Below are 212,860 nucleotides of genomic sequence, written 5' to 3'. Positions count from 1 at the left end.
GTCGGTGAAGCAAAGGTCAGATGCTTTAATTCATCTGCTGATGCTCCCTCAAGCTCGAAAATAATATCCGTTCATATATCATTGTTGTACACAGTTTGGTAGATCTTTAAACTGGTGCGAAGTTATTTTTTTATTACTCAGACCAAGGGGAGGGAAGCCAATTTTCATGTTGACTGGCGAGGAATCAGGATAATGCTAATATTAATATTCCATGTTTTTCAGGGTCCTTATTTCATTGTGGTTTTTTTTTGTGTTTTGTTTTTCATTCGTCCATTTTTGTTTTATAATGGAATTTTTTCTTTCTTTTTTTTTACAACTTTTATTCCTGTGTGTGTTTATTAAAAGTGGCTTGTTTTATATATCAGATGACGAAGCTCATTCGCTTTTGAAAAACCTTTCAGGTCATTGCAATTATATTTCTTTGTAAGATATAAAGGGGAAAAAATCCTATAACCAGAGCTGATGCACCAAGGCACTTAGATGTCGCTTTTATTGTCGGGAATTTTTTGTTTTTGCTTTTTTTTGGGGGGGGGGCCTATATATTAGTAATTGTTGTCATTTATCTTTGATAGCATTAGTGTTTGGGAGGTAACTTTGTCATTTCCAATTTTTTTTTAACTTGTTCTCCTCCCTCTGTGAGGAGATGTGAGGTTAAATGTATTCTAGTAGGATAGTGGCATAGTTTAATCTTTCAAAGGAAGTCTTTATCATGCAGGCAAAAGGAAATTTTTCTAAGCAACGCTCACACAATAAGTGTGTGATCATATTTTCAAAATGTGTTAAAATAATGCAAGTGAGGCTACATCAAGAATACCATCCCTGCCATTTCAAAACAGCAACACGTGTTTAGAAAACACGTGTAGTTATGTCGCAGAATTTCGTATTGTTGAATATTTTTAAAGAAACTTTTGTTGGTGTTATTTATATGTAAATGCTACAATTATGAAAAGGCCAAGATCATGTTAAATGAACAATTTTTTCCCCCTTTCCAGTAGGAATATCTGAACTTTAAGGTTCATTGCAATGTCGATGTAGTAATTGCATAACCTTTGAAACTGCTGGGATATTACTAAACTCTAGATTATGTATTTGCTTGATGCTGCAAGGATAATAGGTTTTCAAATGGCGGATTACCTTCACTTTTCATACAAATACACTAAAGTAACTGCTACTTTTTGAAAATATGTGTTTTTCTTTTCAGCCCCTTGTGTACAGAAGTAATGAAATATACCGAACTACACATGCGCATTGATTTTTATTTTCAATCATGTTTTGCATTGATTTTGTTTCAATTATTGGATAAATTATTGGATAAATATGACAATTGTTTCAGTCATTTTGAGTAAAGTATCGAAATTCAGTCTTCTTACATTAGTGATGGCATAGGGCAAACTAGAAGTAGCTAGTTGTCAAGGTGACCAAGAATGGTTGTCTGCTAAAGTGTGGTCCAACAGATAACATTTGTCTGTGTGTGTGGTCGTGCGCGCGACGCGTTTTCGTCTTCTAAAATAGTTGCAAAGCTCACACTGTACTCTACTTGTGTGCGAAGTTGTTTTAACTGAAGTTTTCTTCAAAAAAAGAAGAGAAAATGGTCTAAATCAAATGTTTACAATTGCTTCTATGAGTTTCTGCTGCTGGATAAAGTTGCAGTTATCGATGATGTAATCCATATTATTATTATTTTACCAAATTTATATAGCGCCCTTTTCATGCTTAAGCATGTTCAAGAGCGCTTTACAATGACAACAAAATGACAAAACCCTTAAAATATGAATATGAAGAATAAAATTGACACAGCTTAAATATTAATATAAAATATATATATATAAACAAAGGAATGATTTTAAAAATAATATAGATTTACAGTGAAATTCCTAAAAAGAAAAAAGTGAGTTTTAAGTAAATTAAAGTAACAAAATGACAAAATCCCTTAAAATATGACTATGAAAAATAAAATGGACGCAGCTTGAAAATTAATATAAAAGTATACATGTATCTTAAAGGATTTTAAAAAACAACAACATATGGACTGATGATGATGATGTGAGTTGTGTGTAAGGAGGGGGGGGGGGGGAGACTATATTAAAATTCCACTGATCATGCATTCTAGGTCGCTTCTAATTGTAGATATTACTGACTCTAGTTTACTAAATCTTGTCAGGCTGTTAGCTCGTATGTTCAGGGTTCTATCATTTATTCATCCGAAGAACGTATTGCCGGTACCACTCTCTGTATTGGTGTCATGTAGCATGCTAAACATCACCCCAACCAACGTGACATTTAATACTTATTGCTATAAATAAATTGAAACTAATCATAAATGGTATAGTTGGATCAAATTTTCAGGAAGTTTGTCTGTCATCTCTGAGAGCAGGTTGCTTGGTCCTTTTACTCTGTACAAGTGTTAAACCTATTGTATTCTGCAGTCATCAGTTCTCCCCCACCCCACCCCCCCCACACATACACACACACAGCCACCCTCCTTTAAATCAGCTTTATTATTTTCGTCGGCAAGTGTTTTCCTCCACAAACCCACAGATTATAAATTAAAATACAAATTCCAATTTAATACTGACTAAAACACAGTCCTGGATATTGTGCATAGAATGTATGCTAATGACAGTGTAGTTAATGTAATTCAAACTTGCAAACGTCCACATTAAAACACACAAGCGGGACTTGATCAGGAAACAGTAACCTCGACGCAGTGACGTAATAAGATATGGTTGTTGATGTTGTTTGTTAAAGAGAATGTTAGGCACGGTTGTACATACTTGACCGAAAATATGTACCATTTATAGAGAGGATCATCGAAGTAACAAATCTGTTTAATAAAATACTTTTTCAGCTTTCCATTTCAAAATTTGATGAATTTTTTTATTTTGAACAAATCTCGAAAGTTGGACTATTTATGTCGAAATTTGGGCTCTTTATGTAAATGACAATATGTACGCTTTCTGTCTCCAAATATGTCTCCAAATATCGGCTTTTTAGACCACCACCCCCCCCCCGCCCGCCTACGGGAGCGAAGCAAATTGTAGATCAAGTTGTTCTATTCAGCCAGCAAATGAAACTGGAGTTGATGTATTAAGTGGGCGCGAAGTTAGCCACCAAATAGCTGTGATCATGGTAAAGAGTGTTGCGATTTGCAGGTGTATCCATAATCCATATATTCACTTTGTAATTTATTCAGGCAGTTTGAGGATGTGATTCCTGCTGTTCCCATGACCCAGTTTGAGGAGCCTTCACCCTTCTTGACCTTGTGTTTAAGTAAACTATAAGTAAACATTTCTATTTGCGCCCGTGTCTCGACTTTTACGACCGAGAAAGAACAAACAAAATGTTAACTCTAGGAACCCACTAGAAGACAAAGTCAAAAAATCAAGGTCAATTTCAACGAACCAAAAAAGTTGTGAAGCAACCGTTGAGTTTTGATATGTGTTGATATGTTTATAGAACTAGATTATTTCTCAAGCTGTTCTGGAATGCTCATTCATGTTCAATTCTTTTGTCAGTTGTAATATAACTATACCCAAAATATGTTCTTTAACCATCTTATAAATTCGTCAGGATATATTTGGATGACATTCAACATTGCATTCGTGTCCACGAATATGGCAAGCCATGTGGGACAAACACTGCATAATATATCCGCGTATTAATTCGAATATATACGCGTATTAATTCGAATATATACGCGTATTAATTCGAATATATGTGTTATATCCTACATGTGTAAAGTTTCGCTTTTTGAAGCGATCTCGCGAGCCCGCCAAAACATTTATCGTTGGCATATGTACACAGCAAGAGCGGAAATGTTTTTTTTTTTCGTGTAACTCTAATTAATCCGTGCATATATTGGATTTAATCCCCATATTTATTTTATTTAATACGTGTATATATTCGAATTAATACGTGTATATATTCGAATTAATACGTGTATATATTCGAATTAATACGTGAATATATTCGAATTAATACGCGGATATATTTAAGCCATATGATTGGCTAATAATATATACGCGTATATATTCCAATTAATACGCGTATAAATTCCAATTAATACGCGGATATATTATGCAGTGTTTGTCCCACATGGCTTGCCATACACGAAAAGTTTGGAACACGCGGTGAAGATGTTACTTTAGGCCATACGAAATATTTTATTTGGACCCGATAGTATACGTATTACTCGGTCGAAAGACGAGCCCCGCTAATATGTTTATAAAGGATCGTTTCTTAAATTATAAAGGTGATATAGAAATTATGTTGTTTCCCTTCAAATAGGTCGCGACTCGGGTCAAAGACGACAATTAGGCTTCGTGGTCCAGCCGCATTTTTTTTATTGAAATAATTTGAATATTAAAGCTGTGATACCTCCCGAGTAGAATTTTGTTTTTCTTAGCTCTTTTGGTGAAGTATATTACCACAGTTATGTCTATAACATTGACTAATAATGAAGGTTGGGCTGGTGTCTCCGTTAATATTGTCCTTTGGTTGATGTGATTTTTGTCAATGTTGAATTGACGAGATACGATAAGTTGTCAATTAAACATTTGGCAGAAAATTTCATTTTTCAGAAAAATGTTGAATTGACGAGATACGATAAGTTGTCAATTAAACATTTTGCAGAAAATTTTTCAATGGCTAAATCAAAGCAAATGAGCAATCCAACATTTTTCTGATTTTTGATAAGATATTATCTTGTTATCTAAACAATTTACTGAAAAATGTCAACTTATGGGGCAAAGTTTTTCTTATGTTGATGGCACTTTCATGCTTCCGTACGGTATAGTTACACAACTCTATGAACGTCACGTCCACCAGTTCAATGCGTAACGGTAAGTTGTTAGTCGATGTGCAAGTTTAGAGCGCCCCTTAAAATCACTTTGCATCGCCTACATCTCAAGGGCAGTGTGGATTCAAACTAATATACTTAGCTGCTATATACACATATGCCAGTTTCTATCTCGCAGTTCTCACTTCTTACTATACGCTCACTGTGGAAACCCATGCAGTATCATAAGGTAAGATTTCGAATCTCTCGTATATATAGATCGTAAATAAATTCCCATCATTTACTGTGAGAGAACCAATTCGTTCAGATCGATGTATATGATACGTTCAAGAGGATATATTAAAATTGGGTCGAAATTCAAAGCAGATATATTTATATAGGCCTATGTATAAACTATTACACATATAGATAAAGATCGGCTTTCGTATTACAGAACTTGATCTTTGAAACTATCTCCGGCTTGTCGCTTGCGGCAATTTCAAGACCAACAACAGCTCGCCTATAAAAGCGTCAACATACACTGCCTATTTTACGTAGTCTTAACGTTTAGGCAATGAACTTGTGTCCAATTAATTTCCAGATTGTAAGAAATTTTTCTATTAAAAAAAAGTAAAATAAATACAAAGAATTGTGAGCCACTTCTAAGGGAATATGTATGCGGAATGTATAAGCGCAAAGGAATATTTAATGTTTTAATTTATGGAAACCAAAAAAACATCATGTTTCCACCAAACAGTCGGTTGCTGGTCGATCTGTACGCAGCTGGGACGTAACAACACTAATAGTGCCTATCTAACGCAAGCATACTACACGGTTAACGACTTTTAATTAAGGTACCAATACATTGAAGTTGGGCTTGAATCTACAGAAATATACAACTCGAAGCATGTTTTCATCGATCAGTATTAATATTACCGCTAGACTGCGTCTGTCGTTAGGCATTTCTCTTGCAGTGAAACAGACGGGCGATAGCATACGATAGCATACGTACTGGGGACGAGGGCGGCCCGGAATCGTACAGACAACCCTATACCAACACGTTATGACCAGAAGTCAAACGTACCCTTATCATTTTCAGCTGGTATTTTGAAAGAATAAGACCATTTTCTTCCTTTGATAAGTAAACGAGTAAATGTTGATATCCTCATTTTCTTTCTGATGTTATTACTTTGCGGAAAATACAACAAATGACTCAATAAAAACAAATTGAAGAAAGTTTGTTCTAGCGCGGCCAATCACCTTTCCTTTCGCTCCGTCTTCTTGATTTGTATTATCTCATTGAAGTAACATCGTAATCGATTTATGACTATGATGTATAGTGAGAAGGGCCTGGTAATCGGGGAAGGGAACAAAGAGGAGTGGGGTGGGGTGGTGAGGGTGGAGGACACATGCATACCCCTACTATTTTCAAGCTATACGGGACACATTTAGAAAAGTAAAATATTCGACTTATAGGCTATAGGTGCAATAGTTAGAAAAGTTTATATACACTAAAGTAGTTTATGAGAAGGGTCACATTCGAGATTTTCACAAAACTGACGGGATGGTGGTGGGGACGTGCTCCTCAAAAACAAAATCGAAACTCTATCCAACCCAAGGTCAGAATAATATAGTTTTAAACAATAGAACAACACACTGCCAGTGCGCATCTATGACATCACACCTGTTTGCTTCAAAGTTCACTTATAGTACGAACTGATCATTTCATTTATCAGTATCTCTAAAACCCAATGTATGAATCAGTAAATAAGCTAAAGCTAATTACAAGTAAATACATTTCCCTGTGGACTATCATTGTTTACATTGACCGTGAGTTAGGGTCACCGTGCATAACCCAAGATAAAACAGCTAGTAATGCACACCATGGTTTACTCATTGACTGAAGTATATACTTACGGTAAAGTCCTGTAGCTTATATAGTACTGCGGTTTTAGCGAGTTTATTCTCTTATTGTACAAACAGATAACGTTTATGACAATAAAGGCAATTCGGAGACTTATTTATGATTACCATATGGCGGGGTAACATCAAAGATTGTAAACAAGAGCTTAAACGTGTATATATTTATTTTGGATCGAGCAGTGGACGTACTCGAAAGTACTCGAAAGTAGTTGTTTGACACTGTAACAGGAATCACACCCTATGGTAATATCTTCGTTGTTTATAGTCTTCATTCGAACAGCGATACGCCCCCCTCCCCCACCCCAATCCCCAAAGAAAACAAAAACAGCAGAGACCTAGGATGGTATTTCTTACCATCGGGCTCCAATCCCCTCCTGAATAGCAGTGTTTTATATACAAAGCAATGTATAACACGATATACGAGATATATCGTCTGTATTGAGATCAAACTAGAAGGTTAAAGAGCGATGGCCACTGTCATTGTTGTAGAAAGGCCCAAGCACAATCGGCACACTAATTGTCCCCCCCCCCCCCTGGTTTAGTGCGGTAAAATATACTAACCTTTGTACGAGGTAACCAGTGGGCAAAAAAACCACAGAGGAGTCTTGACAAATTTTTCTATACTCTAGTGTCATGTCCCACTTCAGAGCACTCGTATTGTCAGTATACGAGCAGCACGGTATGAATATCATGTTTGCACTGACAATACGAGTGCTTTGAAGCTTGATATAGACAGTTTAGAGAGGTATTAGCATTGGCTGGTCTTGAAGTAAGAATGAAGGGGCGGGGGGGCGTCATATTTCGCATCCAAAGGGACAACCTGTAGTTATTTAATATAATTATATATAATTATATATATATATATATATATATATATATATATATATATATATATATATATATATAGGTATATATAGGTATATATATGTATATTCATTAAGTTGAACATCTCATGGTATACACATTGATATAATATAGTTTTCCGTTACTATATCAGTTCCTCTCAGTTCCAGGATGAAATTTGACGATGTTTTAGAGTCGATCGGAGGATTTGGCCGTTACCAACGGCGTCTTTACTTCCTGGTCTGCATAATAGCTATACCGAATGCGGTCCAACTATTACAACAAGTCTTTCACCTTGGTAATAGGGAAGACCATTGGTGCTCCGTCGACGAATTTGCAGACGAAGTGGACCAATGTTATAACGATTACCGTAAAACCGACCCAGTGGAATACCGTCTATGTATCGACAAATACAGGAATTTAACGATACCGATGACTGAAGAGTCATATTCACAATGTGAACGATATGTCTTCTCTTTCGACACCGGTGTAGATGTCGGTTTTCCGGTTATCAATTACACGATAGATGATCAACACGGTAACTTCTCCACGATACCTTGCGATAATGGCTGGGTGCAGGACCGCAGTGTATTAGTCCGCACAATTAACTCTGACGTAAGTGAAATGACATTTCAGGAAGAATCTTAATTAATAACTTTTCGCAAAAAAAAAAAGCTTAAAAAGATTACTGGTGTTTGTGGTAGAGAATTCACAGATAGTGCATTGTATCGGGGCATTGCGAGCTGTTGTCCTTGTTTGACCCCTCAAGTAATCATATGTCCCACTGCCCTTCGAATTTGTCCCCACCTCACCCCTCCACCTCGGATTGAACCCTCTTTCCCAGCCTACGATAACTTTAACCTTCTTAATTTACCCTTTCCGTTGAAAGAATGAAGACGTGAGTTGTCGGTAGAACCCTTCGGCTCGCCGAGAGCTGTATGTAACTGGTCGATGTTGAAATGTCTCTGTGTAAAATTCTTATGATATCAATCCAGCTTCTATCCATATCTTCAATGACTGATCATAGAACAGAAAGCACCCCAGAGGAATTCTAAAACAGTTTAGTCTCAGAAGTGTGTAGACGTATCACAAACCGTTTTATAAGTTACCCACCAATTCCACTTAAGATGAAATTAATTTCAGTGGTAAGTGGAAGGTAAATATTCAAACGGTATACGTTTTGCAAAATTTGCAAGATGTAAACAAATCTGACTGCAAGATTTTCCGTGATCTCTGTAAAGTGAAGCTTTACACCCGAAATGGCATGGTGTAATAGCATAGACAATTGGGGACTCTTTTCCAATGATAAGGCACATTAAAGTTGCATAGCACATTATATACATATTACATGATAAATCTGATCACATCACCATTCTGAAAATGTGGTCCGTTTGTTATTTGTATATATCATCATGCTTAGCTAAATGCCATGCAGCAAAATTATGAGGTAAACAAGCCCACATGAGGCACGTTTTGTAGAGGGGGGGGGGGGGGGGGGTGAAACACTCAAAATTTATAGTTTGTCAGTTCTTTTTATAATGTTGAAATGTGCTTCTTATGTTTGACATACTTGTTGCACAGGGTGTAAGAAAAAGAGCACCGGCTACAACACCCAAATACACGCGAGGTTTGTGTGACCCCGTTAGTACATGGGTTTCTCAGTGACCACCTTGTATTTAAATACATGTATTTACATTCATGAACCCTTTACTGATGGGATTTTTTTTATATTAAAATTATTATTTTAGTTTGATCTTTGGTGTGATCGGGAATCGCTGGCTCGTATCAGCCAATCTGTGTACTTTGCTGGGGTATTCTTCGGATCGCTCTTCTTTGGATTGTTAGCTGATTGGTAAGCTGCACATCTATACTTACCACTATTCGCATGTATAAGTGACACCATAGCTATAAGCAGCCACATTGTGTCGAGATTATATATATAAATAAGTACACGCACACACACACACACACACATATATATATATATATATATATATATATATATATATATATATATATATATATATATATATATATATATATATATATATATATATATATATATACATAAAGTCTGTTCAAAGTATCTCTTTCGAGATCCGGCTTTAGGAATCACAAATGATTTTCGAGTTGGATAGCATCATGTTTGATCTCTAGAGTAGGGCAAAATATGTCACCAAAAACAGAACTAGTATTGTTCGATATAGGTGACAAACGCCTACAGTGGAATTACGATCTTCCTTACCGGTTTCGAACCTCTGGACATACAATCAGCGTCCATAGCCTAGTGGTTAGGGTGTCCGCGTACAAAGCGGGAGGCCCGTGGTTCGAATCCCGGTGGAGCTTGAAAGTTTTTTCACTGTCCTTGATTTTCCAACTCATTACGATTTTCATTTATATATATATATATATATATATATATATATATATTATCAATTTTAAGCTGACAGTAATGAATAGGTTTATATTTCATCAAAAGATATAAATTACATCATGCCTGACAACCCCCCCCCCTCCCCACCCCTTCCACTTCGTATTTTAAAAAAGAGGGATTTATTGAGGTTTGCTGGTCAAGAACAGCACATTTTGTCACGTCAAGTGGTCTTTTGTGCAGATAGCCAGATACCATTACATGCTAAATGTTACAGGTCATATCTTTTACCTTCATCTTCTTCTAGGATTGGCAGATTCAAGACCTATTTCATTGCTGTCCTGACGGTTGGTATCAGCAGTATAGTGAACTCTCTTGTGCCGACTTACTGGGCTTACGTCATTTGTCGCTTTTTCGTTGCTACTGGCAATATGGGGACATTCGAAATCGCGTTTGTTATAGGTTTGTTATACCTTTGTTTCTTTGAACTGTCAATATAGAAGAAGAAAACACAGAGAACAGAGGCATAAAAGAGAAGGTAAACAAAGCAAAACAAACTCGTAAATTGTTGATAACAAGTTGCATAAAAAATCCGCGAAGGTTTTACGGTGTTGTTCAAGGCCATCTCACGCGACTTTACGACACTTAACCTCTGGCCATTGGTAGCTTGGTTGCGTTTCTTTGTTTACACGAGAAAACATAAAAACAAAACAAACATAATATTAAGAGCAATTTTCAGTAGAGGGAAGTCAAACTTAAACTTACACTTAAGATCACAAGTCCATTCATTGCCTTAACCACTTGAACACCGCGTTAATAATTACCCTGCTGCACTAAACTGTGTGGAGATGGCAACTCTTTATTTTAACTGGCGTGTGTAGGTTCCTCCGAGTAATGTAATGTTATATGTACTATACCCTAGTCTAGTGATTCTCAAGTGCAATATAATTACCAACATTTACTTTAGCCAAAAATTATTTTAATACAAACGTATAGTACGGGCATTCGATAATAATACGTCCAAACTTGCGTGGACGAAGAATTAGTCAGTGCATGTTTGCTGTGTGGCAACAAAACAAGTTGATCTAATTGAAATTGGATTCACCATCTTCAGGTCTACTTAACACAGTCCCTAACGTGCAATGATAAGTAAAGGGAACATCAGCCTAACCATCATCAGTTGCTACATATGACAAAATGACAGAGATCTTATATCAACTGTCCCAAACAGCTATGAGAAATTCTTTCTCCAGCTTGGGAAAGTTTAAAAGTTCGGATCTGCATGCATGGGAGTGATATCCTAAGTGCCGCTAGGAACCTTTAATATCTCACTTTAGTTTGTCCTTATCATATTTGCAAGGTAGAATGTTGACCGGGTTGAAACTGAAATCAATGCCATTACTAGGACATGTTATGAGGCTCAATATTCGAAGTTCGCCATTTAGCAAAACCAGTGACAGAAAAGAAACATTGTAATGAAAAAGAAGATGAGAAAAACAATTGCAGCACATGTGACTCAATGATGTTGCAGTTAGACTTGATCAAGTCTTCGGCCTTGTTTGTGAAGGTATAATAAATCTGTGATATCTTCAAAATGAAATCAGATTTTTCTTAGCTGTTTGGGGGAAGTTGATCGTTACAGTGTTCTTCTCTAACACACAGGACTAAACATAAATGGTTGGGGTTGTGTTTGATTTAAACAAGTGCTGCAATGTATAGGGAAAAATTACATGTAGCAACGAATTATTGTTCGCTGTTTGTAAGTATACTAAAAGTTCAGTTTCAATCTGCTACACTACAAGTATACATCGTAGAATAATTTATTTCCAGTCCATTGTTAATGATTCGTTCATTTGTACAGGTTCCAAGTGATTATATCGTCGTAAATATGTGATAAGAATGATTGAACTGCACAAGTGTAGAGTAGATAACAGCATGATTTTCTCATGGAGTGTTTTATTATTTTATTATGTTTCCATGACATAGTTCGACCTTATACTCTCTTTGAGATTCAGGAATATATATATGTAACTTATATGTAGCCTATATTCTCAAAAAGCAATACTGTTGTAAATGGAATTATGTTCAGAAGACGTACGAAGGGATGTATGTTAGCATACGATACACACAGAGAACACAGTTATTACTGTCAATCTTAAAAGTTTTGTACCAAGAGTCAAAACTGTAAAGTGCTATAAATCGGTAGCATGAGCGATTAGGATTACAGTAAGAACCTGAGGATATGTATTATTCTAACAAATCCAGTTGTTGGGATTTTCTTGGGATTACACATATCCTCAGTTCTTACTGTAAACCTAATAGCACATACTACCGATTTTTCAGATTTGTCGACGCAATCTAGTTCTTACTGCATGTGGTACAAAACTTTAAGATTTACAGTAGTTACTGTAATCTCTGGATGGATCGGCTGATGTTATTGTTTTACTGAACATCTTGGTTAACTTGAATCACAACTTTCTTCAGTTGGTTAATAACATGTATCTGTTTCTAATATACTATAAATGAAACTAGTTGTAATAGCAGAGAAGATATCCTTTTAAACCTATATGATGGGGTTGGTGTGCAAAACTTCCTAAGCTGGAGCTGATGGTAATTGTAGGCTAAACCGAAAATGTTCGATGATCTCAAAGATATATAGATATATATATATATATATATATATATATATATATATATATATATATATATATATATATATATATATATATATATATATATATATATATATATATATATATATATATATATATATATATATATATATATATATATATATATATATATATATATATATATATATTATATACCCATAGGCCTATTGTACAAAACAAAAAGAACACTGACATATGCGGCTATTTTTCAGTTCCACTTTATTCCAGTATTACATTTAAGTAATTTATAAATACGAAGCTTATAGAATTAAAACATTAAGAAAAGAATAAAAGCAATTACAAAAATAATTAAGGAACGATGTCAAAGTTATGAAACAAAACAAAAACGATGATGTAGTCACTGCTGTGACATAGAGTGTACAGGATGTTCGTTAAGTTGTATACACCCTCATGTGCTACTGTATAAAGGTATCATTGCTTATTATATGGACATGACATAAATACATCTGTAAAGTGTGAAGATTGTGACGTCATATTACATAGACGTATCGTGGTACCGTTTTGGGGACTTCTACTATCAATTTCGTGCAGCGAACAACGATCTTAAGTCTGATAGGTTAGTTAGTTAATGGAATTGACATATCGTAGACTAGAGCTGGGAATACTGCTTGATTATAGAAAAACCGTTTTACAAATATGGGGTAGCATACTTCCGCAATTCAGTCAAAGTTGAAGGACAATATTTATGGCCTAGATGTAAAAAATAAACACAGTGATTTTAGTAATGTTCAGGAAGTCCAGGCCATGCACTATCTTTGCCTAATAGGCTGTTACTGTTGTTGTTGCCAGTTCTTTGGACATCTTCAGCTGAAGATATATACAGCGGAAGATGTCAGTTAGTTTATTACAACAACACAGTAAGAAATATGAATAAACATATAGAAGAGCTATATATATATCTTAGTAAGTGTTGGTGTGTTGTGTCATTTCAGCTCCGTGTACGGTTAGTACACAGATGAGCCAAGTATGTATATACAATATAGACATATCATTATTACAGTTATAGCTGCATGCAGCAGACACATGATTAATCAAGCGGTTAATACATTCCCGGATGTACACCCAACCGTGCACTCCGTAGACACATGCGGCATGTGATGAAATTTAACTTTCACATTTTCCCCCCCTGTATTTTCAGCTACTGAACTGGTGGGTCCAAAATACCGTGTTATCGTCGGTATGGGTACCATGATGTATTTTGCCCTCGGTTACCTATTATTGGCTGGTATGGCGTTGCTGATTCGAAATTGGAGAATACTCCAAGGTGTTTCAAGTATCTTAGTGCTTCTGTGTTTGCTCATTTACCCGTAAGTCATAAACGTAATTATTTCATCGCTCCAATGTAGGGATACTACTTAAGATATTTTAACTCTTTTGCCAGCTGGGCCATATGCAGCTTTCAGTTGTCATAGCAACAGTTGTCATGGTAATGGTTAGTTGTCCTGAGTAGCCATCTCATGAGTCACCCATTGTGGTGTACCATTGTGTGACTGAGGGAGGGGTAAAAACGTGTCTGTCTGTATGTGTGTGGGGATATGGGTGAGTGTGTGTATGTTTCATTGTGAATGTGTGTGTCCAATTTTCTGTCAAAACTCCTAAACGGCAGGGCCAATTTTCTACCAATTTGATGGGAATGTTCCCCAGGGTGAACCCTTGTGTCTCGCTGACCCCGGTAAACCTTGACATATATCTTGTCTACAGTGTTACATTAAAATATACTCATGAGAAAATATGTCCAGGAAAACGTAATTGATCCCACGCCACATGATTTTCAATTACGCAGAGTAATAGACGAGTCGGCAAGATGGTTGATAGCTAGAGGGCGGTATGCTGAAGCCGAGGATATCATTCGTAAGGCAGCCAAAGTCAATCAATCCACCAAGAAACTAGCACCGAATTTTATGGAACAGCTAGAGGCAACTGCAATGGTATGTTATACTGAAAGGCGATCAAATTGTTTAAGTATGTCGTTGGGTAAGGAGATCATCAGTAACGCCACCAAATATGCAAAAAATTCAACAACAATCTTTTTTTTTTTGAATTTTTAAAAGAAAAGAAGCATTTTAATCTTCGACTTTTACCCCCTCGAAAGGATAGGAATAACTTGGAAACCGATGAACTTAATCACCCAATCTCTGCAACATCCCCATCCATAGTACGTGTACTCCATACACAATCACGGTTTAGCGAGAGCAAAAGAAAACAACCCTTTCCCCTCCTCTCTTCATTAAACAGTTTCACTTCTCATCCTTCTCCTGGAATTATCCATTGCTTATATTATGACCGCAGCAAGCTACATCAGACCCCCCCCCCCTTAAAGGTGCATTACTTGCCCTCAGCTGTTGTCGGCAGGTAACAATTGTCAAGCGAACCCTATTGAGCCCCCCTCTTACCAACAATATTAGGATCCTTTATTCTCAGTGCATCTTCCACGATTTTGCCCATTTAATATCACATTGTGTCTTTTCTTGAAGTTCTCCCAATCCGTTATATCATACATTAAAAGACGTCAAAACGACGTCTTTGGGGAGAGGAACGTGAAAGTTAAAAGTTAAGAAAAACTTGGCCCACCCTGGGGGCAACTTGCACCAAAAATACAAACAATAAATGACTCTCATTTCTTATCCTCTCCTTCTTGTAACAGGAAGACGACTCTAACCAAGGTCTAAACCCGCTTTCGTTATTCCGCACACCTAATCTTAGATGTAAAACAATCAACTTAATGTTTAATTGGTAAGAACTACATTCACAGCGTGTCTAAATGTGATATTTGTGATGCACCTCCTATGATAAAATTTGATGCTTTTATACCTTGAAACGTTTTCAACAACAGTCCTTCGATTGATCAAATACTAATCAATCAATACTGTTAGGATCGAATAAGCTTTGTTGCAGTTTCCTCCCAAAGCCTGGTGTACTTTTAGGCAAGCTCATCGCGTCACCGTACTCTATATTTTACACTTGCACGAAGAACCCCCCCCCCCCCCTTCTACCTTACTTTCAATATACGCACATATATAGAACACCAGAAGCCTAACAAAGTAATTAAAAAGGCTCATGACCATGAAGGCAGCTTTAGGAATTTGGAAGTTTTACATTTTGTTATAATTATTTAGATTTTTTCAATAATATAGTCCTATCTCTGTAGATTGTGTTTCTTCAAGGGATATTCCAGTGACAGACTATGTTATAATTTTGACTCTGGTATGACGAAGACCAAAAGAAACAAACCAAGTTCTATATAGGCGTGCCCTTTTTATGGACATTTGGGCGTGCTTTGCTAGTGATCATATGCATTACTTGTTCGGGTCCGTTGACTTGAAATTTAGCGACTTGAGTCAGAACTCGTTACGACAGTGCAAGTATCTGTGCTTTGAAGAGGGCAATGAAAGCACAACCAAAAGAAAGCATGGCTTTAATGGCATCAAATTTCAGCCGAATCTTACATTCCTCATTTTATGTCACTTGCCAATACGAAGATTGTCACAAATGAATTACTAAATGTATATACAAGAATACTTACAGAACAGTCTGATATGATGCTTAAAACTGTGTTTTACGTTGATGGAATTTTGTGAACATTTTAACATATCTATAGAAGCTCTATATCATATTATGGTCCCTAATTTCAAGAACTGTTTTTTTTTGTCTTGGTGGGGGGGGGGGGCCTTTATTCGCAAAGGGACTTTTTTGTAAAGATTCATAATGTTTTGGCTTGATTTTATTTACAGGGCTGTCAATAGTACAGTTTATTACGGTTTATCATTAAGCACTAGTGATCTAGGAGTCGACGTTTACCTTGCTTTCTTCGTCGCCGCCGCAGTGGAACTCCCAGCTTACATATTGGCGGGGCTATTGCTTTATACACGTCTGGGAAGGAGGCTTTCAGCAAGTGGATTTGAAATTATTGGTGGAGTTGCCTGTTTGATCACTATATATTTAGGTCAGTGTAGTTACTAACTTCTAACGTAATTAACTACCTCGTTAAGTTTGCATAGATAAATCACTACACATTTGAAAAACATCTCTTGTGCGTGCACGCAGTGATTAAGCATGCATTGAGACAAAATATGAAAAATAACTAACCTCTACTGACCAGTCGTTAATATGATAAAATAGCTAACCTCTACTGACCAGTCGTTTCAATAAATACACTTGTCCTTGGCCTCGAACTGACACTGGGGTGAATTGCTACATGTGTCAACAAATAACATATTTTGCCTAGTTATTTCGTGCGACATTCCATCTTTAACATTCCATTACCTGATTTTTTTTTTCCCATATTGTGAAAACAAGACAAGACAAGGTGGTTATTTAATACAAATATAAAATACGTTACATAATATCGTAGGAGATAAACTCAAAATAGAGACCACATCACTTTCATTACAGGCATGCATAACATAGTATGTGTAACGGTAAGATCGACAACAATAAATGGTTTGATAGGTATATCACCAAAAATTGAATGCAAATACTGCCGAAAGTTTCGTAGATCAGAAACATCTCCGGGTGGAATCTAATTTCGCTATAGTTTTCTTGGAAATCAAAATTCTAGTTCACTACCACCAAATACTAGTACAATCAAATAAAAAGTGACATTATTTTACCGAACCAATCGGTGATATGACTAGCGCGAACATTTTTTGGTTGATAATATAGGCCCGTATCCATGAATTCTGAATTGGATGGACAGACAATTAATAAAATAGTATTGCTTCATTGAAAAGGGTTTCCTTATATTTTACTATTCTTTCGTTACTTTGTTTTTATGTCATTTCAGAACCCGGGTTTCCTAGGTTGGTAGTTGCCATGGTAGGGAAGTTTTGCATCACAGCATCCTTCGGTCTCATTTATGTGTATTCTGTGGAGGTATTCCCTACTCCACTCAGGTAAATCACAACTCATGATTCATTTATAAGTTAGTGAGCGGCAAGTGTGTGGATGTACGGATGGATCGATTTATGATGGGTGATAGGATGGATGGATAGGTAGGTGGATGGATGGCTAGATGAATACATGGATAGATGAATGACGGATGGAAGGATGTATCTATGTTGGGTGAATGGATGGATGGCAGGATGGATAGATAGGTAGATGGAATGGATGGATGGATACATGGTTGGGTGGATGTATAGTTGAATACATGGATGCATGGATGGATGAACGACGGATACAAGGATGTTCGGTGGATGAATGAATGGATGGATGGCTGGCTGGATGGATGGCTGGCTGGCTGGCTGACTGGCTGGCTGGCTGGCTGGCCGGCTGGCTGGCTGGCTGGCTGGCTGGCTGGCTGGATGGATGGATGGATGGCTGGATGGATGGATGGCTGGATGGATGGATGGCTGGCTGGCTGGCTGGATGGATGGATGGATGGATGGATGGATGGATGGATGGATGGATGGATGGATGGATGGATGGATGGATGGATGGATGGATGGATGGATGGATGGATGGATGGATGGATGGATGGATGGATGGATGGATGGATGGATGGATGGATGGATGGATGGATGGATGGATGGATGGATGGATGGATGGATGGATGGATGGATGGATGGATGGATGGATGGATGCATGGATGCATGGGTGGATGGATGGATGGATGGATGGATGGATTAATGGTTGGATCGATGGATCGAATTATGGATGGATGGATGGATTGATAGAGGGATGGTTGGTTGGATGGTTGCATGATCGATCGATCAATAGAATGAATGGATGGATAGATAGATGCCATCCTATACAGTCATATGTATGTATTACATTGCAGGAGTGCCGGAGTTGGATTTTGTTCGGCAGCAGCGAGAGTAGCTGGTGTTCTCTGTCCTTTTATTCTACTCCTCGGTGATTCATTTCGAGACCTACCCTTGTACATCTTTGGTGGGAGCGCTCTTGTTGCAGGTTTATTAGTCCTGCTGCTCCCGGAGACTCGAAACAAGAAACTACCTGAAACAGTCGATGAAGCCGAAGCCCTTATTGGTTGGTAAGTAGAACTTTATCTCGGCTAACCATCATCAATCTCATCTTTGTAGAACTGTGTAATGATGTATAATACGGGGTTATAAAGAAACATAAAACGGTTTAATTTGCGTATATGAATATATGGATCAATATATTGCGCAATATGTTGTGTCGTCACACTTGAGCAAGACCTCAAACTGTCTACGCCATGCATTATATTTAAATTTATGCAATCCATTTCCACGAGAACTAGCTGTCTGACACAGTTCACCAACCGACAAAAACAAACATAATCTCCTGCCAAAGTTGAGTAATTCTTCAACTTTGTTGGTTCCAGTTCCTGTACTATGACATCATAGATTATTACGTAATGCAATCATCCCAAATGCAGTGAATAATTTCCCAATATTTTTTATATCTCAACAACGGTAACAGCCGTCAAGCTGGAAGTGACACGAATATGTGTTCTGCTATGTATTGGTATAGATATATAACATTGATATCTCAGACGAGATTAGAGGCTTTAATAAGTTTAAATATGACATCATACATGAAGCCACTTATGGTTGAATATTCATTATTTTTAATATTTACTGCATAATTCCATGTTTGATATTTTTTTTAGTCATGTCTATGTCTGCTTCTCTAAGTTACAACCATATATATATTCTACTCACTTTCACTTTGAAACTGCATGAAAACAAAGGAAACTATGGCAAGGCTTTCTGTCGTGGACGTCACACACAAATGACGTCACAAACTGACCCCCCCCCCCCCAAATATGTCGACCTCTTGAGACTTTCAAAGAATGATGATATCCCCACAATATTTTTTTTTAAGATCGAGTTGCTCATCATAAACATTTAACAAGATGGCGGTTATTTCCTTTAATACGTTGTTTCTAGACTATACTGGCTCTTAACAAAGATAATTTGTGTCATCAATATCAATCTAAGCATGTCATTTGCATGAGGTAATAACGTGTGGCTAGGATACCAGCCTATTAATATTACGTACGTTGGACCAGTGTCTTTTTAATGTGATGGACCTGGCTATTGGTATGGGATTTTTGTATATATTGTGTGCTTTTACAACGCACACAAGCTCATTTCGTTTCTTTTCCATTTTCTACATTTCTTCTTGTTCAGGTGGGGTTGTGGGGTGAAGAATACTGAAGAGGATGAGGACTCTGATGTGAAAGAAGCTTTGAACGGATCAGAAGGCTTAACACTGAGTGAGAAGATATAAAAGCAATTCAATAATAACCAGGCTTTTCATGTTCTCTTGAAAATTCTGGAGAATTTGTGTGTCTGCACTTGGGACCAATTGCTGGTATATTACCAACGAATGATTGATAAAATCACAGAGAGAGGGGTGGAGAGAGAGAGAGAAGGAGAGAGTCAGTAAGAGACAGGGAAGGACTAAAGCACTTCCACATCTCCACCCAAACCCGACTGCCCAGCAGCTATTTTTTTGTTGCGATCGAATCTGTGCTATAAACCACAAAGTGCATTGCTAATGGGATGAGTATTTCGTATAAGAGTGCTGTAGTTTATATATGATTTAAACACTGGTAAATGGAGACCTGTGTAACCATGGTAAGTCTCGTTGGGAATTATCTGTGACTAATTTAGCGCTAAGTAGTTCCACACTGAAACAACACGTTCCTGTGATATCAGATAAATATGTAACCGCCCCGTCCCCTCTCCCTCACCGAGGGACAATAATCACGCGGATGTCCCTTACTTGTGCCGTACAATTAGGGAGTTTTCCTAAATTAAAGAGGATTTAAAAAGGAAATACTTTCATAGCCTTAATTTGAATAGAAGTGAAAATTGATCAGTGTTGGTCTGGTCTGGTTTGGTTTGACTTGGTCTGGTCTGGTTTGGTTTGACTTGCTCTTGTCTGGTTTGGTTCGTTTTGGTTTGTTCTGGTCTGGTCTGCAATGGTTTGAAATTGATTCGTTATATTTGGCATCTTTTAACTTGATCTGATCTGGTATTGGTTCGTTCGGTTTGGTATTGGTGTAGTGTCTTAAGTTTTGCTTATAATTGTATTGTTTTTTCACTAGTGTATGGTCTTTTTTTGTTATTCCTTTGGATCAGGCTACTGTCAGAAACACATAGGATTGCTCAATATTGTAGCCATAGACCACAGAAAGGTATGATTATCAGTGAAGTACACAGGATTTTCAATTTCCTCCAACTGATGTATCGTCGTTTAAGTCGACTCATGTATGGGGAGGGTATTGCCGGAGCCCCCCCCCCCCCCGGGGGAAAAGACTAACATTTTAGATCCCCCCCCACATCTCCGCTCCATTGTGTACTTCATTGTCCGCTAAGCGGATCCTATTCGTGGGCAGAAGAACCTTGGTATAGAGGTCCTGCTTCACTTTTTAATATACATCACTTAAAATGGATGTGTTGGGTTGTGTGACGTTGTTATTAGAATTCCACAAATAAACGACAATTAAATATTTGTGGTTTTTAGATAATTTCAAGTTTGCATTATTCTTTCCCATTTTACACATTTTTACACTTTTCCATATATTTTCACACATTTGTGTACATTTTTATTTCAAACGGGATTGATTATTTATTATGTGTGTCAGGTTTAAATACCGTAAGACTAAACTGTTAGAAATATGACGTGTGAATTATGATACCATATTCAAATTTACAGCATCTGAAATTTACACCGAGTGTCCTTATTTTTATTTTTTATTATATTTTGAGGGGGGTGGGGGGGGGGGGTTAAGCGCAGTAGAAGACAGGCCTCCATTCCATTCATCTGTATTTGACATTCAAATCTTTAGAAATGTTTCGTCTTCAGTAGCGTATGGTACGGTCTTACATGTCCTATGGTTCAAGAGTGAGAGCTGGGACCCTTTATACCCTTCCCTTACTTCATCTAAGCTGGACATGGCGCAAGACCAAATTAAATGTAAGATTAGAGCAAAATGCACCATGATTCATCTGGCATTGAACTAGACAGTAACTTTGTCAGCTAGAACCAGGTGTCAGTAAGAGAAAACAGACTACTGCATAGGCGTATTGGTACTCATTTAATTACTCCTGCAAAGTACCCCAAAATATTCCATTACTACCAAAAGTGCTATTTGAGATGAACCGTCAGTCACATGGGATTGACGGATATTCTTCAATAACTTCTTAATATTTTGGAAATTCAAAGAAGAAACCTTATATGCCATTTTTTTTTTTTTTTTAAGAACTCCCCCAAACAGATAAGAAAAATCTTGCACTTTTCGGGAGATATCCGTTGTTTAAAAATTCGTGTCTGTAAATATGTAATGTCACAGTGCCACTGGGATATGAAACATTTTATACTTTCTCTTTGTTTGTCTTTTCATATCTTCAAGTTGGAAAGTTAAAAAATATTTACCCTGAAAACAAGGCTATCATTCGGTCATCTAGCCAGTTTCAATAGTTAAAGTTCAGCAGTCTATCTCCATTATACTAAACTAAACTAAACATTGCAACAATAAAAATAAAAAAAATAGAAAAATAGAACATTTAAGCAGATGTGACTTGATGACGTCATATTTAGACTTGATCAAGTCTTCAACCTTTAATGTGAAGAAGCATTAAAGGCATTGAAGACTCACCCAAACCGCGTGCCGCGCTCTGAAAAAGTGAAGTTTTCTGCTTGTCGCTACAAAATGCAGACAGTAATAAAACGTGATACCTTGTTACCTTGAGCTGGACCTGAGATGTTCATCGCTTTATCGTTTGTACACTGTGCTGTGGGTATTGACCGCAGCTGTATGTACTGACTGTACACTAGTGTCTAATTACCGACGGTAGCAAGCTGTGTGCGTATTTTCTGGGATCGATGGTGGTGTCTAACACTTTTGTTACACCTCATTCGAAACAAGGTCAGATTACCGGCATTAGGCGTACCTTTTTGCGCGAGTCTTCACACCCTTTAAATCTATGATATCTCCAAATTGGAATAAGATTATATTTTTTTTGCTTGGCTTTTTGTGGGAAGTTGTTCATTATAGTTATCCCTATCACAGTGATCAATGATAATGCTTTGGTTTGTGTCTCCTGCATATTGCTGACACATCATAAATGTTTGAATGATAACGTCTCAATTTAAATGATTTTAATTCAGTCGAACAGAATTCCTTGTTAAACATTTTCATCCAATTTTAATATTTCATCAAGTTTTCGATTTTATACAAAGTAGATTAAGTTTTTACGAATAAAAATGTGACATATACCGGTAATCAGAAGGTTAGTGTAATGTCTTTGAAATTCATCTTTGTCCTTATATATTTCATTTTTCTGTTGAGACGTCAGAAGGTATCAAAGTTCAAAATCGAAACGAATGCATGATCCGAAAATTGCCCTGCTCATGTGCTCGTTGCACCAAAGAACAATCATTACATGTAGTGACGTTGGAAATGTTGGAGGTTGACTCTATACGTTGTTACAATCATACGTGGGATATATTACTGTATTCTTTGAAAAGGTTATCAGCCTGTTAGCGGGCCTATCGTTTATTAGTATTAAAGACGGTAGGCTGTGAGAAGCCCGAACTAATTAGTGAAATTCACATCTATCTTCCAACGGAATGTGAATTGCACCGCGTGTTTGTTTTTTGTGGGTTTTGATTTTTTGTCATACTTTTCAATCCTACTACTCGAGACATTTGAGCTTCACTTTTCCATCTTCGAGGATCCCCCTTAAGTAGCTTTGTAGGCTAATCAACGAGGAACCATAAAAGAGGGTAAGTTTTTAAGTCTCAATTAATTGTTTTTATATTGCTAGATTAAACTCTATAAAGTTTGTGTTGACTTGTAACAATGTCTCTTCCTCAATAAGCCTCCCGGCATGTGATATTGAAACATAAGTTCGGTTTTCCCCTCCTTGCTCCCAATTAATTCAATGTATTGTTTTGTTTGTTTTGATTCATTAGCAAATGTCATGTTAAACTCCATCATTCATGATGTATGTGTAGCGAACTATGCAGGTATAGGTGTTAGAGATGACGAAACAACGCTTTCTCCATATATAGACCCCACCCCCACCCGCTCCCCCTATAGACCCCACCCCACCCGTCCGCCTCTCATTAGATATTTGAGAGTTTGTGAAACCTTTTCATGTTATAAAAAACACATTTGCACTGCAAATACGGTCATTGAAGCCTCGTGGTACTATAGTATTTGTGTGATCTTCGTTAACTGTTTATTAGCTTCTGAGTTGGCTCAGATGTAATGTGAAAGTTAACCAGTTTTAACGTACTAACTTAATAGCAGTTCCACAGTATCGAAAACCGTGCTAGGGAGTCACATTTATCAGGCAGACTTCATGTCGTTGTACTTTCCAGATACCACATGTTATAACTATAAACGACATTGTGTCAAAGCCGTTTCAATTAACATTAGGCGTTGTTCGGAAACCGACAGACTCTCTCCCGCATTCACTTCATTGGGTATTTTTTCAAAGACCCGCGGTGAGTGCATGGGGGGACGGACAGCTGTATCGAACAATCTTCCGTTCAAATGACATTGATGTCAAGCTTCATCAAATGTATAATGATACATTCTGTGGACCTCAAAGACTGTCTTAAAGGCATTGAAGACTCGCCCCAAACAGCGTGCCGCCATCTTTTAAATGTTAACTTTCCGTTAAAGTAAAGTTTTTCTCTTGTCGCTACAAAATGCAGACAGTAATGAAACGTGATACCTTGTTATCTTTAGCTGGACCTGAGATGTCCATCGCTGTATCGTTTGTACACTGTGATGTGGGTATTGACCGCAGCTGTATGTACTGACTGTACACTAGTGTCTAATTATCGACGGTAGCAAGATGTGTGTGTATTTTCTGGGATCGATGGTGGTGTCTAACACTTCTGTTAAACCTCATTCGAAACTAGGTCAGATTACCGGCATTAGACGTACCTTTTTGCGCGAGTCTTCACACCCTTTAAAGGGCGACTTTAATCACAAACTTCACTTGCTACATGGTAGATAGTTACAAAACACTGTTATCATTCTGATACTCATCGATTAAAGTGCCTGGACAACTAAGTCTAACCAGGAAGTGATATGCTAATAACTCCCTGATCTAACATAGAGACCATTAGGTCAGTCTGCCAGGTGGAAAAAAAAAAAAAACATTGTTATGGCCTCAGATCACACGTTTACAATGCAATACAAAGTTATCAAGCGCAGGTGTTGTTGATTGCCATTCCAGTGGTGCTCTGTTGTTTATAAAACTAAAAGAAAATGTTGTCACATTAGTTGAATTATTTGCATTTATAAAACAATGAATTCACATCAACATTTAGCCCTGTACTAAGTTAGTGACCTCATCATAAATTTTTCTTTCAAAGCAGCATTCCCAGAGATTAAGCATAATTTTAAATCTTGGAATATTTTGGAAACTCGAATAGCTATAGGAATATTACCAGCATTCACAGTTCAAGTTTTAGCTTGGGCAATAACATGTGAAGACTAACTATGTTGACTAAAGTCATCCTTTAACCAAAACGGAAAACAGGCCTTCCGTTTTTGTAAGCAGGTTTATCAAATATTACTCATAAATACAATTCCAAGCAAGGCAAGACATCCCCTTAAAATGTGTTTGTCTGTGTCCTTTTTAAGATACCGGTATAATTGGTTACAGGCTATACGATTAGTTAGATATATTCTATTTAGGCCGAGGTGTAATTTGCAGGTCTTATAACAATGACTTCATAAATTTGTTGTGTTCCATAATTGATCCAAGAACGAATCGCTGTTCTCGGAATTGCAAAGTCTTCCGTATAATACTTAACTTGAGTATGTCCACCCAGGGGGGAACCTCGTTATTTGGTTTAACAGGTGCACCGGCAGGTGTGCTGTTACATTAGGGACTTAGAGTAGCAGCTCCCTGCAGGTTACATGATTAGGAAGAAAACGTCAACTTGATAAAACCAGAATACAAAACGATTTTTTTTTTCGATGATTACATTGCACTAGACCTCTGCTTGTTAACCAGAAATAACTGTTACAATACATAATTACAATTCACAATTTGACCCCTGGTTACCCCCAAATGATATTTGACCTCCACCAATAACAATAGGCTTTATCCTCAATTTGGTTCTCCTATACACGAAATATGAGATTGGTCCAAGCTTGCCTTCTTGGGATATTGGGTTTACAAGGTTTTCACAATTCGACCCCTATAGTGACCCCAAGTGAACTTTGACCTCCACCAAAAAGAAAAGGCTCCTTCTACTCAATGTGGTACTCCTTGAAACGAAATATGAGATTGGTCCAAGCTTCACACACACGCACCCATCCGCCTACATGACTGCATGTGTTAGGATTATCATTGAAACCAAACATCAACCTATTTTACTTGATTTATTTGTTTCTTGTTTTTCATTACCATAGGGTATCATTATGAAGTTCGATGACCTTCTCAAATCGATCGGAGAGTTTGGTCCGTACCAGAGACGTTTGATTTTGCTGATCTTTCTAACAGCTGTTCCCACCGCTGTACAACAATTATCGTTGGTATTCCACAATGGGAATGACGAGCAACATTGGTGTGCAGTAGAAGCTTTCTCAGCTGATGTAGAACGGTGTTACACCGATTACCGGGACACCGATCCTGAAGAATACCGAAAATGTATCCGCAAATACCGAAATATAACCATCCCGATCGAAGGAAATTCATCCTATTCGCAGTGTCAAAAGTACGACGTCATCTATGAAGTAGTTGTCGACGGAGGCATGGAGCTCGTTAGCTATACCGCGGACGACAACCCAAATAATACCAAACCATGTGATCAGGGCTGGGTACAAGATCGCAGCAATCTTGTCCGCACTGTAAATTCTGATGTAAGTCTATGGAAACGAAGACAGCCAAAACCCAATGCAATAGCTATATATGAAGAAAAAAGAGCCTATAACAGATCCCATATTAAACCTATGCTCCACCAACTTCACTGTGGCTTCCTGTTCCTGAAGAATGAAGTAACTTCTAATTCTCACTTACAGATTAAGCCATCGTTGGGTTTTGCCGCAAACTATATTTCCAACTTACTCGCCTTACAAATTCCAACTCGCTCACTCAGATCTAACATGGCTTTTCTCCTAAAGCCGCCAAAAATTAAAACCAAGAAATACGGTGGTCGTTCTTTGCAATTTGCGGCCCCGAAACTCAGGAACATTCTTTCCATCCACATTAGGAATGCCGCTACCATAGACAACTTTAAAAAGCGTCCTAAAACCTCACTTATTTACGTGCTACCCTCATAGGATCATTTCGTATAGTTTTAAGTGTTTGCTCTACTATGCTGTATTTGTGTACGCATTCTGTTTCTTGTAAAGTGCATTGAAACCGTCGGTATAATGCGCTATATAAATAAGTATTACTATTATTAAAATTCTTCTATTTATGTCTGCCTTTGATTTACAGTGGAAACCTACATTTAATGACAGTTTAGAATATGCGGGTCTCTGAGTGCCAATTCATCTGTTGTACGGTTACTGGCCACATAGGGTCGTACGGTAGCGAATAGAACATATCTGTGGGTACATGTAGGCTATATGATATGGATGAAAAAGAAAAATACCAATATGAAGTAATTCTTTCTTTTCTTGTTACACTGTACATCGCGAGAGGTCAAGCTGTCTGTCTGCGTGGGTATGAACTATGGAACGCGAAAAGGGCAAACTGATTTCGTTATCTTAACTAAGTTTGTTGTTGTCTAAACAAAAGTTGTTACTGCTGTTTTACCACGCTGTTGCTAAAACTCACGTCGATGTCTAAAATTCCGTTGTCTAAACTTACGTCGTTGTCTAAACTTACGTTAAACTTAGCAACGAAATAAGTTTTCCCTTTTCGCGTTCCATAATGAACAACACAGGGATAGCGGCTAAGCCGTTGCAGACTCTTAGGACTTTGAGAAAAGCTGCATATTTATTTGAGCCAATCGTTTCCCAGTACCGGGAATATTAATGAGGGTTTATTTTTTGCTTTTTGACATATATTTATGAACAAATACTTTTCTCATATCAAAATTCATTACACATTTTACTCATCATCAGTATTTGTTTTCGAAGACTGGCGGACGATGTTTTATGTTATTACTATATATATGACACCATTAATTGATTTATTTTCTTTAAACTATCATTTCTGTTTCGTTCGACAGTTTGATCTCTGGTGCGATCAGAAATATCTGGTAGCGCTCAGCCAGTCCGTCTTCTTTTGTGGAGTGACGGTTGGATCTCTGATGTTTGGGTTTCTTGCTGACTGGTATATTGAAGCATTTCATAATCTCATGCATTATGAGATATATTCTTCAGGCGCGTAGCCAAGGGGGGGGGGGGCGGGCGAAGGGGAAGACCGCCCACCCTCCCCCCCTTGAGCATATTGGTTGTATGTTTTATTTTATATCGCTGGTAATTTCAAAATTAAAAAAGATTAGATGCAACATACAAGGCCTGGGAGGAACCATTTCCAGCGATCTGGGAGGCATTTTCGGCCAACTTTTTTTTGTACGCTTCGCGCCAACTTATGGTGGCGCTATGCTTAGATAGTTTGCCTACAGACTTCGCCCCCCCCCCCCCCCTTGGCAAATTCCTAGCTACGCCCCTGATATTCTCTCCAAATGACTCGTTTGTCAACCCCTCCACTTACCCACGCCTCACCCAGTGTCGCCTTTACTCTTCTTTTTTTGTTCTGCACTCTGTACTGTACTTGCATGTCCCGCTTCAAAGCTCTCGTACTAGGATTAACAAGCAGTGTGAACATCTGAGCAGTTTTAATTTCCATGGATGTTGACAACAAATTAAAAACTAGGACAAGTCGGTCAAGTTAACTATGGTCGTGATCAGTCGAGCAGTGGTTCGTGGGTTTTGCATCTTTAAAACATAACTTGTCCTTTCTCTGTTCCTGAAGGATTGGAAGATACAAGACATTTTTCATGGCTATTTCTATGGTTGGCTTATCTGGAATCGCTAATGTCTTTGTTCCTAACTACTGGGCCTACCTCATCTGTCGTTTTCTCGTCGCTTCTGGTAACATGGGTATATTTGAGCTAACGTTTGTAACAGGTGAGCTTACCACACACGTATCAATATATATTTGGGGGGGGGGGTGGGGGTCGGGTCATATATAGGCCTATAAGCTTCTGGTAATGCTCTTACCAAAGACATGCCAAATGTGAACAAGAACTTCATTTACCTGCAAATATACGCAGTATTGTAGTGCACGTGGAGTGCTTGCGGTATTGTGGGAAGAACTTTTTCATTGCTCATGGTGTTAGTTTTTGATCGGACAACACACCAAGGGTTATAGTCATGTAGGTATACATACATAGTGAGGGGATGGCGCTTGTGGGCGCTGTGACAGGCTCGAATAAGTTGGCTACCGCGCAGCTAGCCTCTGAGACTGCAATTGTACAGAGACTATATGACACTTGAAGTTTCAACGTCCAGTCGTGTAGGTATCATTCACTTGGCCCAGTATGCCAATATTGTAGCGCGCACGCGCACTACAATAATTCCAGACTTGTATTGAGTTGATTTTCCTACCCGTACGGTACTCGATCGTAACAGAGTAAAGTTGTATGTAGCCTACTAGTACCCGCCTTAATTACTTGGTACCCCTTGGAATATAGTGCGTTTGGAATGGGAGGGAGGGATGCCGGGGTGTGGTATTGGAAGCAGACAGTCGGCCCAAACTTTCTCAACCCCAAGCCCGATCACAAATGATTAACTGAAATGAACCCCCGAGTTTTGGTCCATGGTCGTTACAGAAAACTTTATAGGCCTACTCCTCCACCACAGCCACCCCTCCCCCTCCCCCTCCAACCTTCGCCTCGCCCACCAAGAAGCTTAATGCTGGAAACAAGTTTTCCTTTTCATTTTACTCTCCTATTTCAGCGACGGAACTCGTTGGGCCTTCCTATCGTGCATTTGTAGGCATCGGGGTCGAGTTTTACTATGGGATCGGTTATATGATACTGGCTTTAGTAGCTTATTTTGTTCGTGATTGGCGGATACTTCAAGCAATCTCTACCGCGCCTTTCTTTTTATTCTTCTTACTTATCCCGTAAGTATTTTCACAAATTCAATTAAGACACGTAATCGGACCAAGGTAGGCTCAATGGGGAATAATGACGTTGGCACCTTGACATACCATCCTACTTTTGTCAATGAATAATGCCTTTGGCTTTTCATACTTCCTGCCCTATATTAAAAATCCCCCCCTCCTCCTCCTCCTCCTCCTCCTCCTCCTCCTCCTCCTCCTCCTCCTCCTCCTCCTCCTCCTCCTCCTCCTCCTCCTCTTCCTCCTCCTCCTCCTCCTCCTCCTCCTCTTCCTCCGCCCCTTCCCGCCCTCCCCAACGTCTTTCATGCACCATTCCCGATTTCCGAATGAAGATTACCCTTTTTACCTATTATATATATATATATATATATATATATATATATATATATATATATATATTTATATATAAACATACATATATACATATATATATATATTTATATTTATATATAAACATACATATATATATATATATTTATATTTATATATAAACATATATATATATATATATATATGTCCCCATTTTTAATATGTAACTATGTCGCATTATTTGTAAATATTGTTATCATCTTATGTTACGAAGACACAAATATATTAAATAAAATGAAATGAATTAGGTACTCCTGACTGTATAACAGGCGCACATGGATCAAACGAGTTGATAAGGACATGAAATTAAGGGTGAAAGAAGGATAGTCTAGTCTATTGACAGAATGAAAGAGAACAAATTCTAAGAATTCTGATGAAAGTTGTATGCAATTCCTAATCAATTGTTTTGCCTGTTTGCTTCAAGTTCACCTCTACTGCATAAGGTGTCAACGTCAAATGTTGTTATCTCAAACAGGGTATACCATTTAGGATTTGAATGCAAAATTCACTAGGGTGCTTAGATTATGTTCTCTTTCATTAGTCCCCCCAAAAATATTATCTGGACTGTCCATATTAATGTAATCACGTGACACTGCAAGTATTTACTAACGGTCATTTTTAATGTGCTTTTTATATCAACAATTTTTTGTGTGGATAGAATCCTACAAGAATCTGCTCGTTGGTTGATCGCTAAAGGAAGGTTTGAAGAAGCTGACGTCGTCATTCGAAGTATAGCAAAGGCCAATAATACTACCGAAAAACTACCACAGAATTATTTACAAAAACTCCAAAACACTTGTGTGGTACGTGCATACCGATACAGCCTCTTTATTATTGTGTGTGTGTGTGTGTTGGTGCGTGCGTGTGTTGGTGCGTGCGTGTGTTCTTCTTATTTCATGTACTGCGTATAGTAACCGCCCATTCTGCTAGAAAAAAAAGAAAATTAGCTACACTGATTTGTGGTTTGACTTAAATTATAACAGGAGAAAATATGTTTTTTCCCTAATTTTGAAGCACTTCAAATGGGAGGGGGGGGGGGCGCAATATCGTTTCCTCGTGTGGCGTAGTTTTTACCCAGAGTGTAACAAATAATAAACGAAACTTTAAAGAGTTAATTAATAACACTGGTTAGAAATGAGTCAAATATTACCAAAGCAAAAGAAGAGAGAACAAAAAAAGGAAGCAGTAACAGATATTTAAAATTCTCTAAACCGAAAGGGACCAACACATCATAACTTTATGAACGTCATGGCAAGATATAAATCAATAAATCATGTGGATAATTACTTTACCGCTCGAAACCTTTTCATATGTGTTTGTTTATTATCAGGAAGACATGTCGAATGAGAAAGTGAGTCCGTTGTCTTTATTCCTCACACCAAATTTAAGATGCAAGACAATCAACATCATGTTTAATTGGTGAGTATTGCAATCTGGAGAACGTTGTACCGTGATGGTCTGCAGCCTACAGAAATATGTGTAGGTCAAAGGTCACCATAGGTCAAAGTCGGAAAATCTTGCAAGCACGATAGCTTTTAACGGCCAGATTGATTAAACTTCGTAGTAGGTAGGTATAGCTCCCCCTCAGTCATAAGTGCAGTGCAGGGCCTCAACCCCCACCCCACCCCAACCCCCCACCTCACATGGAAGTCGGTTTCAATGACACCAGGGTAAGCACACCGTCTCCTTTATAAAAATCGATGATTCGCCTCTGGCCATTCCATAAAGCTTCAGGCCGCCTTCCTCAATCAGTCCGGGGAACTTTTAAACATCCCTCTCCACCCCTCTAGCACCCTTCCCGATAGTGTACGCCACTGTTTAGGGGACATACACACGAAGTTATCTTACAAAACAAACAAACATATGTTCTATATTATTGTTTCTTCAACAGGAGTGTTAATAGCCTGGTTTACTACGGACTTTCGTTAAGCACCAATGAACTCGGTGTTGACGTCTACATTGCGTTCTTTCTCTCGGCAGCTGTCGAAATACCAGCTTACTTCGTGACAACATTAGCTTTGTATACCTCCCTCGGTAGGAGGCTAACCACATCAAGTTTAGAGATAATCGGGGGCACTGCTTGTATTGTTGCAGCATTTCTACGTGAGTGATATGAAACCATTCATACGTATTCATATTTTGGGCAACTTTATCTCTCCCCCCCTCATCCCTCCCATTCCCTTGCACATATCCATTACGTCAAGACGGCACCATCACGTTGACATCGAGGTCAACGGAGAACGATGGTGTTAAGTTGATAAAATATTTTTTGCTTGTAACTTTCATTTCCATTTCTTTTACCTTTCTTGCCTTTCTACAGCTAAGGGCGGTCAACGATTAGCTGTTGCTATGTTGGGAAAGTTTTGTATTGCGGCATCCTTTGCTTTAATCTTCGTATATTCAGCTGAAATATTCCCTACTCCTTTAAGGTCAGTATCGGTATAACCTGCAGTAGGTCAGTTTAATACTTTATACCACTATATACTGTCCCAAGTTCATATTGATACTTGTTCCGAAACTGTATCTAATAGAAACATCATATTCAAACTGCTCATACTGACTCTACACTCGTGAAATTGTCACCAGGAGCTGCGTTTATATGCCACCCTCCACACCCTGGTTGTTGCAGCCAGGTTTCTTGGTGAATGATATGTTACAAAAAATCCTGTTAGAAATCACCAGCAAATCTTGGTTAAATTTCCTGTTGAGATTTTAGCACTATCCTGGTTAATATCAATGGGTATTGACCTCATACCTGGTTAAATTAACCAACATTTCCTGGTTGGTGCCAATATTAGCATATAATAGTTTTGTTGCGTGACATGAAATTACAGTTATCTATATTTTACAATCTGCAGGGTGTGCATCATCTGCCTGGAAATGTTTAACTTTATTGTCTCAAGGGGGGGGGGGGTAAAGCGGGTCACATAGTCCACAAATAAAACCTTATTTTACGCCCTATAGAGGTACAAAGGTGTCTCGTAAATTGTGCGTGCAAATGTATTCAGTTGAAGCCCCAACAGCTGCCATCATTATGTTTCACATTGGCAACTTTTATTTATTTACTAATATTTGTTTTGGCATTCGCATTCCATGTAAGCCAAATTTGAAACCCTTCCACATCTTAGGTATAAAGTCAATAAAGTGAAAACTGTGTCCCTATTTATCTATAAAGATCAAACCTGTTCGCACCAGTTTACCACCAATTGACAAACTGCAGTCAGGATAATTCCAATGTATTAATCCTCTTTAATTAAATCAGATCATATTAGATTACCTATATATATAGATTACTGTTACAAACCAGTTAAGCGAGTGTTTTTTCTTTCGTGAAACTGATAATGTAAGCATTGAACACAATAAATTTACTCTTAAACAGTTATGTTCAAGCATACCTTGACATGTACGGTTTCCCTGATTGTTACTATGGTAACTTAAACAGTTATGGTGTTTTTCTATATTTTACCATACAGGAGCGCGGGCATAGGGCTTGGATCAGCAGCGGCAAGGATAGGAAGCATCCTTTGTCCACTGCTGTTGTTGCTAGGGGGTCGCTTCCCGGGTTTACCTTATATCATATTCGGAGGTGGCGCTATATTAGCTGGCTTTTTCGTTCTTCTACTGCCAGAAACTCAAAATTCCAGATTACCAGAAACAGTGAAAGACGCAGAATATATATATGGCTGGTAAGAAGCAACTATATTTTACTGGGCTCAGAAAAAATATTATTGTCTGATCAAGTGCAGATGTTAGAACCCGCTCTTATTTGCATACAATTCGATTTGCTTTGCCAAATGTTAGCCTAGCTGCCAAATGGTTAACCTTGGTAACTAGCGGTTAACTTGTGTCTAAAGGGTTAATATTGTTATTAATTAACGAGAGCGCTACATGAATACACCGTGAAATATTTTCACAATTTAGGAAGGCATGTGGCAGGGTGGGGTAGGATAATCCGACTCTGCTGGTATCATTCTGACGTCAGCATGTGTAATGAGAAGACATCCCATTTTCTTTCAGCCTGAAGTGCAATGGAACTTGCTTTAGTGGTAGCGATGACAACGCCAACGAGGAAGAACATCGCACGAGCGGTATAGAACATCGCATGAGCGGTATCACAGCTGATGAGCATTAGCTTCAGTAATATTTTAGACATAACTTAGGGTGAGAATGCGTCTCGTTATTGTTTTGCTTTCTTTTTTCTCATTTATTTCTTGAACGTTAGAAAGATATTTATGCTTGATATCCCAGTGTCACAACGTGCTCCAGGCTCAAATCCCTGATAGTAATGCATGTTAAGCAAATGCATTTATCAATACTAGCATTAAAACCAATAATATCTAAATGGTTGCGCGCTGTGCACCAGTCGCTTAGCCAGAAACTGTAGTTGGGTAAGTTCCCCGGCACAGACATTTTCAGTTAGGGTACAAAAACTTCTCAGGAGGAAGGAGCCTACCCCTCCCCTTAGACCCGTATCCAAAACGGGCGCCAGCAATGTGTGGTTAAGTAGTGACACTCTCTAAAAGTAATTGAAAGTCAAACAATTTTTTTTTTTTAAGAAAATGTCTGAACCTAATTTCAGTAATGCCCTCAGAGTTTCATTAATAGCAAGATAATAAGCTTATTGGCCTACAGTTTTCATGGAAAGCTGAGTCACCATTTTTTAAACAGAGGGGTATCTTCAACGATTTTCAGAGCATTGGGGTAATAACCACTAAGAAACACATTGTTGCCGATACGGACGATTGCTGGAACAGAAGCACATGACTTGTGGACTTGGCAGGAATTCAATCCACGCCTGAGACTTTTACTATAGATTTACGATAATTACCCATACTTAAAGATTTCACTTTCAGAAAACAGGTGAAAGAAAATAGTATGCAATCCAGGGGTTCTAAAACCATGGACTAAGCAGTTACGAGAAGAAGCCAAACACTGGCTAAGTGTATACTTAGGGAGGAAAAGTAATTATTGAAACTGCATTCTACTATACTCGTATTATATGTATGTGTAGCGCCATTGTAAGATATGGAAGTTACAGATACAGGTGACTGCAGAAATGGGTCTTACTTATTAAACTAATTTGTTGATAACACACCCTGCCTGTCTGGCAGAGCCTTGTTTTGAGGTAAGAATATATTTGCTTCTCGACCTTTTGGCTAAGATCATGTGTAGTATTTGTTCCCTTTAGAGGGGAATGGTGATGCACACACAACGATGATCACACAGTCACAGTCTCGATGCAATGGGACTGGGGTTGAGGGCGGATCAGTCGTTCGGTAGTTTAGTAGTTTGGTTTTCGTGCCCAGGTTCTTACCTGGGCGACTTTTTCTTAAAAAGTATATTTTTGTTCTAGGCTGACTGCGCTGTATCATAAGAGGGTAAGAAGCTATAGTGTAGCCCTAAATAAGGCATTAGGCTTGCTCACGTATTTAGAATAGAGAGTATTCTTATAATTCATTATTTCAGGTGTTGTCCATGGCTTGTCCGTTTTGTTTGTCCACTAGACATTCTAGCCATTAAAGGAAGTGTCAATTATACATGAAACTGAACAGTGTCAATGAAGTTGCTATATGCGATATGAACATCTGTATTGTTATATAAACAGGAGGCATATCAGAGTATTCCATTGATTGAATGAAATTATTCGAATTGTTAAAATTTAAGTGAAATGTCGCTCCAAGTTGGTAACGTAAAGTTAAAGATCATTCTGTTAAGCGAAAGCATGGTAACTCGGATCCGTTAATACATTACCAGAGAACCTTGTATTGCCAAGCAGCCTGTTGGGTAGTCGGACCATGGTCGGACAAAGATACAGCCGAGGAGAGCTTTCTTTCACTTGAGTGGCTTTTTCTAGTAGGTGTTCTAGTAACTTGATAGTATAGGAATCAGTGGCGTATATGCAAGGCCAAACATGCCAGGGTATTCATTATGATATTTGTTTCAAACATTATTACATGTATCAATTTACTCGGCAAGTTATGCAAGGACGGTATACTCTTGAAATATATCTTCATCTTCTAAATATCTCTGCCAACCTTCACGTGAGTGAAATTGATATGTGAGCAATGTACACATAGCTGTTGCTGTTGTAAAATGACATGGAAATGATGCAACTTTATTCATTAAAGGTGTTTGATAAATTTTCAGAGGATCATCCCATGGTGAACCTTTAGGCGCGCATACAGAACGCAGAATGAAGGCTATGGTTTAACGTGAAACGTCAGCAGAGGGCTAACAAAGGGATAATGGCAATTCTTTCGTTGTGTACATACCCCAAAACTTACCAAACATGATTTGTTTGTCAACTGAAGCGCTACGTTAATATCGGTGGTCTGCACTCGAAAAAGTGTAATTTATTTCACTCCTTCCCCTCATATCGTACCTGTCTCTACACAAACCATGCACTTTCACATCTAACTAACCTGCAGAGATGACGTAAGGACGTAAGGAAGTGCATGGGAGTCAGCTGTAAAGTCGATCAGTATAGAAGCTCGACTGATCAGAGCTCATTCCTAACAGTCACCAATGTTTGCACGTGGTCAGGTATATGAGAAAGTGCATGATTTGAGTGGAGAAAGTTAAGTATCGTCATTCATAAATACCCAAAGCAATTAATTTAATTTGTTGTTTCAAAGGCTGAAGAAGTGGTACACTTAGATTAACTCTCGACTCATTTTTGAAAATTTGATCTAGTCCAGGTATACTGACAACAGGTGTATCTGGGCAGTATGTGGGAACAGCCTCTGTATGTAAAGATCGAGGCGGCAGCTGTTGTTATCATTAACTCGGAAATCAAGAATTAACAGATAAAATTAAAATTTATCTGAAGAAATATTCCTCATGACTTTCCTAATCCTCCAACATTCGATTATACTAAAATTTGGATGACTCCGTTTCAAAAAAATTATATGATTGTTGCGTGTTTTAGATGACGTTTGCTTTTTACTATTTTCTTTGTTAATCGTTATGCAACTTCCAAATCATGTAAAGGAGTGTATAAAGTGCATGTAACTAACAATTTACGATATTGCTTTATCATAAAGTTCATACACTTTTCCAATGCGTTAAACTTGTTTGCGCGTCCATGGCTTGGTCGACATGGCCCTCTTCCGCAAGGGGGGGGGGGGGTAGAACTTACCACCATATGACGTTATAAATTTGCACGCCGTATGCTTTAAGTTTTACGAAAATCACGTGGTTTTTAACCAACAGAACATGTACAGGGGATATTTGTTAATATCCGAAGAAGAGAACGGTATACGTGTATGGTGTATAGGCTAATGTTAAAACACTGTGGCTGCCACATAGCCTACCATACGTAGTGTGACCATTTCACTTACAGTGTGTTGGGGGCGCAACGCATCTTCTCTTTTCACTTTTACTCCTGTTTTGCGTTTTACTCCTGGACTTCGAATATATTGGAGGCGTCTTGAAATGTAAAAACGGGGGCGCGCTTGCATTTTTATCAAACTCGATGTTTAGTTTCTCGTTGATAAAACAAGCGAGGGCTCACTTTATCATCTAGTTTGCAGAAATAACAAGATCATCTTCAAAACAAGAATGCCAAGAGGCTTAGTGATTCATTGACACGTACGTTTCATAAGAGAGGATGCTTATGATATTTATGAAGTGGATTCACATACCAGATATTAAGTTCATTAAAGCTATTCAGTTTTAGACAAGGGCGTAGGAACGGGGGGGGGGGGGGCTGGGGGCGCCAGCCCCCCCAGTGAAAAATATGGTGGGGCGGAAGTATCATTCCGCCCCCCGGCTTCGCAAGTCAGAAAACCCCTTTTTCATTTCCAAATGAGAAAGAAATCTCATTTGGAGCACCAAATTGCATATAAGGCCAGGTGAAAATGCAAAATTATTTACAAAATGGAGTGGGTGTTGAAGTGTGCTATATTGCACCAAATTGCATCTGAGGCCACCTGGAAATGCAAAAAAAATCCCAAGGGGAGGGGGACACCCCCTCCCTTTAGACCCCTCTCCGAGGCCGGCCATCAGTCTTCAGCCCCCCCCCCCACTCAAAAGTACCTTCCTACGCCACTGTTTTTAAATATATCTTTTGCTTGTTTGTTGTAATAGTGCTATGAAATACAAATTCAATAAATTTGTTTAAAAAGTCCGATTTTTTGAAATATTATTTATTGCTTCTAAGTTCTACGTAAACTCCAGAGATGGATATCTGGAAACAGTTTTTTTCTCTTTCATTAAATCTTCTACCCTACCTGCTTATGAATATTCAATTTCGGACCAATACCTTAAACTATGGGAAAAGATGGACATATTGAATACAGATCAGCCCATTACGTTGTTAATTCGTCTTCCGTAATTAAAATAGGGTTCCAAATATATATATATATATATTTATCTTTTTTATTTTTATATATATATTTATCAGCTACGGACACCATGAATATCCCTATCAAATGGAAATGATAATTTGGACGCCCGAAAGAAAGATCGTCCAGGGGAAGGGGAGGGGTGGCGTCTCCCCACCTCCCCCTCCCCATCTTAAAAAATGTCGTTGGTTTGTGGGAGTTTTTACGCAAAATAATATAAATATCTTTTTCAAACGTTTCGAACAGATAAATCCGTTCTTTTAACTTCAGTATGATGGGTAAGTCTATATAGTAGTCATTACATGGGGGGGGGGTGGGCGGACTGACTGACTTAACCGGTAAAACTGGCTCAGAACCGGTGTGTCGATGTGTCCTGCCCGATAACCTGGATCCCATAGATTCCCACATTTCTTAACTTCGTTGCCCCTCTCTTCATATTTAGCAAGATCTAAGTTACATATAAAGTATAGCATCAACTCCCTGGTTTGACATCGGTGAGTGCTTTCAAAATGTTGAGGGCGCTCCTCGATCTATAAATTGCATCTATAAAATGGTGTAATACCAGGGAGCTGCAGCTAGCAGCTCCCTTGTTATACTATTCAGTACTGTAAAACCACAAAATGAAATTTGTCACACACATTAGAAATATACAAACTTGTGACAAGGTTGGGACTGTGACCCTGTAAACGATTCTTCGGGGGGGGGGGGGAGGGAGCTCGTAAGGACTGTGATTGGGTTGATTAACTTGACGGGGGGTATAAACCAACCAATCACAGCGTCGTACACATGTTCTCTTCGTCTTCGTTCTGAGACGTTTCCTTCACAATAGACCATGTGTATATGGATAACTGTGAATCTTCTGGGATTTCGTTGAGGAATGTGTTAAGATATTTAATTTATCATTATACGTTGTTCATACTTTCGTCAACCTATTGAAGACGTTGAACATTTACGTGTGCGCCTTATGACGTAACGCGACGTAAGTGAAGTAACCGCAGAAGAAAAAGAAAAGACTAGAAAAAAAGGTAAGTTGAGAATTAAAATACGTCATTGCATTTTTTTTGGGGGGGGGGGGGAGGTCTCACTTAAAAGAACTTTGAACTAAATTTAACAATAGTCTGTCGGTTCTTTTCGTTCATTAATTTCAAATTAAAACAAAACGTGTTTATTCGCAACTGGTTAATGGCGATAATTGCTTCTTACATGCTACAGTTGATATATGTAAGTGGGATAAGGCTATAGGGTTGAGTGGAGTGCGCAGAGGAAGGGGAGGGAGGCCATAACCCCCCTCACCCAGCTCCATCGTCAGTTGGGGAACAATTTTCTATTGGGGGCGGGGGGGGGGGATATTTCAAATTCAGCCGGAGAAGAAAATAGAACAGTCTTTGCGTTATGTCAGAATACACAAATGGAAGTATATGTGGTGGAAACATTGGGTCAATTGAGGCATTTTTAGATCACGTTAGGCCGCCTGAGTGAAGAGGTTTGTTTGCAAGTGACGAAAAATTCGGGCTCTCATAGCGAAAAATCTTCATGGTCATGATACAGAAATTTGATTTTGCCATGAAAGGCCAACTTGTCAGTTATTCCGTGATGGGTTCGAAGGTTTTGGTAGTGAGAACTTCTACAAGGGCTTAACAGCCCACGTTACTCAGACGATTTAGTGTGTAATTCAATGGGACATATATATATATATATATATATATATATATATATATATATATATTGAGTATGCTGTTGACATCATATATATAGCAGTATTACCCTACTTCCATGATCCTGGCATGAAGCATCATAGTTTTACTGGCTGCAACCTTGAGCCATGAACCTCTTTTCTTCTCAAGTGATGACATTTGGATCAGGATGCTGTCGGGATCATATGGGGCAATGTCGAGACGCATATACATGAAGGCTAAAGGCAGTCTATGCCTGATATTGTCGATCAGGAATACTAATGCCTTTTGAGCTTTTGCTGGTGAAATTCTCAACATATGAGTTGCCACGGGAGGTTTTAGATGAATAAGAACACTTACAAAAGTTAGCAGAATATGATAAAGCAATTAATGATGATCTTACTTTAAGAAGAAAGTTTTTTTTGTTTTTTTTAATCGAGTGGAAAACATAACGGATTTTATTTTAATAAGCTATTCAGAGAGAGCTTGGTTACTTGAAACCTCAAACTTGTAGCTTTATAATGTTTTGAGCACAGTTTTCAACGGTAGAGGTCAAATGAGTGAGGACCAGAGCCATAGATTAGTGAAATCATCAATAAATTTACATCCAACAGAGTAAAAGCAGCAGACCAATGAATGGACCCCTGGAGAACACCTTAAATAACTCAATGTGAACTTGAAAAGTTGTTATCAATTACAATATATTGAGAACGACGTTATGCAAGTAACTTCCAAGCCACCCACCAGCAAGGTGAACCCTTGCCCATTGTCTTGAGTTTATAGAGTAATATTTGATGATAAACAAAGCGTCAAAAAGCTTTCGATAAAGTTGGAAGGAAAGGGCAGTTCTTACCCAAAAGTATCAAAGAGATTTATGGGCGAGATACTGGGTCGCAGATTTCCCAAGTATGATCCAAAAATTGACCTTTATAGATAAAGTCAGTTTTGACAAAGAAGTTGACCGTATCTGGGAAAAAGAAGTATGTATTTTCTCAAAAAACAAGGAAGAAAGGTTTTTGTTTGGTCCGTAATGGGTAACTGGGGCACCACTGACAGTATATGTCAGCCAACGCGACTATAGCATTGCTTGATACTAGGCCTACAGGAAACTGACCACCTTTCCTAACTGAAAAAATGTCAACAAAGGTTCCACTATACTTTGCAAATTACAACTCTTCATTTAAACGAAATCTCTTATACCCAGAGTCGCACAAAGATGAAATGTTTTTGACGTTTTAATTATTTAATCTTTTTTGAGGGGGGGGGGGGGCTACGGGGGTATTTCCTGCCTCGAAATTTCGACTATTATGTCGAAAGCTCGACGTTATGTGTGGAAGTTTGGAGAGGTTTAATATCCATGTTTAAACATACACACGAGAGAAAGAGAACATGAGACGAACAAATAAGACGAACATTCGACGGATTATGAAGTAATTTGGAGAATTAACTTCATCAGTTGATTGTTTGACACTCGTTTTACCAAGGAACACTTCTGAATGACTAATCCCTTGTGTATTCCTATAAATGAAAGTGTGAGGGGCGGAAAACATCAACCACAAACAAAGAGGAATGAAATAAACTTAGTTTTAATCAAATTATACGGTAAAGAAAATTTCAATTTTCCCATGCCAAGGAGGGAGGGAATGTTACACAACCCCATGGACCTTCTATATATCGTATACTATACTTACACAAGGTTCAACTTACTTTTTTTTGGAATGCCCCCTTTCCCCACCCCACTGGTAAATTCTTTAAAATGGTCCGGGAGAGGCTGTAATACCAAAGGGGTTAACAGTTGACGGTGGTCACGTGTGAACGTTTATAGAACTGATTTTTTATTATCTTCCATTTCACTCCACTCAACCCCGACCCCTCCCCTCGGAGAGAAAAGAAGACATTTCTTATTGGAATCTTACAGGTGATTTTAAATAAATCTAGTATGAAAAACTCTCTGGACGAAATATTGAAATTCTAAAGGGAAATCATTAATTACTTTGGTCGTCAATAAAACCTGGTATTTTGGTCCCAAAAAAATGAGAGTTTAGAGGGGTGTTTTCGTTTGGTCAATTTTGCAATCAATTAATAGTTTTTTTTTTACAAAAAATAAAAAATTAACTGGTAAAATTGCTTGTTTTCATTGATTTATTAATATATAATCGTACATTCGTTCATTTATTTATGGAATCATTTATTTATTTATGGATTCATTCATTGATTCGTTCGCTTGTTTATTTGTCTGTTTCGTTATTTGTTTTTATTTATTCATTAATTTTGTTGATAGTTCAATACGACATACAATCATTATGAAGTTCGACGACATCCTGACATCAATCGGGGAGTTTGGCCCCTATCAGCGTCGTATATTCTTTCTGATCTCTTTTGTGGCCGTTTGCAGCGCCTTGCAGCAACTGTCGTTAGTATTCCACGACGGAAGTGACGAAGATCATTGGTGTGCTGTCGATACCTTCTCATTGGACGTGGAACGGTGTTACACCGATTACCGGGACACCGACCCCGAGGAATACCGTAAATGTATCCACGAATATCGAAATATTACCATCCCGATTGAAGGAAAGTCATATTCTCAATGTAACAAATACGAAATCATCTATGACGTAGTTATCGACGGGGACATGGAAGTTATTAATTACACCATGGACAATAGCCCAAACAATACGAAACCATGTGACCAGGGCTGGGTACACGATCAAAGTAATTTAGTCCGTACTATAAACTCAGATGTAAGTATATAAGTAAACTTCTGTAGCCTTACACTATCCCTTCCCACTACCCCTTCTCGCCCACTCCCCGCTCCCCCCCCCCCTCTCCAAGAGAGCTGCGTGTGTGTGTCCTTTATTACTCTCATACCTCATTCTGTTTTTAACGCCCTCGATTCTTGTTCTCGTAAAAATGACGGTAAAATGTTGTGTCTAGTAATTAACCTATGATATTCGTCCGCTATTCGCGCGCATTTCATACTTTGCCTGTATGGAACGCCGTTCGTTTTACGAAGACAAGAATTTCAGAATTACGAACTTATTTTAACGAGTTACGAATATAGATCTATATGTTATAATTTTAATATATCAGCATGTATACAATTGATATTGATATTATATGTAATATGCTGATCCTTTTTATTCCTGACCTAATTAGGGGAGGGGAAGAGCACACCAGATGCAGTGGTCTAATTCTTTCACCGATTGAATGTTAAACATCAGCCGACTGACGATAAGAATTCGCTTTATCATTAAGTATCAGTTTATCCGGTTTCTTTTTGTTTTCATATAATGTATTCTTATTCCAAAAACAAATGCAGGTTGTCTTCTTTCATTCTACAGTTTGATCTTTGGTGTTCCAGGAGATCTCTGGTAAGAATCAGTCAATCCGTCTTTTTCGCCGGAGTTATGTTTGGTTCTCTTTCCTTCGGATATATCGCTGACTGGTAAACATTCATAGTTTTCACCATTGCCCCATATCGTTTATTTATAGGGGGTGGGGATGGGGGTGTTGCTGTCCATATGGACATGTTTTGTTTCTCTTATTTCTCAAAGGCATTCACCCAAAACGATTAGACTCATCATTATGTTTGAAACTCAGTTATGTTATATGTTGCAAGAAAAACATGAATTGATGATGAAATGAAATATTTATCACCAAAGTCAAGTTGGTAAGTTGTTAAGTAAAATTGCCTTCAACTCCGCAATTTTCCCCGGTTGTGTTTACCTATATATCGTTGTTGATTTTCCTTCACCGAAATCGACTATAGGATCTTTTCCTTTCCTCTCTTTGTTGAAGGTTTGGAAGATACAAGACATTTTTCATCGCTGTTGCTATGGTTGGCTTATCTGGAATCGCCAATGTCTTTGTTCCTAACTACTGGACCTACCTTATCTGCCGTTTTCTTGTCGCTTCTGGTAACATGGGCATATTTGAGCTAGCCTTTGTGATATGTAAGTTCACCATATGTTCTCTCCTTGTCAGGGGCGGGTTGAGGATTTGTATTTCAACAAACAGGTGGGGGGGGGGGGGTTGCGCTGGGGTCCATGAAGACAACTCAACTTTGAGGAGGTATTAGGGTCTCCTCAAGAAGAAAACAATTATACGTGAAATGGTGAATTGAGTGGCAGGTTTTTACGCTATGAATTAGGTCTACACGCAAGGTTTTGCTCAAAACTACGTTTTTGTGTTGGGGTTGGAAAAGGGGATGGGTGTACATCTATGAATATGAAGAAACTGTGCAAAATCAGTGTTTCCAAAATCAGTGTTTCCAATGATGATGATGATGATGATGATGATGATGATGATGATGATGATGATGATGATGATGATGATGATGATGATGATGATGATGATGATGATGATGATGATGATGATGATGATGATGATGATGATGATGATGATGATGATGATGATGATGATGATGATGATGATGATGATGATGATGATGATGATGACGACGATGACGACGACGATGACGATGACGACGACGACGATGACGATGACGATGACGGTAGTGTACACGTGCTCTTTGCTCTTTTTTTCAGCGACGGAGCTAGCAGGTCCATCATACCGTGCAGTTGTGGGTGTGGGCATTGAGTTTTACTTTGCATCAGGTTACATGCTCCTAGCTGGCATAAGCTATCTGGTTCGTGATTGGCGGATTCTTCAAACACTCTCTACAGCACCAGTCTTCTTGTTCTTCTTCCTTATTCCGTAGGTACTTATTCTGGTACTCCCTGCATAGGTACTCCATAGGTACTCCATAGGTACTCCATAGGTACTCCATAGGTACTCCGTATAGCTACTAGTATGCTGAGCATAAATGATAAATTAGGCTCTATTGCGTGTACCAACTGCCCGCCTTACGCCGCTTGCATGAAATTGCATTAAACAGTTTCGCAATGGGTCAGTGAAGGAAGGACGTGTCAGTGAACGAGGGCGTGGGATGATATCGGGGTGACGGGAAGAATGCAGTAATCTTTGCACTTTAGCTGTAGGCTATAACTTTGGGTTCTTGTCTTTTATATTACTGTGTGACTAACAGTTCGTATGGAAGGGAAGGGAGGGAGGGGGGGTGGAGAGCGACTGTTGGTTTCCATTCCTCAACACATTTCCTGGTTCGTCTATGACATAGACTCCGTGTTGCGTCGTACTTGGTTACATCAATGTAAATCAAGTTAGCCTATACCAAAGTCGCACTAGGGACGAATAACGTAGAAAATACACCTTAAACTGTCAAACAAGTAAAGAATTACGTTATGTTTTTACCAGTCCATTGGTTGTAGTTACATAGGCATCACTTTACCGCCCCCCTCCCACACTCCAACCCCTAGGCTTTTCAACTACCAAAGAGAATTTTTTTTCTATAGGTAAAAAGAAACTGCTATTTGACATAGGAAAAGACAGAGAAGATATTACTGAATACATTTGATCACGTGATTGCTTTGGCGTTAACCATCTTGATTTGGATACTATTTTCTGAACAGAATACTCGAAGAACCAGCGAGGTGGCTTGTGGCCAAAGGAAGGTTTGAAGAAGCTGATGTCATCATTCGGAACATGGCAAGAGTCAACAACACTACCGACAAACTACCCCCGAATTATCTAGAAAAACTCAAAGCCACTAGTTTGGTATGTTTATATATATATATACACATATACATTTTCTTCTTTCAGTTCAGCTTGGTATGTTTGGTCATAAATCTTAAAAATTGTAAACATATATACCTGTCTTCACGTGTAGGCGGACACATATAATCTGAAGAGTTTGAGAAAGGTCGTGCAAGATAGCTACCTTCGCACAAGAATCCACATATTATTCTCTATGCTAAATGTATATCTGGCCTAGTCACGTGACATCATAACAATGTATGCATACGATCATGGCCAAGGGGGGGGGGGGTGGGGGCGGGTCCATGATTTTTAAAAAGGAGAAGGTACGGTCCTGGGGTCATTGAAGCCGTAGAGAAACAAAAAGGGGGGGAATTTCAGACCTGAAATGTTACATTCGGAGACATATATTAGCTAACGTTGTGCTAAGGTCTATATATATTCTCTAGTTTGATGGTGGTGTAACCACCCCCCCTCCCCCTCCTCCGTTGGGACCAGCGCTTGATGACAATGGAGTGTCTTGTTCAGTAATAAATTTTCATTTGAAAAGTACAGATTTTAATTTTTGGTCCCTTAGGAGGATAAATCGAATGAGAAGGTGGTTCCGTTGTCTTTATTCCTGACACCAAATTTACGATGCAAAACGATTAACATCATGTTTAACTGGTGAGTATCCAATATTAATATGTACTGCTAAGTAAGGCACCGTATATATATATATATATATATATATATATATATATATATACATACATATATATATATATATGTATGTATGTATGTATGTATGTATATATATATATATATATATATATACATACATATATATATATATATATATATATATATATATGTATGTATGTATGTATGTATGTATGTATGTATATATATATATATATATATATATATATATATATATATATATATATATATATATATATATATATATATATATTATTAAAACTGAGTCAAGTTAGAGAAATGAATTTCTTGGTTACGGTCAAGTATGTTGGCTACAACCACAGGGGATATCATACAGAGATAAGGAAAGGTTCAACTGTGACTTCCTTCTATGTGCCTCCAAGTCGGTAATTCCACTGAGAGACTAGATGACGTGTGACATTTATTGATGCCACAAATATATGTACTGACCACGATCCTGAATTATGTTACATGGAATCTGTCGTGTGTATGTGGCCAGATGCCTAAAGTTTAAGCGGCTTATTGAATTTCTCTCAGTTCTATATAGTCTTGTGAAGTCTTATAACTTCATAATTCGTTGATAATTAATTTTTTCCTGTTCAAATACCATTTAGACTCGCTGGCATTTAACATTTGGGGGTGAAGGGGGGGGGGGCATAACCAAACGAGAGCAATACTTTGGGGAGGGGCAGAATGCTGGTAATGAAAGGACGGTGTGGAGGTCAAGGAGGGGAGTAGCCCCCTGCGCATTTTTGGTTTTCATCGTTTCCAGAACTTATATATCAGCTTTAAGTCCACAGAATTTTGGAGATAAACGAAAGTAAATCATTCAGTTAGTAGAAGTCAAATAGTCGTGTACCTTTCTGTCTATTTGATTGGCATGGCAAATTTAATATCGGAGGGTACCAAGTCCCTATTGCCCCCACCCCCCACCCCCGCACTTTTCAGGAAAGTCTACTCTGAATTAATTTTATTGATTCCTTTTACCAACCATACAGCCTGTAATTAACATTTTGCTAACGGTAAAATGGATGGACTTTAAAATGGATCAAGCAACAGATTTTAATTAATTAAGTAAGTTCATTGTTCTTCTTGTTGACAGGTGTGTGAATAGCATTGTTTATTACGGACTTTCGTTGAGCACGAGCGGTCTGGGAATTAACGTCTACCTAGCATTCTTCGTGGCTGCAGCTGTGGAAATACCAGCTTACACTCTAGCATCCGTCTGTCTATACACCTCTTTGGGCAGGCGGCTTTCTACAGCTAGCTTCGAGCTGCTGGGAGGCCTGTCTTGTATCATCGCCGTGTTACTACGTGAGTTATCATTCCATTCAAAAATGATTCTGTTTACTGGGGGGTGGGGTGGGGAGGGGGAGTACCTGTTGTGTGTGTGATTCGAGGACGGGGTGAGCTTTATTAAGAAGAAACAAAGTATCGCACGTCACCCAATCCTCCCGTGACATTATCTTCCAAGAAAACCAATTTGTACACAGTTTAATATGTTGAGCAATGTCATCATGCATAATACACAGCCCAATGAATGACGTATCTTGTGGACCGGAAAACCCTAGGGTGTTAGGGTTAACCCCTAGCTAAACTGAACTAAAACGAACATGATCTTTAGTGCCACTGCCCTGTCTCATCCCACCTTACCCTTTCCTAACCCTTGCCCCCAAACCGACGTATTTAATGACGTCATGACACGACGATGACAGTACGGGAGGTGAAGTCACGTGTCACTAACCATTGTTTTTGTCTTCTTTCAGCTCCGGGTCCTCTAAGAGTAATCGTTGCTATGACGGGAAAGTTTTGTATCTCCTCATCTTTCGCTCTAATTTACGTATATTCAGCCGAAGTATTCCCTACCCCCTTAAGGTCAGTATGTGCATGAGTTATATACATGAAGTCATTTAAAATACAATGTTACCAAAGTCAAAGCCTGGGTTCGAATTTCTCATTTCTCAACGACAGCCTCCTTTCATTGAGACAGTAGACGTGGCGACCATGGCGGTCTTATATATACGTCAAGTGAATTATCAGGAATCCCTTCTTAATTAAGTGCATTCTGCTTCTTGATACGAAGAGTCACACAAGATAGAGCTTGGAGCAGAAAGCTTAGCAACTTCCTCTAGACCCCTCTACCCCAGTCTCTTTGCATCGAGACTGCAACAACCACGTGACCCTGATGATGTTATACATTAAGTGTCATTATCTTTCGATAGGGAATATATACCATGTACGCATGATGTTCTAGTTGGTTAAAGGTCGAGGAGAAATATGGACAGCGTATAGGCTACTGTGGATATGAATAAGACAGTTACTATACCCTGGGGTATACTACACAGTATATGTTAGCCGTCATTGTGCATGAACTTGAACAGACACACGGTGCTCCCCTGGGGCATGCATTCCATCATTCTCGGTATGGAAGGGGAAGGGGGGTCAAGCCGTTTATCTCGCCAACATGTTTGCCTCACATGTTAGTGACTTCGCGCCGAGGTCACAGAGGTACGAACCATTGATAATTTGATTTACGTGGCACTACTTAGATGTGCTAATTATCAAAGATGATCGCGCCGAATGATAAATTAGCACTGCCGTTGTAGCGTATATCATTGTGCGCCTGCGCCATTCTTGCGTAATAAACATGACGATAATAGCTTCTCGCTATTATCAAGACGTCGCCAGTTTATTACCCCCAACTAAATATGCTGGACTTTAAGTATCGGTCACTTATGCTCAGATTTAAACAAGCATTATTTTAAACAAGCATTATTTTCAGCCTCAAAGCATTTTTTTTTTAACCTATTGATACATTTAATTCCTTCTCAGTGTCTGGGAAAAATAGAGGACCAGAGCCTTCAGGAGTTACTTTTCATAACTTCCGTATATTTATTCCGTAGAATATACCGTCCTGTACACTTCGGGCGGAGGAGGGGGAGGGAGGGGGGGATGGCAGCTTTTAGAATTTCGTTCATACTTTCCTGGAATATTTCAAAACGACTTGCAGTCTTATACAGTGCAAATGAAAGAACGCAAAGGGCTGTATGGTAGCCAGTCAATATTGACGCTACACGTGATAAAACAAGCCTCGCCACTCCGGACCCAAGAATGTGTGACGTCATTGTATGCCTATACTTTCATCCGTTTCCCAACTGCCAATTTTCTTGTCGTTATATGTATAACGCGTTTTACAATGTATTCCCATACAGGAGCGCTGGCATCGGGTTTGGATCCGCGGCAGCGAGAGTGGGCGGCGTCCTTTGCCCGTTTATTCTGTTGCTAGGGGACTACTACAAGATGTTACCATATTTCATCTTCGGAGGTAGTGCACTAGTTGCTGGCATCTTGATTCTTCTACTTCCAGAAACTCGAAATACCAAACTACCAGAAACAGTACTAGAAGCAGAAGCCATTTATGGCTGGTAATAATATTTGGATTGTTTTTTTGATATCATAGTATATTAGTAATTTATTAATTAATCAGTGTAATTAATCAGTGACGGAAATGCAGGGCCGGGCGCAACCACCTCTTTTTGTACTGAGGGGGGACGGGGAGCTAGTGGTCGTTGAAACATGTTGTTCACGAAGTTTACATGGTTGTAACTACAAATCAGGACGCTATTAACGAAGTTTACCCTATTCGCGTTCCATGAAAACCTTAGATCAAAAGTCCTCTGCCACAACGTTGTCATGTATTTATCAACTGTACACTATAGGGATGTTGACAATATTCTGCCATAGGCGGGAACCCACTCCCCACTTCCATAATATACATGTTAAAATCTGAGGTGACATTAGGAACTTTCGGGAACAATAAAACGATAATATCTTCTTAACATGAAACCATGTGTTTAGTATATCGTGGTATGTGGAAGACAATAAACAGTTGTAAATTTCCGGATGATTTTATTACCCACTAAAATATAAAAGATATATATGAATGACAGCCAAAGTTTTCTTTATCTTATTGTTATATTTGATAAGGTAATTTTACCTAACATTGTATATAGCAAGGTCAAACTATGGCGATTTATCTTACTGGTTTTTTACAAAATGTTTCTCAGCCTGAGACTCGGTTCAGAATGTCAAAACCTTAATAAACACACCGAGAAGCAGGTACGAGCAGCAACAACATGGGGGTAAGGTCGGTAGCGTGCGCAAAAGGGGATGGGATGGGATTGGGTGAGGGAAGGGGGTATACCCCACGTCCCATCGTCAGTCAGGGCGAAACGTTCAATGGGGGTATTTGTTTTTATATTCAGTCGGGGACGAAATAGACCACTCCTTTTGCAAAGGGAGGCATACAGTCGGGCAACCTGGAAATATGAGGGCGGTACACCCACTATCTCAACCCCACACAAAAATTCGAAAGTCTAGTATTTATTTACACACGTGCGTTTAGATCTAATTATGGACCTAATTTGAAGTATAAATATGACTCAGAATACACCATTTAGAGTCTAATTTTGACATTTTCTGGAGGAGGACCTCCACTCTCCCCGGTTACAACCACGCACCACAAGGCCATCCCTTCTTTATAAAGTCATGGAGTCATCCAGGGCTCTTTCATAAAGTTCATACCCCTACATAAATCATTGTCGAGTGTAATTCAGAATCCCCAAGCCTTCACCTATAATATCAAAATAATGTACGCCACTCTAATGACGTTTTCCTTGCTATAAGTGGCTCATACATACGGTCAGATACAGTGTTAAATTTCTAGGGTGATGTTATTATGTATGTTATATAGAAAACGGTATAAAAGCTTCTTTCGCGTAATTGCTTTCCTATTGGAATGTTCGTTTAGTAGTTACAGTACAAACCTGTAAAATAAACCTTAAACAATAATTACAATAATAACAATAGTTATAATTCCGTTAAACTTAAAGTGAAAAAATACGGTGCTTGCTGCATCTTTCACCACATCCTCACATCATTTTGTATGGCGAAGATAGGAACTTGTTTTGAACTTTTTGAAGTGTTGAGAACGTATCTGGCAACAGCAGCCTGATAACTAATGCCAACATTATATTTGAGCAGGAAACGTTTCTTCTATTTAAGATGTAAAGCATTCACAATGTTAGGACAGGTAATATTTTGTACCCTAAAGTCGCTTTATGAGGCGGTCATTTTACTTTATCTTTCAGCTGGAGCTGTAATCGTGGGAATAATTGCTTAGATGGCAGCGATGACAATGCGAACACGAGGGAGATTCCCATGAGCGGAACACACAGCTGAGAATAAGAAACCCTGTGTTTTATACATGAGCATAACCATGGTAACCAATGCCCGAAGGGCGGATCCACGATTTAAAAAAAGGGGGTGTTCCTGAGGGTGTCGATGAAGCCGTCTCCCGTGTAGGGGGATGTGGGGGGAGGGGAGGGGTTACTAGTAAGACAAAGAAATTAGATTTTAACTGGTGCATTCATCGTCGAGGTAAGAAATATATTACTTGTCTTTAATTGGCTGAACTTGAATTGGGAACACTTTTTCACCCTTTTTTTGCTTTGATAGAAGAAACGCAGAGAACCCGACAATAATTCCGGAGCAACTATTATAGTATTTAGTTGTGACTTTTATGAAAGAACTTTAACTTGAGCCAAACGCAGAGAGCCTTTCTGTGTGGTAAATGCAGGACAGATACCACATAAGGAAAGTTATCTTGACAGGTAATTGAGCTCATCGCTCAGACAAAATTGGTAGACCTATGAGTAGTTTTCATCATGTGATCATGACGATTCGGACACATTCATGTTCCCATAAGGCAGGTTGTCCAACCTTTTGCAGAGGAGGGCCACATGGAATGATTATGATGAAGGAGGGGGCCGCATGAACCCTACGCTCGATTTTTCGATTTTTTTCCCGAAGCCCAAGGCAACAAAATGTGAGCACTGCGCGCGGAGCGCACTGATTTATTTTCCTTCCTGATGAAACAGATGAATAAAGTCCAGCCGCCCCGCCCGCCCCCCCCCCCGCCACTCTGCTGAGTGAGTGTCACACAAACTGACATGTATGCAGTTTTTTTGGACCCAGAAGGTTCGAAAGATTGATTATATAGCTTCAAATTGTTATCAATAAATCTGCTCACTAAAATTTCACACCGTAGAGCATCTCTGGCGGGCCGGACGCAACCCTGCGGCGGGCCGGACTGTGGCCCGCGGGCCGTAGGTTGGACAACCCTGCCATAAGGCAATATAGTCATTTCAAGAAGTACTATATATAAAGCGGGAGGCCTGGGTTCGAATCCCGGTGGAGGCTGGGAATTTTTTCACTGTTCTGTATTTTCAAACTCACTATAATTTCAATTATATATATTCTCATTTGCCTTTGTCGTTTACTTCCATTATTTTAAACAAAGTATGTTCAAAGTATCTCTTTCGAGATCTTACTTTAGGAATCACAGGCTGCATAGTCCATCGTGGTCATGACACAATTATTACTCTTAGTATATAACTCGTTGATGTTTGTTTGTCGATGAAGCTTCGAGTGTTATCATTGGTGTTAGGCAGTGGCGTAGGAAGGTACTTTTGAGTGGGGGGGGGGCGCTGAAGACTGATGGCCAGCCTGGGAGAGGGATCTAAGGGGAGGGGGTGTCCCCCTCCCCCTTTGGATTTTTGGCATTTCCAGGTGGCCTCAGATACAATTTGGTGCAATATAGCACACTTCAACACCCACTCCATTTTGTAAACTTAATTTTGTATTTTCACCTGGCCCTTAGATGCAATTTGGTGCTCCAAATGAGATTTTTTTTCTCATTTGGAAATGAAAAAGGGGTTTTCTGACTTGCGAACCGGGGGGAGGAATGATACTTCCGCCCCTCCACATTTTTCACTGGGGGGGCTGGCGCCCCCAGCCCCCCGGTTCCTACGCCCTTGGTGTTAGGGGTATACTGCAACAATCCACATGTTTGTCACATTTGGTAAAGTGATGCCAACACCGGCCAAGACTTAATCCTTTTGAAACTCCTGGAACCAACGCCGTTGTTTCTATTTTATTATTCGATTAACCTTCTTTTGGTGTGAAACAATTATGAAAATACCATATCTCACTAAATTACAGGCGAATACACATGTGAACCACTTTCTAACTATTTACGTCCAAAGATAAATATGGTCCTCTTTTGCTACCGTAGGCATATATTAATTTCTTTTAAGTTAGACGTAAGAGCTTATTGCATGGTTTCAAGTATAACATAAGTTTGTCCAAGATTCATACAGGACACGCTTCGAAAGTATGATAATCTGTACCTGTAAATTTTTGAGCCATGATAAACACTCTCCGATTTTACATCTCCTTATTCAGTTTCAGTTCTCTGTTTGATCTGATTTTACATTCTGAAACTAGTATTAGCTATAGCCTACAAGCTATGGTTTCGCAGTGAAAACCATAGATGTTGTGATGATACACGCAGCACCATACACATTGATGAAAAACAGCAATGTCCTCATATCATCATACGTCATTGAGCTGATAGTATAGAATCAGGCACTGCGCAGGTCACGTGTCGGCACTGCGCATGTGCTAGGTTAGGCTCGGCCTGATATATAATTTCTACAGTACGGTACTTACTCCTAACGCTTGCTACAGGAAAACATATGCGCCTGGTAGATACTTTTTAACTTGTATATTTATTTTACACTATGTCCTGTAACTATATGAAGTTGTGTAAACACATACATGATGGTGCCAGATATGGCGGTGAGAGTTAGTCTGAACTGATGGGGGGGGGGGGGCGGGGGTGAGGCCCCATCTGTCCCGGCCTAACTACAAGCCTGTATATAACAAAGTTGACGTTATTAATAAAGCAGATTGTGCCCATAAAAAAAAACAGTTGAAACAGCGATTGCTCTTATTCTCTTTACCTCAAATAAACAAAGATACAAAAAACAAAACAAACAAACAGATTCTTTTAACTTAATTATTTTATTTTTATAACTCATAGAAGAAAGACTTAATTTTAATGAATATAAATGAAATATAAAATTTTAAAAATTTGTAAAATCTAAAAGTTTGTTTTCTGGAATGTCACACCATTTGGTATATACTAGTTCGAATGTGGTCTTCAAGGATCACCGCGGCGAGCTATAATATGAATAAACTGTAGTGTCACTTGATCATGACGTCTATATTGATCCTTCCCAAAACACTTCATCTCTTCGGATCAAGCTCTAAAAAAATCTGCAGAGTCGATCCTTTTTGTCCTCTCACTGCAGAGAACAAATTTCACTTCCGATAATAGGATTAGAAGTTTTATGAATAGAAGTTTGAGTCAATTGTCTCAAAGGTTCGCTCCTGGGTCAGCGGTGACAGGAGTAACGTTCTCCTTACGACCTATTAGATGTTACTAAGAGGAGCGTGTGTCTGGATCAGCTGCTCTAAATCCCCAATAACAACTCGTCTGTTCGGATCGGGATCCAATAAACGCTGTAGAATACTTTTAGCTCCAATGGGGATGTTGCAATGCCATTTTAGAGGCTTCCTTTGTGCTTTCTTCAGAGAAGAGAAAGGTAGCCGTCCAAAGATCATGTAATAGTACATGACACCTACTGACCAGACGGTAGACTTGACCAAGTCGCAATATCCAGCGTTACGTCGTTCGGGAGCCATGTTCCATACCTTTGTACCGCCAGCTGATGTTACGATACACTGACCACTGACGACCTTCTTGGCTAGTCCACAATCGATGGCTTTTAGCTGGTCTTGACCACAAATTAACAAGTTACTGGGTTTCAGGTCTCCATGTAACCAGCCACATTGATGAATAGCCAACACCATCGATACGAGCTGTTTGAGGAAGGAGAAGGCCACACATGGAAGCAGGGGCTTGTGTTGCCTTAAATAGGTATCGAAGGAGAGGCATCCCATTGGTTTCTCCATCACAAAGAAGAACACATCATCGTTGCCCAGGGAGACCTCACCGAAGCCGAGAAGATCCACGACACTGGTCACAGATTCCAGTGCGATAAGCGCTGCTGCCTCTACAGGTATCTGATCATTCTGACCTGGGAGGTTGGTCCATGAATAAATATCATCGCATAAGGTAAGCTTGATGGCAACCTCCTGTAAAGATATAATTAGAAAACATAAAACAGTAGGCTGTAGAGCAAATACCGGTACTTTTACACACTATTGAAAGTCAATTGGACTGTACACCATAGTTAATATCAAACTGCGATACGAAATAAAAACGCACAAACTTTAATGGAAACTTTATATTTACCGGACCGGAGTTGTTCAGAGGTCTTCCGTTGTAGACCAAACCAAAACCACCTCTACCAATCTGATCATTAAGAAGCTCGTAACCGGATCTTCGCACTTCTGCCTTGACCATGGCCATGTTGTCACGTGGAACTGACACCTGTCGACTGGAACCAGAAGTGGAACCAGTACTGCGTCTGCCACCGCTAGCTCGACTGCCATTATTGTGAGTACTGGCACCGTTACCAGTATTCCCACCTCCGTAACCAACGGCACCACCGCTGTTACTAGTATTACTACCGCTGCTACCATAACTGGTGCTTCCTCCACTGCTAGAGGACGTGCTGCTACGAGTCCTCTGTAGAGAAAAAACAAACGGAGGATATCAAAACTTACTTGAGACGATGAGCCGAAATGTAGAGCGGGAGAGTAGATGGAGTGATCAATGACCTAAGACTATGTACACAAGAAAGAAAAAACGTCACGTCTATGAAAAGAGATGGTATAATTTTACCGACATAACATTATGTCAGTTTTCATCCTATACATAAGATCCAAGACCTTTTAACCTATAGGTATCGCAAAGTTCCATCACGTATGATCAGCGTTTCATTTTTACACTAATATAGTGCATGAATAAACATTTGATTTTGTAGGTCCATGTCCTCACAGAAGCTTAAAAAGTTGCCTATTTTCTTATATCCATCTGTTAATTATTCATATCTTTTTCTCCATCTAATTTAATTGATTTATGCTTGCTAAGGTTTATTTTTCTATTAGGGTTGTACAGCGCTATTGACTACTTCGTAGATTTTAGCGCTTTATAAGTTCATTTATTATTATTATTATTTATTTGTTATACATCAAAATATATTACCGTTATTTACTTTTGTATGATAACATCAATATGTAGGTCTATGTGACAAGTTAATAGTTTATACTTATAACAGTCAGTTTACACATTGATCAGGAAAAAAATAGTATGCAAACCTTTCTCTTCTGGTCATTTTGTCCATTAGGGCCGGCCATGGGTCCTCGACAACGACGAAGTTCTTCTTTAAGTTTCAGATTCTGATCTTCAATCTCCTTGTAGCTCCTGTAATCAACGATAAATGTTAAAATGCTCCATAAAATGTTTGCTTAAAGTGAATTTTAAGACTGTTGATAAACAAGAGAAGGGTTTAACTGGCCAATCACCAAGCTATCTAATCAACTAATAGACGCAACATTTCATGTGCTGTTTTTACTCCAGCCAGCCAGGACAGATTGCTGATGTTAAAACTTAGAGGGATGGATGAAAAAACACTGCTTTCTTGATAAAACTCTAAAATAGAATCTGAAGGTGGAAAATTATTCTATTTGTGCTTTAACTGCTCTAAATGTTTCAACTAATAAAAGTATGTATGTATGTATTTTAGATCCTCCTGCAAGCAGGAACTCGCGAAGAAGCCTCATTGGCTTATCAAAGCCGCAAGCTGACCGAAATCAGTCTCTTACATTCATATTTAACGTCCATGATTATGAATTGTAAACAACTCTGTAACTGGACGACATATAAATTAATTTGGGAGTGTCTCGAACCGGGGACCTTATGATTGAAAAGGCATCGGCATTAACCACTGAGCTAACACTCCTATAAGTATAACATAGTACTCATACGTGCACACTTTGGCTCAGCGCATCCTTTTCTCCCACCCAGCTATAACTTTAAACCTTTAAATTTAACAACTTACTTAAGCAAAGAGCTGACATCCAAGGCCAGTGTATCAAACACTGAGTCTATCTCTCGTCCAAAATGGCGGTTTCTTGAATCTTTGCAGAAGCCAAGTAAACCTGGAATTGATGAAATGGTGAATAAATTAAATGAAAATAGTAGTCTAGTAAAAGTAAAGTGTAAACCTCAAGGGACACATAAGACTTTACCGTATAGGTTGTTTTCAAGTTACATGTTACCAAGTAGTGTACCTAGAATAGGTGGCACCCAGCTAGGACGGATCCTTCCTTTGTCACCCCGTACATGAGATACCGTCCTGATGGAGGGGTCTAAAGGGGTCTAAATGGATGTCCCCTCCCCCTTTGAAGAAGTTTATGTAAAGTGGCTTAGATGCAAAATGGTGCTATCTTAGCAAAGCTTTGAACTGATTATATGATCACTATGTGGCATGACACCCCCCCCTCCTGAGTGGTACCCGGGACAGGACCCCCCACCCACTACCCGCTTAGTCCGCCCCTGAAAAGCTATACCTAAGAGACAGTGTAAGTCAGGAAACTGTTTGTTATCGCAGTTTTATGTGAACGGCTTTTTTTTGCCGGAAATTCGCTATTTCTCGCCATCAATTCTTAGTCGTACTCAGCATGATACGACGCCAATTTCATGTACCCATTAATCAATATATATATATTATATACCGTATATTATATGAGATATATATATATATTATACATATATAGTGCTTTTGAACTTTGGGAAAATTTTCTAAAGCATATGGCAACAGCAGTGTGAGTGACGTCATCATAGCTGTTCAGTTGTAAATCTCGTTATATTTCTCTATGATATTTAATTTTAGTTCATCTGAAGAGGACAACCCACCTTTTCGTCAGTTATGATATATCTACAATTTAAAATCAAAACCTTACATAAACTATTTAAAATTACACACATGTAATACAATATCGAGTTACTTACCAGCCAGGCGAAGCAAATCAAAAGTTAATTTTTGATTCATTCTTTGATTCGATGAAATCACAAAGATTTCTAGAAGCTTTCGAAAGTACGTATGTAACGCTTATATAGCAAAATGTATATGTGATGTTTTAATGTGTGTCTCTTGTTGTCATTGTGAAGGTAAGCACAACCCACTGTTTCGTCACGATCTATGCAAATCAGTGCGCGCATGTACGCAAAGCATCAATGCATACCCTTTTTGTACTGGTTACCATACCTGACGTGGACGCTCTTCGTAGTGCGCAGGTAGATTGCTCCGCGCGTATAGACAATCCCAGAGATATGGTACGGCGCTATAACAAACTCATTGTCCAATACAAGTATATACCAAACAATATTATTGTATTACGTTGCCCGTAAACCTTACACCAAAGATATTGTGGAGCGTCAAGGCGCTGTAACATGTCTCTGCTTCATACACACAGAAATATGATTCCAGCAGAGCCGTATATATACGGCTCTGGATTCCAGCACCTACATGCGCCCGCGTATTTTCATTGAATGTTTTGCTATAACATATCTTTACGCATTCTAGCCGATGGGCAGATTTTATGCAGTACAGTATTCAAAGTAGGCTCTAGATTCTATCATTCTTGGACACATAACCATGACGCCAGTGTCATAGTAAAATTAAACCTTCTATTAAACGGACAGAAAATACTAAAGAATCCGTCACATCCAAATGAGTTTCCAATAACACGGTGCTTGCACTCAGGTTTGGTTACGCGTGAATAATTATTTTAGCCATTTCTATCAAGTTTATAATAGTTACTTTACAGGGGCGTATCCAGGGGGGCGCAACAGGCGCGCGCCCCCCCTATTGGCCGTCACCAAAAAAAAAAAAGTTTAGCAAAAAAAAAAAAAAATTGATGACGACCTTTATGTGAGATGTCGGTGATCGCTCAACCCCCCCTCCCGTTTGCTTTATTTTTTGTTTGCCAAAAAAAAAGGTTCTGGCGAAGTTCGGCGGCATAATAGTTTTAGAAACATAGATGGTAATTGTGTTTGTATTATCACTATAAACACTAAGTGACATGCCAGCCATACTAAATTGTGCATTTTGTGTCCATATTTACTGGAAATGTTGCTTATTATTAAGGTCGAAAAATGGATCACATATGGCACCATTTTGCATTTCAGCCCTTCTTCGAAAGCAAAAATTGTCCACCCCTCCCCTTAGACCCATCCCCCAGGACGGCGATCATTCATGCCTGACGCCCCCCTATTGGAAAATCCTGGATACGCCCCTGCTTTAAACGTTTCATCCAGGACTTTAACTAATTTTTTATGCTCTTATATTTATTTCATTGATTGTTCCATGTTACATTTTATGCTGTGTCAATTTTTAATGTATTTTTTCCTCTTTCGTTGCCATGTTATTGCTCACGTGTGTATTCTTATAATTTTGATTATGATTATTTCATTTTTTTATTCTACTTCCAGCGATTGTTTTTCAGGGCCCTCGTGAGATTAGCTTTACGCTAACCGAGTTTACCCTTTAATTTTGAAATAAATAAATCGTCAGCAGGCTATACAGTAGACTCAAACTAAAATTCAACTTCATGGGAATTATACCACTTATGTGCACGTAGATTTGGAGATAAAGCGAGTAGTTGTCGAGACAGGCCTAAGTTCTACCTCCCTTCCCCCGCCCCCCCCCCCCCCTCCTAAACTACTATGAGTCCCCCTAAAAAGTAGTTCTAGCTACCACATTGTCGTATTACTGTATGTTTGCCATTGTGTATGTTTTTTTCCTTTTTATTCTTTTTGTCAACGTTGTTGTCATATGAACTTTGTAAGCTTATTTGTACTCTACATACCTCACACGAGTAAGGTGCACAGATATTGAATAAACTTGTAAACTTGTAGTGTGACACCTGACTTTTTGAGGATCAACTAATTCAAAATCGATGCTGCTGTGGGGTTGTACATAACCGAATAGCGCCATCGTCTGGTGACGTCTCCGTCGCATATTTTTGTGGAGACCATAAACTGTTTATTAGCAACCGTACATACACACGGTAAGTGTGTGCTTATTTGTGGATAGTGTTTGTGTTTTATGCATGGATGCGTGAGTTTGTTGATTTGCATTGTTAGGTTACAAGTTTGAAGCACATCATAGAACAGCGAGTAATTTATTCAAGAAACGATAGTCGTTTTCTGACTAAATTTGACGTTCTTTGTCACAAAAGGTAACACCTGAATGCTGCTAACTAAGCTTCATCCTCAGTTAATGGGAGAAAATATTCTTGGCTATACACAGCTTAGCGAGGCTAATATTATTATTTTTTTGGGCTAGTTCTGTGTTCTAAGCTAAGTGACTAGCCTATGCTATAATAAGGAGTAACTATTAAGTGTTAGGCGTAGCCTAAGCCAAGCTGTAAATACAACAAACTAACATATATCCTAGGCCTATAGCCCAACGCTATACCTTTAACTCAGTTATGCACCATAGACCAAGTTAAGGCCAATAAACAGTACGTACTTACTAACTTAGGCTAGAACAATAAATACTAGACCTTTAGACAAATATTTGCTAGGGTTAGGCCTAGGTTTTGTTTGATGTGCTCAATTGAGCAAAGTAGTTACTACTAGTAATAGTACTAGCCTAGACCTAAATGCTGTACTAAACTGCCAGTAAAGAGTCTTGAAGCATAGCAACTTGAGCCAGATAAGAAACTTGCAGATGAAAGCTAGCTGCTGAGGTATTTATTTTATAGTTTAATGTTGCCACAAAATTGCAGCAACTAACAATTAACATTGTACTGAATAACCTTTGTTTTCACTAATTTTTCAATTTTGTATGTTTCTTTGCATTTTTCCAGGAGCGACTCCATTGGATAAAATCTACCGTGAAACGACTATAGAGAAAAGTTTAAGCCTTTCTTGCAGATGGCTTGCTGTTGTTCCTGTTTCAGGAAGAAAAAGAATGTTCCTAGAAGGTAAAGACATTTCTATATGTGCTGTACATTATATGTCCATTTAGTATGTTTTTAAAGTCTGTACATGTATTTTTTTGCTGTATTTATGGATTGTAAAAATGGAAAACTTAAAATCCTTATCCAGAATACTAGCAGATACCCATGGAAACATGGGCAAATTTTCTTTTTTTAAGATTATTAAAAACAATTTTAGTTACAATGCAATCAGAATTTGATGTAACAAACTAGTCATCCACCAGACGAACTCCAGAGCTGACTTTGGTTGCCAGAACAGCAATTTTTTATAGCTCTGATGATCAGACGACTGTTACTACTGATTTATACCTCTTTATATCAAAATCACTGTGCGATAACTAACTTGCATGTGGTATCACCTAATGAATATGCATTTGCATATAATATGAATAATCAATACAGTAATAAACATGCTCTCTTGCTTTTTATAATTTTGTTAAATATATGATATGTAAAAAGTCCTTTTCAGAACCAAGCAACGTTGCAATGGAATCTGTGTACACAAAACTGCTTTATACATGTTTGCCTTTGTTTAGGAATTTACTCATTTTTGCACAGCATTTTCTGGATACGTTACTAGATAAACTATTCCCTGTATTTATTATGAATTCCCTATATATTATAAGGCATTTAGATCGGATCTTTTAATGTTTGCTGACCATAGTAATTCGGTATTACAATTCCCGGTGTGTCCTCTACGTACACTGTAAAAATTAATTTTGTTTTCAGACTTCTAGTTTGAGTACAATATTATGGAGTAAAAACAGTATTGAGTACAATTAGAAGTTCCTTCTATGGTATTAGTATGAGAACAACACTATTCAGCAGAATCTTTAGTTTGTAGCAACTATGCTAGATAACTTCCCAGAATGCCTTGCAAACAGTTTGAGTAGAATAGGAGAAGCACAAGTTCAATCAATGACGTTGAAACACGAGTACAGAAACTGTAGAATACCGAAAGTGTGAGTATGAACTCATTACAAAGTCTGGTGCATCTACTTTCAGTGTCACATTTGTTTTCTTCTCGTATTTTGTCATAGAAATGTGACGCTTCTTCTGGTCGGTTTGGACAATGCCGGTAAGACGACTGCCTTGAAGGGAATACAAGGAGGTAAGCCAAAAGCGAGACTCACTTACACTCTTCTGCTATTAAATAGTATGAACAGTTTAGTAGAAACTTAAGATATTGTAAGAATTTTAACGAACATGTTCAAAGGGGCATTTCAGTCAACTCAAACCATTGAATATTAACAACATACAGTTATATCCCCCAGGAAATAATTTAGTGTGTAGTTTAAGTGTAATTTGTGTGCAGCAGCTGCAATGTTTAGTAGTTTGTTATTTATAAGAAACACTGGAAACCTGTGCACAAGACTGCAATCCTTTATACAGTATTTGTGAAGCAATTTTCCGTAGCTTCTGAGAAGTGAATCCCTATTTGCCAATGACAAATTGTACATATGTACTAATTGAATACCTAGAGGTAATCACTTTCAAGGATGTTAAGGAATCCTTTAAATTACTGTTTTTCTTTATAATTTTCTTTATGACAGTTTCAAGCAACATTGGTGATACATATGTAGGGCAGTATCTTTAATATTTAACTCCAACTTGTACATACACTTCAAATTGCAGAGGTATTATGTTGAGATTCCTTGCTAAAGGCAACAGGAGTCTGTAGATGCATTGGTGATGGCGTGTAATGTGCGGTTGGTGTCCACAAGTGATTGTTGCAAATACAACTGTAACTGTCAAGAGAGTTTGAAATTCTTGTAACTTTGGTTACATTTTAATCAGTTGAATGTGTGTTAAAATTATAAGGGTTTTAAGGAATCACGAAGCCTCCAGCTATATTGTAAAAATGTCCTTTGATATTAAAGTCTTGTAGGTCATCACAAAGTAACTTTGTAGCTTTGGACTTTTCTGTAGAAAGGAGAAGAAGATGTTATCATCTTTATTTGGTGAAAAAGGTCTCCTAAAAAGGTCACCTCGTAACAAACAATTTCATACATTTGGCTAAAACAAGTAAGCCTGTTTTTTTTGGCTGTTCACATCCTTCTTTGTTTCTATCTGCTCTAACAGAACCGTTAGACGACATCGCTCCGACTCTGGGTTACACGTACGTCGACCTTCAGTTGGATAACTTTGACATCAAGGTGTTCGACTTGGGAGGGGGTAAACGGATCCGAGGTATTTGGAAGAGCTACTATGCGGAGGTCCACGGCGTCATATTTGTGATCGACGCCTCGGCAGAGGACAGACTCACCGAATGCCAAGAGACGTTACAGATGGTCTTGAATCAGGACTATGTCAAAGGAAAGAGGGTTTTAATGTGAGTAACACGATGATCGTGAAGTCGTGATTTCAATGTGTTAGCTATCGAGTAACCTGTGTCATGTGTGCGTACCTTTGTGTGTGTATGTGGATTTGTATGCAAGAGATGATAATTTCTACAAGCTCAACCAACCACAGGTTTTATTCCAAACTAGCAATTTTTTCTGTCACTGTCAGAAGATGGAAAGAAGTTAGTTGGTTCAGTTCTGGAGTTTATTGAGTACCAGCAATTAATCACACACCGTACTGTATTTGGATTTGCGAGGTTCAAAGTTAACAATTTCAAAATCACCTATAAAAAGTAAATTTTGACCTGCAACAGTTAATAATTGTTTCTCCAGTGGCTCCTGGGACAACATGTTTTCTTCATCAAGTTTTGAAAGAATGAGAATTATTCTCCGGATGGGATATGACTAGATTTAAAGATGACATTGTGGTCACTGTCACCGTATTCCAAAAGTAACATTTAGAAACATATTTGTTTTTAATGTATGCCATAGTCTGAAATATTTACCAATGACTTTGGAGATAAATATGGTACCTCTGAGCTCAATTAGAGGCCTGCATTTTCCTTTTCTTTGCTAATGGGAAGCATTGTTTGTGTGCATAGCATGCAAGTCCTCGTTTCATGAAAACACAAAAACTTTTCAAGAAAATTCTTTTTAACTTCTTTTCATTTTAGACTTGCCAACAAACAAGATAAAGAGGGCGCTCTTGATGAAATAGATATCTGCGATCAGCTGGACCTGGAGACCATGGTCAATCAAAGCAAGTGTCCTTGTCGAGTGGTGAGTTGAACCAAGCTCTTCTCTCGTTTATTCCTGCCTTCAATCACTTTATTCACAATAGGTTTTTATGTTTGCCAACTTCATGTCCACAAATGAATCCAACTGAATATGAAGATAGATTGGTATGTAAAAATGATAGCAATATATGCAAAATTTCAACCATGTCATTTTAAAATCGAGAGAACTGTTTATTCGTCAACAATAGTCCTAGACCGCAGGTAGGGTAAATGAGGCCTACGGGTATATATTTTTTTGCAGCCTGAAAAAAGTTCTCAAATGCTTGCATTTACTGCCTGCAGAGGTTTATAATATGGGAGTAATGTTTGTTATCCAAACCATAAGTCAACTGAATGATGGAACGGAAATACATGGAAAGTTGGGGAGGTTTTTTTTTATCTCGTTATTTGTAATTAATCAGCCTTTTGATGTTTTCATGTACTTGTACATGACTAAAGGTTTTAAATAGAACCAAGTTTCAAGTCAAAACAAAAGAAATTACTATTCTTGAAAAATGAGTGTTGACTTGAACACTTGCACTACACTTAACAGCAATGTAATGTCATCAATTTATCGTCACAAGTTTTTGGCTGCTCAGAAAATTAAAAACCCCCCCCAAAAAAAACATAAAATATAACACTAAAGAAACATAGGAGCATTACTCTTATATTGATAACCTCAAGAGACAAAAAGACATTAATTTTGATTTTGATTTTCATCTCGTTCAGGAAACATGTTCTGCTATTCAAGGGTCGGGCAAGACGGTGGACAAATCTCTAAGAGAAGGTTTTCGATGGCTGCTGAAAAATATATCGTCAGATTATGACGATATTCAGATTCGAGTCGAGAAGGAAACAGCTCTCATGAAAGACGCCGAGCAGGCCGCGAAGAAGGAAAGGCTGGATCGAGCAAGGAAGGCCAGAGACGAGAGGTAGGGATCTGACAAATAGTTGTGGGTGTGGGGGGATGTTTGGGGGGGGGGTGGTTACTCTGTAGGAAGAAAAGATTTGCGATGCATTTTTGGACTGCTCAATTGGTTGTGCTATCTAACTTGAGTTTCATATTTTATTTCTCCTAGCACTTCTTCCGAATGCTTCCTGTTACATTGTGTATTTAAGTTAGCTAAAAATGCAAAATTTGTTCATATTTGTTTATATTTGTTCCCTTTTATATTATGTGTGCATATTTTAATTTTAATACAGTCTACAGCTGTGATTTTAATTGGCTTGTTGGGGTTATAACAAATATTTATAAGTGAAATGAAAGCACCTCCTTCCGATGGTATTTTGAAATTATACGACAAGCTTATTAGATTTCCTTTGATAATTGATGATGAGTTCTTTGGTTTGTTTTTTCCTATCGTTCACTAGGGAGAAACGAGAGGCAGCAGAGAGGAAGGCTAGAGGAGAAATAGAGGAAGAACCGCAAGATGAAGATGTCATTGACGGAGATCCATTTAAGAAAGTTGACGATAAATATTTTAAAGATCAGGTACGTTATCAACTTGTCTTGAATGGGTTCCCTTTCAAGTTTGTCATATTTCAAGACAGCATTTCTCAAAGTTTTTTCTTGCCCCACATGCTCATCAAGGTTTAAAGTCACGACACAAATTTCCAGTGGTTTAATTGCACTGTTATATAGTAAACGAAGAAAAACGACTGTATCAGAGATTTTGTATGAATAAGAGACCTTTAATAAGGCAAGATCTTTTGACTTCAAGAATATCAAGTTGTGCCAAATGTTGTACTCTGTGTAAATTATAAAAAAATAGACTGGAACTGCTTTAATCATGCTAAATATTTATTATTCAATGAGTATTTCCTAGATTTAACAAAAACCTTGTTGTGTAAGACTAGCCTGCAACTCATTGTCTCGTGACAATTTGATAGGTCACCAATGATTTAAAGCATGTTACCTTAGCAACATGATGATTCCTACCATGGAATTATACTTCAGTGCAAATTATGTGTTAATTTATTAGGTTTATGTTCAGAACACATATCAAACATTTGATTGGTAACCAATGCTTTAAAAGCAAATCTGCTGTCAATATCCAGAACAAATAGAAGAGAAATTTTGTTGCGATTCTTCATTGAAGGAAAACAAAAGATCGGAGAAGAAAAGTCGAAAGAAGGAGAAGAATGGTGCTGTAGTTGTCGGGGTGGAGGAAAGCAAGGAGAACGGTCAAAAGAGCAACGGCCACAACGTCAAAAATGGTGACCAGACCTTTGCGAACGAGGGATTCCAGGCCGACGAAAATGACCAAAGAAGCGCCAGTTCCCCTAGGGTAGTTGAAAATGGTGATTCTGCGGGATTAACCGGGAATGACGCAGCTGTAGAGGCCAATGGAAGGACGGATCCAGATGGTAGCCACACAGTAGGAGAAAATTCTGTTCCAGACGGTAGGTAGTCGTAAATCGAGAGAAAGAGGGGCAAAATGTGACTAAGAGAGATTTTTCCATTCAATGGTGATAGGATTTAGTGTGTGTGTGTGTCAGCATGTATTAACACCTGCATGTGAAAGTTGTATGCAAAGATTTTCACTGATCCGTTGATATAGGTGCCGAGAATGTGAACAGAATAATAAGATACAGAATCTGGAACATTTATTTGGTAATAATTTGTCGCCTAAATTTGCATCAGGAATGTTTAAAATTAGGCGCTTACCTCCAACGTTTGCAACAAAGGAAACAATCGACGATTTACCATTCTTACTAAAAATATATATCTTTCTAAAAAGTCATGTTATTTTCGGTAAATTGGAAGAAAACGTAATATATTTGTTATGCTCTCAGAAAAAAAGGAAAAAGAAGCAGATGGAGTTACAGCAAAGTTTTAGATCAAGACACTGGTGTATTTTGGGTTCCGGGTCTTTCCCTTTCTCAGCTGTAACTAGCTGAAATATTTAACTTGAACTCTGTTCAAAAACTTTTCACCACATTTCCACAGGGTTTAAGTTGTCTGTTTATATTAGATACTAATAAATATCGATGTAGAAATAACCCACATTTTGTCTCTATCTCTCACCCAAACAGAGAAACCTAAGAAGAAGAAAAAGGGGAAGAAGTTAAAAAAGAAGAATAAGGTCGGTCAGTCGCCTGAAGATGGCAGTGAGGAGGTAACTACTCCAAGTTCACCTCGACCTTTGACCACTCCAGCATGGGCTGCCCCAGCAGGTCAAAGGTCGCTATTACGAGCATCGCAAAGGCCTGCCCTGGAAACACTCCCGGAACAGCACAGTCCAATGTCGTCTTCGCTGCCACCTATAGGGGGAGGTAAGAATTTTGGAAAATTACAAAACATCCTTGAATGTTGGTGGAGGTGTGTGGGAACCAGGCTTCTGAACTTATCGTGGGACTTGTGAAGGTTAAACTAGAAGATTAATAGTGAAGCAATGGAAATCTTTTGCAGTTCTCCCAACGATTAGAGTTTGAGTTTTTGTCTTTTGTTCTGCATTTTGTAGCGACATGAACAAAACGTCACTTGCAAGCAACAGAAAGTTAACTTTTTCAGATGACCAAACGCGGTTTGGGGCGAGTCTACAATGCCTTTCCTAATCTTACAAGAAACAATATGTAAGGGGCTTTCATTATAATACCACCTTCAACGAAACCTTATAAAACATGTAATGGATTTTGCAAGTTTTTTTGTATGGTTGCTAACATCCTTTACTGTTGTAAATAAGGTCCTTGATTACTATGAAGCCTCTCATCTCTAATCTTCATCTCATTCAGGTCCAAATAGGGGCAGAGCGCTTCCAGAGATCAGACCCACCGGAGCCAAACCCAACAGCGAAGAGGACGAAGGGGTCATCACGTGATGGAAATCCGTGATGAAACCCTTTTTTTTTAAGCGGTGGTGTCGAACACCACCATGAAGATGCAGACATTTGTGCAGAGGAGGTGCAATAGATCACATGATTGGATCACATGACCAATGTTGAATTGTTGGATTGAAGGATGGCTGTAATACGAGTCTGAGGATAACGGATCGGATCGTCTGTTCGCTCGTGTCATTGCTTGGTGACCACGTGATGCGGTTGTTTTACAACCTAAGTGGTGAAAGCGTTTTCCCTCTCTCGCTGTTGTAATTCATAGGATACAAGTCGAGTAATAAAACTGGTTGGATTATACTGTCAAAGATCATCAGTGTTGGCCACCAAATATATAAATTAAAAAATAATACTTTTTTCTTGAGTTTATCGATATGCATGTATCTTGGTGGCGATCTTTAACTGATGGTGAATTTGCAGCTATGCAGAGTCAGAGACATGAAATAACAGGTTTCAGAAGTAGGCTGAACAGATATATTTTACTAGCCAAAGATAGTGAAAATACAAACTTTCTGTTTGAGAGAAATCTCTCTCCACCTCATCTTCATCTTTGCCTTCCTATGTCTGAAAGCGAAATTACAAGTGGCATAAAATATTTGTTTGGCTTACCGGACTACCCATTGAAATTTGCTTTCCTTAATGTGCCCATTTTTGACCCAGCAGTGTGTAGTTGAATTATCCATCTGGTGTGCTAATAATTAAATATACCTGATAGGCTTACTGTGCAGAACTGATGACAACTTATGAAACAAAGTTTGTTGTTGTACCCTGTACTTAATTACCCTGATTTTGGGCGATGGCAGTCTATACATATATTTGGTCAAATGTTTTTTGAAATTGGAACAGTTTGACCTAATGTTGATTCCTAAATCCTTTAACAATGCCATAAGAATTTTAGAAGTATGGCATTAGCTGTACAATACTTTCGGCTCAGTGTTCACTGACAAGTTATGCAGAATAAATTAGAACATCATTTGCCAAGTTGCAGGACCCTTTCTTAATCATCCGTCCTTTAACATCGTACAGTTGTCATTTTCCTCTCATTTAAGAAAATGTATTCAATTAAATGTCAAAGCATTTTACAGGCAAATCGATGACTTTCTGTGTCATGATATTCAAGTTCAGCTCAGTTTTAGAATAAGTGCTATGTAAATGTAATTTAATAATGATAATAATAATAATTCAGCTACATCTGACTTAATGTTACTATAGTAAGCATTCCTTCCTCAGTTCCACATATTAAAAATTGTATTCATCTGGCCTAAGTTACTTGTATTGTGCAGCTCACACTGGTGCCTTTCGTAAAGTCACACACTATGTGGTATTGAAACACTATTTTGTCTCAGAGTTAAAAGTATTAATGATGATTTTTCAAACTTATTTTGACAAAACAAAGGAAATTGTTTTTCTACCCAGGTTTGTTGGTCAAAGTTCATTGGTACCGGCCACAAAATTGGAGAACCCTCTGAAATTTCTAAACGTTTTTAATAACTCTTTGCTAGAGTTTTTGCACCTTTGGAATTATTTTGATATGTTGGGGAGTGGGGTAGATTATTAAATTTGCACATGAGGCTGGTACTAACAAAACTGTTGAAATTTGAGCAAGTACGTGACAATGATTAGAACTTTTAGCATATATAATTGAGATCAAATATTAATGACCTTTAAAAAATATTTCTTTTAATTAGGCACAAAAAAATGGATCAATTAAAGAAAATACATACACCAATCATCATCTTTTGTCTTTGTGAAAGAGATAACGGTCATGAACCACTTTCCCCAGCTTAGAAAAAATCTTATTCTATTTGGGAGATCTCGCAGATTTAACGTTTATGCACACACAAGGCAGAAGACTTGATCAAGTCTACATATGGCATCATCAAGCCACATGTACTTCAATTTATTGTGTTTTTAATTTATTTATAATATTTATTTTCTGTAATGGAGATAGAGTTTTACAAATGCTGAATCTAAAATATGGAACTTCTTCAAATGAGCTGATGATGGCATTGGTTTCAGTATTAAAACTGATCACATTCTACCTTGACAATATGAAAAGTAAAGCAAAGAGATTGTAAAAGGTTTCAGATCCTAGTGTTGCTATGACATCACAGATATTCAAAATGGCAGCTGACAGGCACAACTTTTAAGCTAGGTTTCTCTCAAATTGAACAAGACTTAGCTGTTTGGAGGAATTATCCTCTGAAAACAAATGAGACATATTAGCCCAACGATTATTTTTTAGTTCGTGTCCCCTTTGAGAAAGAATGTGAGCTACAGAAATGTAATGGATATGCTAATTGTACCTCAAAGATATGTAAACTTTTGATCTGGTTAGATTTAAATATCACAATTCAGGGTAATATATTTTGTGTTCAGCTTTAATTTTTTTTTTTTTTTAACTTAAACATATATATATATCTGATTGAAAAGTAATGTTTTTTACTTTTAGTCTTACACCAGAAGGTCAAGGTATATATTCATTCTTAACTATTGAAAGTTTTTCAGAAGGTCCGGGGCTAAGAAGTTGCAATATCTGATTGTACAGGTTGTATACAAGGAATGATTAACGATTCCATTGCCAAATAAAAGTTACACTTTCATAACTATGACTTATTGTCTTTTCATGAGTTTTGTCTTTTTTTTACATGAATTTGACTGTAACTACATCAGGGAGCTCTGATTTAATGCATGTTTACTGAGAGATATAACAGAACAAGTTTCTGGTTGATAGGTAGATGAGTAAGGAAAGGGGAGAAGGGGGAGGCATTAAAGGGGGAATTGCAACGAGTATGGTATGAACAGATTATGTAGATTCACTAGCATATCCCATTCCTACTGCACCCTCCCCCACATCCCGCGATCCCCATGAAACCATTAATTATGCTACTGAGTATGAGGCAGAAAGTGGAAAACCTATAGTGACCAGGTTTTGCATTCCTTATACTTGCCAGAAAATTCTTATGACAGTCTCATGGAATCTAGTGTCGTCTCTATATGACTTTTAAAACCAATTCTAGCAACCTTTAACATGCTACAATATGTGGCTAATACCGATAACCTTTAATGATTTTGTATCCTTCTAGACTAGGAAGATTATACAAAAGTTAAAATTCCTTAACCTGAGCTGCAACCACATATGGCTCACTGTTATGGGGCAGTAATACTTTCCATATATTTTGATAGATCCTACACCATTTAACCAGGACAAATAGAGGAAGTAAGCTAGAGTATTTTATAAGGACATGACAGAGAAATTTGGGAGGGGTGGAGGTGGTTTCGGCCCTTAGTCAATATTTGTAGGTGAGCTGATGCCCTAGTGCAAATAAATTGGGGCCTGGACAGTATCTTGGACAGAGGCTAGACTGGCAGGTAGATAAGAGTTGTGCCGTATGTGTCACTTCACACATACTTTAGTTACAGTTAACATAAACGGAAGAATCCGGCCGGTGAAAGATGAGACTTATTCCGTCCATGTTATCCAATAGTTATGAAAGTTCACACGGCTTCCCATATGTAACTTTACGTAAAGTATGCAACGTTCAATCAAAGGTTGACTACGTTGCACAAGTGAAAGCTATCTTCAAATTGTTAAAATGTTTACATTTCGTCGCTACGAACGCTACAGTACTGTATCTGGGTACATGCGAGGACGGATATTTTCTTTATTTGATTGAGTTTTCAAACTCCAAATATGATGCCATTAGAGAGAATGGTAAGTTTTTTTTCAAGCAGGTAATATGAATAACCTCAAAGGGGACTGAACGATTACCTGCTGTTAATCAGGTGCTATATCTTTCACTTGTTACGTTTACTACTAGTAACTGACACTAACTTTATCTAGGGCTAGGCTAGGCCTGACGTTAGGCATACAGTAAACCCAGTCTAGGCTAGAACTAAGTAAGAGACTACAGTAGGCCTCACGTTAGTCCAAGTAACGGTCATGCCATGTAATTCAGATTCCGAAAAGCATTTTAAAATAAGTTAGCCTACCTAACAAGAAACAAGAATAGCCTAAATTAACTGATCTTAGAGGAAATAATTGTGTGGCAACTCTGGCACAGTGGTCAAGGTTAATGAGCACAACATAAACGAATTTGATGCAGGATTGGTATTTATTTAAAAAATATTAAAAGTTTACAGAGATCTTCTTTTGTACTTGTAGCTTCATTGGTTCTGTGGTCGTGGTGCATCAGCATAAAGTTAGCACACTATAGGCCTTGGCTAGATTTATTGAAAGTAGTATAGTGCAAAGGATATTTCCTATGTGACAAAGATGTCTCTGTGTTCATGTGATATGCAACAGCATGACATGTTGTAAATGTATGCATCTGGCAACAGTCAAGTAAGTTAAATTTCATCGGGGAAATGCCTTTGTTTTTTGGAAATAATTTATCCATAGAAGAAAAATAATATTTCTACAAAATATTTGGATTTTGCTGAATTCCAACTACAAAGTGCATTAAGGCTAAGCAAAGATTCCAAATGTATCAAGTTGCAACTTGGATAAATCAACACAAATAAAGCTTCTGAAGATTTTAAGCCCAAATTTAACATCACAGACCACCAACTGCAAAAAAATTTCTGGAGTAAGAGAACGTTCCGCCAGTCAACATTGGTCGGAGCTTCAATCAAATGGTACAGTATGTCGAGTTAGGGATCAAATATGGAGACGAGGTTTTCATCTAACACCGTGGATTTTTTCTTCTTTAATATAACTATATCTGCCACTGGATTATATCTTTAGACACATGCTCTATAGCAAGATTATATCAAGGAAATGTACAAAGAATACTTTATTATATAACAACATTAAACTTCTCAAGTTTAAAACTTACTAAAGTTTATTTGACTTTGTTTGTTTGTCTGTAATCTTATATTTTGCAGAGTTAAAATGAGCAGTCAGCTTAAGGAACGAAGATCTCTGCCCTCCAATCTCGACGGTTCGGCGAATGGTCATGTCGGTAAAGTCAAGCCTGTCACTTCTCTAAAGGGGAAGAAAACAGCACATGTGACTCCTTTACAGTCAAGTTCACAGGTACCGTTCCAGACCACAAAGCTACAGACCAAATATAGCACATGGACACCAATATTGCACAAGCCAAGCAATGAACAGGTAAATTATACATTTTATACAGAATTCTGTGTTTTGATATACATGTTTTACAAATGTATGTATATTAGATCCCCCTGTGAGCAGGAACTCGCAAAGAAGCCTCATTGGCCTATCAAAGCTGCAAGCTGACCGAAGTCAGTCTCTTACATTCATATTTAACGTCCATGATTATGAATTGTTAATTGTCAACAACTCTGTAACTGGACGACATATATTAATCTGGGAGTGACTCGAACCGGGGACCTTATGATTGAAAGGCACCGGCGTTAACCACTGAGCTAACACTACAAATGTTTACTCATTGAACACAGCAGAGTCATAAGGCTGGGGCCCAAGGATTATGTGGGCGCAGAAAGTGAGCAGCCGTTCGTGGCCAGGATTATTTTAACTTACTATGGGTCCCATTTGAGTGAGGATAGTTTAATTAATCCAGTGTTAGCCAATTATTTGCCTCTTTATCACCAGAATAAATCGTACAAGAAGTCTGCCGATAATTGAGAAAGCAAAACAGAAACAAAGGAAACTGTTTGAAGCTTGCTGCACTTAATGATCTAGTATCTGTTATCCAATAGCAAAATCCTTTGCAATACGGCCAAATATCTACACAGATGCAATAAGGCTTTTGTGTAAAAATCTTATGAATTGTTTGAAAAGTTTTAAACAAACTGGTTTAGTTTTTGTGCCATAAACATTCATTTAGTTATTGAACGTACATGTTTTAAAGTGCTTCCATTTTACACATTTTTATTTCTGCAGCTGTACGTTGAAAGGAGAGATTTAATAGGACATTGGGTGAGTAATGCATATCATGTACCTGTTATTGTATGATATATACAGCTGTATGTCTTTCACTGAAAGTATAGCATACTTTGATTAGTTAGATAAATTAGTAATTAATATTAACTACTATATTAAACCCATAGGAGCAAAGTGAAGATATTTCATATTCAAATCGTATCATTCCTTGGGGTAGGATAAGAGGATTTAATTTTCCAGTGCAGTCATGCAATATATTCAAATATTCAAAACTGAACTTTGAATTTGTCAGTGACAGGAAAAAAAACACTGGTGGGTCTCCCCCTTCCATGGCAGACTCCTCCTTACTTGAAGTGGATGATGCAATCTAGATGGAGATGAACAATTTACTGTAGCTTCTCTTCATATTTAAAGGAATTGAAGACTCACCCCAAACCGTGTGCCGCCGTCTGCAAAAGTTAATTTTTCGTTGCTTGCAAGAGAATTTTTGTTCTTGTCGCTACAAAATGCAGACAGTAATGAAATGTGATACCTTGTTACCTTTTATCTAGACCTGAGATGTCCATCGCTGCTATGTATACTGTGTTGTGGGTATTCACTGTAGCTGCATGTATTGACTGTACACTAGTGTCTAATTACTGACGGTAGCAAGCTGTGTGTGTATTTTCTGGGATCGATGGTGGTATCTAACACTTCTGTTACACCTCATTTGAAACTAGGTCAGATTACCGGCATCAGACGTTTCTTTGTGCGCGAGTCTTCACTCCCTTTAAGCCACTGTAGAAATAGTTCTGCCTTGCAGCATTTCTATTACAAGATGGACACATGTACCTGGGCTGCTACGATGAACCTTTTTGACTTAAATAATGTCTTGTTTCTAACTTTCTATTTCTAAACAGTTTGACCTCTGGACGGACATCCAAAGGAAACGTTTCCTACGTTACATCCTCGGTCACTGCAAACGGAATCAGATCAACTTCTTGCACAAGTTCTTCAACGACAACGTTCCGGTGACTCACGCTGACTTCACAAATTACTTGCCTCGCTTCTTGAGTCTATATATCTTTTCATTTCTGGACCCTAGAAGTCTTAGCAGGGGTGGCATGGTATGCTGGCACTGGAAGTATCTAGCAGAACAGGTAAAATGACCATCCATCCCCCCCCCCACCCATCTCTCCACTCACTCCTACTCTTCACCCTATCCCCTCCCTTTATGATCCAACAATATTTCTACCCAATCAATAAATTTTGGCCAGAACTTTTGTAAGATCTATTTTACACATTTCATTTTGTCCAATTTTTTCTGCTTGTTAGTGTTTTGCTTGTTGCATGTTTTGTTTATTCTTTTGATTTTATTAGGACACCCTATGGATGCCCAAATGTATACGTCAGGGATGGTTTCTACCGTACACCCCCAAACCAAACGAGTACGGATCTTGGAAGTTACACTACATCAAATGTTTGCAGTCACTAGATGTTGCCCACCCTACTGACAAGGTAGGGTCCTATTTTAACGGGTGTCTTTTTTAGTTCGACAGGAGTTGAGTCATTTCACCTGGCTGAAGGTGCTTGCAATTCATTGATAGCAGCACTGATCTTTGCTGATTTATTTACTTGAGTTTAGTTAAGATTCCAAGGCATTTATCGGTTATTTCCGTGATTGAAATCCTTTTGTGCATCATCAAGGCAAATTTTTATGGCCCCCTGGTCGTCCGAGATGACCAAATCTTTATTTGGACGACCAACATCAGCTTTGGAGGTTGTCTTAGGGATGACTAGTTGTTAACATCAAATTTCAGGTTGGAATTTACAAAATGTCCTCAAATAGGTAAAATGATAAATTGGTATCACCCTCCATCACTTTGATACTGAAATAAACAAAACCAGTGGTAGGTCCATGATCCACCCAAAGGAGAAGTTACTTCTTAACCCAAAGCTGGTGTTATTTTCACCAAACTTACACATTGCTCCTACAGTGTCCATATTGATCATTCTTTGTTTTGTTTTGTACATTCTTTCAAACGACCAACTTGCTGTTCGGACAACCAAATGGCAAGACCCAAAAAATAAAAAAAGTTACACTGCCGAGTCTGTTCATATGTACAATGTGTGGAAAGTATCTGTCCCATGCTGTTGAAGAGTGCATCTCCCACCCCGTTTATGCTGCATCGAATAAATGATTTACCTTTAAGTAGCGTAATTAAATGCATATATGGCAGTGGACTAGTATACAATTTACAATAGTACAAATAACAAAGAACGTACGAATACTTATTATAATTCCGTGTGATATGTATCGATTTCTCCATAAACAGACAGAACGATATGGACGTCAAAGTGATGGCAGCAGATACATGACAGAGGAAGAGAAAGCCCGGAGGAGAAGAGCGCTGGAACAAAGGAACTCGGACAAACAGGCAACCAGTGAGTGTTAAAAAATTATTCTATTTCTCATCTTTGGGAGGGTATTTATGTTTATAATTCTCTTCATGAACTACGACTGAACAGAAGCTTCATTGTTTAGTTTGCTGTATTACAGCTCTGCCACAACCGGTGCTTCAAATGATTTTCGAAATCTGAACGTTACTTCTCAAAATAAATATTGAGTTACCGTGGCTACTCAAATTGGTCGAGATAACCCCCCCCCCCCCCCTCAATTGATGAAGGTTATGGGTCCATTAAAGAAGATTAAACTGACATTGATGACTGAACAGTAAGAGAATGTGATGAAAAGGTGACATTTATAACAGGAAATGAATTGAAAAGGCTTGTCGTGAATTAAGTTTACATCTGGAACTCTCTGCTTTTCTTTTACCAAGTGATTTGGAGGGAGCGACCACCATGGCTTGATCCTGATCCTAAGCCAGCCGATCTCGTTCAGGGCCACAACTCTCTAATCGCATCGGCTAACCCAAAGGTTGATCCAACGAGAATCAGGGGACATCTTAGATCATTTACCGAACCGTCGGAAAGAAGCTTTGAATATGGACTCAAGTCCACCGGAAGGAAGTCTCATCACAGATCCACCACGGTAATATGACTGAAAATTAATTGTTTTCATCAATCAGTTAATAAGTACTGTTACAATATGCTTCCAACTGCCTTTTCATTATAGTCTCTTTAGTCTGTCACTGAACTTAACCTTTCATTGGAGTGTTACGGCCGTTGCAGTAACATCGTGTTGTTCACATCTAGTCATAACAAGAAACACAGTAAAATACTTTTACTTATACATTATACAGTTTTTCTTATTTTTACTCAAGTTGTATAAATTGCCTATTTTCTAGTGTTCTGTGTTTCCATACTTTTATGAATATTTTCTGTACAACTTGAAATATGAGAAAAATCAAATTAAGTTTGAACATGATTTTGAACTGAATTTATTATCACTAATCAATATCTGGTCATAATTTCGGATGGTCAAAATAGCCTGGAAAGTATTTGGCAAACTCTCAGTGAATTTTTCAACTCCCTGATATTTGGAGGTAATTATTAACAACTTTTTATGTCTTTGTGAATTCTTATTCAAGGAAGGTGAGCATAGCCTTGAAGATAATCACAAAAAGCTCTCAGATGCTATGGAGGAAGAAGGATTCCTAGTAAGAAGTAACACCATGGACCAGAAATGGCTGCCTCCCCAACGAAATAGATCCATCTATAGAAGGTATCGTAGAATGGAATTATGGGAAAAATAATTGATCTAAACAATTCAAGCTTTGTTTTCCTACTATAGTTGCATAAATTTTAAAACACAATTTTCAGTTTATATAGATAGTTGTCTTTAAAGTTAACATTAAGTTGAAATTTAAGAAAGAATTTTTTTTTTAATAATATTGTAAATGTAAAAAAAAAATGAAAAAGGGTTACACAACTACAGTTATGAAAATCAAAAAGAAAACAAACTTACACCGGAGTAAATCCACCTAAATTTAGTATCTGATTTGAGAGTAATAAATATGCGGATACTAATGAAAAAAAACAAGAAGAGGGGAATTGAATGCACTTATTCAACTCTTTGTTTCTGTCGTCATTAAATGTATGCTTTTTTTCTTTTTATTTTAATCTTCAATTTTCCTCTGTTTTTCAGGAAAGATCTCTCAGGGGGTGGAGGTGACTACACCCTAGGTGTCTCCTCTGCCTTTGAACAGTCCCGACCTCAGTCACGTGGAGGAGGGTCTACCCCTGGAGATAACAGATTAGTCATCCTTGCATCTAATGTTCCTGCCTACGAAGTAAGTGCTCCTACAATTACTGTTACCAAGGGACAAAATTAATACAGAAACTCCTTTATTTATTTTTAATGATCGATATTTCATTTTAGGGAACGATGAAGAGCTGTGTCAAAAGCCACCACTTTGTTTCTTTTGTTTTCTGATATCCTAGCATAAAATAGCACCATGAAGAGGGGTGGGGGTGTAGGGAGGCCTGTGGGTGGTGAAAGTAGCAAGAAACTATTTGCAATCGTTCTCTGATGCAAGTTATCTCCAGAGACAACATTTAGAGGAGAAATATCCCCTGCAGCATTCTCATTGGTTAACAAGAAACCCTGCATCTATAAACAGCATATTAATTTAACAGCTGAAATATTCATTATCATTAATAATGCTAAATGAAAAGAGTTAAGAAATTGTTTGGCGTGAACATGATTCAAACCAGTGACCTCGGACCAAGGGTCATATATGCCCTCTTCAGCATCCCTTATGGTAAGTTTCTATGGGCTCTGTTGGACCGGGGCTTGTGGGTGCATCAGTTGTGGATGCTATGGATTCTGTAGCCATTTTGTCGTAACCAAAAATCACTTCTCTTGCTACTGAGCAGCTGGAATTAATTGGATACACACCAGGCATGGATCACCACATGTACATATTCTACACTTCGGTCAGAGGTCCTGACTGTCCACTGGTCTCAGTGGATGACGAAGCAAACAGTTTGCTGCACTCTTTGCCGGCAACAAGAAGACATGTCTGAAAACCTCACGTCGAGGAAGATGAGGTGGTCTGTTTCTGTGTTTGCGATGTTTTCAATGCGAGCTTTTTTTATTTTTTCCAGATTCTTTATGCATCGGTTAAACCTGGCATCCTATGCCTGTGTTATGACTACGAGAGTACGACTGTGGAATCCCTACAGGAACAGTTAGAGAGTGCAATGATTGGAATTCAGGCAAAGTAAGGTTTATGATAGAATAAAAATGACAAATAATAACTCCAGCTCCTGTATCTTATATGCAGAGTAGGCTAGGCTAGTCACATCCTGCTGTGAAAGTGCATAGAAATTTTTTGCCTAACTAGTGTTATGTATTTTGATAAAGGAAAAATGAGAAAGTCTATCTCAAGAATTAAGATATCTTGATGTCAATGCAACCAAACTGGTTCTGTTAGCCAGTTTGGCACAAATTTTCAAATGCTGTGGTAATACTCTTTAGGGTATGTTGCAGTATGAACAGTTCCTAACCTTTTATCTCATGGAAACATGATATTCATACTGTTCATACTGAGAGTACTTACGTGCCTCGAAGGATGATGTGAGACTTGAAGTCGTCTTGGTCTAAAATGTACTGTTATGTTCGTTTTGAAGTTTTTCCGATGGCTAGAAAATTATACATTGCACAAATTACGAGCTGCTTAAGTAGTGTAAGAGTGTTGTTTTCACTTGTGCAAATATATTAGAAAAAGAAAAACAATTCTTGCTTATTATTGCTTCCATTTTGATGTTTTTCAACTCAAAAGTTTCCTCCGGACATCAGAAAAACCTCTTTTGCAATTCTGTGAAATGAAATTTTGTTTACACTTTCCTTTTCTATTTTGTGTCTTCAAGGTCTATTGCAATAATTACCAGAGGCTTAGATGAAATTCATCTCGTCAAAAATGTCGTCTTGTCCAACGATAGTCTGGAGAAACCTGAGTTAAAGCATTTCTTTGAGGTCATATCGACAATGATGGTTTCGAGGAAGGAAGGCCCTCATCTGGAAATATTTGCTCCTCTTGCTGCAACAGGTAAAGACATGAGGAGGGAGGGTCTTGTTGTAAGACTTGCTTAAAGTCTTTTGCAACAGACCAAGTAGTACAGAAAGAAATTTGTTTCATATGTTGAAGATGATAATTGTTGATAGGAGATGCTTAAAGCTTTTTCAAGTGACTTGACACTTTATTTCTCAAATTTTATGCAGTGTCTTCAACAGTTTTTAGACAATTGAAAAAAATTGCAAATTGATTTTCATTTACTACAACTTTTGGGCAAGTAACTCAAGTCTTTGTCTGAGAATAACAGTTAGTGTCTCACAAAAAACTTGTGATTGGTTAAAATTCTGAGGAGGAATAAAATAGTAAATTTAGAAAATAAGAGTTGTATACCACTCTTGATCCAAGTAAACATATCTCAATCATTCTATTAATTTATGTGATCATGTAAGACGCTTGCAAAAATTTAAAGATGTTTATTGTTTTCCTTCACAAAATAGCATGAAGATAAATTTTTTTAAGGTAACTTGTCAGGGTGAAGCATAATAACAAATATTCTTATATTTATACAAATAAAACTGAATTTCTAATTAAGTCCCTTTTTTAATTGATACATCCATGTTGTTCAGTTTATAATATTGATCACTTTCTTCAAAGAGCTGTCGGCAATTTCCAGATATAAATAATATTCAAAATTAAGATTATTTTGCATTAATGATCTTCTTCGAGACATTTCATAATTAGGCTACTCCACTCTTTGTATATTTGCACTCTCTACATTTCACAATGCACAAAGAAGGTTGATGATTTAATATTTATAAATATTTGCAGTATATGTTTTGTTTGAAATATTGGTGTCTTTCTTTACAAAAGAAAACGTATTTTAATTATATAGAAAATGTTTCATAACTGATGGATAGCATATCAGGGACACCAAAATAGCAAAAACCAATTGGATTGAGTCTCCCAGTTTTTTATAAAAATGACATATCATATGCTTTCTACAATCAAATTGTTAAACTTTTTTCTTTGGAAATTTGGCATTGTTTTTTTTCTTTCATGTGTGGGTTAACATTTACATATCACAAAAGAAAAAAAAGGTTTTATTTTTACAGAACAAAAAAAAGGCCTCAAAGATATATGATGACAAAATGTATAACCACAGGAAGCTTAACATTGCAGAGTTGTATAATATGAAGTATGGACAAATATGAGATGCTACTTATGCAATGGTTAAGTTTAAGTGGCTGAACTTATTCCTGCTCTGAAATTGAGGCAATTTCCATTTATTAATTTAAAGAGCTTGAGGCACTGTCATTGCAATTTGCATTATTTAAAGTTATTTAATATCCGGGAATGGATGGGGGTGGAAGGGAATCAAATTGGTCATTTTCCCACGTTGATTGGATTACCTTCCATAAAAGTTCTTTTAAAGAATTGCCAGAAGATAATTTAAAAGTATAAAAAAACCAAAGTGCTCTCACATTTGTGGCTTTCAGTTGTTTAAAGCAGCTCAGCATGTACTACCACCAAAAAAAAAAGAAGAAAACAGGGAAAAAATGGGGGGAAATATAGAAGGAAGTTTTAAGAAGTATTTTTGCTGGAACAGGATTTTATCCAATGATGTCTCGGTTACAAATTTCACAAAAAATTCCCATTCAGAGTTTTGTTTTTCATTTACTTATGTAGGGACTTATGTAGTGAACTTGTGAAAGTGAACAAAGTCATGTCTTTTTTATCTCTCTTTTCCTTTCAAAATCTGCAGAACGTGGTACAGCGTTGGAGACGTCGTTGGCAAGACTTACTGGGATGACGGTGTCATCTCCTGATGTGATCGGAAATGATCCGTTTATGCATGGTAAATCTCGGGAAATTCAACAGTTCGTAGGATAAACAGAGATAAACCACCACTACCTCGAGTTACATTTTGTGATGAATTTACCACAATTTTGTGCTAGTATTGTCCATTTTGAAAGGAAGGTACATGGAAACAAATAGAAACATATACTTAACTCCCCCAAAATCACATGATATATTAATAATGTTAGTCATAAACTCCAAAGGTTAACATATCTTGGTTTAACTTTCGAAAGGAATATATTTTCCTATTTTTTTTGTAGTCTGCAGCGGTGTCTGGTCATCAAACCCGGAGAAAGACGTTCTTCCTCCTCTACTTTACTTTGATGAGAAGAAACTGAGACTTTGGCAAGCAGAGGCGTTGCGATCTTTAGAGTCTATTAGAGTCTGTCGGGAAAACATGGAGAGGTTTTACAAGGACAAAATGAATTCGAGATTGACTAGGGTAACAGGTAGTTTATCCTTTATTTTAAATAATTTATTTTTATTTTTTGTGGAAGAATATTAAGAAATTAGAAAAAATGTTACCGTAGTCTGGTGACATTATCGTGATCAAAACGTGATCCATTTTCCAAAATATGAAATGCACCTACTTGCATAAATGACCATAAATATATGGTTGACATTACCTGTTACCATAGCGATACTTAAATTAATGAAAATAAATAACTAATGGAATAAGATCAAATCGAGTCAAGTCAAATGTAATAATTGAGATCAACATGATGAAACAAATTTAGTCCATTCAGTTGATGACTTTTTTTCCATTTGTTTAACTGCTTCTTTCTTTTTTGGCTCTTTTCCAGGTGAAGCTGTCCTTGAATCCCTACAGGACCAGAAGGACCAGGACATATCAGACAGATTGATACCTGCTTTGAAGAAGGCTGTTGAGGCTTTGAATGAGGAAGAAAAAGAGGTAGGAAGTATAATTGAATCTCTGATTGCTTAGCAACAACGAATAGTCTGTAGTCTCAGTATGGTTGCCAAGCAACAGCTGCAGAAGTAAATTATAACTCTTTCTGTTTGTTGACATTTCTTTGTTGCTACAGAACCCTTACAATTTTTCACAAATAGTCTGCTATCAGAAAGGGTTGCTTAGCAACTATTTATGACAAAATGTCAATATTCCATTCATTTTCTCAGTAAATAGGCCACAGTTGGAGTTGGTTGCTATGCTATGCTATGATATTATTTGAACTTCAAATGTGTATTATTTGGTTGGTAGTTATTGGAGTTCTCTACAGATAATCTGTAGGTTAAATACTTTGTTTAGCTAACTGTTTAGACCAAATATTCCCAATGTTTGCATGATTCATTAGGCCATTTTGTCATTGCAGACCACATTAACAGTATTACTCACTAGGTATTATCAATCAACTTTGTTTTTCTATTGCCCCATTATCTCTACTTGTTGTAATTTTAAAACTGATGATTTTATGTACATGTACAATAAAGAAAAAAATAAGAGAAGACAAACTGAATTGAATGGAATAAAACTTACTAGTTTTAGTGAAACATTCATTCACAAATGTCAAAGGAGACAGTTTAGAAATTCGTCCGAATTGTTTTGTTATCTTCTTTGCCAGACTGTGGAACCTGTGCAGTTTGTTACAGAGTATCTTGCCAGTATGACTGGGACGGGAATGATGACAGCTAAGGGTGTCGGTGAAGGAAGTAACACCAAACCTCTCTCCATGTCCGAGCTTGGAGGTCCCTCTTCATCCAACCTTTGGCAGAAAGCTGAAGAACCAGAGGTACAGAACTCTAATCATTTTCAAAGGGTTACAGTTATACATTTACAGATATATAAGGTACATTTTCTGAGATAATTAAATGTGACTGTGTTTGGTGCAAACCATCTTTAAAGACATCTTTGAGAGCGTGGTGGCCAATTGGCTAAGGCGTCGGACTTGTGATCCAAGGATTGTTGGTTCTATTCATGCCTAGTTCATTACGTTGTGTCCTTGGGCAAGATGCTTTATCTCACTTGCCTCCCTCCACCCAGGGGTTTAATGGGTACCTGTGAGGTAACTTGTCATTGGGCGCAGTATATAACTGCTGCCGACTGGAGGGATTGTCTCTGGGACAGGTTATCATTGACCAGGGGTAATATAACCTCTGTAAAGCGCTTTGAGACCTATCGCTGGTGTAAAGCACTATATAAAAGTCAAATATTATTATTATTATTAAAATATTAAACAGATTGAGGATGGAATTAATCTACTTGTCATTTTGTGTTATTGATTACTTGATTTTTTTTTGCATAATTGGCTTATTAATGTTTGATTCTGTAGGCAAGTACAACAGGGTTCTCAGTAGGTGCCCACAGGCAACAATGCGGCCTGCAAATTTTTTCAATCGTACCCATCTTGCACTAATCGGGTGTGTGGGCTCTTAAAGCTTTAGGCTTGAACACCCACCCTACCAACCTGGTCTAATGGATTAAATGTAACCTTAACTGTCCTTTAATATTTGTTCGATTTATGGCTTTCAAAGTCAATATTGCAGAATGTGACATCATAGGACTATATCAACTGTCATGCTTCAATTTTTAAGCGACTATTTAATCTAAAAATGTTAATACATTACACGCAGTGCTGAATAAGAACCAAAAAGACCTATAGGATAAATGTTGGAAATCCAGGTGTTTCAGTCCAAGAAAAGTGTTCTTTCTGTAGAGGCAGATGTGTTAAGTTGAAAAGTAATGAAAAGAAGACAATTGTTAGTGAAACAGAAGGACCATTGGGATTAAAAATGAAAAATACATTAAAACAAAACCAAAAAGACAAGAATTATGAGTGTTTCTGATAGATGTGCTTTCAATTCCCTGCAATATTTATTGATCATTAAATCAAGAAATGCATATTTTTGGTGGTCTTCACGTTTTTGAAGTATTTAATTATTTATTCCTTTATCTTTCTTTACCATGATCTTCTCATCTCACTTGGTGACTCTTCTTCATAGGAAACAAATATTTCTGAAACAAAGAGTATTGCAGAAGAAATTGAGGATGAAAGCCTTGTGGACGACCTAGATCTAGCATCAGACTATGGTCAATCCGAGAAGATGATGAAATTCTCCTTGACGGAGCAATCAAAGCTGGATGACACAGGGTCAAGGAAGACGCAGAATCTTGGGAGGCCGAAATGGACAAAATCAGACACAGAGAGCAATGAAAAGGTAAATATTTTTACCTTTACTTTTCGTTTCTCTTAAGCCCGGCGACACACTGCATGACTGAACAGGCATTTTGCCAATTTTGCATAACTCTTTATACATTTTCCACTGCCATTTTCTTTCCATTTGTTTCTCATGAACTTAATTTCAGACACGGATCTGATAAAGCTTTATTCCTTACATTGTCGGTAGCTTGGAAAGAAACTATTGTTTAACTCTGACTCAATGAATGAATGTTTTTTTCTCTCTTCTCCTGTTTTTTGGGTTCATAGAATCAAGAGCTCCTACAACCAATGGATCGTAGAGCAAGTTTCAAGCAGATTGTGTCCTCTGAGAGAGATTTCGTAGAAGTCCTGGACATCATCAACCATGTCTTTAGGGAGAAGCTCAAATCTGCTCTGCATTCAAATAAAGCCATAACCAGCCTGCCAAATATTGATCTCATGTTCGCTGATGCAAATGTTCTGAGAAGTATTCACAGGTAAGAATAAGGAACGTATAAAACACCATTGCTTCCACAGGGTACCCCGACTCAGCCAAACTGGAGTAACTTAACCAGGGAAGGTTAGTAAAGATAAATAAAAGGTAACATAATTTAACATTTTTACTTTACTTTATCGATCACCTTAGATCGTTTTTGGATGAACTGGAAACCAGGCTGGCCGAATGGAATTCTCAGCAGTGCGTCGGAGATTGTTTCATCAAACTGCAGAGTAAACTGAAGGCCTACACAAACTTCCACAATAACTACCCCATCATATTAGCTACTATAGATAAGGTAGGGAAAAGTCTGAAATTCTCAATTCAATATTTTTAACCCGGATGAAACGATACAGATGACAAATGACAAAATTTCCTGTGACAGTTTTCCGCGAGAGACGACAGTCAGTTGAGGCAAAATCTGATTAATCAGGATTGTCCCTATTGTGCAATGAAAATATATTGTCCTGCAAGCAATTTAAAACTGTCCCAATTTTTCTAAAGGTCTTTGTAGCATTTAAAATACCTCTTTTTTCACAATATGTAGCACCCATCTACTCACTATATGTAACCGTTTTGTGATGTTGATGTTTTGCTTTTCTGGTAAAAATGAAAACGTTTATATGAAAAATAAAGAAAAATATAACACTGATCTAAAGTGTATAAATCTGTAAATGTGCCACCACTTTGTGGCCGGTTTTATAATCTTTAAATTAAATTCTTTCTCCAGGACCCAGTGTCCCACTTTTCAACCAAAGAAATATGGTAGTACCACTCTAAAACTCGACTGTCCCTCTCATATCTTGCTTCAAAGCACTCGTATTGACAGCATGAACAGCTCCAATCTTTTAATATTCATACTGCTTAAACTGTTAGTACAAGTGCTTTGGAGCATGACATGGAAAGTACAGTATATAAAAACTTGTCCCAACTCTCTGGGGGTAAATGTTGAAACCTATATAAATATGTATTGGGTACAATGAAATATGTTGTCACAGCTTGTCAAGAAACATACATCATATTGATCAAATATCCTTAAACAATATGGGTTAATTATGGACTGAAACAGACACGGTTCTGTCACAAATAGGGAGATAAATCTTAATCCTTGTTTAAATACTTTCATAGCTGATCCAATTTGCATTTAAGAACTGGAACAAAAGTTGATTCAGCTGGTAAACTGATAATCAAAATTGCATAAATATGTTTTAGCCATCTTTATCATGAACATCTTGGTATGAAGTTACTACTACAAAACATTCTTTCCCCAACAAAATCGCTCTTCCCTCCAAAAAAGCATGTTACGAAGTAATATATTTATTTTTTTGTCACCCAGTGTCGAGAGCAAGAGCCTTCGTTCCGGTCATTTCTGAAGAGACACAACCAGACCTCCGAGACCAGAATGTTTACCCTCCAAGAACTGTTTCTGGCGATTTCTGTACGGATCAAAGATTATGCGAGATTGTTAATCCACCAAGAACATTGCACCCCCGTCGACCATGCGGACAGGGACGACCTAGCTGCTGCCATTGTCACATTCCAAGATCTCCAGGAGAGGTTTGATCAGGTAAAATTAGGAAACCTTCACCACCCCCCCTCCCCCCCTCCCCATCCTTTTCTTCAAGTAGCCATATTTTGGCCAATCATTTTGTCAACAAACCCAACTTTTGAAGTCTTCATTTATTCTAAGTGTAGTATGGATATCAGATTAAGTTCTTTATTTTGTATTTCCACAGGCCCCATAATGAAGGCACCATGGGTCTGACCACCCCCCCCCCCCTGCTTCCCTCATTAGGCCTAAACATCATGTATTTCAAATATGGAAACACCATTTTTTTTTTATTTAGAACCAATCAAGAGGAGAAACAGAGAGAAGTCTAAGAATACTGCAGAAGAAAATTCTTGGTTGTCCAACTCTGTTCGAGGCTAATCGTCATTTAATCCGAGAAGAACATGTTGCTCAGTTAAGGCAGAATCCCATTGATGTGGAGAGTGGGTAAGTAACATGTCCTTGTGTATAAAGGTATGCATGAGAAAGGAATGGATAATAGTACGTGGCATATCCCACTTCTGACACCATAGCAAATTGCAACCGACTCAACTCGACCCCACACTGCAAACTACACAAGAACCGTGAAAGAACTTGTCATTCTTGTATGGACAGCAAATTGATTTTTTGGATCGATAAACAGTATTTTGAAATATTATATTTCTCTCCACAAATGAAAAGTGTAAATACACATGAGAGAAAGAAATCCATCCATTGTGTTCATCTTGGCCTTTTCATTTTGATTGCAGTCCATTCCAGCACATTCAGAACCTTTGTCTGTTCCTCTTTAACGATGCATTGATGGTTACAACAGAGGCTAAGAAACACATTCCCTACACCAGACAGGTTTCCACGGTGATGAAGTTCCAGGCAGCTGTCAGTCTCACTAAGTTACACGTTGAGGACGTACCGGATTCAAGATGTAAGTCGTCTGATAATTTTATTGTTTTGAGAAATTAGTAAGTATGATGATGCATTTTGGTCAAAAATTTGTCACAAGTTTGATCGTTGTTTACTGGACTGGTTAAGAAGATACAGGTTTTCTGGTAAGTCCATTTTAGCTAGGTGGCTGGAAGGACGGACGGACGGATGGATATGTGCACTCTCGTCAAAGATACGAAGGTCCGGGGTTCTGAGTGAACCTTCACCATTTATCTGTAAAAAAGTTGATTGGATTATCATTAGAATCCAAAGGTATGCAGACCATACCAAAATTATTCCACAGCACTCATATTGTGGACAAGAATGATCTGTATTTGATCTGTATTTGAACTGTATTTGGATAGCTGTGGTATTTCTTGAGAATAAACTGTAAAATACTAAGGAATCGTGTCTGATTTTGCCTCTCAGATTCTTCCAACGTGTTCATGTTGAAGACGCCCAAGAGAGAGTGGTTCTGCGCGGTGCGGACGTACAGCGCCAAGTTAAGCTGGATCACAATCTTAGAAGAGACGATCCACGCTGCCGTGGAAGTGGATTAGATAAGAGTCACCCTAAACATTCATGCCAAAGTCAGTCAGTAATAAACGTAATAAGGGTATTATCCGAAAGGGAAAGGCCTTTCCATGCGTCCAAAGAATGCATTTCCCTTGCAGACATATCCTTCACAAAAAGAACATTTCCCATGGATTACTCGCGAGCCAGTATGTATAATTGGGTGGCAGGCTAGAAAAGGTCCTGAATCTGTTATGCTGTTTAGCGTCCCTTCCTCACTGGGCCCAACGAGAATGGAAGAATAGCCTTTGTTGATTATGATTTAAAAGAATAATGCAGCGGTAATTTTTTTTTATCGAATAGGTATAAGGGTCATTATCTGAAGATCTTGATGCAGTTTGCATTCAGTTTCCAACTCTCACAGCTTCTGTACCAGTGGGTGAATGGGTGGGGGGGGGGGAATGGGTGGGTGGAGAAGAGATTAAGAGGGGGATATGGAGACAATAGAGGCTAAAATAAAATATGAGCGCCAAAGGGATTGACCATTTGTGCCTTACACTCTTGTTTTTTCCTTTTGTTCTTTGATGATTTAATCTTGGGGTCATTTTAAGAACCAGTAGTATTTATTAACTGTTTCTGTTTTGTTATTTATTTGATAACCTCAATAGGTTACTGAATAGAAAAAGTCCTCATCACTAATGTAATCCCAGTTATGATTATTATTTTAATTATATATTTTCCCTTTGTAGACTTTTCACTTATTATAACAATTTTCAAACAGGGACCAAAAAATATGATGGTGTAAGATGATGTGCATCATATACAGAGGAAATTTATGCAATGACCGACAAGGCTGTATTTTGTGTTTTTGCTTTAATTATTGATTAATATGTATATAATCATATGCAAAATTTATCATTTTATATATTCAATTGTGCAAAAAACTTGTAGGTGTGTCCTGGTAGGGTAGTCATTCTCTATTCATGAATAGCACCACCTCTAATATAATTAATATTAAATCTGTGCGTGCTAATTTCCATATCTGTATTTTGTAACTTCCAAGCAATAATATGGTCAGATCCGGGCCAAGCCTGCCTGTTTGTAACTTAGATTTGGTGAGGTGTTCCTCTGGTGTCTGATGGGCTTTACTGTAATATTACAATTTGTATATCAAAGTACCAATCAGAGCTCTTTGAATTTTTTTTTTTTTTGGGGGGGGGGGATGGGGGAAGCAAAAGAAATTGAATTTTTCATTTTTGGCTGTTTCAGTGTGTTCTGTGGAGATAACTTTGAATAAGATCCCATTCTTTACTTTTCAAATTTACATACCCTTGAGCTTCTTTAGAGATCCTTCAAATATATATAATTTCTAGTTATCTTTGCAAGCTTGACATGTCTGCAATTTCAGCTTGTAAGCAGGGGCGTAGCGAGCGGGGGGGGTGTGGGGGGGTGTCACACCCCCCCAATAATTTGGTCGCTGTCGGCAAATTTTGGGTCTGTCGGCAAAAGGAGAAAAGGTGAAGAGAGCGGAAGGGGAAGAAAGAAGGAAAGCTGAATAGAGAAAAGGAGAACGGGAGCTTCTTCCGTGCCAAATTTGACTTAAAATATGCACCAGATTGCATCTAAGGACGTTTCAAAACTAAAAATTTTCCAAAGGGGAGGGGGACACCCCCTCCCCTTAGACCCCTCCCCCATTTCAGTCACCACTTCCAGATCCGTCGGCAATTCAAATTTGACTTAAAATATGCACCAGATTGCATCTAAGGACATTTCAAATCTAAAAAATTGCCAAAGGGGAGGGGGACACCCCCTCCCCTTAGACCCCTCCCCCATTTCAGTCACCACTTCCAGATCCGTCGGCAAATCAAATTCTCCACACCCCCCCAACAAAAAACCCTTCGCTACGCCCCTGCTTGTAAGAAATGTCTTGGGTGAAGCAAAATTTTGTACCAAGGCTGCTATCCTGATTTGTTTATTTCTCCTTTCGACACATTATCTAATAACTTTTGCTATCTTCTTTTGTAAATGCAATAACTTTATAAACACCTTGATCATCGCTGAATATTTATTTACCTCTTTATTTTCGTCTTCCATTAATGTAATTCTCAATAGCACACCTTTCATGATATGGTGTGCGTGGGTATTCAGTTTGTATTATAAATACTGTAAGTGACCTGTTCTATTTGAATTTCAAATAATGCACAGAATTCAAGAGGTTGATCAAGAAGTTTTGATGAGGGAGTTGCAAAAGTAGAACGTTGTGGGATTTTTTGCACACCCTATTGTTCCAGTAACACCATTCTCTACACCATACCTTTCTCTACACCATACCATACCATTCTCTACACCATACCTATCTCTACACCACACCTTTCTTTACACCATACCTTTCTCTACACCACACCATACCTTTCTCTACACCATACCATACTCTACCCCATATCATTCTCTACACCACACCTTTCTCTACACCATACCATTCTCTACACCATACCATACCATTCTCTACACCATACCTATCTCTACACCACACCTTTCTTTACACCATATCTTTCTCTACACCACACCATACCTTTCTCTACACCATACCATACTCTACCCCATATCATTCTCTACACCACACCTTTCTCTACACCACACCTTTCTCTACACCATACCATTCTCTACACCATACCATTCTCTACACCATACCATTCTCTACACCATACCATACCATTCTCTACACCATACCTATCTCTACACCACACCTTTCTTTACACCACACCATACCTTTCTCTACACCACACCATACCTTTCTCTACACCATACCATACTCTACCCCATATCATTCTCTACACCACACCTCTCTCTACACCAAACCTTTTCTCTTGGACAGTGTTTAAGATATTTGTACTGTGTATATTAAACAGTGACATCTTCTGTATGAATTTTGAATGATACATTTAAAATGTCAAGAGGTTGATCAAACATATTTTAGTGAGTTGCACAAATAGCATATCTGTGAGAACTTATCCAAGGTTCACTAAACGTTGTCCCAAACTTCGGTTTTGATATTCAACAAAAATGTGACAGGAAATTGCAGTATTTCCAGAAGTACATTTAAACTTAAACAGTTTTCTAATCGTAGCATCGTCTGCAGAGGATGTGACCTGGCATTGAGTTTCCGAGTTGAATGTCTTAAAGCACCAGTGTGTCATGGATGGTAGTGACAATTACAGGACTGTCATCCAGAACCATAACTTTCAGTCTGTTTCAGTAACAGATCTAGGATTATTTGTAAAAGGGCGAGGAGTCAGGAGGGAAGGGTCATCGATAAGGGAATTACTGTGAATTTCCTACGAAAATGGCAGTGCAAAAGAATGTAATAGGTGCAAGTTGAAAAAGAATGCTACATAAATGTCAACTACGAATCTTGTGATAAAAAACTTCGTAGCTAGTTTCAATGCCCCCACCATGGGGGGATACACTCTCCCTCCCCAAGGGTCCTCACCTGGACCTGCCTCTGTGTTTATCGTAAACTGACAGCCCATATTGGTTGCGAGTAATTTTTGCGCTGAGAATGTCATTGCAATACTGTCCATTTCAGGTTGGTGAGATTCACATTTTCGGCATTAAGGATTGAAGTCATCTGTGAATCCCTAGTCTAAATGTGATCTATTTTTATCACATCCTGTCAACAAGATCATGTGCGAAACCAGAAGTGACTTTTCTCTCCGTAATTTATGTCACCATGCCAACCTTTCTCATATTAGGATACCGACTTGTGAAGATAGTCTGTGTCAACATCTGATACGAGACTCATACGGTACGGCGAGTAACGCTGTCAGGATATCATAACTTTCATGTAATCATGTCATAAACTTGTGATAAGGGGGTTGGCAGAGCTGCAATTATAGTTAATTTCAGCATCGGTAGGCGATACATTATGACTGAGGGAGGTGTAAATCTTTAAACTTTTATCGCGCTGTTAATTAATCTCTCTGGCTACAGTACAGTGAGTGACATCATCATCATAGCCAAATTTAGCTAAGAAAAGAGGTGAAAATTTTGCCATTTATTACATCAAGACTTTATTTTCACAATCTCACAAACAGTAAATGTCATTTTCATTGCAAGTTTAAACTTTGTAGTGAGTAGAACAATTAACAAAATTCAATAATCAACAAAAAAGAATGAAAATTAAATGAATATTATAGATATCATATTTTGATTACAAAGAAGCAAAATAGAAATTTAAGAGAGTACCAATAATTTCATATTTATTTTAGCAACAGACATTACCTAGTAATAGATGTAACTGGGCAAAGAAAGTTACCTGAATAAAATAATAATCAGCTTTTTCTAAGTACACAGGAACACAGGCACCAACATTATGAGATTTATTCCACAAAGATCACATATTAAATTTGACTGTCTATGTGGTAAGTCTACAATAGATTCAAGCCCACTGTGGTTGTTTCCTTAATATTGTGTAGACTATGAAAGACAATTGGAATGGTAGTGGTATTAATTGGTAATGCTAAATGGTATTAATTGGTATTAATTGGTAATGCTAAAATTTTGTAATACAAAAATAACCTTAATGAAATAATTTTATAAATAAAATGTAGAAACAAATTTACTATTGTACAGATATGAATTTTGAGTAAACTTTGTCAAATCAAGGTTTTTTATCAATAATTTCTGTTCAACTTTGGACTTCTGGCTGATAAACATCTTTGGAAATATCATTTTTCGGATTTTCTTTTAACAAGAATTGCTTAATGATGAACGATTAATTAAACTTCAGTTAAAGCACACATATTGTTACTTGTATAAGAATGAATATTTTTGCATGTATTTGATATAAATACACAATAGGTAAAAGCAAGATGATGATGACCTAAAGAAACAAACATTTGTGAATACTGCTGCATGATCTACAAGTTATTTTTATTGCACAGTTTGAGTAAAATTGTTATTATTTCAACTTTCAGTTTGAGTAAAATTGTTATTATTTCAATACAATCTAAAGAAAAACAGTGTTGCTGGTTGATGTCTGATAGCAAAAAAAATTGTTGTAGGTAAGATAACCAAATCTAGTTTCTTGATATGATACCTAGCACTGCAACAAGCTATTCCTACCTAAAAGTGAATAAACCAGCTTTCTTCTAGGTTCCATTTATGGGGAACAACATTGCTCACATCCATGCCTGTAGCTCATCAAATACAGGCTCTGTTAAAGGTATCGTAACTTTTTCACTGAGGTATATTAATGCCAGGAGTATTTGAGTTGCATCAGGTTGAGAGGCGTAGATCAATGGTCATCTTTTCATGCAGTTCTTGAGGTCTGACAAACTGTAGGCAAAGATGGGTGACAACAGGTGAAAAATTACTACTGTTGTCAAAACCGAGAGCATGGGTGCAAATATGAGTTAACTTTCAAAACCTCATAAGAAACTGTTCAGAATTGTTTTGTTTTGAACAGTTCACAACATATTATTTGGCATGATACACATGTCTTTGGGAGATCATGTGTTTTCACAATCATGTCAATTTGGGTCAGGCGTCAAGAGCCAAAGTTAGGCCTCAAGGACAATTATGTCACCCTCTTCTTGAAGTTCTATTTTTAAATTCATGGAACATTTGTGGGCATATGATGAAAATTATTTTATTTTGATTACTTATTATTATTAATCGTGTTGCACAGGCCCCTTACCCCACCCTGGGTCCTGGTGCTCACCCCACCCCACCCATCTCCTTATTAAACCTGATTCCTGGAAATGACTGAGCAATTGTATATTTTAATTCAACATTTTGGTATCATTCCTTTGTCTTAACATTTAAAATCCTACTTATTTAAGACAGCAGTTTGCAGTTTACATTAAATTACCACATATGTTGGATACTGCACTTATTTCAACTTGGTTGAAACAACTTAAACAGTCTGAACATTTTGTTGAAAATTGTAAATCCACCCGGATGCTAACGAAAGAAAGAACAAACGGACGGAAGAAAGAAAGAAAGAAAATCCTGCTGAGGAAACTTACTTTGATGAAGTCCTGGTATCCCATAATTCCCTTCTCATCTAAGTCATCTCTCTGCAGTACCCTCTGAACAAAAGCCACTATCTGAGCATCGGATAAGGCCGGGTTGAAGATACTTTTGAAAAGGCGGAAGAATTCATCGAACCTCACGTGACCTTCGTTGTGGATATCCAGAGATTGAAACAAAGCTGTATAAGAAATTTATGAAGAGTTAACACATTGGTAAGAACTAAGGCAACCTTCAGTGTTTAAATGTCCTGATGTGTTTAAAAGACTGAAATCAACATCAAAGGTAAAATTATGAAGCGGGGACAAATGTGTAAGGGGGGTGGGGGACGGTTTGACAGATGGTGAATCTTTCAAGCTACAGCATGCATGGTGTTTTGCATCACTGCAGTCAACCAACCTCCCTGCAGTTTTATCAAAAGTCACTTTTGCATGTGTATACTTTCTCTTCCCATATATAAATTAACTATGTTTTGCCCATACCCCCACCCTCTCTACCCTGGTATCCTCATTCCCCTCCATACTTGCATTGTTACCTCATTGTTCTCCCCAATCCCCTCCCTCATTGTTTTCCTTCTCATCTACTTTTAGTCAAATCATTCTCATCAAAGAAAGGTAACTAAAAACATATATTATATAATATATAAAGGTTTAATATCCTAATTAAGCCCAAGAGCACTTTAAATTCCGAGGACATCATTCTTGCCATCACAAAACTGAATAATTACATCATTAGCTTTTCTTCCTGCATTACAAAAAAGTAATTTATGTTAAAACCAAAATAACCTTACACATTGTCAATCTTCATGAGCTATGATGGGAATTACGACACATTTTTCCATGACAGATGTCTGTTGTTTTGATTTTCATCACACGTAATGCCTGACTGGGAATGGACGTCCAGGGTGGCCTTGCGACGCTCACGGCAAATCTCACCTTGAACAGTCTGTGACAGTATTAGCATCCTTACAAGCAACATATATGTGAAGGACAAACTGGGTTCTGTAATACAGACTGCTAAAGATTTCAATCAGATTATGCCAAAGAGATTCTGCAGGTCATAATATTAAACGGCGCAATGCCTTTGTCTGTTTCGAAATGGAGAGCAGAATTGAAAAAGAACGTGCTGCAAAGTACCTTCATTAATATTCAGAACCAAATTGCTTTAGTAGAGCATAATTTTGTTGTTGATTAAGTGATTCTACTTTGCATTTTGGCCTTTGAAGTTTTGATGCATGTACCAAAAGGGTAGCGGGAAATATGGGTTGAAGTGAGAGGGATGGGAAAATGTTGCGTGGGGGGGGGGGATTTTCTTGCTTTTATTCTTTCTCACTTAGCCCCTGCCGGTAGGTTCAAAATTTCTTACAATTTTCCTGCATTTATTATTTAATGTCTTTCTCTAAAAAAAAAAATCTGCATAAAAATGTGATATTACTGACCTTTACTTTTCTCTTGAAAAGTCGCCTTGCTACTCAAGACCGATAAAAGCAGCAGATAGCTCTCAGGGTGAATTTTACGTTTGCCATCTTTAAGATACGACCAAGTCAACCTTCTTGCAAATGGACTGCCGCTTAATTCGGGTGAATTCAGCAGCACGTCTATGGGTATACCCCCGGAGCCATTTGGAGATGTGTCATAGTTTGCATACCGTTGCAGCAAGAGTTTGATTTCTTTTTCATCGACTGAAAATAAGAACATTTATCATGAACATTCAATAGAGAGATACAATCATGATTAGTGGTGAAAGTTTCTGTGACAGGTGGAACAAGGTTCACAGAGTGTTTTTCTGGAAGTAGGGTCCACTTGATGGTAGTTTGTACAGAGCTATGTATATGATTTACAGTCAGTTGGATGAATAATTAATGTTTTGGCTATTTCCGGCTATTTTATTCTTGTTTCAAGTTTGTAAAGAAAATGCAACCAAGAAGAGTGGATTACATGTAGGATTTAACATCTCCTTCACATTTCTGTGTGACTCTCATGAGGGGGGGGGTGGGGGGATGGCAAATAGGGGGCCATCCAGACCTTGGTCCTGCTTACCCTTGATCATGACATGTATGACATTCCAATTTTGAACTTGCTATAATTTTGCACAATTCTGTCAGAATGAGACTCTTAAAACTATTAAATCCTTTTCAAGTGGCTGGCATCTCAAAATACTTTATTAGAATACGGTGTTTGTGATGTTGCTCATGAAGGAAATGAACTACTCACAAGTGTTAAGGAAGCATTAAAACTAATCTATTTCTATGCTCTAATGAGGTTTAATGAATGTACTGTCCTTTTATTTTGTTTTCTTTTTAGTGCAAAATTATTAAATTTGACTGTGGTTTGTGCATTTTGCAACCTTTTGGCAGCAAGATTACTAGATTTAACTTAAAAAAACCGATTACAAAAGGTTGCGTTTATGCTGTTACCGTACGATTTTCACTCAAGAAACACTTGATTGTACAGAACAATTCGGTCCTGCACGAAGCATTGAAGGTTGTGCGTTTGTGGACTAATATGAACATCCCAAGAAGGGGATGTCTCAGGCCCTATTTAAAGCTAAATATAGTCCTAGTAGAATACCATCATCTTTGATGCATTTATTTATATATGAAATGGGAACTATTTTCTTTGGTAAAGCATAGTAAAATGAAAGGGAATTGCTGCATAAAGCGCCAACTTGTTACACAAACGGATCCTGTGTGCTGCTGTTCCTGTGTACACAGAGAAATCTGCCATTATAATTGGTAGACATTTCTTAAACCTCAAACATCTCATCTCACACTAAATGACTATACCTGACATATAAATGACTCCCCATGATCAAACAGAGACCATTTAACGACAAAACATAAATACTTGCAATGCGTTTTTTCCTCAAGTTCCTTCACTTTTTCTGGGGTGAGAGTAGCCACCTGATTTCCCTTAGAATGAATAGAGAATGAAATGAATATTATACATCAAAATGTCACATGAACAGAACAAGACTGTTGAAAAGTTCTAACCAGATTGGTATGCTTGGTTTCAGATAGCATGGAATCTTTGATTTTTTTCTTGTTACAACATGCATTCGCATGTCTATTAATGGCAACTGCTCTTACTTGCTGATATTTTGTGTTGCCATTTATCAACAAGCTATTGACTTCAAAGATTTGGACAAATTTCTTTACAAATTTGACATAATTAGTTATATAATTGAAGCAAATTTGGTCATTAATGCACTCTCAGATCTGGTCAATGGTGTACACTAAAGTACATTATGTACATTAAAGTACACCAGAAATGCCTTTACCCTTTTGACTTTCTGGGAAACCCATGGATATTTGCAGAATTATCACAATTTTTTTTGAAGCCTCATGTCTCTGATAACACTTAAACAAAAGTGCAAGTATATAGGAGCTACGCCACAGAGCACTTTACAGGTATATCTCTTTGTGGGTTTAGAATATGAGGAGATAGAGGTCCAGTATGTAACAGTTTCTGGCTATGTTGACAGGTGAAAGGCCACAGCATAGGCCTAGTATTATATTTATTTAGGTCAAGGCCTATGTTTATTGTTACTGTAATGCTGCCGAAGGCCTCGACTATATATGCAAAAAGTTAGTTTCCTTTAAATACTAACGAAGTCAAATCACTTATGCTCGAATAGGCCTATAAGTATAACGTTAGTATTTTTTTTAAAAATATGCTGAACAGTAACACTTTCAAGTTCAACGAAAGCAAAGCAGGCTGCTGCCTCCCTGTATTACCATACTATAATCTTGTGATTCAATTTTCACAACGTGAATCTCAAAGTAAAGACTTTGTAAGCAAGCATCGGCTACATAGTCGTGAAATATTAATCTACAACTGACAGAGATTAAACAATTTCTTCTTGAATTAATCTGTGGCAATTTTACAAGTAGTGCCTAAGTTGCACACAAGCTATCCGTGATTTCCCATCCTCAGATCTTGAACTGTCATGCAGATTGCATATTGTTGTCAAGTAAAATGAGCCAATGTAAACAATATTGCCGATTTACTAAAGTGAAAGAAAAGAAAGTTAATATAGCTATATTTTACACTAAAAGTTCTTAATATTAATATGTTGTCTAAATAATATTTTTAAAAGTATTATTAGATATTTGTGCGAGATATTTTCAAACACCTTGTATCCTACTGAAGATATAATATTTTCTTCACACCACGATAATAATGAGTGAAAGGTCGACTGGCAAACTTTACATCCGGGTGTTTTGTGGCTCATGAATATTTACAAATTACAGACCAATTTTTAGATCGGGAGCATTTTAGAGCTACAGTCGGGGATGTTTACCATGGAATTATTCTTTTTCTTTGAGGATTTTATGGAAATATAATCTATCACAATGAAGCGTCTACCATTTAGGAAAGTTATCGATAACCTAGCCGGTTCTAGCGGGAGTTCATCCTCGAAGAAAGAAGCAGAAATTAATGAATCTTTGAGCACAGATGACTTCACTGCATGCAAGGTAACGTAGTAGCACTGACAGGGACCATCTGGTTGCTGCTGAGCACAATATTTACCTTCACCATCTGTAACATGAACATGTATGAATGGCCCAACCCTCGCAATAATATTACTACCATGTACATAGTCGCGTTTCATAAGTTATTTTTATTCAGTTGCAAACTCGATTGGCATTGCTTGTGTATTTCATGTTTTGATGAATCAGTTACCAGTGAATGTCGTAGCAATTTGATCATAGTTTGCACGATTGTATTATCAACAGATTTTACACTCAATCACTCAACTTGTCAGGCCCTGGGATTCAGACGTAGGCCTAGCCTAAGTAGTAGTCGGAATATCACTAAGTTTGGTCTTGCCTTTTAATAGTTTGTCAATATTGACACCATCTAATAAGTCACCTAGCGTTGCCAAAGACCTCTCCCTTAGCCTAATATTCTAGGTTGCTTGGTGTCAACAAGCAAGGTAAAGCAGGCCTAGGCTTCAGTATATCAATTTTAACCAGGTGTCAGTGACAGGCAGTTAGCCAGTGGCCTTACAAGTTTACACTTGGAATAATAGCCTACAACTCAAATCACTACTAAACTGTAGTCTCAAAATAGAGTGGATTGATTGTATTTTGTATTGCTTTGCAAGTGGTTTATAAGTTAAACCCATTATGTAAGATTCTAAAGTCTTTGTTAAAATTGACTCTTTTAAGTCTGTTGATTAATTTTCATAGGTGTGTTTCAGTGGGACCTGGGCACAAAGCTTTGTACATGTGCAATCATGTAAATAGCCAACAATGATTTGCCTTACCAAAAGGTCTGGTAAATGGTAAACATCTCTCCTCAAGCCTTATTTTCTGCACCTTGATAATACTGATTGCCTCTGCAGTCTGCAATAACATTTCTTGAGGGACATGTTCAAAATTAGTGAAGTCAAATTGAGGGTAACTTAAAAACAGTGCATTGACAGGTTGGTTGAAATTGATGCAGTTCTAAGAGGTACTACACCCATCCTGAACCAAGATCTTCCTCTCTAAGCTCAAACGGTAAATATCCTTACTGACCCTTAACAATTTGGCATCTGTGAATTCTTGCAATGTTTTGTATTTTAATTTAACAGATGCCAGATTGTTGGTGAAACTAAAGCATTTAAATGTTTTCTGTCTGCAATTATCAGGTCAGGAAATGCCAAGGTTATTTAAACATACATGTTTGTGACTTTACTGTACAGACCTTCTGTACAGAGACAATTGATAGAGCTACAGTACATTAGAGATATCTTCCAAATGGGAAGTTCGATTGGTGTGATAAGCAGAAGATTTTGTCATTGTGTTGGGTGGGGTGATGAATGTGTATAGTAACATTGCATACATGTATACCAAACTTTGCATACAGTATATTGTGGCACTGATACTAGACACTATAGAAATTGTTGTGTGTGAAGGTCAAATTTGTTGCCACGTTTGCCAACCCAATTTTAATCAATTATAAGGTACAGACTTGATGAAATCAACGAATACTTGCACAGTGCAGGAAGGAAATCCCAGTTTTGTCTTGGGAGGCACTTTCACAAATTAATGTACACCAATTTACCCGGAATCATACCATAAAATTTAATGCAACATGTGCAAATTTAGGGAAAGTTTACCAAGCTTCATCTACTTTGACTCAGGAAATTACAGTACCTTTGACCTTTAAAAGAACATGTTTGCTAAGAAGAAATGCAAAAATGAGTGCAGTAAAGATCATAAAATCAGAAATTTCTTTGATCAACATAAATTGATGGAGAATGAAGGAACTGTAATATTAGTTTATTTATCAAGTTTCTTGAGTGGGAAACACATTTGATTCCTTGCCAAAGGCATTTCAATGTGTCTGCACTGGTGTACTTTACATGTAGCAAGCTTGTTAAAATGTGTGTTTGGAAAAGTTTGTGACACCCTGGCTCGTAAACCGATAACCCCCAAAAATACAGGATGGTTTAACTACATGTGATATGTGAACAGTGGATCAATCTTGGTGAATACAAGAAGCCTATCTTATAAATTCGTAACTAAGGTAAACATTTATTTCTGGGCAACAGAGGTCATAGCTTGCATTCCTTGTTTACAAATGTTCAAGATAAAACTTATTGCAAAATTTGGATGAACTCTGTACTTGGTTTCTATCCACATAGGAAGGCAGATGGTTAAAGGTCAAACAGGTGAAAAAGTCTGAAAACTTTGTTAGCATGAATTGCTTCCTCTATTAATCAGTAATCCTTGGATGAACTTTAGACTTGGTCCTGTCAAACATAATGTTGAACATTGTGCAAGAACTTTGCTGGTCACTTTAAGGGTCATCAGTATAGGCCACAAACATTATGGTGCTGACAATTGCTAGACATTTTCAACAACAAAAATGCAGTACTTCCTCAGAGGTTCTGATCCTCCAAAATTATTCCTAGCCATTGTGGATGGTCAAAATAGTCAGTGAAATGCCCCAGGTGTCAGTGTGAATATTAGGTTTTAGAGTAACGACAGTAAACTGCTTCTTGAAATTTCAGCATGGAATGACCATATATATATCTGAGTTTCTAGCTTATTTGGGGACAAATGCTGATGACCTTTGAGCCATTAATAGAATTCATTGAAAATCTTGTGCCCAGTGAAATTAAGTTATGTATACATATATACAGTAAATTGCTCTCCTTCAAAACATCTCAAGGCCTCACTTAGCCTGTTGACATTTTGGTTGAAGAGTGTGACATCAAGGAAGTTGAGCATGAATACTGCATGTGAATACAATTCTATTCACCAAACATACTCAACTCACCTACAGTGTACTTATTGGTGTTCTATTCACCAAACCTACACATCTCTCCTACAGTGTACATACTGTATTGGTTCCGTTGTTCTTTGTCACTTTGCTACATTTCTTTCAGACAAATCTCCTGTTCAGACTCGAACCAAAATTTAAGAGCTGGTCGGCCAAGGGTTAACCAGAAAATGAATTTGTTCTTTAGTGTTAGACTATATATTGCTGACCTGATCTTCTACAGTTAGTACACATATTAAGCATATTGCTTTTACCTATACAATGTACAGTACATCAGTAACATGCTACTGAATATAGAGGACTTAGAGATGTGTATGGATATAATGATGCATGATTGAAGCAGGTTTTGCTCCTCATCATGTTTATTTTAGGATACAACTAGATATCATTTACGTCAGAGCTGTGCATTAAGTAGTCTTTAATATCATTCTTTCCTGAAGGTGATCATATGTGCATGAAATTTACATTTATCAGTGTTTTTCATGTACAGTACAGTCATATGACATATATTTATCCATACATGTGCACACTTACAGTGCAGTAGTCTATGAATGATGTCACTTATCAGATCTATACATGGAACTAATTTGCCTGCACGAATTAAAAAGAGAAGCATTTAAACGGATGTACTGTAATCATGTACTTATCACACACAGACCAGTAAATAATAGGATATAACTTTAGTGTAGTGTTGATGTCATATAGTCCAACAGAAATGAAAAAAAAAAATTATGAGTTAAAGATGGCTAAATTGATGATGACATCGACTAAATGTTAATGATGTAATCCAAACATTTTATTTCTTCAAAAAAAAAAGAAAAACAAACACAAGAACAAGAACAAACAGAGCACCCTTGGATGACATTTGACAGCATTTGTCTTAGACAAAATTTGCATCGATAACATCCTATTCGAGGACACAAAAGTCTAAAATGTCTTCCCGTTGAGTTTGTGATGCATTAGAAGACAACTGATGTAAAGGTCTGTTCGTTAGACTTAGTAGTCCAGCCATTTTATTTGACCTGCCTGAGATGTTTATACAGGGTGACATTTCCCAGTAATAGAAGAAATTCATTCAAGCCCGATAGCAATGTGTTTGATGGTTCACAACATATATATATCAGAATTTTATTTTTATGCCTTAAAATCCCCCATTAATATCAGCGATGCATTGTATGTATTCTTTCAGTTGAACTACAATAAGAAGAAAATTTTACCTTCAGTTGAGGGAATATTTTATACAGTATTGCATGATTGCAAAATGCTATATACACTACAGAATGGTCAAGTTGCACTGTACAAGTGTAAAGATACAAAGTATAACAGTGTTCTACGCAGGAACTATGGTACTAATCAATGAGATGCAATTTGGAAATGCTACACTATATTTGAATGTCACTAAATTATTCCGGGCAGTTTAAGGTTACAGATAGATATTCCTGGGCTTCTGTAGCACAGTATGAGCGTGTCAGGTAGTTGTAAGTTCCATCATGAAACTGTGTTAAATGTTAAGTACTGTACTGTTTATATAATGGAGGTGTCACTACCGTACATAGCAAACTGATGTATCAACCCTGCATGCTGTACCATATGAAACTATATGTTGTTTCCCTGTGTTTCTTCTTTGGTAGTGTCACGGTAAAAACAGTGACCTGTCACTCTTCAAATCAGTGACCTGTCACTCTTCAAATCAGTGACCTGTCACTCTTCAAATCAGTGTCAGCTGTAATTGCAGCTATTTGATTTTTTTTATAGTTTTTTTAAAGGAAAATCGATGCTTTTCGATCCCTAAATCCCACAGCTACTATACTATGTGCAGGTATTTTGGACGTGAGTACAGTGTAGTGGAAGACAAAAGTTATAAAGTTGTATGATTTGTTCATGAATTCTACCTGAATAAGTGTCTCTGGGTACACCAGTTGAAGTCATTACATATATACGTACTGTACTGGCTTCATGAACTTTCATTCAGTAAAAGAGCTCTAGAGGGGGGGGGGGGGGGGAATTAAGAAATAGATGGTAACTGTCTTTTATAGCTTTACCAATTTCAATCTTGTTACAGTATCATAAGTTATGTATGATGGTAAATTTTGTGAGACTCAAGTAAACAAAACTAAACAAAACAAAACAATGAAACTAAATATTTTATTGAATTTGTCACATACTGGAAGAACTGTGCGTGTACAGATAACATACCATACTCAACTATGAATGAAATATACCAATAAAATATATATATTAACGTATGTTATATTAGTCCTATAGCAGTAAAAGGTGTGCAAATGAATAACAGTTATAAAACCCAGGATGATTCATTAATTTTCATGTAGAGTAGAAAGGGCACCATTCAATTCCTTGTGTCTAAATTTATGCTAAGAATTGCTAAGGATTTCATAATATTATATTTTACAGGAGTGCAATTCCCCCCCAAATTATATTTTGTCATCTGTTATATCGATCATGGGGGTCCATTAGAACTTAATGGTTTGATACTGTATTGAATGCCTGAGTGAGGGAAAATGCAATTGAGCGTTGATACTTATATGCTTCATGAAGACTCGGTTCATTAATGAGTGACCGTTATGTGAGTAACTTGACTACCTAGTAATTAAATATTTGCCAACAAAATCGAGCAAAAGCTATAAAATTATACTTTAATACCTTTATAACTGTATCTAGATCAAAGACAGTTTGTAATGCCTATCATTTACTATCATTGAGATATGTATAGTACATACATGCATTTAAAAGTTCTTTGCAATAAAGCAGTGATATTATAACCATGTTACCTATGATGAAACAATGTTAACAGGTCATTTGATCTTTTCTTTCGGTTCACAGGTTGTTCGCCATGGATTCCCTTTCGAGCCCACTGCTCTTGCATATGATCCGGTTCAGAACATCTTAGCTATTGGATCAAAGAATGGATCGTTGAGGATGTATCCTTTTCACTCTGCTGTACATGTAATCATGTTTGTTCCATTCACGTCGCAAGGATAGGGCATGAGGGAAGGGGCCAAGGGGGATGAGGGAAGGGGTGCATATAGGGCTTACTTTCAGCTCCTGCTCTCAGGTGCAGTGTGTTGCAAATTCGGTCGATGCCAATGTGACCCTCCTTTCATTCTCTCTCCAGGTTACTTGTTCACATTTCTGTAGAACTTTGGTTTTTGACCTGAACTATGTTTCAGAAGTAGTGTTTGCATGTTTAAATACAGTGACCAGATTTTGGTTTGTAATCACGTGCCTAGGAATATCATTACGGCTCTGCACACACTATAGGAATCAGAGCTATTTATGCTAATTTAATTGTTGTATATTGGACAATTTTGGCCAGGACACAAGTACAAATTTACTTTAACCGAAAGAAAGTTTAAAAGCTCTTTCATTTTTGTTGAACAATATCACCCTTGTTTTCTTTTACTAAATGCAATTTCCCTGAAATATATCTGTTTATCTACTTAAGGGTTAATTAAATAGTAAGTCATGAGTTTCTTCAATTTTTATGTTTTTATTATTTTTACTTCCCCTGTGTCCTGTCCTGTCCTGCCATCATATTAATAATATATATGCTGAGTTCTTTGTTTATCTATTTTTTCACACCCATTGTTTAATCAAATTGAAAGGCATCAATTTGATTAATGGGAGGAGACAAATGGTAAACATGACAACCTTTTTTTTGTGATTTTGTTCAAGTTTAAGCATTGATCTGCTGTTGCAGACAACTACAGTATATAACAGGACAACGTTTCATGATTCAAGTTGAAGTTGAATACTCAGTCTGTCTGTGTGATATTTCTTATTTTACCTACTGTGAGAAATGGGAGGAGGTTGGGGGAGGTGGTCCTGGCTTGGAACGTTAGACAAATTTAATCTTTGCTCCTCGCTTACCTGTCTCCCCACAACCTTAGGGACAGAAGATACTCTAGTACTGTAGCTAGTTCAGTCAATTTACAATGCATTTTGCGACAGTATTGCTAACTTGTGTTACGCTGTTACCAAAAAAAAAAAAAAGTTACTTTATTTCTTAATTTTCCTCATAAAGAAACCTCTGTACATACTTTAGTAAAAAAAAAAAAATTAGTAAAAAATGGAGAAATTGGCTACAAACAATGCAGAAAAATAAACAAAACTGTCATTGGATATTAATTTAAGTGGATAATTAAATCCTGAACTACCGTAGAACTGGTGTGGTGGAGAGTGTTAACCATGCAGTTATGGAGATAGTATCTGTCACATTGACGTTGTACAGATCGAACAGTTCTTACTGTAAACTCAATCTTGCCTACAGGGCTGTGAACATATGCTACAACTAGTACAGTATGTATGTAGTACTGGGCTTAGTCTGGACTGTTTACTCTACAGGTCTACTGTGCTTATATTTCCAATTTACTGTACCACTCCCCTCATTTTATTTACACACTCTGTATTGACTTAGATACAACAGGTTGAAAAACCAGAAGTATGCAGTCAGTTAAAAGGTCAAAGGTCATAACATGAAAAGTCTGAGGGATATTTGCTTTGCTTGTAATATAATGAGGTCTGCAAATTAGACATGCATCAATGGTAGTGACAAATGTATAAAGTAAGCTGCCTGTGTGCACTTGTAAGTTAAAACAGACTCTATGATAGAAACATATATAGTATAGGTAGTTTTTTTTTCAGCAGTTTCAATTAAACTGTTTTTTGACATGTAAAATAATTTGAATAATTTTAGGTTTGCTTTGTTGACTTAAATTCTTTAATTCTTCTGTTCATTGTTTTTTGTATATATTTCTGATTTGACTTTTTTTTCTCCAGTTTTTAAGGGAGTGAATTCTTCGACAAGCCCCTCAGTTTTTTTTTTTATAGTTTTACTTTCCATCTACTTTATTGCTGTTCATATTAGTAGTGATGGCTTACTTTTGAACCAAAGAAATATATATAGTAACCTTTGGATCGAAACAAAACAAGAAAACAAGCATTTCATTGGAATCCTGATTAAGTACATTAGAACACAGTAGATTTTGATGGAAAGGAACTGTAATTTTTTTTTTTTTTCATAATAATAATACTCACATACTTTGTGTGTATTTTATTTTATTTAACAGAATTCTGCTGTTTACAATATAATCGTATCGTCCTCAGAGTATGACGTCATCCTCGGCTGTTTGCCTGATCGTTAAGGAAGTAAACAACTTTTTTTTGCGTTTATACGAGGAGTAAACGTTTGAATTCTTTGAAACTGCCATCCAGCTGAATTTAACATGCCAGATATATACATCTGTCAACCGATAACTCAGTCAGAGCATAACCCAGAAGAAGGAACAACTGTATTTTTTTATTTTTTTATAGTCTAAACAAGAGGAATGAACTTTCCGCCGCAAACCCATCGTAAGTGTCACGATTTCTGCAAATCAGTCAATCTAACGCAGATGAATCATATCTTTCAGCGTGTCAGTTGTATCTCCACATGTGTACGTAGTTCGTAGATTTTGATGTTTACTTTATGGTTTCCATGGTAACGCTCTGGGCCTGTTGACAGGATGCCAGGCCTGGATCGAAATTTCGGTGCGAGTAGAACACGGAGAGCATTGCGTCAAATAGGAGATTGCATACAGAAAATGTTCGAGATCCAGATTTTACTCTGAGATTTCAAATCCGGACATTTATGAAATGGATTTTCTGAGTTTGATTCCACACAGCTTTTAACGCTTCCCATTTTACTTCCCCTCCCTAAATGAACATTGATTACTGTATAATCTGCTGGTGGAGTTTCATGAAAAAATTTTCTGGAAATATATGAATAATTGTAGAATTTGTTTTACACACACCTTAGTAACATGGCTTTTGTCATTATCTTAATCCTCTCGTTTCTACAACAGATGTTGCAAGAAGTATATAAATTAACCAACAACAGTGCAATTTGGTTTCTATGGATGCGTTTGCAAAAAGAAGTGATTATTTTTCAGTGACCTTTGACCTTTCTTTAAAATGCAGGGCAATTTTTGCTCTGAATAGAAGATAATTCTGCATTTTAATGAGATGTAAAATTACCACATGTGACTTGTGGACTGAATGTGTCTGAAAGCATGGATGTGGTGTTTTGATTTGGGCCGTATTTAAACTGCTTGTGTTGTTCATCCATTACTGTATACATACATGTGCTATATACACCATGAACTGCAGGGTATAATGCCATGTTTACATTTTGACACGTGGCAATTTTGTGGATTAAAGTGTTTGTTTTTTTCATTATAAAAATATTGGATAACATCTACTGTAGGGTTCTGTGTGCAAAATTTGCTAATTTACTTACCCGTCTTAACTCTCCTTAAAGCACATTCCCATCTACCTTAAAGCCTAATAACCTGTTTGCACATCATTTGCATATATTTATTTTGTGATGTAAATTGACCAAGGTTTGGATGGCATTTTGCGATACGAATCGAAATTCAGTTATTCCCTGAATTGGAAATGATCTTGATGCATACAGTAAACATATAAAGATGTAACCATGTGTACATAGATATCAGGATATAGCTGATTTCACTGACATATTCTGAGACTGTAAAACTAGTCTGTCCTGTGCAAAGACCAGCATCTCATCAACATAATCAAACAAGTCCTTGATATCACTCGCTTGTCAAAACCAACCGTAGACACATACAATCAATGCTCGCTTCCTCGCTAAACCATCTTTTTTTAGCAACATGCTGATAAAAAGTCAAAATCAAGCTAACACCTCACCATCCTTATCCTGTGAAAGATCATTAAGATCCTGTGGACATTCCACTCGACACACCTTCCAGTCGGCCTGCCGCTCTCTCGAAGGTTGGCAACTCCAAACCTCATCAAGTGGGGAAAATGACAATCTGATATGATGATGCTCATTACAGTTTTCCAGCCAAACTCCAGTTTCATCAAGAACAGGTGACCTTGACGTGTTTTGTAGTTGTGTATGATCAACCCCTGGAAATTCTTTTTTCTCTTTCCTTCTTATTTTTTCTTTCTTTCTTCCTTTTTTTCTATCTTTCTCTCTCCCTTTAGCCATGTATACATGTGGGTGCCCATTAACACTGCCGTCTAGCCTAAACTGCCTCGTAACTAACATATGCTTGCGACGACGTCACCGCGGCTTCGTAGCGTAGGTCTAACCGGGAAGGAAAGATCTCCTCAACACATGTAGAATTTTTTAATTTACAGACAGAGTGCATGGGTTTTTTTACTGTGTCCACTGCGCGGGAATGAACACTCGCGCGCTCACTCAGGTCAATTTTTTTTTCGGTTTTTTTTTTTCATTAGGTTTGTCGACGTCGTCGTAGAGGAAGAAAATTTTTGGCCATTCATTAATGACAATGGGATGGGAAAGGTTTTTCTGGATGGTGAATTATCAGGCATTTTTTGTTGTTGTTCAATTTGCCGCTGTCAGTTTGCATAAATTTGTGAAATACTAAACGGGTTTCTCCAATTGATTTGTCATTTGGTCGCGGCTGTAAACATTTTACATCGGTCAAAGTGACAGGGTGTGTAGGCAGCGCTTATAGTGCTGTGATGTTCAGTCTGTGCTTTGGTCGTTATTGACGAGTACGCGGGTACTGCATGTGGAAAATTGAAGAGGGTGTAAACTGATTTATTCTGTCAAGTTGGTTTACTGAATAATATTAATTTTCATCCTTTGAAATTATTGTAAAATGCTATTTTTATTGTGGGTGTTGGGGGTTTAAAATAGATGTCGGCTAATGAAATTATATTAATTATCTTTAATATAATTATAAAATTTAGGGGATTATCTTTATGAGGTAATTACAGTCAACAAGAAATTGGTAAACAACCTAGAAATTTAGTCAGGTTACGAAAGTTTGACCGAAAAGTCTTAAGTGTTATACCAGGGTCAAAATGTGACCAAACGAGACAGTATAAATGGGTTTAAACCAGGGTCAAAAAATGTTTAATCAAAAGGAGTTATTCTGCCATGTTTTACGCAGGGAATGAAATATTAAAGACACAAACGGTCCAACCATCATCTTACAGTAGCCGAACGGAGAAATATGCAAAAGAACAAACTCCACCAAAACAGCTAAGAAAAATCATTTTTCTGCTTTGGAGATATCCTAGTCTAATTTTTTTTCTTGTAGCTGTCATTTGTAAATCTGTGATGTCATAGTGCCGCTAGAATCGGAAATCTTTTTATCTTCTCTTTGTCTTTTAATATTTTTTGAGGTAAAATGTCAACCGTCTTGCCACTGATTTTCCATGCCATCATTATGTCATGTTAAAAGGTTCAATATTTTAGACCTAGATTTGGCAAAAAACCCAATCTCGATTGCAGAAAACAAAATTTTGTAATAACGAAAAAACCTATAAAATTGAAGCACATGTGGCTCAATGATGTCATATTTAGTCTTGATCAAAGTCTTCAGTCTGTGTGTGTGTGTGATTCAACCAACAACAACTGAACCAACACGTTCTTTATTAACTTTGAATAAACAACAGATCACCTTTGGATTGCATTTCAACACCATTTTGTCCTTGACTAATTTGTAATTATTAATTCATGCATTGTAAATATGTCATTAGAGGTCACAAAAGTGTTATATTTTCACATTGAGGGTTTTGTTGCATTTGAGGAAACCTACCAATGGGGGGGGGGGAGTTGGAGGGGGGATCAATGCATGTGTTAGTTTTAATATAGTCCAGCCATGTTAACTGAGGAATCTCATCTGTTTATGGTGTACTCATTTCTCACAAAATTAAACAGTTGTACAGAAATACAACCTGGAATTAATTTAGCATATATGCGGTTTTTATCTATCTACAACAATATCACAAAAAAGCTTTGTTGTGCCTGACATCACCCCGAAGTGATTCTGCAGTTACGTAACTTAAAATTTCAACTAGTAGTGTATAGTTTTTGTGTATATCTACAGACTAAATTGGTTGACAAAAAGTAGCAAATTTTGGGTAAAATGGGAAAAGGGTTTGTGTCCTGGTAGATATTAATGGATTAATCAAAAACATAGGTTTTAGATCAGAATTTAATGAGGCATGTTATATGTCGATGACTAAATGTTAACTTAGTGTTGCTCTACATAAACCTTCTATCATGGATATTCAGTTTATGTATGGAAAGCAAGTAAACATATGATAGGAGATAGAACAAGTATCTAGATTAGGGAAGGTTTCTTAACCTCGGTCATTCACCCCCAGGTCCGGCTGAGGCAGGACTCCAAGGTGTGAATAGCTATAATAGGTAATAAACATCAAATTTCCTGAAAGAATATGCCCCAGCAAACCCCCCCCCCCCCCTTTCTTAATGTGCAAAGCATTCATATCGTCAGCTGACAAAGTGTAAAGCCCCTTTGGGGGGGGGAGGGAAGGGGTGTCAATTTCTTAGGGGTAGGAGTAATGGAAATAGTTGTGGAACACTGATCTGGAAGAGGGAAGAGGTTAATTAATTTGTTGGTAATACCGTATGTATAAAGAGGCGAACGTTTCCAACGAGTAACCAGCATCAAAGGACTATGTATATATATTCTCAATTGATGAGAGAAATATTATGTATTTAGCACACTGGAGTCTCCTATAACGTTTCCCTAAAAAACAGCTAAGCTGAATAATAATGAACTCAATTAAATTATTGACATGGCTCCAGAAATTCACCCACTCCAGTCGGTCGAGTGTTTGCATCCCTATGCATGCCGTGTTGACTTTCCCTTGCAATGCAAATGCCACGTACGTAGATTTGACTTCAAGCCTTTCGTCTATCATATTTCCCAAGTCCCCGGGGGGCTCTTGCAGGCCTTTCAAATACAACAGACTTCACACTTGTATGCATACACATACATGTATGCAGAACATACGTCGCAGTTGACTAAAATCAAGTGGTTATAGCCAAGAACTCACCATCAAACAGCCTACAGATTTTTCCTTCCCTCTTTTTTTTTTTTCATTTTTTTTTTTTTTTTTTCTGGGACTGTCTTGCTTTTTTCGTCTTCTTTTTCTCCATCTTGTGAAGAATAGAAAAAGACAAGTTTGAAATTGAATCTCATCGTGAATTTTTTTATACTTTTATCGTTTTTTAGTTTTAAGGGAATACTCAATCCGTCTTTTTTTACCTTTCCTTTTTCTTCTTCTTTTGTTAGGGGGGGGGGGGGGAGGGGGATGTAGCTTCGTTTTAGGTTTGAACCCAGTTGGCATTTAGGAGAAGAGGCAAATTAGCAAGGCACTGAATATAATTATGTACTAATAGGACTCGAGCACGCTCTGAAGGCATTAGTGTATGTTGTTTACATGCTTGCATCTTATGTGTGTGTGTGTTCCTTTCCATTATCGATTATTTTCTGATCTGCAGCCACTTTAGCAAGCTGCTGTACGGCGTACAGTGGTTTGCCCGCTCGCTTGCTTGTATATAATTAACCATGTTTAATAGAACCAGCCTGAATAGTGTATATAGTACATACACACATCCAGGTGTGTATGGATCAGTATTGTTTGTTAACTTTATAGCAGGTGAAGCAGACAATATATTGCAAAACAATCTCATTATTCATGATAAACAGAATCCATTCCAAATTGATTCTGCATTGTGTGTACGGACGGACGTCTTTAATACCAATGTTCCTTTCAGCTTCAAATAAGGAACGAAAAAAACAATTGCATTTTACACTGCATTTGTATTCTAATTGATCGTATTGTTAAATTGGGCGCTCTAGCCTACTCGGAAGCTTTAATATCAAAATTATGCAGAGCTGAGCATTGGAAATATGATATGTTTGTATTGTACACAATACGGTCTATGTTTGTTTCAGTCACATGTGTTATGGTAGTACAGTATAATATGCATGAACATTTTAGGTTAAAAATACATCTATCATTGTGCACTGTGCATAAGAAGTTGTGGGATGCAATCGCAGTCTGTAAATTCCCCTTTGATTTTTTGAAGTTGATGATGGAAGTAATTGCTATATAATCCACTGCTCCCTGAGGTATAGCAGGGTAGTTCTAATTGGGAGTGGAGGGAGGGCAGAGCGGGAGTAAAGGGGCACACTTTTACCAGCTGGAGGCACAGGGGTACCGACATGAGAAAAGAGTTTGCAGACGCTGCAGATTTTTTCAGGTATCTCTTGTTCTTCTCAAACATTTTAGCATAGTAGCAGGTATGAGGTTTATGTTAATATATGTCTATAATATGTCTAATATCAAGCTGCTGAAGATTGTTTGGACATAGAAGAGCAAGAGGTCAAAGGTCATACATCTCTAATCTCCAGGTCAAAATTGTGTCATGTGTCGCCATTGTGATACTGTATGTCGAAGCATTGAAATGATTTTCAGAACTAACATTTAAGAGCAATCCTGTTCTTCCAGATTTAAATTCCTCAAATAAAATAGTGCATTTAATTGTCAAACTATATCCAACAGAAATGTTATGTTAGAGATCTTCCATACCAAACAAGGGTGAAATTAGGCTGTATTTAGCCTTTATTCATTAAAGACTTTTATGACAACATTACAGAATATTTCCCCATCTTCTTATGCAATCTAATGCAACTTGGGTAAGCTATGTGCTTTGTATACATAGTGAGGTACATGTGACATAATATTGTTTTGTACGCATCTAGTGTTGAATTACAGGTATATAGATGTTTATGACCACTGTAAGATACTTACCATGGTTTGAAGCATGTCTTTGTTAAAGTCAAGGAAGATTATATTTGGCCTATACATTAAATAACAATACAGCCTAGTACAAAATACAGTGGCTATACATACTCAATTGTAACAATTTTGCATACACTGCAGGGAGAGATTTAATCAAACCCATGCAGCTTTTACGTGACATCTAAAACTAATAAAAATAGCAAAGACATATATGTGATATGTATAAGACTTCCAACAGTGGGAGTTCAAATGTTCATCTACTGTGCATATGTAGTACAATATCTTCTGCCTGAGATATGCACCGTATGTATATACAACCCACTGTAGCATGGAACATTATAGTGATAATTCCCTCCAAAGATCACCATACTGTATATATATGCCCTTCAAAAATGAAATTTAATATGCACCTCTTTGCCATGGGGAGAATTTCCTCAGCGTACAGATATATGTTCAATGAGCCCAAGTGTACCATATGACAAATTGGAGCATTTTGTTTGTTAGCTGGATGATGAATTTTAATGAGTCGTTGCAATTTACTGCGTACACGGACGGACGGCTAAAGTGCATCACTATATATGTATATGTATATATATATATATATATATACATATATACATATATACATACATATATATATATATATTTTTTATATATATTTTAGTACTCCTGTATTGTTGCTCAGACAGTTTAAGTGTGTGTGTAAATTGTTGATCTTTATCAGGTTTGCCATTTGCAGAGTACATGTTTGGCTGGATCTGTTCAAATTTTAAAAGGTTATCCTTTTGGAATTGTAAATAGTATCAGTTGTAGTCATACTGTAGCTTAATTAGTTTAATTGAATATTGTAATAAGGAGTGGTAATTAATTGTTTACATTAAACTTAATTTAGCTTCATTATGACCTTTCAAAAGGAGAAAACATTAGCATTTCCAGCAGTTTGGGTAAAACTTAGTAGCTTAGCTTATATATTCCTGTTCGGTAAGTCACTGTAATGGACAGTACTTAGGTCTCTGATCATGAATCTTGTAGATACTTTAAAGGAGCATCCCTCTTTTTTGCGATCATAGTTGACTTAACAAGTTTAAAGTTTACTTGAAATTTAAGAGCTGTGTTGTGCTAAATATGCTTCGATCTTTGATGATGTGATTCCTAAAACTGAATCCAGGGTAACACTGAATGCTTGGATGATTTGATTCCAGAAACTGAATGCAAAATGGGTTGATGATGTGATTCCTGAAACTGAATACAAAATGCGTTGGTGATGTGATTCCTGAAACTGAATACAAAATGCGTTGGTGATGTGATTCCTGAAACTGAATACAAAATGGGTTGATGATGTGATTTCTGAAACTGAATACAAAATGGGTTGATGATGTGATTCCTGAAACTGAATACAAAGTGCGTTGATGGTGTGATTTCTGAAACTGAATACACAATGCGTTGATGATGTGATTCCTGAAGCTGAATACAAAATGCATTGATGATGAAATTCCTGAAAACTGAATACAAAATGCGTTGATGATGTGATTCCTGAAACTGAATACAAAACAGGTTGATTATGTGATTCCTGAAACTGAGTACAAAATGCATTGATGATGTGATTCCTGAAACTGAATACAAAATCTGTTGATGATGTGATTTCTGAAAACTGAATACAAAATGCATCGATGATGTAATTCCTGAAACTGAATCCAACATAGCAATGAATGCGTTGGTGATGTGATTCCTGAAACTGAATACAAAATGCATTGATGATGTGATTCCTGAAACTGAATACAAAATGCGTTGATGTGATACCTGATACTGAATCAAACATAGCACTGAATGCTGCTGCTTTAAAGGAGCTTACAGTACCGAAATGTTGAAATGCCAACAATGTTATTTTGCACTACAATTTAAAATGCATCATAAACTTTGGTAACTTATGGAAACATATATAGTATGCCTCTAAGTTGGAGTCATCTACCAGCTAAATGGTAGTGGATTTCACTGACATTAACTTTGCCAACTGCATAAAAAAAAGGTACCTGTATTTTTCTGTGACTAGACGCTAAGAGGTGAAACACATTTAAAATTTGGTGTAACAATCTTCAAATTAGCCAGTCAGCACTTCAGAACCTCAGATAATCCCCATATTAACACTTGTGTTATCTATAGATATCACCAGGGCATAATTTGGAACTCAAATTTTGTGTAACACTTTTCAAATGCTCTGAAGTTTTTCTGTCACTGAATACTATAGTTCCTGTTCACGTAGAAAACTGATATACATCTTTACACTTGAACAGCAACATGATTATTTTGTCTATAGCACTATGAGGTTCTGTACTGGATAAATGATTCCCTGGATATAATTTGGTTGCATGTTTCCCAAGCCTGCATTGGGTCAATAATTTGCCAGATATAATTTCGAAATTAAGGACAAACTGTGAAAGGAAACCAGAAATAACCATGCTATGAAACCCATAAATATTTTTCTTTAAAATTTTTTTTTTTTTTTTTACATTTTTCCAAACTTTTCTATCAATTTTGTCAACTTCATCCACGATTGCGGACAATCACTCGGTCAGCCAGTAGAACATTGGAAATAACCCCACTAAACAAAGATATACATTTATTCGTACATTCTGTGACATGAAAAGGTAACTTGTGATCTGAGTAATGTGTTGACATTCAAGAATATCAAGTTCATATCATCATATGGGTGCTATTTTTATTTATTTTATATTTTTGGCTTTTTTTCTTCCATTTCTGGAAGGGCTTTGTATTCTCTAGGGGTGGGGTAGGATTTCTATGCCAGAAGTTTCAGTCTTTAGTTTTGTGAATAATTCACTGGATATCTTCTTTTTTTTTTTAACACAGAGGCCATTGTAAGGTACAGTAGCTTAAATTTTGAGAGTACTCGGTTGCTGGGAAATTGGAGTACTGCCGGATTGCTCACTGCAACTGGTCAGGCAAAAAATCTTTGCGAAGGTGGCGAAAAAGTCGTTTTGAGAAAAAGAAAATGGTTGAACAAATTGATGTGTTTTAGAAATGGTGTGAAGAAATGGTCATTTTGTTGAATAATTCAAGTGAATTGAGTCGAAATTTAGGATTATTGCTGGCAAGGGAAATAGATAGAATAATCTAGAGAGCAGTATTATTTAAATGAAGAGAGTGGATTGAGATGTGTGATGCTGATTTTGGGGGAAGGAGCTAGGGAGGGTTTTCTTAAGAAAGGCTTGTTGAACCCTATTCTCTGGATGCACACATATTACAAACTGTTATCCAGTTTATTTATGCTACTTGGAAGCAACTGGTCTGAGTTGGTTGGCAATTTTCCAAACCTGCCAAGCATTTCTCAGAATAAGGACCACAATTGATCAAACTAACACACTCTCTAAAACCTATTTTGGAATTGCTAGCTAATTAATACTAGCATCTAATGACAACTTTTTATATTCTGTATAATTTATCCAGTGAGTATAAAGAAGAAGAAAAAATTGATGAGGGCCGACCCTTTGAAAACAAAAGGGAAACAGAATCAGACAATATTCACAGCCTTGGGCATTGAAATCTACTTTGCTTTGCTATACAGTAGCTTTAAGCTTATTTTATTTGTTATTAATTTATCTTTATTAATAATACCAGCATTTATATCCGGGGTTCGATATTCTCCATCATCTGTGTACCGATTGAGCATGCATAACAGATTTTTTGTAAAGTTTTTTTTTCATTTTTTTATTTCTATTAATACCTTCCTTCACATTAAAAGTATCTTCAAGTTAATATCGGCAACCTTGATGGAGAGAGAAGAGTCCAAGGGCTACATTGAAGTTGATGCAGCATGCATTTTCCAGAGGTTACATAGAATCATATAGCCTGTAGTTTTCCATAGGGAACAGGCTTAATTTAGCAAGGGATTTGGTATCTAAACAGCAGACCGTTAGGAAAGGGTATCTTGTGCTTCTTGGATCGAATTCATATGCACTGGTTACCGTGAGAGAACGTCGTTGCTGATGGGAGCTTGTAAAATACCTTCTTTTGGCTCGTGGGGGGGGGGGGGGGGTGGTTGGGGGTTACGAGATTTGAGGGTAAACGAAAAGAGGTTATGTAAAGCTGAAGGTATTTACAGGGATCAAATATTGAAATGGATTGAGAAATGCTAATTGAATTTGAAGGGTAAGGCTTAATATTAACAGTAGTACTTTAGGTGGACAAAATATATATATCTATATATATACATATATATATATATATATGTATATAGATATTTACTTCATGATTTAAGTCACAGAAACCTTTGGCAATAAAATTTATTACAGATCTATGCTTTTGTGTATATTCTTATGCAGATAATATAGGTAAGAAATATACCTCTGCATGTTTAAATGACAACATTGGAAGAAGAATGCTGAAGGATATATTTTGGTAGTCTTTAATACCCCATCCTCTCCCCCCTTCCCCCCCCCCCCCCTAAAGTAAAAATTGCATACATATAGCAGCTTGAAAAGTGATAGAAAAGTAACTTTCTGAATATTGGGCTGCATTTTAGCAGTAAATGGAAGTTAATTCTGTGTAGCACATGCTTCCACTAATTAGCATATATGACAACATTTACTTGTCTAAATTAAAATTCTGAATACAAAAAAGAAATATTCATCTTAATTGCCACTATGATGCATACACGCACTAACATGCAGCCCTGCCAGATGCAGTCATAAGCATTCCCCTAAGCTTTAAGGAAAAAACTTCACATATATATCGTGAACAGACACGCTGTCAGGACGAAGTTTTGACCTAGCGGTGCGGAAAATTTTAAGAACGACTCTGCCTCCGAAATGGCCCTTTATTAAGTCAAGAAAAGGTCAGGGGTTCGAGGAGGAGACAAACAGTCCACTTTAGTTTTGTAAGCAAATAGGACAATATTACCGAGAGGAATTGGAAGATTAGGTGCACATGAAAGCGTACATACTGTATACTATAAAAGACTTTTAAATTTAGGAGAGGTGCATTATGGGGGACTTGTTAGTTTTATTATGTCTCTTTCGTCGGGGTAAAAGCAGAATCGTGAAAGATCAAAGACTTTATAGCGAGAGTTGTTTATTGTATGTTTACGTCGTCAGAGCGTAACAGGAAGAAAACATTGTTGCTATTTATTTTAGATCTGGCATGCATGTGAAAAAGTATAAATTGTGAGTCGTAACAATGCACTATGTAATCCCAAGCTGGATGTCAAAAGCTATTTTTTTTTTTTTTATTGTTCATGTAGTGATTGATATGTAGAGTGATTTCATAAAATATGGTTAAAATGTATTTTTGTTAAATGATAATATCATATAGCAAGAAAAAGTACTAAAACAGGTTTTAACAGGAAGTTTTAGAGAAAGTTGTATTGTTGCCCTGGCTGCCTGCTCTTCGTGTAAGGGTAACTTTAGGCAGAATGTTAGTCTTGGTACATGTCATAGCCCAAGATAAATTATTGGGTGTTGGAAATGTTTTACACATATCTATTCTGGTTTTTCAGATACTGTATATTGAGCTGTAAACTAAGTGCTAAATCTCAGGATTGCTCCTTTAAGGCTTAATTGATTATGATGTGTTTCTAGTCCCCCAGTATAGCCTGCATAATGTTACTAATCCATTGTTCTAAACATTGTAATCATCAACCCAAATGTATCCATTTTTTTACATAACATATCATATAAATAACAGCACAATATCCTAGAATATCATTCCATATTGTTGCTTATAAATATGCTAGTACTGTAGGTCCCAAAATGGACACTCATGTTCAGAAATTCTCGTGGCCAAAAATCATTGCAAGTTCCCACAGACATTTTCCCAAATTACAAAATACGCAAATATATAGCAGTTACTGTGTACTTGCTTTGGGGAGCATGCAGTGCCCCAATAATATTTGCCAATAATACTTAAGTAGTAGTAATATGGGGCTTTCGTTAGGAAGGCATGCCATGCCAATCTTTATTGACTGAACGATTGTCACCCATTCACCGATGATGCGTTTATATTCTTAACGTCTACTGGTTAAAAAATGTACAGCTGTACTTGTTTTCTCTTTTCATTTCTATACTTTTGTGCTCCAATGGTGAAATTCCACTGATATGTAAGCCATCATTAAGATTTCGAGGCCTGTATATATATACATACAAGCGATCCCTAACTTGTTTTGAGACCATTAATTGTTACGATAAGCAACACTGTACTGTATACCAAAACATCGCCTGCAGCCTATCACAATTGTAGTGCATCAATCTCGGCATTCCTCAATTTCATATATTCTCCGATGAATCGATACCTTGCCAAATTTTCGAGATGTGTATCATAAAGCTTCTGATTGTTTACATTGTTCCAATTTTCCTGTGACCTTATTTTGCAAATGTGGTGTGTATGATTAGAAGATCGGTGGTATTGATTCTATGACCTTATTTTTTCTTCTCTTCTTTTTTATTTATTTTTTTTGGGAGTGAAACGTGGTTGAAGTAGGAAACCAGGCAACGGTTAAGAGAGGAGCTGCGAGAAGAGTTTAAGTTTGCCGTAAAATGTCAATATGCAAAAGTTGTGTAACGAACTTCATTAACAAGTCCTACTACGGTTAGTTTCCATTCCTCCTCTCGTCAGAGATACGAAGAGTCTTGGATACGAAGAGTCTTCTTCCCCGCGCTGCCTTACAGTGCGGTTCGGCAGAATTTTCCACAAAAATCAAACGGTACCTCTCGGAATGAACCCAGACAGATGTCATTATAGCGATGACGTACATTCAAAAGAAACTAGCAACAACCAACAGAGAGAGAGAGAGGCTGAGGTGGAGAGGGAGGAAGGCTAGTCCCTTGTGAATGTCAAGCAAACACTGGGCAATAAAAAGTTGAAAAAAATTATTACTTGTGTGGTCAAGAAGACAAGAGAAACTACAGAGTAGTCGGCTTCAAAGGGAATTCACCAAAGTGAACCTGTTGTCAAATGTAGAAGTTAATTATAAAGCTATTGACGGGATACTTTGTTGGAGAGGTTCAAAAAGTTTCATTTTTTTTTTGTTCGCTTTTGGTTGTTTTTGTTATTCACTTTTTTAAATTTTCTTCTTCTTGTTTTTTCTTTGTTGGGGGGGGGGGGGGAGGGGGAAGAGGAGCAGCAAATTGGTAAATTTGATGTACTGTTCAACCGAAAGAAATAGTAATGCAGTACTTTCTCTCCCTCCATCTTGTAAGGAGCCGTTTTTGTATTGTAGCAATTTAACCTTCGAAACCTTCAATGCCTCATGAAGAATACAATTTTGAGTTGACAATAACTAGCAGTGCAAGGTTGGTTTAAAACAAATTCTGGAAACTTGTCTATCAGAAAATGCATCAACAAATTTAGGCTAGATATAGAAGATTGAAAGTTAAGAAATTATGAACATTTACAGCTTGTATCTTGTTAAGCTAGCTGACACTGTAGCTACCTCACTCCCCCCCCTCCCTCCCCCCCGGTTATAATTCGACCCAAGAGTTGAATAATTGAAAAATTACGTAGTAGTTTTACCATACAGGAACCGTACAAGATGCATCATTTGTATAGCCTGTACATCACGACACAGGACCTCATACTTAAGAATATTCGCAGTACAGTAGACCTGCAAGAAATTTGCATAAAATGCATATTTATATGTATACTCTAAAGGCTTTTCGCCAGTCCAGTTGTATTTCCAATTTAGTTCGTTTTGGTCCATGTAGTTTTGTGAAGTTTGTTGCGCTTCTTGGTCACCTCTAGGAAGATACCTGATATCTTGTTATTGATACCGTACTCTGTAGGTCAAACTTGCATCAGGATCACGCGGTGTCAGAAGTGGGATCCTTTTTCGCTGCACCATGTTTTTTTTTATTGTTTCCTGTGAGCAAAAACAGAGTGATATTGATGTTCCAAATCATTCCTTCTCCAATCAGTTTTGCATGGCTATAGTTATAATCATATCAATTTAGTAATATTTCTATACTTTTAATTTCTTTTAGTGATTCAGGGATATTCAGTATGACTGACTGCAAAACTGTCTGTTACGCAACTGCGTATTGTGGGCATGGATGATTTATGATTTCCCCTGACAGACTTATGACCCGAAGATTTGGTCCGCTGGCGCTGCTGGCAGTCGTCTTATATGAAATGGTCAGCAATTTTCAAGCATATTAGGATAAAATCATCAGAGTGTTGGGTTTAATATACCCTTTCCTTGTACATGCAATCTTATGTATATTCTTTGCATTGAACAACCCATGGGATATTGTTTGGAAGATATTTTTAGTCTACGTAATAGTCTTGTTTACCTTTGGAAATTTAAGATTGGTGTTGTACACAAGTTTTAATATTTCTGTGCAAATATTATGACCCATATAATTTATCCTGTGATATCCTGTGATATTATTAATTTTAATATTTGCAATGTTAGTCTCATTGCCTTCCACAGAAGAGAGGGGTAGAGTGGGGTTGGAGGGGTCAGGCAAGTGTTGGTCAGAACCCCCCCCCCACCCCCATATATAAATAGGAAGTGTACAGTAGCTCTGAGCCTCCGTTGTCATCCTGGATATGTTTTCAAGTTATCAGCCTTTATGGGCCTTTATATAAATTAGGGGATGATCAAGTGACAGCACATGAAATCCAGGGATTTTTCAAATGTGTTAGGGGTAGTCGTTCACATACATAAATTATAATGATTGTTAATTGGGTCTGTGGCTCCATTTAAGACTATTGAACTTGGTAGGCAGTGAGGTTATGTACAGGCAGCTACTTTAAAGGAACCACAAACCTGTGCAACCATCATCATTGGTCTACGTGGTATCACAAACAACTTCCCAAAACAGCTAAGAACAATCATATTCCTCCATCTGGGAGATATTACAGATGTGATGTGTCACATAAGACTGAAGACTTGATCAAGTCTAAATATGGCACGGTCAAGCCACATATGCTTCAATTCTCTATGTTTTTGTTTTTTTGTTTGTTTTTTTGTCTATGTTTATTTTTCTGTAAAGGAGATGGGGTTTACAAATGGTGACTCTAAAATATTGAACCTTTCAACCTGAACAAGTGATGATATTGGTTTCAGTGTCAACAAAGTTCAACATTTTATTTTGAAAATATGAAAGAAAAACAAAGTGAAAGTAAAAAAATTCAGATCTTAGTAGCAAAATGTACATCACTGATTTACCAAAATGGCAGCTCCCATACACAAGTTTTAAACTCCGCATATCTCCTAAACGGATGCAAGAGTTTTCGAAGAGCTCTGTTAATTTTGGAGGAGTTGTTTCTTGGCAAATGTCATTTTTAGCCAAAGATGATAGTTGGTTCTGTGTCTCCTTTAAGTTCTTAATTTCCTTAAATTGTTTGCATGTACTTTAAGATTACCACGCAAGGGTAGCAGACGTGTATATCTTGTTGACGTAGATATAGGTGAAAGGTATCAATTTCCACAATGGTTTTTGTTCTAATTCAGTCATGAAATATGAGAAATATCATTTAGTTGAGAGAGAAAACAGTACCTTGACTGGCTTAAAACACATTTTTTTTTGTATATGACTGCATAATTTTGAAACTCTTTCGTGATTACATTACCTTGTCTTTAAGTACACGATATTTAAGTTATTAAAGTCCCTATGTTTCCCTCCATCCCTCCTCCACCTCCACCCCCTCCTCTCCTATCCTCTCCTGCAAAAGGGAGATAGTAAACAAAAAGAAAATTGTAAACATTTCGCGGAGCCGTTAACGAATATATATATATATATAAGCACACACAGCAGGAGCTGCATATATATGCCTTTAATCATATATATATATATATATATATATATATATATATATATATATATATATATATATATATATATATATATATATATATACTGTAGACGTGGTGTTGACACATATGTACTGCAGCAGTATATCAGGCTTGTGATGTCGGTAAAAGCAGGTAATTGGTTTAACAGTGCTTACTACACTTTGGCTGTATAATGAGTAAGAGGTTGAGTCATGTTCATCACTTTTGCCGTAGAGACTGACGACACACAGCCAAACGAGCGCTATCAGTCTGGCAATGCTTGTTTCCTTAATTTACAACATCGGCAGGAAAAACGAACCTTTTTACGGAGAGAGATCTTGTTTTGCCTAAACGTAATCCGAGTCGATCGCGAAGCGAGAGCTCTGTATACATCATATATACAGCCCCGCATCGGCAGAGCGAAGCTCGAATGCAATTTAGGAGATTCTCAATTTAGTCTGATAATCAATAGAATATGTGTGACTTTACAAACCGGCTAACCCCCCTGCTAGTTGGGAATATAGCAGTAAAGAGTGTGTACTGTTTGTGCTGTGGCTATGGTTTATAATGCATCTGGAGCAGTAGTTAGAATACATGGTAAATATTCCGACTCGATGCTACGTGCTTGCGCTCGATAGCTGTATCTGCTACGACCGTCATGCGTGGGGTGGATGCATGTAGGTGACTTTTGCAATTATAATGCTGTAATTGGATTTACTGTGTGCATGAGCTAAGTGCATGTCACAATTAGCACTTTATGAGACTATATGTGGTCGCATCCTGTTCGCGTGAGGTGTAAGTATGAACAATGAAGTACACTAATTGCCGTCAGAGACCTTTCCGGTATAGCCTAAATGAATGACACTTTTTGGTTTAATAAAATCTGAAGTATCGTTTAGGAGTTTGTCCATTCACTCGTCCATCCTGTCATTTTAATGTAAAAGTCAGTTTTCACCATATGTGAGTTACATGGAAAAGAATGTAAATATATACTGTGAGAACATGCAGGAACTAAAACCCATTTCTAGACTTTACTCATGAGCCCACCACATATTCCTTTGAAAAGAGGGTGGGTGGATGGATAGGTGGGTTGGTGGATAGGTAGGTAAATGGATGGAACGATGGGATGCATGGATGGTGGGATGGGATGGGATGCTATTTCCAACTATCAGTTTAAACTGAACCCAATCACTCATGATTTTAGAATGAGATCTAGTATAGCTTAAAGGTGTATGAACATCTTGAAACTAAAATAGCATTATAACACATTCCTCAGATGTTCCTTTAAAGTTGCATATTTTATTTGGGTTATTGCCTAAAAGTTGTGTTTAAACTGAACCCAATGGCTCATGATTTGAGATTGGGAACTAGCACATCTTAAAGATGCTATTTTGGTCGTGAAACCAAAATTGTATTACAAAACATACCAACAGTATAAGTTTTCCATTGGTTTTTATTTCTGAAACTATATGACATACAGTATGTAATGAAGACTAAAATTCTCTCTACATTTAAGTAAAAAAATTATTACAGTATACTTGTGGACATTTTTGTGATCACACAAGTGCTAATAATATAATGCCCCCTTTTTTTCCCATAATTAACCTTAATTTTTTTGGGTGGATATTTGGTGAATTATAAAAACAGAATGCAATTGATTGACAGGTAAAATATTAAGCCTTTAGCTCATTTTGTGTTGAACCAACAAGAGGTTGCGAGTAAGTCAGACTGCAGGGAGTATATGGTGCAAAAAAAAAAAGTTTCAAGTTTATTTTAATTTAAAAAGAAAATTGTGTTTCTTTCAGTAAGGATAAGGTTTCAATAAGGAGCCTAAATGCAAAATTGTGCTATAATTTTTTAACTACATTTGCGTTAGTGCAACTCTAAATCTTGCCAATATTTTACGATCTACTTAACATGCTTGCGTGCGAGGCAGATCTCCCCCGGCATCACCACCTCTGGCTATGCCATCAGGTTGTAGAAATCAACTATCAAAAATTAAAGGCACTGATTCGAAAAGTTGTACTTCTGTGGGATATGCATCATATGCGCCAACAGTGCCATGTACTGTGTGAATAGGATGCAATATTTTGTACTCCATACACATTTCTGGCCATGTACTGTGTATAGCATGCAATATTTTGTACTCCATACACATTACTGGCCATATACTGTGTATAGCATGCAATATTTTGTACTCCATACACATTTCTGGCCATGTACTGTGTATAGGATGAAATATTTTGTACTCCATACAAATTTCTGGCCATATACTGTATATAGGATGCAATATTTTGTATTCCATACACATTTCTGGCCATATACTGTATATAGGATGCAATATTTTGTATTCCATACACATTTTTGGCCATATACTGTCTATTGGATGCAATATTTTGTATTCCATACACATTTCTGGCCATATATACTGTATATAGGATGCAATATTTTGTATTCCATACACATTTCTCACAGTGGGTATTGCACTGTGCTAATCTGCTGAGAAATAATCTCTGTTGTTTTTTCATCTCCATATCAGCCTTGTTGCAAGAGATTTTGCAGCTGCTGCAGTTTGTTTTTATGTTTTTTTGGTGGAATGGCTCAGCAGTATGTATCTTCTAGGATGAGGAGTGTGTGCACACAGATTATTGCACTAATCCTAACTGCAGTGAATTGGAAAATGCAAGGTTATGAGATAAAAATTTATCATGAGATGCACTGGCTGGCCCGTATCATCTCTCTACCAGCAAAGAATCCCATCATATGTATAGTACCAATATATACAAACAAACACATTCCTATTATTATATTATCCTTATATATATATATATATATATATATATATATATATACATATATATGAAATCAGTCTACGGGGATATTTCTCTGGTCATCGTAACCAGATCCTTTGTATCAGATGGACAGGTCCTTGAGATGTCTTATCAGTGACCCAATCTGTCAGGTGCTTGTGATAAGTTTGCCCCAGCGATCATTGGCTTCATGTGAAAAGCAGTGAGATACTGGATCTAAAATTACTTTTAACGTATACGGTAATGCTATACCCTGCCATTGTACAAACCATTGGCCGTTATCTACTGAAGATATGGATCAAATCAGTAGGACTTGTGTATACATGTACGAACAAAGTTTTACTTCAAGTTTTTAAGGGGAGCAATGGATATATGTCGACACCTCGAAATATTGTCTAGCTGCTTCAGTAGATTTTAAAACGATCGAAATATTTGAATGGCAAAGAAGAAGAATGTGTAGTCAACAGTAGAAAAGAGGTCACCAATGCAGCCTCTAAATATTCTAAAAAGTTGGATAATTAAACCTAGTCATCCATGCTCAAAAATTCAACGAGCAGTGTATACCGGTCAAACTTAGTGAAGTTTGTCCTCACTGAGAAATTTTAAATATCCTTAATGTTTGCATATAATTTGGAGAGTCAGAACATTAGGAAAGTACTTTTAAAAACTCTCAGCAATATTTAGCCTGCAAACATTTGGGTCCAACACTGATGATGATTTTAAAAAAATAGGATAGTTTGCAATAAAAAGCACTTTGTTTATTACTCTGTCATTTTCAGAATACTGAATCTCAGTACAGTTGTGTACTACGTACAGTAGCTCTTATTCGGACAATATGATGCAGTAGATCGCCCCAAAATACTACATTCTCCCCCTCACCCCTCCTCTCCCCCTCCCACCCCCTCTTAACACTATGTTTGTCATAAACAGCTTTAAAGAAGAACCCACCCAAATTGTATCCTAGTAACCTCAAGAGAGAGAGAGAGAGTGCAATGCAATGTGTGTACTTCTTGAATATACAGTATATGTATGCAAAGAGTTCCATCTGACCACATGTCAATTTTTATACCCGGTATACAAGGTAATTACTTCAGTGGCTAGAAAGCCTCTAATACAAAATTCCTACCCCGAAAGATCAAACTTGTCTTGAATCAAAACATTTTTGATGAAGGACAGGTACTTTGCAAATGAAATTAAACAGCAATTACGGTTCTCTTTCTAGCCAAATTAACTCAAAACCACTATCATGCATTTAGAAGGGTCTCTACAGAGCCACATTCAAACACTTTTTGTGCTGCTGCTGCGCGGTAGTGTGGGAGTTAGGCGAAGTGATTGTCGTTCTATCGGTATAGATGTATAGCCTCGTACTTTTCTATGGAGTGTTAAGACACTGTCGCAAGCCATAGGCAATTCTTTGATGCATGCAAAGTGTTTAATGTTCCACTGCGCCATATCGTCACAGAGAGTACAAATGACGTTATGAACTTCACCGGGTGATTTTTTTATTTTTTTTTTATTATTATTTTTTTTAAAGTGCTGGAGAGCTGTATAGTTGCCTCCAGGCATATATATGTGATTGAAAGACCTCCATAATTATACAATGTGTCTCAGGGATATAAGTAGCTGTTTTTAGCAATATTTGGCTAACCTTGGATTATAGATATCTGTATTTTTATAGATGTCGTTTCAACCAGATATTTTCGTCCGGTTCGTAAAGTTTATAGAGAGGATTAAAAAAAAATGTATTTATATATTTGAGTTGACATTTCCTGAAACGTTTGTTAAACAAACATTCTTCCTTGAAACAAGAGTAGTAAATTCTAATATTTTCTAATACATGCGAACACGGTGGATGAACTTACCTACTGACAAGATCTTTAGACTATATGTTCGAGCTGATTCCACAAAGTTAATTACTATGCATGATATGAATTAATTGGAATAATGACAGTTGTCAGATATTCGAAAAGACATCTGGTAGCGAATAAGAACCTGGAATATAGATAATCTTTTAAAATGTAACCAATTCAATAGGTTAAAATAGATTTAACATTGTTTATATATCATACGTATCTCGGCTTCACAGTCTTCTTGGCTAAGATTAAGTGTAGCATTATGTTCCCCTTGTAGGGGAACCGGGATTCCATGATACACACCTGATGATGATCACACAGTCTCCATGCAAGGGGGACTGGGGCTGAGAGCGGATCAGTGGGTTTGTTGTTTGGTTTTCGTGCCCAGGTTCTTTCCTGGGTGGCTTTATAGTATCAAAAGTATAGACTGAGTTGAGATAACTGTAGGTATGATCAGCACTATACCGTCGCTACTTAATTCAATTGCTCGGTCTTGATTGCTTCAATTTCAAGAAGGGAAGCTGGATAGATTAAACATTCAATTAAGCTTTGAATGTGGGTGGGTGGGTGGGTAGATAGCTAGACCGGTAGCTAGGTACAGTAGTTAGCTAGGTAGGTAGATCAAGACTCCATCATAGTTTGCACTGTGTAATCTCTTTTTGTGTGCATCTCCTACATTATGTTTTATGTTTATAATTTCTTGGATTCTTCTGTATTATTACGTTTATAAATATTATTTAACAAATATGAAAATACAACTTACTGATACCCCTACCTATATATATTTACATTCAAATCAGAACACTCTTATACATTCTTAGCCTGTAAATCTTCATTTACTGAAGTATACTGTACATTTGTATTAATCTACGCACACGCAACACCGTTGGGGTCATACTGGTTCCAGAATTCAGATATGCGTGGACACTAGGAGCATTTAACATAGCACGGACAGAATACCTAGCAATCTACAGGCGTGTTTACGTAACACAAATACATAACACAAATCACGCCACAATTTCCTACCGTTCGTTAAACTAAATATCCTTGGGCATAGACATGAGAAATATAGATAGAGAGAGCAAATTATGGGAGAGAGAACCAAGCAATCCTTGTAACTTACTCAGCATCATTGGCTGTCTGTCTGTCTGGGAATTTATAAAAAAATAATTACGACGTATTTGACATGTAGTAAGAGATTTCATCTTACAGATACAACATTTCCCCTCCTAGTAAGTAGCTCATTTCCTGACAAATGGCCATGGCACAGAAATGAAATTAGTAGGTGGAGAAAAGAACAGGTTGAGATATTAGAAAACCTATTCTTGCATGTGCATTACCCTCCCACGCTCTCTCTCTACAACCAGACAATCGTCGGTACACGGCGAAATAAAAGCGTGGAGGGAGTTTTCTTTTTTTTTTGCTTTTGCAAGGTTCCAACATATCACTATGTTACTTTTTCTTTAGGTAGAATATAATCCCATAGGATTGATGCCTGGCAATTAAAGCAGAGCAGCTAGGTCATCCAGTGAGAAAACCTGCGCTATCGGCATAGGCAGTCTCCCCCTCGCCGACTCGGTCTCGAGACCGGAGAAATCAATTTCGAGCAAAACTGTACAAGTACCTCGGGTTTCTCTGTGCCTTTGAAAATTTATTTATTATTAATGCGGTACCGTATAGGTTTGGCCATTTTCATTTCGATCTTACTGTTTGTTATTTCTGTCGAGGGTCACCTGCAGGGCGGAAAGAGGTTATTGGAGGAAGCAAAAGTTTCCTTTTTTTTTACGATATGAAATATTGATTTCGTCGTTCTGATTTTTTTTTTTTTCCGTCATCTTTCGGATTCTTTTTGCCATCGGGTTGATTCATTTAGTAGAAATGATTTGAATTAGATAAATTTTTAGATACAATTTGCTTTTTGATGAGGGTATAAAAATCATTTCCATCTGCTATAATTTTGATGATTAATATTTGAAGGACAACACAACAGAGATAATTTAATTTTTAAGAGTTTGTGCAAACTTACGCTGCAACCGAAAGTAAAGCCGAAATTAATAGCAGCATGTTAGTATACTTGTTATATATTTTTTTGGAAACACAAGAGTCAGGAAATCTAGAATGTTTAGTGAAGATTTAACTCTATCCTAGAGTGGTGGGAGTTATCAAACTATGGCCTCCCAAGAAGGGTGTCCATGCACATATGGAGGTTAGAACTGATTTCGCTCTTCTGCATATTTCCAACTCGGTCTCTCTCCAAGTTATATATTGCACATTTACCCTGGTTGTTTCTTTTCCAGTACTATGATACTTAAGGACATAAATAACGTAAGTTATTTTAATAACGTGATATGCAAACTTTTTTTGATGCAAAATTGATCTTTCTTCATCTTAGCAGAGAGGTACAGAGTTTTTTGTCTTTTTTTGAGCTTTCTATAAAAATTCCTTAACGAAAGCATTCTTTAGATTTGGAAGACCTGGGGTCGACTGTCACGTCCGCCATGAAGCAGACACCGCTGTCATGCAACTCATGTTTCTCGTCAATGAAGTAAGTCGCATCGGATTTCCTTCTTTTCGTAAAGTCTCCGATCTTGTGAGAAATCACCAGAAATGATTGATTTTTTATGCCTGGCGTATAGAATATCTTTGAATTTGAAGTGGAGCATTCCTTCTGTGGTATAAAGACACTTATTACTGTAGCCGTGGCCCTGCTGCAAATATTGATAAATTCAATCAAGTTGAGCTCAGACATCACTAATTTTACTTTATTCCTCCATCAGCTGTTTCCTGTAAGCACTGCGACCTACCTTGCGTACCTACACCCCCGTTGACCCTTTCAGGTCATTCCCCTCTTCCTTTGGAATCTACCATTTTCGAAGCTGGCAACTTGATTCTTTGCTAACTTTGATTTTGCTTCTGCTCAAATCCAGTTTCCACACCTTGACGTTTGTGAAGATAAGATCAGATCAGATCGGATCAACTTTATAAAATCCCACAAAGGGTAATTGATTGCTCGCATAAAAAGATACAAAAAACATATATATAAAATTACAAACAATCGTAAAACCAATTACAATGGACATGGTAAGAGACTGGGTCAGTTCTATCAAAAGGTATCACTCAGGCAAGCTCTAGTGATTGATGAAAGATATTTAGGCTCCTGTAAATATCGATCAATTAAACCGAAATTAAAAGTTTTTAATATGTGATTAATTTATGCGATGGTAAAACTTACAAAGATCTCTGCAAAGATCCCATAAAACTTACTCTTTTGAAACATGAACGGGAAAACCGAAAAACATTACTTGAGGTACTTACAGTAGGGAGCTGGTCAGAAAACATCACAATCGAGAGAAAAGTGCCCCCTTGATATAAGTTCTAAATATACTGTATCTAACAAATGGTACCAAACACATCCCACCCCTCTCCACACTTACCCCTCCCGCCACCCCTCCCCTGCTACTGAAAGGAGGGAGGGGTAGGAGGAAATAGGTGACATCCGTTGTCTGCTTCTATGTCTCATTTTGAAGAGGATAGTAATTTAGCAGGTTGGTCAAAGGTCTGAATGTGGACCTGGAGGCAAGAATTTTATTTTTGATATTTAACGGACCATTCCAATTAATTGTGATTATCCCAGGTAATATTTCATTAAATTACCCCTGTTAACGAATACATTAAATTACTACTGCGTGCTGTATGTAGTATTGCTCGTCTGCCCCATCACGTTTAACATTACTGCAGTATTTAAGAAAAGTGCCCCCAAATCTCCGAGAAATATGCTCTGGTGGCCAGAATCCCTTGATTAATACAAAACTGCTATGATAATTTCTTTGGTTAAATTTTGGTAATAAGACTCGAGGGGAATCTTGTGGTTTTAAATGTTGTTGCCGTGGTTACAGCTAGGGCTTGATCGGCAAGAAAGAAAATTCTTTCACCATGGGGATTTTGGTACCAACAATTTTGAAGTAATTACCTTTCATTTTGCTTTCGCTTTGTATACAAGGTCCCCTCTGAAGGAGAGCCGTGTAATGTACGATGTCACAATTTTAATACGAAGACACTAACAGAAGAGTGTTTGTCAACTCTGTCCATTTTGCTCTTTCACAAGTAGATCTGTGTGAGTTAGGTGCATGCTTATAATGTTTAACCTTGTTTTAGCTGTTAAACGTTCTCTACTTCCGCTAATCAATGCTGCCTAATTTTCTTAACTCTTTCATTTTCAGGGAGGTATCGTCAGCGTGTGTGCCGATGACAGCTTACATCTATGGAACCTTCGACAAAAGAGGCCTGCTATCCTACATTCCTTAAAATTCAACAGAGAAAGGTCAGTATAGTTATGTATATTTTTCTTGAATAGTCGTCAAGGTAACCAATATCCTCGTCAAAATAATCCCAAAGCCGCTCCGTCAACGAAAAGCGGGCGAGAATTTAAACCCTTGAATGTTTTCGGGTCTTCTTTTCTCTCTCGTGCGAATTTGGGAGTTTTGTCACAAAATCTAGACCACTATGGATTAAGGGTACAGGCTCTCATGTGGCCAAAGTCAAATTGAGGCAAAAAGTCAGGTTCCGTTTTAATTATTACTCCAAGAATTTCATTCCACTTCTGACCAGATTCACTTACCCTCAAGTCACTCATTCCTTGTTTGGTTTCCCGAAAGGGAAAACTATCATGGAGTCACTCTTACTGACCTTGCAAACTCAGGGGGACGGCAGATTGCAAAGTCGGCAATGACTATAACGTGGAATCGCAAAAGTCGGTTATTACCATTACGGTTAGATTCGTCCAACACGGCAGCATACAGAAACGTTGTACTCAAAGCCGAAGCCAAAGTGAATTAATCAGGTCACACATCCGGAGTCCATGCATGCTGAGTTCTTCAATACTGCCCTCTTTACCTTTCGGGGAAACATTGCACACTGTAATTTTGATTAAAGTTCTAAGTAGAGTAAATTTCTTTACTTTTTTCATTCTGTACCAACTCTGTTCTGGGTTCAATGAGCAGATAGCAAGCTAGAATCGGTGTTGACTTGCTATCATCTGTTAGTTTTAGAGGATATTCAAGCCAATCATCATGATTGGTCAGCTATATGATAAAGACAACTGTCTCTCTAATCTTCCCATAATTGGGTGAGAAAGATCTTATTTCCATTTGGGAGAAATTGCAGAATTAATGCTCCTTCACACACAAGCCTTCAGACTTGATCATGTCTTATAAATATGACATCATTTTAATTTAGTTTTATGTTTTTCTTTATTTATGGCAATGTTTATTTTCTAGTATTTTTAGAAAATTAATGCTGCATCTAATGTTTATGTAGCTGTTTACGTTGCCCTAGTGTTTGGCATTGGTTTCACTGTAAAAATTGTTAAACATCTTACTGTTAAAATATCAAAGAGAAAACGAAGAGAAAGTAAACGGTATCTTAGTGGCGTTATGACATCACAGATTTAGAAAATGGCAGCTCCCAGACAAGCTACTACGATATCTCCCAAATGTAGCAAGATAATTTGTAGCTGTTTTGGGGGACTTGTTGTTCACAGAGATATATGTTATATAACATAAAGATGATGGTTGGGTTTATGGGCTCTCTAAGTATTAAACACAGATCAATTAAAAGAAGGTATTATGGTACCTGGATAGGTACATAAATCTGTTACTTAAATTCACCATATTACACCAGAAAACAATGAAATAGGGAAAACTTCAATATTTAGGAACAAAAAACAAAATAAAACATTTATAAGACTAAATTCTGTGAGATAATTTTTGAATTTTTCATATTGGTTTAAATGAAACTTACACACATTAGGAAGTGTCAAGTGGTGGTAATCATTTAAGATAGGTTGAGGGGGAATCAAATTTATATATACAATTACATATATGTAGATACTGTACTAAACACATTGAAAGTGATTTGCTTGGTGGTGGAAGGTACTGTAGTAACTGCAAAATACAACCAGCAGTCTTTCATATATTCGTGTCTACATCTATATTTGTAATAACTCTGGTGCCATATAAGTATAGAAGAAAGCATAACATAATTGTGGCCATCAATTGTAAGAATATCTGTCCCCCTCCCTTTATTTCTCGAACTGACAGAGTTGGGCACAACTCTGCTTTCGATCATCATCGGTAATTCAATGCCCCATCTTCCATAGCTTGGACTTTCATCAACGAGTGACCGATGACACTGCCCCAGCAGCAGCAATAGTACTAACTGCCACTTGTTTACAAGACTTGTGGATGTACCTAGGGAGACTACTGATCAGCCTCCTTCCATATTAGTTTACTGTCAAGATAAATGATTCTTGTTAAGATAAGAACAAATGTCAGAGGTGATATTGTGCTGTAAACTTTACCGTAGACCCTCAGTGTAAACAAACAGCAAAGGAAGGGAACCAAAAAACATATAGCATCCAGGTCTGTGGAGATTAAACTTTTTAATACATCTGCAGCGGTACCCACAGTAACGCTGTTCGTTAAAGGGAGGCGTTGGTTTGCATGGCTCGTTTTAAGGGGACACGAGTAACCAAAGAGTGTTAAGGGGTCAAGAGTAACCAAAGAGTGTTAAGGGGACAAGAGTAACCAAAGAGTCCTAAGGGGACAAGTGTCACCAGAGAGTCTTAAGGGGACAAGAATAACCAAAGAGTCTTTTGGGGATAAGAGTAACCAAAGAGTCTTAAGGGGACAAGAGTACCCAAAGAGACTGAAAGAGTCCTAAGGGGACAAGAGTAACCAAAAATGGGACAAGAGTAACCACTAGTCTTAAGTGGACAAGAGTAACTAAAGAAAACCTGTTCAGATTTTACTGTACCATGTTTAAAAGTATCAATTTTGATATAATATTTATTTGTGTTAGATTTATCAAATTTATTTACAAAACAAAATAATAAAAAGAATGCACAGTTATGTTAGTCTTTTTTTTAAGTAGATAAATAGAATAACTTGATATGTTTAATTCAAATGCTTAGTGATTACAATGGGGTAACAGTATATAAAGTACAAAATGCAAGCAAGTCGTTGAAAAGCTTTGGAACTGCAAGCATTCCAAGTGATTGCTGCATCTCTTGTGACTATAAGCAGGGACTTCGCAGATGAATGTGATGTTGCACTATCGATATGGGCGATTCCATGGTAACTCGCATTACACTTTTTGCTGTTTTTTTATAATCCAAGTGCTGTGGCTCGAATATGGGTTAGTGTAACTCCTCAATTTTCTGTGGTGTTATACCCAACATTCATAGCTACAATATGAAATTATCAAGAATTGTAATTGTGTTCGCCTTAATGTATGGTGCGCTTCCAAATATCGGTAACTCGCATTACGGAAAAAGGACACCTGAAAAATTGACACCGGTACAAAATGTCACTGTGCTCAAACAAAGAATGATTTCTTCAATTGCATACATGTACAAGATATCTACCCTACTGATGTTTATAAATCAGCAGTAGAAAATATGAAACAACTTCAGATGTGGTATTGAGGGGGAAAAAGTCTGGTAACTCGCATTACGGTAACTCGCATTACACTTTTTCCAGTCATCGATTTTGCTCTTTGTTCATCAAATTCTTTGAAAGAGATATGCTCCAAAGCCATTTTTCAAACTCTTGGAAACTCTTAGAAACTGTAAAACTCTTTCCAAAACTTTTAACAACATTTTAACAACAATTTGCAAAACATCCTGACAATTATATCAATAATAATGGAAGTTGATTGAACCAGAAAATCAACTGAAGAATTGTTGACTAACAAGATTGCAATGTACACTATTGAATTATCAATCCATATTTCCAATCAAGCTAATCCAAAATTGTTGACTTACAAGATTGCAATGTACACTCTTGAATTATCAATCCATATTTCCAATCAAGCTAATCCAAAATTGTTGACTTACAAGATTGCAATGTACACTCTTGAATTATCAATCCAAATTTCCAATGAAGCTAATCCAAGCAAACTGGTAGCTTCCATTTTAATGTATCAAAACATCTACTGAAAGTTAAACAGGTTCACAGCTTATATAGTGAATTACAAGAAAAGTTTCTTTGGCATGTTAATTAGTGATTGGTTCTTTGGAAATTTGTATTTAGGGTTCTTAGGAAAAGCATGAAACTAATAAAACAATCCTTGTTCCTAATTCTATCAGTATAATAACATTATCAACAATAACACAATAGATGTTTCATCATGCGGTATGAGGGCATGGTGGTAGCTATATATGGCCATTCTAGATAACCTTGAATGGATGGTGTTTTGATCAAATTAGAATTTTGATGTAAACTTGAATTGGCCACAACTATTAGCAATCAAAGGTGTTCCCAACTTCTTTATCGTCTTGCTTCGTCGATAGAAAGTTTTGTCATCCCTGGGGTTTGGCCATTTCCAGTTATCAATTCCCGTGAAATCCGGTGGCCTGCCTTATTTTGTGTAATTTAGGGATTTGAAATGCTTTGGAGTAAAGGTTGATTTTCACATTGTAGTGATAAGACACTCATATTGGGGAAAGGGGTTTGCACATCATGATATTTGGGGAACACACATTTGAATTGGTAAACCACACCAATCTATTCCAACTGACCAAGCCTCCGCAATCCTGCCCCATCCCCCCCAGCAGCCCCAATCATACCCTATGCAAACTCCCCGTCTGTCCCATCCCCTCTGCCCACCCCACTAATTCTGAGGTGCCCACACCCTTGGCAGCATCAGCTTTCACATCAAGACTAATTTCCATCAAGATGTTAGGCACATTATAATGGTCATGATTTACAATATTTGCCCATCCTTGAACATATAGATTACTATGTGATAGGCTACAGACTAATATAGCCTAAGCTCTCACAATTTGTCCTAAATATTGTACCAAGCAATTAATATCCCATGAAAATGCTAATGTTAAAATGGAGAAAGAATAGGCTAACTTTACTCATTTGATGATGTCACAGTTGAATGCAACTTGGAAGGTCTGTGATTCCACAAAGGTCAGGTGATAAAATCATCAATGTCTGTTGAAACTGTCTTTAAAAGGGTCACGTGTGATGTAATGGAGGTTGCAGTGCATTCTGGGTACAGGAAGTAACTACTGTGCACACCTTATATAAGTATTTAGTGCGCTGTATTGTTTTGTTGATCAGTAGTACTGCAAGTGAGATTGGAATAATATGTGGTAACTCGTATTACAGCGGTAACTCGCATTACTGGTCACTCGCATTACAGATTTCAATGGCTATTTATATCTATATACTAGGTACATTTCTAATTCTTTCAACTATTTTTATACTCTTTACTTTGACTAGAAGCATAATATGAAATGGCAGGAAATTATCTGCTCCAGTGAAAAAAAAAAGTTAAAAACTTGGTCTTTCGGTAACTCGCATTACGCTCTCAAATCAGCTATGTGTCGTTACAGCCATATATGCCTACAAACCAAAATTGTTTGGAGGAATTGTGATTAATATTTTAATATATCACTAATGGCACTACCAATACATATATAACAAATTTATTTTGGTTGCTTTCAAATATGGAAATCTGAGACTTTGAAATATCCATACTATTTCCTCAAATATTCTCTCAAAATTCAACATTAGTCAGGTATTCACATTTTTTGGTAGAAGAACGTGATATAGTTGGAAAAAAAGTACATAACCCAGACCCTAAATGTGTTTATAGTATATTAGAAGCCAAAAATGGCTGCAGAAATGATTTTGAAAATTTGGGGTCATGTCCCTGTTTTCACGGAATCGCCCATATACTGTATCTCCCAATAATTCCTTTCTCTGTATAAGCCAACGGCAAGGCTTGCAAGCTACCAATAACATTTTCTTTAGCTATTTGAGCAACCTGCAAAATGTGTTCAATGTGGCTATGAGTTACATTCAAATTCTTGTTTGCAATCCAGCTGATATTAAACTTTCTTCAAGGTGTCCAATTAGACATTCTCTCCATGAAATGATTAATTCAAGTGTAACATAATGGATATCTTTTTTGTAATGATAATAATGGTAATAAGATCGTTATATCTCCTGTTTGTTCAACGATCTATGGTAACATTAAAACCTACCAAAGTGTACCTACAATGTCACAGTATAAATTCATTACAGTCTCCACTTTTCCTACCTGTGGGAATTTTGATGATATTGAGTTTAAAAACAGTGCAAAATTGTTGACAAGTCAAATTGTAATTATGCTAATTGAACCACATGAGCTCTTAAACCTCCTCAGCCTTAGGGGTTTGCTACAGGTTTGTCAACTCTGTGTGTTTTACTTGCTAATTTTTTTCGATTTCTTCCGTCAATCTCGGCCGGATGATAATAGTATCACTCTGTATCGCACCATGGACTACCAGAGGAGGATCATGCTTCATTGCCTGCTATGTGGAATGTCAATATCAAAAAGTCAGGAGCTAACATGAAGCAACGTATTTATCTCCCTCTTGCAATGTCATTCAATCAATATGTATTCCAGTACCTGCGTAATTCTAGACTAATTCTATCCAGCCCGGACTCGGACTAATCTCTGCTCTACTTGCATTTCACCGGTATATGTATAGATTGATAGATATAGATACAGATAGAGATTTATATATGTAGTTAGATGAACATACATGTATATGATATAAATCGAGTTGGTTAGCATCATGTTTGATCTCTAGAGCAAGGCAAAGTATGTCACCAAAACAGAACTAGTATTGTTCGATACAGGTGACAAACGGCTACAGTGGAATTACGACCTTCCTTACCAATTTCGAACCTCTGGACATAGAATCAGCGTCCATAGCCTAGTGGTTAGGGTGTCTGCATATAAAGCGAGAGGCCCTGGTTCGAACCCTGGTGGAGGCTGGAAGTTTTTTCACTGTTCTTGATTTTCCAATTCATTACAAATTCAATTATATATATATATATATATATATATATATATATATATATATATATATATATATATATATATATATATATATGTATATATATATACATATATACACATATACATATACATGTATATGTATACATATACACAGACAGACAGATAGATATGTATGCTATATCTACAGATGATGAATGTTCAATATTTATCATTGCCAAATTTTAAGTAGGTCAACATAAGACATTATTAGCTTAATCTGTTTCAGTTTGTACTTTAATGTACTATTTGTTCTATTAATTTTACTATTAATATATATTTCATTATGACTATACAGGAGCAGATCCAGGGTTTAATAATGAAGATGAGTGTGGCCTTGGAGTTGTTAGAAAAGACTCCCATATATTGGGGGTGGGGGGAGTCCTGGGGGTTACAAATTGACAGCTCTCGGACATGACTATATTTAGGAGGATATTGCCCAAATGGATTATAGTTTTTCTTTACTGTTTAGGGGAGTGTTCTTCACAAAGACCTATGTTAGTAAGCTAAAGATAATGGTTGGATTATAGTGTCCCCCATTAAGGATAAATACAAACACAATCAGTGACTTTCTTGAAAACAAACTACCTGTTAGGTTGTCGAAGCCCGATCAGTCACATTCTCATCGGAGTAAAATACTCAATGGCGAGCTTTGATAAAAAATATGTAACCGAAGGCAAACCTCAGCTCTGCTCTCAGCCGGTTGTCATACCACGATGTGTAGAAGGAATATTCTTAAGTGCGCCACTTAAAGGTGGATCTCGAAGACGAGAACGTTACGAAAATGTCATCTAATTGCTGGGCTGATTCAGGATTTTGATGGCAGTGTTGGATAACTTGGCACTCTGTTTTAAAGTGTGCAATCTCACATTTGGATGACAAGTTTGCAACATGTTTAGTAGATAAATGGAGGGTAAATCTTCCAGGAATGCTTGTAGATTACATAATAAGTATACTTGAAAGAATCTAAGGCACAAACTGTCAATCTAAGAAGAGCCAGAGAGATGTAATAATAAATAGGACATGCTGCCCTCCGGATGGTACTGTGTTTATATCCAATGCTGGTATTTGCGTAGTCTTGGCCAAGTCGTTTGTAGTACCCTTTTTTCTCGCGTGCAAACTTTACATGCATCAGAGTCTGTTTCTGCCTACCACATGGGGGGGGGGGGCACATCAATGCAGGAGGATTGCTATCCTTGAGGAGGGGTGTAAAGGGAGTGCTCACATCCCCTTTGAGAAAGTTTTGCTTATCTCAAGAGGCTTTCAGTAGATGCCAAATGATGCAATCTCACCCATCTTTTGGCCAACAGGTGTATTCCATTTTTCTGTTGCATATAACCTTACCTATTTTAGGTAGAACATGAAATGTTTTTTATGGGGTGTGGGGATGTGCCTCTGCCCCCCTCCCCATGGACACCTACAGTAATTGTGACATTGATCCTACAGGCATTGTTGTAAGCCTATATTGGAAAGGGGAACTTCCATGAGCAGAAGGGCCATCTCTTTGCATTACTCCTTCACAACTGAGCATTTCCTATTAAATATTTGCAAGAAGCAATTCCATGGATAATTGGATGTTGTGGTGATCTGTAGAGCATGGGGCCACCAAATAAGGCATGTGAATCGTCAGCCTATCGGATAATGCAACACTGCTGGCTATCCAATCGAGATGATTGCAGAGGTGGTATGCTGTGGGTACATATTGCAATAAACGTCTCAATGGCATACACATTTTCAAAGGTCACCATTAGCATACTGCACTACATCTGTATGATAATTAAAGTTAAATAGTTAATGTCATTAATTTTGTCTTTTACTGGATGATGATACTGTAGAGACAAGACTATAATGTACCCAACTACACTATACTCACCCTGAAATCTTACTACAGGTCTTCAGTTTTGCATAATAAATTAAATATTTGACCATTAATTCAAAGGTCATAAATCGTGGACAATCATGTGATAAAAGTGCAATATAGAGGAAGAAACAAGTAATTCAGTATTTTATATGACGATGATTTATCCATCATTTCACTTTTTGAGTACAGAGTATGAAATATCTTTATTCGTCTTTCATAGAACTCAACTGAATCTAATACTATTTTTTTGATTATTAAAATCATAAATTCACCCCTTCCCTGACCGAACCTGGAATTTTCAAAAACTCTTGAGATCCCCTTTACTCCATTAGCCACTTTTTTAGGTGTTGTCATGCCTGCGTTCTTGATCTTAACCTTGGTGTATTACACCAACCACTCAGAGAAGTTGTTTACTCCGACCGAAAACATCTCTCTCACTCCGATTGGGACATTCGAGAAGCAGCCACTCCACCCCGAGTGGCTGTTTGGTAACTAATGTATTGACCGCCTGTGAAACAGGCGTGATGATGCAAACATAAAAGTCATTTGGATTCTTAGTAGTAGACAATGCAATTAACCGAAAGTTGAAATAGTTGTTGGCAGTGCAATTATGAAGTTCTTGACGCTTGGAAAATTGCTTTAGGGGATTCTGTTTCCTCGCCTTCTGTTATTGTTTTTTTTTTATTGGGGGGGGGGGGGAGATGTGGTTGAATAATTTTTGGTAAATGATGGAAAAGAATATGAAATATTTATTTATATGTTAAGTTATAGTTATTTAAATAAGATATGTTTATATCAGTTTAGCATAATTTTTAATCCAGCGCCTCAAAGTAATTCAGGTAGAAAGTTTGTGAACATAGCCAAGATTTTAGTACATTTACACAGTTGAACTTTAATGGTCAATATCGTCGTTCGCTTATTAATTTATTTTTTTCGCCTGACTTTTACATCTGGCGTGGCCGTTATTTTAACCGGCTCTACAGATCTAGCTGCCTTCTTGAGAGCAGCTGGGTGTTTCCTTTTTACTACTCGTAAATTTGTTCATTGCTATCTCTCTCTCTGTAGATATATATATATGTATATATATATATATATAGATATATACTGTATTTTCAGTGCATCAACTGTGTTTAGATGGACTTAGCTCACAGCCAAGTTCAAACTAGCTGTGTCCTGTGTATTGTAATTAGTCAGTAGGAAACCACATATCATTTTGAGAGTCGAGTAATATCGCTACGGGCGAGAAATTCATACATCCACTAGGCGACCAAAGGACGTACCACCCATTTTAAACGGATCAGAAGACTGCTGGCACGTGAGAAGGACACAAATGGAGCTTTACCAGTGGTTTAGTATCCATGGCCATAGGCTGTTTGGTCATAATTTGTTTGTCGTCAAGGCCTGATAAAAAACAGTATCACTTACTCAACTTAAAATGGATTAATAAATTTATTGTAACTGCCTGCTTTGGCAACGTATAATTCTCAACACTCGAGGGGGGGTTTTTGAGCCGTGAAAAATTAACACATCCAGCTCGCTAATATCCGGGGAGGTAATATATACATTAGCAGCGTGTATACATGTGTCTATCACTGGGAAATTTTGTTTTTTCCTTTTTCTCTTGGTTAAAAAGAAAAAACTATATATATAAAGTGATATCTAGTGTTCGGTATGTCTGTAAAGAACAGAAAATGTTTTTCAAAGATTTCTGCTTGTGAAACGTGATCAAGCTTGACTGTATAGTGCCTAAAGATGAAAAAAAAAAGTGATTTAGAACTAAATAATTAATTGGGGAGGGGGAGGGAGGTTCTGTGGAAGGTTAAAGGGTGTGAAGACTCGCGCAAAAAGAAACGTCTAATGCCGGTAATCTGACCTATTTTCGAATGAGGTGTAACAGAAGTGTAAGACACCACCATCGATCCCAGAAAATACACACACATGCTTCGTCAGAGAGAGAGAATTAAATGAGTCAAGAATTGGATAGGAAATATAGTGAGTCGTTAAGACCTGTTTAGTGATCATAGTATGGCGGGAAAGAAGTTTGGGCCACTCGGATATTTTTTGAGTGTTGTGGTCGATTAATTCAATTTATCCCACAAAATCTCTTAAAATACCTAGATTCAAAATTGGATTGTGAAAGTCCTGACTCCACACCCTCTCTTTTGGCCTCCCACCCCCTCCCCAGTCGTCCATGGCGTATGGCATCTCAATAACTTGATTCGGGATAGGAATTCTCTGCCATAAACTCCAACTTCATTCGAGTGCCCTCTGAATTCTAGAGTTGCCATGGAAACTCTCCTGTTGCTCAGACTGCAGTACTTGTGCCTGTGAAGGAACATAACCAAAAGATGATGATGTACTGTACATGTCATTGTGTGAAATTATCTCCAACAGCATTAGTTTCCTTTAATAAAACTACATTGTTGCATCATTTTCTCATCAAAAGCTAAAAGTGACATATGTTTTTAAATGTTTGCACAGCTGTCATTGTGCTCTGGAAATCAAGGTTTGATTAACTTATATTGTTTTTAGAATTTTGTGAATTATCTCTCTGTCTGTCTGTCTGTCTGTCTCTGTGGATCAATTATTTGCGGCAAATTATAAAGAAAAAGATTTTCATTTCAATTGTTATGATGATATCATTCACTCGACACGTTTGTTGCCAGAATTCATTTTATAGAAAAGTTCACAAAATTCTTAAAACTTGATATATCTTGTTGGTGAATTGAGGGTTCAAAGTTTGCTTTGGATAATACATGATACAGCAATCTTAGAGCAACAGTTTTAGGCCAAAATATTTACATGTGTGATATAGCTTGCGGTCCCGATGTTTGGTGTAAACCCGGAGGGGCCCACCCACCCACTCTATAAAGGCTCCAGGGAGGACCAGACCCTACTCCAGATCCTAAGCCATAATATCTTACATACGGTATTAATACCAGGGATTATGCTGCAAACTTATTCTGAGATGTACCATAGAGGCTATACCAACTGGATAATAATCCCTCACCCCCCGCCCCCAAAATTGTATATTCTCAAAAAACCAGCAGATATCGATCAAACCAATATGCTATATATTGCAATCAGATGACAAATTTAGATCAACATGGCCCCCTCTTTATAATACAGTATATTTGGGAGAATTACAATTTGAGTCGAGTCTAGTGATGATACATGTTCATGGCCTGGCTTTAATAATGTGCACAATTTTGTCTCATAATGGCATTGCAATTGTGTAATATATACATCAATGGTATGTATATATATGAGAAAGCTGGGTTCTACTGTACTTCTTTGAAGTCAATCTATATCGGTAATCTTCATGCTAATGTATCACAAGTCGGAAGTCTCTACAATAATTAAAAACTCCTCTACTCTACAAGGAGGCTGATCAAAAAGTCAAGAATCGTAGACTCATGAATACAAAGTAGGTTTGTGTGTCAGTTAATTTAAATCCTGTCGAGTCAATGCATGGAGTCTTATTATTTTGCTTATTAACTTCAATAATCCTAAAATAGAAACAAACTACAGAGGGTATCAATTTTTATCAAACCTGTTAGACTTAGGTTTGAAAGTCTCAGGGGGGGAGGGGGGAGGGTAGGAGAGGGGAGAAAGGAGAGATATCTTAAAACTTTAAAGTTCTAAGAAGACAAAATCATATTTTTCACAAATTTAGGTTTGTATCTAGATATGTCTTCCCTCCTCTTTTTAATCTGCTTGTAAATTAGCATTTTCTGACCCCTTAATTGGTTTAGTCGACTGTAGTTGTATATTTGCATATCTTGGGGGGGGGGCATATCTTGGGGGGATGGGGAGGGTTGCTGGGGGGACGGAGAGGGTTGGTTATGGTCATTACACTCTGACAAACAATGTATTAATAGAATGTCCTTGAATATAATTAGGTTATGTGATTTGGCTATAAGTCACAGATTTGATACGTATTATTAGCTTCGAGAGTTTCTTTAAGCAGGCTCGGAGCTGAGTACATCACCATACTGTGAATACGCCCTGCTGTTAAATGGAGGACAATTGACTATTAGTACAGGATGACCTCAAGGCAGAAATATTTAGTAGGCAGAATTTTAGTCTCGAAGTGTTTGAGTGCAAGTAAATATAAAATATTTTCAGAGCTGGTAACGTTCCAATATAGCTGATGAGCTTTTCAAGATCTTCAGTTTTAATATATATCTCTGGAATGCTTCTTTAAGGCTAACTTGATAATTGACTTCCGCTCCTCATTGCAGGCCTACAAACATTAATGTTACTCCTCTGTTTTATAAATTCTAAATAACTCCATGCATAACTTGTTCTTTTAATTTCATATGAACAACAACGAACCATTGGATAATATTCAACACCATTTGTCATTGACCGATATTAGTAAACGATATATAAACATGTCCTGTGAGGCCCTAAAGTCAATGTTTTCTCGTTGAGCTTTTGTGTTGCATCTGAGAAACTAACGTAACAGTCTGTTGACTTGCCAAATTTTGAAGTATTTTCTACTGTTTGGGTTGTACTGCATAAATAATTTTATTAATGTACTACACACTGGGAATTTTTGTAATGTTCTGTCTGCCAAGTGGCGGCACAGAGAACCATCCCACCCCCCACCACCCATCCCCCTCAACCAGATAGATTTTTTAAACCTTTTTTTTAAGGTAAGTCGGCCAAAAACTAGCACAAAGAACAAGCAAATAAGGTGACGGCTGCAAATGTTTCAAATGTTCTGCAGACTGAGTAGCCTTCAACTATTGCAATGACATGTGACTCCATTCCATTATGACATCACGTGTTGAAATGAGAGCATTTCAAGGCCGTCTCCATGTTCTCTCTAAAATGAGCCCCCTCCCCCCACCCCATCCCCCCTCACCCATATTGCTTCTCTTTTAACCGTTACTTTAGTTTAGTCAGCCAAAAACCGGCACCAGGAACAATCGAATCAGGTGACAGCTGCAAATGTTTTCGTAGGTTCTGGAGACCGAGTGGCCTTCAGCTATTGCAATGACATGTGACTCCATTCCATTATGACATCACATGTTGAAATGAGAGCTTACCAAGGCCGTCTCCAGTTTGCTAAAATGAAGACCAAGCCAAATTATCCACATTCACTTTTTCGTTGTAACTTCAAAATTGGAAATTTAGGAAACAACTTGGGAGGGGAATTTTTGGCAAACCAAACTGCAAAATTAGCAAAATTGAGAAAAGGACAGAAAAGCCGAAACTGCATTTTTCTTTCCCGTCCACCTAAGTTGATGCATTGATTAAATTGAACTATGTTTAATCCCACCCCTCCCCCTCCCCCCACTCCAAAAATAGAAAGAAAAAAACAGTATTGCATATTTTTTCAGCTTTCAATGTTGACAATCAATAATATTCTATCATTTATGTGAGTCATAATCATTGTGAAATCCTATCTTAGTAGATGCTTCCATGATATATTAATGAACACATATTTAAGGTACCATCTGTTTCAATCACCTTGGCTTTCCGCCATGCCGAAAACACAACAGAGCTCTTTTAGTCTGTTGCACGGGGAGTAGGCTGATGCCTTCGCAATATGATTGAGATTATTCTACAGCCATGCAGTTTATACAATTTTCTCGTCATTGAGGAAATTGGGAATATTTTATGATGAAACATGATGATATCCTCTTTCTGAATTGTTATGGTACGCCTTAAAGTCAAGAGCTCCGCAGTTTCCCTACAGAGAGAACTTGAAAAAGTGTTAGGTTACAAAATGAGGCAGGTTTTTTTTCCTTTTTTTTTTTCTCGGTCGGTTTAGGCTTATATATACGGATGCTATGTTTACAATATTGGTACAGCATAAAAAAATGGGTGGTTTTAGAGTAGAGATATTAAATAAAAGTGTTCATTGTTAGAGAGTGAGACATGACTAAGTGTTGCAAAATCCCCATTCTCACCCCCTCCCCACTCTCTCCTTGCACCTTCTACTCCCTTTCTCTTCTCATTTCCTATATCCTCCCCTTCACCCTATCATCTTTCCTCCTCTTGTTCATATTTAATCTATTGGCACAGTTTGTCTCACAGAGGGCAATTACTTACCTGTCTCCTCGCAACCGTTACACTGCCAGAGTAAATTTTTTTAAGGATTTGATCTTTCTGACAATTAGCCAGGTCTTTATTACTGGTTCATCAGCTTCGTACATAGACTGGATGACCTGCAAAGCTGACTTTGGTCATACTCAACATAAATTTGGTTGTAGATCTGGGATCACCTGCCAACCAATAAAACTTTGCCCAGCCCTTGTAAAGTATACAAAGAAACAAAGAGCAAATGATACCTTGGAGTAAATGTTAATTGATAAGTTAATAAACATGGCTAATATGTGGTTTGTCTATCTAGGCAATTACTCTATTGCACCATGTTGTCTATTATCCTCATTAGCAGACCCAAATTCCCTCCCTGCTCTCGATCTGCTTACTACTACAGTCCTCTTTCATCTTCCCCCTCTCCCCTCCCCCCTTATCCCCCCTTTGGGTGGATCATAGGCCTACCCTACCCTCCCCTCCCTCCCCCTCTTCTATCCCTGCGATACATCATTTCTGGAACACCTTAGTGTTCTTGTCATACATTTCATTGTAATTGCCAATAATATATTTTGCCATGTACCTATGGTTAAATTTGACGGTAACTCAATTCATTGCATAATACATGTATGGGTTAGGATTAGGGTTAGGGGCTAAGTATGTATCGTCATTCCTAAATATATCCACACCAGTAAGTTCTTTGGGGGGGGGGGGTGCATTTAATCAATGTTAGAACCATCTTATTCAAGCAATATGTTATCTCACTTTTATTACCTAAATACAAGCCTCACCTTTCTGTTACTGCTGCATTAAGTTTTAAATGTTCCATCTTAGTTTTTTCTCTCCCTCACTCTTTCATGTTTTTCCCCCTTTTTCTCTTCAGAATAACATTCTGTCATCTACCTTTCCAAAGTAAATGGCTCTACATCGGCACAGAGAGGGGCAACGTTCACATTGTGCACATCGAGTCCTTTAACCTATCAGGATATGTTATAAACTGGAATAAAGCTATTGAACTGTGAGTATATATGTATATATATATATATGTACAGAACGGGCTATCGTGTGTGATAATGTGATGGATCTATGGAATGAGATATCCATGTCGTCACTCCGGTATTCTGGGTGTCACAACCCTCGTAAGCTGCCAAGATTTGAATTAGGCAATATATATCACCATGCTGTGGATGAAGTTCAACCATACATCATCGGTGGGAAGTTGCATGTTCAAATTGCTAAACCATTCATGTACTTGTGAATAATTTGGTGTTCTCAACAGAGGCGAGAGGGATGCGAGGGAGGAGGGAGAGATACAGGATTTGAAGTATCTAACGATAAAAATGGTAACAGTAGTGTTGTGGTTTTAGTGTCTGTTGTTTCTAACTGATACTGCACTAGACACAGCATTGTCTTGATCACATTGTTACAACCCTTGATGCTATGGGTGGGTCCGTGATGCTATGGGTGGGTCCTTGATGCTATGGGTGGGTCCTTGATGCTATGGATGGGTCTATCCTGAGAGTGTTTGGTGTCCTGTTTGTTTTCTTTCTTTCTTTTTTTTTCTTTTTTCTTCAAAATTTTCTTCAAACCTGACTTCATATTAAATGGTTGGAAGTTGGTTACAATAATAAATGATAAACAAATAATAAATTCCACATAAAGTCAAATGTATGCATTTTAGATGTTTCCTTCCTCTCTCCTGGAATCCAACCCCATCTTCCACAAACCTAACCCCATCCCAGAGCTTGATATCCGTGCAGAGTCAAAAGAATATTTTTGGAATATAGTCACCGGAATCTATAGTTAGGCAAGTTGTTTAAACATAAAAAAGAATATGACTTTGAAGTCACCTTTATACGATTGCCTCCCACGACCCTTCATAATCACAGGATCTCATAGCCAATTTTATGCCTTGTTGTCACGTACACTTATTCAAATTCAAATGGTTAATGTTTGGTCAAGCCCAATGATTGCTGACACAGTGTGGCAAAGTTAACACAGTTACAGAATATTCACTGCTACATATAGTTTACACCAAGACGTGTGCATATATGGACGGTACACACACGAATTACAGTGCAACGTAAACATCATAATGACACTAGATCAAATACTCCTGCAAGACATAAAAACCACTAAATTATCAAAAGTTAAATTCCAAGTTTTGATCTCGATCTAGAAATACAACCCATTCTATTGTCCATTTGGTACTTGACCTGGTTTAATTAACTTTAGACCATGCAAACAGTGTATAGATATATATTAGTTGTTACACGCAAGCTGTTTTTCCAGGGGATTTCAAAAACAGTGCGGTTTTTGCCCCAGCTGTATCGATTGGCGATGTACATGCATAAAGAGGCGCTAAATTTGTTGTTTATTCACCTACAAACACTGCTAATTTTAAGGCATGAAGGAAGCAGTGTATATGGGCAATTTTCAAATTGATTTCCTCCCAGCATAGTTTTATATGCCTGAAGGTTGAAATGGAAATATGCATATTGTGTATATTGCAATTTCTTTTCTTTCCATTAGCTAATTAATAAAGTGTTCAGTGTACTATTGGAGATGAGAGTTGGAATCATGAAGATATATATCTGTACCTCCCCAGGAATATATATATACAATTAAGTCTAAAACACCTTAACATCTCACATGCTTTCAATAAGTTGACGTTATATCCTCAAAAATATTCAGCAGCTCGCTGAAAGAAGGTTGAAAGATTTCAAAAAGTACTTCTTTTTCTGGATGTTCGTTTCTCACCATTTAGATTTTGTGTTAAAGTATGGTTGACTATGAACTATAAACTCTGCAGGAGACTATATGCTTTGAAGATGGCATTAAACGATGTCATTCTTGGAAGTTTGAAAAACAAGGTCGACCTCTATTTGACTTCCCTATTTTTGCGATGGAGTGGGGAAATTGACCTAGCGGTGACCTTAAAACCTGCAGACCAGAGTTGTGCTCCTGTTTAACATTGAGTCTTTTCATTGCAGGTGGTTTTTTTCCCCCAACTCACGTCAGCTCATGGACTCAAACCACTGTATTCTCTCTATCAGGGGAAAAAAAAGTTAACAGACTTGTTCCAGTCACTTAAAACTGTTTTAGTTGCTGCAAAGAAATGTTACTGACACAAAATTTCCTGTACTAAACTTTTAGATTTAGCTGCAATATGCTGAGATATTGTGTGATTAATTAACTACGCAATTGTAACAACAACGACAATAAAAAAAAGGGGGGAAGGCATTCTTTAGACCCTCCAGATTGAATACATATTATTAAATGAGCCTTGAAAATTGTTAAATTATCTTTTCACTCCACAGTTCCATGAAGAAACACCCAGGTCCGGTGGTTCATCTCAGCGACAACCCAGCTGATCCTAATAAAGTAAGTCTACGTTCTTCTGCCCGTATCCCAATGACCCAATTGCATCCAGGCTGTTTTCATTTCGAAAGATGAGAAAACTTTATAAGAGACGATCACAATATTGTCGTTACGTGCTAAAGTAAATAAAAGTCGGGCCATAATTACATTAGTACCAAAAGAAATAAATGAAAAGTGTAACGATCACCCATTTCGCATTTTTTTTGTCGCCAAGTTTTGCAATCGGTCGGGTCGTTTCCCTACGTGCAGTATCGTCACAAAAATCCACGATGCAGGTAGCCGATGGTAGGCTAAAATTCTTTCATAGCCATCAAGGGAAGACTAACTCGAGTAGCAATAGAAACAAGGATGTTAAATGTTTTCAGACTGCATCACACCTTCTTCCTATATATAATATATGCATTTAATTTCCTCTCTTACAGTATCTGTTACGGCCGACCCCTCCCCCCCCCCCCGTTTCCCCTTCCTATCAACCTCATCTGCATATCTGGGATCATAAAGCTACATCAACTTTATAATTGCCATATCATACATTGGGAAAAAGATTGTCTGCAAAAGATTGAAGCAAAATTTGTTTCATATATCGTTTTTACAAAGATATATTTGTCCTTCACCTTCCCCTTACTGAACGTCCTTTACTGAAGATTCAATAAAGTTATTAAAAGGCTGAAATGCCTTGTAGCAGACTTCCTTTCCTTCACAACTGTTTTGATTTTACGCCTGAACAGATTGCTATATATCTCTCCGATTCATTAATGGCAGTCGGGAGATTATCGTCTTTTTTCTTAGTTTTTTTTTTTTTGCTCTTCTTATCTCTTCCATTACTGTCACATTATTTTCATAAGGTGCAACGTAGCTTAATACATGTCCTTTAATACATGGATACGTGGATACCACGAGATTAGAACTCAATTTGGTAGCGAATTATCACGTTTGTTGGATAGGTTCATGCACTTTTTTGGAGACTGGATGCTAAAATGATGTTTGCAATTACTTAAGCAGCAAGTAACAACATAACATCTCTACAGATGCTGGCTGTGTGCAGATCTCCGTCACAATGAGGCCTTTAAAAAAATAATAATAATAATAATAGTTCTAAAGCAAAGTAACAGTCAAAATGAGATCCTAACTTGAAAATGTTTCATATTATTTCTTAAGATATCACAATGGATTTGTTATTCTCTATTGTTTGCTCATTTTTTTGTGTCATCCCACCTTTCACTGCAACATAAAAGACAGAAGCGATATAAAAGACAGGTTCGTTTACTTGTCGCATATTTTTTCTTTCTTTTTCTGCATGGAACAATTTGTGCAGTTAAAGTTGTAAGCTGATGAAAGAGAATTAAACACAACCTGCATAGAAAGATTAGTTGCTGCACAGGGCTCATGTTGACATTTCCCTCAATTCCGTCCGTGCGAACACCTTATATGAGCATCAGATTATTACGGGCACGTCAACTGACGGTTACCAGGGTTTCTTTTTTTAAGGAAACTTTTGTCAAATTCCTCCAGGATTTTTTTCCTTTGGTCATAACTTCTTTTGTTGATCCCTTTCTTTCGCAGCTTCTTATAGGCTTTGAAAATGGTGTGTTAGCTCTATGGGACCTTGTAAATAAAGTCGCGGATTATCGTTACAACTGCAATCAGCCAGTACATTCCATTGCATGGCACTACGAAGGGAAGCAGTTTGTCTGTAGCCATTCGGACGGCACCCTGACAATCTGGAACATGAGGTCACCCGCAAATCCAGCAAACATCATATCACCACATGGTAAGCTTTATTTGAGGTAGTCTGTGCAACCGGTGCTGCAAAGATAGGAATGGGCTAGGGAGGGGGGGGGTTCAGGATGTTCAGCGGCTGTCGAGATGGAATTTCTGCAGGTTGCAAATCCATCAGACATATCACCACATTTGTCAAATTTTTTACTTGTATTCTTTTACAGCTGGGATTGCAACACTGTGAGAAGCTTGGTAAAAGAGGGGGAAGGGATGTGCAAGGCTTCCAACACCTGGAGAGGGGAGGGGGTGGCATGCTGCGCATTCCCCTCTCCCAAAATTTCATTGTCGACTTTAACAGCACTGAACATTGGTCCGAACTCCTTCCCCTCCCCTCTTGCAAACATGCATTGGGGTTCCATGATTTTTGTAGTATCAGTGTACATTGGAAATATTGCACAGATACTACTGAAAGTGAAACTACCTGCAACTCTGGTAAACATCATATCAACAAAACCAGGACAAATTATTCAGGATTTTCTTTCTTGTTGCCCCTGGGATAACCCAGGCACTACTTTTTGGCTTACTGAACAACAAATTTGGTTGTCTGAAAATATGTAGCAAATAACAATGACCAATATTTACACTGGAGGAGAGATGTGTAGGTTTGGTGAACAGAGCACCATATGTACACTGTAGGAGAGATGTGCAGGTTTAGTGAATAGGACACCAGCTTTGGGGGGGGGGGGGGTGATCCCAGTTTATCATATTACCTATTTGGGAGTATTTAGTCACAATGCAATCCCAAATTTGCTGAAGACAACTAGTCATCCAAAACTGTGTTTGGTTGTCCCAATATAAAGTTGGTCATCTTGAAAGACCAGACCACCATTTAAAAAATATGCCCTGAAATGGTAACGTTAATATAGCCCAAAATCTCAAAGCTAGTGCTCCTGTGTTGGGGTCGGTGGTGTGGTGGGAGGTTTTGGGCCAATATGAGCATCAATCTTAACAATAAATGGTAGGTTTTATTTCTCAATCCTCTCAACCGGTGCTCAAAGACTGAAAGAGGGTGAGGAACAGAATCCTGTAGTTGTCTGACAGTATGCAAAAAGGAAGTCAAGTCGCATGAAATATCCTGGAAAAAAGGATCATCTCTATCTCGGTGACGTTTTAGTCTGTTCGTTAACAACTGGTCCTGAAAAGGCAGAAAGGGGCTGATTTGGGACTTCAGTGAAATTGTTTTATGTGTATTAGTCTGTCGTTAGAGGGTGGATTTCAGTTTTGAGTTGATCAAATGATGTTAATCCTTTTTTGAATCTTCCTTTCAGCCAAAGTCCCAGCCAAAGGTGTGAAACCAGAGCCTTGTACCCCGGTCCTCAAAGTGCAGTGGAAATCTGTTAAGTCTGGGTAAGTCATTATCAGGATGTCGAATAGCAAATGCCTAGATACAGCTTTGAAGGATACCAAAAAGCTTTAAATTTGGCCAAAGAGTACAATTGTGTGACAAATGTTTGCAATTGTCAAGACCATAGAAACAGTGTATAAATTTTAGATCGTACACACATAGCTCGAAAACACTTAAGGTTTGTTTTCAGCTAATTTTCAATCTCCATCTAATATGTGCATTGATTGGAGCCAGTTTGTTTAAGATACATTTTAATACAAAATGTAACAGTTATATTCTACCTGTTCTTATTAATTCAAGTACTGGTTCTTGGAAACTGGCCTCTAAGGCATAGGCTTGTTTTATGTTGTTGTTTTTGTTTTTGAGTGAAATTGACAGTAGAAGATACCTCACCTTCCACCCAAGATTGAGTTGTCACAGATTAATAACTCACAGAGCTTTTCCAAAAGCTTTAACGAAAAGGTTTTCGACAACTTCCTCGTTAAAGCATTTGTGCTTCTGTTTGAGACGTACCGAGTGGCATTGACACTAAGGCAAAGAGCTTTGTTTATTTTCACCTGTTCTTTTTAACAATCCTCCTAGAAGTAAAAGTGAAGAACAAAGTTGTCAAGATAAGCCCCATTTTCTGTCTCTTTATTTATTTAGAGGAAATATGGGCCTAATTGCCTAAAAGCCTGATCCAGAAACAGGCTGTTGTCGTTGACAACCCGTCGGTGTTTCATTTCACAGATTGTCTCCTTGCCAGGCCTACCCAAAGTTGACATGTTTTCCCCAATCCCACCTTTATTGTCATTTCAAAGGCATCCCTTAGTTCTCACTCATTGTTTAAGCAGTCGAAGCAACGAAAAAAGAAAGAAAAATTTAAAATCCGAGCCGGGTCGCCTGCCGTCAATTTGGTTTTGTCTGGCTCCTGCGTCATATTCTATGACAGCTTTAGCATTCAGACACTTAATTGGATCAATGTGTGAGCTTGATGAACCAGGAAACCCTGAAAATATTGAGAGAAAAAGAAGGGGGGGGGGATGGGGAATCATATTAAATTGAGATGAATCTTAATTAAGAATGTTCTCACCGTTTGGTACATTCTTCGATGAAAGACACTTGATTGAAAGTTAAGACTAGGCTGGGCGTATTAGTGACGGATTATAAACTTATATGTAGTATGAGATTATTAAATATATCATAAAAGATGTCGGTGGTTTATGAATCGGTAGGATATGTTGTCAACAAAAGTTTTTTTTCTTTATTTTTTATTTTTTTATATATATTGTTTTATTATACATATATATCTTGGTTTCAAATTTGTCTTCATTTTTATCAAACCTGAGCAGTACTCCATGGCCAAAGGCCTCCAATTTGTTGTGGAAAGAGGAACAGCAATATTGGGGAATATGTCACACGGGGTCCATGAGAAAGTCTGTGAATGGTCTCTGTGACCAAACTGCCACGTTAGTACCGTGCAGCAGTATCCTACAATGCATTGGGGGTCGGAATATTGACAAGGGGTTTGTCATAATTTTGCTCACTTTTTGAGAAGGGTTTATAGATTCAGGCAAGATTTTAATACCATTTACCAAAGTGAATCTCTTTGTCATCAAAAAGATTTCATGGATTTTTCTTCCCTTCCCCTTCCCCCCCTCCCCCCACCCACATATTGTTAATATTTCGTCCACCAATGTAACTGTTACCGCTTATTGGGTGGATGACAATGCTTCCTTTCTCTAAATTGAACCAAGTATCGACTTTCTGTCATTTCTCACTAAAATATAAACTACAACCGATCCACCATCACCCTGTATATTAAATCAATACAAATCTATCCTAGTTGCGTGAATATTGAAGTTTTAAAAAAAATATATAAAAAACAGGGTTGATATTGTGTATTGTGTGAATATTGACCAAAACTGTAAGACATTGTCCTATTTGTGATTGTTTTAAGAAGGGAGGAAATGTTTCATATAAGACTCTCTAGGTAAGCATTACTTTTCTTGTCATGGTTTCATTTTGATCTAAAAATAAAGGGATAAAAAGGGAAAAACATCATGGGTAGAATGGAGTATCTTACTGGGCAACTCTCTGAGTAGGTCTGTGTAGATCTTGTTGAATATGTCATTGTCTGGCAGGGTGGCTGACTGAGTGCTAAAGGTGTAACAGACTGACTGACTGACTGACCGACTGACTGACTGACCGACTGACCAACCGACCGACTGAGCACTGGGAAGAACATTATGCGTAGAATGGAGTATCTTACTGGTGCTATAAGGTGTAACCGACCGACCGACTGACCGACCGACCGACCGACCGGCTGAGTCCTGACATCAGTTGTATTATCTACAGTTTTCAATGCTTCCCAAAATCCATATTCCAAGCTAGCATTTCTTGCATTCTGAACATTGATTCTGAAGGGCATGGATCTGAAGGGCGTGGATCTGATAGGTCATGGTCCAGTTTGCATGGAAGCTCCTGTTGTGGGCCTAAAAGACCCGCTGCCTTAGGCAAGCTTGAGTGCAGTTTAGATTGTCAGAAAGAAAAACATGATCTCCCCAGATCCATCGCGTAACTCCTAAAAGTTGAACGCGACTTGTCCCTCTGGATTTATGGCTTTACTAATGTCAAATCTTCTTTTTGATTTTTTGATTTTATTTTTTATATTCTTCCTTTCTCCCTCCAGCGATCCATTCATCCTCTTCTCTGGCGGGTTACCCATCGAGAAGGCTTCCCAGACACCCAGCATCACCATCATGCAGGGCAAGACGACCACTGTCCTCGAGATGGAACACCCGGTGGTCGACTTTCTCACGCTTTGCGAGAACCCATGGCCGAGCAGTAAGTTATCATTCCTCTGTGTGTGAAAGAAAAAAAAGTCGAGACATGTATTCGTGATAGGGAATGGAACTGCCAGGGTTTTTTTTTTTTTCCCCAATTCTTTTTCCCCTCAGCTTAGTAATACCTTCATTTTAACACATGTAGCATGGGACTTGAAGACCTCTGTGATGGATCAAAGTTAATTAGATTTATTTGATTAGGTGGAGTACGGCTGTGCTTCTCTTGCATTTTGTAGGGAGTCAACTGGCAGGTCGAAATCTTAATGACAAGCCTACCGAACTAACTACCACTACGCTGAGACTTTTAATCCGACATTTTTTTCTAGACTTGCGTCTACGTGCGTGTCTTTCGCAGTAGCGTATCGGAAACTAGTAGAAAGGTAGTGTTTACAGCTTCTGGAATTAACCCGAGGGGGTTATGCCCAGCGTTGACTATTTTCAAACGATTTCAGGTCTTTCAGGGGGAATTGCAACGAAATTAGAACTATGAATTGAGAAAGAAATTCTGATTTGTGTGACAGTAAACTGTATGTAGACAAAATAATTTCAAACAGCTTTTGTTTTGGTTGAGTTTGATTGAACTTTCAACATTATTTGATACCAACAATTCCAGGACAAGGAGGGAGATGTGAAGGGGAGGCTATGCATAGTGACATGTGAAACACTTGAGATGTGGGATGACCAGATTGGAAGCTATGGGTTGAAATATTTATCAATTTCTTTATAATTTATCAAATATAATATAACATTAATACAATAAAACACTCAGACTTGAGATTGAATACAATTTGGCCAAGAAAAGTATCAAATTATGTTTTATTTCACCTCACTTTCTCATCAGATCCAGAAGAACCCTATGCAGTTGTCGTTCTCCTAGAAAGCGACCTAGTCGTGGTCGACTTGGCCAGCGATGGGTGAGTCTCATTTTCTGCGACAGTTTACTCAAAATTTATACAAAAAAAGAGAAAAGAAAAAAATTGACATTTCCCACGTGGCTGTATCAGAGAATGGTGTGTGATCATCATTCATAGGTTATATGCTACATACATAGGCACCTCTTTGTTATGTGTCATGTCCTGTGAGAGTCATAGACACTTAAGTTAAGGTGACACTGACTCATGTTTGAGGTCATAGTTCATAGACAATCCAAGGTTACTCTGTGTTTTATTCCTGTCTGACTCACCAGGGTTAATACAGTCCATAGACTAATCCACTGTTTCCTTAATCCAATTGTTTCTGGGAAGTTTTATTCAGTCCAAGCCACATCTAAAGCCACATAGAATTGTTCTAGAACCTGGTGATGACTTCAATCAACACATATATCCTCACTTTCCTGTTTCCTGCATATGCCTAGAAGTTAATCCAAGCCTTGGTTTGTTCCTAAATCTTGTTTACCTTTATGTTGTCTACTACAACTCAAAGAAGTCAAGTACAGGTTTTCCTTTAATAATTCCTCTGAAATCTGAAATGAGTCCACTGTCAAATCCAAGTCACATTCTTTCCTTAATCAACCACCAAGAGTGGCCATGTTGTGTAAAGAAGACATGAAAGTGAGGTAGCCTTTAAAGTCAGCTACAATAAGGTGCTTATAGTTTTTAATATGGAGTTATTTGACCACCAAAGCTTTTGTGATTTACATCGTTGAGCTAAGCGCAAAGGATGCAATCTGTAGCATTCACTGTTGTTATGATGATAATCTTTCCCTTCTCATGGGACTGGAAATTGTTGTCCTGCATATATAAATATATATATATATATATATATATATATATATATATATATATATATATATATATATATAGATATATATATATATATATATATAGATATACATATATAATATATATATATATATATGTATATATATATATATGTATATATGTATATATATATGTATATATGTATATATATATATATATATACATATATAATATATATATATATATATATGTATATATATATATATATATATATGTATGTAATATATATAATATATATATATATATATATATATATATATATATATATATATATATATATATATATAGATATATATATATATATATATAGATATACATATATAATATATATATATATATATATTTATATATATATATGTATATATATATATATGTATATATGTATATATATATATGTATATATGTATATATATATATATATATATATACATATATAATATATATATATATATATATGTATATATATATGTATGTAATATATATATATATATATATATATATATATATATATATATATATAATTGTATTTTTACAGTGTCACTTCTTTTCATTTGGTTTTGTAATAATAAGCAAAAAACATAGAGGTCTTCACAAATCAATTCTGCAAGTCATCGAACTTTTCCCATTTCCCGATTTTTGTTTTCTCAAAGTAGTCTTGTGCGTCTCGGAGAATAATTTTTTTTCCTCAAGGTCCTTGACATTTGAGTCGAATGTGAAGACAGATTGAGCGAACGTCGTGGCACGGTAAACAGGATTGATTAAATCTTGAATGCCTTGTTACGAGAGGAAATCAATTTTGTCAAATCTTTGGACATGCAAACGGTCGTTACCTTGACACCGTAAAACCCTGCCGTGCCGGGCGGGCGTACCGGCGGCTTGATAGAATTTGATTTGTCGTGATGGTTGTTGTTTTGACGTTTTCGTTTCTATTCTTTTGTATTGTCTTTGTTTTTTAACTTTTTTTTTGGCTGTACGAGATAATCATGAAAATAATTTTCTTTAATGAGACAAGATTTATGAGTTTTGTGAAATTTTCTTTTGAGTTGAGTTGAGTTTGAGTTCAGCCTTGCATATGTTTGTAGCAATTTGTAATGACGGGAGTTAAATCCCCTCAGTTGGACATGGTTCATTGATAAACTAATTTGCCTACGGTGAACCACGATGCTTGAATATGTGGCACAAGGGGTCTAATATGTAATTTGTCAAAACAAGATTATGTCTAAATTGAAGTCAAATGCATAGCAAAGTTAAAGGGATCTTTTTGAATTATCCTGAAAGACAGTAAGATCAATATGTACACTGTAGGAGAGATGTGTAGGTTTGGTGAACAGAATATGTACACTGTAGGAGAGATGTGTTGGTTTGGTGAACACAATACCAAAATGTACACTGTAGGAGAGATGTGTAAGTTTGGTGAATAAGTTTGGTGAACACAATACCGATATGTACAATGTAGGAGAGATGTGTAGGTTTGGTGAACACAATACCGATATGTACACTGTAGGAGAGATGTGTTGGTTTGGTGAACACAATACCAAAATGTACACTGTAGGAGAGATGTGTAAGTTTGGTGAATAAGTTTGGTGAACACAATACCGATATGTACAATGTAGGAGAGATGTGTAGGTTTGGTGAATAGAACACCAATATGTACACTGTAGGAGAGATGTGTAGGTTTGGTGAATAGAACACCAATATGTACACTGTAGGAGAGATGTGTATGTTTGGTGAATAGAACACCAATATGTACACTGTAGGCGAGATGTGTATGTTTGGTGAACACAATACCGATATGAATTTAGTAGAATTGATATATATTTGACTGTTACAGTTTAGTTTTCAAGTGTATGGGAACAACTTTTGTTAGAAGCTAGTGGAATCGTTAATTTTTTATTGGGGGGGGGGGGGGGATTACTTGCAATCTTCTTTTCAGTGATTCTGGGTAAACTGTGGTAACATAACCAAAAACCTGGTGACCGACCAGAAAAAAGGGGGGATTTTTTCAACACATATCGTATTTTGTTGTTACCAGAAAATAGATTAAATCATTTCTGTTGCTTGTCGGGAGGTGGGTAACGGGTGAAGCCTAGGGGGAAAACTACATTGTCATGTTTCCTTTCACCAGGACAAACTGTAAAGAAAAATATTACATACCGTGTATCTTATGGAGAATTAATACAAATAAGGTCAGCGATTAAAGTCACCATATTTATGTTGGTAGTTCTGTACCCTCACTGGTATGTATTCCTGCTTTAAAACCACTTGGAACTTTTTACAGGGGAAAGAAGGGTCTCCTTGCTTCATACCAGGTTATTTCCATTTTTACATGACACAACTATGAACGTACAAATATAGACATGCAGACAGGAAATTGATTTTTTTCGTCGTCCAAACCTGGACAACGTACGAGTCGTACGTTGATGTCATCCAGCTTCCTCCAAAAAATTTTATGACACATACCATCGAGAGAGGTCAAAGCCTGAGTTCCTTAATATGTCGTTTCCACGATCCAATTTACGTGCCATCTCATTGATTTTTTAACTTCCTGTTGCACCTTTCAACCTTGCAGAAATCATTTAATTAGGTCAGATATTAAATTATCCCTGAAAATGCCACTAATGGCTGGTACAGCTGAGTTGTCAAACCCATCCGCAGAAGTCAGCACGTCTGGGGAATTCTTCGTCTCTGAAAACCACCCTGGGGCAGTTACTCCGGAAACGGTTTTATGGAATACTAAAATTGACCAAAAAAAAAATTATTCGGGGTGTTGTAGAAAAAGGATGGAAATTGAATTACAGCCAAAAATACCCACTAATTGACTTAAAAAGATCTGACCTTATAATTATTTAAACCTGTGCAAAGAAAGAAAAATGGAGATGAAATTGCCTGGCCCATGTTAAAATAGAAGCTTGGGTCATGTTTCAAGGATATGAACCCTGTCATGAAGGTGACACTTGTACATTAAAATACAGTCTGAAATATAACTGTTCAATTAACAATTTAAACGTAAAGCTAGCATCTTTCAATATCCTGTTTACAAAGTGCCATCTAAGCATCTATAATGCATCCTAGACCTAAGTAGTAAACTTAATTTTGTTTTGCTGTAAAGCGGCCAAATATTGGTATGAAAATAGGACATTGAAAGTTTACTTTGGTCCAGAGGATTTTGTCATTCTACTTGTGCTCCACCCCCCCCCCCCTCCTCCATGATAGCTGAAGACATAATCTACTTTTGTGATCCTTAACTTACAATGAAATGAAATGATGAAGTTTGAATGACAAAGACTCTTCAAAGCTTTGCAAATGGAAACCAAGCAGGCAATTATATTTAATTTGTGGGGCACAAAAATATATAAATAAATAATCTTAGAAGGAACCTACTGTGTGCTTTAAGTGTTACAGCATGAGAACGTACAAGACCTACGTATTTATCTATGCATTGAACTTTTGACCCTTTCAGGTACCCTTGCTTTGAGAATCCCTACCCAATGGACCTTCACGAATCCCCCGTTACATGTATACAGTACTATGCAGACTGCCCTTCAGAGCTTATCACAGAGTTCTATTCAGCCGGCGCCAGCATTCTGAATCGGAAAAAGCAAGCCTACAGTCAAAAGGTAACATTTCATTTCCTTCTTTCAATTATCCAAGCATAAAAATGGCGAGAGCTTAACCAGTAGCTAGCACATGTTGGTAGCATGGGTGGATACGCTATTGAATACCAGTGTTACTCTCACATAATACCCTTAGTAGTGATATTTACTTTTTTCAAGATATTTAAAAAACAAACTGCTTTCCAGTTTGGGGTGTTCCATTTCCCTAACACCACCAGAGGCATGAAAAAGCCAGGTCAGTTCTGGGGACAACTATTTAAACGGACTCCCATTTCCTTCAAAGTATTATGAAAATGTGAAAACATCATTATTTATTCCACACTTCCCCTGGCAACCTTTTTGGCCCTGGGACTGTATTCCCTGCCCCCTTCCCCCACCCCCTTGTCAGGCCTCTTCATGGCAAGTAAACCCCTGAAACACTTTCACTATCGTTGAAGTTGGCAGCCTTGCCATAAAATACATAAATTATCTGCCCGCCAAATAAAAAATTGTTTTACCGTATGTACAATTGCGTATTTGTGTCTAATGTGTTTTCCTGCTTTCAGATTTCTTAATTATGAGTTCGTCTCTTCCTTTTCTTTTTCTTAGAATTGGCCAATCAAAGGTGGCAGATGGGGTGCGTGTGGTAGCAGCAATACGGAAGTGATAATCACAGGGTAAAGAACGTACCTGCTGTTAACAATTTCTATTCCATGTATTGCAACAAAAATCATGTGTAATTTGTCGACCCATTCATGTAGTTTAGAACCCTGGACTGATTTCAAATGTTGTGTGTTAACATTATAGGAAAGATAGTTGTTAAACAAACATTTCTAGCCTCACTATTGGAAGGACAAGGGAAATGCCCTCAAAATTGTGGCTTTCTAAGTCATGATTTGAAAGTCCTTAAAATTAAAAAAGCCTTTTTACACAGAGGAAAGAAAGATGAATACTTTCATTTGATTTCCCCGGTGGCGTGGAAACATCTTTTTAATCCCCTCTGACTTTTTCAGATATTTTTTTAATACATATGAATCAATTTGCTAAAAGTGGTCTATTAACGTTATTTTAGTCTCTGTTGTTTTTCGAGTAATGTCGAACAAGATTAATGAGTGGTAGCCCACAGCTATAGCTATAGGGTATGGGTTATGTTGCCTGAAACTAGACCGCATTTAGCAAGGGAGTAGTTATACAAGTGAGCCCAAACATCATTGGGCTAGATAGGTTGGTGAAAGTACAGAATTTTTTATTTCTGAGGTCACTCGTTTAAATTCCATTCCAGGTTAAACTTTCTTGGCTCCTTAAACCCCTCAATCTGTTTTCAACTTTTCAACTTCCCACATTATAAAATCATCAGCTTACATGATAATATATGGTCAAAAGATGTTACAGTATCTCACTCACTGTGTATTCATAGTGGACCATTTGTACAGGCTAAAAAAAAATTATGAAAATAAAATATTAAAATAAACAAAGGCTTAAGATATCCAAAAGACAGTTCTTCATCAAAGGGGCACATTTTATTTGCCAGTAGGGCACATTTGCTATTTTGGATAAAAGTGTGGGGTGCCCCCAGCCCATACCCCCTTACCATAATACCCTAAGCTTTTAAGACATATGATGATTTGTTTTCTTTGTCTCCTGTTTCTCTCAATAGCCATGCAGATGGGTCTATCAAATTCTGGGACGCATCACAAGGTAAGCTCTCGTAACCCTTTGTAATCTGAGTTATTGTGGCAATAACTCACAACCTCAAAGCCCCCATTAACCTAAACAAAACCTGGTAACATTTCAGCCCTGTCCTCTCCCCAGCCCTCCTAGACCGAGTTCTTGGGTCAAATGTCCAATATAAATGCTTCTCCTATCTACCATATTTAACATTTCAAAGTAAAAGCTGACATTTGGATGATGTTGCCCATGGATTGGTATTGCACATTAAGGAATTCATTCAAAAAACCCTGCCAGTAATTCTCCAGAAATGTGGTATATTTTAATTTTTTTTTCCAACTTCATTGGTTCATTGGTTTGAAGTTTACCATCCCCTGAAGAAGAAGGGTGATTGAGGATGCGTTCCTTCCCTCAGCCGAAAAAGTATCCCCAAAAAAAAGACATCATTTTTTGGGAGGCAGTCTCAGTTTTTCACTTCTCTGTATTTGTGCTCCCTTGAAACCGACATGAGTTCTCTGTCGTTAACTCCACACACAGTCATGCTGCAGGTGTTGTACAAAGTCAAAACGGCAAAAATCTTTGAGAAGTCGAAGCAGGCGAAAAGTTTGAACGGGGACGATGAGCCCTTTGCAATTCAGCTCATCACCATGTGTAAAGAGAGCAAGGTACTAGCCGTGGTGGGCGCCAGCAGTCACATCATACTCTTCAGATTCAGTAAAATAGAGGTCTCCACAGAACTCTCGGTAAGTAGCACAAGAGCATCCAAAAGGGCGGGGGGGGGGTCTTTGATATTCCAAAACTGCAGTGTGGCAAGGATCCACTGAGCTAGTTTGCTTATAGGTTAGCCCTTGAGGGATCTGTCTGGTATTGTGTTCAGGTTTTCTGTATGGAATATGAGTATTTCTAATGCATAAAGCCATGGTTGTTGGTACTTGCTGTTCCAGTTTTTTTTTTGTGGGGGGGCCCCTCCTTTCCCCATTTATGAATATTTTGATACAATTTTTCTCATGACACCTGAAACACTTTGATTCAGTTCAGTGTAAAGGGTAAGAAACCTACAAAGCAATTGTAATATCTCCTTGAATCCTCCATGACTACAAATCACATGATATTCCTTTCATCATTCTAGGTTATTCTCTTATTCACTCTGCCTCTTTCCTTAAACCCCCCCCCAACCAAGCAACCCACCAACCCACCCCCCCTTCCTCTTTGACCACCAACATGTGAACAATATTTTTCTGTAAGTTATATCGACTATACATCTTTGTCTCTTCCCTGCAGATCCTGGAGATATCAATCGTTTACACATCCGAAGATCCTGACACACCGGAGGGAGAGGCCCCCCCGCTCTCCGCCCCCGCGGCTCTCAAACGGAATGCCAGCTCCATAAGCACCTGCAGCATCAGCAGCATTCCAGCGACATCCAACCAGACCCTACCCGAAGAACCTCCCTCTCCGGGGGCATCTGAACCGAACCCCACGATGGATGGGTGCAGGAATAACATTCCCAATCTGAGGGTCAAAACAGGGTTCCACAAGAGAGCGGTGGGGTACCAACCGGACCTCTGCTGCCAGCTACTCTGGGTCGACGACGAGGCACCACCAGTGGTGACGGGGGTCGCCGTCAACACTGCTTATGGACTGTGAGATATTCCCCCTTTTTTTACGAAAAAACTGACATTTTGTATCTGTGTTATCGTGTGGTACTCGATGCCCGTAGAGCAGGTCATGTTAGCTACGTGTACAATACTCTGTCCAAATCTAATGAAATCTAACATTAAAGGTGTCATTTTCATCGTAGTGTGATTAGCCTCCACAAATCGATGCCAGGAACAAATTCAGCCGTAATTCTTAATGTTTAAGAATGCGCATGCTAAGTATGTGATATCCGTAAAGGAGCTTTCAATATTTTTTTGGTTTCTTCATGGCGTCAATGTTGTATATATTCTTCCAAGGTTAAAGCAGAGTGAAAGCAGTGAATGTTGCTTTAAGTTTACATCCTTTCTCATAAAGGATTGCTGATTACTTCATGTTCCAATGTTGAATTCTCCCAACTCTCCCTTCCACAGACTTGCCATTGGCACGACCAATGGATTGGCCATCGTCGATTTCATGCAGAAGAGCTGCCTGTTAAACATGGGTACTCCAGATCTTTATGGGTCAGCTGACCCATACCAGAGAACTCCACGGTCGCCAAGGAAAAACAAAATGGCGGACATAGTCGAACAGCTGGTTAACGATTCCATTCACCCTCAAGGAGAACAGGTCAGTTCAGCTTTGAAACTTTTTAAAAAGACAGTAGAAACTTTCAACCCTTAAGAAAAATAGATAATTTTGATACAATTATCTTATGTCTTAAGATGGATTTGAGTCAGATGACTGGAAATTCCTATGTGATATATGTCAGATTTAGACCAGGAAACTACCATATGCTTGCTATGTGTATTGGTTAACAGCCAGTCAGAGTCAGTTATTTTTTGATATACTCTGACATATGTCATACTATTCCAGGGAGCCTGTCACAATGTATGTGTCATTGTTAACGGACCAATCACAGTCACTTATTTGAGTATTCATCCCTGATGTCACAGTTAACAGCCAATTAAGAGTAAGATGTCTGTGTATCCTCTTAGGTGACACACTATACCAGGAGACTGTCATAATGTATGTGTCATTGTTAACGGACCAATCACAGTCACTTATTTGAGTTTTCATCCCTGATGTCACAGTTAACAGCCAATCAAGAGTAAGATGTCTGTGTATCCTCTGTGGGGACACACTATACAAGGAGACTGTCATAATGTTATGTGCTGCAATGGTTTCACAGCTAGTCAACAGTCATATACTGAGGGTGTTGTCTGTCATGCCAGACTAAGCCAGGAGTGTTACAATGTGTAGATAATAGTTAATTTCGACCCCCACGATCCCAGTCTACGGCGAATAAAAAACAGACAATAAAAATCGAGCAATTATCACCTGTAACCCTCTTCCAATAAACCTACCTGTTTAAAATAATACGATTTGACAGACTCTCGCATCGATTTATCTCCCCGATTCCAGAACGGAGGTCCGACCAGCCCGACCAACGTGCAGCAGCGTCGCACCAAGAACAACCACCACGACCCGGGAAGGTTACAGCGCAGCAAATCGCAAGGTGTCCGAAAAGTGGTGAAAACCGCCTCTACCACCTCAGAGTCGGGTAATGGTGAAGGTACTACTGACATGGCCATGGGCTGCATGAGTGGCATCCACATTCTCAGTTAGTGCACACATCATCATTTATCTTTCTCTCTCTCTGTCTCTATCTATTCTGTCTCTCACTACTACATCTCTTTTCAGCTCTTCATCTTCTCTCAGGTCTGAGCTACAGTTGTTTACCCCCCCACCAGTGTCCCTTTACCAAACATTCCTGCCCATCTTCTCACCTCTTCCCCTCCATCTTGCCTTCCTAACCCCACACCCCCCCCCACCCAATTCCTCTTTTCTCCATCCAACCCATCCTTAATCACCTCCATCCCTGACCCCACCTTCTCACCTCTTCCCCTTTTTTCTTGCCTTCCTACCCTCCCCCTTTCCCCCTTCTTAATCACCTCCACCCCTCCTGCCTCCCCCCCCTCGCCATCTTCTCACCTCTTCCCCTTTTTTCTTGCCTTCCTACCCTCCCCCACTCCCCATTTTCCATATCCAACTCCTCTTTAATCACCTCCACATCTTCTGCCCTCCCAACCTCTACAAAGTTTAGCTACACCCCTGGATTCTTTTAACCTACTCCTCCTGGCCTACGCAACCATACATCTTTAAATGTAGTGCTCCCTTTTAAGCTCAGTATGATCAAGTGTCTCCCCGTGACCCTAAGTTTTCAATTTTCTCACTTGGAAGTGACTCTGATAAAGGAAGACCAATCAAGTAAATTATCTTCATTCATGTGACAATTGTGACCTATTCAACAATCGTTGCAGGAGAAAAATATTTGAAACATGATAAAAATTGGCATGTCAATTTTAAGTCCTTTGATAAAATGATTTATTTGAACCAATCTATTTTGTCTTGGAATCTTTCGTCAGTATCAAGTTTTTTCTTTCTTTATTTTTTTTTTGATAATTATATTGGCCTACTAGGGGAGTAGGAGGGGGGGGGTGTGAATTGTGCTTTTCATTAAAGGCTCAAGTCGTGAAAACAGGAAAGAGAGTGTTAGATAATTAAGATGATATCAAAGGTCATGGTGGATTTGTATCGTGTTGGTTTTTTTTTTTATTCTGACATATGTGTTTAAAGCAGCTTGAAGAAAGCTTTCTTCACAAAGGATTCTTTTATCAGTGAGTTGGTATATTGTTGGCCTGTTAAAACTAGGCATGGTGAGAGTGAGGGGGAGGGTCAGGGGGATAAAAGGCGGGGACCTGAGGTCAGATAGGGGTCATGGGGGAAACATGGGATAGAGAACATTGTGTTCTTAGTTTCATAGTATACTGAAGAAGGAAATCGAATAAAGCTTGAGGGGGAAGGGGAGGGGTGTGTGATGTAATAAACTAAGGTAATAAAACTTTAGTTGTGAAATGCAACTTACAGGTCTTTAGTGGTATATTTCAAAAAGGAACCTAGTCCAAATGGTAGGACAACTCATAGAAACGATTCCATAGGGGTCAAAGTTTTAAATTTCGAAGTAACCTGTTTGTCTGACATTCTGGCCTATTAGATTTTTTGAATTCAAAATATGTCCCCCTTCGTCTATACACTTATTATCCTGTTCCCCACCCACCACCCCCCATGTCACTTCTCCCCACACGCACCCTTCCCCCCACATCCCCCTCCCCCCATGTCACTCCTTCCAATCCTCTCTCCTTTACCTTATTCCGTCTCCTGTAATCAACAGTAGCCCAGCCTGCCTTCTTCTTCTTTCTTCTAATATTTCTCTCTTTTTATCCATTTTACTATCACGGCACGCTACTTTACACATATTCACAGCAGCTGCCTGATACCTAATCTGTATGCTGTGCTGATTGATTATTGATCAAATTTGTAATCGATCCATATCTGAACACATAATATATTGCTGTTTGTTTTTATAATTTTGCCAAGAAGACTATAAAAAATTTAAAAAATTGTTCCGATATTTATAGATTATCTGTTTGTCATCACAGAGCACCATTGTCTTCCCGCAATATATTTGATGCCCAGATGTTTTTGAGAATAATTTTTGAACAGAAAACTTTTATCAATCGTCTGCATTTGATAGCATTTTTGTGTATTTTGCTTTGAGGGGAGATTTAGGCAATTAGGAACAAGCAGTGGGATACATGGATTAAACGAGTGGATAACCTTATGAACATGAGGTTTCTATGCTTGTCCCTCTCAAAATCATGAAAGTAAATATCTGTGGGTTCTGTTGATCCAGTTCATCGAATATCGCCAAATCTGTGGTTTTGTGTCCGAAGGGATCAACTAGTTAAAGAGAAAATCTTTTGTATGTTTGCCTTGTGTAGCACACACCCTTAGCAACACCACTCTGGTGTTAAGACATTGCACCCCAACTTGCACTCCAATGCTGTTTACAATTGACTTAGTGTGTTACATAGTCCCTTTGTGAAAAGTATGAAATTGAAAAAAAAGGGGTTCACAAAGAAAGATCAACTTTGCCCTTAGAACTAAATTGAGGCCCAGAGTCTTTGGAGTACACTATCCTGGTGAATTTGTCCAAATTTGACAAGTATTTTTTTGTTGGGGGGGGGGATTTATAAATCTCTTATATCTTTCTTTGCATATATCTAACCCCCAACCTTCCTTCTATGGAATGATTTCATCACCCACTCATTTTTATCTCTCTCGTCTTATTTTCCCCGTCCTCACATGTATCGCTCACCAAACCCCCCATCCGAGGTAGTATGTGAATTTACCTCAAGCCTCTGAGTTTTTGTTTCCCTTCTACTAAACTGCCATGATAAGCTTGAACTTTAAGTAATGTCTAAAGATATTTAAAGGATACAAGAACCTTGTTACCAAAAAGAAAATTAAAAAGAAAAAGTAACAGTCTGATGATATGGTGTGATAGCTTTTATTGTCAAAAAAATATTTTGTTTAGTGCAAATACCCAAAGGGTGGAATATTAAATACCCCCCTTTTGTTAATATCAGGAGACTAAGCAACTGCACCACCCACCCGTCAGTAAAATAAGAAAGGTTTTGAAGTAAGATTTTGGATCAATTTCTCTGCATTACTGGTAATCTTGCAAGATTTAAAGGAGCACACCACCCAACCCAACTGTGATTAGTCTATGTGATTAAGATAACAACTTCCTCCAAACATCTAAGATGTCACAGATTTAATGTTGCTTGACACACAAGACTGACGCTGAAGACTTGATAGAGTAAATGGCTTGATCAAGTCTAAAATATGAACATCATCAAGTCAACCCCTAAAGTCAGTAACCATGTTTTTTTTTTGGTCAACTGTTTAAAAGGTTGCTTGATTTTGGTTTTACCCTGATGGAAATCTGTAAAATCTTTTATTTAAGTTGGAAAGTTTTACCAGTCATTGCCAGAAAATTAAGGCAAAATGTTAAGGTTTTTGTAGATTATATTTTATGTGGTCTGAACAGTAAACAACAACACATTTCTACATCTATGTCACACTGTTAGATAAAGTTAAAGATAAAGTTGTTTTACAAATTTCAAAGTGCACACTTCTGGGGTCATATTTTTTTAATTTTTTATTATGATTGTAGCTTGCGATACAGACCCAAAGCATAAATCACATTTGTATGAAATGTGTCGTCATGTTTTACCCACAAGATATCGAGAGAGGATTTTTCTCTCATAAGCTTGTCTCTTCCGTGGGGTATGTGATTTTCTCGACCATTGTACATAGCCACCTCAGTATTGCCAAGGGTAGTATTAAAGTGACCACTATCATGTGATTTTCTCCCTTATATAATGAATTAGGAGAAACATTTTGTCAACGTAATAACAACTGAAGGTATAAAGTTGTTACTTGTCACCTATGGGAGCTGCCCGCTACAATCTTGAATCGTAATTTATGTTTATTTGAAACTTTCGCTTTGCTTTCACTTACAACCGATAAAACTTGCATTTCACTTTTCATCAAACAAGGTCATACAATCTCATTGCCACAAAAAAATGCCAGCCCATGGTCTTTAATAGCTTGCATCAGTAGGGTAGTTTTATCCAGTTTGAACACATTTTTGCCTGCTTAAAGTGCATGCTGAATATGTTGGCTATTGCACAAAATATGAAGCAGTAAAAAAAAAAAAAAAAACAAGCAAATTTGATTAACCTTTCATTGCTATTTGAAAGTCTTGATCTGAATTTAGTAAAATTGAGTAAAGTTGGTTTCAGCTTCCTACGTGAAGCATTAGATGGCCGTATTGCTTTCTGGTGTCTCTGTATAATTTTCAAACAACTGGTTTGATATTGCAGACTTCCTTTTTTTTCTTTTACCCTTTTTTGTAAAAGGGCTTTTGAGGAAAAAGCTGACATTAATGTTGCTTTTTTTCTCCACATTTCTACACTTCTTTTTCAGAACCTGAAAACATAAAAACATGTTTTGTTTTTCTCTTTACATTCATTCACTAACAATCATTGTCTGAGAGCACAATAACAAAAATCTAGAGAATTTTCTAACATGTAGTGTTTACATCACTTCTTCCATACTGATTTTTTTGAAGATGTTTAAACAGTATCGCCATTCTTCATACATGAACTAGAGTGTACCAGTACAGGAATATTCTGTATTTTTTTTTTATAAAGTATTCTGTGCACACTGACACATATCTCCCCACGCTTGTACAGACATCACATTTTTAATACTACCATATCAAGTGTAAGATTTTAATCTCATATTGGTGTAAATTAACCGTTGTAAATACATCATCATCCTCATACTTTCACAAAAACCGAAACGGATTTACAACGTCTCTAAATCTTGTCCTTGTCTTAATAATCGTCATCTTTTACAGCGCTGACCAGCTTCCCAAAACTTTTGTTTCCTTTAGCAACCTATTTTGTGATTTCCCCTCGGCAAACCACCATCCGTAAATTTCTAATTCCTTAAATTAACCAAAGATGGAACTCCATGTTTAGGTTGATGATTGAATCACACATTGACTGGTTTCGATTGCAATCGATTGCACATTGACTGAAAGTTAGTCTACGATAGCACCCGCACATCTCTGTCAAAACTGGGGACACAAATCAGGGCCCGACAGCGGAAAAGTTAATGTCGGAGACGATCGGTAACACCGTTTACCGAACGATCAACTTTTCTTTCTGATAAATCGATCGTGACTCCAAAGTAAATTTTGATTGAGAATGATAGTTTGGGAAGGATGGTTTTACATCCTCACCGCCCCCCCAACCAACCTACCCAACCCCCCCCCGGATACACATTGTTGTTGGATCTGGTCAGCGTTTCGAATGCATTATAGTTTGTGGCTCGATAACTGTCGATCATTACGAGAAAAATGGAAGTGATCGATGAAGCATTTGGTGCAAATGCTGACAATATCATCTCATCTTCACATTGTTAGACACTTCAACAGAGCAGTGGTCGGTAGTAGTGAAACAACTCTTAACAAAACCATCAGTAAACACCTGTTTATTTTTAAAATCCTATGTTTATGTTCTTAAAAGTAAATTAAATAATCGTTAAGGTTTGATACTTCCTGTTTGAAAAAAATTAAATTGGTATTCATTAAAATCTCTAAATAGTAGCAAGATAAGACAGTTCTAGATTCAACTTAGAATAGCTTTTTTTTTTTTGAGGACAAAACAATTTCTTATTTTGTTTTTCTCTCTGCTTTTAAAGGGGTAACTTATTTTGCTTCATCAAAATTTTGTGGTTCAAACTAACTTTAGCTTTTTTTTAAATTTAAATTGTTTTCGTTACAATTTATTAATTTCATGTTTTTATTTCATCATTGATATTAGCTTGTTAGCTTGCAAACGTGTTCGTCCTACTAAACACTGTAAAATTTTATTCTAAAGGCTTTTAAATTTATATGTAGTGCCTTTTTTTGAATTATTTTTATTTATTTATTTTTTTCTTTATTTCTTTATTACTTTAAATTTGACTAATTCTGGTTTGCCATTCCTCTGTTTATAAACAGAGACTCTCTCAAAAAAAATTGTTATCCCCCAAAAAGACAGATATTAATTACTTTGTACATTCCTTAAACATTAATTGCTTATTAAAGAAAAGAGCAAAGATTTCAAAATTAAAGTAGTATGTCTTCCCATAAATTGTAGAAGATAGGTATAGAAATATTGTCAAAAGAGGAAAATCTGTGTGTAAAATTTAAAATTAAATTATATTAAAATTTGAATTCATATCTACAATCTGTTAATCTGTTAAGAAAAAAAGCTACAAATTAGAAAAGTTGTGGCATCTCTTGTGTATTTTTCATCAACCAGCATCTTGACACCCTTGCCCTCTCTATTATAACCAACCTTAACCTCACTCCCACCCCCCCCCCCCACCACCCTTACTTCTTTTCATCATCATTGGCATGCTCTCAACAATAAATTATTTCAGAGACTTGAGACCTCCAGGGTCTGTTTAAAAAACTACATTAAACGCAGTGAAATTACTAAAAAGAAATTTTCCTTTGTATGATAATATTTCTATAAAATTTAGTTTTTTAAAAAAAGGGCAGACTTGGAAATTTTGTGCCAAAAGACAAACTGAGATCCTTGTTTACTAAAGTGGTTTATTGATTATCTGAAAATAAAATAAAATGATGTGGTTGCCCCTGGTAACAATGATTTAAACAGACAGGTCACTTTGGAGGGAGGGTGGGGGGGGGTGTTGGTGGGGTGTGGTTGTGAGTGAAAGAACAATGCAATTTTATTGATAGTACTTACTTCTTAAACGTTGTGTTAAATGATCAGAAATAGCATTCAGCTATCAAAATCTATTCATATACATATATGATTATGTTTGTTAGTTTAGATGGGAAGTGGATTTACGGGGATTGGGCTGTTTTAAACAAACCTATTGATTATTTATAAAGTGTTAGGTTTTAGTAACTGAAGTCGGTAGGAGAGGTATGAAAGGTTCCTTCTATATTTTATTAAGTATATTAAAAGACAGACCTTTAGGGCAAAGCTTAAACTGTGATAGCTAAAAAAAGATAAAATGTTAAAAGTAGAATTGGTCATATCTATGATCATCCTAGTGTACATAATTTCCTTGAACCTCTCACAAAAAGAACTAAAACAACCCATAAAGTAACCACATTGTTAATATCTCCCCCTCTTTTCCTCCCCCCAATTTTAGCCCATCATTTTAGTTTTGTATTTTCATCCAATTCATGCATGCATAATTTTTTTAATTTTGTTGTTCCTCTGTTTGATTTTTTCCTTAATCAGGTAATTCATTGAAAAATGATCTCAATTTTGTCAAAAATTTTCCAAAACGTTGTGGGAGAACTTTTAACCTTTGTCCCAATTTCACATCCCATTTTATGGTAGCTGACATATCTCTTGAGGCTAAAAAAAAGAATAAGGATGTAAAAAATAATATTTAAAAAAAAAAAAAATGCTTTGTGGACTATTAGCATTTGAATTAATATAATATATAATAAGATTGGAAAATATAAGCTGTTATAGAAAGAGCCAGGTCATAAACCTTTATTTTCTTGAATTGAAGTATTTTAACCATTTTTTTCTCTTTTGAAGAAAGAAAAAGTCATTGAGTTACATAATTTAATGTGAGAATGGTTGTTGTAATGTGACATTACACCCACAGATGGTTCCTTGGTAACAAAGTGATAATGGTGGCGCAAAACATTCAAGTCATCCTCCCTTACTGCAAATGAAAGAATCTTGACTCTTCAGCATTCGAAAACAAAAGCTAAAATTATAGCTTGTTCTGAAATTATTAAAATTGCAAAGTATTTCTGTTATTGTGTGTGAGGTTGGTCATATTTGTTAGGCTGATAGTAAAATGGTCAGTTCTTTGATTGAAATAGGTAGAATTCAATATTTTGCTTTTTTGGGGGATTGTTAGAATTTTATCTTAATCTTTTGATGAATTTTCCAGACTTGGTAAGTCAGATAACCACTGCGGGGTGGCCTACACAGATCAAGGGGTTTAATCCCAAGTAGAAAGTTATTAAAGTTATTCATAAATATAATATATAAATTCAAAATAATATGAATATAAAATTTCCAAAAACATTTAGAGAAGATTGTAACCAGCTTTCCTCCTTATGTTATCTCGATCTCGAATTTTAATGTCTCCGTAACAACGTGCAGAGCCGATGCAATGAGGGCGCTACGCAACAATATCATTTTTAAACCTGAGTAGATTATCAGCTTGCTTTCTCAAAATGTAAAAGAGAACAAACAATTATGGTAGAAATGAAACAACGAGCATAAAAGACTCTTTAAAAAAGTCTCCTTTCTCAATGTCCTTATATGGAAACTTTGGGTGAGACTTTTCATTGGATGCCAATCAGGCCAAAAAACAGAAATCATATCTATAAGGGATCACTTTGTGAAATTTAATCGATGGGTTATAAGACAAAAATAAGAAGAAGAAGAAGCAAAAGAACAAGGAACCATGGCATGAATTGGTGTGATGTCATAATTTACAACAGCCAATCAGTGAGCATCATTTTATTTCTCTTTTTTTCCGTTGATGTGTTATTTGTTGTCGCTGTGTAGTCGATGAGCAGGACGAGGATCCAACGTTGAAGCGCCACAGTAGCGCCCTCGATATGATTCTGACCAGATCCAGTTCCGTATTCCCATCGAATTTTCTCGGCAGTGCCAAGTCGAGTGAGTGGTCTTGTAAAAAAACTAAAAGGGCAGATGGGCCGACAACGCGGGTGATATTTACTTGCACCTAAATATTTATACAGATATCTTTTTTTCCTTCTTCATGAAATATAGTATTCTTTAAATATTTATCTAAAACACAATCAGGAAACACAAAATCAGTGTTAAATTCTTTTCAATCTTTCGGGTTTTTTTTAATTCAAGCTCTTTTTTTTAATTCAAGCATTTTTTTTTTAATTCAAGCATTTTTTTAAATTTTGGTCAAATTTTATTATTCTTTACTTTTGCCCTTAATTACTGTTAAACTTGAATTCAGTTAACTTTGACTTGCTATGTTTAAAGGAAAAGAAGAAAAAAATGTGAAAGAAAATAGTGTGAAAAAGAAAATAGTGTGACAAACATCTTGAAGAAAAGGTGTTAATATTTTGAATATTATGTCTTTGTCTTTTTTCTGACAAAGTGATTTATTCTAAATGGGAGTAAAACTAGGTGTTGGAAGGTTAAGGCTAAAAAAGTGGTATTATAAATAACTTTCTAATTGGTACATTTTGGTGATAACACCCTAGAGGGGATCTTTAAAGAACGACCCAAAGATTGACATCCACAAGCAAGCAGTTGCTTTGTAGGGTGTTTTTTAATTTTTCTTTTTTTTATTACCCCCCTCCCCCCCTTTTTTCCTCCTTTTTAATTATTAAATATACTTCATACATTGTTCAAGAAATTCAAATAAGCATTAACACATATACCAAAAACAGCCAAAGCAAACTGATTTTTTATGACATAATTAAGAATTTTGTCCAGTTTGTGACTTTATCAAGTCCATTCACATCCGGAGCAAAATGCACTTTGACCCTTAAACTTTAAAACATTAATACTGCAACCCAGATATTTTCAAAAGACCAGTACAAAGAAGAGGTTCAAAATCAAATCACTGCTCAGACTGCTGAACCATCTTTTCATTTCTACCCTTTTCATTGACGGATACCGTATCGTATCAAGATGATGTACAGCTGCACACAGACCTGTGTTTAAATAGATTTAGCTGACAACATTCTTCATACATAACTTTAATTTGATCCTATTTATTGTGTGAGGATAGTTCAGAGGCAACACTTTTGTTGACTAATGAGAGACTAACATATTCTAAGCTTCCAGGTGAAATTTGCAAAACTATTCTAACGTAGAGTTATCAAGATATCGATAAATTGAAATTGCCAGAGATTTTGTGCCATGAGTTAAACTCGGAGCAAACAGGTGTGATGTCATAGTCATACACTGGCAGCAGAATACTTTATTTTTCTTGATTTTTTTCTTGATTTTTCACTGTATAATTTGATCTTGGATTGGATATCATTGCAGCCTTACTTAAAGGGGAATGTAAAGTTAATAATATACCAATTTCTGTAGTGTTTTCATTGTGAATTGTATCCTAATTTTGTAGTAGAAAATTTGGATGGGAGTTATAGAGAAAACCATGAATTTTTTTTTCTTTTTCTGTTTTTTTCTTTAATAAATAAATAAATACATACACACTACATCAAGATGGGTGGTCCCTATTATAGTTCTTAACCTTCCAAGACAATCAACAGGTATTATTTTGCACAAGTGAAAGGCAGATAAACTGTTTAAAAATATTTCAGTGGGTTTTTACCACATTTTCTTCAGATGGTTTTATATATAAGTGTCTCATTTAATAAAACACAGTATACCTTATGAACATTTTGTATGATGCTTAGGGAGATTTTATAGTAAATTATATCTTTCTATATACAGTTCATATCTATCTACAAACAAGTCATGAAAAAAATTTGATGAAAATGTATTGAATGCGAAAAATCTTCCCACCCACGACACCACTTGCAGACACAATTTCACAGGTTTTATAATCACCTGCTGAACAGAACAAGACCCTTCTCTGACACTTCTTTGCCAACACCAGTCACAAGTTTTATAACCACATATTGATTGCAGGAAATATTTCCCACTTCTGACACCACTTATCTTTATAGGTTTTATAGTCACATGTCTAATGCAGTCAGTATTTTACTACTACTCACACCATTTGTGGGCACCAGTCAATAGGTTCTCAATATCGTACAACTTCCCAGCTAGAAGAAGGCACTTTATGGTCATTTTACTCGTCAAGTGTCCGTTTACTTTTGAAAACTGTCTGTTTATGTTGAAGTAATATATGGACAGAGAAGATAAATATTCTTAGGCAACACTGGCAGTGATGTAGAAATATTTAACTGGGTCATCTAAGTCATTTACCAGAAATTTTGTGACCAAACATGTCAGTCTTTACACAACTTTTCCTTGTTAGATTTTTTTTTTGTGAACACTTGCTAGTTGTTCTAAGTTATATTTGTAAACTAGCATCCTTGTATTATTACAGGTGCGTAAATTACACTCATTCATTCATTCACAGCATCCATGCTCTCAGAAAACAAAACAAAATATGCAAAAAAACTGAAATGGCAAAGCTTCGAAAATGTAACAGTATTTTTTTATTTGAGTTAGATATCCACACAATGTAGGAGCAATTATGTAATCCAGCCATGCACAATGTAACACAAGAATCATTGCTATTGTTTCACTATGCAGCATGTTTGCAATTAATACTGGCAAGTAGACGTAATATTGAAGTTTTAATAAAGCATGTGGAGGAGGAACAATGCATGTTGCAGTTTTTAAGTGCACTTGGTAAAATCACTAACCCTATATTCCAATAGTGCATGATAATTGAACATTTATATGCTGTTTTACAATTGCAAAATTTAGTAATGAGTAGAGAAATATTATCAAATAGGGAAATAGGTGTAGATACCATTGAGAAAGGAGTAGATGATAAGATGGAGTGGGAAGTGGGTCATAGTGGGAGAGAGGAGTAGATACTAGTGGGAGAGAGGAGTAGATGAAACATTAGAGAAGGGAAGAGTAGATAATAAGGGAGAGAGGGAAGTAGATAATAAGGGAAAGAGTGAAGTAGATACTAGTGGGAGAGAGGGGTAGATACTAGTGGGAGAGGAGCAGATACTGGTGGGAGAGAGGCATAGATGTAACATCAGAAAAGGAAAGAGTAGATAATAAGGGGAGAGATGAGTAGATACTAGTGGGAGAGAGGGAAGTAGGTAATAGTGGGAGTTGGAAGTAGATACTGATGGGAGAGATGAGTAGATACTAGTGGGAGAGAGGAATAGATGAAATATCAGAGAAGGGAAGAGTAGATAAGGGGAGAGGTGAGTAGATACAAGTGGGAGATGAGTTGATACTGAAGAGAAAAGCGTAGATAATAAGTGGAGAGGGAAGGTAATAGTGGGAGAGGGAAGTAGATACTGGTGGGAGAGGAGTAGAAAACGTCAGAAGGCATAAGTTATATGGGGAAAGGGATTAGATACCAGTGTCATAGGAGAGATGATGATAATATGAATGCATTGGGTGGGGAGGGTGGGTGATTAGTGGGAGAGGGGAGATCATTACATGTTTATGTGTTCATCTTGATCCAGTGTTTAACTACATGTTGTAGAGGATAATGATTTACTATGAAAAGTGTAGACCTTATCCATCTCCATGGTGTGCTGGTGTTACCTGAAGTAGAATTCAAATTATGGTAGGAGGAGGTCAATACGACAGGGGTGGGGGGGGGGGGGTTCTGTAGGACGTAATAAACTCGTAGGAATCGTATAAATAGATAGGCTATGAGGCAGGAAAGACCAGTTTGTTGTGATTGACTTGATAAATGGTCAAGATCGTTTAAACTTTTCACACATCCATGAAAAGAATGTCTTTATCACGTCAATGTAAATTTTTCGGTGTGTTCAAACATTGTGTTTTAATACAAACCTATGGTCGGGTTTATTCTATTTCCCAACTAGATCGAAGCGAAAGTTCATTTACACGCTCGAGAAGTTCCAGTATGTCCAGTCTGGAGAAGGAAAGTAGAGAAGGGGTGCAGTCTGTAGCATTTGCTGAATCTTATACTAGAAAGGAGGGTAAGTCTTCTACCCCCACCTCCTCCCCCACCCCAAAGGCTATCCAAAGGACATTCAAAGAAACAGGAATAGTATTGTTCAATGGGTAGCCATTTGCTGAATCTTATACTAGAAAGGAGGGTAAGTCTTCTTCCCCCACCTCCTCCCCCACCCCAAAGGACATCCAAAGAAACAGGAATAGTATTGTTCAATTGGTAGACATTTGATGAATCTTATACTAGAAAGGAGAGCAAGTCTTCCCCCACCCCACCCCAAGGACATCCAAAGAAACAGGAATGGTATTGTTCAATGGGGGCCAGGGACAGGTCCAAGGAGAGGGAGGGGGGTCAGGAACCCCCTTCCTCCCTCTGTGATATTTTGTATGCAGACATTAGCTTGAAAGATGAGTTTTTGTAGAACAAGGTAAGTCATGAATAAAAGTGGTTCACTCCATTGGCTGCCAAGAAGCCACAGAAACTTCCATATTGTGTATGTAATACTCAGGGATCTTGCTCCAGTTTCTTAGGATAGGAAGCCATCGTTCATAATTTCATAGTCAGTATTTACAGTTGTTCATTTGAATTATTCTCTGTCAATGATTGGTCGGTTATACCACGTCCCATCCCCATGAATTAATATAAATGAATCTCCAGTGTTTAACATTTTTCAATGTAGACTCCATTCCAATGACAATTTTTATTTCACATTGCAGAGGCAGTAACCTGTCCATGCTTGTGGGTAGGAACCACACTGGGATCTGTGTTGGGCATTGTGGTAAACCTACCCCCACCAGGGGAACAAAGGCTTTCCCAACCTGTCATTGTCAGCCCCAGTGGTAAGTGATACTACCCCCACCTCCCCCCCCACCCATGAGTCAACCTGAAGTCTAAACCGTTGAATCAGATGGATGGTTTCGACACATGCTGGCAGGTGTGGTCATTGACTCTCTTAGTTCTGTATGTTGATAAAGACCAAGTTGAAAATTCATTGCAAAGGGATTCTCCTTGTCACCCAGCCTTCCCCCCCCCCCAACACCAACGCGCACAATCCTTCCCCTCCCTCTTTGCATATCCCCCACCAACACACACACATCCCCTCCTTCACAGATCCCATATCACCCTCCCCCCACCAACACACACACACACATCCTTCCCCTCCCTCCTCACAGATCCCCCCTCCACCAACACACACATCCCCTCCCTCTTCGCAGATCTCCCCCTCACCAACACACACACATCCCCTCCTTCACAGATCCCATATCATCCCCCCCCCACCAACACACATCCTTCCCCTCCCTCTTCACAGATCCCCCTCCACCAACACATACATCCCCTCCCTCATCGCAGATCTCCCCCTCACCAAGACACACACATCCCTTTCCTCTTCGCAGATCCCCCTCACCAACACACACACACATCCCCTCCCTCTTCGCAGATCCCCGATCACCAACACACACATGCCCTCCCTCTTCACTCCCCCACAACTCAATCTTCATATAGTTCATGCTCTGTTCTGTAACTCTGCTCTCATTCTATTATTTATCCTGCAGGAACAATCTTCAGGTTAAAAGGCACAGTGGTTCTGTTGGCCTTCCTAGACTGTGTGGGTATCCTGGTTCCACCAGCGTATGAACCGTGGAAAGATCATAACAAAGAAGAAAGGGACACCAAAGACAAAAGTAAGTTATTCCTAGTTCCCCCCCCCCCCCTCCCTCACCTCCCCTTACAATAAAGTTCACATTTCCCACTGTCCATTTATGGTTCATCTCACTGCCCATCCCCCACCCCCATTCCCCCTTTTAATTCTTTTGCCACCCCTTGTCCAATTTCTGATGGTACGCTGCAACTGACAAACTATAAAGCAAAATCCACCTCAGTCAAATTGTCATCCTCAAAATGTTTAAAAGTTGGATTATTTTTGGTGCCATCATGGAAATAGCTTAATAGCAAGTATACTATATTAATCGGAGATGACCCTGTCTCCTAAAAATGATTGATATCGTAAGTGTTCCTCAAACCTAATTGTGCATCGGGCATAAACAATCGATTCTGTAGGAAACTCTCTATGCAAGACATCAACACCTGGCACTACATCCCTGGCACTACAACCAATTCTTTTGTTTTGCCTTTGTTTCTTTCTCATTTCTTTCCCATTGTTTGGGGGAGGAGAAGGGGGGGAGGTTATATGCTTTTAAAGACCAACTATGGAGACTTTTCGATGAACATAAAATCCCACCATTTTTCATGTATGTAATCTTTAACTGACTCCAATTACATTGCTGTAATTAACTTTACCAATTTCGGAGGTTAAATACGTGAAAAATGGGACGAAAAGTCAGCTTCTATTTCAGACATTCCTGAAACATTCCTAAGACATCAGGTGACCATGTGACGTCAACGTTTGTATACCTCACTCACAACTATACTTTTAGTGTGTAAAGTTGTATACTTGAGCTGCCAAAAACATCAACGATATTACTCCTTTTTCCTCAAAATGCCACAATTCTGTGTTGTTGGAGGTTGCAGTTATACCTCATCCAACAAAAGCATCAGCTTTTTTAGATTTCCGAGTAAAAGAACCGACGTAAAACGCCGCAGACTTTGGATCAATTTTTTGAGATCCACGCGGAAAGATTTTTCAGCACCCGGAGTATCACATGCCCATGAGTCCACATGCATGACCCTGCTTCTGTGTATGCTGCAAATGTCTCATTCTGTGAAAATTATATACTGTCGATAGCTGTGTCGGACCATGGTCGGACATAGCTAATGTGAAATTGACTGTAAACACGCCCTGGACGTCCTTACATGTAACATTATATCACGCAATTGACAGTAATATAATTTACTGTAAGAGATGACCGTACATATATACCGTGCCAAGGGTATAGCATTGTTAGTACATGTACGGTAGTTAGTTACAACTCTTGCCGGCGTTGGCTCACAGCATGTGTAAATAGCCATGTTAGGATTTATCTATTTCATTTGTTGTATTCCAGTATCGTGAGTTCGTGATACATGTGTAATATTGTCCGTTCTGTTTATTCCAACATCTGCATGTTCCAAGGAGTTGAATAAAAACGGTAGTATGTAGCGATCGGACGTTTTATTTCGTTAGTGACTGTCTTGTGATTGTGGGATGTTACTGGTCAAGGCCTGTTTCAACTAGACCTAACTCTATGGAATTACACAGAGTCACGGTAGTTTTTCGCCCAGGATTGAACAAGAAACGTGGATTAGGATATTCACTGCTAAATTTGTTTATTGACAGGATATTTTTTCTGTGTTTGTACTTTTGGATATTAAAACGAGTAAGTACTACGTAAGTATATTTTACCGTACGGACCTATTGACGCTACGCTATGTAAAAGATGCCTCCATTTGAGTGGAAATTTTGCTAATAAAATAAGCAATTTAACTAAAATTTCTGCTTATAATTGTCTTAAAACTTGTTGTTAACCTTCATGTGTTCTTGTTTTAAGCTAACAGCTTTTCAAACGCTCGAAATTGGAAGTCAAAAACAGTACAATTGTTCGCTATCTGTGTACAAACCGTGCCTATATCAGGGTTTGATTTTCGCGGTATACTAACTTTGACGTCACACGGTGACCAGAGGCTCCTTTGGGTCAATCTCTGTTTCAGACATTCCAGAGGTTCATGTCACGTGACTACCCAAAATGTCCATTTTCGTGGTCGTTTTTGATGGGTTATAGTAGGTTTTCGAAGATTATTTTTTACACATGTTGATTATGGGTATGTAAACTCCTAAATGAATGGATAATCTCAAAAAAAAAAATTGCCTCCATAGTTGGTCTTTAAAACATTCCTGTTTTGGTATTGGAGTATATATTATATTGAATAAATGTTTTGTGCTGATTAGTATAAATCTCTAATACTGTCAAAGCATTTTAATCATCTTTATTCTTTTTTTCCAGGAATGGCTACCCTGCAGACACGAACGAGTCGCATGTCTCCGTCATCCTCAACTGAAATTGCTGACAGACAATTTATCGTCATCAGCTCTGAGAAAGAGATTAAGGTAATATATTCTTTCCCTCCTCCTTCCCCACTCCCCTTCCCCCTTCCCCACTATCTGTCTCTTCATATTCATAGATGTTTATCCCCTTTTCATACCTTTCGTCTATCTCACTCATCAAATATGGATTGACGGTGGTGATTGGTATATACATGCAATCCATCCCCCTCCCCTTCCCCTTCCCCCTTCCCCTTCCCCCTTCCCCATTATCTGTCTCTTCATATTCAAAGATGTTTATCCCCTTTTCATACCTTTCGTCTATCTCACTCATCTAATATAGATTGACGGTGGTGATTTGTATATACATGCAAGTTCCCAGTCAGTCATATTTTAAGTTTCTTCTTTTTTTTTCTCTCTCAACAGGTGATATCACTACCATCTCAAACCTGTACATACAAATCTAAAATTTGTGATACATCTTACCTGGTCCGAGCTGATGTCTTCAACCTGCATAGTAAGTGACCAGTGGTAGTAAGTGGCCTAGGACCACCAAAGTCCTTTCGGCCCCACCCCGACCCCCTAAAATACTGTTTTTTTTTTTTTAAAGGTCAAGCTTGCCCTCCCAGAAAAGCATTGCCCTCCTCCCCCCCCCCCCTCCTAAAGCAGAAGTCATTCTATGCCCCTAATGATAGTATTTGATATTTTTGTAAGTATTTACAATCTGATAACAGGGAGTATTAAAGTCATTTCATGTGTCAAGTTGAAAATATCTGTAGGAAATGGTTTTCCAAACTATGGAGTCACTCTTACCCACCTTGCAAAATTGTAAGGGGGCACTGCAGATTTTAAAGCAATGACTATAACATGGATCGCAAAGTCAGCAGTTGCTGTTACATTTAGATTTGTCCAACACAGCAGCATACAGAAACGTTGCACTCACCAAAATGATTTAATCAGGTCACACATCCAGAGTTTGTGCATGCTTAGTTCTTCAATAGCGTCCTCATTACCTTTCAGGAAAATATTTCATACTGCAGGATGATTAGTGTTTTGGGAAGTGCCTCTTTTAACGTGCACACGGCTTCTCTTTAGTAAATTTGTTTATTTTCTTCATTGTGTCTTCTTCATTTTGTTTTGTCTTTATAAGTAGTGTGAATTGTGGGCCCAAATATGTTATCAGGTCGCACACAGCCAGAGGGGCTCTTGGGTAGTTTGCTAGTACGTAATTAATGATATTAAAAACTCTAAGAGGGATAGCTACAAATGATTTTCTGTGAGTTTACCCCTTTCCGGGGTAAAGTACTCACATTCTTTTGTTTGTTTGTTTGATATTATAGATAGTGTGTGTTTAGCGTGTTACGTAGCCAACGGTCATATCATGGCGTTCAGTCTGCCCAGCCTACGTCTCCTCCTGGATGAAGAATACCTTCCACTCACGGATCTCAGGTTTGTTTACCTTTTCACTCTCTTCCTTTTTTGGGAAGCAGCTTCCTAAGTAAATTCTACCATTTTGACGAGGCAGCCAAACGATTTTTTAAAAATGTGCAAATTATTGCATTTAGTGCTAATGTGCAACAAGAAGGTTGGCGACAAACCCGGAACAGACTGAAGTAATCGTTCATAGCTTGCCATAATTTAACCTTCGTTCGTTTGAGAAATTAAGGAGAGATGTTTCAATATAGATTAATTGTTCTGAGGAAGACTTGGTTAATGAAGTGAACAGTACTTAGCAACCAAGCCTTTTCAAAGCTGCGTTTGTGTTGTGGTGTAGTTTCACGTCGTTCTATATCAAATCGTGTAGCACACACCTCATTTGGTAACCCCTCTATGTAACTAAGAGCCCTGAGTAGTCGTAAATCAGGTCAGCTGCCCCTGATTAGCGAGTCGTAGTACATTCAATCCAATCCAACAAGTTTTGTGTCCAACAAAATTATGTGTAGCATTTTGACTGTTCATTTGCTGCAAACCCTTTGAAGTTGATGCATAATTTTCATTGTTTGCTGTGCTGCAACTTTGATTAACTAGCTTTACAGATTGTCAGGAACCAATATCTTTAATAGTCAAATATAGCACCAGCAGAATGTAGCTAGTACATTGCGTAATGCATTGATTACAGCCACTGTTTTGATGTTCCGTTCTAACACAGGATAGTGGTGTCCAGTGTTCACTTTTCTGCTTCACCCATCTTCGTGAACTGCGGTATCCGTAAATAGTATTCATGAATAGACACCGTCTCTGCCATGTTTTGGAAAATATAATGAATAAAAAACCTTTTTTAGGGCAATTTTAATCCACACAGCATCAACATCCATCTAAAAAATAACTCAAAGTTATACAAGTTAAAGAATGAAGTACATAGTTTGTCTTCTCCGACACTTTCACAAATTATTACATCTCTTTTTTTTCTCAGGATCGGTAGAACATTCCAAATGAGTGCCAAAGGTAAAGGAGTATACCAATGCAGCCCAACGGAAATCCAGAGACTAACGGTCTGCAGTGAGACCAGGTAGGTCAGAGGTCACAAGGTTACAGAGGTCAACAAGGTTGTATACCTGGCTATGTAGAATTTGATGCATAAAATTGTCTCACTTTGATAAAGTGACAGGAACGATAAAATTCCTTTTTTTGTGAAAAGTCCTGCACCTGTCACCGGTAGAGTACCAACCTGTTGTAGCTGTTTGTAGCTGTTTCAGAATTCACCCTTGTGTGTACATACTTTCTCTCACGGGTAGAGGACCGACCTGTTGTAACTGTTTGAGAATTCACCCTATGTGTACTTACTTTATCTCATGGGTAGAGTACCAACCTGTTGTAGCTGTTTGTAGCTGTATCAGAATTCATCCTGTGTGTACTTACTTTATCTCATGGGTAGAGTACCAACCTGTTGTAACTGTTTGAGAATTCACCCTATGTGTACTTACTTTATCTCATGGGTAGAGTACCAACCTGTTGTAGCTGTTTGTAGCTGTTTCATAATTCGTCCTGTGTGTTCTTACTTTCTCGCTTCTGAATTGACTATGGATGTAGGTCACATCCAATATAGTTTTACTGATTAGTTTAATGATATTAACACATAGCAACACAGAAGGCTGCTTGCTGGTGTCACACATAGTTTCCACTTGTCACCTGAGCAAGGTGAAGTGGGTAATATTGGGTGACACATCTTCCAATGAATAATTTCCCTCTGGGAAAAAGCCATCATCTTGTTCGTGTCATATAACTTTTGTAATAACGACATTTTAAATTTCTTTTTATCGCATATAACATGTTTTCAATAGGGAATACTTTTCCAAGGTTACATTTAACATTCAGAACATTTCTACACATTTGCAAAAAGGCCTTCCTCTTCCGTCGGCAGAATTTTAAGTTTCACAATCTATATTTACCCTTCTTTTTTAGTGAAAATTTGCACGATATGCTAGGAGACCTCTTTCTTCCAGTTGAGACCCCAGAGGCTCCAAGCCGAGGCTTCTTCAAGGGTCTCTTTGGGAGTGGCAGCAGCAGTTTGGACAGGGAGGAGTTATGTAAGCAAAATGATCCCTTCTTTATCAAAAAACAGAAGAATGAATCCAACAGGCTTATTGTTCATTTTTTTTTTTTTAATAAAACAGAAGCAATTCTGTATTTGATAAAGATTAATATTTCAATCCAAGGTGTTTTTGGACCAAATTTCATTATTACTGCCGCAATTGATTTTTAGTCGGGAGGTTATAACGAACACGAGAAAACTTTTTTCCGACCGAATCAATATTTCATAACTGATACTGCACGTAATTTTATTTAGGGAGTTAACAGTCGACACGAGGAAATTATGACTCGACCAAATCGGTATTTCCAAATAAACCGGTACAATTGAATCTCAGTACAGATTTTGTGGTTAACGCAAGAAAATTGTGTCTCAACTGAATTGCTATTTCATTATAATAAGTACAGACCGGTCGGTGTGTAATGTTTAACACGATTCACTGACAAGACGGTGTAAATTATGAGTCACAGATCTTAGATTTAGACTGATCGCTGGGTATTTCTAATTCATTGATTAAACTGAAATTATATTATATAAATTATTTACCAAACCACCAATAAGATTTTACTATTTCTTCTTCTTTACCATATTGCTTGCTAGAGTTGAAAAATTATTTTCATGTAAAGAGCAAAAGTTGAACTTAGTCATTCAAAAGGGATTAAAGCAGCCCCCCTCCCCCCCCCACCCGGCTCTTTCACATTCTACGGAATGTCATGCAGACCATCTATGATGGTAAAATCATCAGCACTTGTGTAGGTCAAAAGGTGGGAGAATACCGAATACCACTCTGCCACAGCATGGAGTGTTAGCTCACTGGTTAATGCCGGTGCCTTCCAATCATAAGGTCCCCAGTTCAAGTCACTCCAAGATTAATGTATGTCGTCCAGTTACAGAGTTGTTGACAATTGACAATTCATAATCATGGACGTTAAAATATGAATCTAAGAGACTGACTTCAGTCAGCTTACGGGTTTGATAACCAATGAGGCTTCTTCGCGAGTTCCTGCTTGCAGGAGGATAAAAAATACATACATACATACAGCCCTTTTGACTCATTCATTGCTGCTGTAACTAATTCACCACAAAATGATGATTTTATGCTCTTGACTGTGAACTAATTATAATAAAGCTGTATTGTTCATCGCGGCTATTTTTCTCATTCCGCCACTTTTTCTCTAATTTCATCACACAGTTGGTGAAAACAGTGGAAAGGCATCCAAGAGTGTGGCAAAGCACATCCCTGGACAGATCGGCATCGATTCCTTGAGGGCCGCATCTGGTGGCGCCATGAGTGAAGTCGCTAAAGCCAGGATCGTAAGTCGCATCGGCCTTCTTCGAATGATTTCTTTTGTCTTTTGAACTTTAGCTGTAAGACTCACTAGAAATTCAGTTCATGAGATGGTCAATACACTGATGAAGGGTTGGTGGTCGTAAAAGGCCATCTTTCATAAAGTTGACAGTACATTGGTCTTTGTGAGGACAGATAATGCACCAGTGGCAGGTGCCCTTCTGTAGTCTTATTTTATCCAAGTGAAGGTATTGAGAGGGTGCAGTTGATGCATTGATTTGATTCTTAACATCTTGTTTTGTTTGCCTGCATAACCTTTGTTTCAAGTCAGTCTTAAATGTCATGGGAAGAAACAAGCAAAATATGAAATATTTGAAAATATTTTATTGATTTTTTATTTTTGATTCCTTACCCGAGGTGAAAGGATATCTGTGCAATGGCTATGCTGTGTGTGTGTGTGCACCTGTTAAGTATTCTGTCTGAGGACTTGAACAAAAGAATTCCAGGTCCTCTGTTGTGATTTCTAAAGAATCACCATGTCCTCCAAAGAATTCTATTGTTATGGGGTATTGTTAAGGTCAGAGTTAGGTTAGGGAAAGCGCAATAAAATCTAGGCCTAGTGTCGACGGTTGATATAATGAGTGACAGAACCCAATGTCAGATCTTAGGCGTATGCTGTGTCACCATGGCAACAAATTTTGAGAAGTGGAACCCTGCAGAAGATATCGCCTGTTTTCAAACCCGTAACCCTTTTCTTCCGTTTCCCCGATCGGCAGGCACTGCAAGAACGTGGTGAGAAGGTGAGCGAATTGGAGCAACAGACAGCAGCGATGATGGAGCACGCCGAGAATTTCGCCCAGGCCTCGCATCAGCTCATGAATAAGTACAAGGACAAGAAGTGGTACCAGTTTTGAAGGCAGAGGGGCAGCAAGATCGGTGATTTCTGAAAAAGGCTGAAAAACCCAAATTTTGGATGATTTCCATAACAAGACAAAAGCTGTTTTTTTTTAGACAAGCTGATTGGTGCAAATAATTGGAAAAGTTTTTGGAGCTGCTGAGAGGAATGTGGAAAGTGATGGATGAGACAAAAAAAGGGATTAATGAAAAAAAAGGGATTAATGAAAAAAGATTAATTGAAAAGGTGACTGGAGGAAGTCTATTGCATTTGTTGATGAATGGTCATGGAGGGTGGCGTGAAAGGTTTCATTGAAGTATTACTGGAAAAATAGTTTATATATATATATATACATATATATAATCAACCAAAAAAAAAAGTATTTAAAAAAAAAAAAAATGTGAAAATTAAAATACTTCTGAAAATAATTCTGAGTGGCATGTTATTTCGCATGTTTTGCTCTGTTGGTGGTATTGGGATGTGCAGCGACACCTAATCTTTGTTTATGATGTAATTACGTAGCATTAACCTGTGCATAAAGATGAATATTTAAAAGATCTATGCTAATTAGCCGTAATTATAATATCACTGCTGGTCGTGTGTATGTGATGATATGAATATGTGTGGATGAGTTTTTTCTGCATTTTGTGGTGTTCTGATTCGAGAAAAAAAAAAACAGATAAATAATTTTCCAAAAAAAAAAATGAACATAAATTGTGCAGTAGTTATTATAAACTAAAGGCAAAAAAACCAATATCGTAAGTTAAAATCTAAAATATTCCACTTCAATGAGTACTATTTCTGACAAAAATGTGCAATACATAATTTAAAAACAATTATATGGGGTGAAAAAGTTATACAAATTAACAAAAACCAAAAAAAAAATGAAATTTTGTTATTTATCTCAAATATATTTTATTTCGTTAGTCACTTTGCATTAATATGCTGCTCAAAAGATGAATTCGGTTCTGTAATAACATAGGCAACCAGGCATGTTTGATTATGTGATAATGTCACATGATCACTAACTCAGTTACATGAAAATAATATATATATTACTTCTCAGCCAATGTGCATTGCCAAGCTGCTCAAGAGATTCAATAAATAGGTATCCAGGCATCTTGATTCCATAATGATGTTACAATAGCAACAACTCTCTTACATGAAAATAATATATTTTACTTCTCAGCCACTTTGCATTGAAAATAATATATATATATTACTTCTCAGCCAATGTGCATTGCCATTCTGCTCAATACATTAATTTCAGTAAATTGGTATCCAGGCATCTTGAGTCGATAATGATGTTACTTAGCAACAACGCTGTTACATGAAAATAATATATATTACTTCTCAGCCACTGTGCATTGCCAAGCTGCTCAAGAGATTCAGTTAATTAGGTACCTAGGCATCTTGATTCCATAATGATGTTACTTAGCAACAACGCTGTTACATGAAAATAATATATATTACTTCTCAGCCACTGTGCATTGCCAAGCTGCTCAAGAGATTCAGTTAATTAGGTACCTAGGCATCTTGATTCCATAATGATGTTACTTAGCAACAACGCTGTTACATGAAAATAATATATATTACTTCTCAGCCACTGTGCATTGCCAAGCTGCTCAAGAGATTCAGTTAATTAGGTACCTAGGCATCTTGATTCCATAATGATGTTACTTAGCAACAACGCTGTTACATGAAAATAATATATATTACTTCTCAGCCACTGTGCATTGCCAAGCTGCTCAAGAGATTCAGTTAATTAGGTACCTAGGCATCTTGATTCCATAATGATGTTACTTAGCAACAACGCTGTTACATGAAAATAATATATATTACTTCTCAGCCACTGTGCATTGCCAAGCTGCTCAAGAGATTCAGTTAATAGGTATCCAGGCATCTTGATTCCGTAATAATGTTACATGATTATTAACTCTCAGAAAAGCTAGGAAACATTCTCCATAAAATCAATATCTTTTTGAGAAGAAATGGTTTTGCTTGTAAATTCTGCTAAGAATGTACTTTCGACAGTAAAATCACAATTTCTTTCGTTTGGTTTTTTGCTCAAAGCTGGATTAACTTTTATATCTAGCAGGCTTGAACCCTGACCCTTGGGTTCCCTTCAAATCTGGTTCAGGCAGCAGAAGCTTCCAAGTCCAATACTGAAAGGTGAGAAGGAGTTAGGAATGGTAGGGAGGGGGAGGGGTGAGAGTGCAGGGAAGAGGGGTTACTAGAGGGAGACTAAATGAGCAAACAAGGTCAATATGTAAATGCAGAATATTAAGAGACCTAACCCTGTGATGTAATCTTGACCCTTAATTGGATAACATTGTCATATGAAAGGAATAACATATTTATTAAGAATAAATAAAAGACTGTTGGTTTAAATTGTTATAACATATTTTTGTGAGAAAATTTCACTTTAATTTGTTTGAAGGTGCATTCCATGGTGTACACATCCATGGTCCCATCCATGTGATGTGTGACCTTCTGTTCACATAAGGCACTTTGTGGGGTCATTATGCAACAAGTTATACCCATGTATGTGCATGGGTGTGTACATTGAGTAGACCCATCATAGACCCTATACACGTGATGGGCCACCCAGTTAAGTTGGTTTGCAGTGGCAGCTGAGGTCCTCTCCACCGATTGGCTGTTAGCATAGGAATAAATCAGAAGAATAAAGTTGTATTTGAAAGCACTGTTTGCTGATATGTTATTTGAAATATGTCTTTAGTTTGAAGTTTTGAAGAAATATCCTTATATAGTGTATAAAAGAATATGTTATGTCAAATTTGAAATTAGATAGTTTGTGATAAATCTAGCTACTGAATATTCAAGTATACAAAAATTACATTCACACAGAGGGCGACATTGCATAGCATGACAAATGTTCAGCATAGATTGAATTTTGGAATGACAATTCTGTACAATTGGTAGAAAGATACAGTGTGATGCATTGTGGGAATTGTCAAAATTATTCTCTTGTAAAGAAGACAACTTTACAATTGTGCATATTATGTTAGTGTCTATTGTACAAGATATATATATATTTCATCTCTGGAGACAGCCCCAAAAGAATTTTTTGTTTTAACAAAACTCTTAGATGGGGACAATTTTCAATTGTGTCAGAAATGAGAAGTAAGCAATGGGGATTTGTTAACCTTCAATCATTGTTTCGTTTTTGAAGAATTTTTTTTTTCTTCAAGTTAGCTTAACAATTTTCAGTGTGAGGCACTTTAACATAGTTTGCAGAAAAGAAGATACGATATTGCATTATTTAGCCTGAAAAAGTTAGGATTTTCCAATAGACACACAAAGTTGTATTCATTAATAGTAAGCAAGAAAATAACAAAAACTACATGGCAGCATAAGATAACAGAAAAAAAAACAAAAAAAATATGATAGTGGAAAAAAAAGTATTAAGATAAAAAGAGCAATATTTTGTATTTGTCATGAAAGATTTTAGAGACTTCATTTATCAACTTCATATATATTCTTTGCTAGTTTTGCAGATTACGTTGAATAAAAATTGCATGTTTTAAATGAAATAAAATTGTATGTGGTCAGTGGTAGCGGAGCGTCCATTAAAAAATTAAAAACAAAATGATGTGTTTGATCTTTGTGAAATTGGTGGTGACAATAGTTTTTTCCTTTTGAAAACATTTTAGTCATGGTTATTTTTTTTTTTGAGAAAGTGTGTCCGTTCGACAAAATATCTGTAAAAACGAGGAGGGGAAAGAATAATGGGTGTTATAAACGAAAAGAGAAATAAAATTTATTCTAGAATTGCGTTGAGATGGTGTTCTTGGAATCAGTTGGGAGGGGGGTGGGTTGGGTAGGAGAGGGGGGAGGTATAGAGGTGTTCTTGTATGGATTGAAAGAAAGTTTGAGGGGTTGGGGTCACAGGGCCACAAATTGTACTATTCATTTTTAGCTGTCAAATATATCTTTGTGAAATGTGAAAAGTCTATTAGGTTTATATATATCTTTCGTCGAGTACGAGAATTTTATTTCATGTCGATTCTTCTTGTTGTCCTCCCAAGGGAGGGAGAGATCTCTTTGCAAAAGAATTTTTTGAAAATGGTTTGGTGACACAAATTATGAGCCAATTTGTGAAGAGATATTCATAAAAATTATTCCAGTGTTATAGGATAAAATATGTTACTTAACTATTGATGTGATTCACCCAATTACCTATCATAATCCTCTACTACCACCCACCCACCCACCCACCTACCCAACCTCTCTAATGAAGGAAACATTTTGCATTAAAACATTTTCAGTTTTCATTTCTGCTTCATAGTTCATAAAAAATGGGAGTAATTTGAAATAATGTTAAAATGTTGATATTTGCATATCAATAGAACAGGAAAGACAAAAGATTGCACAGGAAGACATAGATTAAAAAATATTTTACAAAATGTAAAACATATGATTAAACTTAATCTTCAAGTTAATCTCAGTGGCTTATCTCATGGGGGTAAGGTTACACCCTCTTTTGGCCAATTCTGAAGCCTAGGATCATGGAACACAAAGCTGCACAAACGATGTTTCGCTTATTTTGATAATAAAGTTAATGCAAAAATTAATTTCCAAACACACAACGTTTCTTACTCAAAGAAAAAGGTCTGCAATTTATTAAAGAACAAAAATGTTTTTTACTCCACTTCTTCGATGAAAAGTGCAGAAAATAACACTGGCGCAATCAAACCTCCTCCAAGCTAACATACTAATTGAGATTGATTTGTAGTTAAAATTTAAATTCTGTATCTGTTTTTTTTATTATTTTGTATCCACATTTGTAACATATATATAGATCCCGCAAATATTTGGTAAAATATGATCTTATCATTTTTACCAATTTTTTTTTTTTTTTTTTTTTGCTTTTGTTACTTCCTGCTATTTGTATCCTCTTCCATTTTGTTTTGTTGCCATAGTTACACTGCCATACATAATCCCTGTCATAGTATTCATTCTACAAAAAGGGAAACTTGAATATCTGGGTTTTACTCATCCAATCTGAATTGATCCCAGATAATTATTATTTGGTTTTGTTTTACTCTCTTTGTTTCCCCAATATCTTATAATAGTCCACAATCGAATTTTGGTTTGTTCAACTCAACTACTGGGGGTATGGGGGGGGGGAGGGGTTTAAAGTCATCAGTATTGTTCTAAAATACACTGGTAAGGTAAGAAAAGAAAATGGTACACCTCTGTGATTCATATATCAAACTTGTGTGAATTTAAAATTTTGTGTAACTGTGCTTATAAGATGGGTTCAAGCAAGAAACGGTACTGTCATACTGATGATAGTGTCTAAACTCTCCCCCCCCCCCTTCCTCCCCAACCCCACATACAAACACCCAAGAAATGATCATTATCAAAAAAGTGCAATAGCATCCCTACAGCACAACTTTCCCAATCGCTGTATCACCCTAGGCCCTACCCCCCCTACCCCACCCACCCTCTGCCTCTTTTTATTCACACATGAGTAAATTTCCCATTTGAAGTTATTTCTAAATTTTGTTCTAATTTTCTCAAGGTTTAAACATTCTATCTTAAATTTTCTTTTAACAAGTCTTCTGGGTAATAATTCTGTTCCCCTAGGTCTACTTGAAATAACTAAAACTAACACAAATTCTTACCACTTCGCATCTCAAGACCTCTCCCCGATGTGAGGAATGGATGGTCTGGAGTAAATAGTTACTCTCTATGTCTATGGGAAGATAGTAAAAATTGTTTAAATGTAATAATAAGAAAAAAAAAACAATTTTAGGATTCTAAAAATATTGGAAATAACTTTTTCATCATGACTTTAAAAGCAAGAAAACAAAGATTCTGAACAGCAAAATAGTTAATTTTGCAGGTAAAAATAGAGAAATTGTGTTACATGTATCTCGTTGTATAGTTGTAACCTTTTAACTGAACATTCCCTATTCGTTGAACTATTTTCTTAGAGACATTCCTACCATGTGTCAATATTTTATTCTTTTTTTGCATTAGAGGCCTGGAGGGGTTCCTTTTCTTTTGTTATTGTTATTATTTTTATTATTAATATCATTATTATTATTAATATTATCATTATTGGTTACTTCACTTGACATGCGGCATAATCTTTACATATGTCTTCATCGCATAATCTGTTCAGTCTGTATTCGAAACCTTGTACAGGACCTTTTTCCATCGTTCTATAGAGACTAAAAATATTTAATAATTCCGTTTTACTTTTGAAGGTCATTATTCTTCAGACCCCTTATTCATCTCTGGGTAACATTTTATTCTGGAAGGGATCATTTCATTCCAGTGAACTTCTAATAGCAATTTGGTAGTTTTTGTTTACTGTTTAATACAACGGAAATATTCCGTGCTTATCGTGAATTCTTTGTAAGAAATTGACACCATATGATAAAGAGCTCTCATTACTGAAAGATTGCTCTTACAAAGGGGAAAAAATGGTTGTTTCGGTGACAGACATTGTTTCTTCGGGTTAGGGAAGGCGGACTGGGGTAAGGGAGGGAGTGAGGGAGGAGAGAAAGAAAGAACGGGTGGTAGGGATGATATTAATCTTGGTCAAATGGTTTTTAAATATCAGCTGATAAACAAAGAAGTAGGTCTGCAGGTTATAATATTACTTTCAAAGATGTCGCTGCTGGGCCTCATTCATAGGTTCTCGTTATTTCTTTTTTCATTTCTTGTGTTTTTCTCTCTCTCCCTGTTTTTCCTTTCCCTCTTTTTTTGTTTTCTGTTACAGACTAAGTCCTCCTCATTCGAGACCGCTGCGAGTTAGGATCAGCAGTTTAATAGTGTGTCGTTACTTTCATGCATGTGTAGGGTCAGTCCGTAATAATCAAGGCTGCTTATGTGTTTTGCATATTCAAAGTTGTGTCCATACGCACGCATTCGTAATATTAGCAGATGTGAAACAGGTTTATTTTAATGCTAAATAGATGCTAATATGTGAATTGTTATGTACAGATTATGATTATCAAAGACATGTTACAATACAATGTTCCTCTTGTATGATGAAATACTGCCCTCTCTTTCCATTTTTTTTGGTTGTTTGTGTTGTTTTTTTGTATGTGTTAGTAAAGATCGCTTTTGTCAGCCATATATCTGAGCCCACTTACCTATGGAATGAGATATCCGTTTCACAATGTTAGGAAAGAATTATCAGTACTTCTGGATAAATATCAGCTTGCTTGGAAGTTAATAACACACTTCATGTGTTACCAGTTGCCCATCCAGACCATTGGTCATGCCTATTGCCCACCAAGCATAGGCGTACGAGGCGGGGGCAGGGGGGCAGAGTGCCCCCCCAAATTTCCAGAGGACAAGAAATTCGGGCAAAAGTCCTGAAAAATTCGGGCAGCCCAAGAGGGGAAAAAAAAATATATATATATTTTTTTTTTTCTCCTCTTAGGCTGCCCGAATTTTTCAGGACTTTCGCCCGAATTTCTTGTCCTCTGGAAATATATATATATATATATAACTATGCAGTAGCTTGCCCGAATCTTTTTCAAATATTTGCCCGACAATTTCATGATTTTCTTTATTTAGCATCATGATGCCCGAATAGTTCCGTGTGACGTAAGCGCAGTTCATTTGGGCTAACACGCTTTTTGCGAGATCATTTTTTTTTTCTAACCAGTCAATTGTATACCTGGACCAAGGGCGGCGGAACCGGGGGGGGGGGGGCACAGGGGGCATGTTTCCTCAGATTAAAAATGTGCCTTTTTTTCTACATAAGAGGTGCCTCAAGTTAGCAAGAGGCCAGGGAACCAGAATGAACACTCGGGAAGGGCCGTTTCCGGCCATCTGAGGGGTTTGTGAAACCAAAACTTTTCTATTACGCTGCGCGCCAACCGATGGTGGCGCTCCGCACAGATAGTCGTGCATACAACTTTGCAAATCCTGGCTAAGCCCGTGACTTTTAATGAAATTCTGTGGTGCAAACTCAAAGCTATTTCGAATGGAAAAATTTTTTTAAGATATTAACAAGAAAAAACTCTAATTCGGAAGATTCCTACATTAGCAACTAGCATGATTTCACCTCATTTTGTCTCAAAAGAAAACTTGTTCCTTGTTTCCTAATTTGCGCATTGGATATTGCAGTGCTAGTATGCATATTTTCCTTTGGGGGGGGGCGTTGATGGAGTGATGTGTATACACAAATAAGATAATACAATAAGAGTTATAAAGGGTACTAAATGTATGGCTGCGTCAGTTCAATCGAATTTCTGCAAAGTGCCCTTTGATGTCGGTGCCCCCCCCCCCCAGATTAAAAGTGCTTCCGCCGCCCTTGACCTGGACATCCCCAACATGAGTGTATATAAGAAACATTTTCTTTTTCATGGATGGTTGGGGGGGGGGGGGGGGAGTGCCTACAAGCCTAGAAGTACAGGTTTATCATATTCTTTGTTATATTTTAGACTTTTTTGTGAGACAAATTGCAGTCTCACCCGACACAGCGACATTATCCCGCCTACGTGTCGTTGAACAATGTATGTTTTTCTGGAGGTAGCTGAGTACTGTGTTAAAATAATAAATAAGGTAACTAAATAGGAGCTTCAAAAATATACTGGCACATTTTCCCCCTTCAAAGTGATGTTACCATTTTTTCTTCTTCTAATTTACCAAATTTTGGGGGGAAGTGTAAATTTCTAAACGTGAGATTATAAAATAAAGAATGTTCCGATGCAACTTGCAAGGCCTCAGAAGTGCCGTTTCCGGCATTGTGTGCCAAATTTTTTTTTGTACGCTACGCGCCAACCAATGGTGGCGCTCCGCTCAGATAGTGTCACGGGAACTTTCGGGCACAAAAAGTTCTGCCCCCCCCAAACTGAAATAGTCCCGTACGCCTATGCCACCAAGTGAACTATTTTGCCCATCCTGTCAAATTATTTTGGCCATGCACCCAGTGAATTAGTTTGCCCACCTAGTGAATTATTTTGCCCATCCTATTAAATATTATTTTGCTCACCCCGGAACTTACTTTGCAGGGGCCTGAATTGCTACTGGCTTTATTATAAATGTCTTCTTCCTTTGAATTAAGGGGGGTGAATAGTTTGTTTGTAAGTGTCATTTACATGGCAGATTTCTGACAGTTCCTAGCTAACATGAACACAATATATAATTCTGTATGCCAAGATAAAGGGATCGAAAAGTATATGGTTGTATGACCAACTCTATGGAAAGGAATGGATCAGAGCAATTTTTAAATATCTGAAATGTTGGGGAAGATACGACTGAACTAGAATAGCGCCACAAAATGCAAGGCGCTACATTAGAGTTTAAAGGTATGCTATATTGGCCCAAATATGCTAGATATTCAAATATGTCACCTTTGGTCAAAATTCTTAAACCGGTTTTTATTACAACCTTGAGGAAATTTTCCTCACTGGGACATTCAGTCATCTTCTGTGTTCCTTACAAATGTCTGAGAACAATTTGGAGAGTAAAGACCTCCAGGAAAGTACTTTTTGAAAACTTCTAGCAATTATAGCGCGCTATAACTTGGGGTCTACACTGACTACCTTTAAGCAACAAAGACACAGGTAGCGCCCAACCCCTTTTTTATCAAAACAAATAAACAAAACTTCTCAACCTATTCCTTAGACATGCGGTGACAATTTGATAATATTAAAAATCCTTCTTAAAGTCTTCCTTAAAGTTTGTCAATGTAAACATCCTACACAAATTTCTTGGAACAAAATGTGGTAGGTTGCTGAATTAACTAACGTCAACAACCTTTCTACGTCTTTTTTCCTGAAACTGATATCTCAAAGCAGGAAGTGCAACTACCTGGGTAGTGCAGTGCTAAAGCATTGACTTCTTACAGTTTCACAGTACTTCCAAGTTCACCGGGCACCGAACAGCAACTTAAACATTACTGTACTTCACAATATACTTAACGCTAGTCAACAACCAACAAGAAGTTAAGTCTCAGATTCTCTTTGAAGTCCTGTACCAAATATCAAGATGACGATAATCTACTACTACACTTCGGTCTCGAGCAACATGGAAGTAAGTAAATCTTCTTGCTCAGCCTAACAAGGTTTAGGCATCTAACACAGTAACACTACTGGCTAGGGCCAATGTTTATAACGTTAGGCTTGGTCAGGCTTAAGTTGGCTAAAGTAAATTCATGTTTAAAATTTGTATGCACTAACATTAGGTAGCTAGGCTATGTTTACATCAGACTCCAGACACGCTAGATCCTTTACATCATTGGTTTTAGTCCTGAAAAGGGATAATTTTTGCCACACAACTAAATGTATACCTGCATGCTGTATTCACATCGAACACAGATCTCGACAAAGGTATTTATGTGCTTGTGCTATTAAATCGTAATGCATGTGCAGTGACGAAAATCTGTGAGTTGTTATTGTTAAACTAAGTGTCCCGCTGATATTTATTTCAGTCCCTGAAGCTGATTTTAGCAGAAATTCTGGAACCATAACTAGACTAAACATAACAAAGCCAACAGGTGAAATTTGTACCCAAAGCAAAAGACCCTTTTACAGTATCCAACATAAAAAGAAACAAAAACAGTATATCTTTTATCAACATTGGAAATTTTCTTAAATTCAAATAATTCTAACAAATGAGTGCTGTCAACTACTGTACCATGTTTATGTTGTACCTGCTAGGTCAAATACATTTTTTTTTTTAAATCTAGACAAAAAAACACCAGCAACGAATTGAGATGGTGCTAGATTCAAAGAAAATAGAATATGAAAGGTGTGACATAGCCTCCTCTGAAGAAGATAAGAAGAAGATGAGGGATCTGATGGGGGATGCAAAAGCCCTTCCACCACAACTCTTCAATGGTGACCAATACCTTGGCGTAAGTAATACACTATCAAAACTTTACGACATAAAAATTACAGGAACCTGACATCTGAATCCTGGTAGGATCTTCCTCAGAGGTTTACTAGTAAAATGGTGACCCAAATAGACAGGAAATATATATATTTTTTAAGGAAACAAGTTTCTTAAAATATTTATAAGTAACTGTGACATTAATAAAAAGGTTTTTTTTTAAATTGAATTTTAAGTATGTAACAAGTTAATATGGTAACATTTAGCTTCAGTGGTTTTATCGGAGGAATTTGGACGCACAATTCATCTCTCAGTACAAATGAGGATTGCATAACTGCGATGTAGTAACAAGCTGAGTGTTGTCACTGTACCCATGTGTTATATGCTATTAAGTACAGTGTATGTGCATTAAAGTTTTTTAGACATTGTTTCCATAACATTCAAGCACATACTTGTACATATAATTCTTACCCACATAAAATTTTTGGCTCTGAAACATTCAAACTGTGTGATAATACCTGAAACTAACTGATTATCGATAGCCTTTCCGTAGTGATTAATGGGAAATGCAGGTGTAAGCCATTCATGTGCTTGGAAAGCTGCATAATATGCCACTGCGTCTATTAAAGTACTCTGAAAACTCCCAAAGGAACCCTCACCCTGTTCTGCCAAGGTACTATAAACACACATATATGCCCTGCTGAGTCCATTATTATTCTCTGTGTTGTTTCTTAAATGGCCCCATCACCACCATGGATATCACAATCCAGAAATTACTCTTTCGTGGCGATCTTCAAGTCATTTTTTCACTTGACTTGATTTGAAATTGCTCATCGTGAGTGTGAGTACATGTTTCTTCTTGTTCATTGTTTGATTGGAATGGAGGGAAGGGGCCCGGTTGGGGGGTGGGAAAGGAATATATGGGGAAAAGACTTTGATAATAGGATGGTACAATCATGGCTTTGAAAGGTTGACAAGTACAATATGAAACAAGCCATTATTTCCATGATTATCAGCTTGACTGACAATAGTTTGTAGTCATCATTTATTTATTCATTTATTTATTCATTCATTTATTTATTTTTTTCAATTTCTCAGCTTCACTGACAATAGATTGTTTTTCTTGCTCCTTTATTTGTTTGTTTATTATTTATTTGTTTGTTTGTTTATTTATGTAGTTATGATTTATTTGTTTGTTTGTTCATCTATTTTATTATTTATCTACATTTATTTTAATAAGGGGGCTGTCAAAGTCTAGCTGTCTTACAGCAATTACTAGAGTTTTACCGTTCTTTGACGTTTTTGCTTTTTCTCATTAACAGGAATATACAGCTTTTGAAGCAGCAGTGGAAAATGGAGAACTTGAAAAATTCCTAAAACTTGAATAAGCTTCCAGACTTCCAGCAAGCTTTTATAGGATATGATCTTCATTCTATCAGACAGAGAAAGAGAGAGATAGGTTGTAGAAGATTCTAACAGTATATCCTGTCAATGAGTAAATTAGTATCGGTAAAATTGGAAGAAATTATGCTTGGAAATTTATATATTAAAAAGGGAACTATGGGGCTTGATATGCTTTTACTGGTTGTTGCTGTGAGTTTTGAATTTTTTTTTTCTTTTCTTTTTTTTTTCTACTGAGAGGGATAATGTATGCCATGCATGCCATACAGGATAATAAGTAGTCTGGTGGGTAATAGCAGCATAACATTCCTCTCTAACATAAATCGGAGGGAGTAAAAGAGCTGTCACGTGAGGGATTAATTTAGAGGATTAAGCAGTTTAGAGGATTTAGCAATTTAGAGGATTAAGCAGTTGTGTCTTTTTTCTTTCCTTTTTTTCTGGCGGCTTCTTTAAAGTTGTCGCTGTAAATGCCAATGGTTCATATTAAAATAATAAAAGCAATAATTCCACTCGCTGATTGAAAGAACGGAGACCCGCGAGACAAGGCATCTGGTTGTTTTTAGACAGAAAGCTATAAATACTTAGAAGTAGCTGCACCCAAAGCAGAAATTATGATGAATGCTTTAAACTAGGTACCTTGGTCTGAGAAAACTGTTGTTTGCAGCAAATTTTGAGTTCCTCCAAAAACAACATCAGAGGAGTGGGCCTAGGCTCCATGGGGTGTCCTTTCTGGATCCACCCCTACCCAATAATACCACCCACAATATGGTAATTAAATGCATGACAGATCAGTGAAGCCATTTGGGGGTTGTTTTTTTGCTTTATAGAATGAAAGTCTTTCAAAGTCCAGTAACTTCGTCACATTAAAAGATATTTCCAAAAATGAAACTGTAATTGCAGATAACCATTGTCTTAATGGCACTCTGTCCTGAGAAATAGTAATTTCTGTTGATTATTTTTATACCTGTTTCTTCCCTGTTCTTTTCTTGCAATATAAAGAATCAAGTACAGTACTGAATTTTTAGCACTAAATGTGTCGAGAATATTATGTTTGACATAATTTAGTCTCACAAAAGCTGAAAATATGCCATTTCAATTAAAGTTTGTTGTTGTTGTTGAACATTGTTTACAAGAAATATTTTAATCCAAATTATTATTATGCAAGATATAAAAACGAAATACCTCACTCCAAGAATGTGTGTTTAAGCAATTAGCATGTGAGTGCTGTATCTTTTAGGATGCCCGTATCCACACATAATGCACACTGATTTTTAGGTTAATGGAAATTAAAAGATGTATGTCTGTTTTGTCACCATCACTATATGCAAGGGAAAACTTGATCTTAGACCTGTAATTTTAACCAACCAGCATAAATCTATACCAACTGACCATCAAAATATACAGAAACCTTCAACAACTGGTGCAGTTAATTGAATCATACAAGTATATTTTCCACTTCAAATTATTTTTAGTAAAGATGATTATTTTTATAATGTTTTTGTTTTCTTGTCGTCTGATCACCCCAAACAAAACTTTCATCAAATTTTAAAGCTTATTTTTGATCTAACTGAAGTAAAATTCATTCTGTTTTTAATGGAATTGTTGCTGTTCTTTTTTTTTCACTTAATTGCTTTGATTTATGCTGTATGCTACTGATGATTGAAAACTCTTCATGCTAAAGTTTTTTTTTCGTCAGTGAAATGGTGCTTTGGGCTTGTTTTGCTGACTTGTCAATATAATATACTCCTTAAAGTCAAACTGGAGATTTATCATGTCAAAACTTATCACTTTTTAAGAACACACATATTTTCTTGCTCACAAAAAAAAAAAAACAAACAAAAAACAAAAATCTTGTTTATCATATTGTGATTGAATCATTGAAGCAAAGCTTCAGAGGTAAAGATGTAAAAATTTAATCCCGAAAAATTACAATATTGCATAGATTGAAAAGTAACTTCCCAGTAATGGTTATTATTTAAACTCAGACAATGTTGATCCTTTGAAATAATGAAACGATCAGAAAGAATTATGCCGAACCTTTGGTTCTGTTGATGTCGGGTCTTACTTTCACCAGCCAAGTGCTTAAAGTTCACCTGTCTTTCAGTTGTTTATATTTTTTAATAATATCTGTCGTGTATAGGTATAGTGACTATGTATGGGGAGGTTAACTTTTGTCAATAAACGATTCCTACTGAATAAACTTTATCTCCAATGCTTTTTATCGCGCTCTTTCGATTCGTCATAAAGCCTGCATGATTTTCTCTTCTGTGGGTTATACAGGAGTAGTGAGTGGAATTTCTTGACAAGAAAATTAACTGACCATAAAAAAGATTTTGGACTCTCCAGTTACTTCCAGTGCTGCAAACTGTGAGTCACAGTGAGATGCAATTTACCTTGTAAAGGGTGTGAAGACTCGCACAAAAAGAAACGTCTAATGCCGGTAATCTGACCTAGTTTCAAATGAGGTGTAACAAAAGTTTTAGACACCCCCCATCGATCCCAGAAAATACACACACAGTTTGCTACCGTCTGTAATTTAGACACTAGTGTACAGTCAGTACATACAGCTGCGGTCAATACCCACAGTATACAAACGATACAGCGATGGACATCTCAGGCCCAGCTAAAGATAACAAGGTATCACGTTTCATTACTGTCTGCATTTTATAGCGACACGAACAAAACGTCACTTGCAACCAACAAAAAGTTAACTTTTTCAGATGGCCGCACGTGGCCGGGGGGCGAGTCTTCAATGCCTTTAAAAGATGCAGAATGAAGGGCAGTTTCAAAGCATGAATATTTTAAAAGGCAGAGGAGCCTGTTTAATGCTGTAGTATTGAAACTCGCTTGGCTGGTATTTGGAAGAATTTTTTCTTCATCGTAAAGCCGACCACAAACCGTGTTAGTACTTTTTCTTAGCAATCTCTTCACCGGACGCGAATTTTTTTTTTCCCAAACAGGTTTGCAATTGTGTAATATCAAATCTCAGTCTTCAATTCTCGCATTCCTTACCTCCTGCAGTAAACCATTCCTCCATCTTCCAAGGATAGAGTTTCAAATAAGCTACTGTAAGGATTCCTGATCCTTGGGTCTCTAAACTATCTGTCCCTCCCCGCCCCTCGGGAGCGCACTGATGTAGTTTATTGACAAAAAAATTAAATATAAGACCCCCAAAAAAAATCAGTAATCTTATGTACGGAATTCTTTAAAAAGCATACGTCATATGTTTTCCTGGTTATTCACTCGCTCGAAATATCGTTTAACTGAAAGAACAGCAGTTCAGAAAGCGCTTCCGTATATTATTGTATGTGTATATCTGGGCAGGGCTGGTTGGTACGGTGTTGATGCAAATGTAAAATACCTAGCCCTCCGGTCTATGTTTACAATACTGCAAGATCCTGGTCCAGAAAGAGTGATTTAAAGTTTGACAACTGCTGTTATTGTTAGACGTCTAAAGTTACTATCCAACTACAAGCAATATGACTATCATATTTTATTACACATCAACGGCAAGCTCCTCAGTCGTAAGATATCGATGGAATATTGTATTTGTTAAGCCTTTCATTATCTTCACAAAGGCCTAGCCTAAGCAAGCTCTACAAAATCCTAACTTGGGCGAGGCCTTACGGTAGGCCTTACCAGTACTAGGCCTATAGTACTAGGCTTTAGCCTACAGTATTCACCTTCTGTCCACCCTTTCATAGGAAGTCATAATATGTATATATGCAGCTCTAGCTTAGCCTTCTGGCGCCTGCCTTTCTGTCCACACTGTATTGAAAGACTTTTTATGTATATATGCTGCTCAAGTCTAGCCTAAGTTCTAACTTCTAGCACCTGCATATAACTTGCACTCGGTAGAAGTTAGAAGTTGACATAGCTTTGGCTGAGTAATTTTGTTTCAGCAGTAGCTGGATAGGTATAGCAAAATAACATTGCCAAAGAAATATTTCCAAAATATTGCCAAAAAACATTGCCAAGGAGTGTTAGCTCAGTGGTTATCGCCAGTGCATTCCAATCATAAGGTCCCTGGTTCGAGTCCCTCCAAGTCCAAGATTAATGTATGTTAATTGTCAAAACTTAGGCCTTGACTATGTCTACATGTAATGTACTAGTTAAGTAATTAGGCATTTAGTTGGGCCTAGCCAAAACTTAGTACTAGTAGCCTACGTTAGTTGAGAAACCTTGTCGGTGTCAATGTTTACAGTTTGTCCAAAAGCTGAATGCATGGGTAGGCCTGGTGATGTTGCATTTGCATTTTCAACATGAGAAGGGCCTATGCCTTATAATTACAGCACGTTAGGGTTGCAGGTTTGTTTATTTCTTCCAGATGCACTAAGCTTTGAGAAAACAAGAAATCAATGGTTTGTGTTATTTTGTGGCCAAGTGTTGTCTATCTTACTACTGTAGCCGGACAAAATCTGTCAACTGTGTCAAAGTCGACAGTCTGTGTGAATGCATGGGTACTATATTGTACTTACCTGTATCATGCATTGCATTTTAAACATGAGAAGGGTCTAGGCCTAAATTACAGTGTTATGTTTTCAGGTTAGAGAGATAGTAATTATCAGTCAAAACAGTTTGGCTTAAATCATTCTGGGAGAGCCAAGTTGAAATCTTTTGTAGGTCTTAAAGTTGATATGATGAATTAGCTGTAAGCCATTCATCAAAAGTGTAATGCAAATTTTGAACACAAATTTTTTCCCTGGAATGTGTATATTGTCAATTTCTTTGGAAGATTTGTAATGCGATATATTAAAGCTATACCAAAATGTGTTTATACGCTAGTTCTGTAAGTAGTCAAACGTAGGAATCAACATGAATCAGGTAACTTTAACCATTTCAGTATGTTACTTGTTACAACAGTACTCGGTTGGTTGTGCCATATATACATGAAATTTACGTTGGAGCTGATGCAGTTTTTTTAATAGTGTTACAAATTAGGCTAGCGGACTGTACTGCATCTGCTGAAAGTGTAAAGTTTTAATATCCAGTAAAGGAACAGACTATGTGTGTGTACAATCTATGCTCATGTACAGTACTCCAGACTGCAGTAGTAGTTAGTTTGCGGTGTTGCTACAACATAAGAGAAATTGGGACTGTGTGGCATGCCCATTGACAAAGTTACATATATGGTTTCTAGATGTAAGAAAGATTATATCTTCATCCACGGAAAGAGACTTTATGGTACAGATTAACATAAGCAGAGATGTGAATCGATTCAAATGCAGATTTCTCCTTGTTTAAATTTTATGCAGCTAAATGGGCAGCAATCCAAGATTGACATGGTACTTACGGCGAAGAAGATAGAATTTGAAAAACGAGACATCGCCTCCAGTGAAGAGAACAAAAAGAAGATGAGAGATCTGATTGGGGATCAGAAAGCCATTGCACCACAACTTTTCAATGATGATCAATACTGCGGGGTAAGTTGGAGAATAAAGGGGGTGTTGTAATGTTCAAGGATAACAAGACATTAAGAAAACATATTAGTTAATAGTGGTTCATAGTGGTTTTTGATTCCTAGATAAAAGCAAAGGAATCAATCCAATAATGATGGTGTGTTATGCATGTGTCTATGTGTGTGTGTGATGCTTTGGTTTCTAAACATGACAACTCGAAAGTGGTTCAACGTCATACTTGGTATGTGTGCCCACCTTAGGGAGTACAAGAGCCCAACAGATCATTTTAGTTCAACAGGTCAGATCTGAAAACCTGTAAAGCTTGAATGATTTTCATATTTTATACAATTTAATGATTGTTTGTGTGGACATCAGAGTTCATTTAAGGTCATTATTTTAGGTTAACAACTGAGAATCTTGTGAACACATTCCAAAAGTAACGCTTGAATGAATGCCATGCTCTGAACGTGTGAGTAAAAGCTGATAATTTTAAAAGAAACGCTGGACAAACTTGTACTTGATTCGTAAATTCACCCTTTATAAGTAGAAGCATCTGATGCCAATAGAGGTCAAAGTCTGAATGCCTTGTAAACAAACAAAAGTAGAGCACCTGACAATATGGTGTGGTTGAACAAATCTTGAGTATCTTTAAACTTGCTAAATAGCACTCAAACTGATGTAACATGCATATATTCATATAGTCGTGCATATTCATAGGTCGGACACACCCTCAAAACTGATTGGGCCATCCTCTGGATGTGGATGTGAAAATGGCATGGCGTACATGGCAATATGGTGTGGGTGAACCATTAGTATGTTTATTTGTTTGAAACGATTGGAATTACACCAGATCTCAACTTTATTGTATCCCTCTCCCATCTTTTCCGCAGAATTACGATGCATTTGAGTTAGCGAATGAAGACGGCGAGTTAGAAGCGTTCCTCAAACTCTAGTAACTATTTCTGCCATTTTGACAATCATTGTTAATAACTGAACAGTTTTAGAGGTGACAGACTAACAATCAGGGGACTTGTAAAATATGCCACCCTGATTTGGGGGCGGGGGGGGGAGGGGAAGAAAGAGGAAGGACAGGTAGTGCATTAGAGAGGTGTAGAATTAAATGGTTGTTATTTTTACTATTGGAACAGCAATGCATAATGGTAAGATAATTAGTTAATATAAGTTCACTAAAGAGTAATAAGGGTATAAGGGTGCAAATTTAGTGATTTTATCAATGATCAGGTTTTGCTTTGTGGGTTTGTTTTATTTGTTTCATTTAGTCGTTTTATTTATTAGACACGTTCACATTGGAATTATATCAAAAGGATGAAGAATGAATGAGAAAAAATCAAAAGTTTCAGTTAAAGTCTGTAATTAGAGTTGGAAACAATTTGGCATCCATTGTTGTAGCCATTTAGACAAAATAATAAATGGCACAAAATTTGGCAAAGAATGAGCATATACGTATGTAATGAAGCAAAGATATGTTGAGATCATGTTATTATGGGAAACAGGTAATGCAAAAGGATTCCAGGTAAAAAGTAAAAAGATAGAGATTCCTTCGCTTGTAAAGTCTAATTGTGAAATAATGAAAGAATAAGATGGACAAACTTGATATACTTGTTCCACGGGGGCAAGTTTTGGGAGCGAAAACTATACTGACTTTCATCACATGTGGCATTTGTTAACCTCCTTACAACAATGATTCCATGAAACTTTGTGAGGGTAGCAACTCCCTTGTTTGGGGTTGCTAATAAGCACACAAAAAAAAGCAAATATCATAAAAACAACAACTCCTAGAATGAAAATGTGTCATTTCTCACACTGCATCCAGTACCTTGCATCTTAATAGCTGAAATGCTGCTATGAAATAACAGTGCAACTCTCTATATGTTAACTACATGAACTCATGAATGAACTCATAACTACATGAATTCTAATTGTGCCCTTGTGTGGGTACTTCCTGTAAGAACTGCTTTCTTAAGATATTTATATATTTAATGCCACTTGTGTTTTGTTTGGTTCTTTTTAATATATTTGTCATGTTTTTTAAGTCCCTTGTATACTTTTAGGTTTATACACTGTTTTGTTTGTTTGTGTGTAGGCTTTCTGTCTTAAATATATTTTTTATCAGTAACATTTTTTTTTTAAATTAAATTAAATGTGTTGTAGTGTGCTTCAGCTTGCCTAAAAAGCTTCCCAAATGAGGTGGTGTATTTCACTTTATTTTACTACCTGTTTAATTCCTGGTTTCCTTTAATATTTGACAGCACAAAGTTTAACATGAAGATGTATTCAGAAATGTTAACTACAGGTGATGAGGGTTACCCATATGTATGTGTTGGTCAATTACTCTATCGCTCCTTATGGAGGGGCCTCACATGAGTATATGAAATCAAGCTCATTTATTTTGCAGGATTCAGGAAGTTCAGTCGTGTAATCGTTTCCCTCGACTTCCGTGTAGTCTCAAAGACAAAGCCAAAAAAAATGTATTGGCTAAAAGCCAGTTCTTATGATGATATAGGCAAGCTTTTAACGTTTTAAAGTTGTGGTCCTGAATCATAAAACCTTGTGCTGCTATATTTCAAAACAAAGTTTTCATTTATAAGGTTTTTCTTCTTGCCTTTTAGTTTCATATTCATTAATGAGTCACTTGTCATCAAAGAAGATTGAACACAGTAGTTAAATAGTGCTTTATAGTAAATAGATGTGAGTGTATCTATCTTCCCATTATGTTTAATAAATAATAGCGACTAGTGAAATGTCTATAGAATTCTTGCCAGTGTTTTTCTTCTCTGTAGTTTTGTTCACAAACAGACACTTTTCTTTGCAGCCTATTTTTAATCATCAAACCATTTTGATGAGATGCAATCTTTATAAGGAGAGGTGGTTGCCTTTTCTGTTCTGACTGCACGTTTTATTTTTCACCAGATTCAACGTTTCTTCAATGTTAAATGTTCTGTATCAGAATTTTACCCGGTCCTGTGATTTCCCAACTGAGCTATCCAGCCTTTTAGTTGGGTTGTGATCCCTAAAATAGCCATTTCTTTGCTGTGGAGTGCCAGCCATAGTAAACTTGCATACTGTGTAAACTACAAGTCACACCCCAATTTCATGGATTGTCGGAAGAAATTGCGATGAAATGTATATCTATGGTCACTGACATTCGCCCCAAGTTACAGCACGTGTGCTACGGGAATTGCAAGTAAGATATAATATCGCAATATTCTTTTGCGGGGAGAACAAAGCTTGTAATACTGACCTACAAGTAATAGACCCACTTGTAATATTGACCTAGATCGTCGTCAATAAATCGAAAAAGATTAAACAATTTCCTTAACAAAATTTGAAATTTGTTCATGATTAATATGAATATGAATGTAATACCGACCAATCACAAAGTATTAATTATTTGTAAAAATTCACTGGACTACATTCCATAACCAGAATGAAAAAATGCATTTAAGTTTCGATTACTTCATTATCAATAGATTTCTGCTTATTCACCAGAAACAGCTACTATAATATAAATGTCCTACCATTTCTACCATGAGATACGCTGTCATGTTTAAATGGTTTCCAGAGTTTGACTGCTGGTGACCCAGATGACCTTTGACCTCTACCAAAAGCAATTGAGTTTTTCTATTCAATATGCCACTTATAAACAATCTCCATGCTTCCTAACTTGAGATATAGTGTTTACAAGGTTTTCAGTGTTTGACATCTGGTGACCTCAGATTACCTTTAACCTCCACGTTTAACAATAAACTTCTCTATATGATTCATGCATATGTCAAGTATAACAAGATTTCCACAATTGACCCCTGGTAATGCCAAATGACCTTTGATCTCCACCAAAAATAATAAGGGGCTTGAACTTGATGTGTCACAACTACGCACTAAATATGAGATTAGTTCAAGCTTTCCTTCATGAGATATCATGTTTATATGTTTTCACAATTTGACCTCTGGTGACCCCAAATGACATTTTGACCTCACAGAAAACAATGATAGGGTTCTTCTACTCAATGTGGTATTCCTACACACCAATTATGAAATTAGTCCAATTTTCCCTTCTTAAGATATTGTATTTACAAGCAATGCATCACATGCACACACACACACACACTCATCCACCTTTAAGACTACAAAGGTTACCATTATCACAAACCCCAAACCCAGGATCAATAACATTCTCGTCCAGCGAAACTCCTGGTGTGATGAAGCCTTTCCTGGTTCTCCTTACAAATCGTATCCAGAGTTTCCAATACTGTCACTACTTTTTCGCTTGGAAAAATTGCCTCACTTATTTGAATTTTGAGCAAAGTATATGGCAAGGAATCACAAAGCCAACTGGCTCTTTCCATATTTTTGTTTAAGTCTCCAAACATTGTTAGCTTCAAATATTAGAAATGAGCATTATTTATCAACAGTAACCCAGTGATGCAGTGGTTAATAATTAGTGGTCTGTACCTGAAGAGCAAGACAAACTCAATGTCTAGGGTTCAAACCCCAGTGTAGGCAGTTGCTTTTGCTGTTCTTATATCCCTTTCCTCCCATTATGAACCTTAACTATTAAAAACAAACCCTGTACCTGAAGAGCAAGACACTCCTGTCTAGGGTTCAAACCCCAGTGAAGGCAGTTTCCCTTTTCTATTCTTTTACCTCTTTCCTTCCATTGTGAACCTTTAAATATTAGAAACAAGCTTTATTTCTCAACAGATACAGTGGTGCAGTGTTTTGCGCTTTGTGCCTTAAGAGCAAACTCCTTGTCTAGGGTTTAAACACCGGTGAATGCAGTTTTCCTTTTTCTATACTGATACCTGTTTCCTTACATTATGAACCTTAAATATTTGAAACGAGCATTATTTCTCAACAGTTACATTGGCGCAGGGGATAGTTTTCAAGACAAACTCAATGTCTAGGGTTCAAACCCCAGTGTAAGCAGTTGCTTTTGCTGTTCTTATATCCCTTTCCTCCCATTATGAACCTTAAATATTAGAAACAAAAACTATACCTGAAGAGCAAGACACTCCTGTCTAGGGTTCAAATCCCAGGGAAGGCAGTTTGCTTTTTCTGTTCTTATACTTCTTTCATCCCATTATGAACCTTAAATATTAGAAATTTAATGGACAAGGCAACGATTCCTGAATCTGCTTAGCTCATTTCGCGGCGTGGTTGCAAACATCAACCAGTTGAAACAACATTATCGAGCAGTATTTTATCACCCTCCGTTCCATTTTTGAAGAAAAAATTACGATTGAACACTTCTCTCGCTTTGTATACAACTTCCGTGGAACAACACAAAACCGAAAACATTTATGAATAACAAAGGTTTGATTTGACTGCTTTTAAATCACGTAGCACTGGCAAGCAGAGCCGTATATAGATCTCTATATACGGCTCTGCTGGCAAGATGCGTCGAGCGCCCTCTACAGCCTCTTTTTTGGTCAGTTTCAACTTCAGAGGAACAATAGAAAACCGAAAAACTTTTAGGACGAACAAAGGATTCTCAAACCTTTGTTCTGCCTAAAAGATAAGCAGAAAGTTTGGTTTATTGTAAATTTGTGTACGCGGAATTAGCCCGATTGACACGGGGAAAGGTGATTAATTTGCTCTAGGTGGGTTCTGGTGCGGTTATCTATAATTCTTTCGAAAATCTTACCTAAGGCTGTGAGAGGACGAATTGGTCGATAGTTTTGCATTTTGGTGCGGTCTTTACTTAGTTTCTGTATTAAAATCTTTTTGGCGGATTTCCATGGGGTTGGAAAATAACCCAGTCTAAGGAGTTCGTTAAATAGTGGGAAAATATGAGAGTTAATGAATATCGGAGGGGAGTTTTTAAACATTTGGTCATTTATGTTGTCAAGACCAGTGGAGGATGCATTTTTAGTGGCACTATACCAATTGTTTATATCTATTTTTTAGTAGAGGGATGTTTTCGTTGAATCATCCTAAGGGGTTGCAGCTAAAGCTGGTTGCATTAATTGTACGGTTTATTTCGTGTTTACAGCTGATATCGTATGAGGGGCCATCGAAGATATTGAATGTACTTTTAAAGTACGATTCAATTAGCTTTATTTGGTCTTGAGTTTTTGTGATGAGGTTACCTACGTTATCTTTAAGGTTTTGGTCTGTTTTACCTGTGTCTGGGGTTATAATGGGGTTAATGATTTCTTTCTTTTTTAATTTTTATCATTAATGATTGAATCGCAGTTGTTTTGCACGCGGTTTTGTTCATCCGCCAATATTTGTCTGTTTATTGCTATTTAAGTTGGTTAATTTGGGTTTTTAGAGTTGGGTCTCGGTAGATGATAATAAGTTCTACGTAGGTGACGTCTGAGTTTCATAAGTGTAAGGATATTCTCATTTAGTTTTCGTTTTCTGTTTTGTTTATAAGGGACAGTGTCTTTTGAAAATATTAAAGATATGATGGGCAACGCTGTCACGGTAATTGTCGATGTAATTTAGCTCGTTGTTTTGGTTGTTGTATTTGGGGAGTCTGTTTTATTGTAAGTATACGTCAATTCGTTATTTGGTATGCGGTTGAGGTTTATGTCTAGCTCAAAAACGAGTGGAAATGGTCACTGATTTAGTTATTTTCTAGGATTTGTATCGAATGTGTTTTATTTGCGAGGTGATTTGAGGTTATATGGGTAGTCAAGTAGTTCTGTAATATTGTTTATTGGGTTTATCCTAGGTTTTGGTTAATT

General features: G+C 37.3%; 7 protein-coding genes across 16 annotated transcripts; 5 read left to right on the top strand and 2 right to left on the bottom strand.

Annotated features, from left to right (window-relative positions):
* The first annotated feature begins 4,818 nt into the window (after positions 1-4,818).
* Positions 4,819-51,647, top strand: LOC139963150 (uncharacterized). The gene is made up of 32 exons (XM_071963696.1): positions 4,819-5,027; positions 7,698-8,158; positions 9,292-9,395; positions 10,222-10,376; positions 13,746-13,914; positions 14,391-14,535; positions 15,252-15,340; positions 16,339-16,550; positions 17,391-17,499; positions 18,384-18,596; positions 19,723-19,808; positions 20,680-20,735; positions 25,986-26,435; positions 27,755-27,858; positions 28,504-28,658; positions 29,490-29,658; positions 30,683-30,827; positions 31,355-31,443; positions 31,916-32,127; positions 32,345-32,453; positions 33,498-33,710; positions 34,042-34,149; positions 42,324-42,783; positions 43,384-43,487; positions 43,841-43,995; positions 44,590-44,758; positions 45,532-45,676; positions 46,233-46,321; positions 47,460-47,671; positions 48,124-48,232; positions 49,570-49,782; positions 51,508-51,647. Exons 2-32 carry the CDS (start codon positions 7,715-7,717, stop codon positions 51,596-51,598), a joined length of 5,283 nt encoding a protein of 1,760 aa, XP_071819797.1. The 5' UTR covers positions 4,819-5,027; positions 7,698-7,714; the 3' UTR covers positions 51,599-51,647.
* On the bottom strand, positions 51,601-58,610 carry LOC139962898 (serine/threonine-protein kinase pim-2-like). Its single transcript, XM_071963288.1, has 5 exons — positions 58,245-58,610; positions 57,292-57,391; positions 56,549-56,654; positions 55,581-55,916; positions 51,601-55,420 (listed from the first exon to the last, which is right to left on the bottom strand). The coding sequence occupies exons 1-5, from the start codon at positions 58,282-58,284 to the stop codon at positions 54,695-54,697; spliced, it is 1,308 nt and encodes a 435-aa protein (XP_071819389.1). The 5' UTR covers positions 58,285-58,610; the 3' UTR covers positions 51,601-54,694.
* Positions 58,611-60,308: 1,698 nt separating this feature from the next.
* LOC139962897 (uncharacterized) lies at positions 60,309-70,800 on the top strand. Its single transcript, XM_071963287.1, has 10 exons — positions 60,309-60,475; positions 61,109-61,225; positions 62,281-62,351; positions 63,323-63,572; positions 64,257-64,362; positions 65,088-65,290; positions 65,730-65,850; positions 66,458-66,761; positions 67,395-67,634; positions 68,094-70,800. Exons 2-10 carry the CDS (start codon positions 61,176-61,178, stop codon positions 68,177-68,179), a joined length of 1,431 nt encoding a protein of 476 aa, XP_071819388.1. The 5' UTR covers positions 60,309-60,475; positions 61,109-61,175; the 3' UTR covers positions 68,180-70,800.
* A 977-nt stretch (positions 70,801-71,777) lies between these two features.
* On the top strand, positions 71,778-88,969 carry LOC139963287 (epithelial cell-transforming sequence 2 oncogene-like). 2 transcript variants are annotated; one of them, XM_071963958.1, is made up of 22 exons: positions 71,778-71,906; positions 73,079-73,307; positions 74,064-74,099; positions 74,963-75,202; positions 75,423-75,560; positions 76,379-76,487; positions 76,883-77,094; positions 77,594-77,727; positions 78,151-78,295; positions 79,113-79,228; positions 79,878-80,056; positions 81,786-81,878; positions 82,141-82,329; positions 82,684-82,793; positions 83,464-83,631; positions 84,842-85,057; positions 85,327-85,535; positions 85,685-85,832; positions 86,871-87,101; positions 87,382-87,530; positions 87,833-88,005; positions 88,434-88,969. In XM_071963958.1, exons 2-22 carry the CDS (start codon positions 73,086-73,088, stop codon positions 88,562-88,564), a joined length of 3,348 nt encoding a protein of 1,115 aa, XP_071820059.1. In that variant the 5' UTR covers positions 71,778-71,906; positions 73,079-73,085; the 3' UTR covers positions 88,565-88,969. The 2 variants fall into 2 exon arrangements, with proteins under 2 accessions (XP_071820059.1, XP_071820060.1); XM_071963959.1 differs by having other exon boundaries at positions 71,891-71,977.
* Positions 88,970-89,719: 750 nt separating this feature from the next.
* Positions 89,720-98,531, bottom strand: LOC139963289 (calcineurin subunit B-like). The gene is made up of 5 exons (XM_071963960.1): positions 98,287-98,531; positions 97,401-97,461; positions 95,989-96,231; positions 94,547-94,731; positions 89,720-93,854 (listed from the first exon to the last, which is right to left on the bottom strand). Exons 1-5 carry the CDS (start codon positions 98,287-98,289, stop codon positions 93,795-93,797), a joined length of 552 nt encoding a protein of 183 aa, XP_071820061.1. The 5' UTR covers positions 98,290-98,531; the 3' UTR covers positions 89,720-93,794.
* A 257-nt stretch (positions 98,532-98,788) lies between these two features.
* Positions 98,789-195,554, top strand: LOC139963286 (syntaxin-binding protein 5-like). Of its 9 annotated transcripts, none has more exons than XM_071963953.1 (28): positions 98,789-99,027; positions 104,669-104,766; positions 130,375-130,456; positions 132,132-132,232; positions 147,606-147,740; positions 150,043-150,106; positions 151,667-151,874; positions 153,151-153,229; positions 155,899-156,053; positions 156,894-156,966; positions 161,273-161,429; positions 162,015-162,082; positions 163,063-163,103; positions 163,611-163,816; positions 164,355-164,716; positions 165,143-165,338; positions 166,134-166,227; positions 174,752-174,865; positions 178,741-178,857; positions 179,549-179,671; positions 180,386-180,514; positions 182,771-182,874; positions 183,235-183,325; positions 184,149-184,257; positions 185,222-185,317; positions 186,211-186,335; positions 187,530-187,651; positions 188,402-195,554. In XM_071963953.1, the coding sequence occupies exons 1-28, from the start codon at positions 98,905-98,907 to the stop codon at positions 188,537-188,539; spliced, it is 3,510 nt and encodes a 1,169-aa protein (XP_071820054.1). In that variant the 5' UTR covers positions 98,789-98,904; the 3' UTR covers positions 188,540-195,554. The 9 variants fall into 9 exon arrangements, with proteins under 9 accessions (XP_071820054.1, XP_071820053.1, XP_071820052.1 ...); XM_071963952.1 differs by having other exon boundaries at positions 166,134-166,272; XM_071963951.1 differs by having other exon boundaries at positions 166,134-166,278.
* Positions 195,555-198,133: 2,579 nt separating this feature from the next.
* On the top strand, positions 198,134-208,920 carry LOC139963149 (SH3 domain-binding glutamic acid-rich-like protein 3). The gene is made up of 5 exons (XM_071963695.1): positions 198,134-198,549; positions 199,205-199,372; positions 200,670-200,723; positions 206,004-206,171; positions 207,038-208,920. The coding sequence occupies exons 1-5, from the start codon at positions 198,505-198,507 to the stop codon at positions 207,098-207,100; spliced, it is 498 nt and encodes a 165-aa protein (XP_071819796.1). The 5' UTR covers positions 198,134-198,504; the 3' UTR covers positions 207,101-208,920.
* The last annotated feature ends 3,940 nt before the right edge of the window (positions 208,921-212,860 follow it).

This window comes from Apostichopus japonicus, chromosome 21 (genome assembly GCF_037975245.1).
Source record: "Apostichopus japonicus isolate 1M-3 chromosome 21, ASM3797524v1, whole genome shotgun sequence".
In the NCBI taxonomy this organism is placed as follows: Eukaryota; Metazoa; Echinodermata; class Holothuroidea; order Aspidochirotida; family Stichopodidae; genus Apostichopus; species Apostichopus japonicus.
Note: the sequence above shows the minus strand (reverse complement) of the source record. Positions and strands in the feature narration are given on the sequence as shown.

Excerpts from the sequence above, each read along its gene's own strand:
- LOC139963150 (XM_071963696.1), top strand. The coding sequence starts at position 7,715 with ATGAAATTTGACGATGTTTTAGAGTCGATCGGAGGATTTGGCCGTTAC. Across the intron at positions 8,159-9,291 it reads TCCGCACAATTAACTCTGAC|TTTGATCTTTGGTGTGATCG; the intron begins GTAAGTGAAATG and ends TTATTATTTTAG. Across the intron at positions 17,500-18,383 it reads GTATTCCCTACTCCACTCAG|GAGTGCCGGAGTTGGATTTT; the intron begins GTAAATCACAAC and ends ATTACATTGCAG.
- LOC139963149 (XM_071963695.1), top strand. The coding sequence starts at position 198,505 with ATGACGATAATCTACTACTACACTTCGGTCTCGAGCAACATGGAA. Across the intron at positions 198,550-199,204 it reads CGGTCTCGAGCAACATGGAA|ACAAAAAAACACCAGCAACG; the intron begins GTAAGTAAATCT and ends TTTTAAATCTAG. Across the intron at positions 200,724-206,003 it reads GAGAACTTGAAAAATTCCTA|CTAAATGGGCAGCAATCCAA; the intron begins AAACTTGAATAA and ends AATTTTATGCAG.
- LOC139962898 (XM_071963288.1), bottom strand. The coding sequence starts at position 58,284 with ATGAATCAAAAATTAACTTTTGATTTGCTTCGCCTGGCTG. Across the intron at positions 56,655-57,291 it reads GATGTCAGCTCTTTGCTTAA|GAGCTACAAGGAGATTGAAG; the intron begins GTAAGTTGTTAA and ends CGTTGATTACAG. Across the intron at positions 55,421-55,580 it reads CTCTGAACAACTCCGGTCCG|GAGGTTGCCATCAAGCTTAC; the intron begins GTAAATATAAAG and ends ATATCTTTACAG.
- LOC139963286 (XM_071963949.1), top strand. The coding sequence starts at position 98,905 with ATGAAGCGTCTACCATTTAGGAAAGTTATCGATAACCTAGCCGGTTCT. Across the intron at positions 156,054-156,893 it reads CGAGAACCCATGGCCGAGCA|ATCCAGAAGAACCCTATGCA; the intron begins GTAAGTTATCAT and ends CTTTCTCATCAG. Across the intron at positions 187,652-188,401 it reads AAGTCGCTAAAGCCAGGATC|GCACTGCAAGAACGTGGTGA; the intron begins GTAAGTCGCATC and ends CCCGATCGGCAG.
- LOC139963287 (XM_071963958.1), top strand. The coding sequence starts at position 73,086 with ATGAGCAGTCAGCTTAAGGAACGAAGATCTCTGCCCTCCAATCTCGAC. Across the intron at positions 82,794-83,463 it reads TGAATGAGGAAGAAAAAGAG|ACTGTGGAACCTGTGCAGTT; the intron begins GTAGGAAGTATA and ends CTTCTTTGCCAG. Across the intron at positions 85,833-86,870 it reads TATTAGCTACTATAGATAAG|TGTCGAGAGCAAGAGCCTTC; the intron begins GTAGGGAAAAGT and ends TTTGTCACCCAG.
- LOC139962897 (XM_071963287.1), top strand. The coding sequence starts at position 61,176 with ATGGCTTGCTGTTGTTCCTGTTTCAGGAAGAAAAAGAATGTTCCTAGA. Across the intron at positions 62,352-63,322 it reads CTTGAAGGGAATACAAGGAG|AACCGTTAGACGACATCGCT; the intron begins GTAAGCCAAAAG and ends CTGCTCTAACAG. Across the intron at positions 65,851-66,457 it reads ATAAATATTTTAAAGATCAG|GAAAACAAAAGATCGGAGAA; the intron begins GTACGTTATCAA and ends TCTTCATTGAAG.
- LOC139963289 (XM_071963960.1), bottom strand. Across the intron at positions 96,232-97,400 it reads ACTTGAGGAAAAAACGCATT|TCGATGAAAAAGAAATCAAA; the intron begins GCAAGTATTTAT and ends TCTTATTTTCAG. Across the intron at positions 93,855-94,546 it reads GATACCAGGACTTCATCAAA|TTTGTCAGACCTCAAGAACT; the intron begins GTAAGTTTCCTC and ends CTTTGCCTACAG.